Here is a 288,358-nt window from a genome sequence, read left to right as displayed (position 1 = left end):
TCTGGAGGATGCCATCCTGTTCAGCTGAGATGATGAGGTGCTTTCTACTGTGCTGCCGGTGCAAAGATGAAGGCTTGGAGGTGGAGATGTACTGTGGGTCCTTTCTGCTGTCGGTCATTATGGGAGACATTTGACATTTTTTGGCAACTGCTGAAGTTCCATGTAAAGTTCTCCATGAAGTTGTTGCTAGGATACAGACTAAACATCCTGAGGCACTAATGATATCAGGAGACCTCAGTCATGTTTCCCTGATGGATTCACTGGGGGATGTGGTGAAGAGATGCTCACTGAGGGTGCTGGAGGCCATTCTGGACGGCTCGGATCATCCACTTCGTGGCACCTTGATGGACCAGGAAAATAGCGGTGGTGGACGGCTCCTCTCTCTTTGCTGCAGGACGGAGAAATATAGAGGATACCTTGAATCTTTTGCAAATGGTGATGAGCTGACGGACAAATGAATTTCCCTTTTGGGATTAATAAAGTAACTCGTATTTGTATTCACATTCATATCCAAATTCCAGCAGTTTTTTTTCCTTCTCTCAGTCCTTCTATCATTTGTCTTAACGTCTTTTCATGTGTAAGAATTTATTGACTGGCAGCCTATTTCCAACAAGTGTCAACTAGTTAAGGAGATGAATGAGGATTCTCTCGTTAATTTCTTTCTCTTGCCCTGAGTGGTGTGTTTGCCCCTCTGTGTGTATGTGTGTGTCTGATTGAATGACTCAATCCGACAGTGAAAGATGGAGAGAAAGAGGGTAAGATGCGAGGCTGTGCTGCGCTGACAGGCAGATGGTCTCTCTCGCTGTCTCCCGAGGTCTTCCACTTCACACTCCATTACACCCGCCTCTTCCCATCAGCCCGTTGTCTGTCATTCACTGCACTCTAACGTCCACTCCCTCCTGCTTTGCCCGCTCTCCTCCTCCTGCTCTCTCTCACACGCTCCCTTATCCTTCCATGGTTGTCTGCTTTGTTGGCTACATGTCAAGTGTCAGGTGCAATCCCAACTGACTGATCCACTGTCGCGTGTACGTGGGTGTAAAACCAGTAAAGTGATGTCTCCCACTCCCTCCCTTTCTCCCACATCCCTCCTTCTGTCCCCAGAGCTGTCTGCATCGCTAAAGCCCCCCGCTTGTCGCGAGGCCAACAGGCCCTCAGCAGTCTCCAAGGAGCTGTTAGGGTGAAATCCCCCCAGCAAAGATACTTGGCAGCCATTTACAGCCACCAGGGACAGAACCTTCACTGATCCCGCTACTACTGAATAGCATTGTTTGCTGTCGCAGTTGTTTTGTGTTGTTTGATTGACTTGTCAATGGCAGCGGTACCTTGTTCATTACTAAAGTTAAATCTCAGAAAGATCACCTTTTAATATCCAATATTTTACATGATACTGATAAACCAAGTTGTACTATTGTAGGGAAGTGGCAATGGGATACAGGACTTAAATAATGAGTAATAATAAAGCTGACATTTTAGGTAAGGGCTCTCCAGAGATCATAATGTATCTTGAGTGACAGATTTAAACAAAGAATAATCAAAAGTGTAGCAGGGGAAGCTGAGATGGAGGCTCCTGATTGTATCAGAAGGGCTTTTTTAGACTTGACAGAACTCCTCCGAATCCACAAAGACATTATGCAGCTATTTTCACAGGCTTAGTATTTCTCCTCATGACAATGTAATGTCCCTTTCTTAATAATGCTTCTGAAGTTAATAATGCTATCACTACTCCACTTCTAAACACAATTTCACTTTAATATAAAATGAAAATAGACAGGCAGAATCTGATTCATAACACTCCACCGCTCACTCTTAATGTATCACTCTGTGTATGTTATGCTTGGCTGCTGTTCATTCATTCCCCGCTTTCCTCCATTGTCTTATCAGTTTAATAGTCGAGGGGCAAATCCTTCCTGGATCACACTATCCAATCAAGACCTGAAGACCTAAGCCAAAAACACACTGCTCAACCATCCAGAGGCCAGTTATTCATTATTGTGCTCTTCATTAGGTCAATTACCTGCACCTGTAGCACGCTGCCTCCAGCTCCTCCTGCCAACAGCCAATGGCTGGGTCTCATTAGGAGACAGGTGTGTGACAATAGGAGCCTTCTCTCAGCTCAGACAGGTAGTTGGCTCAATTCAACTTGACCTCAAGCTACTGCCTCAAAGTAAAGATGTATTTTGATGCATTTTTTTGATAATTGTAAAAATCAACCAGTATTAGTCTTTCTGGATGAACTAAAACGTAATATTACTATTTTATGGCTATAATGTAATTAATCATTTTCTGCCACAGGGGTCCAAGTCAAAATACAGACTTGATAATATTGTGGAATAGCGGCCAATATGTATGCCATAATGTAATTACATAACACAGGTCTTGTTGTGTTTTTGACATTACTGTCAATAATCAAATCTTACCCCTTTTTAATATGTTTATTTGGCAGCATTTGTTGCATGTATTCTGTTTTTGTGTAGTTCAAACTGACGAGCAGAAGCAGAGATATCACAGTTGATTAACTAACCTCTGGTGAAGTGGTGAAAGAAAATCTCGGTCTTCTGAACATACAGGTATTGTGTAGGAACGGATTGAGTGAAAGATTTGTCCTTTGGAGCAGGCCTTTAAAACTGCTCGTCATTTATTAGAGTACGGCCAGAGTGAAGACAAGGTTCTCCAGATTGTTTAAGTCATTGTCCCCCTCAGATCAACGTATGCTAAAGATTTGCCAGCTAAGCGAAATCGCCTGAGCTGTTTCCTGCTTCTTTCTCTGCTGGCTTTGTTGTAGAGGTAAACCTGGCCTCCCAGAAAAAGCAGCCTTTAATTAGCTTGAATAATAGCCATGCATGTGTGGACTTAATCCCTTTGGCCAGTGCTACTCCGTTAATGGTTTCCTTGTCACTCACCAGGCACTGCATAAAAGCACGATCAGCTTTTCACTCCCAACACCCTCCTTTCTTTCCCTCCTACCCTAACTCACCACTCCCATATCCAAGCATCCTTCCTCCTGCTGACCACCACAGACATCATCTTTTATTCTCTCCCCCCATCCCTTGTCTTTTGATTGAGCCTGTGAATTATGAATTTGCCCCTGGTTTTCTTTGGGAGGCTATCCTACTTCTCCCTAATGAGAGTACAAATTAATCACCGGCTGCATTCGTGTTAACTATAATACTCTCTTTTTGTTGTTGTTCTCTACCAAACGGACTAGCTGAAATATCTTCTTTGTTTATGATATCAAAGTTCACGATATCCTCATGTCAAATTAGGATGTAATTGGCCATATTTACATCGTCATCTTTTACGTTACCACTTGGGGTGGGTACGTTAGCTGGCATCTTCATAAAAAAAATATTTTAAAAATACCTTAGCTGCAACTAGTAGCGGTAACGTGAATGTTGATATGACACCCTTGTTAATGTAAAACTGTGGATAGTCAACGCACACCCGAGATACATTTCACGTTCAAGCCTGGAAGATGCTAACAAGCTTGTATTTTTAGCCGATATCAGATGTTGTGGTGAACACCGGAACGTTAAATAGCTCAACAGTTGTTATGTGACGGCGTTGAGTCTTCCCACCCCGAGTGATGAAGTTTAGCAAAGATGGCGACGCTGTGAATATGGCTGATACCAGTGATAAACTGATTGCAGCTGCAGTAACATTCATCTCAGAGATTTTCATTCAGTGTGCCAGCTGAAAAAGTTAAGCATTCAGTGTCCCTGTTTGCTTGATTGATGTATTGTGAAATGCCAGTAGGGAGCATTTTCATGTCAACTCATTGTTGTTCCACATTTACGGAACCGACTCTGAAACAACCGACTTATGTAGCATCATAAGGGCACTGACAGATTCAGAATAAAATGTATTCCACTGTACTTCAGTACAGTACTCAAATAACAGTATAGTTCCTGTCCACTCCTGCTGACAGCAAAGGTGAGCACAGATGCCATAGAGAAACACTTCACATTGAAAGAGTCCTAAGATGTAAATCAATAAGAGATGGAGCAAGGCAATACATTTTCATTGTCGAGACTCTGCCTGGACTGCCAGCGCGTGACCTGCTCCAGAAGGAGACGGAGCATAGCTTACCAACATCTAACCAGGAGCAATATTGAGCCAGATTGTCCTTTCTATTCATTTTCTCTGTCTTTGTGTCGTTCTCTTTGTGTGTCTGTCTCTCTTTGAGTGTATTTTCTTTCTTGTTTCTGAAGGCCAAGAGGCAAACAGGCACAGGTTTAACATTAAAAGACAATAAATAGCCATAGATGGCTCCCTCCTATAGGTGCAAGTCACTCTACCCTGGAGTTCTCGGTGCCTGGTATAAATCTTTTAAATTATAAATCAATAAATAGTTAATACAATAATAGGAATCTTTATAAATATTTAAGTAAGTGGATTGAGACAGAGTGGAGGTTGGGGTGAGAAGTCAGAGGAGCTGTGTGTGCTGCCGAGTGCATAAAGTAATGGTGCTGCATATGCACACTTAGAGCAGTGAAAACAGCAGGCAGAAGTTTGCCCTCGTTTGGTGTAGTCTGCTTTATGTTAACTTGTGAAAACACTTTTTGGATCTATAGGGGAATGTCTGTGTGTGCCTGCACATGTGGCTAATCCATAATCAATGTACACACGTACATGTTAATTTTTTAACACAGTGTAGTCCGTAGTAGTTGAGATGCTACCCGTGTGTCTGCACGTGATGCATTCATGCAAAGAATTTAGTTGTGGTTTGGAGCCACTCAGGCCTAATATACGCTGCAGGCATGTATTCAAAACGCAGTAAAAACACACATGGTGCATAACAAGAGGCTTCATGGGTGTAAAGCATGAGTACAACATGTGAAGCGTTACTGTGGAATGATTAAAAAAGAAGTGAACATACGTCTGTAACGTTTTCTGGGTGGCATAAGTGAAAATGATTAAATGTTATAACATTTGCACATAGTGTGTATCTCAAATCCAAGGCAATCAACATTGAATCCGCACAGCTCATTGTAAACACTGCAAGCTCAGTTTTGGCATTCATACTTGCAGAATATAAACAACAGCCATGTTTTAGCTGCACACAAGGTGCTAACATGAACCAAATGCATCCTCTGACGATGTGTTTTAACGCTGTAAGTGAGCAAATGAAAACACAGCAGATACCTTTGCAAAACACTCTGGCGCTCGTTTTCTTCCCTCGCCTCTTCTCTGCCTGTTTATCCTCCCATCCTTCTATCTCTTTGACAGCACTAACATCTCCCCCACCCTCTCTCTCTTTTGGGAGTTAATTTCCCAGAACATTCCCACTGCACACTGTGATCGCCCATAATTCTCTCTGCCTCTGCCTCTCCCTCTCATCCAGCCATGGAAATGACACAGAGGGGTTGACAGTTCAATTTACCCGTAACGGATGGCAGCTATCACGCCGGCGCCCATGCACCAGGCCTTTCCTGTTGACTTTTATTTTTACCTGCCAAGAGAGAGATGCTGCCGGAGCGTGTCCCGCCGTTCACCCCTCCAGACTCCAGCGGCGCCTCCTCTCCTCATCATCACTGCTGGTCCTCTGGGGAGAGATGCTGCCACTTGTTTATGTGACCCTGTCAGTACAACCCCCCCCCCCCCCCCCCCCCTTCGGCATACACACACACACACACACACACACATACACATACACAGGCTCTTGTCCCCAGTGTACTTACCAAGCAAATTATTCCTCCATTGCCACCCCTTCTCTCCTCATCTCCCTGTTCTTCATAACATAATGGAGGAGCTATTGATCTATATCTTTGGTCATGATGCCTCTCAGCTTGTTGTCGTTACCCCCTCAGCGTGCCATTGATATACTCCCCCTCCTCTTCTCCCCTAAATGATTTTCTCCTTCCTCTCGCCTCTTTCCCATTATCCAGCTCCGCTTTACATAAATCCACACGGTCATTAGATCCATCAAAAGCTAATGATCATCATCTTTTTTCCTCTACTCCTGTCTCTTTTTTTTTCAGTTTCTCCCCATGGCTCATTTTCTTTTGCCTTTACATGCACACGCCCTCTGATAAGCATGTACACACACATGTAGATATATATACATGCAGTATGATTACGTTTGTGAAGTCAAGACACACTCATTTGCCTATTAACCTGTATACTTGATCAACAACTGGACACCTTAATGAGACAGTTGCATTGTAATTGCAGTTGTAGCTGCATTGATTTTATATGATGTAGATCCAGAAGTATAGTAAAATGGGTGGGAAGGATACACACACACACCACTCCTCTGTTCCCTGTCTCTGTCCTGAGGAGACACTCCTTCATCATGTCACAGCTGTCAGCAATGGAGGGCGTCTATTTATGTCATTCATTACCCTCCTGTCTCCTTTGCTAATAATGAGCTGCGCTTACAATAAAACAATTATAGAGAGGGGGCAAAGTCACTCCTGCACCTCGGGCCTCTCCCCCTCACCATCTCTCTTTCCATCCTCTCAGAAAGACATTAGCATGGCTTTTAAACTCACTGAGGTCTTCCTTTTGCTCGAGCTCTGAGAGTGTGCCTGACAGATAAATGAGCCAGAGACACATGTCACTCATTTGAGATGTTAACCAGGTATATTCAGGTGCCTGCCCCTCCCCTCAGTGCTTGTAAAATTAGCTTGTCTGTCCCTTTGATGATGCATGACTATCAGAATTGGGAATATGTGGCCAGTGCTACTCTGTTAATGGTTTCCTCATGATGGTATAATGTTATATGATTGCTATCATTGTTGTATGGTGTCGCTCAGGTTGAGCCCTTTGTAAAATATAAACAGTGCAGGAATTCAAATAATGTATATTCTATTGTCTAATTGGACTGTCATCATCTTAAAAAAACAAACTAGTCACTATGCCAACACAATCTGCCTTCAACTCGTGGGACGTAGGAGTTGGCAAATTGCTGACATTTTGTAAATGGCAGGACTTACCAGAAATCAATTCCTCTTCACCGCTCTAAACCAGTAGTTGGTGGCTATACAGCGTGACTTAAAATGTACGCTAATGTTTTAGAGCTGTGAAGAAGAATTGATTTTCCATGCAATGGATGTGAAGCTATGAAGTTCACTAAATAAATTATGTCATATCAGATCGGTGCATAAACTTGCATAGTGACTGATATTCAGTATAATATTTTAGATAGTATTGGAGGCATTTCTGATACTGACATCTGTATTGGGAGAAGTCTAATCATATCCTTCCTTAGTGTTTTCCGCTGCCAGCTGGGAATAAATGGGTGGTGAGCCAGTAGGAGCCGAGCTCTGACAAGAGAAGTCTGAGCTTATATAAAACGCCATAGATTTCAATATTTCAAAGATGTCAGTGTATAATCAGAGACAGGGCTTCCCTGCCTTTAAAGGTCCAATTTAACTGCTAGTACTGAGGTGATACAAAGGTGGGCACACAGGGGTACACATGTTTCTCTCCGCAATTTGATCTAATCAGGGTCTGATTCAGATTCAGTCAGGACACCATGTGAGAAAGGCTAAGAGCAGGTTGCCAATCAGTGAACTGGCAGCAAGAGGGAACATCCAGTGTTCCTGGAGGAGACCCATGGCTTCGATAATCACTGACAGAATGGGAACCTTCTGGATAACAAGACTCTTTTCTTCACACTTTTGAGGTCTACCTCAGTCAAGTGATCCAGGAAATAACATTGTTTTGTAATGCATTTTGGAATTTTTGACATTAAAATCCAGATATCCAGATACAGAGATGCTAGTCACAATCTGAACATGTTTTAAGTTTGTGAGTCCGTATGAACTCCGTTATAGATTCTTAATTAAAGGAGCCAACTTTCTCATAAATACGCCCATAAGTCACTCGGTCTTTCAAATGCCTCATTAATTAGAATAAATAAATATATAGGAATGACTGGCTCATTCATTCCTTTTTTATAATGTCATTCTGGATTAAGTGTAGCAATTATAAAAACACATCTTCTGAAATTACTTTTGAACAAGCTGTTTCCAAATATTTGGCCTAACTAAATTAAGGGATGTTGAATTGTTTAATGAGTTCTGCATTCATTAGGGGAATAAACAGTAACATAAGACCATACCATCCAATTGAGTTTTAAGAATTAACAAAACAGATTGACTAATGTGTGTGTCGTCCATGCATGGTGACCAAACCATTGTTATTCTGTGCCCCAATTACAGCAATATATTTCAGGTTGTAAGTTTTCAACAGTCTTCTCTACTGTGACAATTAGAGTCAAGGAACCTCAAAATTATTCATCCCAGCCACAGAAATTCTGTTATTTCCTCTCTTAGATTGGTGCAATATGTGGCTGTAGATTATCAAAATTTTAAACACATTAATCCCAGTAATACCTTCTTTAAAAATGTGTTACTTCCATAGACACAATATGAAGTGTCCGCTGTTGTCTACTTTCAAAACATTTAAAATATTCCACAATATAGATGAGTGAGCATACAATGCTGTGTGCGTGTGTTTGTGTGTTTTGTGAGGTTATGATCAGTTTAAGTGGGGAAGAAATCCTCCCTCAGCACCAAGTGAGCCATAAACTGCAGCCATAGCACTGTAGTGTAATGGGAGAGAGAGCGAGAGCGAGTGAGAGAGACCTGAAAAGTGAATTTTCAGCAGATTTTAGGCAAAACATTCCTTCCTCTGCTCCCTCTGTCAGCTTTGTTTAAACATTATGGCCTGCCTATCCTGACCAGCAGGCCATTTGAATCTTTAAGCAGAAGAAGACGATGAAATGCATCTCCAACGAAACCGTGGTTAATGTTTAAAGAGAAAATAATGGAAATACAATGTCGGGATCACACCAGAGAGAGTCAAAAATGTGTTTTATTACTGGGGAATATGACTAAATAATATATTAGATGTGCATGTTTTACATCATTGTGAATATTGAAACACCGCTGAATGGGTGGAATGTATACAAGGTGGTGACGACCCGTGGGCTCCGAGGGAGACAAGTAAACAAACAAGCAAACGAGATTTTAATGGACGGTGGTGAATGTTCGATAATGGATGCGAGAATAACGTGCACATGGTTTTCTAGACAAAAGCACTGTGACAGTTTTGCTAGCTCGTATTTTTTAGCGACGATGTTTCACTAATCTTAATGTATTTTTGAAACCTGCTTCTCGGCGCTCACACAGGTAGGCTTGCTCATCTGTGAACATTGCATGAGAAATTCATGTGTTTCAAGGCAGAGGTGCGTACACGAATTGTGCTAAAACTCTATTCAAATAATAACCATTCCTTGGTTTATATTTGAGTTGAATACGTTCAACTTGGCGACCTTTAGTCTCATTTCCTACCATCTTGTTGTGTCCGTTCCCACCCAAGCAGAACTGAACGTTAACAAACATGCCTGCAAAGTATTCAGCAGCGCTGTCTGTGAAGTGTGCTCAGGAAGGTCAGAGCTCTCTGGCTGCCCTGAGGACAGCACTAAAGTCATTCAAGCCTGTTTTAGTGTCACCCGGACACCCTGATACTCACACACAACTCAAGTATGACCTGTGGCAGTGAAAGCCAGTACAAGCCTGTGGTCTCTGATCACTGACATGGAGTCCTTGACTTTATGTCTAGCCAAAGTATCACAGTATTTAAATACTTTTGGCTCTGTACAGCCATGGCTTGATGTTCTTAAGTTCAAATGTAGTAAGTAGCAATGCCTGCCAAAAACAAGGAGCTTTTACTAAGGTCTCTGTATTAATTCTTTTCATTTCAAATTATTACATCATAAACACACCTTTGAATATAATAGGTTTGGGACACAAACACACACAGAGTACAGGAAGGGCTGCATATTCAGTAAGCTTTGGCTGAATTGAAAGCCCCTGGCACTAGGGGGAGCAAGTCTCCTAGAAGTGCTCACTATAGTGGACAGCTATAATGTCAGAGCAGCGTGACCAGAGGTCTGGGATGGAGGACATTGGTGAATTTGTGGTGGTTACTGTGGTGAATTTATTAGAGAATAATTTCTCATTTATTTAAAATTCATCATCATTTCACAATCAAAACACAGAGCTGATTATTTTTCTAGACTATAAGAGACTCTGCCACAGCGGACATACAGGTATTATTTTATTACAAATATGCTCCGTCAAGTTTTCATTCAAAACAGCTGCAGTGTCTTAAAACTCAAAGCAAAACTCTGCAGGATGTTAAATGCTGACCCAGGGAGAAAACAGACGTTAGCTTTGGCTGTGAGTTTTTAACTCTCACCAGTCAGGGCTAAAAATAATCCGTGCTGTCCAAGAACATGGAAAGAGAGGGAGGCACAAGAAAACCAAGGCAACTACAAAATGGTGTCATTAGTTTTTATAGTTTTCTAAGGAAACACTAATAAGCCGTAGCTGGTAAACCATTCCTGTAATTAGATGAGAGTTGAGGTAGGGCATGCTATTTATTTGTCAGCTATGTCATGCCAGGTTGTGGCTTGGGTTCCCACACCTTCCCAGGGACAGTTAAGGTTGATTTTGGTTTTTATATTTGGGCCAGGAAGAGATACTTTCCTCCTTTTAGTGGTTAAGACCTGCACAGCACACAGATTATTAGCAGTACGATTTCAACATTACAATTCCCAGCTCTGACTTCTGATTCATTTATTAGCTCTTTTTGGTTAATGTTAGCTTTTGAAATGAGATGTTAGCTACAGCTATAAAGATAACTTAGATTTCACACACGTTCGCTTAGAAACACACTGGTATAACAATGTCTCAGCAAATCCCAAACCTTGGAAACCAGGGAAGTGAGGTGAAAGAAAAAGAATGTGTATTTTTTGGTGGGACTTCCCATGTTCTTCTCATCAGCATGTGGTAGTGATTAGACAGGGAAGTAAAGGTGAGCCTCAGATGGACTCTGTCCATTATTCTCTTTTCTATTACTCTCTTTTTCTCTCACCCAGTTGTTAACACACTACAGCCTCTCACATATTCCCCCGAGGCCCATTATGCAGAATTAGCTGTGTGTTGTGGAGTTAGGGGGTGAACAAGCTTCACCTGTGGCATTCGATCAAATTTGACTAATTGATTAGCATCCAAAACAGGGGTGTGGTGTGAAGCCAAACATATTTCCATCAGATGCCCTGGCATCGGGTCTCTGTTTTCTCTCTCTTTCCGCCCTGTATTTGGAACATTAGCGCCGTGACCCAGTCATGATCCGAGTTCGACAAACACTTTGTGGAAGCATCCTGTCTCGACCCTCTGTCAGCTTATTCATTGCATCACCCCACCGTGCATGTTATTTTACAGTTGCTTCCCTCTAGCTCTCTTCATCTTCCCCCTCTTTGCGCCTGTCTTTGGTTGTACATTTATTTGCTGAGTGACTGATCAAGTTCAATGGAGCGTCTTAAGGACGTGTCATGAGCTTGAACAGAAGCCAGTATCACCGGCACTTCAAAAGCACAAGCTACCTATACCCCCTGAGGTGACAGGAGCTCCAGGGGGCTGTGTTACTGGACCCAGGAAGTTATACAATCATCCAGTATGTGTGGGGTTTTTTTTTTTTTTTTTTTTAACCCTAAACCTCTCTTAGATCCTTAACCGATCACAAAGATAAGACTGCAGCGAGATCTGGTTGAAAGCTGCTGTCTTGCACACATGGTTGATTACTGTTCTGCAGTTCCTTGGTATTCATCTTTGTTTGGAATTGTTTGAATGCTAAGATGTGGTGATTCAATGCATCATTGTTTGTGGTGCTGTTCCAGATGACTGGAGAAGTCCAAGTTCTAAGGAATTGTTTAAAGGCAGCAGTTTTACATCCTCTGATTAGTCACTCGTCTTTTTCTGATTGAAGATACACAGCGGCTCATTTAGGGAGAAAAATCCCCCACAGGACTGTGTCAGGATAAACTTCAGGCCCAGAGCAAAACCAACGCTGACAGATGACATATCTCACCCCAAGTTAGTTTTGTGTTAATGGGAGACCCTCGCAGGTGGAGGTCTCCTCTTACACAAACACCAGCCGGTGATTGCCTCCACTTAGGACCAGTAAAAGTAATAAATGATGACCGATCAGGTCACACTGTAAATTCTGTCCAGTCAGTCTGATGGATGGCCAGGTCTAGGTGTGGTCTGAGCCAGGTCTGGTAGGTTTAACGAGTGCTTGGTTTCCTCCCATGAGTTTGTGTCTGTCTGAAAATCACTCCAACGGGAAGTCACAGTGGAACATTTTTTCCCTTGGAGAAGAATCACATTTTTTATGATACATCGTACATTTTCCCTGACTCAATCTTCTTCATCCGGTGCTCCCTACTGTAATGTAAATAAGTTTTGCTGAGCTGCGGTCTCTCTGGTTATTCTCAGATACGATGGCTCGGCTAAGTCAACAAGAATATTAGTTGAGCTCCAGACTGTGCTTAGTTACACGCTAAAATTTCACACATCAGCCACTTCTCGGTCTTATTCATTTGAAACCAGTTTCAGCAGAGCTTATCATCCTCTACCATTAAAATGTAGCTTCACGGTGTGAGGGTAAATACCTTCTTTTGTACAGTCTTACTTTATGATAAGTTATCTTAAGTAATTTAAAATGAAATGGTAAACCTTCTCAGAGTCTGTTGCCTATTGATTCAATGCCTCTGAATAGTACTTTACATTTGTAATGAAGTCAAGTACTACTCAACATCACAAAATAGATGTATATGTTCTGTCTTGTAATGTATTTCTTTAGGATTATCACACCACGCAGTTAACACAGTCCATACAAATACATGGAGAAAGCATCGACCTCTGAGGGAACAGAAATACTGCAGGTGACCATCCAGTCACCACTGATCCAAACAGATGATTAAAAGCATAGATTTCACATTGCACAGCTCTGTGTCTTCTTCTTCAAAAACACAACCAAATCATGCATGGCACTGCAAGTATAGGAAAGCAGTCTGTTTTGAAGGTTGATCATTTTTCTGATGATATTTTATTTATTGATTTTAGTAGCAGTAATAATTATTAAAATATATAACGTCCTACAAATCACCTGTACTTACAAGTTGCCAATGTAGTAAGAGTGAGTTTCACATTTACTGTATTATGCTCATCGTGTTCAACTTGTAGAAATTGTAGACTCAAGCTAACCCAAGACATCTACCAAAAAAACATTCAACGTGAAACAAGAATTAAAAATTAAAAACATGATACAACATTATTTAACATCCATCTGTTATTTGTTGTGGACATCTCTATGTCTGTGTGGCCACAGTATCCTGAACATATTGGTAAATATCTGCACTCTTGTTTAACTTGGCCGCGACACATCCTCTGGGGATTGTGCTGAATCCCTTTCCTTGTGGCTGTGTGGTAATCTTGGTTTTACATTCAAGATCTCTAACACATTGCAGAGTTCTCTGTGTTTTCAAAGAAGTCCACGCAGGATGGACTTAACACTTGAGAGAGCGAGAGCTTAGTTTAAAATGATACAGCTCAGGCGTGATTATTGCTTTGTGATGTGTGAAATGGGTCAGCGCCAAAAAAAAAAGAAAACGCTTCTACAAGTGCGATGGCTTTAATTAATACTTGAAAATGAAATTTATCACTCTAAAAAAATCTTATTCAGGTCTAAAGCAAAATAAATTGTCATAGACTTTCCACTACTTTTTATGCAAGAGTGGGAATTAAAGTGGGCATTCAGGGCTGTTATTGAACTGCAGTTTTACTCAACACAAAGTAAATCATTTTTGTGGGCACAATTAAAAAAATCCCCCTTCGGCTGTAAAACTCCGGCAATATTATGTTCGTTTCTTCAGGGTTGTGATATAAATCCTCGCTGTCTGCTGCGATTCACTACGCCACATTAAATTCTTTTAGATCAATTAAACTTCCCAGCTCACTTTACAAACCACCAGTTTTAATGTTGGCTCCCCCTCACCCTCAGAGCAGGGGAATACTCTGACGGGGTAGAGGCAGCACGGGTGCTCTGCACAATTTATTGAGCCATTGCCAAATGGCGAACTGTGGGGGTTAAGGGAATGCATGAATTTGTCATATTCAGCATTTTACACATAGGAAGTGGGATTGACCTCATAAGATGTTGGGTTTTTTTGTCTTTTTTTCTCTCTCTGGGCATTCACACACAGTGTAGACCACGTGGTGGATACTTCTGACTTAATAATGTATTAAAGGAATTTGAAGTATCCATGTATCAAATATTGGTGACTGTCCGGTTTTTTTAATGGGTGAAATTGCTCTACATGACTAAACCATAATTCTGGCACATGCACAGTCATGGCTGCTTAACAGAAATATGGAGACACATTATGTATGGGTCTCCCTCGGTTGCTGTTTACGACTCAGACTTGTCTGGATTCCTGTCTTTGTATTTTTAGTGGAGGGATGATCTGAGAGTGAACAGGTGGACTTGGGCTCTGTCACCAGTAAGCAGACAGATTTGCAGCTCACTTGTCTGTGAATGTATAAAATGCTATTAGACTGAAATCTAGTAATGTAACTGGTAGACGTGATAGTCCTACAATTTTACCATAGCTCATAAACTTTTAGTCTGCTTCATATTCCAGTTTGATATCCTGTTCCGGGGTTGTACTCGGTGTTTGTTTGTGTGTATACACATTACACTTGTGTGCTATTTGTGTGTACTGTAAAGGTCATTCTCACTCTCTTAGTTTTCACCCATAGTTATTGTTCACATTCACAGACCATTAAACCTTTAACAAGCTCTATGCCATGCCGAAATATCAATTATTCTTTAATTTGCAATACCAAAGAAAATGCAATGATGCCAGGCTGTTGTTAAAAAGGTGAATAGGGCCAGGTGTGCGTCGTGAACATGTCGGCATATAGTGCACGTTCTGGGGGCCATTTTAAAAATTAATTGCTGTAATTTTGTCCACCATCCCCGCCCCCAACGCCCCCCTACAGAGACTTAAAGAGTTAAGGTGCGTGCTGTAGTCGAGCTAAGTAAATTCACTTTATGACACTGCTGTGACATGTGCATCTGTGATTTCACACGCTTAATGTACAATTTACAGTTGCAGTATTGAATGTCACGCGGGCTGTGGGGAGAGCCGGGTGTAACCGGAGCCCCCAGAGAACAAAGCGGGCGTTTTGGCCTGGTCCCCCCTTGCGCATGCCTCCCCGGCTGCCACCCCTCCCCACCGCTCTTTACAGCTGTGGAGGTGTGATCTGAGCACGATGGTTGGCCTTATAACCATTAACCAAGAACCACGGTGTTTCTAATAGCCAGAGGCCCTAATGACCAAAACACCTGGAAGTATGGGAGTGCAGGGAAAATGCGCCTTTCTCAGGGTGCGGCTGGCTAGATGTTGGAGTAAATGGGTGGATGTGTAACAGAGGCGGGTCCAGTCCCCATCTCCCACATGGGCAGCCCACTCTCGCACTATCATCTTAGTGACCATGTCTTCTCAACAGCTTTGGAGGGGTCCGGTGGAAACGGAGTGGTCATGTTCAGAAGAGAGAGAGAGGCCCACGCTCACTTTAAGTTCAAACATGGATTAGGCACGCTCGTCCCTTGGTGTCATGTTCAATGGCAAGCTTCCCCCTCGGGGAATTGATCCCCAACAATACCCTCCAGTATTGATTTAGTTCTGTATAGATGATCAGCCTCAGTGGTGCGATTAAGCTGCAAGACCTGCATTGTGTCGATATAAAAAGGCTTTTAACAGGTGTTATTTTCCAAGTCGGTCAGGTTATTTGAGATGTATTGACATTAGAAAGATTAATACGATTACTAACTGTATGAGCAGTGAAATTAACTCTTTTAAGGAATACTCGGGGGTCCTTTTTCACATGTCTGCATGAACTCAAAGCGTGTCTGTCTGTCATTTTCCTTTATTGTGGTCACAGATTGTGATATTGATGATAGTTCCACGCACCAAAGTATTCATTAAAACCTCAAAAATGTTCATGAGATAAACAATAACAGGATGGAAACACTAAGTTTATTCAACTGTCAAGAGTTGCACATATCTGAATAATTGCACCCAGTAAAAGTAATTTCTTCTTTTATTTTTTGGTGATTAGAGAATTCAGACAGAAGCAGGAAGCCATAAGTCACTACTCTAACATCTCCATGCATCCTCTATGCATTATGTCCATACAAATACCAATTACCTCAAAAGCCCTTCAAGTTCATTTCTAGGCAAAGTAGAATATTGTTCAGTTTCTGTTGATTGGTTTCAGGTTGTCTGCGTGTCTGTTCTACATCTGTCGTCCGTCTGTACTTACACATGTACGCCTGCACATCCGTTAAGTTATCCCAGTCTTGTGGACAAGATATCTCAGTAACACCTCAACAGAACTACTTAAATCTGGCACAAGCATTCCCGTGGACACATAAATTAACTGATTAGATTTCTGGGGTCAAAGCTTAATTGTCAAAGGCGTGGCGACCTCACAAAACACATTTTGGCCTTGTGAATGTGATATCTCACTGACGCCTTGCAGGAAGGTTTCTACCACAGATTTGGTACAAATCTTGACTTGCACTCAAAGGACAAACTGATTACATTTTGGTGGTCAAAAGTCAAATATGAAGGTCACAGGGACCTAAAAACCTATTTTTTTTTATTTTTAACACTACCTAACACACGGAGATTATGGCAATTTTTCCCACCAATAGTTGATATTCCATATGACTCAGGAAGAACCAGGATGTAACCTGAAACTGGTCGGAGTGGCAGAAGCCGACAACCACAAGGCGGTGGTTCTAGAGATGTTGTTTACTGATTCATAACACAAAATACAGCACTGATTATCTAATTTCCCAGTATCATTATTATCATTTTGATTTCATTTTTAAAACACTGTGTTTCACAAGTGGCTCCATTCATAACAGACTGAACAGAGGTCTCAGTTAGTAACTGTTTTGTTTGGATTTGCAACACTTCCTAATGAGCATTAGAAAATGAATCTTTTGCCTCGAGGACAACCACGTTTAGCTACCTGGCATTTTGTTAAGTCTCCTACACCTGGTCCTGCTCTACTCCTCTCTGTTTTCCCATCTTCCACCTAAGGAAACAAGCTGCTGTTATTCCACCAGCGAGTTGTAAACCTGCAATAAAACTGTGGCATGGCCCCTATGTGCAGTATGGGTAATGCTCCATATACTTTAATGGTACACCGGACCAGGTCATATATTTCTCTGCTTATATGAGATTGAAAAAGCAAAGGTAGGGGGATGAGGGTTGTGGTCCAGCTGGTGAGTTTGATGCAATGAATGTATGTTAATGAGTACCATCTCCACAAATGGAGGAACAAGAAAGACATGGCTATGTGTCTAATGTAAATATATGGATTTACATGCTAAGATGGCATCATTGCCATGTTTATCATATTTGAATAACATTCTTGAATGACTTCAGAAAAAACTTCAAACAAGCTGAACTTGTATTACATTTGAATTAAATTGAACTCTAAAAAAAAAAAAAAAAAAATGCAGTTAACACTTTTAAAATGGAATTTCCTCCAGTGGAATTACATGTAAGACTTGAATGTGCATTTGAATTAAAATGGCTGCAGTGCTACAGAAATTATTACAGAGCAATTTACATATGTGATGACAAATTATATGTATTTCTTGCCAGAGCAACTTGTATCCTTTTATCACTTGGAGTAAACATGACTAATTCTGTAACACTGCACCACATGCACGCTCTGATGCTAACCATTGCCTAGAAATTTCATAATAACAAGAGAAGATAGGTCTTTCACCACTGCAACCACTAAACACTCCTCAGAATTAGATCCAAATGTGGTAATAGGCAACATGTATTGGGGAGTGTGGATGTAACTCCAGACTATAGCCATATGATACTGACGATCAGTGTGAAGTTGTGGTCGACACAGATGTCCAAACAAACAACAGTGCTGACAGACTGAGGCCCAGTGTTTACAGCCGCCTCAGGGAAAGATGCTGCTCTATGGTTGTGAGGAAAAGATGATTGGATGCACAAATACAAAAAAAAAACTCCATCTGCAGATATAGTTTCTCAGTGGAAATCTATTAGAAGCACATTGTGTAGACACGCAGTGGGGACCTAAATGCATCTCGATTAATGTTAATATTAGGGATGCGCCGATAGAGATGTTGTTGTCAGTAGCAATTCTGATGAAATTCCACAGTTCTCAATACCACAGCAGAAAAATACAACAACAACAACAGAGACTGTTGTACACAGTGTGCTAACACAACACATGTATGCTCCTTTATGTACTGTAGTAAGTGTGAATCAGTAGTTTAGGTGACAGACGTATGGTAGCAAATATTCATTTAAGAAGTTGGGTTGTGAACATTGTCTGATTTTACCTTCAAACCAATATCTAAACTTTTCATATTTCGTAAATAAAAAATAGAGTATCAGGGAGAGAAAAAAACACTCTCCATTTGAACTGCACAGAGCCACGCACCCTCTCAGCCACTTCCTTAAGTTTATTCATTGAAGGTGACAAATAACAATCCCACAGAGTCTTTTTCAATGACACAGTATCTCACCGTGTCTTATCCCATACTCGAAGATTAAAATAGTTAGTTTTCCTGTTCCATCTCATTTCAGCTATTTCAACCATCCATTTCCCACACAGATTCTCCCTGCGTTGAAGTGGGTTCAAGAGCTAATCCCAGCTGATATTAGTTGAGCGGTGGGTTACACCCTTGACAGGTTGCCAGTCGATCAGGGCTGACACAAAGACAAAAAACATTCACACTGTATTGCATAATTTCACTTGATAAAGAACCATCTTGCTTCCTGTTTGAAGTTTTGAAAGATGTGATAGGAAGTTGTATTCCACCAGGCATCTGTTAACCCAAACACTGACTTGTTGTCTCATTGGTCAGAGGTCAGCCAGATGTAAAGCCTGATCATTTAACCTGTCTAGCCTCAGCTACTCTGAGGAAGGAAGTTGCATTTGTAAAACTGCTGTAATGGAAGTGATCCAAGGATCATTGTACTCTCAGTGTACTGGAGGAATGTTGTATTCTCCCTCTGGTTTGAAAATCTATCTGAAGCCCAGTGTGTCCCTCAGGTTCAGCACTGTTTTACATGTTCACATACACACTGTGCAAACATAGACACTTCCATATTCATAACGGCCATTCCTTATTCCTGTATGTGCACTTAGACCCAGGCTTTGTTTGCTCCATATCCTATATTAAGATATGCATGGTTTGTATGTTTTGTTATTAATTACCACAAACATAAATCACAAAATCAGTCTTTTGATTCTGAAAGGGGAAAGTGAAAAGGGATAGTGTCCGCTGCACTATCTTAGTTTTTTTTTACTTTGACATAATAGTATCTGATGTGTGAATCACACACCCTAACCCTCTGTTCTGGCTCTGCAGCCACATACTAAAGAACTTTTGCTTCACCTGCTAAAACTATCACTTGTACATTAAAGCTTATTGATGCCCTAGTCAGAATTCAGTTGTGTGGCTTGTTTCTATTGTAATAGTAAAAAGTAACCAAAAAACATGCACATCCCCAGGCCCAAATGGGATGGGTGCTGGATCCAAAAAGGAGTATGAGAGGATAAAGAATAAAAATCTGCACACCAAGGCAGCTCCTGTAGAGAAAGAATTTATTAGCGTGGCGTTTTGAGCAAAGGCTCTTTTTCAACTGCTATATGTGGACGTTTCTATTGTAAGACATAGGACACTTTGTCATAAAACAACAATGCATTTTGCATTAGCCGGGTAAAATTGGCTGGTTTGGTTAAAGATAAAATAATTGCATTTTGGAATTCTTGTTTAAGTCATTTCTTCGTTGAAGTGCATAAGAGCCACTTGTGACACTGATTTCCAGGTTAATGCTAAGTATTAGCATCCATCAGGCCTCCATTAAGTAAATCATCACATCATGTGTGACCTATGAAATCCACCAGAGTATATAAAGTATGTATTTGCAGTATTTGCACAGTTTTCCAAGGTTGGAGGTTGTTCCAGGCATCTAGAACTTGCCAGCTGTTTTCACAGTATCTTCTATCTCTTCCTGTAATCCCAGACTGGCTGGATCTGTGGGGTAGATACCACACTGTACTGGCTGTATGTTTGGGCTTGCTGTCTATGCTGCACAATCAATCTGGGACTGATCAGACGCCTGACTGAGAAGAATCTAAACATATTAAGTGACTAAAACTTTTACAACACAGGAAAAAGTTTAGAAATGTGTCAATAAAACTGAATGATGCTAGCTACACTTTTGTGTGACAATATTCAGAATAAAGCTAGATTTTCCCCAAAACAAACATGGTGCACTCTTATTTTCAGTTCAGTCACATCCAAATATGATGCAGTTGAACATGACAAACGTAACGTAAACACAACCTCAAATTGTTTTACAGTGACTTAATGACAGTAATCAAGAACGTTTCAATGTTTACCTTCTGTAATCTTTTGGACTGTTTCGTAACATGAGTTCTGTAATTGTCAGTGGAATAAGTATTGTAAGTAACCTTCACAGCCCTGGTCACCTCCATCTGGGCTCAAGAAGGATTTTCCCATATTTTTTCACTCCATCTGACTCCAGATCATGTTTAATGTAACAAGAAGAGGGATAATCAAAACAGCACCAGTCGTTCGGCCCCTAAATCTGGAGCTGAGGCTGTGGCTAGACAGGAAATCTGTGCGGAGAGAAAAGGCTCATTGGCAAACCTTTACTATGAACCCAGCCATGTATGGTAGAGATAGGTGCAGTCAGCAAAAATTGGTCTTCACACAGGCAGTTTTAGGTTGTGCCAGACTGTGCTCCCCTCAGCAACGGCTGTTCACACCTCGTTGTCTCCATCCACCTCCACTCGCTGATAATCACAGAACAGTTCTCTCCTTCTTACACTCCTCTCCTTTTTCTCTCGCTGCACCTTTGGCCAGGAAGGAGCTTTCACAACTCAAGTTGTGTGGCCACCCAAAAAGTGAGGCCGAGTCCAAAGTTTTGCAGGAACTTTACAGCTAGGCCTTGGGTTTCCACAGGATTGCGGAAATGAGAAAGGAGGAGAGGAAGAGAAGAGTGTGTGTAACACATAGGTTAACACAGATGAGAGAGGGGGAGAGCTGTGTGGAAGCACACCAGCAGAGAAAGAAACTTGATTTATTATCACCAAAAATCAACTGCAGATGTCAGTTCACAGATTCTCCCTCTACCGCCAATTATAGACACTCACGCAAAGATCTGCTCAGCCTCACAGTCTGCCTCTTTATACACACACACAAACACACAGATTTGCAGTGAGATGTGGCACACGTACCTATGCATCCAATATCCACGCACCAGTACGCACACCTGCTTTCGCCCACGCTTTTAAAGTTGATAAAAATCATAATCCTCTTGTCAAAGATGAAATTGAAGGCCTTTCACCCACCTGGATTATTTCCCACTGCTCTCTCTATGTGAATGCCAGCGGTGGATAATGAAGATGTCCATAAAAAAGCATTAGTGGTGTGATGTCAGCAATAATACTCCCCTGAAAGATCTCTACCCTCCAGCTTTTTTCCTGCTGCATGTTGTTCCACTGCACCCGTCATTATGTGCTATTTCAAGTCGTTATTGTAATCACCAGACCGTCCTCGGGATTTAACATAATCTGTCTACAGATTTTTGGATTTCATTGTTTAGAGGAGGGAAGATGTGAACTTGATAATGGGTATGTATAAGTATGTATGGGAAACATGTCTAAAAGTATTTTATCCAGCATTGTGGGCACCAGTGTGGGCACACCATCATAGAATTGCAAAAATGTTCTCGAACTGGTTAAACAGACGTCAGCTCTCACTTGTGGATTTAAGTTAAGGATGACACAGATGAATAGGTAGTAACAGTGCTTAAAGTGTTGTCTTGTTACTTTTCTGGTGGGTGAATATTCATTCTGTCCCACATTTACTTCTATTGAAGTCTGAAAACTGACAAATTCATGCGTGTTTCCTGTTTGTTTGATTTTCCCTTTCCATCTTTAATTCATTATAAGTGTTGCTCTAGTTTGTACATAATAGCCTACTTCTGGTCATTATTGATTTATCACAAGCATTAGAACTGTGTCATCATGTTCTTTTTGTAGACTGGGTGTGAGGACATTAGTAGCAGAACTACACTCTGCAATCCAGTTGCAAGTGTGAAATCCAGTTGAGAGTGGTGACGTTTCATGTAGTGATGATAATCCCGGAGACAAGTTGGGGTCCGTTCAGATTGTGGAGGCCAGGTGTTAGTAGTGATGTCAGGGTGAGAAACAGACCACAACATGTACAGTAAGCTCTATATGATTATGTTGTGTTGCTGCAGTGCTCAATCGCAGACAGAACTGTATTTACAAGCTCTGACCTCAGACATTAAAGCCGACAACAAACTGTAAGTGCAGCTTGATGTTGTAACAGGATAGATGGAAGCCAATTGCATTAGAGAGGTTGCTCCTCTTGAATCTTAAATGTCTCAGCTTCTTTAACAGTGTGTGAGTGCACCACAGTGTTAGACTTTTCCAATTGAATGTGGTAAATGGTGTAAACTCACAAATGTATACTGTATGTATGAGAGAGGCAGTCTATGCATGTTTAGAATGCTCCTTTAATTTGAGTATTTAAATGATGTCACCGACAGCTAAGGTGAGAGCTGTGACGAGACAGGGAGCACATAGTTTTTCTATAGGATGAATGTGATGGGTGTAATTGAATTTTCTTTTAGTAAACTTTTATTTTGAAATGGATTACATCTCTTCTTTCATTCTCCTATCTGGTGGGTTTTATGTTTTTGGTGGTGTACATGGTGTGTTTATTGTGTTTCATTTGTGACGGACTGTAAGGAAAAAAATCTGTATGGGACAATAAAGGCATCTACAGTATCTATCTAAGAACACTCAGCTTTCTTGCATCTGATGTGGCTTTGACACCCTGAAGGAAAGCCACAACAGTCATGTGCCTACAACTAATACTGCTCTACAGTCAACAGAGAGCAGTCTTACCCAGGAGAAGTACAAAAAAGTACCACATGATGTGTCATGCTGACTAGTACGCATTGTACAGTTTGTACAGATGGTCTTAACTAGTGGCCACAGACTGACTGACAATGAGTATAAAACACATAAGTTAATTTTAACACATTCTTTATTTTGGGCTAAATGTGCAGTGCAAAGCATTTCCAAAACAAAAAAACAAAACAAACATATACCAGTTAACTGTTATTGTAGTACAACTATGTGCAGATCATATCAAGACATAAACACAATGTGAATGTGCTTGAAATGAAAACAAATGCAGTTGCACATGGCTGTGGTTGCAGCAAAGGCTCCATTTACTGTCATGTCATGGTGCAGGAAACATGAGAAATGTGTAGATGTGCAGTTTTGTTTGTCTGAGCCAGAGACGTTCAGAGGAAAACGTCAACAGTGTGAAAAGATCATGTTTAGTAACAGGTAGCCGATGGTGAGCCTCTTTACAGATGTGTGTATATGACTTTTAGGGAGCAGCAATTTCCACTTATTAGCACCAAATTAATTAAAGACAGCCCATGTATGAACACCATTGTGGAGAGCAGCAGAAGCAAGTTGCACTGGATTGCGACAACTACAAAACCATGGGAAACTCTCTGCTCCCCTCATGCTAGGAAACTACCATCAGCTGCTCTATTTTAAACATGTATTTTATTGATTTTCATAACATTGTTATTACAGAACAATCACAGTGATATCAGAGAGGTACACAAGTTTATGATACAGCTTAAAGTGTCTCGATGGTGTCTTGGTGATGGGTATTACAGGCTCTTTTCCCATTTCTCTCATCAAATGTTTCTTGTTGAATTCTTAAAACATGAATCTGTCCATGTTCAACTCAACTTCGACATCTCAGCTCTTCTCACATTATGTCTGCAGTTTGCATGATGGATTCTTTTCTCCAAAAAGTGACAATTTCACCTGTATTATTTCACTTTGCTTTGGAGTTTACATTCAGACACATTATTGTGTAGATGCTATGATGTTAGACGGAAGCACACCCAGGCTCTTCAAAGCTCTGATGGACAGATTTCCCTGATTTTAGTTTTTCATTGGTCTTTTACCTTTAGTATATTGAGTGAAAGTCGTCCTTTCAGCTTTAAAAGAAGAAAATGATCTCGCCTGTAATACATAACAGGCCTAGTTGTTCCCTATAAAACTATACAGCCAGTTCACAATATCCAGAACTGCTTGTCATGGCTCCCGTTTGAAAGAAATCAGCAGGAGGCAGCTGGAGTCTGATGGTAACACTATCTGATGGACAGCCTCTCTTCTCAAAGTCTAGTATTATAATGGCACCTATAATATAATATATAGTAGTATCTAGCTGAACCTCCGATGAATCACTCCTTTTTTTTCTCCCCTCCTGCTTTTCCCTGCTGCTTCAGCTCTCACTACTGTTTTCCTGTCTGTGATAGCTGGGTCCTGTAGACCTGCACTAGTGCTGACAGTCATCTATCATGTAGTCTCATACATCTGGTTAGTACCATGCAGAAACACACATCATCATTCACTGTAGCTCTCTCTGTTGCTAAACACGCTTGACCTGTTTGTAAATACAGCTTAAGACTCATGGCTCCTACAAGAGGTAATTGATGAGTGTTTATCATGTATTATTAGCACAACCAAAATATTGTCAAATCTTACTGTACAGCAATGAGGCTACCATTGTGTACAATCAATGTTAGAAAATTTAAAGTGACTGCATACAATGAAGTATTTTTAAGGCAGTCACATCTACATATATTATATCCTGTAAATGCATCCAACACCCTGCACACAGTCGGTTCACTACCTCCAAAGGAAGTTCTACCATTTTATTTTTACCATCCAACATTTTGAGCTGCCTTGCCACCTTAATTGTAAATTTGGTAATTGTAATTGTAAAAATAATTATTGTGATTAATGAGCAGTTCATTGCTGCTACAGGTGACTGACCCTGTGTCAAACGGTATGTTGAGTGCTATGATAAATGTGGCGCAGTGATGACACAGCATTAGCGCAGCCTAATCAGAGGTTAATATGTTGGTTTACACTAAGTTAACGACCTGTGGGCTAAATAACTATAAAGCAGAGTCTAATTAGTATGTTTATGAGAACACTTTCATTTTGATAGATGACCATGCCCTGTTCAGTGCCGCTAGCTAGCACAGCTAGCCTAATGTAAACATCTCAGTGTCCAGCTCTCAGTGACATACAAAGTTGTAAAAACATTTATGGGATTAAGAGGATGGTGGGGGGTCAACAATGAGGTGTGTGTGTGTGTGCGTGAGTTTGATGGGGGTCAGCTGATATATCATTCAGTCACTTTTTCTGCTGAGTGGAGTGTTTTGGAAATGGTGTTGATTTTTTTTTTTTTTTTTTTTTTTTAATTTTCTTTCCTGGTTGGTGGAAACAAGCCTATGAATAAATGCCAGCTCTGTTTCTCTGTCATTCCTTCAGGGCACCAGGCTAATACTGTACACTGTACACACACACGTGCACTTGGTCCCCAATAAAATTCCCCCCTAAGGACCTGATTTTCCTGTAGGTTGTCATTGCGGAGATCCTTTGGGAATATGTCAGTCAGTGGAGTCAAAGAGCAAAAATAAAATAGAGTGAAGTTGATTTTGTTTTATGGCCATCCCTTTTTATATTTGTATATTTAACATCACTGCTGCCGCTGTGTCTCTACTCTCTTCTTGAGACAATCCAGTCCAGTTGAGGAATTGACTCTGTGCTGCTTTTTAAGATAACGTCAAATATCTTGACCGGACCCAGGAACATTGCTCCTCTCCTTTGAGACCCCCCAAAAAGATCACTTGTTTGTGTTAGAGGACTCTATCTGTGTATGGAAACATGATTCTGGACAGGCCTCTTATGACCAAAATTATATGAAGAACCACAATAAAAATCCTTGATAGGCATACAGGGGCAAATATCTAACGATAATTCATTCTTCTTTTTTAGCCAGATGATAATCAGACTTTGATTTAACACATTTTTGTACCAGTTTTATGTGACAGTTTTCTCACATTTTCTCAGGCTGTTGCCTTATATTTTGAAAATTCAAAATTTAAGAAATTAAATCCACAATCTGTCCCAGGTCAACCTAACAGTAAGTGTTTTTCCAAATGGTGACAAATCATTCAGTAGTAAAATTACTTGAAATGTGCTTAAACATGATGCATTATTCACATTCATTTATTTTTTGGTGCAAAGCTGGGCAGCATAGCTATAATGTTCAAAAAATTACAGCAACTAATGGCTTTCTAAATGTTATGTTATTTCTTTATCTCTACAGGGAAATTACTGGCTAAATTTATCCTTCAGAAATGTTACTCAAGATAAGCCTCTTTTTAATGTTGTATGCAAAACACATTTATCCACAATAGAGCAAAAAAAAAAAAAAAAAATCTAAGAAAACCTCATCCTACTTCCTGTTTAATTGATTTAACTGTGTAAGCCAGTGGAGAAAAATACAAAAAATATGGAGATGTGTTTTTAAGGCCATTATTGAGCATGGATGCTCCTTCTTTGCTCACACTTAACCAGTATTTAGTCACAACTGAGTGAACATCAATGTTCTGCACAGCTCAGACCCCGCTAATTAGTTTAACATTAGCAACCACAATCAAACATATGCTGTTCTCGAGTACGGGAAGTCGTAAACCTCAGTATTTACTTTGTGCGCCCCTGTTTGCACCATTAAAACAGCTAATAGGTAATAATGCCTTTCCCTCAATTGATAACAAGTATATTTAGTGCTTTGAGACTGTGTGTGGGTCATGCTTTGTTTGACTGCAGACTTTGAGAAAGTGAACTAATAGCACCATTAGGGTTAATTTTAAAGGCCACCTCTGTTCTTTTTGCCAGGACGTTTATGTTAAATGGGCATTAGTGTAAATAAAAGGCTGACGCAGGCGCAGTAATGATTGAATTCATAACTTCAGCTCATGATGTGACGCTTTCACAATGCTCAGCATATCTATCATTTGTGATACACAATCCTAGATCTTGGCTGCATCAAGTCTTGCACCCTGACACCTACTGAAATCTCATCCAATATCACCATTAATAGCTCAAGAGTGTCTCACCCCCTCGACTATTTCATGACTGGCATTTTTTATGAGACCACAGTGGGTCCTCCAGCCCTGCGAGGTCAGACGGCACGACAGCAGCGGTCAGAATGAATGGCTCATTTCCTAGCTGTGGCGTGATGTGGAGGATACGACTCCTCTGGCCTTTTCCTCCCGGGCTGTCAGTGACGAGACACACACACACACACACACACACACACAGCTAATCTTAAAGAGTGTGTCAAACCACTGTCTGCTATAGCCCTGCTCCATGTACCGAACACCGCGCGGGTCGTTACGAGCTGTTTCAGCGCGACGACGACTCTCCACAGAAGATACAGTCACAGATCACTCTGAGGTGATCTCTTCCAGCGTAACTGGAAAAGGTAGCTGGTGTTTAGCCGCCCCCAGAAGATGTGGTTGATTTCATTTTATATGGAGTGAAACAATGAGTCAGGACGGGCTACTGCTGAGCTCTCGATGTAAAAGGCAGCCATCCCATCTGGAGGTGACTGAGTGGGATTTGTATCAGCCCAGTTCTGGATACCCCTGCTGTCTTCTTTTATACGTGCATAAGGAGAGAAGGAGGCGAGGGAGGAGGAGGAGGAGGAGTGAAGGGGGGAGGGGAGGCGGTGAAAAAGGAATTCTGGCTTTTGCCTTGTGCGTTTTATGAGAACTCGGAGCAAACGTCATTGGACAGCCCACTCACAGATCAGGCCCCCATGGTTATAGGATATCTCTGGTTTCCATCACGAGGACACACGCGTGCGTGCACACAAACACACACACACACACACAAACACACGCATGAGCATGTATTAAAAGACAATTATACACACGTGCCAACAAATCCTTGCAAACACACATACTGGACTTGCTTATGCCTGTGAACCTCAAACGCGAGTACAAGTGCGGAGTCTCTTCCGCACTCACTGACTTCGGCAAAATGTGGATCAATCATGTATCGAACACTCAATCTGCTCTCTGTGTCTCCATCACACACACACATGCAGGCACGCACGCACAGTGTGCAGCGAGGGTCTGGGAGCAATCAAATCGCTGCACTACACAGCCCGTCTGAATCCTGTTTTCCTGTGCGTCTGCACCCATGTACCAGCGGTTCCTCCCCAGTGCTCCAATAAAACCTCACTAATGATCCCCCTCGCCCGCCCCCCAACCCCCCCTCCCACCCCTCGTCCACACCCTGGCTCTGGCACCCGGCCTGTAGATGCACAAACCAAGGGGCAGTTTACGAGTCAAACGGCCGTCCTTACCCGTGATGTCATCCACAGCTCTCACTTAATCCCGCCAATCCCCCGAGAGCTGCCAGCCAGACACGCCAGAGGAACTCAGCCGCTACACCTCTTTTTTTTTTCTGCCTCCTCTTTTCAGCCTTCACCATCTTCTCTTTTCTGTTTTGTTTGTTTGTTTGCTCTTCAGGGTTGCAAGGAGGTCTTGCCTGCGCACCACACACTCACCGGGTCTGTGGGTGGATATTTTTATAAAGGGCTTTTCCCAAAATATACGGCTTGTCCAATTACTGACACATTAACTGCTTCTCATCTGACGCACCAAGCAGCGAGCGGACACTGACTCACTGTTTTCAGAATGACTCTATTCAAGCAGCATAGAGGGATTATAGGTTTCTTTCTGCCCTCTCCACAGCTACCTCCATCCAAATAGGAAGTACTCTGACATGCACTCACACCCTGTAAATCTACCACCTCATGTTTCTTCTTGGAAAAATAAGAAAGAATATATGATCTACTGCAGGTGACCAGTTAGCCGCAGTGCTGTATTTAAAGAAATGTACAGAGATTGAATAAGGTTTCGTCTGTGCAGAAAAATGATGAACTTCAGGCTCCTCTTAAGGAGACTGTGCTCAGTGAAATGTCATCCCGACTGCAGCTTCAAAGGACAGCACTCAACTTGTACACAACTTTTCCAGCTTAAAGCCTCAAAACAGAATGTTTTCAGTTAATGTTGGACCTTCAGCTAATCTAAAATAGCAATGAATTTGGTTTTCTTACTGTTTAATACTATGATGTAGTTAAAACATTTTTCCTTTTTTTTTTAATGATGAAAGCAGAGGTCTTGCTTCAGTCCAGGAGTGGTAATTGTGTAAATATTTGTTCCAGATTCAGCACCACAGGTCACCACACTGTGATGTATGGCTGCTGTCGCGTAATCAGCTCTGGGAAATGGGCACACATGCACAGGGACACACATTTAGTCACATATGCGCGCACACACACAAACTAGCTCTGATGTAGCAATAAATGTGAACAAACCCTCTACTTGTCTGTGGTCAGTAAACATCACTGTTTTTGTTTGTTTTTTTTGTGCCAGTTTAAATAAGTGTTATTTTTTCAGATTCAGAGAGCATCTGAAAAACATCAGATGAATGGAATGAAACCTAATTAAGAATGGCTTAACTCTGTCCCTTTGTTTCTCTCTCTCTCACACACACACTTTATGTTTCCAGATATGTGCGACCTCAACACCCCATCTACTCACACACACACACACACACACACACACACACACACACACACACACACACACACACACACACACACACACACACACACACACACACACACACACACACTCACACACTCACATACACACTATACAAAATCCCCAACATAGGTAGTTAATTATGGGGGAAATGACCCTTTACTCATTTGAAAGGTATCCAGACAAGCTCTTACAACACCTACTCAATTAGCTGCCATTTGTACCCGTGAAATGAATGACTCTCTCTCTCTCTCTTCCTCAGTCACCCACAACGTGAACACTTCAGTCTTTGATCTGCTGTTAGATTCATCCTCCACAAGTCACATAGGCTACTACAACACTTATGGATGCATAAGTTATTTAAATCCCTTAGCTGTAGGAATTGTGTCCTATAAAAAAAACCCAATACATTTAAAACAATGCCTACAATGTTTTTTTTGTTGAGATCCAGATATTTAGATTTAACTATATAAAGACTGAGAGTTGCACTGCAATTAGTACCTCATGACAGAGGGGAGCAGTATGTCAAGCTATGATGAGTGCAACAAAACTGAGAATGTTTTATAATATTTCCTGAGAGTAAATAGTTAGAGCTTAATCAATCTGAATTTAGTAGTTCAAATGTGAATGTTTTCTACACGTGTTTTGTGTCAGGGATGTTTTAGGGGATGGTTATTTCCACACCAGATTTTTTCCGAAGGTTAATAGGCTCAACTTTTATAAGGTCAGTGTGTAGAACAGCACCCACTTGTCATTCACTGACATCTTGGTTGCAAAAATCTATCTATCCTGAAAAGGACGGCTCATTGCAGCAGTCTCCATGCTTCTTTCCTTTTGTGCAGCCTCTTAGCAGTCCCCGGTCTGAGAGGGTGTACGGGGCGGAGAGGACAGGTGACTGGCCTTCACTTCCCTTCCTCCTACCTCTGAAAAGAAAACAAGTCATAAACCAAAAGGAAAAAAAGGTTCTCAGCTAAAGAATCCACAGGGTGAATGGAGAGAGGGAGGAGTAGATGGAGCGAGAGAGTCCATTAAAAAGAATGACGGCCACGAAAAAAAAAAAAAAAGGAAAAAATCCCCACGGCAGCATACAATGCCATAGCTGGGGTTAAGTGCTAGGATTTCAGTCGATGGGGGATTTGGGGGTCCCTGCGTTTTTAAGCCCCTGTCCCCAAACCTCGCCTTCATCCCACCTCCCTCTCCAATACGCGCTCTCTTTATTTCTCTTTCTCACTCTCACACACACATGTATGTCTCCCCCAGATCTACCATCTCCGCCCCTCCTTCCCAAAGTCCCAGTCATCTGCCATAATCAGAACGATGATATACGGGCCCCATTAAAAGAGAGGGGCTGCTGACATGCAGGACAATAGCCCCTCACAGTGTGTCCAGGAAGCCTGCCCATCCAGGTGCACTCTCCCTTACAGCCAGAGGCCTGCCGATCTCCCTCCTTCTCCCTCTGTCTCTTTTTCCACCACTCTCACCCTCTTTTACCCCCCTCCACGCCTCCTCCCCCTAACCCTCCACGCTCAGTGTGAGCCCACTGAGAGGAAAGGAAGAAACAGGAGAGGAGCAAATGGGGAGAGGAGGAGATGTGTGGGCGCGAGGAGGGATTTGCAGGACTGAGATTGGAGAGAGAGGAGGATAGTGTTGGGGGGTTAGGAGAGTGAGGGGAGAGCTCAGGTGTGCTGAAAAGACAGGACATTTGAGCAGTCAACAATTGGGTGGATGGGAGGGTGGGGAGGGGGTCAGCAAGCGTGAAACAATGGTGATAATAACAGTCTCCCCTTTCACCCCCGTGTGCCCGCTGCCTCTCTCCCTCTTCCTCTCCTTTTAGCTCGGTGTCACCACGTACCTGACCTACCGCAGCGCATCGTGGGGCGCAGAGGAGGGCTGAGGTCGGGGAGGGGGAGGAAGAGGAGGGAGGGGCAGCTGATGATGGCAACGGGTGGGAGCAGTGCGTCACCGGCTGCCCATCAGCACATCCTTCAGTGACAGCCGTCGACCTGTCCATTAGCAGGTAATCTAGACCAGACCCATCCCTCCAACACACACGTGTTTGTGTTGTGTTTATCCTTATCCGTACTCTTCTGTCTTTTTTTAAAGGAACTTGGGGCAGGATTTCTTAAAAAATAAACATGCATTTTAAGTTTTTTAATGCTAATGGGTGATGAAGCTTTCAAGACCAAAAAGAATGAGCCTACCCACGTATCTCTCCGTTGCTTTGAACAGGCTGTTACTTCTTAGATTTTTAGATTTTTATCGTATAAACTGTATTTTTTTGTGACTCTCTCATTTTTTTAATTTTTTTTTTTTTTTCGTCCCCATTTGTAAGCACAGATATCACTAAGTTGACTACTAAACTGATATCTGGCTGTTTGTGGATTAGCTGGGGTTAGGAGAGCCTTGTCTGTGTTTGTGTGTGTGTGTGTATGTATAAGTCCTGTAATGTGTTTCACTGTATTTCTTTTTTCTTTACTTGACTTATATTATTGTATCATTTTGCGGAAGGACCCCCTCGAAAATGAGATGATTCATCTCAAGGGGCTATCCTGAATAAATAAATTCAAATTCAATTTCCTGCACAGTCCTGTGGATGTGACGTATGACACTGAATGCGCTTCCTCGGCGGCTTTCGACTTGGATACCGGAAGAAGACAAGCGCGGTGGGCCCAAACTAGTGTTTGGATAGTAATGGATTCTGCTACGGCCAGCAAACGAACCAGCACCATACAAAATCCAGTCAAAAGTATAAATATTATACTAAAGTTACACGAAAATAAACATTGTTAGTTTACTTACTTCGTCACTTGACATGATGCTGTTCGCAATTGTAGCCTACCAACGTCATTCCTTGGAGGCATGCGCGGAGGCCTTGCAGTGAACAGTCACGTGAACAGCAAGTAAAGAAATAACAGTGTCACGGCATCAGCTGCACGGCTGTGAAGAGTTCATGCTCCCGCGTCGGCTCGGCTGTTGGCTGCAGTTATGGCAACGGCCGTCGTGTCACTTGAATTGACTCTTTTTTCTTGATCCTGCCCCAAGTTCCTTTAAGTATATTTTTTCGGGCTTCTTAGGCCTTTAATCGAGAGAGAGAGTAGAGAGACAGGGGCAGAGGGGGGGGTGACATGCAGCAAAGCGCCTCCGGTGGAATCGAACCGGGGCCACTGCGGCGAGGACCATAGCCTCTGTATATGGGGCGCCTGCTCTACCCACTGAGCCACACGACAACCCACTCCCATGAATTCTTGCTGATGATCGGCAGTGCGCGAAGCATCGATTTGGTGACGTGCAGGTCAGGATATTAATGTGACTGATGTATTTACGTCTAGAGGTGAAATTCCTCAACACTTTTACCTCTGTGTACTGTAAATCCCACCGGCCAGTCAACCGTTGAGGCATATGGTCTCTCCCTTTCCCCTCGGTGGCTCATGACCTAGACACTGTCACCAATACTGAGGGCCACCACCAGACCCCCGAGAGCCTTCAAGGTCCACTGCACAAATCCTCTTCTGCGCCAACTGGTCCCCTGATACACAGTGACTATCTGCCCGCTGCTCTCTGTGTGGTCCTCGTCTCAGCTTAAACAAAGAGAAAAAGAAAATGCTAAAGAGAGCTGACATGTCCGTCTGCGACTGTGTCCTTTTTCATGCGGCCACTTATTTCTTATCTGCGGTGGACATTCAGAGGCAGTTAATGTTAGAAACTGGTTTCTTTGCTTTTTTCTTCAGAGAATTTAAACATTTTGTGTGAACCAGGTCATGAGACTTGTTTCTGTGTTGTTCAAATTGTAAACATTATGTCAAGCGTCTGCAAGAGCCGGGCTAGCGTCCCTGAGAAGGTTTCTCTGATATTCGACCAATCTGAGATCAGCATTGTTTTACTGTTTCGATAGATCTTAGCATCTAGAGCTTTTTTTTTTTGCAGGACGTCTCTTCCGCGTCCGTTTTTTAGCTTTGCCTCTCTTGTCTTTAGCCAAGCTGTGCTCCCTCGCCATCCCTCGCCTCCAAGTCCTGGGAGGGAAATGAAAGCTGGTTGTGGAGATGCAGTCAACAAGGTGGTAGGAATTTTAATGACTGGCTTTCTGCTGCCTTTTCCTCTCCCGCCGTTTTGGCACTCAAATAATGATCCGGCAGGCTTTGCCATTTGGCACCCACTGACTTTCCTCACTAAAAAAAGGTGGTGGACAGAATAAAGGGCAAGTCCGCCACAACCCCCTGCCCACTCTCTGATAAAAGACAAAGTACATTTTAATTAAATCCAAGGCAAAACAGCTTGAATAATGGTTGGACCTAATTTTCTCTAAGGTTTACTTTCTTACACCGCTGTTTTGTTTCTTTTGCTGTCTCGGTGTTACCTTCGTTCACTCTACATGCTTCACACAAGCTTTACTTGCAGCTAATGCATATACTGTACACATGCTGATGTGAAAAAAGTAGCCCTAATGTACACACATAATCACACACTGTCATGCGCACTTTATTTCAGACATGAAATAAAGGTGATGGGGCATCAGACCTCTTTTTGGCAGACATTGCAAGAGCGCAGTGAGCAGAGAGCATTCGTCACGACCAATCAGAAGAGTCAGTAGAGTTTGTTATTGGAGCTCTGATTTTGGAGCGGGGTTGCTCACACACTCAGCGGTAGGTAAGGCTGACAAAGTCCTGGCTTGTGTGTGTCTCAGCGCAAGTGTGTGGCACACTCTGTTCCTATCAGACCTCTCTCTCCTTCTCTTGAAGCAGAACAGATCCTCTGGATAAGCTCACCCAGTGGCAAAGAGTTCCCCACCCCAGCAACCCCCCAGCCATACATGCATATTTATTCCTATATTGTGTGCCCCCCCCTCCTCCCTTCTCCACCATCTCTCCTGTCTTTATCAAATCCTCAGCACATAATGGAACAATGTGTCTGATTGCACCCTTTTGGTTTGTGTACTGGAGACGACGGTCCTGAGTTTCCCTGCCCTGCCAGGCAGCCAGGAAACGCAGAGCAGGACCAAACTGCTGGGAGCAGACAGCAGCTCATTGCCAATGTCAGGCTACATGTACCAGCGCAATGGTATATTGCTGCGTGAATGACTATGGCATTGCATCTGTCTCTGGCCATGTACACACACACATGTACTGTACCTGTACATGTATATATGCCCAGTATACAGTCAAGCATTTTTTCCATGTCTGTATTTGATTGAGTATTTTCCATTATACGTAGGTTCCAAACTGAGGGAAAAAACATGTCTTCATAATTAGAGACTGAGTCATCTATATTCCATAGATATTGTATGATAAACCAGAGCTAATCCTACTTTCCAAAATGGATTTTGAGCCTTCAGCAAATAAACTCTTCCCTTCCTTTCGTGCCACAAACACTGCCTCCGACGTCAGAATCCCTGTAGTAACAAAGTTGATTTTATTCTTTTTTTTCTGCAGGGCAACAATTGACAGAGTAGTTTGTTTTCCAAGTTTTATCAGGATGAACACATTTTTTGTTATTTTGCTCAGCATGTCAGAGTGCAATATCACCTCACAGCATTTAAAGAACAGCCAATTTTTGGACAATCAGGAATTGTTGAACACTGCAGGAAACCAGAAATCCATTTACTTTTTTAAGTAACACAAAGACGTCAGCTGGTATTAACCATGGTCACTTCATTTCCTCCTCACTGGCACTGGAAAGTCGACTGTAGCTGAACTGTAAGATGACATCATCACATGAACAAGCAATTATTGTAAATCAGTCACTGAAATCACAACTCTGTGATGTGGTGGCTGATGGTGGGAACACTGAGGAGCCAGTGATCCAGTGATAAAACTAAGTTTTGCAGTTTGCTGACTTTTAGTTAAATAAAAACACATTTGGCAATAAAGACCAGAGAGTGACCATTATAGTTCAGAAAAAAAACCATGTTATTGTAGAGGGATTCTGGAGATTAAGTTTTGTTTACATCCATGTAGGTAATTCCTTAGAGTTACAGGAGCGCACGCACACACGCACACACGCACACACACACATACAGCAGAGTAGAGGATCCCAGAGGAAAAGTTGAGAGGTGCCACCATGACCCCAGGCCTACAGGTGTGTGTAAGCCCAGTCTTCTACACACACTGAAGTCTCAGCAGCTGACAGGCTATAAGTGTCCCACAGTAGCCTTGTTCCAACTGACAACTTCAAAGGTTACATTGAATGGGTCACAACAAAACATTATTTTCAGCATATGTGTGACATGATGACGGAGGGGGAAAAAATCCCCAAAATAGAGTGGCAACTTGTCCAGTTTTACCACATGGCAAATGTCACTGCGTGACATATATGGGCTTATGAAAATGGCAAGCGAGGACAGGGCAGATTGCGAATCCAATCGTCTGTCACACTTTATTAGTATTGCCAGAAAGACAGAATCTTTCCCATCTCGCTATGTGACACATTTGGTCCACAGATGAGCTCCGCTGTAAAACAAGCCATTGGATGTTAACAGAAACCACACTTCCGAATAAAATCCTTCCAGTGATGAGCAATCAGTATTTGTGTGTGCGGGCTAACGTTTGTGCGCCGGCGCCATGCTGAGCAGCTGTCACTCTTTGTGCTTTTCTGACCTCATCTGAACAAACATCACTTAAAATTCATTTGGGAGCTACACATGCTGAACTTTGACATGTAGGTTCATTGTTTTCTTTTCTTTTTTTTCCCCCTTGAAATGAGAGGAGAAGGCCCAAGTGGTAACAATTTGAAGTCAATAAACTCTTCTCCGCTAAAATGCCCTGGCTTCAAAAGAGTAGTGTGGGTGTTCTGCACGGCGGTAATGGAATTGTTAAGCATGCTCAGGGATTTGGCAGCCGGCTCCCCTTGGAAAAGAGAAAGAGTGGAGGATGACAACCTGTTAAAATCCAGTGTTTGTTCCTCTCTTTCTCTCTCATCATGAGGTAGTGCAAGGAACGTGCACAGGAAGCGGGGTTTATATAGGTGCTCTTAATTCATGCAGTCAATACAAAGGTATTGGTATTGTATAAATACATATGCCTGTGCACAAATTAGTAAAAAAAAAAAAAAACACACAAATGTTTATCTTCAATATACATCCTGATGCAGTGACCCCAGTGATGGTGTAATATGTTGCTCTGACTGGCCGGAAGCGATTCCTATGAAAGGAGGCCCTGTCAATAACTAGAGAGAGAGGGAAAGAGACGAGCTGAGTGCAAGTCTATTGTGCAACATGTGTTTGTGCATCTGACACAGGAGGGCAGTCTTTCAACGCTTCCCTCCGTCTGTGGAGGAGACAGGCTGACTGGTTGCACCGTACCCTCAGACACCCACGTCTGCTGCTGTTGTGGTTGTTTTCTCACACGATGGCAAGTGTTTAATGAACAGGGATCATCGTTTCATCCCTTCGTCTTCATCGGGAAAAGAAAATGTGTCTGAGCTTATGCTTCCACTCAGGGAAACAAACCTCACCTCCAGCTCGAGCTTTTTTTTTTTTTTACTTCTGTTTGCCTCCTTTGCCATTTTCCTCTCCAGCTTTTTGCTCAAGTTCGGGGAAAGTCACTCAAGTAGACGACCTCCTCCTTTCACCACAACTACATCACTTGTCCCCGCGTCACCCTTCTTCCACGCTTACGACTCTCTCGGCTTGCTTTCAACTGCTTGAGCTGTCACAAGTGAAACATGTCCAGAGTGTCAGCATCAGACAGGTTATGGGTGAAAACTGTCTGTCACCTCAGGACTCGTTGTTGTGTCCCCTCAACAAACAACATGTGCATTGTAATTCCCCCGCATGTGTCTCTTCTTCTTTCCTCCTGCAGACTGTATAGGTGTGTTAAAGAATTTCCTCATTAATTCTTCTGTGTGAATCCCCATCGATCCAGCCCAGGGTTCACGTGCAGAGGTGGAGGAGAATTTTTTAGGGGGGGGAGTTGGAGTTGGGGAGGTCCTACAGAGGAAGTGGCAGCAAAACCCCGGGAAGTGCTGCCGTTTTTTTGATGTGTTGCCGAAGTCCCACCCCGCCCCCCACCTCCACCTCCACCTCCATCCACCATCAACCCCCCCACCGACACCCTTGGCTTTAGCTCCTATTAATCATCCTGTCAGTCCGGCAGCACACATTTGCTTTCTCACTGCGGACACACATATACACCGTGCAGCAGCACAACAAACAAATAAATAATGTTGCCGGTCACTGCCAGGCTACAGGAGTCTGAAGGGAGAATGAGAAAAATAATCTCTATGGAAATGGAAACGGTGCAGGAGAGCTGCCGGGTTTGTTTGCTACTTGCAGTGTTTGTGCTTTAGTTGTTGAAACCTTTATTGGCCTTTGTTGGGTTGTAGAGTGTTTGGTGTTTTATGGTTTGTTTCCTATGTGATGTCAGGCTTACAGTGTAAGTGTGTAGCTTGGCCTAAGTTATTTTTTCCTCGTGATGGGAAGTCATCCGCTCCTGTGGGGAAAAGAGGCTAACTTGAAAATGTTTGCCACGGAGTACAATGCACGGCGGCACTTAGTAGCACAGCTCTGGATTGGTGTGTGTGTGTACATGATGAGGAGTGTTAAACTATGTGGATGTGTATCAAGAAGAGTTTTTTTTTGGGGAGATTTTTCTGAAATCCCTCCGGGTGCCCCTTGGATTGAGGGTGTGTGTGCCTTGGCTATAGAAACGTGTAACTGAAAAAGCAGATCTTTTTTTAACAACACCAACAAGACTTTTAGATTTGGGTAAGAGATGGAAACTCTGCAGCAAAATGAATTGTGTATTCAAGCAAATTGAAAGCACGTCATTACATATGACATGAAAACTGCAGTATACCGTAGTCTACACTGCACATTAGCATTGATTTTGCTTCATAGCCATAAGAGGAGAAAATACTTGAACACAAGAGCCTTTCTCATCCCTCCTGCTAAGCATTTTTACGGCTGTGGCTATGTATGTGTGTGTTGTGTTGTGTTGGGGGGCCCCTCTATAGCTGGCTGCAGTGACATCACTCCCCCTCCATACAGTATTATAATACACCAGGGCAGTTTCAGTGCTCAGATGGAGGCTGTGGGATCTGGAGCCGTTATATATGCCCCATGTTCCTGAAGAAGGATTTTCTTTTCACAGAATCTGAAAAGGAATCAACTTTTTGGATTTAAATCCATCTATTTTTAGTAAATTGGCTTTGTGGTTTGCGCATGTCTTGTAAATCTGTGACTTATTAAATCAATATGTTTTCTACTACTGTAGTGACTGCAACACTTGAATTGAAAGACTAACCCAGTGATGTAGTTCAGTACACATAATTGCATATAGGCTATACATCTGAATATATATGTATGTATTAATTTGTCCATCATATCATTAGTTATAATAATATTAATGATAACAACAGGAGTTAGTTAATAATAAACAATAATAATTTAGTTAGCCAATGTATGTGTCACTTCCTTTGCCTGAGGCATTGTCTGTACTGTATATGATATAGTGCGGGACACAGTAAACTTTGTTTGGCCATTGTACCTTGTGATTACACGTTTCCCTCAGCCCCACTGTGTTATCAAAGCCCTAGCAGTGAGATGGGGTCATTGAAGCTGCTATGATGAGAACAAAATCCCAGATCAGATCTTTGCAGGAGGTGAGAGCAGAACTCTCAGGTTGGACCTTCAAGGGGGTTTGTTTCAAAGATGAGAACCAGAAATCCCAGAAGCTGGTGTGTGTGCTTCAAAGGGCTGCTGAGGGGTGGCAGGCGGCTCTCTGGAGTCCCTAACCCGCCGCCATGCCAGCCTGGTGTGAAATGGACACTTGTGGGCTTGGGCCTGTTCTATCTGTCCACAGTTGTTAATGATAACATGCCCGGGCCTCAGCACTTGATGCTGCCCACATGAGCCTCTTGTAACCTGCCAAGTTGTGTGTATGTTCTTAGTGCTAATACTTCTGCACCCGTGTTGGGTACCTTCTGCACTCATTCTGCATAGTGGCTCTCACCGGGCAAGTTGAGCAGAGGGAAATAGCTGTCCATAGCAGCCTGTATTTCTCTGATGCCAGCCCTTTCTTCTCTGGTTTTTCCCAGTTCATGTATTTTACCTATTTAACACAAACCTCAAACACAAACCTCAGCCTGGCATCTTTTACACACAGTTTGACCACTTTCTGACTGCACTGCATTTTTTTTTTTTAATGAAACACAATCAAATGTTTTTATTAATTTCTTTATTTGAATCAACCTGTTTATTTTATTTTATTGTGGAATCAATTTTGTTATTTCACTTATAGATTTTATAATATTAGAATAAATAGTCTTCACACATGCTATGCTTTTTTTTTATATTAGATAACATTTACAAACACATAAAACTGTAACACAGGCCCAAAGGCCTCTAGGCCTGTAACATAAAATGCATTAATACATACTCTGTTAGTCCTAGCAGTATACAGCTCATACTGTTGCTGTATGTCTCTGTATATATGTCAGTGAACTTGCATAAAGCTGTGTGCTCTTTGGCTGAGTTGTAAAATATGACAGACTATTTTCCCCCTCCGCTTCAAACTAAAAGATTAACATTGTGATTCCCAGTGTCCCAGCAGACAGCTTGATTGATTACATCATATTAAGGTCATTTCTACATCGGGGTAATTTTCACTCAAGCCTCCCGGCGATATTTTAATGTGCATTTGTTTGGCGAGGTTGTCGGCTCCTCGCTCCTCTGATCTGCGGGGAAATGGATGGCGACATTAACGAGCGATTAATTAAAAGCAACAACATTAATGATGATGGGATGGGAGGCGGTCCGGGATGCTTTGCCGATTTTTTCGGAGGTAGACTCGAAGTCCTCTCGGATCCAGTCACATTTAGCATATTTCTTATTTACATTTTCGCAAGCTGACCGCCAGCCCTGCTTTCATTTGTTGCGTGCAGCCAAAATATTTTTTTTAAGTAGCTAATATGTATTTTCTTAGGATCAAACCTGTTGTTATTCGTAAAAGTAATATTCATATTTATTTTGCAATTAAATATGATCACGGATATCCTGTGATTTTCATCATTAGATACTGATTTCTTATAGCCTATGTAAAAGTAGCTAGAAGATTTCGGTGAGAATAAATGAGGTCAGAGAGATCACTCAGAGGGGAAAAACGAAAAAAAAGAAAGATTAAATACATTTATTGAGTTGTGTTTTGGCCTCGTCGATAGCAGTGAGTCAGCAGTGTTTGAGCTGAAGTGACAGGTGAACTCACACACAATGAAACACTCACACAAAGGAATTTTTAACAGTTTTATGTTGCATGAGGATCAAGGTGTTTTTAATGAGGATTAATGTAGCCTATAATATGTACAAGACATCTTGTTTTTTTGGGTGTATTTTTTATTTAATTAGGCTAATGCCTCTTTTATTTATTTATTTATTTATTTAACATTTTTAATCGACTTATTTCAAAACCACCAATCTGTCTGGTCAACCACCAACCCACACTCGAGACACACGCACATATTTGAAACATTATGTAGCTATTTTAGCTTCTTTCTTTCTTTTTTATAGCTCTCCAGATGTGAACTGCCAGTTAGACACGGTTGCAGGCAGCAGTGTGTTTAAGTGTGTGTATGTGTGTGAGAGAGAGAGACTGTGTGTGTACAGTCTCTGCCCTCTAACCCAGTCATATCCCCGCTATCAGTAGCTGTGGCGCAGCGCCCGTCTGTCTCTGACAGCATGTTAACAACACTTGCAAAAGGCCCCAAAGAAACGTCTTGGATTAGCGGTCAGATTTCTCATTTCCCATAGACGCACAAGGTCCTGAACCCAATTAATGGCCAATAATTACCAAGGCAACATCACTGTGACCGCTTCTGGGGACTTCATTAGAGGAGAGGAGGGAGCGGCCTGCGGAGAGCCACTCCAAACTCATACTTCAGAAAAGAGGAGGGGAGGGGGGGGGGGGGGGTAATTGATTAGCTGCTGTGTTGGTGGAGAATATGTACGTATCGATCAGTCAGTGTAGTGTGTGTGTGTGTAGTGCAGGTGATTGTTGTTGTGTTCATCATTTTCTTGTAACACAGCCGCGTGGGTCATCGTCTCCCTTGTCACGTTACGCCTACGCCTACAGTGAAGGATGTGTGTGTGTGTGTGTGCGTGCGTGCGCGTGCACAAGCGCGTGCCTATCCTACACACACACTGCAAGTCGCAGCACCCCGCCGCAGCTAGTTACCATGTTTACGCTCCCATTACATCGACTGTGGCAGAATTACAGTTAGCAAATTTACAATGCTCACAGCGCGGGCAAAAAAAAGGGGGCGCCGCGGCTTTTTGATGTCCCCTGGCCCGCGTCATCCGCAGGCCGGACCGCGAGGTGCTCCATTTCACATATCTAATGTGCGCTGATGTTATCTGCGCCCAGCGTCTAATCCACAGACCCGGAGCCCTTTCCACCGTGGATAAAGCTTGGGTTTCAGCAGCCTGTGTGTGTGTGTGTGTGTGTGTGTGTGTGTGTGTGTGTGTGTGTGTGTGTGTGTGTGTGTGTGTGTGTGTGTGTGTGTGTGTGTGTGTGTGTGAGGAAGGTGGGGGGTACAGTCACCGCAGTCTGACCACACCAGTCCACAGTGTTACAAACTTCTGTACACCCCCGCTCTCCACTCCCTCCCTCCCTCCCTTCCTCCCCCCAAACCTGTATGTTTTCAGATGCATCAGCATTAGCCTACACTTTTGTGAATGACTTCTGGTGTTTGGCCCGTGCAGCCTGGTGCAGGCTATGAAATGCCCTCCATCAAGGGTCAGTTTGTTATCTGGGGAGAAAAAGCGGCCAGGGCGTAGTAATCACCTCATCATTATGAGATTAAGAAACTTGACGCAAATTGTGTCCTTTTACTTTGTATGACCAGCTAAACAATTAGACTACACATAAATAGGCCCCGGTGAATATGAGGGACATGTGAGGTACTATATTGAGCCGACAATGTGTGGACATGCAAACAATGCAGTGTGCAGACATATAGACTACACTGGCTTTATTGTAGCCTATAAAGTGTCCAGATCAGCTGCTGCAGAGGTGGCGCGTGTCCTTTAAAACGCGCTGCAGGTTAAAAGACTTATGGCTAGTTAATAAAAATAATTGTCGCCCAGTTCTTTGCTTTTTATTTAACATTATTTTGTTTTATTTTGTTTGTTTACAATTTCAGTAGATTTTAGATTGCATCTTAATGAGACTCGTCATTAAAACAGAGGGATCCAGTGCAGATGTCTGAGCAGCGGGTCTGCAGCGCAGCGCGGCGCGGTTCTCTCTTCCGGGGGGACTGAGGAGAACAGTGCAGCCTTCCTGCGCTCCGCAAGCGGTAGGACAAAAGAAAGAAAGAAAGAAAGAAAGAAAAAAAAAGCCACATCTCTGGAAAGCAAAAAAAAAAAAAAAAAAAAAAGGCAGGTTTTCCTGCGCAGCCATTCCACGTGTCCACAACCCGTTAAAGGTCGGTGTTTAAATGACGCAGAAAAGTATTCCCCCAACGGGCCAGTGTCGGGGAGCAGCACTTTTTTCCCTCCTCTGCGAGCATAACCACAGTTAATTGCTGCTTTAAAAAAGGTGTTGCACCGTGTGAAAGCATCTGTCCAACCCGATGTGCAGGAGGCATTCACGGGCCTGAACCGGCTGATGAAAATCATGTCGACAGAGTTCTGCTGAATGCCTTTTTTTTTTTTTTTTTTTTTTTTTTTTTTCCATTTTTCTTCTCACTGCAGCTGGTGGAAGGACTTGCTATCGATAAGACCAATCGATTATTGATAGTTTGTGGCCACGCTCAAGCTCCCTTCAGACACAAAGGAATAAAATAAATAAATAAAAATAATATCTTTGCACACCGCATAATTTGTTTATTCAGCCTACCTGTTTCCTTCGTATTGCTAGTGTGTCGTTGCGTCGTGCAGGGCAGTGGAGCGCGTGTCGAGTCTCCATTTGAATCGAATATGATATGAAAGGATGTTTTCTTTTACACGGGGTTACACAGAAAAAAAGTCATAGGTAGGCTGTTTAATAAGGTGACCACCTTCTGACACTTCACACTCCCAATAGGTAGCCTATGAAAACATACCCAGCCTGGTTCACGCGCTTCCGTGAACTCTGTTTAAAAAAAAAAAAAAAAAAAAACTCCCGGCCTCATGATGCCAAGACCAACTCCCTAATATACAGATAATATATGCTGATTACTGCTGATTATTATTGATTAATGATCACGTCATTCATTTTACTTCAACTCATGGGAAAACATCCCACGGCAATTTGTGTCCAATATAGTCTGGAGACGTGTTTGATGAACTCGAGCCTTTATTCAAATCAGTAGGTAGTTAATGTGCATTATAATGAGCAACAAGCTGCGACTCAAAGCATCAAAGCAGAAAACCAATGACAGGTCAGGCAGGCCCCATGTGTTTTATTAACATTATTGTTATCATCACTATTATTATTATTGTTATTATTATTATTATTATTATTATTATTATTATTATTATTATTATTGTTATTGTTATTGTTATTATTATTATTATTATTAGTGTCTTAGGTCAATAATAATTCTCTACGCATGGATTGTTATGGGAAGTAGGCCTATCTCATAAAAAGTGCGGTGTGATTGGTGTGCGGAGAATTGATGCCGCTCCTCCCAGCAGACTGCAGTTGCTCCATCACCACCGATCTTTAATAGGCTCCAACATAGAGCCGCCTTTATTCAGCCAAACTAGACAGAAACTATTCCCATATGACAAGAAGGCTGAAGGCCCAGGCACCACCTGAATATGACGAGCAGCCTGCCTCCATCAGTCTAACTGGACTTTGTTCAGCTCCTCTTTAAAACATGTGTATATATAAATAAACAAAACCATATAAGCCTCTTTGACTCGTCTTTATAGGCCTATGTTATCTTTCGACTAAAATACATACATAAATAAATAAATAACCAAAATTATATTTGGGTATATATGTATATAAATATACAAACATGTATTTTATGTATCAATATATCGTTTAATAATAATGATAATAATAATAATATAATATTGTATTATTAATAATAATTGCCATATCTATCCAAATATAGCCTATTAGAAAATTAGAAATCACGCTGAATTGTTGCAGCAAAATGTATAGATCGTATAGGCCTAGAAGGTCCCAATTCTCCTATATGCTATAAATACATAAACAAGGCTACATAAACAAATTACAACGTTAATCTTTACATAGATGTTATGATATATTAAAATAGTGTTGCACAATCATATATTTGAATGAATATATATTTGATAAATAGAAATTTTAAAAATTACCTTGTAGTCCTCCAGCCTGCATCAGACTGCTGGATGCACGGTCTCCTCCTCCCTGCAGCAAACAAACAAACAGGTGCAGGTCAGACTCTCAAAGACAAAGTCTGCAGCCTCTCCTCTCCTCTCCACCTCAGTGATCTGAGCTCAACTTTACGCGCTAACAGTGAGACACAAACATTTCTCCAAGAAACAAGTGCTGCGAATACGACTGTTACACATGTGAACTTCTCCCCGGTGCGGCGCTGGTGGAGGCTCCGTGCATGTGTCAAACAGCTGCTGGCCGCTGCCTGTCCTGAGGGCAACACGGTTACACACACACACACACACACACACACACACACACACACACACACACACACACACACACACACACACACACACACACACACACACACAAAACACCCTGTAAAGTACAACTTCCAAATGAGCCTTGCACCTATTTACGCCTGCATGTGAATTAATGAAGTTAAAAATAGCCTCTGCAATTCGAGCGCTTTTTGGCACAACACATGATAAGGTCGCACCAACAGCTTAAATACATAGTCCGTGTTAATGTGCAAATTCACAAATCTCGTGGTAACATTAAGACAAATACGCATGATAAAAAAAAATATTATTGTTAATAATGGTAATATTAATAACAACAATACCAGTAGGCCTAATAATAAAAAATAATAATAATGAATTCATTGTTATAATAGGACCTTGACCTCACCATACCTCGGTGTCCACCGCCGGTTGGAGAAAACCAAGTTGTCGCTGTTTAAAGGGCAAAAAAATCCAAGAAGGTGCTGGCAGGAGCTGAATGGGGCGGGTGGGGTGGGTTGTGTGCGTGTGTGTGTGTGTGGTGGGGGGGGTGAGGAGGGGGGACGATGGTAAGGGGGGAGGGAGGGAAGGTGAGATTGTGAGGAGAGAGCAGGAGGAGGAGGAAGAGGAGGAGGGGAAGAGATAAGTGATCTAAAGGGGAGACGATAGGACAAAAAAGTGATGATGATGAATACATTGGAAAGTTTTTTGGCCCCGGCGAGGGTGTCAGATTGAATGGCCTGTGCGCATGTGCGAAGGTGTCCAAACTGACAATGCTGGTGAGATGAAGATAGTGTTGTTGCTGCTTCTGGGCTCACGGAGGACGACGAGAGGAATCTACAAGCCGACAAGATGAGATCCAAGGCGAGGGCGAGAAAACTGGCCAAAAGTAGGTCTTCTTTTTCACCCTTCTTATCGCTTTCAGCCGCCGGCTTCTCAATCCCCGGGTCTGTAGATGTCCACTGTGTGTCCTTGTCATTTGTCATATCCTTAAAAAAAACAGAGGAGGGGGCGACTCTTTGTCCAGAGATAACTTTTTTTGTTGTTGCTGCTGAAAGTGAGTCCCGCTCCGGCGGCGCAGCCTCGTTTCCCCTGCCTGCATGCTGCGGTCTTTGGCTTCGTTTGGTTCTCCCCGTGTCAGAAAGTTTCATGTGTGATGAGAAACGCCGCTGGTGCTTTCGCTGCTCTCAACTGCTGTAAAAGAGAGAAACACTACCGTCCCAACATTTGAGCTCCATCTCGTTCATTAGCTCTTTTCGGTTTTGTCGGAGGTTCAGTGTGAGGCGGAAGATTTCGTTTCCCCTAGAAAGTTACCAAGAAAGTTGTCGAAATGGATAGTAACTTTTTCTTTTTTTTTTAGAGCCACTTCCAAGTCTTGTGAAATAATATTCCCGGCTTTTGAAATAGTGGGCGCTGTGGCACTGCTCTGCTGCTGCTGCTGCTGCACAGCTCACACCGAGGCGAGCTGAGCGCACTCTTTCTCTCGCCTGCGCGCGGAGACGCCAAGAAGTGAATTTAGACAGAAAGAGCAAATATTTTAATGCAGATTTTTTTTCTCCCACCCTCTGTAGCCCGATGCTGCTTTCACCGCATAAGATATCGCTCTATACGGCAACTTAGCTCAGTCCCAGGGCCCTCGAACTGCTGCAGACTGGTTCCTCCTCCAGGGAATGCCAATCAATAATGCGTCTTGTGCAAGAAAGCGCCCATACTACTACAACTACTGCTGCTGCTGCTCAGTGGACTGCTTGCTCGCGTCATACGGAAAATTCATGTATTCAGTTTTGTGATCGTGAGCACTTTGTTGTTGGAAAAGGAGCATGTTTATTGTTTGACATTTGTTTATTGTTGGTGGGCTGATTTATGAATCGCCTTCATTTCCAGCGTCTCTTTTTTTTTTAAGTCCTGCACGAATGCACTTTGTTTTCTACGGACACTCATGTTGGTCAATCTCCCTTTTTTATTATTATTTTAAATTCACAACTCACTTGTAAGACGGCCAACAACATAACATTCACGTGGCTCTGTTTGCATTTCCTTTTGTGTTGTTGTTCTATTTTATAAACAGCGAGTTTCGATTGGTGGTTGTTGTGTATAGATGCAGAGCTGACACACAGGGAAGCGTCTGTGTTGTTTTCAGGAGTTATTAAAAGTTTTGTTGCTGAGCTTCAGTCCATGTTTACAGGCCTTTAAAAACCTTGTAACTTTGCCAAAGCCACTGGCCTCCCTCATTCAACATGAACCTGGATTTTAGCATTGGACATTAAATTATTAACATTTATATTTCAGATCATTCAGATAAATAAATATTCATGTACAGAATTCCAACCCAATCTGAAACGTGTTTATTTCAAATTACCATAGACCTCCTAATGCGTTTTTAAAAATACTACCTCCTCCTCCTCGAGATGGGATTATTATTACATATTTAGCGCTCATGTCTTCAGATAAATGATAACAATGTACACAATAATAAACACAGTTTATAGTTTTAATGGTTTTGTGTTTTTTTTATTTTATTTTTTTGCAGTCATGTTTTTGTTGTTACTCTTGCATGCTCTGTGTGTTTGGTTCACAGGGATCAAGTTTAAAACAAAGAAAGAAAGGGAAAGAAAAACTAATGAAAAGAGACGAAAAGCAAAAAAACAAAACAAAAAAAAACGCTAATTGGGCTACTTTGTGAAAATACTTAAACATGTCGAGGATCCCGCTTCTCGCCAGTAATTGCACTTGGTCTTGATCTCTAAACAGCCTTGATAGTCTGTTGATCCGGGTGCTAATGAACACAAATACCTGGCTTTGTGGCACTCTCCACATCGGACCACTGGAAGTCTCTGCAGCCCAGAGGCCTCAGATCTGTTGTGTTGCAGCGGTGGGAGAGAGAGGGGGGGAGAGAGGGAGGGAGAGAGAAAGAGAGAGAGAGCAAAAAAAACATAGCAGGCATGAAAAATATCTTAACATTCAAAACATGCAGGCCCACAACTTTTGAATACAACGCGTGGGAATATATTCTACTCTCGCTTTTCCTCCTTTTTCTGCCGCTTAGGCAAAACAGCCTGCTCTGGCCTGTAGCTGTGTACAGTAGGCCCAAAGTAATATCCAAGCAGCTGCTTTATCATTTTATTTTTAACTTCCATGTGCAGGCCCGGGCCCTGCACACGGCAGACGTGCACACATGGACTGCACGTTAAGACCATGACACTGTAGAAACCTGTGACTCCACAGCGCTCACTACTAACGCTTGGGTTTTAATAGGGGCTCGCATTGATTAGTCCATGCAGTTTCACTGGTTTATTTACACAGGCCAAGGCTGTAGGGTCACGATTAAGTGAGTGTCAGCGTGTTTGGATGATAATGTGATATCGCCTTCACAAGTCATAAGTGGGCTTTAATATTATTATCATAATTATGATCATTATTTTAAAGAAATATCAGTATCCTCGCCCTGTTCCTTACATGTTTATATTTTTTGTTTTTGAATTTATTATTAGGTGAACAATTTAATTCAGATTAAAGGCTGCGCATCGCACTGATTCTCATTACAATACATTTTAATATGACTGGTGTCATATTAATTTACAATGTGAAATATTTTCTCAGATTTTTTTATTCTATTTTTTTTTTTTAAATAAATGAAGAAATCCTTTGGCTCGCGCGAGCCCTAATATCACATGCAGTTTATCCAAGATAACGGCTGTGATATGGGAATGGACACACGCAGTGTAGCAGAGATCATTGCAGCAAAGCCACAGTGAAATGGCTTTTTGCATTGACGATGCATTAGTATGTGAGTCTGTGTGTGTGTGTGTGTGTGTGTGTGTGTGTGGGGTGGGGGTTCTGTTCTGCTCGGCCCATGTGCAGCTTTAAATTGGCTTTAGATCAATTAAGACTTCCGGTTGTGAGAGTGTAGATTTTTTTTTTTTTTTTTTTTTACCCGGTAGCTATTTTTCACCGGAGCCCACAGGTGACACACACACACACACACACACACGCGCTTTCTCCTGCACCACAAAAAAACACTCCCCTAAAGAAAACTAAAGAAATGTAATTCCTATAGAAAGATGTGAGAGCTTTCCACACGTGCGTGCGGAGAAACTGGTGGGAGTTAAATCCACTCTGATTCAAACCGCAATTTAACACACGAGATTGATTTTTTTTTAAACCTGTTATGTTACTGTTGCCGTCTGCCTTATCAAGTCAATAAAATGAAAGGTAGCGCCACGTGTTTTTTTTTTTGTTTTTTTTTTACGACCAGTTCCTTTCTCAATTTTTTCAGTTTTTTTTGTGTGCTGATTTTGCACTGAATTAAACTACCACCACAACTACTCCCACCTCCACCCTCACACCATCCACTCTGCACAAATGAACACAATTTATGACAATTTTCCTCTCATGCACCCTCCTCTGACTCTCTCCTGTTTTTGGCCTACATACACCATTTGCCAGATATTCTATTGATCTCTGTGTTAAAGGCCCTTATTAGATGGACTCCCAGTCATGAACTTGGCCTGGCTCAACAGCTTCTGATGTTTTGACAGAAGTAATAAAACCCAACCCATAACACTTTAAAACCAACAATGGTAGCTATGTTGAACTTCTGGCTAAACGCTCAGGGTCTCGTGCAGGCTCCCATGTATAAGTGCTATGCAGCTGTAATGTGTGTCAGATAGTGGTCCTTCATGTTCACAGATTAGAGCCCGAACATAAAAATGATAGGATCATCAAACGAAAGGGAAATGTAACGTACAGTAGTGACCGCAGTCCACTGGCTGATTTTTATGCCTTTATGAAACTGTAAATTTCAGTTTTAGTCGCTTTTATTTTGAAATGAGAGCATCAGGAAGCATGAACACCACTGAAATTCCTAGAAACCTGGTCGAGGTCTCTTTAGAAGACATTTTTGTGCTGTAGTTAATTGATGTAGATTGATGATGACTGTGCAGTGCCACCAAGCCATTGTTAATAATTCTGGTTGAATTTGAATTTCAGCCTGAGTGGTGATAACACACAATGAAAAATACCAGTGAAATCTTTACATTATCGCTGTAGACCATTCAGAGATAAGAATGCATGGGAAACCTGAGACTCTTGTGGTTCCATGAAACCCATTTGCATTCACGTGTGATGATGTGAACGATCCTTGCTGCTCTCCGAATCAACACCACTTTCACAGTTTTGTTTTGTGTCTGCATTGATACACACAGCCACAGCAGTTCATGTGATATCAGATTGTTTATGTAGGTTTTGTGTTTGAGTGTCTTTCTTTTTTTTTTGGAGGTGGGGGCGTGGGTTCCAATTTCCACAAATGTTGTTCACCATCATATTATGGACACAAAGCAATATTTGTAAAAAAAAAAAAGAAAAATTAAAGTTTATGCTACCATGTGACTTCATTAACATTCTAATCTAGTGGGCAATTCTGATTTTAGCAACGTTTGTGTCAAATTTTGAAGAGATGAAAACATATGCAGCATAACTAATTGGATCAGTTTGCATTAGGCGCACACAGTATGCTACATAAGTTGATGATGAAAGTTTGTTGAGTCGTAGTTTTTCGCCGAGGCGTGTGCACATATAAGATAAACCTCAGTGTGTGTTGTCAGCAGTATCAGTAAACAGGCTCTTGCTCTTCTATCCATATCGATTTCTAGGGTTGGTTCCTCATCTTTGTGTGTTCAGTAAAATATCTATGTACTGTATGCATAAGGCAGCTGTCGTCTCTAAACATACTGTGTGTTATCTTCTGTGAGTGACAAACTTCTTTTGTCACAACACTGAAAACGTTCAGGCTCTTTTATTCGTAACGCAGCCGTAAATTTGCCTATTTGTAACATATTAATTTGTTGGATGGGAAGTTTCTTTGGGTAAGGTTTCGGGCATTGTTATGGTTAATTCAGTGTCAAGCCACTGTCTGTGGCAGTAACATATGGTCCACATTTGGTTCACATAATATGGTACAAATAAAGATGCATTGCCTTTTGTAACCATATCTTCAAATTTGCTGTGAGAGCCGACTCTTGAAAAATGTTCTTTCCAGTAAAGTATTCCTATTACCCTGAAATGTGGAGGACAGTGCAGTCTGAAGTCTCACTACTGCTTACTTGTCCTAAATCTTTGAAACAGTCAGCCAATAAAGAAAACGTTCATGATCTCTTCCACCTGTGCGGGGAATAAACTGAAGAAAGACTTAAAATTTAAGGAACTTGTTACCCTATGAATTACTGGGGCTTTAAAGCTGTAAAGAGGGAAGATTAATTTACTGGAGGATATTCAACTGATATATTACAACTGTTTGTTTAAATAGTCTGTTTTATGACTGTTCCACTGACAAATTTCTAATGTTTTCTTTCTCTAACTACAGTTTTACTCCCTCTCTTCCTGTCTCACTTCTGTCAGTTCAGTGCTTTTATTATTCAGACTCTCACTGTTGTAATCGTGCTGTTGTTTTGCCTAAATATCCCTCGGAAAAGAGGTGTCCAACATCTGAACAAATACAAGAGCCATAAAATGTAATAAACCTGGATGGGATAAATGTGGATGTTGAAATAACTCTTGAATGGAGCTCAGACTATGTAGATCATTTATATACATCGTTTAGCTGTTTCAACACAACATCTTAAAGACATGTTTTTATTCTAATTTTACCACTGCTAAGGAAAATACGATGGCCAAGAGAGGAAAGGTAGATGGCCACACACACACATGTAAGACTTTTGTACTGATTTAATAATCCATATTCAGCATTGTGTCGGCTTAATTCATTAACCGGCCGAGTATCTCACTCTGCTACAGCTCTGACTGTGAAGAAGAAGAAATGACTGGGCAGCAGATTGCTGAATGCTAAATTTTTTAAAACCTTTGACTGGTTTCACAGTTCCCTCCACGCACGCGCCTTCACAGCCCATACGTTCACAGTAATGCAGTTGGATCCTCGATGGACACACACACATGCACACACCTTAGTGGTGACAGATTTTTGGACATTGGTATGATTTAACCCCAATCAATCACAGACTAGAAAGGTTGAGTGTAAATGTCACCCAAACAGCAGGAGCTGGCACTGTTGGCTGGCTAAGTGTGTGTGTGGTGTGTGTGTGTGTGTGTGTGCCATTTTGTACAGTTGTTGGAGGTCCTGTCACTGTTCCGAGCTTTGACCTTGGCTAAGTCTGGCACAGCGATGGGTGGGCACATCTTACACCTGGACACATGCACACACACACACACACACACACACACACGCGTTTCACCCTCATGTTTCCTGCCTGGTCTCATGCTGGCTAAGTCAAATTTTGAGTTGACATACAAATACCAATGCATTAAGCTCTTGCACATGGCTCTAAATCCCATTCATTCCATTGATACGTTGACCTCACATTATCCAGTTGGCAAATATGCCTCTTTCCCGCCTTGCACCATGACCTCCATCCACCATGTTTGTAAAAACACAGCAATCTCCCAATCATTTGGCAAAGTAGACGGTGGTATGCCGGAGAGAGTTAAAGATATATCCCCGATGTTTTCTTTTTTAGCAGCACCCTGTTTTTCGTCTCTCCTCATACCCTTCATTTTCAGCCTGCAGATGGGGGCAGGGTCTTGTTTAAAAATAGCCGGGCGGCGTTTGGAGAGCGGTATGTGTTGGCGAAAAAAAGGGGGTTCAAAAAATGAAAAGTCATTACACTGCAGTTAAATGCATTTTGTCTTGACCTGTGGCTGCTTATCAGGTTACGTCTCACCACTGCCGGGCCGAGCCTAGAAGATTCCATCCAGCCTCTCAGGGCTAAGAATACACCGCGGCTGCCGGAGTCATCCCATACCTCATCTTTACTTCTTCAGCACGCTGATTAATGCTAAATGATTATCTCTCTGTGTGTCTGGTGTGATTGTGCACCACCCGCTGTTAAACAGTGTGTGTTGTTTGCAAAACAAGGGGCAAATGTGTCGAGTCCCTAATTAGCCTGCTTAAGCAGCCCTCATGATTCCTCCTTGCATTGTGATATCCCCGGGATTGCTCAGCATTGTGACTAGTCTTATCTGGGTCTAATCCCGATTTGTTTGGCATTAGCCTGTTCGCGTTCTCTCTCCCTCTCTCCCTCTCAGTCTTTTCTTTTAATTTCTTCATCTGTCCTTATCCCGCTCTGTTCCCTTTATCCATTCCTGAACCTTCTGTCCTTTATGTTGTCCTCGCTTTCATGCACGCCATGTTCCCTCTTTTCTGTTCAGCAAGACTTTGTATCTTGATGTGAGGACAGTTTTCAGTGAACGGCTGGACAGAGATTTTCAGTTGCCAATTAGTGGTTTTCCGGATGAAACGTATTGATATTATCTTGCATTTCTGCTGCACAAATAAATTAATTGAAGGAAGTTGTAACAAAATGAACAAAGTTTTGTACAGTTTGGTCTCATTGCACTGCAAACAACTGCTCTAACATGCCTTGAAATTAGCTAATGCAGTGATGTAATTTCAGCTAGTGGCATACAGTAACGCCTCTTATTTTTTTAAAAATGTATTTATTTAAAAAAAAAAATCAAATACATGTGATACCTTTGCATTTTAATGTCAGGGTGACACACGGCCAACTCAAGGTATAGGCTGGCTGTCAAAGTTAATGTGATAACACTAAAAAGATAAGTTTTGAACAAACAAAACATGTGCAATTAATGTGATTAACTATGGACACTCGTGATGAATCATTATCTCTATTTGAATGGATTGACAGCCATAGTTATTGATAATTATATGTGGTGAAATGTTGAATTTAATTCATTCTTAGCGAAGAAGAGTATTTTGTACTTCTGCAGTTGTTGTTGCTCTTCTCTCCACACACACACACACACACACACCCCTTGGTCGCAGTCCAAATCTGGCACTGCTGATGATGGCCCATCCTGTCCAGATACGATAAGCAGACAAACTGCTCTGTCCCCAGGGCTGTTTGTCTGCCGGTCTCCGACACAGACAGTGGTGTGTAGAGGCGGCGTGGCTCTAAACTCCTCTTGCCTGGCTTCTCTTTCATCAGACCGCCAGTTCAAAGTCTTGGCTCCATCTTCACTTCTATCTCTTCTCTCCCACTCCTCCCTCCAACCCTCCTCACCGCCCTTCTCGCCGTGTTTCGTCATTACCACAAAGATGGGCACGCAGTGTCTCATTAAAGCGGATTAGAGACATCTCCACGTCTCACGGGGGCCAAGCGGGACGTTTCTCTTCTCTAGTCCCCCCCCCCCTCCCACACACACACACACACACACACACACACACACACACACACACACACACACACACACACACACACACACACCCCTACCCCACCCTTTTCTCTCAGAGATCAGGTTCTTTGATTTGGCCAGATAAAGACCTCTTTCATGTCGGTGGGGACGGTTGGCGATTACACTGTCAGGCCCATCGTTTTGGTGAGTTTGACAAATTTGCCGTGCTGGGTGGGGCGGGTGTGGGGATTGTGCTGGGATAGAGTTGGGGGGGGGGGGGGGGGGGGGTGTACAAGGAGATTCACAGTAATTGAGCTGTCATTATTCAGTGACCCTGCCAGGCGCTAGCGCGTAGGGCTAACCAGTTCTCTATTTGTTTAATACTTGGCTAACTTTCTTTGTGAGTATGATGGATAGAAGGAGAAGGAGGGAGAGGGGGAGAGGGTGGAAGTGGGGAACCGGTCCCCAGATGAATGCCTCTGCTTATTTGACCACCTCTCTTGAGTGCTGCTGTCCATGAAAATTGGCTCCACCACATCCCTGCTGTAAGTTTCTTTTCTCACTCAGCTCCTCCCCGGTGCAACACAATTAGGCCCGTATCACCGGCTGCCATTTATTTTCATACAAAATGAAAACTGGTGGCATGTTGATTACAGAACTCCCCAGAGACAAAGGGCCACTATTGGTGTGGTTTAATTTCATTAAGTAGAGTGTGGTGCACTGGATAAATATATTAAGAGCTGCCTCTTATTGCAGGCCCTGCATTTACCTCAGCCACTCTGTATGCTAAACAAATCCTTTGGTGATGCAGTTGAGGAATTGGAGTAAATCTCCTGAAATGGTTTGGTTAAAATCAGCCACATTTCCACGAAAGGTTTGGATGTTTTTGAACTGCAGTTTCCTGTTTGCGCTGGTCATTTTTGTGAAGTGCCCTTTGAAAAACAAATACATCTCAATGTGTTTTCTTTTCATTTATTTTTTGTATTAATCAGCCAGTGCTGAAGCTCCCAAATTCTGTGATGATGAATTAATACTTCAGAGTACCTTTGAACAAATAGGTGAGGAACCACTCTCATTTGGCTGTTACTGGGTATGGGCTGTGTATTTGAGATGTGGCTGAGCGAGAGGCTGTCTGGTGTGAGTGAGTGAGTGAGTGAGTGAGGGAGAGGGAGGAAAGTCTTTTCCTGGCAGGATAGTGTGACTGTATTAGTCCAGAGATTTTGATGAGGGAAATAAGAGCCGTCCTCGTTAACCTGGAGTCAGATTGGTTGTGAAGTGATGAGTTGGGCGGAATGTGTGTGTGTGTGACCGTTCATGCGAGTGTGTGTGCACTTGTTTGCGTGTGTGTAGGTGTTGGAGGGGTCTCGGCTAAAACATTTCAAGATGGCCCATTAGCCGGCGCAGACCCGTCCCCTCCCGACACTAGGATTCCTCTGTGCTGACCCCCTCTCCTCCAACCCTCCACCTCTCAGCCCCTCTGTCCCAGAGGCCCCCATCCTCATCCTGCCAAGTGTACGGTTCCAAAGTAACGATGAAGCTGCCTGCGTGTGAAAATATTGAATTGCAAAAACATCCCTGGGTGAGAGGGTGTGTGAATGGAGCTTTCAGCGCTGGGCCCGACCCGGGCGCTGCGCTACTGACTGACGGACAACAAATGGCATTTTGTGTCCAGAGAGGGAGAACGAGGGGACAGAGAGAGGGGAGAGAGAAAAGAAAGGAAGAGGAGATACACACTGAGAGGAGGGGTGGGGGGTGGGGGGGGGGGTCTTGAGGGTTTTCCTCCAAACCTCTTCAGGCTGGGGCCCTAAATGCAGGTCTGAAATGCCTTATCACATGACCTGTCTGACCTTTGGCCCCCACTCAGCTCAGGCTGTCAGGCTGCTCTCCAACGGGGAACACAAAGCCCCACAGCCTCAAAGGCCACCATTCACCCCCCTGTGTAGCCATACTCCAAAGGTAATAGGTAAAAGTAATGTCAGTGACCTCCACTTTCCCTCACTCTACAGGAGGGCAAAACTCTTAAGATTCCCTGATAATGTCAAAGGCACAGAGTGGCCATTTTGGCTCCTTATCCACTGCCTCACTTTAGCTCCCATGAGATGCAGTGAGAAGCTAGTGAGCTACCACTTTGTGGCAAATCCATTCTTTCAGTCGAGGAGACGTTTCATATAACATTTCATGCCGCAAAAACCGACAGGGACCGGGAAGGAAAATGATAGAAATGATTAAAAATAACATGGCATTGTTTTCTGTTGTTATACACTGGGAATATGGTAGTTGTGTAACTCCGCTCTATGTGTTATCTCAGTGTGTGTGTGGGACATGAGTGAATTTCTGATGTCTCAGAAGACTGGCTGGGTCAAACTATGACCATAACCTCCTGTCTTGCTTTGCAACCCACATACTGGCATTTCTCTCTGTCGCTCCTCTGACCAGTCCAGGATTCTTTCTTCTCTTCTCTTCTCTCTTTCCCCTCCTTCTCTGGAACACTGGAGTTTCTCTCTCTCTCCGGTCTCCTTTGAAAAGATGCGGCGTCTTTGTCCGGCCTGATAAAGGATGCCATAGTTCCCCTTTTCCCCTTCTTTGTGGCCTGGGGCTGGCGGCTCCTGTAGAAGTGCAAATGGTATCCTCTCGGAGGGGCTATCCCCGCAGGCCCTGGAGGGCCCTCTCTCTCCTCCAGGCTTGGCTAATTACCACCCCCCACCACCACCAACCCACCAACTCTCCAACACACACACACACACACACACACACACACACATATAGCCCCCACCGGCTCCCCGGTCCCTGGAACCATGGACTGCACATTCCCACAACCAGCACCTGGCCTTCTTTTCTCCTGGCCTGCTTTGATGGCTGACACCCCAGCCTACCCCTCCCTCCTTCCTCATCCTCCTCTTCTCTCTGCCCCACTACCTCATCTCTCTTTCCCTCCCTCCCTTTAACTTCTCCCTCCCTCCCTCACTTCTCTCTCTTACTGACTCTCATTAATAGAGGTTTTAAATTGCTTTCTGACCCTGACAAACTACTCTTGTTGAAAAGGGAGATGTTGAAGAGGAAGGGCAGCAGGCGTGAGGTGGGGGTAGTAGGGGGGTGGGTGGGGTGGGGGTTCAATTCTTTGTGTTTATATATCTATAGTCCATTATATAATTTGTCAGATTGTGTGAATTCGGCTAAAGAGCATCCGATCCACTGCCCCCAGAGATGGGATATGGTATTTTGTAAATGGTCAGAAAAAGCACAACATAGCCTGTAGAAATGAGTTCTCAGCAGACATTTAACCACACTGGGTGGTTGTAGCTTATGTTAACATATGATATTTTGTAGAGTTAAAGTAAGACAGAAGTGAAGGTTGGTGGTTTATTTACACTATTGCTGTCTTCCATGTCAAATGAATGGGTAAAATGAAAATATAGAAATAAAACATAACTTTTTATTACTTATTCCTTCCATTCCAAGGAGACTTGGTTTGAGACAGACTTTGTTTAAAAAGGTTTTAAAATTATATTGCACGTAGAGTTCTGTGGTTAAAAATACTTGACCAGTGGTTGATGCAGATTAAGTTGACTTTCTGCACCAGCAAGGCACACACACACCCACACACACGTTTCTAATTTAGTTGCGTATTTGCGTTCTACTAGCCGTGGGCCTAATCAATAACCTGCCCCAGTGGATTTGGCCAATTCATAGCTGGCCTTTGTGCGGTCTAGCGATCCCAGCGAGGGCATTTGGACAGCTTTCTGAGGAAAACAAATAGCTCTATTACGAGCTTGCGTCCCTGTGATGCTCTGTGTCCCAAAGGCAAAGTGTTGGCCCTGTATTAATTGTACATTCTCCGCACAGGAGAGGATGGCTTTTCAGCATTAACACACGTTCACCTGGCTGAGCCCAGAAGCAAGAGTGCTTTGCAATTACTGTATAGGAAATTGTAATTTATAATTAGAATAAGTCACACCAACAAATTTACTCATAACAACATACTGTTTTCAGTTTTTTAAGAGTAAGAGTCTTGATCACTGGGCTAATTAATGCTAGCGTGCAAATCCTCCAGCATTTCAGCTAATTGCTTTTGCAGTTTAATTTAGATCCTGTTTAATTTAAATACAATGAGTATTCAGGTAATGTGGGTTTTCAGCTGTTTTGTTGAATTACTTGGATGAAGCTAACACAACTGTCAGTGGAGCATTACATTTATTTCACAAGGCACTTCATGATTAATTTCTACCAAAGTCAGATATAGACAAAATATTGAAGAATAATATTGTTTGATTGTTATGTTCAGATATTGAGAGTTGAATAAACTTGATCTGCTAAATAAGGTGGGTCACATATTTTAAAGGCTTGAAACTTTTCATTGTTGAGTATCAACCTTCCTTGTAGTTCATAACCATGCATGATGGACTGGCACACACACTCACACATAAATCCCTGTTCAGCCAAGCAGTGGTTGCGTGTCCTGTATGGAGTGTCAATACAACACAGACAGAAGCAGTGGGTGGTAGTAGGAGCTGCACACACCCAGACCAGTTACACTAGTGTAGCTGAGTTTGGCTCTGGTTTGTAAGACTGGGATTAGCTCAGTTATCATACAGACTTGGAACAGGACAAACATCTTAGCAAGCTTAAAGAAAACGTTCAGCTGACTTTTAATGTTTTACCTAAAACCTGATCTAATAAACACCACGAGGCCATTGATTTAACTGACGACTAAAAACCAAAGACTGTTCTAGTTAAAACACAAAGAACTTAACCCTACATTCTTTCTATAAGAATTAAGTCTTGTCTTGCCATCCAGTCTGGACATCCTAAGTATCTTTCTGTTGCTGCCGTCTCCCAGTCACAGCTGCCCTTCTCTGTACAGTTCACACATCATCACCTATAGGGCTGGGATGATGTCATGAGCTGGGCCGCTTCTTCTTTGTCGGCCTCGACCATAACGACCATCATTTGGATGTTACGTCTATGTTGGATCATCCAGGCTTTAAAGTGATATTCCACACTTGGATACTTTTACACTGTAAGATAGCAATTTGTGACAATTTGATGAATTCCACGAGTTAATTTTTTTTTTCCTCAGGAAGTGTTTTCATAGGGAATGTGCTTGAACTTGTTCCACTGATATGAATCCTACTGTTGGAGAGGAGCATTAGTCTTATTTAACAGTTGAAACGTCTCATGTCTGATCTGCATTGTAAAAAAAAAAAAAAAAAAAAAAGATTTCACTTCTTATAAAAGCGTCTCTACACAAAACTTTTTGCACTTTTAGTAGTTCGCCACATCTCAATCACTCAGACGTCACTGTCTCAAAAGCCTGAGATGCTACATTTAGTATTTCTATAGTTTGGTTTAAGGAGAGGCTTCCCGAGTCTCATGTCTCCCTCACTCTCCACCTCTCTCCTCATCAAGTCTAGCCACATCCTCTCTTTCAAATACAGAAAAGGAAAGAGGAAGATCCGGTTTCTGAATTGTGTTTTATGAGAGGTTGAAACGGCCACTTCTGCGGTTTGTGTCTGTCCGCGCTGACCGTTCAACTCTGAGTTCCTTAAGTTTTTCAAGATACGTCAATTAAATGGTTTTAATTGGGAAGATGTTATTCCAAACAAATGTTTACACCCCAGACGGCCTGCCCGACCCGTGCTACTGTTACTTCTTTCTTTTAGCACTGCCTTGACTTTGTGTATCTGTTTCTCTTTATTTTCCCTGAATGCAGTAAAAGCTCACTTGGACTCACACACACACACATGCACGCACTGACGGAGGCATCTTGTTTTTCAACCACACTGGAGAGCAGTAAGTGTTTAAGAATGGCACAGTGAAGCAATGACAAGGCAAACAAAAGAGGCAGGTGGGTGAGGCTGCTGCTGGCCTCTCGCTGGCCTTGGCTCCATGTAGAGGTTTTTTCTTTTCTTTTTTTAACACTCGAATGTTTTTATCCTTTTTTGTTATAAAAACTCAGCTTTCCTAAGACTGAGTTATCAATTCAGACAAACAGTTTTTGGATTTTTTTTTTTGAAACATTCTTGCAGAATAAGACTTTATCTTTAACTAAAGAGAATTTCTACATGTAAATGATGATGATGAAATTACATGGAAATATCACCGCCCCTGTCTATAGAAGCCTGCCTCTGACCGCAGATTTTAATGCGTCTCTCTTTGCACTGCTCTCTCCCATTTTAATTAAAACTAGGTGTGAGGTTTGCCATCCTTTCTTTTGACACCTCAGTGTTTATCTGCCGGACACGGGCTCAGGGCAGGACCCACAGAAGAGAGGGGCAGATTTTTGTTTTCAGAGCACTGCAGGGAACTTTGATGCCAAGTTCCTCTGCGGCAAAAGGCAAGGCCCCGACCCAGCACATCTGAGAGTACTTTGGTGAAATAACAGCAAATGTTTGTCTTGTATTGTATGGCACGCTGCTGGAGGAGTGCTAAAGCCCTTTCTTCCAGCGCCTAAAGCACCTCTTAATAAAATAGTCAAGAATAACTCCTTCACCTTAATCTTCCCCTCAGATTATTGCACTAAGGGCGGGAAATTAGCAGCAGGCCCACACGCTTCCCCATTTCTTTGACACTGTTACATCTTTATTCACCAGCGCCGCCTCCTCTCTCCCTCGCTCTCCTGTTCTGTCCGTCACGGTATCGCTCCTTTTGCTTCTTAAAGTTTTGTTTTCCTGTCTTTCTCTCTCCATCCGTCCTCTCTCTGTGTGGTAGGCCAGATGAACTCTCTGTGGCAAGGGGGGGGGGGGGGGCAATGGCATTTTATTGGGTCAGTATTAGAAGCAACATGTGGCTAATGGGTGACTGCATTTTCCATGGTCTGGTCCTCATCAGTGGAGAGACGGGGCCTAAACAACTAAACATGGCCGTTGACAATTGATACGAGCCCTTTTAAGTGGATCTGCTTGGTTGAAGAGAGGGTGGGGTGAGGTTTGTGAGAGCCTGCGTGTGACCCAACACACGCGCACGTGTGTGCACGTTTTTGCCTTTGCATGTTAAGTAGGATACCAATAGTCACACATGCACGCGTGCACACACACACACACACGCACACACACAAAGCAGTATCCTTTTGGGAGCATATATACGATAATGTGTCTGTGTGTGTGTTGTGCGTGTATCCCTTGTGTCCGGCGGTGTAACCCACACCTTGAGTACGGTAGCGGCGGTAGCTTTGAGCGCACTTCTTCCCGCCGTCTGATCCTCGTAACCAGAACTATCCTTTACTGCTTCCTGTCCTCTTGGCCCACCTTCCCCCTTGCCCGCCTGCCATCTGGGTCTGCCAAGACACACACACACACACACACACACACACACACACACACACACACACACACACACACACACACACACACGTGTACACGCGCACACATGTACACGCGTTAACACATCCAGAATAGTTAGTATAGGAGTCCTGATGCTCTAGCCCTTGTCTTTCACTCAGAGGAGAAGGAATAAATACATCTACTCCCTCTCATGTATTTTCTCTCTTCTCTTTTATGCTAATACAAGGAACCAGGCCAGAATATCCTCTCTGTTGTATTCTAATTCAGAGAGAAGCTCAGAGTCGAACAGCTCACATCACACTCTGATGTTGGTGATTTAAACATTTAAACAGATTTGAATGATTATAGGAAATGATCCCCAAAATATGATTTGTGCTGCAAAAATGCAAAACAGCAACCACTGAAAAATACACATCTGTTCACAACTTTCCCATTGATTAAGCTTACAAGGGAAATGTCCTTTGAGTCTCAGCTGAAACGTTTGCAGCTTATTTCCATGGCAATAATGTCGAGGCTCAGAGTGGATCAACATTTAAATTGCATCTATTAGATTCATAAGAAGCCTGAGATCAGCCTGACATCCTTTTATAAAAATATAGATCTATAGTAAGTGGCTCTCGTCCTTTTTAGCACTTACAATGTTCAGGCTATAAAGACGGATAAAGATTTTTGAAATGCATATTTATGAAACTGTTTTGAAAACCAACAGCAATATTCAATTAGTTAATATTAATGATTCGTAGTGATAAATATATATGTGATGATGCTTTATAGTTGTTTGAATTAAACTTTCAACTTTGTCTTGGTCTAGGTGGGGATTGAAATTACGTACCCATGTAGGTGGCATTTCTGAGCAGAGGGCAGGTTTGCGGTATCAGGGCTTCTGGTTGACACGTTGATCACTTCCTCTTCCCTTCATACCTTCATTGTGTTTGAGATCAGATCACACACACACACACACACACACACACACACACACACACACACACACACACACACACACACACACACACACACACACACACACACACACACACATACTCTACAGGTGGAAGGGGCAGTGTCAGGTGTAGCGGGGGGGACAACGCAGCGATGCGTAGCAGCGAGCCAACGCGGTGTCTGTGACAGTGTGCTCCTCAAAGCTGCTCCTCTCCTCTTTCTTCACCTGCAGTCACAGTGTGTGGGTGCGGAACAATAAAGTTTATTCTGTCTAGAAAAAAAAGTGCGGTTATTGTGCTGCACTTATTGAGGAAAACTGACCATTTAATCTAATATTTAAAGTCATTTCCTTTTGCTTATAGAAACTAGACACAGTTTGCTGCAATGTCACAAAATCTGAAATTCCTCAAAACATCTTTGTTCAAGTTCAGCACTTGTTCAATGCTTGTAAAGTTAAATGCAAAAGAATATTTAATTTTCTTTTCTGGCTCGCTGAGGCTTCAACATTCGAAGAAACTGTGATGATAAAACAACAAAATCAAGACTGTTGACGGCAGCAAGGAAGGGATGTTTCCATCTGCTTCATACTCAGAAAAAAACTCCATCAGAAGTCATCAGAGTGTGTGGATGCTGCTCATGTGTATGATGGAGGTCAGAGACGTCCCTTGGCTGCAGAGGTGGAGGGAAAACCTGGCGAAAGTAGATAAATAGGATTGTTTTCACAGGTTGCTCTTGAGGTGGTGAGGGTGCAAGCGGGGTGGGAACAAAAAAAAAAAAGTATTTATTTTCAGTGCCGCAGGTGCCTGCTCACAGGTTATTGGTTTTTTTTGCATGACTCTTTTACTCTAAATAGGGCAATTTATGTCCCTCTCTCTCTCGTCTCTCTCCAGAGGTGGGGGCTGAAGTGGCTTGCTTATTTTAGCAGGGTCTTGTGGTCAAGACTTGTGGTGACATTAATTGAGCAGTTCCTCTAAAAAAAAAAAAAAGAAAGAAAGAAAGGCCAGTGTCATGATTGGTCCAACAGTGTTTGTCGAGCTTTGAAAATTGGTTTTGTTTGGCTGGAAGGCTCTCAAGTGTTTATTTACACATCAGACTGTTTCAAATGGCAGCTGGCTCTCTCCCCCTTTCTGTACATGCGTTTGAGCATCTGCGTGTGCTTGGATGCATTCGCTGTGTTTGCTCACCTATGTACATGCCAGCCGCGCGTTGCATGTTTTCGTGGAAGAGATAAAGACAGAAGAGAGGAGGCGAGCGAGTCAGTGTCTGCGGCAGCCTCTTGAGTTTCCATGTAGCTAGTCATCCTTGCTGTCCTCTTCATCCATTATTGACCACATTCATTCACACCAGCCTCTAGAACTCATTACACCTCTGTCAGACACAGTCCTGTACGCCGCCATGTACCGCTGAAAATGGCTACCCGTCTTATCGTGCACTCCAAAACTAATTCCTCTGTAAAACAGCATTGATTAAATTCAGATCTTAACAGTTAAGTATTAAAGTTAGATTTTATTGCACAGCCCCAGTTCCTGAGAGAATTATTAAATCTTTTGATTTTTTTTTATCTGTGTGCACAGGCATAAGTAACTTGCATCTTGGACTAAGCAGCTGGACAGTTTGGGCATAAGACAAGTTACTTTGGCCAATGACAGCATGAACTCATTTACTGTAGTTTTTCTAATGATCACGTCCAATATAACTTTATATTCCTACCTCAGACACTTAATGTGTGGCTTTCTAAGGAGAAGCGCACATTCGTTTTCCCCAGTTCTCTCCAAGGAATGATATAATCACACTGCAGGTGTGTGTGTGTGTCTGTGTGTGTCTGTGGGTATGAGGTCATAGTTGTGGCAAAGGTGACCACTGCAGAGTATAAACTGTCATCGGGATAATTCGCAGATTTGTAAGTTGTTTCCTTAGCACTGCAGCAAAGATGACACTATGTTCTGCACTCAAAGTTATATTGCACACACACACACACAGAGGTGCACATTCAAGCCCCGAGATTATACGAACACAGTTGCCAACACAACAATTGTTTTAGCTGGCATTTCTGTGAAGAGGAACATTAGAATAACAACATGAGGCTTCAACAAATTAGTCAGTTGGAAGCTGGAAAAATGACACATTTGTTCTGTATTTGTTCTGGAGAGAATAGCTTGTTTCAGGAAAATAAAAATCAGAGTTTGCTTTCCACCATTGTCCTTTTTTCTTTTGTCTGCCATAGGAATTTATTTTGGATGACTTTTAGAAGTAACTTGTTTTGTAACAACAGGGTGTGTTGTGTGATCTAATGACAGCATGGAAATAGTATCTAAAGTAAATACCATAGACTGTAAATAAATATGGATGAAGCCTCTGTGATGTCATTTACTGGTACACTACTCAGAGCAGGATCCTCTGCCATTGACTTCTTAGTACTCCGCCCCTAACATCCGTTTAACCCAAAAAATTGGCAAAGAGTTGCTGACCAGACACTCACCCACATGTCACTCAAATTGCTTGCGGTCAGTTATGCAGCGCTTTAAAGGGGAATATGCTACATTTTCACCTTAATTAAACAGCTTCGGAGTAATTGTGATGGTTACATTAATGACATGTAACTGGTAGAGCTGACCCCAAAAAATCAAAGCTTCGAAGCTTCGTTCGTTGCCATGGTAATCGATCATGAAGTTTAAGACATTTTAACATTGGAGTCTATGGGGACTGACTTGACTGGTAGAGCCACGCTCCGGTGGCCAATAGAGGAACTCCAGATTTTGTGCTTCAGTTTTGAGCCTTCGATGTTGCTGCTTGGTAGAAACGCAAGCTTGTGTAAAGAAACACACTTGTGCTTCGCTCCATGAGCACAGTTTCTAAACTTGAGCAGGCAGCTAAATGATCCAGATATATTAGCTGTCTCAATGAAGTGAGACTGATCTCTCTCTCTCTCTCTCTCTCTCTCTCTCTCTCTCTCTCTCTCTCTCTCTCTCTCTCTCTCTCTCTCTCTCTCTCTCTCTCTCTCTCTCTCTCTCTCTCTCTCTCTCTCTCTCTCGCTCTCTCTCTCTCACACTCTCTTTCTGTCTCTCTGCTCAACTGAAGTATCAATAATAAGATTTATCTTCTTCCCCCACAGCCTTGATTCAATTATCTCCATCTCTCTCCCTCCCTCTCTTCCTCTGGCTCCCTCCCTCTTCGCCCCTCCACTGTGGATCCGTTTCCAATTGAAGGCAGGTCATGCTTTGTGTTTCTCTTTGTCATGACAGGGTTCCTTAACGAGTGGAGGCTCCCTTCCACCGCGGCTTAATCAGATCTGGAAAGGAGGGAGGGAGGGAGGGAGGGATGAGGAACAGATAGGTGGGGGTAACCAGGTAAAAGTGGGGTCAAAAGTGCCTCTGCACCTAAAAGTTACCTCCAACCCCTCATTGTCTGCATTTCCCCTTTTTGGGAAAATTAGATTTGTGTGGTCGCTCCCTCTCCCCCTCCTCGTAACGCGTGTTTTGTGTCCAATCTGAAAGCTTTGAAGTTTGAAGGGTCCCTCGCCCCTCCACATGCCCACCTCACCCAACCCCCACCAGCCCGATACCTCTACCTTATCTTACCCCCCCCCCCCCCCCCCCCCCCCCCACCTACTTCCAGACATCCCTCATTACCTGAGGCAGTATTGGAAGAAAGAGTGGCAGCTAATCAAATTGACTCTGCTGGTTTTCTGCCATCAGAGGAAGTGCCGGCCATTGGGGGGTCATTGGTTCAACATTGGGGTTCAAGAAAACGTCATGAAGTGGGAAAAAAATCCTCTGATATAGCATCAAGAAAAACCAATAGGTCAGGCAAGATATAGTACAGTAAATAACACAACTGGGTACATTCACAGCCACATTTTTCTATGTGGGGAAATGCAATGGATAAAAAAAAGACTGAAATTGATTTTCCAAATATAGCTTGTATACACTGTGTTACTGCTCTTATCACCATGCTGTAACTGACTGTTACATACAGTAGCCTACCTCCACTCCATCAGAAAGCCTCAAAAATACAGCTGTATTTGCAACCTCTATTTCAAATTCAGGCAGTGAAGCTTGTCGTGTGCCGCCTCTCTCTTTTTATTTCTTAATATCGTTTTTATGGTATTTTTGCCTTTATTTGACAGCTAACAGTCTAGACAGGAAACAAGGGCAGAGAGGGTTATGACATGTAATGAGGTTCCTCTGGACGGCAATCGCAAATTGGATATTATTGATGTTGAGATATGCACCTCAACTATGAGGCCGCTGGATGTTTGCATACCACCTCTCTCTTTTCTTACTTTAAAACAACAATGAAATTAAACTCAAGAAAAACAACATTTTAAGTAGGAAGAAGCAAATGAATGCTTTCTGGTGCACAGTTAATACTATAATCTTCTCACTTCGTCTTAAATATATTTGCATAAAGGCGGTTAATTAAAACACAGCCTCACCTTTATTTTTGCCATGCAGCTTTTTAAAAAATGTTGCTGCTTCCTTGAGTGAACTCTGAGGCTTCCCATTAAAACAACCAAAGGGAGATTGAGTGAAATCCAGGGGACAGAGTTGACTCTGTTTACAATTGGCAGGTGTGGAGTGTGAACATCTTGAGGTGAGCCTCTGGCTAACATCACAGCAGCTGTGAATAGAGTCTTTCTTGGGGCCTGCACTATGCAAATGGCTGTAATGCAGACATACATAATGCAGTAATTGCACACATGCACAAAATGCCTCTTCTGCAGGAAAAAAAACAAAAAAACCCTTGCTTGCGTTGACATCACTTGTTGGTACAGCTATCTTGAAGCAGCCAGAGGCGTTAGCTGGTGCAGATCAGAAGCTTTGCATTGGCCCAGTGTGCAGGATCCAGGGGGACGGCCTTGTTTTTAGGCTTGCTATAGCGACATGCAGGGCTAAGAGGAATACAGGGAGATGAGATAGATACTGAGCATCTGTCTCAGTGCTCGTTTCTGGATGGGAATCGCACTGTCAGAATGAGTTTGGATTTACATTTCTGTGGGGTAGATTACATGCTGTGGAAAAATCCCTGGCTTGAAATTTTTTGCTAGACATTGTAAGGAAAAACTGTGTCAAATGACAAATGAGTTACCATGTGGAGCTCAGTCAGAGGTAGGTTCACATACATTTTAACTCATTCAGCCAACACTTTTAAACAGAGAGACCTACACTGAGATGCTGACAAAGAATAAGCAGACGGCTGTGGGTCGTTGTAGATCACTGTGGAGTCAGAGGTGACTTTAATGCTGTGGGACACTTTCCTCAGCCATCAGGCCACCCTGATGCTGCATTTCAACATACGTAGATGTGCCCGCCTACTATAAGGCACCTCCATAAGGAAAGAATACGGCTTCTGTTAGAGATGAACACGATCCACATTAATGTTCTGGATGGAGTCTTTGGTGTGACAGCCGTCAACAGCCTCATCTGCAACGGCCGTGTCACACACACACACACACACAGCAATTGGCATGTTTATGATCTGTGGCTGTAAATTCATGAATAGTTCCCCTCCGCAGCTCGGTCGTAAAAGTTGGCCAGTACAGAGAGCTCCGAACAGCAACATTCACAGACTGCGGTGTAATGATTTTTACAGTGTATTGTTGAACGAGCCATTCACATCTCACAAATCATCAGCTTTGTCTGTTTTTATTCTCTTTTTCTTTCCGAACAGAATTGAGAGAGGAAAACATCATTCAATTAACAATCATCTGTCATAAAGCAAACTCTCTTTTCACAGGAATGTTTTAATATAGATGCCCCCCCCACCCCACACCCCTCCGTGATTGTGATAATAGTGCGACTGTTCTTTTGACCTCTCTACAGTGTATACAAACTGCCCTGCCCTCCCCTGGCTCTTCCCTCAGGGATGCAAACACACAGGAGTGGGGCACAAAATCGCGATGATTGCCCTAAAGGGGATGTACGCATGCGTCAGAGAGGGTGATAGATGGCACTGATGTGTTTTATATGTGTGTGTGTGTTGGCAGAAGGCGGCAGAAAGACATGTCATCGTTGGTGAGCCTTCTCTGGCTTTGGCTTCGTGTTGACCTCTCACCTAAATTAAACTTCCACAGCTCGCTCCCTCTCCTCCCTCCACCTCTCCCCGCTGCCCACTGCCAGGCACTTTTGTTTTCACATGGCCGACTTCTCAGGGAACACGCTCATATTTGTGGCTTTCGGGGTTGGCAGCAGAGTGTGCTGCGCCTGTCAAGTTTTTTTCACTGCGACTTACCCCAGCACCCAAATTGAACTGTTCAGTCATTTCCTGTCATCCCCCTCAACCACCTCCCCATCCACATATTTGCCAATAATGTCAAATTTCATTGTTGAGTCCGCCAGTGCAAAAAAACATCATGTCCCGTGGTATGTCCTCTCCTCTGCCTAGCAGTCGCCCACATTTATAAAGACAGTGAATTTCCAAGAACAAGATTGCTGAAAACCTCTTGAATCCAGATAAGGAATTGACGGACGGCTCATGTAGCGTTCAGACGTTTTTGGCTCCTGAGGAACACATTTGTTTAAATGACCTACAAAGCAAAAGCAAACATTTTGGTCTTTCTGAGTACCCACAAAACCGTAAGGCTGAGCGCATGGTTAGAGGAATCCTCCATGAATAGGCCAGACTCATCCAAAGCATATCCCTGAATGTGAGAGAGAGTGAGAGAGAGAGAAAGAGAAAGAGACATGTAGAAAGAAAGGGAAAGAGCAAGATGGTTATCTGAAGTGAGGTCAGAAATGAAACATGTCATAGCAAATTAGAGCCATGTTGTTTGAATTAGTCCGGCCTGCTTCTTAAAGAACAGTCTGCCCCGTGAAAAAAAAAAAATGGGCAGAAAGCATGTATTGAGTAAGAAAAGCAAGAGACAAACATGGAGAATTTGGAAAAAAGAAAGATAATTTACAGTGGGAGCAAAAGAGATAAAGAAGTAGGAAGATATGAAAAGAAAGAATAACAGCACAAGTTAGCAAGAGAGAAAACAGAGGGAGAGGGAGAGAGAGAGGCTTGACAGAAAAAAATGATGTTTTCTCTGGAACAAATAATGTGACTGGGGCTGAGTCATGGGCCTGCCGAGGAATGATGATGATGATGATGATGATGATGATGATGATGAGAAGAAACCTTGGACTCATTCCTGCTCCAAGCTAAGTTTGGGGCATCATTTACCAAACTACTGGAGAGGGGCCCCTGCGTATGTGTGTGTATGTGCAATAATAACCACATTCTCTAAGCATCTTCGGCCACCGGGGCCTGTTTTTATAGCTGGGAACAGGGATGGGCCAACACTCGTTAGAAAGACTATTTCGGAAGATGGGAGGAAAAAAAAATGGAGGGCTTGAGGGGAGAACGATGACCAGAACGGGGTGTGCAGAGGGACAGAGAGCCCGCAGGCTCACACAGACTGGCCCATCCAGTTGCAAAGTGTTGCACCAGAGATGAGCCATGATAGATCTGGCTTTGTCCCGGAAAATGGCCTCCTGAGATCCTTGCAGGCGTTCTGGACTTTCACAACTCTGCTACAGTGAGAAACACTGAGAACACACTGGTACAGTACTGGTGGCTGAAATATCCCTAATATTATATTATAACAAAAACTTTCTTACACCAATAGGCAGAACTTTCTCTTCTTTTAAAAACGTGCCGGTGCTTTTCAGGCCATTCACACCTCACTTTTCTTCTTTCTCCAAATCTACTTACCTCACAAAGATGAAGACATCACACAGGCACAGTGTGTGTGTCTGTGTGTGTGTGTGCGTGTGTGCGTGTGTGTGTGTGTGTGTGCAAGAGAGAGCTGGATGGAAATATCTTGAATGCAGCATATTGTTCAGCCTCAAAGACAGGTATTAATGGACGCAAAAGACACACACACACTCGCACAAAAAGGGAAATAGTGCAAAACAAGCGGGGATAAGCTGAGCTGGTAATCTTTCCAACAACAAAGGAACGCATTTATGAGACACGTGTGTTTGTCTGTGTGTGTGTGTGTGTGTGTGTGTGTGTGAGTGTGTGTAAATGTGTGTGGCTGTGACTGTGTATTGGCACGCCCACGGTGTAACTATCTCATTTTGTGTCTGTATTGTGTAGCAGCCTGCCCCAGCACTAGTCATGCCACCATAAACACGAGGGGCGACAGGCGTCTTGGAATAGCAGCAGTGTGTGTTGGGAGGCATCAGGCGGTGAATCCATCACGTTACCACTGACAGGCCCAGCGATGGGAAATAAATATTTACTCTGAGCTTCCCCCAAATCACATCCAGAGATTTCTCCCTGCGCTTTCTGTCTCTTCTTCTGCTGTCCTCTGTTTCTGTCCCCTCTGTCCTCCACTATGTCTGTCCTCCTGCTTCTGCTTTGTACCTGATCTCGTCCTGTTCCCCCTTTGATTCTCTTTGACTTTCTTTACCTTTGCATTATTCCATTGACCCTCATTCTCCTTTTCACCATCACTCCTCCCCCCTCCTCCTCTCCACACACACAGCAAAGTAGGGGCCCATGCAGACGTGAAACACAGGTCATGTTTCCACTCAGGCACACACACAGCAACTCACATAAAAAGGGGGTACAAACATATACACAAACATGCCCACCACACACACACACACATACACGCGCATGCAGGGTCAGCCTGAGATATCCATCTGGGGTTTGTCATGTCAGACATGGCCCATGTCTCTCTCTTCTGTAATTATGGCAGTATTTATTTTTTCAGATCGTCCCGCTGGGTTAGGAGCGTCCCGTGGTGTGGTTTGGACATGGAAACACACTCCGCTCTAGACATCCAGCTTAGCAGAAAAAAGGGCTCACAGTACATTGACTAGAAATTGGTAACCCATAATTCAGAGATTTAATGTAATGTGAGTGTGGGCTGTGTTTTTTTTTTGAGTGTGTGTGTGTGTCTGTGCGCATAAGTGTTTGTGCACAGCTGTGAATGCAAAAGTAAAGGAGAAAGGGAATGAGGCTGTAACTTTTCACACTCGACAGATTGCGTCTCACCAGTGCCAAGAGAGTGGGATTTGATATTATAATGTCTCATTGCATTACATAACACTCAAGACCTGACCCATAATATCTGACTGGCTTCGTGACAACCTCATGTGTAATGTTTTTTAAATTCAGACCTTGCTGCCATGTAGAAGGCACTTCACATGAGCCAAAGAGCAAATGTTCAACAGAACAGGCAAAACTATGATGCACATTTGGTAGCTTAGCTTAGCTTTAATAGACTGGATAAGTAATTTATTAGTTAAAGAGGAAATTGACAGATCAAACAATAATTAAAAGTATATATTTGATAGGAGCTAATGCTTTGTCACAATATGAGACCAGTGCCACGGCAGAAAATCGCCCTCTTTCTCGACGTTTCTGTCAGCTTGAGCTGTAGGTGCATCTATCGTTGTGGCAACCCCCTCAAATTTCCATGGCAACCTCTGAGCCTCAGGCCAAAGACACACCTGAGGCCAATTCATTAATCAGGGATAACTCTGCAGTTAATCAACTTCTGACCCCGATCTCCCATACATTTATATGAAGACTTTGTGAAACAGCACCACACATACCAATACACATGTGCACACGCATGCACACACTCCTCTCTTTCTCGCACACACGCACAACCACATACAACAACATACACCATACACCACACATGGGTGGGCGCACACAGGTAACTTTATGTGATTACAGACAAACACAAGTTGACAACTCCTCAATGTCAGTGTAGTGAAATATGACCACATGTCTGTCTAATTAGTTCTGTCCTAACCATAAGGTTGTGGGTTTGATTCCCATGTGGACAGGGATGACACCCCCGGCAGTAGCCCCCTGTAGCACTCTCAAAATTTCTGTGAGGAAACTCTCTAGTTGAGGTTATTGTCTTACTATATTACGTTATTTAATCCGTGCAGTTTACCTTATCCAAACCCCACCCACCTCCAAATCCTGGAAAATCCTTTTTGTCCTAGAGATGACTGTCTCTTTGCTAACCCTCCTTGTTTTCCTCTAAGTAGCACCAATCATTGTAGTGTGTGTGTGTGTGTGTGTATGAGTTTGTTTGTGTGAGTGTCTCCCCAGCTGAGTGGAATCACCCTCTGTCCAGGGCACATTCAATGAACTTGGCACTCACACCACCTTTTTCACCATTCTCCTTTCACTCTCTCCTCTGTCTGTCTGTCTCTCTCCTCGTTTCTCTTCATCGCCTTACAAATCCTTCACTGCCCTCTCACCATCTTTTTATCACCTTACGCCAAGCTCCCTTATTCCTCCCCTGACAAAAACACAGATGAGACTCCTCGACAAAAAAAACAAAACAAGATAGAGATAATGGCTTATGTCCAATCGGCCCGTGGTGCTAATCAGTGACCATCGTGGGAAAAGAACAGGGGAATAGGGGTGGTGGTGGCAGAGGAGTTGGTGGTAGGAGGAAAACCAGGCCCATTGTCCTGGGGAGATTAAAGTCCCCGAAAAGGCGGCATTGTCCACCGACGGGGATAAATCTTCCTCCTCCCGTCACTCAGGGCCTGAATTCAATTCTCCTCAACCCCTCCTAAAAGAGAGGCTTATCTCCTGCTCAATAGCTTGTTGCGCTACAAGCCAGGCAGGAATGCACCGAGTTGTATCCCTGACACCCGCTCACTGAGTTAAAAAGGAATTAGGGGGGGCGAAAAAAGAGAGAGTGGGAGAAAGTGAGCGTCTGAATTGCGACCTCTATTTTGCCAGAGGATGTGCACTGGAAGGCAGATTGAGGTGCCGATAGAAGCTGACAGACGGAGAGGGGACGGGAGAGCAGGATTGATTGACTGCTGCAGAGGGATTGAGGCCAGTGCAGAAGAATAGCAGCCCGCTCAGTCCAGTTTCTTCGGGGGGCTGCAAGCAGCATGGTAAACTGCTGCCGCTTTGGAGGACAGACAGAAGAGCCACAGCGGAAGAAACCACTTGGGAGCTCCTGGCATGCGGTCTGGATGCCACCTAACACCAACCCCGTCCATTCACCCCCCCTCCTTCTTTTTCCTCCCTTTTCCTTTGCCCCCTATTGCCACAGCAGCATCTCTGTAACTGCAGTCCAGGGGGCATCACCAGTTGCTAAGATTCACTGCTTCACAACACTTGGATGCCCCGTACCCCCCTCAAACAATTCAATTCGTTTCAATTTGGTTCAATTCAGACCCCCTGGTCCCATGAGAAGGGATGGACAGAGACAGAGAAAGAATGGTTGGCAAATAAAAAGAACTTGTGCGGACTCGGGGTCCATAGTCCTTCTCTGTTTGGCCCCGGGGAGAAAAAACAAGCCCCACATCTCCATTTTTCAACCCTTTCTTCCTTTCTCTTTCACTCTACCCCATTGGAGCTATCTCCGGGAACAGAGACAAAAAGAGTGAGGAGAGAGAGCGAGAGGAGTGGATGGTGAGAGAGAGAGAGATATCGATATAACATTCATTGAATGCCCCTTCACTTTACCACTCCTCTCTTTAGAAAAAGTGAGAACAAGAATGTCTTCCCCTCTTTGGGACTCTCTCTTTGCCCCCCCGTACCCTCCTCCTGTTGCCCCCTTGTATAAAAAAAAAAAACAGGATTTTTCCGCTTCAGCACCAATTTCCACATTGGTTGTTTATGCCCACTCTGTCCTCGCTTTCACAATGAATCCCTCCTTCCCTTCTCCCCCCATTTACTGTGACTTGGCTCCTCTTAATGATGGGGCTTACACCTGCTTACAGGATTAAATTAATTAGCACGAAACAGGGATTGGTGGTGATGGTGTGTGTGTGGTGGGGGGAGGGGGGGGTGAAGAAGAAGAAGAAGAGGCGGGAGGTGGCAGAGGGAGGACAACAACAGGGGGTCAGGAGAAAAGTACAGCAGGAAGAAGGCACAATAAAGAGTGGGCAGCTTGGTGGCTGGTGCTGGGCCTCATGTTCTGCCGGATGCTGGGGTGGGGGGCAGTTGGGGGGGTTGGTAGTGCCTGGACGAGGGGCTGATGGCTTGTTTCCAGTGGAGGAAACGGGGTTGGCCAAAGGTATGGGGAGTCTGGTTGGTGTGTTGTGGGGACAAATGTTCTCCAGAACAATGTTTGGGTGTGCAGGGTCAGAGGTGACAGCCGTCATTGTGGCGACATGTCTGCACCACAGCAACTCTACTGCTTGTTCCTGTGTCGTAGCTCCTGTTCACTCTGCCTCCTGAGCTCAGCAGCACTGCACAGTGTTAGAGCAGTGGTGCCCGAACTGGGGATCACTACTGTTTATTTTTTTGGATTCGATCTTTACTTCTCCTCAGACCAAAAGTATTTCAATGAAAATAGAAGACAGAGAGGACAAAATTACTCAAACGCATGCAACCTTTGGTTAGGTCTTGAAAAGAGGGTGTACAATACTAAATTACAATGCAAAGCAGTAAAAGTTTCACTATATATTGAAATAGGCTGAACAAAATGAGGGAAATGAGAAAAAGAGGTCCAAAAGAGTGAATACTTGCATCAAACAACCTTCAGCATTCATCACACTTTGCTTTGTGAATCCTCAAGTCTGACTTAATGATCATCGTCCACCCACCTCTCCCATCCATTATTGTGACTACATACTTTTAACTTTTGATTGATTCACTCTTAGAATGTGTTCTTTATTTGGAAAGGGGTTTATGAAAATGTACAGGCCTCAGCTTTGCCCAGGCTCTCCTCCCTGTGCAGGGCTGTCCTCTGTCATCTGTCTCATTTCTCATGACCTCAGTCTTCTCTCCGTCCCTCTATCTCTGTCCCTCTCGAAGCGGCTTGCTGTGTGGTTAGAGGCCCGGATCCATCAAGATAAGCACTTACAGATGGGCCCTCTACTATCCCTGTCATGCTAGCGCACACGACTTGTTTCCCTTTCAGAAGTTTGGGCAGAATGGCACTCTGTATGTCTGTAGACAGAAACACGTGGAAGAGATTTGCATGTGTATGCGAACTGAAGTGTTTCCTTCTCCGTGCGATAAGGTTGCCACGGAATTCAGGTTAGTTTCTGTATTGAATAGGGGATCATCGTAGTTTTGGCACCAATGTCATTCAGGCTCTGGGGTGAGAAGAACTCTAAGGAAGTATCTCGCATAATATTTGAGATTTCTGACATGAGGCTTTTGATACATACTGTACATATATAGTCCCATGTCCGTCAAGCAACACACACACACCTAGTTGGTCATAGATAGTTGGTGTGGTCCAGTCCATTGTGTGTTAGTGGTCACTTCAAATCCTTCCATATGACAGTGATTAGGCAGGACTCACATAATGTTTGTAGGTTCCTGCCATCAAACACACACACACACACACACACACACACACTCACACTCACACACATAAAGGCTAAGAAACACACGTACGCACTCTCCCCTGACCCCCCCCGACTCCCTGGCTTAGCACATTCCGTACCTGTATTAGCAAACAGCTAAGCTAATTGCTTTCCGTTATTAGTGTGCAGCACAGTACACTTTCTTTGTGTCTCAGATTGCAGATTGTGTGTGAGTAACAGATGAGAACTGGTTAGATAAGCATGCTATTCTCAAGCGCATTTGATCTTTGTAGAATAAAAGTTACTGTATACTTCCTTTGTAGTGCTTCATAAATACCGTGACTTATTACATACACTAAAATGGACATATGAAGAGTTCATTTGCAAAAGCAGATAACTCCGTTTTTAAAAAATTCTAGAATCTTCATTTTAAATTTTAAATTTACATAAGGTTATATCAGTCAAACCAAAGTTGAGTGACTTTGAGATGTAACAAAACAGATATATCTCAAAAAAATAAAGTTTTATTGAAAAGAACACTATGCAAAGAATAATTACAAAGCCTCAGCTCATTTTTTTCAAAATGGCACTTATCTGCTTTTGCAAATGAACTCTTCATATATATTTTTCTTTGATACTTAGACATTGGTTAATGAGAACTGGATCAGGGTGGTCAGGACTATGAAGTGTTGCTACATGTGACTTGTGACTGGTGGTGTGTGTGAGAGAGTTTACAGCTGTGACAGTCTGTGGCCTTACCCAAATTGGGCCTTATGCTGATAACACATTGACAAGATACTGGCAGACAGTGTTGGTGGATTATCACTGCACTTTATTCCATCAGCAGGTGAAGCTCAGAGGCAGTGCAAAGCTGTACATGAGTAATGTGAGATGTATTCTCTAAACACACCATGTCCACTTATGAAACATAAACCACGAACATTAGGAGGAAACATTATAAGAATTATTGTAAGGAAACATTATAAGAATCTTAGGAGTGGCTACACACAACAGAAATTGATCCTCATCAAGCTGTCGACAAGGGTTTGTTTCCTTACAGTACAGAGAGAAATATAGTTGAGAATCAATGACTGGAAGTCGTCATTGCGGCAGGAGGAAATAATATGATTTATGCTTTAAATATTTGTACAGTCAACAGTGGTGTAGTGTTTGTGATTGCACTGGAAATTTTGGCAATAGATGACACTCTGTGGCCTGACTTTGTCTTTATCCTTGCCATATAAACTCTCTTAAAGCTCATCTCTCTGATGCTGTTTCTGTCGTCTTCTCTCGTCTAACTTTTAGTAGGATCTCAGGTCACAGTGTTCAGATGGCTCCCCTGCCGAATGCAATCAGCAGACACTGCTGGTAATAACTTTCACTCATTCTTCATACTTCACTCTTCCCTCTTTTTCCCTCTCTATCTTCTCTTTTTGCTGTGCTCTCGCTTTCTCTTTCACATCCCCTACCTCTCCTGCCTCTGATTATATCCTACCTACCAGCTCCGTTGGACAATGGTGGCCAAATGAATGGGCTCTCCAATCTTGCACGATAAGTCACATGCTTAATATTAACCTTCTTTCAGCAAATGAATGTAAAAGAGGGAAGAGAGGAGTAGAGGAAGAGGAATGAGGAATAGAAAGAGAAGAGAAAAGGTTTTTTATGGTTGACTCCTGATAGATGCAGTATAGAGAGTTTTTGTTTCCTTCACCTCTTTGAACACATTTTTCCAAATATCCATCACAGTTGTTCTGCCAGGATGCTCAGGTATCTGTCTGCTTCTTGACTTTGCTGCATGATGTTAAATGATATCATTAAAACAACAGGGAAGGTGACTGCCTCCAGAACTGCCATTTGCCCCATCCACAAGATAAAAAAAGGGGGCAAAGACAACAAAAGCCACCAAGGGCCCAATGCCATCAAAGTGATTAGTGGCTGCCCAGGTAACCCCCCCCCCCCCCCCCACACACACACACACACACACAACTCTGCCCCACCTTCATCCTCTCTCCTCTTATCAGGCTAATTGAAGACAAGCTCTTTGAGACGGACGCACAATAGAGCCAACGGTAGAGTGGCATTTGAGACTCAACGGGTGGACCGGGGAAAGGGAGATGCAGGGCATTCTATAAGCGCCCCCACCTACCCCCTCGTCTAAATCCCTTTCTCTGTCTTTCTTTTATCCCATGGCGTCTCATTCAGCGCCCTACTTGACATAGCTCAACCTCTGGACCCAGAGTTTATGAACTGAAGCAGCAGCTATTTATTTGGTGTGGAACTAATGTGTGGCTGCACCATTGTGCAGAGATTTGGAGCAATGTTAGCATTATGTTTGAGTTGCTGTGTGTGCTCGGATAAGCTGCTAGTCAGCAGACTTTGGCGTTAATACCGTTTCAATACCGCTGACAACTGGGGTTGACTAAATTGTCATCTGTTGGAAAACCAATAAAGTTATGGCAAAAGGACAAACCCCAAGATTTTTCAGTTCGGGTTCTCCTCCCACAAGATTTGGCTGTTTTTACTTTGAACTTTAAATCCATACATCCTTTCAAAACAGGTCAAGCATTCTATTTTTAGGTGAGAAGCACATGAACGTGGGCACCTGCCTGCTTGAAAAAAGTGGAAAGCATTGCATCATTCTATCAGTTTGAGAGAAATGCGAGCCTCCGCCCACTGAGTCAATACCAGTAATCTTCATAAAAAGATCTGTCTTCATCATTCATAGTTCAAAGGTAAGATTGTCCTATTCTCCTCTGTGACTATTTATCAAATCTTTCCATGCTGTCTCCAGCTCACAGAGTCGGCTTTATTGTTCTGTCCAGCTTGATTGATATATCTTCACAGTTACACCTAGAACAACACGTAATCAGAAAATCAATGTTTATCGATGCGATTTTCTCCACCACTTCTATATTGCCTTTGCAAGTTTAACACACGGCAATGAGAAGCTGCAGCAAGTTGGTATCCTGAAACTACACTCTGATATCATTGTCATGTCACACGTCTTATTTGTCATTATTTATTTAATAAGATGGTTGCCTCGAATAGTCAAAGTTATGGATTAACAAGCCATAGCCTGTCTCCCATAGCCGTGCTCGTGTTGATTCGTCCGCGTGTATGTTTATGTGTGTGCGTCAAGCGAGCAGGTTGGGTTTTGAAGTGGTTGCGCTGTAGCAGTCTCTTTGGAGGACATGCAGCTTCAAGCAAACACAGAGCTCTTCTTAAACAAACAGGGCAGGACAGGAGAGCAAGACTAATGATGGGATCCATGCAGCTTACGCACACACATGTATAGACACACGAACACGAGCAAAGACTGGAGGAATTTGTCCCCGGAAGAGGAGTGGTGGAGATAGACCGGTGATCTGTACAAGAGGATGAAAAGATGGAAAAGTCCCTGTCTCTGACGACACATTCTACCCCTCTTTATTTACCTCTGGATGCCAGACGGAGGAAATCCTGTGTTTGAGATTGAAATACTATCAATACCATCATGGACGATTGTCTGTTTTTGTCATGCATTTTTAAATCTTTTTGTGTTTGTATTTTGATTCTCTTCGGTGTATAGCTTGTATTCCTGTTGGAGTGTGTGTTCATGTGCAGGAGTCCATGCCTGCCTGAGCACCCTGATGCCATTGTGCAGCAGAGTCCTTGACAGAAGTGAATTAATCAGACCCCTCTGGTCCATTTGTCTCTATTTGGGGGGCTAATTGGAAAAGAAGCAGGTGTTAATAGAGAGAGGAGAGTGCCACAGTAAGAGTGTGTGTATGAGTGTGTGTTTTGTGTGTCTATGCGTGTGCGCGTATGTGTGTAATAGAAGTCTCAGAGCTATGTTAACCAGACTTAATTAGGCTTGTTCAGGCTCCAGCCAACCTTACATCTTTCTCCCCTCTTATCTGAGATGAAGGGCGATGCAGTGAGTGAGAGAGAGAGAGAGAGATTGAGGGAAGTGGGGGAGGAACAGAGGCCTGCACTCAGGCCGTTTGCTTGTTGGCTGCCTGCACTCTTCAAAAAGTACATAAAATGCTAAAACTAAATCTTGAGCATGTCCACACAGATGCCTGCAGTAAACCTACACCCACCACAGAGAGGGCCAGTTTGTGACGCTGCCTGCTGTTTAGAGTGGGCACAGTGTGCCAGACAAGGCTGCATGTATAGAGGATGGGAAACACCACTCTGCTCCCCGCAGATATTTACCTCCACCGCTGGTGTCTGGGATTGTTTGTTTGAGATGCTCAATTGCGAGTGTGTGGCAGGCCTGTGTCCTGTCCTGCGGGAAACTGGCGATAAAGTTTGAACCTGTTTGGAAGCTCAATCAAAGGCCCCACTAGCTCGTTAGCTCCCTGCATATTTAGCTGTCTAAGTGATGTCAGCAAGTTTTAATGGACGGCAGCTTTTCTCAATTACGCAGGAGGGAGGCAAGCAAACTGTATCCAGTGCTGTGTGTGTGTGTGTGTGTGTGTGTGTGTGTGAGAGAGAGAGAGCGTGTGTGTGTTTGATGTGGTGTTTATTCAGTTGAAAGCTGTCTCCTGTGTGGTCTCGCCACGGAGTTATCCCCCTCCAGATCACACACACACGCTCACCTGAGGCAGTGTATGTATGTTCGATGTGCACAAGCGTGTGCGCGTGCACGTGTGTACGTGTACGTCTACATGGAGACAAGTAGGTGTAGGTTCGACTTGCGACAAATCTTTTTTTAATTTCTGGTTACTGCTCTTCCCACCGATGTCCGGTGCATCGGTGCACATAGACACACAGAGCCAAACACACACACACACACACACACACATACATACACAGATTCAAGACATAAACATACAACAAAATCTTCCATAATATTTAGATATTTCCCTACAGACACAACTCCAGACATGTGCACACTCATGCATATATACACGAACACACACTGTTCTTGCTTCTTTCTGTCTGGCTTGGTATCGGGTTTGGTTTCAGTGTCACACACACTCGAGAGTTCGAGTACACAGCAGCTTTAGTGCTTTGTCACTCAAGACAACCCATCCTAAATGCATCCTTCCATATGGCTGGATGGTTGGCTCAGACCTCAATAATGTTTTGGTCCTCACTGGAATGTGTCTGTAGAGTTCAACATCAAAGTATCGAAAGCCGGCCCTGAATACCGCTTTGATTTGTTCTCCATTTTGACTTGTGCTCTGATTGTTGTCTTTGAATCATAATTTGACCAATTTTAAAGTGGATTTTACACAGACAACATTTGATATTGTAGACATTTTTACCTTTTTTTCAATTAAATATGGGGTTTGTTTTGTCAGACATCAGAAACTCTTGTAGTTTAGTTGTTGTATCATTATACAGCACTAAAATTCATCCATCTCTTCATTTATTCTTTATGAGACATTGAAGCAGTTCTGAATCATTTATTCATTTATCATATCTTGTGACTTCTCCCTGGTTATCATCATCTCCCTCTGCTCATCTTTTCAAGGGCTAGAGTGGAGGAGAAGAGTTATGTTTATTTATGTGTTATTACATATTTATGTCTTTGAGGAAAGTTTTGTCTCAAATGTTCAAGTCTGTGTGTGTGTGTGTGTGTGTGTGTGTGTATGTAGAGGGCGTGTTAATGTGGCAAAATATGCATCTATGTGAACATTCTGCCCTCCTGAACCTGGGATGCCCCCTGACACACACACACAGTCACACACACACATACACACACACCAGTCAGAGGTGGGATGGCTGCAGGCGAGGAGGCAGGTCGGCAGCGATTAGAGGGGCTGTGTGTGTAATGGTTGCCATGTGCGGACCTATCTCATCCACCATTACAGACACACACACACACACACAGAGCGCCCACCTCCTGAATCCCTCCAAGATACCGTACACTTTTAAAAACATTAGCCACTAATGCTTTAATGCCCTCGCGTCGACATGGGGTTTGACTGGAGCTAAAATGGCAGACACAGAGGAATGTTGCCTTGTGTTTACTTAGTGTATGAGGAAGGGCTCTGGCTTACTTTTGATTCAAACATGATGGAGCGGCAGCCTTGCTGCATACTCCTCAAAACATGTCACGGATGCATTAAACACAACAATGCAGTCAACTTGTTTATCTTTGCTGTTCATAATTACTTTTGCATTTGTTGTCATTTACACTGCACATACTGAGGCACCATTTTTTCTTCTGGTGCAGATCATTAATCACAGACCTCCATGCAAAATGCCAACCGGTGTGGATATTTACATTAGAATGGCGGGGTAATGCTGCCCAGCCAGTAATGACTAACGAATGCAGGGCACGGCTAGTGGCCTGTCTCTTGAGCGTGCCAGGTGTTTGTTCCAGGCCAGGCTGCATGAAAAGCAGCGTCTGACCTTGGGACGGGCGGCTGAAACCTGAGTTACCTCCACCACATCTAAATGTCGGGCACCTGAAAAAGTCTGAAGCTCCTCCCCTCCGCTCTTTCCTGTTTGTTTGCTCTTTCTCTCCTCTGTACCTGTCGGTCCACCCTTCATGATGTCAAAAAAAAAAAAGTGGGAAAGTACCAGGACCCTCCTCCTGCATCTCCTCCCCTTTTTTTCTCCTCCTACTTCCAGCGTACGCACATACAAAAACCTTTGGCCATTGGACACTGAACAGCTTCCTTGTCTGTGAGTTCGGTGAAAGTAAACACTACCAGAGAAGGCGCAAAAACAAAAGTGTTATTGCGAGGGATTCACTGTGTCAACATCTTAGCTGGTGAGCTCCACAAGGGAAAAGGGGGCACTGTCTCGACTATTTACTGACAAAAGGAGCAGCGTACAAGGGAGTTATTTAATGTACAGTTCACCTTTACATGCACCCGCCGAACTAATCAGAAAAACAACATTTTTGTCACGGAAGGGTGCTAAGATTCCTCTCTTTAGGTTTTCACACAGTGATGTTGCTGTGCAGATGTATCCCATTCACGAGACAGCTATCAAAAAACACATTGTTCCTGCTAAGAGTTTAAGGAGGGCAGGAAATTGATGTAGCAAACAGGGCGTTGATGTTAGACCCTGTGAATATTGGCATTGAGGAGGTGAAGACCAAACCTTTCATGTATCACAGATTTCAACCGGTACATTTACTAAACATCGTCGGTCTCTGGCAGAAAGTAGCATTCCTTGTAGCATGAATGCGTTTCTTGAGCTTGTTCCTGGAAGGCAGGGCAGTGAGAGACATCTGTATAGAGAGACTAGACCCCACCCGGCCTGCGTGCGACACACACTTAGACAAACACACCGGAATGAGTAAGGTGTGGGCAAGAACCAGCAGAAGAAAAAAAAAAAGCCATTATCAGCGCCACATGTCTTAGCTCTCACTGCAGCTAAATTGTGAAGAGTAATTGTTTCTTGGATCTTGATTAGTAATTTAAGGGAAAGGGTGATAATGAGGCTGCCAGTAACTTGGCACTTTAGTGCAATTAGCAAAATCAGATGGGGGTTAATATAGACATCGCAAGGTGCTCAGTCACTTTGTCAGTGGAGTGAACAGACTTAGCCTGTACCCACTGCGGCTGAATACACTGCTGTGTTTACGTTTGAAAAAAAGAAGAAAGAAAGAAAAAAAAACAATTATCCATCACATCTATACTTAAAAAAATATATATATCTAAACCAGGTAGGAAATCTGTCTGTTACCACTACCTAACATGCTAACAGGCTTAAGCTGTTGTGACTTTATCTATTGTTCTTGTGTTTGTGGGTTGACAGAGAGGAGAGATTGATGTGTGCTGTGCAGGTGTTAGAGATAAAGAAAGAACCATGGAGGAACATAAACATGGATGACAGGAGAACAATAGTAGAGGATAGGTGATTTCTCACGTGTGGCCAAACTATCCTCTAAAATATTGTAGTAAAAGTTGTGAAGTTAAGAACAGGGTTCTCTGCATCAGAGTTTAATGGACTGCTGTTGAGCCTTCAAATTTCCTGCAGTGTAACTATTGATACATGCCACGAATGAACTTCTCACCTCTGTTCTGATCTTTCATCAGTCTGCTGTAATCTATCACTGTGAACCCTTCGCCTTTAAACATTGATCAAGTAGGGATCAACTTGATCAATATAGAAAGAGCTCTCTCTCACTCTCCTTTGTTTGGCTCTGTTCCGATCACAGTCTCTCTCCTTCACACTTGACTTGTCCCCCGGGTACAGCAAATTAATAATGCTGGCTCTTTGGCTATTCACTGGAATGCAAAAAGAGAATTGTATAGAGGTCCTTAATGAACTGGGTGGCCACTATTGGCCTCAACACCAGTTAACACAGCTTTTAATTATGGCTCTAATCAGAGCAGCTGAAGATAAGAGGCCCTGCAACCCCTGAATACAAGTGCCCTGCTGAGACATGCAGATGCACACGAGCACATGCGCACACGTTGAGCTCTTTATGAGAAAGGATATGTGCTCATTTGAGGAATCGCCCATTCCTTACCCAGCTTCCCTCCTCATTTATCTCCCGCTTCCCTTTTTTATTGTTGACCCTAGACCTGTGTGACCGAGCTAAAGAGGGGGCGAAAACATATCAGTCACCAAAATAGCCCAAACACTTTTTATTTAGAATCACTAAGGCAGTGAGTCAAGGGTACACACTGCCCCCATCCAAAAACATGAAGCAACAGGAAGAGAATGTCTACTGGAGCAGTCTGCCAACTTCCCAAGCTGAGGGAAAAATTGGTATTTTTATGATGAAGAGAGGAGTCAGAGCTCAGAGAATAGTTAATTTCTGTCACAGGGGAAAGGCGGAGGAGATATGTGACAGGCGGAGGTAATAAAGAGGTCAGATATTAGCGTTATTCCCTGAATATACAAGTTTTTGTGATTTAAGTTCCAGTGTTTCAGCAGCTGTCTAAGAAGCGGGGAATGGCTGCCAGCTACAGTGCTTGACTCCAGTAATAAGGATGGAAGTTAAGCTCTTGAGAGTGTAAGTGCTGCTCTGGAGTCGGTTTAGATCAGACCCTCAGCTGGAAAGGACTCCACATCAGCAACCTTCCTGCTTCTCTGGGATATTACAGAAGAATATGTAATTTTTTGGTAAAGAGGAGAAAACAAGTAGTTAGCTCAGTCCTCTCCCATGTGTATTTGATTTAATGCAGCCTAATTAAGGATGCGGCGTAATACTTGAGCACACATGTTTAAGAGGTGAAGTATAAAGGTCAAACTTCTGTCAGTCCTCTTACTAAGAAGTTGATTAGTTTCTTCAGTGTCCATCAGGGATGTTGCATGTTGGGTTGTTGTGAGGGATCCAGGTCACATGGGGTCAGTTTTGTCATGACAACCAGTCCTGCAGTTCTATATACAGTATGTATGGTTGTTTGCTTACACATATGTAATGCAAGCGGACTCGTGTCTGTGTCTGTGTCTATGTTCATGTGTTTGTGTGTGTGTGTGTGTATGAGGCCAGGTTGTTTTGAGAAATGAAGCCATATAAGGCCTCGGATCAAAAGCTGCAGGAGAAATCGCTCCGAGGAGCCTGGAGAGAGAGAAACTTATCTCATTCTCATCTGGCTGTGATGTCTGTGTATCCCTGCCATTTTTACTCTGTCATTCTTTTATTCTCTGTCTTCATTATTTCTTCCCATCTCCGTCTGCCTCTTTTTGTACATTGGCTGGGAATCGTCAGCAAAGCTCACCTACTGTTTCTAATCAGCTGCCTTCTGTAGAGAGCAGTACCCCAACACCCAGAACATGGCTCACACTGGCTGCACACGCACATGCACGCACGCCAGGGAAAAACACTTTTGCAGCATTTATAAGAATGCCTTTTCTATCCCAGCACTGGCACGGATATAGATAGATACACACAAGCAATCTTGTGCACATACAGACAGTGAGATAGCACAGCAGACAGAATGGCATTAAGAATGACAAATAGAGGAAGATAGATAGTAAGGCAGACGGACAGAAAGAAGCAGGGCCCAGAAAATGACCCTCTTTTAAAGCCTGGTAGAAATCACGGCCGTCAGCACGCTCGGGAGCTGGCATGGCAAACTGTCGGAAAACAGCCCGTCCGTCTCTGGGGTCTCAAAGGCAGCCCCGCTTCTCCCTTCTTCTTCGCTTTCTTTCTCATTTTCTTTCTTCCTTTCTGTTTCTTTTCGTCACTCTCCAACTTGGTTGTACTTCCTGTAACCCTGGTAGCCTTTATTCCGCTCACTGAGAGAATTAGTTTGTAGTTGCGCTGCAGCTCCCACTGCATTGTCTGGCTTTAGTGTCTGTGCTCTCTTTCATGCTGTAGGAGACTAAACTGGCACAACCGTCCTCCTCTTCCTCACCTTTAGTTAGAGTTTTGATCCACAGCATGTTAATGGGGATGCTGTGTATGTTGCGTTATATTGGAGTGCAGTGTTTGTGAGAAACTGACAGAAATCAGTAAAGCAATTAAAAAGACACTCATAATAAGAACATATGGTATACTTTTGTGAGATTAACATAAATCAAGTTTAAGATTTTCAGGAAAGGTTTAATAAAGAAGACATAGAGGCAACACATAATCACTTATAGGGAATTGTTTTTGTCCTGGAGCTCGTTCATGTTCGTCGAGTCTCTATACAAATTGAGTTGGTTGATTTCAAAGCGGCCATGATCTTTTCATCACCTGCTGTGTTTCATTATATCAGCTTGTACATCCACGGGGGCCCCAATGCTCACACACACACACACACACACACACACACACACACACACACACACACACACACACACACACACACACACACACACACACACACACACACACACACACACACACACACACACACACACACACACACACACACACACACTTACACACACACCTCACCTAATTAAAGTGGCCTGGTTAAGCACCATGCGTCAGGGCCTAGCAGGGGAAGGTGGCAGGCATGTGGAGGAGGTGGGGGGGCCGCGGGGTGGGGCCGTACAAATCTCAACTTAAACGCAAAGAGATTAGACAACTTTTGCAAGATATTAGCTGTTCAAAAATGAGAAAAATGTCCCTAAGCCTCTTGTACAAGTGCTGGACCTGGTCAGACAAGGCCTGCTTTTGTTTCACAGGCAGAGGCATGGAGGACTGTGTGTGTGTGTGTGTGTGTGTGTGTGTGTGTGTTTGATGGTGGAGAGTCATCAGGGCTGTGGCGTGCAGGACAAGGGGACAGAACTGATCCAGGCCTGTGTGTGTGTGTGTGTGTGTGCGCACTCATGTGGTGGCTGCACAACAATCAAGCTAGGAATTAGCAATCATATTATGGTTTTCCTTGACTCAAACTCTACACACATAGGTAAGAAAAACAAGGGATAGTGATAAAAATGGGAAAATAGTAACATTTATTTAGCCAATGTTGTGACACCTCTGTGAAAAATAAGAAAAATCATCATTTAGAATCCATATTTGTTTGCATCACAGATCTAAGCCTGATGTAAACTGCTTATGTTACTGTGTGAAAGCTACTTTATCCAAGAATATAAGACACAACGATGATGTTGAGTCTCGCATGCTTCTAAGGCCTCGAATATAAAGACTAAACAGAATCATATTAATGTAATAAAATAAGACCATGAGCACAGGTGGATTTTCTCACAAGGTTACATAGGGGGGAAAAAAGAAAAGATAATGGTAGTTTATTTGTAACTTTTGGCAGAGAAAAAATGTCTCTCAATTTCAAGGTCCATTTTAAGAAAATATCCAGTAGCATGGATTTTAATGGACATTTAATGTCACAAGGAGAGTGAAAGGGATGAACAGAGTGGCCACCCACGAGGCCGACTCTCACCAGTGAAGGTGAAAGGTATGCAGCTGAGGTTCAGCACTGAAACATAAAAACAGCACCTTCCAATGTAAACTACTGAACCCAGAACAGTGAGCTACGAGGCTGCTCTTTGGATTGAAACGTTTTTAGTTGATTTATATATGTGGATTTTCTTTTTAAATCACTGCTCATGGACTGCCTATGCATAGACATGTCTGTGTGTCTCTGTGCAGCCACACTGGATGTGTTCTGGACCCGCAGTGAGTGTGTGTGTGTGTTCTCAGCGGCAGTGTGTGTTGTCTCTGTCGGCCTGCAGAGACAAAGAGAGATAGGGAGGGAAGGAAGAGGGGTATTTAATGAAGCCCTCTCTGTGCGATAAGGAGAACCGCCAGAGTCCCTGGTGTGTGACATGGCCTGGCCCCTGTCATCACAGAGCTCCTGTTGTGGCTGAGAAACACCCCCCCCCCACCCCCCCCCACCTCCCCCTCTCCCCCTCATCGCCAGTCCAAAGAGAGAGAGAGAGAGAGAGGGTGAGGTGGGGAGACAGTCAGACAGACAGAGAGAGTCCAGACAGGGGCCATGTGAGTGTGTGTCATATGGAACAGATTTAGTGCTAATGACCCCTCCGTCCCCCACCCTCGTTCCCCCGCTTTGTGCCCACCCTCTGCCACCCCCACCCCTCCCACCTCCCTCCTCCCACCACCACCACCACCACATCACTCCGTCCTGGCCAGTATCATCCCTCCATGAGGAATGAAGGTCTGTTCCAGCTCCAGTGTCCCGCTCGCCCACCCCTCTCCTCCTGGTCTTCACACTCCTGGACTCGAAATAGACTCCAGTCGTAAAAAATCAGGACCTGTGACGTGAACTTGACTGTTGGGAGACTTGTGAGGCTCGGGAGCATTCAAGTCTCATGTTGGACCCGGAACAGTTAAAAGTAAACAAGACAATGCCTGGCAGATTTCCACATTAAACTGTGTCAGTTCATTTCTTAGAAGTTGACTAACTGTTTTAGAAATTTCTGGTACAATAATTGTCATATATTTGATGCTTGTTTTTGACAACTGAATTGAAAACCTTTTGGTATTTAGAACCCAAGTCAAAATAAATCAATAAGCGACACCTTGGACTTTTGGCATTTTCACTTTTGGCCCAGTTTTCTCCTAAGTGACTTGATACCTGACTTGTGGCTTAAAGAACTGGGTGTCAACATGACTCGCAGGGTTGAGGGTTGGTGGTGGTGGAGGGAGCAGATACTTTATCAGGTTCAGATTAGTGAAGAGACAGTGTGACGGATCAGTGGCAGAGAGAGGCAAGGTGGGAGACGGTGTTGAAAAGGATCCAATAAATATGAGACAGTGTTGTTACTTCACCTGGAGGCGCTGCCCTCACGTTCACCAGTGGCAGAAGTCAAGTCACACAGTTTAAACAAAAGCACTTTTACTTCAGGGCTGAATAGTAATAGATTTAGCTTAAACAAGTACTTTTCAAGACGCATCACAATGTGGGGATTCTCAGCTACTCCCCAAACATGTGTCAGTGGCTGGAGTGTCCACCACTTTAGGACTTGACCTCAACATCGACCTTCACCCTGCCCATCGGCCCCATGCACTTCCCGTATCTCTGTCACATTGACACTGGCATTCTTTCACGTTAGCGCATCGCAGCGCCGCAGATAGGCCTGCCAGACACCCCCTGCGCTCCCCTTGTATCTCTGTCACAGACACACACACATATACACACACACACACATACATTGACACATGGTTAATTGGTAACCAGAGTTTATGGGTAGCCGGGAACTTATAGTACGACGACGCTGTGGCGAGAAGACTTATGAGATAATATGTCGGCTTTTGGTGAGTTATGAGCACACGTGTGAGTGTTGAAGACGTATGTTTGAAGCGTAGCGCTGTGCAAGACCAGGGTCGGTGCGTTGTCGTGTTTGAATTTGGAGGTTGTGTTGAGTTGCTGTCGTTTTTATCTTGTGGCGGTGTTTGTTGAGAGTGGCGAGTCGACCATCTCGCATTTAGATGGACACAACTTGGGATAAAACCAAATGTGTTTTTGTCTGTCACAAACTTTACACATGTGACGCTTAATTCACACACAGGTTACATGCAGTTTTCTCCCGTGACAAATTGCTAACATTTACGATTGTCACATATCTAACACTTTTCCTTCACCGAACATAAACCGCGTGTATTACGCTTTGTTCCTTTAGACGGAAGTTATTTCCACCTCTTTGACTCTTCAATCAATACCAATAAAGTGCTCTAGTTATCTATTTTATCCTCCTTCAACAACTAGGAGATCAATAGTCATCTGTCATGGTTTCACCCACTGAATGTTATCACTTGTGTCGGAGATTAGCCGCTGTAGCATCTTATCCTGACATTTTCTGTTATCCTGAGCTATGTAGGTTAGAAGAAGAGGTCTGTCTCATGGCTATACTTGCCCAGTGGCCTCATACTGAAGAAACAATGTTTAGAGCTGCAGGGCAGTTTTGTTGACCCAGTCTTTTATTCATTTTCTGCTTGCTTCATTTAAGAAATGTAAAATATTCTTTTATTTTCTTTATCTTCTGTAGATTTACTTTCAGTATTTGCAGATGTTTTTATAGGCTAAGTTTGTTTTGTCTTTACTTATTTGCCTTTGCAGATAATAATATTGCCCGTTTTCCATTTGCACATACAGTTGGAGTTTAAAACAAATAAACAAAGAGCTCCAGCATTTTAGTGGTGTTTTGTTAAGTGTGCTACATGCATTTCCACAGTGAATATACCCTTAAATCAGTTTTTTTTTTGTTTTTTATTGTGCGCTATTGGTCTCTCTGGGTGTCTTACTTGTGGGAATTTTTTTCTATTTTAAGTAAGAAGAACTTTTAATTTGGCTGTTTTCCTTCTCTTTTGTCCCTTCCTTTGTGTTTGACTGTGTTGTTAACCAGCTTGGTGATACACAGGTGTCTCAAACACCACTGAAATGGGAAAAAAAAATATACCCCAGCTTGTTAACATGGGACCCTTGCTCTGTCAAACTGGTGAAGAGGGTCATCCATATCCCTGACTGTCACTGCACCCAACCAGGTCCATCCTTCATTCCCTCCTCATCCTTCAAGTCCTGACCGCTCTCCCCCATCTGTCTGTCAGGCCAGGACTTGACCTCTGACCTCTTGAGGGCCGCCCATCTTGTTACCCCTAACCCTCAAGTTGATTGTGTCACTGACCAGCAGTGGTTAATGTGTCTCATTTCTCCCTCTAAACAGAAAAAAATGTAGCACACACCTTTTGCGGAGAATGTGAACGTGAAAAGCCAACACTGAAGTCCCATCCAGAAAACCACTCAGTGTGAAAACTAAACTTAGGATCTCATAATATTTAAAAACACAGGAAAGTAGCCTGTGTAAATGTTAAGATAAATTGTCTGCACTTGGCTATGGAGTGGGGGTAGAATAATACCACAGAGCGGGATTGGCTCAAATCACATTAAACGAGCAGTTCAGAGTTTGAAAAGTCATGTCATGTCATGAGATAACATTGTTATCCCACTTTCCCCCTTTTGAACACAGCAGCAGGACTTACAATGGCGCTAACATATCTGATATGCTACAGCATAATTTCCTATGTGCACAGACATAAATTAAACCTCAGTTCAGTCACATTCGCCACATCTTCTCCTCCCAGGATGAAACCGATCCTAATTATCATAGGAGAACAAAAATACGCCATTAAAGAGGAGAATACAAGTGAAACCATTTCTATCCTTATTCTCCTCTCCGTCTCTCTCTCCCTCTCCGCGTCCTTGCACCTTGATTCCTGCTTATGCCCAGACTGATGAGCCCAATTTGGACTGGTTCTGCAGCTGCCTCAGTTTGATTAATGGCTCTAGGTGAGGCAGCATCAGCGCTGCCTCGTCCTTGTTTCATCACACACATACACACCGAGCCGCTCATTGCCACCAGACCAGCCTTGTAATTGATGACAGAGGCCTAGCCATTTGCAAACCAAATGTGAAAGAGAGAGAGAGAGAGAGAGGGAGATGGAGCAAACTCTGCTCCAAACACCTCTCCACCTTCCCTGTTTCTTTTTCTTTCTCTCCCTTCCTATCTCTCTCTCTCTCTCTCTCTCTCTCTCTCTCTCTCTCTCTCTCTCTCTCTCTCTCTCTCTCTCTTTCCACCTCCTCTCACTGTCTCTGCACCTGCTCTTTCATTAGGCATTTGTCACATTGATATGAAGGGCCAGGGCAGCATTGTGACATGCTCAGGAGGCAGTATAAATATTTGATTAGCCCTAATGGAAATCGTCACAGCGCGCTAATTGCGCCACACATTATCTGAGGTGCTGTATCAGCGGCGGACATCCCCTTTGATCCTCCCTCCGCACCCCCCCAACCCCCCCTCCTCCTCTTCCTTTTCAGCCCATCTCAGCCTCTCTTTCTTTTGTTTATGCAGTTTATTTTAGGTCATATGTCATTATCTGACCCCCACCCCTCCGCCTTCCTGCCTTTTCTTGTCAGTGGAGTCTCTTGTTGTCGTTATCGTTCCCTCAGAACACACTGACGGCCCGGCCTGGAGAGCTGTCTCCTCCTCAACGTATGTGCTCACTTCTATGTTGTCCTCTGCTGCTCTTTTTGCCAATGCTTCCTTCTATGCATTAACTGAGGCTAAGTGGCTGCAAGAACTGCATACGCTACACAAACAGACACACACAGGGGAAAGTGGTGGACAGTACACAGTAAAAAGCACATGAACAAGCATTTTCCTCGTTGTTGTCTGCAGCTCATGATGTAGCACTGTTGAATGTGATCCAGACATAACATTTAGCTATGAATGAGACAAAGCTAAATTATAAAAACCTGTAGTGCAAGTAGAAATGTACTGTATGTGTCTGACTCATTAAATCAAAGGGTATGCTGATTTGTTGTGTGTTGAAATTTTGGCCAATAAGTCAGTGAAATCTGTCTTGGATAAACTGATTCTAAAAGAAAATTCTCCTTGATTTCTTTCCCAACTCTGAGGTCTCACGAGTCCAAAATTGCCACACAGCTGCAATTCAGCTTGATAGTCATGTTTTCAAAGAAGTTGACATTTACTGTATTTAATCACAGTTTTAGAAGAAGTTTGTAGTGAGCACTAAGTCAGTTTTTATTGCTCCAGTCACCACTCAGCTCACTCAATGTGCACCTACATCCTGACTGCAAATCACGCTTTGAATTCAAATCATTTTCTCTTGTTTTATTTTATGATGAATGTGTGTCCTTTCAGCGATTGCGATTCCTTTTGATGTGCACACAATGAGGTGTTTTTTTTTTTTTTTTTTAAACATGTCCTTCCTTAACCTCCATCCTGTGTGTATTTACTTGTTGTTATTTACGGCGCGTCTGTTTGGTGTAGCTCCTCTCTCTCTCTCTCTCTCTCTCTCTCTCTCTCTCTCTCTCTCTCTCTCTCTCTCTCTCTCTCTCTCTCTCTCTCTCTCTCTCTCTCTCTCTCTCTCACCCTCCCTCGGACGTTTCTATTTAGCCAAAGACAAAACAAGTTAATTAGATCGGAAGTGCAGGCCTATCAATGGGGAATCAGTATTCAAATCAAGGCCTTGTCTGGACACAAACAGCAGGAAGCCAAACAAGACCCCGGCGCTGTTGAATGGGAGGATGGGAGAGGGAGAGGGAGAGACAAGGAATAGAAAGAGAGAGAGAGAGAGAGAGAGAGAGTTAGGGAGCCCTACTGTGGAGGCATTTCAATTCTTAATTTCTCTGTTTGGTTTTTATGTTAACTGCACTTACTGTCATTTATTCTTACTTTGCCCTCTTGTTATAATCAGAGTCTACACTTTTGGCCAAGAACGTGAACACATAGCTACAAAGACTTTGAATCAGGTTTCACATTACTCTGTACTTGCATATAAATAGACATACAGTAGGAAACAGCAAAGATACTCAACAGATGAGATCAAGAATGATACAAAAATAAATGATGACAACCAGATGACAGTCCCTTTAAAAAAAAACACCAACAAGCAGCTTATTACAACCCACGGTAATTAATTTTGCTGTTAGAGTCAAGACATGAAACACCATTACCAGTAGGTCTAATGAAATAGTTGGTAGAGGTGCTGGATGTCTGAACAGCTCAGTGCTGCTGCTATGTGCTGGTCTAACCTCCCTCTCCAGAGCACCTGACACACCGAGCTGTGATGCTGCCAGTCAGGAAAGTCTCTCGTGATGTGGTTTGACAAAGTCTGCAGCAGGAGGAGGGTGGACTGAAAGGAGACTATTGTTTTTTGTACAGTAGTTAACAGCACACTCTGCATATACCATACTATTCTTTTTTGCCAAATTGTAACCAAACACTGATCACTCCATTAACTTAACCATGTCTTTATTATTGTAACCATAGCGACATGCCTGGCACCACAGGGTAGCCAGATGGTTGCGGTAAAGAAAAACCTATGTTCAGTCAGGTTGGAGCGGACTTGTTGACTTGCCTCTGTTGTAGGTCTCTGTCCTCAGCATGTTTTCTGTGATTGAAAAAAAGTAAAATAAAACAAAGGCGTGTGTGTTAACTTGCGCACTTCTGGTTCATTGTTGGCCAGTGCAGGATTGGATGCTTTTATTATAGAATGGTCTCAGTTTCTAATTTTAAAGGTTGAACATATTAAACATGAACTTTGATCAATAGATTTCTATTGATAAACACAACTGCTGCTGAAAGTTTTTTGGTAAAGTCTTAGTCTTTGAGTCTTTATCAGATCGAATTTTACAATATTTGTCTATTTATTTGTTAATCTTATTAGGATACAAAACAAAAAACAGGGAGAAATGTTAATTTTTTCAGTGCAAACAGAACTGAAACTTCCAGAGCATCTAGCAAAGCCCAATCAAAACTACTGTCAACGTGGGCGTCATTGTTACCTTTTCAGTAAAGTAAACTAAAGGCAAATGCATGCAAAGCAAGGGGGGGTCGTCTGTCAACATGAACTCAGGGAATGGTCTATTCTTTGAGTCAACCACTGATCAACTGGTTTTTTCTCCCATCCCTCCCACCTCTGACTCTCCCCTAAAAGCTCCGACATTATCGATGTGAATACGGCATTCACTACAAAATCAGAGTTTGTTGCGTTCGCGCTAGAAGAGGGTTTTTTATTTGCATTATGTTCAGGTGTTTACATCAGTGTCAGGATACACATGTTCGTATGGAAGCGCAAGAAAGGGAAAGGGGGGGGAGAGGATAGAGGAGGAGAGGCAGGGAGAGAAGAGGAGGACATGGAAGTGGAGAGGGAGGGAGGGGAGGTAAAGGTCCCATTATCTCGTGTGGAGGGCCACCTGAGCTAAAGACAGCCATTTGTTCCCAAATCGACCTGTCGACCCCCGCCTAATTACCAGCCAATTATTTCCAAATGGGCTGCGTTCACCCCACACCCTGTACACTTAAAGAGGAGAGAGACAAAATTGCCTGCTCTCTCTCTCTCTCTCTCTCTCTCTCTCTCTCTCTCTCCCCATGGCTCTTCAGTACCAACATCTTTCTGTCTCTCCTCTTGTTTTATCATTATTTATCCAGTAAGAAATACTTTCGCAGTTATTGTTGCAGGATTTGCAGTGTGTTGCCCAACCCCACACACACACACACACACACACACACACACACACACACACACACACACACACACACACACACACACACACACACACACACCCCTCATTTTTATTCCCAGTTCACTCTGTGATTCTTTTGGTGTTAATTAAGTGGCCTAATTAAGGGAAGAAGTGACTCTGAACCTGTGTGTGGGTGTGATTGTAATTGTGTGTATGTTTGTATATGTATTTAATTTTTAAGAAACAGGAAACCGTTTGATTATTGCCTTTTTCACACACATGCATACACACACAGAAAGTCATGTCAGGCCTCTCTTAGCTCCCTTGTATCTCTATTCTCTCTCTCTCTCTCTGGCACCGGTCAGTCTCAGCAGGCCGATGTGTATCGATGGGTCCGGCATGCAGGAGCCACCCGAAGGAGAAGAAGGCTGTGCCCCTGTTCCCAGAATTCTTTGTGGTTGGCCTCCATTGTTCAGCACCACTTGTATACAGTATTGTCAGACTGATTGTGAGTCTCGCTCCGCGGACGGGCCAGAGAGCGAGCAGAGCAGAGAGGGGAGACGCAGGGAGAGAGAATGAGGAGGAGGAAGGGAGCAGTAAGCATTGTGTCCCTCGCTCGCCATTCTCCTGCCTTCCCATCTGTTTCCCTCTCTTCCTTCCTGTTTTTGTGGGATAGTGAACAGATTAGTAATAGCACCGGCACAACTCCTAATAGGGGAAGTCATGGTCGGTAAATACGATGGATCGGTTTGAGATATCATCTGGCTGAGTGGCGCAATAGTTTTGAACTCTGACACCTTGCTGCTCGTTGGCTGACTTTGATCACTTCGGTGCAGTGTGTGTGTGTGTGTGTGTGTGTGTGTGTGTGTGTGTGTGTGTGTGTGTGTGTGTGTGTGTGTGTGTACAGTATATGTCTGCAACTCAGAACACACTATATGGTTGTAACTCTTTTTCTGGTGTAAGTAGATCTCCTAAAATAAAGATTCTCATCTTTAAATTGTTTCTGTTTGCCAAGTTGTTCGGTTAGATAACAATTGGACCTACTCATATGTGAACATGTAAACAGATAGATAAAAAATTAGACAAGTAATGAATTAGTAATTAATTATCAAATATTGTGTCATTTCTCTGATGGCACACTTCAGGTTCATTGACACTAGATTGAATGTGAAGTGTCACAAAAAGAATAAAACTGAGTGATGCTAAATGGTTATCAATTTTTCTGACATTTGATGAATCTTTGTCATATTATGTGTTCTATTCTGTTAGAATCACATGGTGGAGACAACTCCCCTCTGACAAAACCTGAACAAAAACTGTGAATTAAAATAATCACAAAGTCAATATTTAATGACTTACATGTTAATGTGTCCACCTCTGCACAGCTTATTCCTCTTGAATAATATCTGATAGATCTCATAGCTTAATATCCACACAGGAATCATTTAGACTTCACTTGATCTAATCTGATATACGTACAGTCGGTATTCTTGAAAGTTCAGTGTTACATTCCTCCATGCGTCTACTTTAGGTGTGTGTGTGTGGCAGTGTATTCTGGTGTGTGTGTGTGTGTGTGTGTGTTCTGCTCGTTGGGAGCTGAGGCAGCGCTGCGCACCGGCCTCCTGGCTGAGTTTGAAGCTAAGTGGATTAGCATATCTCCCATGTCAGCTCCATTCACTGTGACAGCCTGATGACATGGGACTGTGTGACGGCCGCGACCCACCTGACGTCCATGCTCAGGCCTCCCAGCAGGTGGTCTGACTCTGGGAGGGAGAGAGAGAGAGGTGGAGTGAGTCTGATATGGGCTTATGGGAGGAAAAGTCAGCACCTAGTTGAGGTTAACAGCAAACTTGCCTTTTTATCTCTTTTACCCTAATTGTGGAAAAAGGGTATTTTCCTTTTGCTGCCTCTGTCTGGTTATTTAAGATCTATTGAGATCATTGAAATTGAAATTTTGAGCAATCCTTTTTAACACAGATTTATATTATATTATTCATCTATCATTAAAAAGTGTGCAGCATACACTCACCAACAATGGCTAAACAATCTAGTCTTTTATTTTACAGAATATCCTAATTAAACACGTGTGTATTTGATTGTCAGTAACTTATTTCAAGAACATTAACTGAATTACTTTTTTTAAATTCTCATTTTGAAAATGTGCAGACCTGACCCAGACATATTTCTTCTTTTTCTCTCTTTCTCTCACTCAGCTTTTCTCTTCTCTAAACTTCTACACGGCTGCATTCTCTTTATATTGCTACATTTCCATCCTGTCTCTCTTCTCCTCTCATATTGCACACACTCACTAGTCTCCCGTGACCCACCTCATACTCCCTGTCACACCATCTTACTCCACCACCACCGTTCCTCTCCTCCTCCTCCTCCTCCTCCTCCTCCTCCACAGTCTCACTCCAGCCTAGCCAGGCAATGCTAACAGTTTTGTCAGGGTGATTAATAGCATGCTGGATTGTCGTTAATTCACTGGCTAATGACTGGAGGGAGCGGGTGAGAAGAAGAGAGGAGCAGAGCGGAGAGAGGCTGGAGAGTAATAGACTGATGTATGAGTTAGGCCGCTTCCTGTGGCAGAGGTGAATATCATCACCTCACAACTAAACCCCTCCACATTCACAACAGCACTCCTCTTTACACAATGTTAGTGCAGCCACTGTACACGGTGGTCAGAAAAACATACTCACTTGGATGTGTAGTGAACATTTATAAGACAAAACAAATATTTTTTATTCTGTTCGATGTAACTCCTAATCACATATAATATAGTATAACTGATAATGATAATAACTGATTTCCATTATTCTGAGATAAATTGTGTTACAATCTGCCAGGCATGTCTGCTTTAGCTTTGCAGATCCTCATTTGACTGTGGCTCTTAATTGCCTTAGTTTATGTGGACAATTGAGGTGATAATTGAGGTAAAACTGTCACCATCTTTTGCACAGAAACTCCAAAGAGCAAAAAAGAAAGTTTAAGAAAAGATGAATGCAGCCTGCAAATGTTGCAGGGGACTGTTGCCTTTACAAGATCACAGATAAGTGTACAAATACATAAAATAATACACATACAAAAGAGTTCATTTTGCATTCATATTATATGTTGCACATCTCAGAGCTGTAGAGCTGTTAATATATTTGATGTTTTTATCATGGAGAAGACTTAAGGTATGTATGGATGGATATGACAGGAAGTTGATCAAAATCATTTCAGAGTTCAGATATTACTATAAAAAAAGAAAAAAAAAGAAACATTACCTCCCTCTAACATTAAAACAAAAGGTGTCACCCATACGCATATGACGTGCACAAGATCAACCTCTCTCCTCCCTCGCTAATAAGAATGGATGGGTTTGTTCTGCACGCTGTCTGCCTTGGTGCTCCCTTAACTGGCTGCTTGGCCTCCTGAGTGGCTCAGTAAATGAAGCTGCTTCAAAAGTGGGTATGGGGACATGGACTCACTCACACACACACACACACACACACACACACACACACACACACACACACACACGCTCAAATGAAGAGAGAAAAAGAAAAAGACACCTAGGAGCGCAATAGTGTGCTGCTGCATATTGGAAGGTGTTCTCTGCATGCTGTCGTCTCACCTCATATAGTGTGAATATTTCAACTGGATTTTCCACTCTTTCTTTGACATTTCATTTATTGTAACTATACCCACCCTTCCTTGGAACTGAGGTTGTCAAAAAACTGTCTTAAAATTAAATAATGGTTAACAGATTTTTATTGATTTCCATCAATTCTCTGGATATTGACACCTAATTCCCACTGCCCCTCCCACTGACAAGATGTGATTTCTTCCTCCATCTGATCCTTTAAAAAAAACTAAGCCTATTCAAAGAGGACAGACACAATAAAGTTGATTTATGAAATGTTTTACATGGTAGAGAAGATTTGACTATAGTGGTGGACATTCAAACTTCACTACACCACCTTGTTTGGGTGAATGTACTCTGACTGCTTTCATGGCCTGAAGGTGTCACTTGTCTGACTGCTCCCCATACTCACAAACAAAGGGAGGCATATAAATGTTTAGGTTGTTTATTCATGTCACTCAGCAGTGAGGAGCACGACTCGCATTAGCTCCTGTAGCATCTAAAGTATAGTAAGCAAGCCATGGATTACATGAACGCTGAGATTTGTTTAGTACGTGAACAGATTGTGATTGTGATCATGTGATTCCCCTCTTCATCTATTTTATCATTTCTCCTTGCCGATGCTTACGCTCCCTCTCTTCTTCCTGTTTCCTGCAAGCTCCTTTCTTGTTGCATCCTCCTGAGCCCCCCCCCCCCCCCCCCCCCCCCCCCCCCCCCCGCCTTCTCCCCTCCCCTCTCCCCTGGGGGTTGTTTGCAACTCAATTTGGCAAATGTAACTCAGTATTGATTATTATTAATATTTATCATGTTTGTGAACATGTTTTCTCCTAGTGCTATTAATCTGCCCTGTTAATAAATGTCTGCAGCAGCCTGGGCCCCGAAGCCCCTGGGACCACAGGGCCACCACACACACACACACACACACACACACACACACACACACACACACACACACACACACACACACTGCTCTCAGCTGCAGGAGGTTGCCTGCTGTCTTCTATTTGCCTGGAGGCTTGATCTTTCTCTCAAACACACACACACACACACACACACACACACACACACACACACTACACAAATACACATGTGCTATTGGAGGCCTGAAGGCTGTTCAGCACAAATAACACATCAATACATCAGCCGTGTTGTATTGGCACTACACACAAACACAAAAGTGTGCACTCACATCACACTCACTCACAAACTGACTAAAGCTACAGTCTATTCTGTTTTGAGCTGCAGTCACCAAGTTACATAAAGTTGTGTTGGTCTTTTTTTTTGTGTGGAAATGTTACTGACTGATCAATCTGTAAATATGTGTGTGTAGCAAGGGATAATTGAGTGAGACTGACTTGACCGGGAAACATTGTGAACCAACAATAGTAACTTTTTTCGCCTCCCACTAATGCTGCAAAATCTGCGGTGACTCCCTCTTCTCAGCCACAACTCCACCACGTTTTATTGTATTTTCTTGTGTAAAACGTAGCAGCGCCCTGATGACAACAGACCTCCATGTTTGTTTTGCTCTGAGGCGAAGCGAGCATAGAGAGAACAGAGCAGAGCAGGCAAGAGACAGCTCCCCCATCAGGTGTTAAAGACAGATATCCACCGACAACTGGTCAAAGACACACACACACACACACACACACACACACACACACACACATACAAATACCAACACGTTACACTTGGTGTGTATTATATGTGTGTGTTCACACTTGTATCAACCGTGTATGTGTATAGAAAATAGATGACACTGGTGGTTGAGCTTTGTTTTTATTTTTGGTCATACAATAAAAAGACTTGCTTTTCCTATGCATTGTCTCTGGGACATAATAAATAAACTGTGACTCAAAGAAGCATAAATAATCTCGGTTATTGAAGCATGTTATAGTTGTGTTGTCATGTAGAGCAGCAGGACATGTGCATCATCGTAAACATGATATTTGATTTAGATATATAAGAGCCTTCAGATGTTGCATTTTCTGTTTCTTCCTCTTTTTTTTCTTCCTGGCACCGTGATGCTTCTTTCCCTGCTCTGAAGAAGCCATGTTGTAATTTTAAGTGTTGCTTGGAAATGTTCCCTGGTGTTTTTACAAGGGGAAACAGTGTGGCGTTCTCACTTGGAGAGGATTGCTAGTATTGTAGCTGACTGTGCCCTCATTGCTCACTCATTACTTCCTCACTGCTGCCACACACACAAACGCGCGCACCGAACACACGCTTTCTCCCCCGGACACCCTCCTCTGGCAGCTGAGCGTACCGTACCCCGAATGCCACCGCCGTGTAAAAAGCGCACCGCCGTACAGTTTTTCATCTCTCAATCTCGCTCGCTCTACCTTTAATTTGCACTTGTTTGAGTTTTACAGCTGCCTCTCTCCTCTGCTCCCCCTGTTTCAAAGTGCAGGGTGTTTAAGCTCTTTTGTGTGCAGACAGAATCATCAAAGGCCTGCTTACAGAAAAACAGGTACCAATATCATTCTGTGGCCCAATAACGCAGCTAAGTGGGACCATATTGGCACTATATAGTGCCACAAACAGCAGATTTGGCGCTGCCCCTCACAGATTTATAAGCACATGTGCATACATGTATGCACAAAGCTCCCACATCAAAATGTTTGGTCATTTATTGCTCAACCACCTACCCATTTTTCATATCTGTCATGGTCCACACATTCTCCCCCTGCATAGGATTTTTTTTTCTTTAACCAGACGATCCTTTCTCCCCATATTTGGAGCCAGTGCAGATTTTTGCATAGTTTTGCCTTTTCCCTGGATACTGTCTTTTCATCAGTGGCTGACTTTCCTTTTGAATTGAACCAGATCAATTTACGGCCAGGCTGAGATACAGTCTTTGTGTGCGCTGGAGGGAAAAGGCAGGGAGAGAAGTAGGACGTGTGTGCTTTATGATGGCCATCACTGGCAAACATGTCCTATTTCCAACTCTTTTCTCTTTTTTTTTTGTTATCATAGCCATAGCCGTGACTCCACTTTTGCTGCTTGCTGTCTACCATACACCTGGCTCTGGATACTAAAGCTATTGTTGGCATTTTTTCCCAGTCTGTGGTCTGCAGTGTTTTCCAATATTTGCATCTTTTGTACATGGGGGAAAAAAAAAAAAAAAGATTTTACAAAGATTCCTGATTTCTTTCAATGAAGGCACAACTGCTTATTCTGCAAGAAATTAGTTGGTCTTTATTTGATGCAGTATTTATAGGCTCCTTCTCAGAAGTCTTGCATGCAGTCAGTGTTGTTTTTTTCTACTCAAACTGCACTGACAACACAGCAAAGTCTATATGCCACAAGGCACATGTGTTTGTGCGCGCCCAGGCAGACGGCAGAAAATGACTCCAGATCTCTATCTCTCTGCGTTTAAGTCTAGAGTGCGCTGATTAAACACAACCACAGAACAATTTGCCTGTTTGTAAGGCCCTTCGATTAAACCGCTGATTTTCAGCACCGTGTCAAGTTATTTTGCCATGGCAACGCTGATTACAATGTTATCAGCATTTCATATTTTGTAGAATTTCTGTTTTTCAGTCTTGACTCTTGAAAGGAAATTTAATTGATTCTTCTGTCATGGCTCGACTTTTTCTTTATGTGCTAATTTTTCACATTTGTCAAATGCGTACTTTAGGGGACATTGTCTATGAATGTCATATCTATGTCATATCTTGTTATTTCACTGTGACATGCAATAATTATGAGATATCATCTTTACCTACGACACCATCTGATCTCTTGCACATGTGTTTAGAGTACGGTAACAGCTCCTGCAGTTGCAAACAGATGTGTGTTTGTGTGATAGCCTGCATCTGTGTTCATACGTGCCCTAAAATCTTTGTTATTGCAAGCCATGCTACAAAGCAAAGAGCTCCGTTTATGGCACGCATTTACAATTTATCAAATAAATGGGATGCCTTCATGTGGCCTGGGCCCGGCTCACAGGCTGAGCAGCGTAGTTTTCCACTGGAATAACAGCCACTGAACAAGCAGCCCATTGTAGCCGCAGCCAGAACCGGGACCCCCAAGGTGCGAATTAATGATTGACCCCTGATGTAATCAGGATAAATAGCTCCCCGTAAAAGAGAAAGAGATGGCGAGAGGAACAGAGAGAGAAAGAACAACATAAGGAGCCAGGGAGAGGAAGGCACTATCTGGCCGGGGTGTTTTTTAAGAAGTCTTCAGGGAGATGAACCTAACATCTCTTTCTGGGCCTGTTGAGACCCAGAGCTAACATACAGCTATTTAAAAGCAGCTCAGTCGTCAGTTTTTAGACTCTTCGCCTCCACCTCTTCGTCCTCTTTCTGGCCCCTTTCATTATTTTCCTGCTTACTTTTCTCATCTGCAACCTTTTTCAAGACTGGTCGAACATGGTCAGCTTGAGTTACAGAGGGAGGAAAGACAGAGAGAGCTTGTCTCTAATGGTGAATAATCTAAAAATTTCCCACTTTTCTCCCCCCAGGCAACTTTTTTTTTATGAATTAGCAAAGTAATGACTGAGAGTTGAACTTATTTAACACCACACTGCCAGGCAATTTCTGCCTTGCTTTACTGCCTCATGTATCTTACAAAAGATGTTTTGTTCATTAAAATTAAGGATTTTTTCCCCCTTGTCCTTACTCAATTATTTGACGTAGTGATCTGTGCATTTTTGTGCACAGAGGCTCTTAAAGCCACATGGTATTTAATAGATTTTCCAGGGCTGTCTTTCTGCTTGTCAAAATTGCTCTCAGTGGGTCAGGTGCCAGTGAGAGTGGGGGAGTGAAGAGAGAAAGTAAGTGTAAAAAAAAAAGTGTTTAACAGCCTCAAAACACTTTTGATTGTGCAGAGGGAGCAGCAGATAGGGCCGAGTTATAAAACTTTAATTGATCTGTGAAAAGTGGAAGCTACTGCTGCTCGCATGTTCCAATGCTTAATTGCACGCCTGGTCTGAGCCCCTATGAAACAGTGATCATTAAAAAAATGGGTTATTTTCCAGTCAAAATCACTGGATGACGCAAAATCAGTCATAAAAGGCTAGATTTTACTGCTGCAGCTTTATATGATAAGTTTCCCGGATCTGCTCGGACAGACTGCAGGTTTGCCAGGCGCTGAAAACCCCTTGTCGCATGCTTTCATAGTTTCACATTTCACATTTAAAACTTACATGTCAGTTAATTTAACAGCTTTCACAGTCCACATCTGTCACTGGGCCCAAACCCAAATATTTATCAAAGAACAAAAAACTGATGCGTTGTGCGATGAATGTGCTCTTGTACAAAATTCAATGAGGACTCTTTTCCTTACTTGGGTTTCTTCATTAGCTCATTCAATCTTATAAATTTACAATTTACAATCAATCACACCAACCCTACCTCACATTACCAGGCATACACAGTAAGAATTTTTTTTTTTTGCTTTAATTCAAGCGATTAGTGATGTACAGGATACCTCCTAGGTAAAGTGTTATTGGAATAAATTCAACCCACAAACTTTCATTGAGCACTCATAAACTGCCACATACTAACAAGCAAATTTTAACGTGTCGCAGCTCCAGCGGAAACCTGGGATGCGATGGCAGGTTTGGCAGCGGGCTGTGTGCCGGCTAACAGAGGGAGAGAGCTTGATTGGAACCACTCCTGCTGCAATTTTGGGCCTAGTTAGCCCGCTGATTGCCAGTCTCTGCTTTTAAATAGTAAAACTGCAGTGGTGCTTTGACTAAAGACACCAGTCTCTGTCCCGAGAAGAAAACCAAGAGGCACACAGACTGTATATGAAGACTAGGCTGGATGAGCTAATGCAGTTCTTCACTACTGATTGAAATGTATCAGTAGCAGTGAATACAACTGTGTAAATTACCAGATTTCTCATTCATTATTTCTCATTTATGTCCTAGTTTGACCAGTTCATATTCATTCCACAAAGGTTTTGCACTGTTGCTTGGCGAAAAACACCTCAACATACACTGTGTGCTCACCCATCACAGACTTTACATGTCAACGACTGAGACAGATTTCCATGTGCACATTTTACAAACCTTCACTGTCCTCAACCTCAAGATAATTCCTTAATAACACAGAGAAAAGGGATGCAATTTAATGCCAAATATTACATGCAGCGTCCACACACACACACACACACACACACTTGCAGTGCTCATCATCATTTTCACTTGTGTTGGAGTGGTGGGATCCTGGAGCGCAGGCACAATCATGTTGTCAGTGTGTGGACATGATAATAATAATAGGTGACGAGGCTAACCAGGTCAGCGATAGACAGAACCATTATTTGTAAGATGAGTCTTGGCTCACAAACTGTGCGACTGTGATGGAACTGAGAATATTTCCCAGCCAGCCAGGCTGCCAAGCTTCCTCTCTTCATCTGATTGCCCTCTCACACAGCCTGTGGAAAATCTGTCAAGTCTGCATTTTGTTGGTGAAGGCCGTCATCATGGTGCTAGGTGTTTTTTTTTCACAACACCTACATTTTCTCATTGCACAGTGTGGTTTTCTGACAGTTTATAAGTTTGGACATTGGTGTTTTTTTTTTCTTATTTAGGGTCAAGAAGTCATTGGATATATAGTATAGTGTCCTGTTGGTGTGATCTCTAAAGACATTGCATGCTGTGTTCTCCCTCCACCTCCTGTACGGCATTAACCGTCATCTCCATATGTCTCTTTACCAGATGACAGTGAGCCAGTGGACAGCATGTACGACACAGAGGCTGACCTCCCGGGTTTAGCGGCCGGCAGTGGAGGTGGCGCTGACAGTCCAGACGACGATGCAGAGGACGGCGTCATGAACATGTCCCCCCTGCCCTCACCGACTCCTTCCCATCCAAACAACAACCACCACCACCTGCTACACCCCCACATCTACGCCACCCACCACCACCACCACCACCTCCACAACAACAGCAACAGCAGCAGCAATGACCAGGACTTCACCACGCCCAAGGAGGGCTCGCCCTACGAGGCGCCCGTCTACATTCCTGACGACATTCCCATTCCCAGTGATCTGGAGCTGCGGGAGTCCTCCGTGCCTGGTGCCGGCCTGGGCGTATGGGCCAAGACCCGCATCGCCGCTGGTGAGAGGTTCGGTCTGCACAACACACTGCATCATGGGGCCACGGTCAAGGAAAGTTCCTATGGATGGGAGGTAAGAACCACTGTTTCATAGTTTCACTCTCTTTCTCCTTTCATTTCTCCTGTAACTGCCCATCACGCGCATGTTTTGTCACAAACACAAATGCACAGTAAGATATGAAATGAAAGAGTGATAGAAACAATGAGACGACACAGAAGGGGGTAAGTGAACGGACGAGCTGCTCTTCATTTATGCGTTCACATTTCCAGCCATCACTCTGTATTCACAGGCATCTACCTCTTCATCAGCAAAGATGCCTGCTCCATTTGCATCCCCTGAATGATTGGACCTCATCTCTGATTCCCGCACACACAGACACACACAGACACACAGACGTACATGCACACACATACAAAACACACTAGTGCAGAATTCCAGCAGCACAGCAATGTCAGATGGAAAAATCTGGCTGATTAGTGGAGGTATCAGCTTTTCTGGGCATCGGTCCGAGCGAGCACGCTCATTTGGTCACGCCACTCGATATGGAAATGGAAGAAGCGTAGCCCAATGCGGTGGCTGCATATTGAACTATTAATTTTCATTTCAACATGACATTAGAGGATATTGAAGTTGCTTTAGTAAGCTCATTAGGGGAAAAAAAGGAACTCCTGATCTCTTTCTCTCGCTGCCTCTCTCTCCTTCTCGTATACCTAATCAGAGATGAAATATACTGGCCTGCTTTTCATTTCACTGACTCCTTGACTCCTCGTTTTAAGGGTGGCGGTCTTTCACATAGACTCATGTTACATTTGTATGCAATAAGGAATAGAGAGTTAATCATTTGAACACTGTGTTTGAAAAGATGTGGCATGCTTTAATTAGACACCACTAGCTGATGTATTAAGTTGTAAGACGATCAACAGGTCATGCAATGACTTTTAGGGATTTCTCACACAGTCTTTTTATGCGGTTTCTGGTAACTATGATTTTAGAAAACCATAAAAAGAAACCTTGGGCATTTTAAGAACATGTTTTATGTTGAATGTTTGACCACATAAATTAATAAGACAAAAAAATGACTTGTAGAGAAGGAAAAATCGATGAGATTACACATCTCCTAACATCATTGTTTCCTGCTACTGATGTACTGCAATAAAAACAGATGGAGTTGTTCAATGGTGTTAAACAGGGAGAGTAAAGCGTAGTTTAGGACTTGTACAGTTGACACTAGTGGTTATATCTTCAAAAGTATTTCTCCTGAGGTTTCTTCCTAAGAAAAAACATTCATAGAACATCGCTTTACTGTCCATATCAGTCATTGAAATGTATAAAGGAAAACCTCTTGGTTCACTCTCAACAACTCCAATTCCTTTCTTTCAAGTCTCTTTTTTTTGTTTTGTTTTCTTCCCAACAGTTGTAGGCGCATGCTGGAGATTAGAGCACACAGGCACACGCTATATGGCAGAGTGCCAAGCTGAACATTTTCCTTTTTTAAAGTTCATATTATGGCTATCCATTCAGGGTGCAAAGGGCACTTCTCCAAAGGCTACACTTTCTCCGTAGCTCGCATGTTTTCTCTCGGTTTTCCTCCTTCCTTTTTGTCTCTCCAGACACCAAACTAATGCATATTCATTATCTAAGCTTTAGCTCTCCGGCTTGTAAGGAGGAAAAAAAGCCACCTTTAGCTCTAAAGAGAGCTATTCACATGTGCACTCACACTGCCTCAGAAAGGGAGAGACTCAGCATATTGTTGCACTTTTAAAATGTCCAAAGTTTTATTGGCTACTTTGGGATTAATATCGCAGCACTTCTTAGGTAGGATGCCTAACTCCCCTACCAATGTTTGAACATCATATTGCAAAGTTGTTTGCCTCCTTGTTTATCAGTTTTCAGTTCATGCGCCACCCCGTTTGGAAATCCAGTTGTTTCAGATTGTGTGTCAAGATACATGTTGCCCATTTACCTATGCAGTGAAATCTTTGGTCTTGCAACCTGTCAAAAGGGAACGATTGAGCCGTCTTCTTCTTTCTCCTCCTTAATGGTCATTGGAGGACTGACTCCGACTCAGGCTGTATTATTTTCTTAAGATATCCCGTCTGGTTTGGGGCTGGAAGCCTTCAGGGGTTCTCCTCTCCCAGACTCTTATCACAGATAGTCATAACAGTCAGCCTGTTGATAGTCATCAAGAGACTCCCCTAGGAGTCCCATACACCCACTTTCTCCCCCCCTTTAACAATTTACCCCTCTACTCATCTACTGCCTCTGGTCTTAGACAAATAGACAGGCGAGGGGGCACCAAAAGTATGGCTGAGTGAAAAAAGATGTTCAAAGAAGTGAGAGAGGTACAAGATTAATGGGGATGGATAGAAGAAGAAAAGAAGATTTAAAAAACATATTTCTCACAGCATCAGAAACACAGGAGGAGCTTAACGCTTCATGGAAATTCTGCTAATATCTCTGTGTTATGCCGGTTCCCTGCCAAGACAAGGGGGGAAGTGTTGTGAGAAATGATGTCATCTGAGGTGTCAGTATGATCGTATCTGACCAATACCTCTTACAATACATTACAGCTCAGCCCGTCTTGGGAGGGAGACGGAATTAGATTGAGTGCTTAATTTTCTTATCACAGTGATTAGTTTGTCAGTGCTTCTGTTTTATAATAAATTGGAATGAACCACCAAAGATGTGTGAAAACAGTTTTCTCCTAAAATGCCTCAAATAGTTAAACAGCCTTGAATTAGCTTGTACTGTAGTCAAAGGGAGACTGTCCTTCACATGTTACTGTAGCCCTGTAATCCTTAACAACACAAAATCACCAAAATTACAGTTACAAGGTTTTCACCCATCAACAATGATATATGCCATCTGCAGTAGTACACTTGAGCCCAAAACAGTTTAACTACATCGACTGCATTTTTGTGGATCTTTTACTAAGACTGGCAATAACTCATTATGTTGGCTTTGCAAGCACCGCGGTCTACCAACGAAGCCAAACAGCTCTAACAATCTCATGGCGGACACTGTAGTGCTTTCTGGATATGTCAGTGGAGGTGTAGATTGCTGGTCTCTGAGAAACACAGAGAATAATAGAAAGCGAGAGTGAAAGAGTATAAGAGCAAGGGAGAGAAGAAAAGAGGAAGCCTACTATTGTCTGTCCCGGGGCGTAGGGGACTGGAAGAGGTGTTAACTCATACTCATTTCAGCGAGACGGACAGCTCAATCTAAGAGCTGCTTCGCTGCAGGCCATGGCCATTCTCTTCTGTCTCAGACTCCCTCTCTGGGCCAGCACCAAGTCATCCATTTAAAAACCATTATGCTCCCCTTTAGCACAACATGATAGAACGGCAGGGCCCCAGGTCTACCGTATGTGTGTGTGCCCGCGCACGTGTGTCTCTGTCTGGTTGTGTGTATAGGGCTGCCAGTCCCCCAGGACAGGAAGGCCTGAGCAAGCAGTGTGAGGAGAGGCCCTCGGAGAGTCCAGTGTGGGGATCTACTGTCAGAGTGACAGCTGCTATTATCTGCTTGGTAGATTGGCCTAACTTGCTCAATGATAGAGACATGTCACCATACAATGACTGGAGGTATTGTGCTCTTTACTGAGTGGCATTCAGTGGACTCACTGATCTAACTCCCTTGGGTGTCAAGATGGCAGCAGAGAGGGCAACACATCTGTGGATTAGCTGAGGTGTCTCATGTTATATACTGTAGGGGGAAAAAAACCGTAATGTTGGGAATGTACAAATGATGATAAATCCTTACTGAAAGGAGGAAGGATGCATAAAACGAACTGCAGCTCCGTCTTTGATCTGTAGAAAATGAAAAACAAGGAAAATCAAATCCCTGTTTGCATTCTGAACGTTCGTGAAGCAAGCAAACAATGTGGCCAAGCCTTTCCGATGCGATATTAATGGTGTTTACTCTCACGTCTCCTTACCCTGTGACCACTGGGTGTGTCTTTGCACCTCTGAATCATGGGATTTGAAACTCCTCCAGCTCCTATTAGCTTTGTCTTTTCTCACCCGCTTGTGTTTCTCCAGCTTGAGTGTTTCGCTCTGTCACTTACTCCTAGCCTGAGAAGACACACTCTCTTCCCTGCCAGTTTTGCACAGTTTAGAAGCTGCTAAACTTGTAATTACCAAGCTTGGTGTTGTCAACCTATAGAATGTAAATACCCTTAAGGGTTTCCTATATTCACACAAGGGAGGATATAACAAGGACAAAATGTGCATTTTGATTTTAGGGATGTGCATTGATGTGTAGATCCTTTGAACGAGGTCAATACAAGAGTCCATGTCACCCCTCCAGCCATATTTGTCTGTTGCAGCCGTGGACCTTGGGATGACATTGTTGCCTGGCAAACTTATGTCTCTCCGTCCCTCATTCTCTTTCTATTTACTTTTCGTGGGGTGATTTTCCATATCAGCATCATTCATCCAGTGATGTGTGGAAAGAGGTGAAAAGTATGCTAGCTCTTCTGTTTACCCTCGTATTGACTTAGTGATAGGCTAAGACGTCTGGCGGGCACTCTCATGCCGCCAAGGTCCTACGTGACACATGCCCGTCCGGTCATGGCATCATGGCATCATCTCCATCAGGATCTGAAACCTCTGACCTGACAGCTCGCCCCTCGTGCTGACAATGTGCTCCTTTTGTTCGCCACCTAATCACTGAGCTAAGCTAACGTCCTTGTCTCCAAACGTTGGGGAGAAGAAGTACTGGCGCACCCTGACACTTATCTATCCTGACCCACCTCTCGCCTCCTAAAGTGTTTGCTCGCCTTTTGTATGTTGCCTGAGGAGGGCGGATGGCCAAGCACTTATGCTGCAAGATATCCCAACAGGGCATTCAAGGTGCAGCTTGCAACTTGTCTGATCTGTTTGCTTCCCACAGAAAGGTGTTTTTTATCTTGATGTTTGGCCCTTAAGGTGACTGGTACTGAGCTGATAAAGCAGAAACTCCCCCAGACTGCCATGAGACAGTAGTCACAGTCAGCGAATGGATAGTATGAGACACAAGAGAGTGAGATAATGAGAGATAGAGTCGCTTTCTACTTGATTTGATTAATTTGCTTTCCAGTGTTTTTACAGCGCCAGTCATGCTCTGGTGTTTCAATTATGAGTGCTGGTTAAGGTCAAAGAAACTAAGCACCCACTAACCATAACACAGGAAACCTCAAGTCCTTCATAAAATCCATTTGTTCATCATCCATTTTAGACACAGTCTTGACATTACTCGCAGTTAACTTTGACCCCTACTGTGCAGGCTATTGTATAGCATGAGTGAAGCTTTTCACGTAAATGGGGTCATTATCATGTCTTTTAGTAATCAAATCAGGACCATGGTCTGATGAGCATGGCCTTGAGTTGAGAGTACTTCTCCCAGAAGCACTTAACATGAAAAACAGCAGGCCTTTGGCTTTACCTACTCAGGCCTAGTTTCATTGGAAAGTAGAGGATAATAGTATATTGAAGGGTCAGTTTGCCTAAATCGCCCACCCCAACAAAAAAAAAGGTCCAAAAGAAAAAGCACATTTTTCCACTTAGCCACAGTAGTTATGGAGTAAGTTTTGAGATATCCATTACTGAGACTGCTGCTGCTGCTGCTGCCACCCCTCTACAGATGGATCGTGAATGAACACACACACACACACACACACACACACACACACACACACACACACACACACACACACACACACACACACACACACACACACACACACACACACACACATTTTCACATATGGTATCAGAAAATAACTCATGAAACATGAATCTGAAAAACTACATCTACATGGTTCTCAACTACCAGGGATTAGTAAAAAATGACGTTTTTAACAAGACCTACAATATTTAAATTGCACTCAAGTACACACATACTCTCTCTTACCTGAAGCTTTTTAGTTTTGCATATGGGCAGTGCCTACCCTTTTGAGATTTTGCAGATTATGAATTTACACCAAACTGCATTTTGTCACAATCTGATATATAAAATTATGTGTTAACATAAGGAGTTACTCTGGCACATGTGCTCAGTCCCACAATGTAATGAAAGGGATATCAAACCTGCGGTTTCTAATAACAGTATTGACCAACAGTGTGCGGTTTTCTGTCATCATTATTTGACTTTGACAGAAACCCCAAGTTTACACACAGAGCAAAAACACCAGAGAGAGAGCGTAACACCACAAGTCCTGGGCCTGGGTGTTGTAATATCTTCCATTCACGTTCATTTTATGTAGGTTTTAAACATGCCATTAGCCAATTTAATCCAATTTTCCCAGCTTTCGGAGCACTCCAGTGGAACAGATTCCATCTAATATTAAACATATGGTCGCTGTTGCCCCTAGAAACACCACTGCAGCATGGGGCTTTTTTTAAGAAGCTGTTAAAGAAAAGCCTCCTGTGTCCCAGTGCAAACCATTGTCAATTATCTTCAGTGAACACGGTAATTGATAACGAGGAAGCAGGGCAGCAAATTAAATGTCAGGTTTGATTAGAAGCCTGATGCCTTATCATTTGTTCATAACTCATTACCAACATCTGTTAATTAGTTAATAAATTAATCTGCAGGGCTCAGATGAAAGGTGCGCAGGCTCCCGAGGAAGTACATGGGGCAAAGTCATCCATCTTTGAAGAGAGTGGAACTCAACAAATATTGTCCCTGGGATTTGGGCTGTTATTACTTGGTCATTGGTTTCAGACCTCAGCCACTTCAGCCAAGCATTCTCAATGGGACCTCTTGTTTGCCTGAATAACCCCTCCACAGTCTCCTCACGCATCTCCACCACAATGCCATCCTTTATTGCGTGAGGTTTCTCTCTGCAGACTTGCTTTAAACATTAATTTAAAAACCCTCACATTGACCCATCAGTCCTCTGTGGCGAAGCACAGGTAACTCCTGTCCGATCCTCCTCTCCCCCTCTCTTTCACCGTGTATCCAGTGAAACCCCATCGTTCATGATTGCTCTGATGAATAGTCCCATCAGTGAGGGCCTCGGGGCTGGAGCAGACAGTGATACTGGTCTTTGCGCAGTGGGAGATGATGACATTTGTCCAAGGCGGTTAATGCTTGTGATTAGATTCACGCTCTTATGTTGAAATATCTTCTTCGGTCTTCGCTGTACTTGCTGCAAGGGTGATATTTATAAATATGAAACGAAACAAGGCTCATCTTACCTCAGCTCTGACTTTTCTGTTGTAATTGTGAAATATCTGTGTGTGTTACTTGTGTATCCAGAAGTGTAGAAGTGCAAGCCCTCTAATGAAAGACCTTTGTTAGTCACAGATCACTCACTCTTTCTTCCATTTTCACTCACTTTCCTTTCTCCCTCACATTAAATCTCAATCCCTTGTGCCGCTTAACATTTCTGTGCCTCAAGCAGGAGGTGGTGACCTATTAATCAGGTTCCCGTGGCTGTTGTGATTGCCATTTTCCATAATCAGATACACAACACGGCCCAAAAGAATTGGCTGTAGAAATATCTATATTCGTTAATTCCTTGCAGTTCTTGTGTAGTCCTCAGTTCATGAGGAGTGAGCCCAGACAGAATCTGAAGCACGAGACTGTGCCTTTTTAATTACTTTTTATAAGGTGCAGGGACTAACACTGCATCACAGTGTGTGTCTCTCAAACAGCCTGAAGGGCCCTCTTAAGGCTTGCTCACTAACCAGTCATCTTACCGTGTCAGATAGTACAAACTTTTCTGTCCTCTGACTTTTACACATTTATTTTTGTTTTAAAGCTCCAGATAGATGAGGTGTTAATCCTGTGCTGAACACATAGACATGTACAGGCGTGTAAACTGTACATCGCAGCATACATACATCCACGCAAAGACAAAGAGACACAGGCAGGCAGGGAAAAGACATTCTCCCATGTTATTCTTTCCTCTACTCGGTCATTTAGAATAACAGGGGAGAGTGAGAAGCTGAGCACGATGACGACATCAGATGTAAAAACAGTGTTGAATCGTTGAAGTGTCGAACACGCCGGGATGTCTTTACTTTGGAAAGTTTCCGGAATCGCTCGAGTGATTTTCGCTCATTTTCTCCACCACTGTCACTGCGAGCAGGACCTGGCGTCTCGTCTGCATGAGACAACAAGGAGGTTTTGACAGAGTCAAGATTTGTAGAGGTGTGCATATTTGGGTTTGTGCGTGCGCCTGTGTGTCTATGCACACAGACGCACATGTCCACATTTTTGTTCATTAATCATCTTGGGCATTTGTCCACCCTCCACATAATCCTAAATCTGCCAGATTTCCCAACTAAAACAGGATCTCACCAGGAGTTTGAAGCAATATCTTAATTTAGAACAAGTGCTCGTGTCAAAATGACAAATAACAGTTGAAACAGATGTTTCCCAGACACTTCATTTATGAGATATCATTGCCTCATTCAATTTGTTTGCATTATTTTGCACACGAGTCACCGTGACGGCGCTGTTTGATGTTTAGTGGTCGTGTAGTGCCTGGGAATGGTAGTTGATTTAGATGTTTTTCGTTTTTTTGTTGTCATCAGAGGTACAATATTCTGGAGCACAACTGCTTGGAGAGAGGTTTACTGGGATTTTATTGTTAAAAGATGACTAAAATATGAGTCTAGTGTTTCTTGGGAGCAAAAACACACCATGCTAATCAGTTTAGTCTTCTCATAGCGAGACTCCAGACACCATGTAAAATTACATAACTAGCAAGTGATGACAGTGTGTGGGTGTCCTGATTCTCTACTTTTCCAATGCAGCTGTCACCAAGGCTTTTATTTACATATGCAACAAGAGTGAAAGTGACTCTACAGACCTGAAGTAAAAAATAGGGTCTTCGACATTGATTAACAATCACTTTCAGTCAAGAAACTAAGTCAAACCAAAGCCATGTTCTGTCAAAATAAAAATGTATGTGATAGTGAGATGAAAAAACTAGATAAACAAAAGAGTGAAGAAATGATCATGAAAACAAATACCCCTCACTTTATTCTCACCATGGGGATCAGCAACCTGACTACTCATTTGAATGTCCAGTGGAAGAGAGGAGGTGAGAGAGGCTAACCATGACATTTCCCTAATGGCCGGAGCAGTGCAGTGCAGTGCAAGCCTCTCAGTCATTCTGTCTCTCCATAATATCATATGATTCTGCTCTGTGTCACTCTTTCTGGAGAGGAGGTGAGCTGATGTCTGTGTAGCTGGTACACGGCGGTACCCAGCATGCCACCTGGTACCACGGCTTCTCTTGAGACTCTTAGGCTTGAGCCATGTGCTGTGGAAGATTTGCCAAACAGTAGAACAAAAGCATTGTCTTACTGCAGAGGGGAGTGTGTGACTGGGTACTACTATACTATATACTGAGAGAAATTGACCCCACCCTCACCTGAGGATAATAACAATGTTATATATAAATAATCATATGAAAAACATCAAAGTAGCCTTTGTCAATTTCATGTGAAATATATCATCTATGTCCTCTTTATTCCCCTAGCAGCCTCTGTAAGTCATACACTATCACCCATTATTCTACAGGAAATATCAAATACTCAAAACCTTATTGCTTCTATTGATGTTATTCTGTTTGCTGTTATTTTATTGGACCTGAGTGTTTTCTGGTAACAAAGCCTGCTCCCCTCTGCTGGCCAAGAGCTCACAATGCCACTTTCTGAACTAGTGCTAAGTGCCTTTAACCTTGTGTAACTGATGTTGCTTCCTGAGAGAGAGAGAGAGAGAGAGAGAGAGAGAGAGAGAGAGAGAGAGAGAGAGAGAGAGAGAGAGAGAGAGAGAGAGAGAGAGAGAGAGAGAGAGAGAGAGAGAGAGAGAGAGAGAGAGAGAGAGAGAGAGAGAGAGAGAGAGAGAGAGACGGGGGTTCGAGCAGTAATATAGAAAAACATCATAGCACACCAGCACATTCGCCTGAACAATGGTGCCCATCAAACTGCTCAAGTAGAGGATGTCAGCTCCTTTCCAACCCTGAGAGTCTACAAGTCACCAACACTTGCTGTGTTTACACCACTTTCTGTTTCCTGTTTTCCCTTTTTATCACTTTACTCCTTTTCTTGTACACACGCAGACACACACTCACAGAGCACAGCACCGTGCTCTCTCTCTCTAACATGATGGATCACCACAGGGCCCTGTGAGGATCCCTCACAGAGTCTTGTGTTCAGCAGCACATTTATATACAAATATGTTTATGTCCCGTTAAAATTTCTGTGAAATAGACCTTGCATGCTTTTAGGACAAAATATTCGACGTGTGCTTTAATTATGCCCAGATGAAACTCGGCCTTAAATCTTTTGTGATTCATTGATTTTTCAACTGCCTCTTTCAACCTTATGTGGCCTCCCTCTCTATTTCTCGTCTCTTTCCTTTCTTTTTTGCTGCCCCCCTCCTCCTCTTTTCCTGGCCTCCGGGGTCCCAGTGCTTCTAATTCGGCCTTATCAGTGAAGTAATTTAGCTGCCACAGCTTGGGTTTCTGTCGCGCGGCAAGCGGCCCCATTGTCCTGCCCTGCTGTTGCTGAGATAAACCCTCAGATTGAACAAAGTCCGTGCTGACCTTTGCAAACTCCCAAATCTCGCCCTGTACGCCCCACCAACAGAGATTCTCTCTGCCTCGAGCTCTTTTCTTAGGGTGGGGGGGGGGGCTTTGGTAGCAGGAGGGGAGAAGGCGAATGAGAGTGTGCGACTGTGCGCGCATTTGTATGTGTGTGAAAGAGAGAGAGTGTGTGGGGTCACGGTGGATTGAGTGAGCGTGAGATGGACAGCAGAGAGAGATTAAGATGGCTGACTGAGCCTGTCTATATTTCCAATGGCACTTCGCTCTAAGAGGGAGGCAGAGGAAGAAAAAGTGCACTGCAAGCAAAGCATTCAAGTGTGCATTTTTCTGTCTCCTTCAGGCTGCTAGAGGAGGCTTTTTGTGAGCCGCATTCTCTGACCTTCCTGCCTTCCACCAGTCAACCAGAAATATGATTTCTTTGACGCAAAAGAGACAGTTGGTCCCTCGGCACCTTGTACTTGGCTGTTGGTGTCCCTGAAACAGTTCATTGAGCGAATCCTGACAAAAGCGCTGTTCAACTCCTCATTTCTCCATTGTTATCTATCATGTCCTTCATTTCTTGGCAGAGGGCCCGAGAGGAGCCTGTCGGGATTGTTGCTTTGACACACAGTGAAACGGCTAAAGAGGAACGGTTGAAGCCAAGTGGCTGGGGGTGGGTGGGTGGGTGGACGGGGTGGGGTTGATGCTGTGCAGGCGAGGTTTGGGGCACAATGCAGCAGGAGTACCCTCTCCATTGTGAACCACTGTCATCCTTCAGAAGCCACTCGACCAGCTCTCCATGCTGCAAATCCTCTCCGCTCTCTATTCTAGCCGTCTGTCGGTCAGGCAGGGAACCTCATCAAAAGGTCTTGGAGTTAGGGACTGAGAGAGAGTGGGTGGAGGGTGGCAGGGAGGTGTAGAGGAGGGGAGGGAAGTAGTGTTGTTTGTGTGGACTGGAGTCGGGCTAGTTGTGGTGGTGTGTGTGTGGGGGGGCTGGAGGGTGGGCATGTGGCAAAGTACATGGAGTAAGGCTCCAAGTTCAGGTGTGGGATTCAGAGTTAGTAATGGAGGATTTGGAGAGAATCTGCGCCACTTTATCCATTGGTCAGGGTGGCCCTGTGTTCATCCCTCCATCCATCCCCTCTTCCTTTCCACCTCCCCCACCCGCTACCACCTGCCTACAAGCCACCACCAGTGTTCCCAGGGAGATGAGCGCCACGGAGAAGAAGGCCCACAAGGGATTAACTTTTCACATGGCTGGGAGTCCTCGTCTCAAAAGACCTGACAACCCCAGACGGCTTGATTAAAAAAGAAAAGAAGAGAAGAGAAGAGGAAAGGAGGGAGGGAGGGCACAGGAGGAGGAGAAGAGGGGGAATTCTTCACATGATGGCCCTGAGAGAGGGATTTTGGATATTGGGTGTCTTTTTTTTCCCTTCATCCAAAGCCCCCATGTCTTGTTTGAGAATGAGCAAATTGTTCCTCCTGTTCTCTCGGCAGTCCCTGTGTTGCCCGGCCTAAAGATGTGGGTGGGCACCCGCACACACTGATGACTTGTTGTAGGAAACCTAGAGGTGTACTGCACTTGAACAGAAATCATGGTGGAAATGATGGATTTTGATTGAGTCCACTTTTCATCTGCTTTTTCCCCCTGCCATATATATCAGACAACCAGGATATTCAGTCATTGATTCCAATTTTTGACAACGATGTGATTATATCATGGTGTATTATTTATTCATCTGTCATTAATGTATTATCAAAAGCCCTCTGTTGTTCTGTGTATGTCAGCATTGCATTACAGTCAAGGAAGACATTGGCAGAGAGAGTCAGCGAACCATTGCCGGCTTAAAGTTCTAGTGTTCAAGTGGCAAGGCGCCCTATTTCCCCTCACTCTATCCCAGATAAATTGGGCCTCTCAGGTTTGTCTGTGAGAAAGAGAGGACAAAAATCAAAACAAACGCTCCCACTGAAGTGAAGATGGGAGTAGGGGTTGGCTTTCCTCTCTGGCTAGCGGATCAGCAACTCAACCTAGCGGGACAGCAGGCCACTTAATACCTCCCATCTTGTCCAGGTAACAGTGTGGCCCGACAGGGGGGTCAGGGAAGGTAGCAGGGTATCGTCTTACAGATCACCACTCACCCTCTGGCTTCCTCCGCATGGCTCACTTACCCTCTTCTATATCTCCAAGGCTGGGACGCGCTCGCCCTCTCTTCCCACACCCCTTAGTGAGGTCGCAAACAAACACTGAGCGTTTTCATGGATGTTTACATCCAGTTCCTCCATGAAATGAACCAAAAAACCATTTCGGTGTGAACAAGCAACATCCTTAAGATTTCCATGTTTTCTGAAAGCAAGAGGGATAAGACTAGATGCTTTTAAGATGTGGAAAAGTAAAATCTATCTGAAAGCACAAATGCAAGTCACCCTCCAAAAAGCTCTGTTTGCTAACTTCTGCTGTCAACATTAGCAGTGCAAAGGACAAGAAACTTCATATCTAAGAGGTGACTAACATAGTCAATTAACCTAATATGAGCCCAGATTTCTCATTAATCATCCTGCTTACCAGCCATATGGCCCCAGACTCCAAGGAGGCTTTGAACCTATTTGCTGTGCACTTGACCTTGCTGTTAAACCCAGGGGAACAGCAGGAGTGGAGTTCTGTTCTCCAGGATGTTGTGTGCCCTCTTCGTGGTCTGCTGGATAAATAGATGAACTCCCGGACAGATGAACAGAGCCCCAGTAATCATTACAAATTACACAGTGGACGTATAGTGAAGGATAAGGAGCTATAGTTAAATGTGAGTGTTATCACTGCTTGCATAGCCATTCGTTTTGAATAGTGCTGAAATGAATAGCCAGTGAATCAGTTGATCATTAGAAAATCATTTAAATAATCTATTAATCAAAAAAAGTCACATTCAGTGAATCCATCTTGCTGTTTTCCTTTGCTGCGATTGACTGTAAAGCAAAGTTGTAGAAGTTCTGTTTGAAATTCAAAAGTATTTCCAGTTTCACAGCATGGACAGTAGAGTGCACAGTGTGTTAATGTGACAGGAAGTAACAAAATCTATGTAAAGTATGTGATCTCTGATAATAACCCCTCAAATCCTGGAACCCTGCTATTTCTGAAGTGACAAAAGTGACAGAACTGATATGAGTCATATCCCTCTGACCCTCGCACTAAAATCAGTGTCCAATCAGTGTTTCTTTGTCTGAGCTCTCCTTCCCTGCAGCACGGCTATCATTAAGTGACTCATTTAGCCCATCACAGGTATGCCCACATCGTAACCTGCTGGTGGCTTTTAATGGAGAATGGAGTTCTTTCTAGTGTAATGCCTGCTGAAGTAGCTGGGATAATGTGACCCCTATAGTTTGGCTCTACATTAGTGCCAGAGGACCCAGCAGTGAGCTTTTAACCTGGGGACAACAGGGCCATGATTATGTTCACCACAGGGTAGGCTTGGCCAAAGGACGCTCAGCCATACACACATATGGTGACATAATGTGGACACCATACCAATTATTGGCCTATGTTTTCCACATATTTTTTGCTATTTATAGAATAGCTTCAGTCTTGCACTTTATTTAATCTGATTTTGCTGCCAGGTTGTTCTCCAGTGAGGCAGTATTTTTCTTTTCCCCCCAAAAAAGAGGGCAAGAAAGTAAAAAATAAAAATGAACTGTCTCTTGGAATTAAAAAAGTTATATTTTCTAACTTTCTACACTGAAACCATGGATTGATTTTACACACACGCTTGCACACACAGTGTTGGGTCCACACAAAATAGGCACACTTACGCTGCTTGTCCTATTTCCCTCCTTGCCACTATATCAACTCTACAGTTACCATGTTTACTGTCTCTATTCACTTACTGACTCTTTCTCTCACTGTCTCTTTTGCACACACGCACACGCACACACACAGGATCCAGTCGTATTTCAAGATAATTCTCTCTCTCTCAGTCCTCTTGTCTCAGTATCCTGAGCCACTAGACACTGAATGGAACACGGGGAAAGCCGATCTACCAGACACATATTCACACACACATGCTCGCACACACACGCACACACACAGACACACACACACACACATGCTCTCTCTCTCTCACACACACACACACACACACACACACACATGCATATACACACACTGCGTGTGGTCCCACCATTTCAATCCTCACTGTGTTTTCTAATGCTTCATCAAGTCCCAAGGTCAGGGTCTTGGACTTAATCTTTTAAATTCTTCACTGTTTCAGTCTCTTTGTCTCATCAGAAGTCACTTGCCCACCTCTGTCATTTTGTCTTCTACTCTTTCTTTTGTTTGCACGATTTCACCTCCGTGTGACCACAAAGGTTTTAGTTGTTTTATTTCCCATCTTTCTCTCTATGTCCCTCCTCTTTCTATTTTCTTCCTTCTTCTCTTATTTCCCCTTTGCATAATTTAAATCAGAATCCCCATGTGAGCACCTTGCTCTTGACCTGCTTAGAAAGCTCCTGATTGCTTTAATAGCAGTCCTTGGATCTGGAAGGTGGGCGTCTTTAAGGAACTCTGGTGAGCATGGTGTGTGTATATGTGTGTGCAGTGGGTACAAGCAAAGGGTGGTTGATTAGAACTGACCTCCAAAGTGTCAGGAGAAAAAGAAGTACAAATATGCAAAGTGGCTGTGTGCGCTCGCATAATTGGGGCAGAGAGGAGTAGTGAGGTCAAGTAGAACAAATGGTCAGCAGCGTGAACTCAGAGTCTATAAAAAAACACACAGACACTCACCACATATATGTTTATGTTTAAGCGATACTGGTCACTTTGAGGGTAGAGAGGTGAAGCTGTGATGGAAAAAGCTGCCAGTTCCACTTTACAGTCAGGGATAGCCAACAGTAAAGGCCTGTGGGTTTGTAGTGGGAAGCTCCTAGATGGAAATGAATGTAAGTGTGTGAAGCATAGCATCACTGATCCCTGAGAAAGGGCCTCTCTCTGCCGGCCTACCCCTGACAAGTAAGATTTAAAATATCAACTGGCATACACAAAAGTATAAAAGCAAGCCGGCGTGTTTTGCAGAAGAGCCACAAATGTGCACAAGGCTAAGTCCTTCAACAGTGGGATTGCCCTTAGCATTAGCCAAAGTCAGGAGCCCCAAAGTAAGGGCAGCTAAGGTTGGGGTGAGGCCTGGCAAACCCAAAGATTGAGTCTGAATTAGGCCCACCATTCAAAGCTAGTGAAAGGAGTTCCTGAGCCTCCTATTCTCTACCAGCAAATTGGGAGGAAATCTGGCTATTGTGCAGAGTTTTGAAGAGGCTGGTGGTGGGGAGGGGGCTGCACACTGTGCTTACCTATAGATGAGAGTGGAGACAAAGGGTCCTGGGACATCCAGGAGAGGCTTTGAAATCCCCCTTGGCTGGAGACGGAGGCAGCCTGGAGTAGCTCCTAAGGTCAACAGCATAAACACAGAATGGATGGAGTTTTAAGTTGAGAGTTTTCAAGACTATTTAGAACTACATTAAAAAAACTATCAGTGCATTGATGTCTGTCTGATATAGTGGTTTCATTTGTTTTGATTCATTTGACTTATAAACTAAATATGCGATTTTAGGGGATGTCGATGTTTTCATACAACTGGACCTCAGACATGGTACTTTTTAACATGTATTTAAACTTGCCACTATGGTCTTCTTCTTGCTCAACACTCAGACTGTGATCTGTTGATGTGACGTACTCCTCCTCAGAAGCACAGCAACTAACATGGTCACTCAGGATCGCTTACAATTTTATTTTCTACTTGCAAATCCTACATTTACATGGCATCTGTGTCCGTACGGCAATCTATTCAATCAAACAGAAGCTCAGCGGCGAGGTGCAGCTTTGACTTGTGCTGCTCTTTTACCACGGCACAGCTGAACTTCTTTAGTACGTGTGACAAACTGACACCAAAGAAAACTCCTAATGATGATGATGATCGTGGCAGTCTTTTAGGAGCACTTTGATGGATGAGGATTGATGTGACCTGTGTTGAGTTGTGTGCGCCTACATGCGTTTTTGTGTATTAGAGAAGACAGACCATCCCTCAGGCTAAACAGTCCCCACTAGCTCACACAAACACACGTTTTTGATGGGCAGCGTTACACTGCAGCTACCCTCTTCCTGATCAGCAGTGCAGCCCGGGGCTCTTCCGGAGTCTCTCACCCCTTCCAGAGTCCAGCTCTCCCCCGCCTGGCCTACTATACCAATACCGCCCCTCTCTTCTTATTTTCTCTCCTCTTTCTCTGTCTCTCTCTCATTAATCAATGTCAAGCCGTTCAACAACAAGGCCGACATTCTTCCCCTGCCTACCTCCTCTGTTTCTCATATATGTCATTGTGCCCTGACCCTCCCCCTCCACCAACTCAGCGGCCACCATCGTATTTTCACATGGACGCGGAGCCCAAACCCAGGCGGACACTGACAACATTAAAGGTTGTTCAGTGGCGATGTAAGGGAGACACACAAAAAAAAAAAGTGAGGAGGAGACATTTCTCTCTTTTCTGTCCTTTCTTCCTCCCTTTTCCTGCCTTCCTCCGGCCGGGGGAAGAAAGGGATGCCACAGTCGTTTACATAATTCATGGCAGACACAGGAGAAAACGGCCCATTGAGGAGTAAAAAAAAGTTTGGATGGAGTAGTCATGGGGGGTGGAGGAACATCTATGCCAGTCTTTGTGCCCCCAAACCCATCTTCTCCATGTCTCTCCATTCATTACCACTCCCCACACACACAGCCATTGTTCCATATACGCCATTAACCTCTGGTATAAGTCGGCCGCCTCTCCTCCTATCAAGACATGTCTCCATGGGAAAGAAATAATTTCATCATGTCTTGGCAAAACTGGGGAATACATCATTTCATAGCTGTTTTTCCTTTTTTCTTTTTTTTCTTTTTTTGCTGATGTTGAAATTTTGATGGACACGGTAGACGAAAAAGTCATTAACCTGCATGTACTGTAACTATCAAAGGAGGAGAGAGGGGAGGGGCAGGACTTTGCTTAGATGAAATTAAACTTGATTAGGTGAGGTGAGGTGATGCTGACGTTGTCCATGCAGACACATCTCAGACATGTTCGCATAAATTTCACACATGTAAAACACTCATGTACACACGATTCTTCAAATAAGCATCTCCAGCATTTCTAAATGTCCCCCGGGTCACCAACCATTAGTCATCGGTGTCCTTTTCATTGTTGTGTGCTGCTGCAGTTCTGTTTTTTTTTCCATACTGTATTTCCACTATTAACCTGTAAAACAAATCACAGACCATCCTATCACTAATACCCTGTTTAAACACTTAACTGTCCACGTTTACATTGAATAATGAGGCCACTTCTCGCATGAGCTCCTCTGCATGTCGTTTGTTTACAAAGACGCAGATTGTCTCCAAATCAGCAGTCATTTGGGGGGAAGCATGTGCTTAGAAATCTTGTTCTCTCTCTGCGCCCTCCTTCCCTGAGCATCTGTATGTATTTGTTGTACTAATGAATGGAACAAAAGTTTCCGGGGGCCCAGTGGAAAGGAGGGGAACAGTGTGTGAGGGAGAACAACTGTGGCGAGCTGAAGTGGACTGTGCAGAGTGGTCAGTCGGCATGTGGTTGACAGTGAGAGAACAGAGGACGGCGAGAGTGATGGAGGCTTGACGCCGCAACCTTGCCTCCTTTCTCTTGCCTTTTCCTCCAACCCCTCCTCGAGCCCTTCTCTCGAGATGATAGATGACCCTCCCTCTCATTCATGTCAAAAGCTCTTGCCCCTCAGACCTCCAAAGTTACAAGGCTATTGTCTGCACATGTGCACATGCACGCACGCACACTCCACACACACACACACAATCGCAGCCGTCTAGTCAATCTCCTCGTCCACCCGGAGACAATCAGTCTTTTTCATCTGCGCTGGTGTTTACCAAGACTTCAACCTCTCACCCTTACAAGCAGACCTGCAGACCTTGTCATCGACACACAGATAGACAAACACATACACTCGCCATCGTTCCCACTGAGACCTCTACCTCCAGGCAGCAGGTATGGATTTGTAAAGAGCTGGAGATGAATGAATGGATAGACAGATCAGGAGAAGGGCAGGGAGAGAGGTAGAGAACGAGGAGTGCAGAACGGACACTGGGCAGTAAATTACTTTGCCAATCAATCTTCCCCCTGGGTACCCTTGATGAAAGCTGTCCAAACTTTCCCCCACTACTTTAAGTAACCCTCCTACAGTTTGTCAGCGGAGGGCTGGGAAATAGGGTGGACAAACAAGTCGCAAGATTAAATGTTGCTGGGAGGAGAGAGGCAAGGAGAGGAAAAGACGGAGAGGACCTTAGGAAGCAGGGAGAGAAGCAGGGAGGTCAAGTATGAGAGAAAATGTGTGTGTGTGTGTGAGGGGAGTCGGAGGGAAGCAGAGTTTGGATTAAAGAGCAGGGGGATGTGCTGTGGGGATGGAAATGGGCACTCATGCTATAAAAAATGGCGAACTGTTAAGGAAGGTTTATGCAGAGGAATTTATCCTATTTCTACTCACTTTAAGTTCAGTGGCTTCTGACACACACACACACACACACACACGCGCGCGCACGCACACACACACACACACACACACACACACACACACACACACACACACACACACACACACACACACACACACACACACACACACACACACACACACACACACACACACACAACTCAGCTCAGCTCATGGGTCTACATGGGTGGCACAACAGGATGACATGCAGTGACTTCAAACATGTGACACCTCCCAATTACAGCACAGAACAGGGATAAGGCTATAGGGATCTGTGGCTGACTGAGACACACACACACACACACACACACACACACACACATACATGCACATACACGCACACACCTCACTTTTTTCACAAATTTCTTTGACTTTTTTAGCGACAGGGGACGTGTGGAGATCTCACTGGCCACACACATATGCACAACATCCACTCACACAAATACCCACCGTACAAACACACATACACATACACACACACACACTCATAGAATGTTTTCTCTTTTACACTTGTTTTCTGGCAACTTTGAGAGTGTCTCTGCCCAGAACTGTGAAGGGAGAGTGAGGGCTGTTGGGAATGTTAATTTGGTAATTTGTTGTTTTATATAAGCAGGGGAGGGATGGTGGTGATGGTGGTGGAGCAGCGAGGGCAGCAAACACAGTCTGTGTGTTTGGGTCTGGTGATCGTGGTGGTGGTGGTGGGGGGTTGGGGGTTGGGGGTTGGGGGGTGACAAGGTCCAGCTCAGTGATGCAGATGACTCCCAACCAAGTTATTTTTCTGCGAAAGAATTGGGCAAAAATACCATGACGGTCGGAGAGCAAGAAGCGCCCCATGCCCATAGAAGGTATTAAGATGTCTCTGATACATAGCTGCCCTCCTCCTCCTCCTGTTCCCCATGTCTCCTACTCTCAGTCACTCTCTCACTCCTAAATCTGGGATGGTGGCCAAGTGCCACCAAGGACACTAAGGCTAATAAATCATCCTCATTTCAACATCTGCCCAGTCCCAAAGGGCTGCCCACTGCCACCACCCCACCCCTTGTGAAGATGGGTCCTTGGCTTTATTCCTCTTTCAGCATCCCTCCATACTCCCCCACTGACACCCCCTCCCTGACCGACAAAACGTCTATTGTTCCATGCCCAAGTGAAGAAGAGACCCTCTTTTCCCTTCTTTGACAAAAGCCGTCTGAAGCCAAGATGGGGACTGCCAGCCGAGATGCCTGGGACCCGGCAGGGGTGCCCCCTCCCCCCCTTCTAATTTTCTCCCGCCTTCTGGTTCATCCATCCCTTGCCCTCGCTTTCTTTTTTACTTTTAATACTCCCCTCCTGTGGGGGTCACTCACTCAGCTCGCCCCCCACCCTTTTCATAGTGCTGAACTCTCAGCCTTGCATAAAGACATCAAGTGACAGCAGCGAGAGAAAACAGCCAGATTTGGCAGAAAGAGATATTCGACATGGCTGTCAGTGGCCATTCTGCATGCCTTTTGTTCCCTTGGGTGTAGTTGAAATAGATAAATAAACAGTCATAGGCTGAAAAGCCGGGATCAGAAGCTTGTCGCATTTATTCATATTGAACGGAGAAGAAAAAGAGGCAAAAACCTGCTGTTGCCAATTAAAAAGAGTGAGACAAAACTCAATTCACAGTGTTTAGATTTAGTTTCATGGTTGAGCCTAAAACTGGGCCATTCAGTGTCTTTCTGTGCTTCGCTCCAAAGATGGCAGTAGGTCTTTAGCGTTGTGGGTGTCTCCGTGTGGAAAAGAAGAGCTGGGAAGTTGTCTCTGGGCTCATCAGTTAAGAAGCACTCTCTCCACGGTTACTCACACAGCTTCATTTACTGTGAATGCACATCACTTTTTCCCAGCACCTCCAACTCACCCCCAACAACGGGGAGTACCGCCCATAACTGTGCACGGGCCAGCCACTGGCCACATTCACAGGACTGTCTGCTTCAAAAAGAACAAAGTCACACCAGTTTGACTCGTCAAGAGACTTTGACAATGATGCTTGCCAAGAAATTTTTGGATTGCAAACATGTGCCATTTTTATTAGTTCTAAAATAACACACAAAAGCTCTAAAATTATACATTTTTAGGGTAAAATGGACCAAAATAATCATAATCATTTATCATGCATCTGTTAGCTCCTTTGTGTGCATAACATTTTCTTAGCCTGATTACTCCAGGGTTAAGACAGGAGTCATAATCATTAAATACTCGATTGTTCAGTCTCACTTTCCAGTGTTTACTGGTGGGCCTCAAATCTTAACTTTATGCTAATGTTTTCATTTTGCCAAAACTACTGAAGCAGGGAAGAACATTTACCAACAAGGTCCTATGATGAATTAGTCAATTAGTGTAAGTGGCATTCTTGTTTCATATTTTACTCTGAATTATGTAGATGGAGCCACTGTAATTAATGCTTTTTTTCTTTTTTGTGGTGGGGTCATTATGCATGGAAATGTATTTGCCTCTAATTCAGAGCTTTGAGTGTTTTCTCATTAAATGTGGCACGGGCTCCAGGATGCAAATACATCTCCACAAAAGGTTTCTTAATAAACATTGTTTACTGCATTCCAGTTTCCATTTTGACATAATATGCTTTGTTCTCTACAGTGTTTCTCAACATACTTATGATCAGACTTAATTCATGCCTTATAAAATTTAAAGAAAATATTGGGAAAAATATGTGTAAACTAAATTTCTGCTCCTTGGCCGACCATCAGCTCTTCTCTCCCCCTGCAAAACATTTAGATTTCCAATTAGCCCCTGAGAAGAATGGCTAATTTACCACAGCAAGCAGGCGTCTGATGTCTCAATCTCCCGGGTGTCAGCGCTGTGAAAAGGCGTACTCGCATGTCGGCATGCACGCACACTTACGTATGGAGACACACAAGCCCATGAAAGAAAGCATGCTGAAGTGAGCATGAGGGGGAGAACAGATCAAGTCCAGCATGTGGAGTGGAAGAAAAAAGTTAAGACGTTTAAAAAAAAAAAATTAATGCAAAACAAATAAGGGAAGCGCTCAAAAAAAAAAAAAAGAAAGTCAGTGAAGAGGGGTCTTATTGAGGCACTAGAGCAGCAGGACAGGCAGCAGTTCAGCAGTGGCCCCAGATTGACTCGTCTGTGAGTGGATAGCCAGCCAGCTCCTCCACACAACACCCACATTGTCCACTGTGCCAACGAGCCAGAGCAGCACTCCGCTCCTCAGGGGGCTGCCTGAGACGAACACATTATAGATACATGTTAGCCTTGGCTCGACCTTCTGTACACTGTGTGTAGCACTCAGCGGAAAGGAGACAGAGGAAGGAGGGAGGAGCTGAGAAATGAAACGCACATGGAAGTTATTGAAAACTACAAAAAGGATAAACCTCCGCGACAGCTTAACAGGCTCGAAAAAGTCTTAAAAAGTCTTATAAAGAGAACAGTGCAATCACTCTAATGTCTACTGAATTGAAGATTCTGTGAAACAAGATATAATGTGTCTGAGGGGGTGAGAACGGAGAGATAAAGGGAGAGAGATGCTATTTTATCGCAAGAATCCATTGGCTTCATAAGCCAGTGGTTTTGGCTCTGGTTATCTGTCAGAATCAGCTTACACGATCTTCCATCTTTTACTTTGTGCCTTACGAGCCCCCTACATAGCCCGATGGGGAACCTCGAAGCTACAGCGCTATCATGCTGTGTAATGGTCACTAGCGAGCGGCCAAGCTACCTCCCTCTGCCCTGATAGGGAGAGAAAGAAGAGACATTCCTGTCAGGCTCCCAAAACCCAAACAACATTAGTGGCTCTGTCCTATTTCTCCCAATGTTCCCTTTCCAAGCCCGCTGTTAAACACACACAGTTCCCCACAAAATGTTGTTGTTTCAGCTTCTATATCTCCACTGTCATTAACCAGAGGCAGGCTGACTGTCACTCTCTTCTCAGGCTACGTGTCTGCAGCCAGTCCCTCATTCACTTAAGGCCCATCAGCGCCCGCAGTCTTTATCTTGCCCAGGGCAGCCCTGTGATAACACTGTTAACAACACTAATGTGCGGCATGAGGGAGCCACTGGAGCTGCCACTGTCAGGGTGAGTAAGTCAGGTCAAGGGCTTTTAACATCTGGTGAGGTTGCAGCGAACCTACTCCATCTCCACTTTATGCGCCACATACTCCCGTGCTGCGTGCTTCTCCATTTCCCTTTGTTCAAACTCCATGTCCATCTTTTTAGTTTCATAACCTCTTCCCCTGTTTCTCTGCTTTCCAACGTTAACAGTGTGGGGAAAAGGAAAAAAAAGATCTTGACGGAGCTGGGCAGGACTGAGCGAGGCCTTCCCTCCCCACGTGCCTCAAGGAAAACACTGGTGTTATTTTAGAAATCACACTGTTAAAGATTAATGTGGGCCTGGAGGAGTGTGTCATCGTTCCTTAACGACAGGGCCGAGACACTGAATAAAGCCGGCACTGTGTTCTGTCCCACAGCCCAAGGACAGATAAGTTTCCTCTCACCAAGCTCACCCCTCCTCCTTTGTCCAATAACTCTCTCCCTAAGTCATCTATTACAACCGCAGGGGCCAAAATAGAAGAAATTTAATGAGTGAAAGGCTCCAAAATCAGTTTCTTCCCTGCTCTTTTTTGTTGGTCTTAATTTTTTTCTTTTTTGTTATTGAAATAGACTAAGGCGTCGTCGTAGAATAGTGTACGTTATGGCTTTGCAAATATAAAAACAACAAAAAAAAGGGTCAGGAGGGTGTTCACAAACATTTTCCATGCTGATTGCTCTAGTTAGATGACTAATGGAAAGTCCTGGCTCCAAACTGTGACCATGCAACTCCCCCAATAAAGTCATCTGTCATCATCCTGTGGACTGGCCAGACAGACAGCTATAAACCAAGGTTCAGAGACCACGGCAGCGCATCCTATCTATACCTGTCATGGCTTTGTTAGTCTAACAGCCAGGATGATCATGATAGCTTGATATTAACAAATAAAACCCGTATCACAGAGACCAATGAAGATAGTAGGAAGAGTTTTAACAGCTGATGATGCCAATGATAAAGACCTGTAAAGTTTGATGCGTCTCAACTCTGAGGTGTGCAAATGGGACTCAGTATCCCCTGGTGAAGGTTTTTGCTGATAATGGAAGCACTCGATAAGCCGGGGAACATCAATCTTAGTGACAGAGATAGTCTCTGCCTCTCACTAATAGGGTTGTAAAGAGCCTTCACCTTATATGGCCCAGCTAATAAACTCGTTTGTGATGAGCCCGAAGGTCAACTGAATAGGCATTCATATTCACCCGCATATTATAAATATGTTTTAGTCTCTGACAAAGTCTAGACAAAGTTAGTCTGAAAACTGATGGTTGTCACTGATGTGACTGTTCTTCAGGTTATATGTCATAAAAGGGATTAAACGTTGGAGTGACTTGAGAATCTGTCCGATATTAAAATCGTCCTTGGCAGCGTCTCACACCACAAAGTCCACTGTATTTTCAGTTCCTCGGAATAGTCTGAAGCATCATTATCATCGCTTTTGCAACATCGTTGCCACGCAGCCTTTTGAAGTCAGTGACGATCCCAGAAATGATCAAAGACACTTCAACTCATCTCGAGTTTTGATGACAAAAACATCAGACAATGGCCTTTGTACGAGGGAGTGGGACTGCTACTTTATCTGCACTCAATTATATCTCCTTCAGTGTCTTCAAGGCCAAATCATAAAGACTGATGACTGAGGCTCTCTAAGATGCAACTGTATCATTGTGAATCTCCTTTTTAAAACCCCAGGCCTGTTTTCATCCCTGACACACACATGATATCTCAAGCAAGTTGAGTAAACAGGACAGTAGTGAATCATGTGATTACAATGTTCTGGGACATTGTAGCCGTCTAATCAATTTTGTTAGCTGCATAAATCATGACAGCTTGACATTTATTGTAGAGGTGATGGGTTGATCTTGTGGACTTGGAGACAGCTTTCCTGGTGATTAATGTTGCTATCTTTCCAGAGTGAGGATAAAAAGACTTGTGTACAAAGACAGAGGGAGGGTTGTGAAGAAAAGAAAAATGACACAGCATTAGAGTGTCAAAGAGGTTGTTATGCAGCAGCAAACTTTAGACTGAGTGAATAAATGAAGGAGGGACAGTGGACAGTTCAACCTGTCATTTCTCAGTGCCGCTGCTTTTACTGTAGAGTATTTAATACCGCACTCATAGGTTTTTCCACATGAACCACTGAGTGTTGCTTTTTACAGAAACTGTCAGCAAATAATTTAGCAAGGAGCAGTTACATTAGTATTGTTTGATATTTACTTGTTACATTCATGTACTTCCAACGGGTGGAAGAAGAGAATTTGAAAACAACCAGCCACCATGATTTAGGGGCCATTATTTGAAATTTGGCACTGATGTTTGTTTGTTTTTGTTTTTTTTGTTTTTTTGTTCTTTCCTTCACATAAACCCAATGAAAAATAGGTTCCTCACCGGCCACCAGAGTGAAAGAAACCGTTTGTAACTAGTATCTCCAGACAGTATCTTTTGGCAGTAGCAGCTGGCTTAACTGCTCCTCTTTATATGTTTCCACCGTGTAAATAATCTGATTGGCCACCAAAAGAAATCACGAGGATAAACAGCGCAGTAGTTACAGTCCATTTGTTACACACAAATGTGTTTTGTCTTTTATCTCCACATCATACTCAAAATAATACACATAATAGCAGCTATTAGAACTATTAAGCTGCCATTATTATTGTTGGTATTTATATCGTGTACGTGCTTCATTCAGTAATAATTGCATTTGAATTAAGCCTTAAAAATATATTGAAGTTTTTTACTTCAGTTGCTAGTGGGATTGTAGAATGCTGAATCAATCATCTAAGTCAGAAACACACTTTTTATCTGTTTCAGTAGAAGGAATGACACCTTTATGTTTAACAGACACTGCATTTAGTGTATCTCAGTCACTTAAGGTACGTGTATGTTGTGGCTAATTAAATATAGGAAAACAAGAGTGTTTCGAGTGTGTTGGTGCAATGAAAGCAGCCAAAAATACACACTACCTATCTAACAAAGAGTGTCTTATGAACTCACGGATCTGTTTACTCTTTCCTCAGCACATGCCGCACCATTCACCCCTGTCCTACTGATGACCTAACATCTAAGCTTCACGTCTTCCCTGTAAACACAGAGGCTATACCAGCACAAAAAGGCCATTGATAGGGTGAAGACAGGCCAAAGAACTAAGTGGATACTTAGCATGAACAGAGGACAGAAGACATTCTGGAGGTGTCTGATAATTTATTTGCATTACTGTTACTCCTGTAATTAGGTAATGGTTAGAGTATGTGTACAGTTTCGTTATTCTGTTTGATGAATGAGATCAAACTCATATCTCTAAAGTACCCTGCTGCTGCACACAAAAACAAAAACACACTCATACCTCTGCGCAGGAAATCCACGGTCAGGCCTTGTTTGTTTATCTGCTGGAGAAATCTCATCAGCAAATCACTCGGCATAGCTTTGGCCCTCTCAAGCATCATCATCATCGTGTGTAGGGCTTGACCTCGGTGTAAACCCTTGGAGCCTTAAAGAAAGCCCCTGCTTGTCCCGGGCACTGACCCATATATACTGTACATGCACTTAGCCTCTAAGTCACTGGAGACTGTTCACTTCAATGTCTTGGCTTGTGCCCAAGCTACTTGTATATATGTGTGTGTGTGTGTGTGTGATTCAAAATTCAGAAAAGCCACAGGATGGATTTGCAAAGAGATGCCTGACAGACTAACTAACAAACAAAAAGAAAAAGAAAAAAACACTCGCAACCAAACGCTTAACTTTCTCTGTCTTGTCGTTTCCTTCTTTCTTGTAACATCTGTCCACATCTAGTTCTTCTTGTGTGAGCCAGCTTTCCCTTCCTGTATGTGTATTTGATTTGCTGAAAGTGAATGGGGAGAAAGGAAAGGCTTCCAAAACCCCTCTGTTTATGTTGAAATATGCAAACGTTGTAAATACTTAGCCGGACCCTGGTAAACGATATGCAATTTACTTGCCAGTTATCCCTCGTCACGTGACAATATCTCCCTGGCTGCTGTCCAGAAAAGCCACCGGTCCGATGAGAGATCCCCCTCTCTCTGTTTCCGCATCCTTTTTTTTACCTTCCTAAAGGAATTCCTAATTTGTATTTGAGAGACTTTCTGGCACTAGACAGTGTGGTCCAGTGTATGTTTCTGAATACTCTAATTCACTTTGCAAGGGGAAATGGAGATATGAAACATATGACATTGCTGAGCTGAAAAGCCAATATGAGATTTATGCCGTTCATAAATGTAAACGTTCATATATGCATAGACTGTGAAGGCATCTTGCTCAACTGAGGTATGTGAAATTAAAAGTATCCGGGCCATGACCTTTGATTCAATCTATATGCCCTCAAGTCAAGACCCTAAATCTTACTGCCATAACCCCCTGCTTGCTCGGAGGCAATATGTGTCATGGTGAGAATAGGAGATCATTAGAAATAAGGCAATATTATTTTCCTTCCTGCTTCCACGTATCGATAAACTGCAACCTTTATCAAAATGAAGAGGGAGTACGTGATATATCATTATCTGAAAGGCATGCCACAGCAGCTGCTGATGCTGTGTAGGCAATCCTCTTAGGCCAAAAGGTAGCGGTATTTATTGGACCTCAATACCGTGGCTGTCACAACATCTGCTAGCAGGAGATCTATCGGCACCCCCTTATTCACTTATGATTATTACTGATCATCTGCCCAAATGACTTATCAATAAAGCAGAGGCCGAGCAGATAATTTATCTGTATGGGTCTGTCGATATCAAGTTCAGAGTCAACGGCCTTAAAAGGATAAGGGGCCTTGGACGTCAGGTGATTGATTGCCATACAAGGTCCCCATGAAAATATGACCCTTTTAATAAATTTGCCAAATCCGTCTCTCCTCCCTCCACCTCCCTTTGCATTCCTCTCACTCTTTTTCATGAAAGCGAGCTTCTTTCCCAAGGTTTGTTTGCCGGAGTGCAAACCTCACTTTGTAACATCACTGTCTCGCTGAAAAGACTTCAAACGCCTCAACTGTCAAACCTATGAACACAAGTATTTGATCGGCTCATTTGTAATCAAGCGCATAATGTGTGACACCTAGACCACACATGTCTATGCAAGACCTACGAATAATACAGGACGTTGAAATGATGAGACAAGTTTGTCCGAGGTCAAAGTGAACCCTGCCAGGATAATTCACTATAGTATTCTCTTCATAAATCACGTAAAGACTCTAAGGACATACGGGGTCAATGCTCATTCTGTAAATATCAGCCGTTTGTATTTGACAAGAGGCCGTGACTTTTCAGAGTCGCACAATAGTTCTGAGTGTTTGCCTTCCAAATCTAACCTTTGTGCGCTAAGCTCTATCTTACCAACAGTTCTCAGTTCCGTCACAGGCCGCACCCTGTACAGACCCATCTGGATGTAGGGTTGGGTAACAGTGTTAGCTTTAGCGCGGTGTGATAAGTGTCAAGCCAATCTGATCTCTCCTTTTTCTCTCAGACAATGGCATCTCATGCATTTCTTTGGCATCAGTTTCTTTTTCTTTTTTTTCGCTTTTACTAATGAACTGTATAATTTTCTCACATTAAGCTTCACACAGAAGTGTAGATAGCGATAAGGAATCAAACAGCGATTATATTTGTAATTACTTTCTAGAACAGCTTAAACTGAGACAGAGAGAAAATTTTCTATCAGCACTCCCCTTGATGTTTGCTTTGGCCAAAGCACCTCAAGTCTTCCGCTTATTAAAGTCATGATGAATATATTCTATCTGATGGACGCCCAACTTCCTGGTATTTAGCGGTGCAAATTTCTACCCTGCTTTCTCCTTCTCCTGCCTTAGTCTTCCCACCTCCCTACTTCAGCTCTGTGAGCAACCTCATTGTTAAGGCATGTTTTTAACAAGTCATAGTGCTGGTCTTGTTTTGGGTCAGCTGTCAAAGCCTCTATCTCTGGGAAGTCCCGAAATAGCCCTATTTTACACCCTTTTAAAGGACAAGCCAGAGAAAGGACTTGGAAGTACAACCAGGCACCAACTGACTTAATGCTCAAAAGCAGACAAAATCAGACGTGTATCCTTAGTCAAACAGTCTCTAACAGATTCTGGCAGGAAAGTGTAAAAGGTTCATTATCAGGGAGTTCAAATGATAGCAAGAGACCTCAGAGAATAACACTGGAGACTTGATATCCCAATTGCTTTTTCTTCCTTTTTTGGGCAGCCGTGTATTTCATTGATTGTGAAGTATTCCGATCAGATTTGCCAGTATCTGGAGTCAGAGGAGTCAGATCCATTTGTTGAGATCATGTTTGACATGATGGTTAGCTCCTATTTTAAAGGCTCCAGCAATGAGAAACAGAGCCTTCCCTTTCATTTTCTCTCTTTTTTCTTTTTTTCGATCTCTGACACAAATACGCTCTCTCTGCAGTTTATTATTCAACATGACCCACAGTGAAAGACCGCTTCCTCTCTCATCTATACGTCAAAAAGATCAATAACCCATCCAGCCATTGCCACCACAATGAAATCCTGTCATTGTGCCAAGAAGCTGCAAAAGTTCCCAATAAATGCATAGCAAAACTTTCAATTTGTGGCTTTCTTGGTGTGGCTCTTGCAGCCAATGGGTTGTCAGTCAGGGCCCTGTTTCAAAAAGCCCTGAGGTTTGTTTGCTGCTGGTTCTTTTTGGAAACTTGTGGCTTTGTGACATCCGCAGCCATCATTGGGCCGTGTTGCTGTATTGCCTCATATTATCCAAAGTTGAGGAGAATTGTTTTTGGCAACAGAATGCTAACATTTTCCTACAGTTGAAACCTCCAAGTGGGGCCCTCTTCTGCTCCTCACGCCTGAGGATGATGATGAGCAAGCTTTGTAAGGTCTACATTTAGTTGCTATGACTACTTACTCAGCCTCATTGGTAAATTATATGACTAGGTTACTGCATGGGTCATTCTATCGAGTTCTGACTAGATCTTGTGCTGTGCATGCAAAACCACTGCATATGCCTCATGGCCCAAGTCAGAAAACCCCCTCTGGACATTACTGCCTTTTCTTTTCATATTAAATGAGTTCTGGAAATAAACTGAGCAGGATTTTGCTCTGTCATGTGTTTTAGGCTGTGACAGGTCTTGTAAAAACAACGAGGCAGTCCACACTGAGTGTCTCTCACCATTTTGTGTTTTCTTTTGTCCACTTGGTCATCATGACATGTCAATACCAATGGTGCTAAAGTGCTGTTGAAAAAGTCCTGACTCTGTCCAATAACAAAAGCTGTGCTATGAAACACTAATAATGGCGGGGCTTTCCCTCCCTGCCTAGTGTGAAAACACACACCACAGACATGGTAAGATATACATATATACACACACACTCTCACACATACACAAACACACACATTTACACGTAACACTAATGAGAGTCTGGACAGCTCTTGGTGGAAGGATTCTGCAGGTGGCTGCACTTTCATCAAGCCACAACTGGATTTGTTTATGTTTGAGGGCATATGGGCCAGAGAGAGAAGTTTGTGTGCCTAGACACACACTTGCACACACTTTCTAATTACCCTCACTCCAGTGTTTTCTCTTTTCCATAAGACATATTGACATGTCAGCGTTCAGCAGGCTAGATACAGAACAAATGGACAATTTTACCCCTCTCAGTGTAGTGGAAAATCTATCCCTCTCAACATAGGCCAGTCTCTATTTGGACATGTCTCACTGACACAGAGTAAAAGTCACTTTGAGATGACGGTGACACGTGCAATAAATCATAGTACCGCCAAGTCAGTGGCCAATCACATTTTCCTTCCCTAATTAATAGCTTATTTATTTGCTTGGTGGGGTTCCACGGCAAAGCTTGGTTATTCTATGTGTGTCTCTGTCTGTGTGTATTTGTCTGGTATGTGTGTTAGCGTATGTGTATGTGTGTGCATGTGCTCGTATACAGTATGCCAGTGTTGAAAGAGTGTCTCCACCTGCCTTTGTGTTACAGTTATTGTCATCATTACACAAGCCCTGCGTTTCACCGCTGGAAACCCTGTTAACCACCAGTCTCTAAATTTTACTTTTCAAAATATGGGGGAAAAAAAAGAATTAAAAAAATAAAGCTCATTGGATCAGTTTTCAACAGACAAACAATCTGGATTAAAATTGCACAGAATTCAAAGCCAAGAAGCTTTACAATTAGCATTTTCCTGACAGTCAGCGCAGTGGTTCTAGACCCAGAACTGAGGTTTGGACGATAGCGAGCCCACACAGTCCTGACCCCCCACCTGAAGTTGAAAGACATTAAGGAATCAGTAAAACCGCTCATGTCTGCTTGCATGTTTTCTACAGTTTTAGGTTACTCTTGCACAATTTGATACACACACATATTTACACTTGGCATGTAGCTGAACAGAGCAGGGGGAAGTCCAGGACTTGTCTTATAGTTGTTGAACGCCTGGTAGCATTTTAGACGACGCAGCCAAGCTGTTGGTTTTGTAAACTGTTGCAGCTGGTCTTATGCATTACAAGAAAGGGGAAGTGCATTCTCTCTCTCTCTCTCTCTCTCTCTCTCTCTCTCTCTCTCTCTCTCTCTCTCTCTCTCTCTCTCTCTCTCTATTTCACTATCTGCTCTATCACCACGTTTAAAGTTCACAAGCACACTTTTACTTACAGAGCAGACACATTCATTTATTTTATCTTTCCTCCTAACCAAACAAAGTTAAAGAGTTATATTTAGATTATATATAAGTGTATATAAATAAGCATAGACAGGCAAAGAGAAATAAAAAAGACTTTTTTTTTTTTTTTTGGTTTCGGTAAAACAGATATTTTGTAATCTGTTCATTCAAACCAGCACATCATGAAGCTATTTTTGCACTAGTTCTTTCATCCTGAGAAATTAAATAAAGGCACGTACTCAAAATAAATTAAACTTGACACCGCAACTTCAGTAATTTAAAGAATCCTGTTTCTACTTTTAATCACTTGTATTAATTGTATGTGTCTTCACTGTCACTGTGCACCTGTTGTAAACATAAAATGCACAAGACATGAATTCAGATTCACAGCAACATGGATGTGCTGATTGTGTTTATGTTGGTGAGATTTTGAGAAAACATTTATAAGCAGTGAATTTCACCACTCACACAGTTGCGTCTTTATTCGAAACCAGGGGAGAGACATTTACAAGTCCAAACAATGTGACACACTTAATTGGCCTTAAGGGAGGCTGCATCTCTTGTGGTAGATGACATGTTTACTCTTGCGTTGTTTGAAACTGATTTCAGGAAGAGGAGGCTTCTGTAAAGGTTTAGATGATGTGTAAGTAGGCTGAGAACAGTTTTGTAAGTATCTGTGGTGTAATTGCTCCCATTTGGTGAGGCTGGGAAACAGATCCCTTGACAGCTTAATGTAGGAAGCCATGGTATACAGTGCATCAGTGCACATATGGCCCATCTGGTTCACTAGTTCAGTGAGAGGAGAGAAAGAAGAATTGAGGGTGAATGTCTGTGTCCAGGTAACAGTTTTGTGGTTTACTACATGAATGAATAGTCCTATGAACAAACAGAGACATTTTTGAATTGCTGAAAGCTCAAGAGTTCAGTCAAAAAAACAGTTGATTTAATAATTATTCTGCTGGTAGGTTCAGGTGACAACAACTCATCAGGGGAAGTTTTGTGGTTGTGAGCTCTGAGGACAACGTTTTTGATAATAGGCATGTGTTGTAGTGTTATAGCACTCTCGCCCACTTCAGGTCTGAATTAAATGATAGTTTGGCTAAAAGGACAAGAGTCTGCACATTGAGTGTGCTAAGCCAAATGTGAGTGCACACATGCACAAGTTCATACACACACAATTCATTATCACTTCCTGTGAATTAAAGCCTTGTACAGAAAGGTGCATAAAAGAAGTTGTTGTATGCCAGAATTCAAAGAATAGCCCCACAGTTTCCATGTCAGATTCCACAGCAGATAAATGTCTCTTTCCCAATCACGGTGGGCCACATTGGTTTAGGAAATACAAACTTTAATGCGCCAGCTCTAATATAAAGGCCAGTCTTGTCACAACACCCAAACAACACACCTACTGTTAAAGGGCAGATGGGGAGGATAGGGAGCAGGAAAAGGGAGGCTCAGATATGCCGTGTGTCTGTGCTTGAGGAAGTTTTATAGGCCTAATTTCCCTTAAACTCAGTAAAGTGCCACGCCAACCCCCCCCCCGCACCCTCCCTAAAACTGCTCGGAAAACAGTCTGCATCTCATCTTTGATCCTCGGTTGCCATCAATGGGCTTCAGAGAGTGAGAGAAAAAGACAGACGGACGGAGAGAGACTCTGGGTTGCCATTATATGTGAAATGCCCCCTCATTGCAGCAGAGCAGAGCAGCCCCATCTCTTCATCATTCCCCCACTTCCTTCATTTCCTCTGGCAGACACTGGGAGCATTCTACCACCCATCTGCCCCCAGTAAATATTGCTTGAAGGCTTAATTATACAGACACTCACAGACATACACAGAAACGGTCTCAGCGAAAATTTCCTGCAATGCTGAAGCGGAGAATTAACGTCAAGTCTGTGGGGCATTCATTCATCAGAGTGGGTGTGTGTGTGTGTAGTGTTATGTTTTCATCTGTGTGTATTTTTGTGACCTCTCAGTCCATTATTATATCCCTCTGGTTACATTTCTACCCCAGAGGGTCTGTGTGATGAACTGTGAACACCCTGTGCTCATGTCATCAAGCAGCGACGGTCACAGGCCGTGGCCGCGGCCCTGCGGAGCACACAATCAATATTCTCTTTTAATGATTTAGCTAACAAATTTTCTTCTCAATCAATTAAAACAGCTTGGTTCTTCCCTTGTTTACTTTTGAACGACTGTGGGTTTTGGTCTCATTTAGAACTTTACACATTTTGTTTCTGTTTTTCTGAGCAGATGATGAATGACCATGAAGAGGCCTCCCCTGACAGCTGCGTCAAAAAGGTAGGACAATTATAGCTGCTTACTATTCTACCAATCCTGTCTCTGTACCTGCGTCCTGTGTAATGGCAACTATTGTGCAGGGTTTAGCTACTTACCAAAGCTTTCCAAGTCCTTGAAAGAGGAAAGTAATACACTGGATGTTTGTCCCAAGCAGAAAAAGTAGGACTCTTCTGGCACAAACACAAACCTCAACAGATTTGTTTGAGAATACATCCACATACAGCTGTTCGACCATTTCGGTAAAAAGAAAACGTCAATGACAGATGACAGTGACACCAATATGAGCCTAAATATGCTAAAACATCTGTCTTTTTGTGATAGCTTTATTTATATAATACAGTATAATACTTTTTGTTTGAGATATACTGACCTTTCTAATATGATCATGGTCATGGATTTAAAGAGATCAAATAAACTTTCATTTTTTTGTGTGTTTCATTAACTCACAAGCCTTGCTTTTCCAAGAAGACTAACAGACATTGATATGCAAGCGAGGAAACCCATTCTTCACTTACAAAAATGCTGACACTCAACTCACACTGTGACCGATACGTGCCGTTGACTAGTCACTGACCACTTTATGAGGTGATAAATTTACTGAGGAGGCTGGGCAGTTTGTTTTTATGGCCAGTGTCGCCGGGTCAAGGCAGGACAGCATGAGAGTTCATGTCCATCTAATTGTCCGTGAAAGAACAATGGCTGCTGCAGAGGGGACACTCTCTCTCTCTGAGCTTCAGTGAAGCAGGGCAGCCGAAGCTCCAGCTCAAGTCAGTGATGTGGCAGCTGTAACCCAAATCAATGGCTGAAAATGGAACAGTTGTAAATTGTTGTTTTGTTTTTGTTTTTGGTTCGTTTTGTTGTGTGTGTGTGTGTGTGTGTGTGTCAGTTTTAAGATTTGTAGTAGCAGCCCATACTCTATTTGCATATCGCTCTACTACTTAAAATACAAAACCTACCTCTGTATTTGTATTTTGTCTTGATATATAAGATGATATACAGTACTTAAGGATTTTGATTTAAAGCACTGCATTGCTAAAAGCCTTTGTAATGTCCTCTGAGTGGCGTGATGTGGATGTTGCCAACTCATTTTCATGTGCTCTGGATTTAGTCATCAAAAAAATTAGAACCGAGATTTGGACGTTTTCTCCAAAGTTTCTATGTGGCTTTTGTCTTATCTTACATGACAGGATGGTCAAAACATGAGGGGCAGAACGAATGGCGGAGCACTTTTCCATTCAAAATTCATCTCCCCTTAATAAAAGCAGTGTGTGAGGGGAGAGCGTGTGTTTACATCGGCTTGTGAAAAACCTTAACAAGACGTATTTCACTTAAAATCTCTTCTGGCATAATTGACAATTATGACCAATTTTGCCCTTAGGAAAACAAAATCACGCAAATTTCCTCATTTGCATTTCAGGTCAAGGGTCTTGTTGCTGTACCGTCTGTAAACGGGCAGGCATGCAAATCACTGACTGCTTGGTTTGATTTGAAATCCTACATTAGTCAATGAGCTTATTTTAAGAGTTGACCGCAGGTGGTTTGGGCTGTTCCCTGTTCCCCACATGTTCGTACAATGTGGAAAAACCTAGATGGTTTTATAAACTACCTAACCACCTTCCACATGAGCGTCCCGTGCCCTGCACTCTATACACGCACAGACTTTGATATGCTCACATGTACATGGACGCATGCACACATACAGTGCTGCAGATTCACAGTTGTAATCATCACACTCAGAACACAGACATAAAGTACACTTACCTACAGTACGTCAAGTCAAAACACACACACACGCGCAGGCACACACACACACACACACGCTGGCCACATCTCATTATGCAGAGTGTGAGTTGCGGTGGGCTCTCATCGGGTGGTGGCAGACCACATGCCTGTTATGAATATGAATGAAATTATGCATGAGCTGTTCCTTAAGACATGACTCATTCATCCACGTCGTACAGTTACACACAAACACTAGGCACACACACACACACGCACACAGAAAATACACATATGCACACAAACATTAACTTCTGCCTCCACCATGTCATTACTGTTGCTATGCTTGATTAAGGCAAAATGTTAATTGAGCTGTAGCTCGTGAACAAACTAGTTCACTGCTGAAAGGTGTGTGTGTTTGCATGGCTGTGTGTGTAATTAGTTCTGATTGGTCAATGCACTTTACAGATTTGTTCTGTTTAAACTGTATGTGTACACATTCAACTACAGTGCAGGATATTAAGTCGAAGTTGTCAGATCTTACAAAAAATAGGCAGAATATGTGGATGTATGGATGAAATGGGATGAACAGTAAAAGCATTGAAAGACATACAGGAGATTTACTTTTCTTTCTTGTCTTTTTTGTTTCTGTTTATTTTGCTCACCAGAGAGGGCTATAAACTACAATCAAGAACATATAAAATCAGGTGCAATACAGGACAGAAGCATTAAAACAGGAAAAAAAAGCACCAAAATAAACAAAAAAAAAGAAACTATATTCTCTGGAAAAAGTATGTTTTAGGAAAAAATAATCTTTCAGTTATTGCCACCCAGTGACACGAAAACAACACAAAAGATGTTGCTGAGTCAGTATGAAAGGAGTGTAGAGGCAAGTGGAGGAATCAAGGTTAAGGCCAGGGATAAAGCAGAAGCAAAGATGTTATTGCAGCTTCTCCAGCCGTCTTACTGAAAGCTGCCCAGAGCTATCAGCTGTGTGTGTGTCTATATGTGTGTGTCTGTGTGAAAGAGAGAAAGAGAAAGGGAGAGTTTTAAGTCCATAGATGCATATCCTGCCCTTACTTAGACGTGGATTGAGCCATATTGGCTTAAACACATGCTCACATAAATACACATGCATCTTCACACCCCACCCACCCACAGACAGAAAATAAGAGGCTCAGTTATCTGAATCCCTTCTCTGCTTACTTCATCCACCCTTCTCTCTCTCTCTCTCTCTCTCTCTCTCTCTCTCTCTCTCTCTAAGCAGACAGGATGGTGTTGTTGGAGCTATAGATCGCTATCAGTGGCTATTGGTGATAGGATCAGGGATTGTTTGGTTTGGTCTGCTCCGGCCGTACAAAACAGGACTATCTGTCTGTTTGGCTGTCTAGGCCCCGCTTACGTATATTCCCGTTCACACACTGCACATATACTTAAGTCTTTGTGTGTTTATGTGTGTCTGTGTGTGTGTAAGGTAATAGGGTACGGGGAAGACGTGTGTTTCTTTTTGGATTCCTTGGATTTAAAAGTGGTAGCCAGATAGTGAGCAGGGGAAAAAAAGACAACCTATACTCTGTATGTATATTGCAGTGTGTGTGTGTGTGTGTGTGTGTTAATCCTCATCTTCAGAAGAGGGCCGCTGTCCATTCCGACGTGTGTAAACTCTCCAGCAGATCAGATGGCAGATAATGACTTCCAGATAGACACCTTCCATTCAACCAGCAGAGAAAATCAATGAGCACTGATTGCTTTTTTCCCAAGACGATCATCTCCCCCTGAAGGCTACTATCTATCTCTATCCCTCTTCTCTGTGTATCTGTCTGTCTCTCCGTCTCGCTCTCCATGTCTCTGTCTCTCTCCCCAATCCCTATTCATGGACCTCTCAATACCACTGAGATTGAATCAATTCATGCTGCTTTTCACGGAGGATTTACTGTGAAAAGATACAGCCCAGTATCTCTTTGAGGCGATCAAGTCTCTGTTGCTTTGTCTGTGTCACTCTTCCTCTCTTATTTGTCTCAGACAGTGAAAGTGAACACGCTCTCCTATAAACACTGATGCTTTCCAGATAGTGGGACTCAGCCTTACGTCTGTGTTTGAGAAAAATGTTATTTCATGTGCTTTTATTCAGTCTCCAGCACTGGTTACTGTTCTGACCAATAGCATGTGTTTCAGTTGTAAATGGGAAAAGGACAGGGGTTGATGTGAACTTTGACCTTTAAGTAGACTTTCCCCACTCTATGGTGAAAGACTAAAGAGCCCAATGGGTGTCAGCTGTGTGTATGTGCACACACTTTTGTCTGAGTATCTTTCTTTTCCTGTATCAAGCTGGGGAATTGAGTCTCTAAATACACCAGCTAAATGACCCTAAATGTATGAGGGCTATTATATGGACAGAGGGAGGCTCATGGGTCACAGAAGTGATCCAGAGCTCCGGGCCATAGTTTACCCCCTGCCAACAGCACCACACGTCCCCACCTCTCCCTCTGCTTAAATAGGCTCATGATGGATTGATAATTATGATAATTTGTTTGAAATGATTATCTGGATATTATAATCACTTGCCACTGTGGTGTGCCACGGGGGCAAGTCATTTTTCATAATGCTGAACGTCACAAATACCCCCCGGTTACAGGGGTGGCTCCCTGCGTGTGTGTGTGTGTGTGTGTGTGTGCGTGCGCACGCCTATATTCAAGTGTGTGTGTGTGTGTGTTAATCTATGTATATGGGGGTGTGAATGATGACTTGGCATGATTTGATTGTTTAGTGAGGAACCCAAAGAGCAGAAAAAGAGACACACACAAAATACATAATAATAATAATTAATGTAGTTGTCTTGAAGTTGGATTTATATAAACATCTCATCTAAACTCCACTCAGAATGCCATATGCCTGTATTAAATGGATAAAGTACAGAAATAGAAAACATTTGCTTGTTCCAGCTTCTGAAACAATGGAATTTGATTTGATTTTCTCTTATTTATACAGCTGTATACATCGAGTGTCATTGAATGAAAATTAAGTCTGAATAACTTGCTTTGAGTGCTTTGAAATTGTGTTGAACAGCTTAATCAGTTTTCTGTAAAATAAATAATTAGGGCTTAATCATCAATGAAAATAAATGCAGATGTGTGCAATAGGTAGATAGACCAATGACTAAATGATGATGTGTGTCTCTGTCTACTGTTGGGCAGGGTTACGTTTTAATGGGCCCTGAGTGACATGTTTTCATTTGGATCTGAAACGTACCCCTCATCAATCCCCCCCACCCCTTCCTCTCACCCCCAGCCAGCAGCACCACCTTCATCCTCCCCCTTCAAAATATACACCACCAAGTCCTGCACTGTGTCAGGTTCAGCAAGGGAGAAAAGTGATGACCAAAGTGGTTCGAAGCTGGAGGCAGTCAGCAGAGAATCCTCTGTGTTTTTGTGTGGTGGGTTACGGGGGTGATGGGGAGTGGTCTCTCACAGGCAGACAGACAAATATGCAGAGATTGAGCTCACATGGTCAAAATCACGTATGTCGGGGAATGTTTGGATTCTAAGGCAGGATAATCTTTCAAGCTTACCATTTGCCTCCGGGCATCGTCTTATGCATAGAGGGTTAAATTGAAAATGACCGAAGGGAGTTCTCCGACAGAACAGTGATGCATGCGGAAAAGTTTGCAGCTTGTTCTTGTTCGCAGAGGATGGATGGATGGATGGATGAATATCAACAGGGACAGACGTTCATATAACTTCCACCACCTCCTTCATTATAATTCACTTCTCTTCTGTTGATCTGTATTTTCAACGCTCTGTATTTGTCCATAACATAGCTGTGTAAGAACACACTTTCTTTGTCATGCTACAGTATCACCACCCCATAGCTGACATTTGATTGGCTGAGTTTTGATTATTTATTGATTTGGCTCCAGTAGTGGTTTGAGAAGTTTCCATTGGCATTTATAAATGATTTTCAAAAAAAAAAAACTTGTCTAAGCCCAGAGACCATTTGATACTGAAGAGACATATGTTTTACATTCAGTATTCTCTAATGTGTCTATAACCAGTAGTCACAAATTCATATGTCCAGTCTTTGGTGGCCAAAAGTGTTGATCTGTGGAAGGTCACATGGTTCAGACAAAGTCAGGGTTGTTGGAGAGGAGGTGGGGAGTAGGAGGAGAGGTGAAAACAGAAAGAAATGGCCTTTCTCTTTCTGTGTCTGTCTTGTCTGTGGGAACTGTCCTAGCTATGGTTACTGCAGAATGCTGTCATTATGCCTTGTGAGGAGCATTCACTCAAAGGCCACTGCTGTGTGTCACTGTGCTCATGTATGTATGTGTCTGTGTGGATATGTGTTCGCCGAGTGTCTGAGTGCCACTCTTTTAATCTGCAGTGGCGCTTTTAACTGTGTGTATGTGTGTGAGTGTGTGTGTGTGTGGGCCTTGACTGACGCATCTCTGTTGTTATCGCAGATCAAAACCTGACGTCACATTGGAGTGAAGCGCTGGGAGAGGAATTCAAGTGGGAATGAAAGAAAGAGTAGAAAAGATAGAGAGGGACAGAGTGAGGGGGCGGAGGAGAAGCACGAGGTGATCGGAGGCACTTTCACATCAGCTGGCTCCCTGACCCCTCTCTCTCTCTCTCCCTCTCTCTCATTCTTTTCTTCTGTCTTTCACTCTTTCTTTCCTTCTCTCGTTCCCTCTCTTGCAGTCTTTGTCTCTCCCATAATCTCTCTCCCAGTGGCCATTCCCACCACATTCTCTGGAGTCACCCAACAAAAGGAGGAGGGCGATAGTCCGACAGTTGCAGGGTCTGTCATATGAGTTTCCTTACACATGCAGACACACACTACTTTTTGTTTTCATGTCCCTGTGTGGGGAGATCTTGCGGAGTGATGCACTTTTTGTCATTTTGTATAATATTTTCTCATTGTTTTGTAAAACCAAACCGCAACCATTTTTTTTTGCAACCATAAAGTTGTTACAGTTTTTCATTTTACAAAATGAAATGACTTGAGAGGCTGCAGATTGAGGGACAGTGGACAACAAAAACTCAAATCTCATCCCTGGCTTAATGCATTAAACATCATTTCAGTGTAATTTTCTGAAATACATAATCCAAGAATTTCCGTGTTACAACCCATCAGGGCATCTCCTGATTTAGGGCCCAACCTCATTGGAATGACTTTATTGTTTGATATACTTTGCACCCCCATGGTATTTACAGCTAATGATAGTCTTACAACAAAATGTAACAACTGGTCAGTCTCATTTAATGCTAATGTTGAAGATTTGATATGAACTTGAACCCTGAGGAGACTTCACATCAAATGAATTCATGTTTGATTTGAATGTCTAATTCTGGTCATTTGAAATGACATTTTAAAAGGTGAAATATTTCTTTTCAAAGTAACGTTACTCAACATCTCTTGACCTCACCAAACTCACTCATAAAATGTGCTCACTCTGGAGAATGATTTTCATCTTTCTGTGCTTTTAAGGACATTTGCTGCTCCTATATTTTAAAATAGATACACACACACACACACACACACACACACACACACACACACACACACACACACACACACACACACACACACGCACACACTCTGTCTTGTCTGTCAAGAAAGCAGCGAGTCCATTAAGGCAGACAGAGTGAATGCAGAGGGCCGGCTGGTCAAGCACTGGTGATAATAACATGACGACCCGCATGGCGTTGCCACGGAGACCCTGAAGCCAGGGGCGGTGTAGAACAAAAGTTGTGTGGTCCTGCTCGTCAAAAATATTTTTACGTGTCAGACAAGGGAGATAAAGATTCACCTATGCGTGAGAACAGCTTTGTGCATTTGAAGCTGCACATTTCTTTTGTGTTCCTAATCTCAACTCTCACACTGTACAGATCAGATTTTCAAAGCTGTTTTCAGCTTAGAGCACCTTGCAGAAAACTCTAAATCTTTAGAACATCTCACAAGATATCTTAGAGATAGAGATTCATTATTCAACTCAAAAACGAAGAAAGGTATAAACATGCCAAAGAAACATAGGTAGCAAGTGATATAAACCAATGTGCTGACCTAACACGGTGTCTATAGAAAAAAAAACAGAGTTAAAGCAAGAGAGTGAGCGTCAGCAAAGATGGAAACCCTCAGAGGGCAGGAGACAGCCGGAGGCAGGGGGATGGGGGGGCATGACAGGGAGGAATGCCAGAATGCCCAAGAGAGGCAAGAACTGCCAGCCCAGTCACAGACACAGTCCGTCTGGGGAAGAGACAGAGAGTGGGGGAGAGAGGCCAGCCCCGCTAACACAAGGTCATGTGAAAAAAGATCCCTTTTTCTCCACCAACCCACCTACCCACCCATCCATCCATCCTTCCATCCATCCATGTGTCTGCACATCATCCCTGTTGATGCGCCCCCGTTGATTTTTGATTTTGGTAGACAAAACATTAAAAAAAAAAAAAAAAGAATAAGGAAAGGAAAGAAGGAACTCTGGGAGAGATAGAAGTGAAGTGAAGAATGAGGAGATGGCCGGAGACAGTGGGAGTGTGTCTGGGTGTAACAGGTCTTAGGGGAGCTTTTAACCACGGAGTGGTAAGTGAAGTGTGCCGTGTGTTGAGGCTGCTCTGGTTAACTGTCCTTCATACTCTAAATAGGAGCATCAAATATCACGTACATACACATGGTCACATGTTTGTGTGTTTTACTGGCTGTTTGGTCAGCAGTTAGATTTTTAAAATACAGTAGGGCTTTGAAATTAGAGAGAAACACAAAAAGCAAAGTGATCACTTTTTCATGCAGTGAGGTGCAGGCTCCTTAAGTTGATTGATGCAGCGGCTTCTATTTTAGCACAGGAGTAACTCCAAACAGCAAATGATGATTACAAAAGTGAAAATAAGCTTAGAACATTTCCCAATTAATTAAAGCCGCTAGAATACATATTTTAATATAAGACTGAACTGAAAGATACAGTAGATATCTGCAGTTTGGGAGAACTATCAATTCTGCAACAAACAAAGATCTTTTCTTGTGTAGTTCACCAGTACACCTGCTCGGCAACTAACTGGTGAAGAAAGTGGAACAACTAACATTTAACATTTTTAAAAGACAGATATTGGTCTCAGGAGCTCGGGAGACCAGATCAGAGGTAAAAGGGCAGCACATATTAATGCATGTGTCAAGAATGTCGACTTATGTGTAGGCAAGTAACACATTAGCGTCCACGTCTTTTAAGATAATAATATATGTTACAGAGCCCTAATGGGAGTAGTTATACTTTGATGTTTTGTTCAGCCTGTAACTGCTACAGTATGTGTTGGCAAATTTCTTTTATCAAAAGCCTGTCTGCTCTGTAGTTGGCTCCATTCTTAGTATACATCTGGATACACATGGTTTTTATGATCCCAGGCAAGTCACAGGAAATGTGTATTTGATACAGGGTTGAAATGAATTTACCAATATTGTATCCGTTTTTTACTCCTAATTTGCACTTTGTGGCTCCTAAAATGTAGAATGGTGATTTTTTTTTTTTTTTTAACTGTGATTTTTGTTTCACTGAATTTTTCTATGATGTTTTGTTGCCGAAATGATACTTGGGCAAATTGCGATGCAATTGCATAGTCGATAGAAATCATATTTTGCACCAGAAGACATTTAAATGTGGATAATATAATTCCACAATTAATTATGGCGTTGTTCATGTATTTTTCCTGTAGCTGATGGTAACTGTACCTGTTGCTGAACAAAATTAGGATAATCCGTCCTCAAACACATTCTGGAAACCTGGGTTTCTGTACCCTCTATCCCTACTTTATGCTTTATCCTCACTTCCTTCCCTCTTCCCCCCCTCCAACCATCCCTCGCTCCATCCCTCCGATCTCAGCTGAACAGTATGGTCTTTGACTGAGTCTTAATCTTCATTACAGGGCATTAGTCCACTGGGGAGGCCCTGTCTCGTCTCCCCACAGCGCAGCCTGGCACTGTCCCGCAAGGCACGTCCCGCCACAGTGCAGCACAGACACCCTGCCAACCCCCCCCCCCCCCCACCACCACCACCCACCCCCCTCCGCCTCCCACCGGCTTCACCTTGGTCGCCCCTTCGCTCAAATGAACTGTTAAATAAACGGCAGGCCTTAATCCACATGAAGGAGCGGGGGTGGAGGTGCTGGAGTAGGTGGCAGTGCTGGTCAGGAGAAACAATAGAGCTGGCCCTGGACGCCTCCATTTAAAGCAACCATCAATCATACTCACCATGAGACTTCACTTTCTTTCTTTTTTTGACGTAGATTTTATCATTAATGACTAAATCTCATGGAATCGGTGCGACAGTAATCTGAGGCATGTGGCTAGGCACTCATTTGCAGTCCGTGAGCATGGCCTAGTGTCTGATGAAGCATATGTGTGTGTTTGTGTTTGCAAGTACTGTGTGGGTGTGTGTGAGCTGTCTTAGAAGGAGAGGAAAATACGATACAATTTTCTGCATTTGGCTTTTCATCAAATAATTTGCTATCAGGTGAAAGGACCTTTTACACATTTAAACAATAGAAAACACACACACATACACACACAGCTCAGATCAGAGCATGACTTCTTCACTGAGCTTGCTAACAAGGACAGTTGACTTGCTGTGAATTAGATAATTAAAGAGGATGGCTAATTGAGTAAACAAGCATCGGGGCCGTCACCCCTAATTAAGTGATTACAAGGAAGAGCACACTCACTGCTAATTAACACATACACATACACACAGAGAGACACATGTGAGGACATGGAGAATTATCTGTTAGAGAAACAATGATTAGGCCGAGTGGGGGATCCCAGGAGAGGCACACAAAACAGACACGCACACACAGCATCATCCCAAGAGAGGGGTTTTCTGTGTCTTAGTACTAATTCATAGTGGATAATCCTTTTATTCAGCTAACAACATTGAAGCTGATGGGAACTGAGAGTCACAGAGAATGACCCGCACTCTCCTGATTTGTCAACGCCTGTGGCCTCGGACATTAAGGAGACGGCGGTCTAAGACAACACGTAGATGTTAGACACCGGCTCAATTTAAATGCAATTACCCCTCCTTTCTTTTTCAGTGCTGATTATTGTCTCAAGCAATAGACTTTCACAGGAAACGTAATACCCAAATGTAATATTCCAATCAAATCTTTGTATATATTTACATATTTTGTTGTGCTTCTTCAGTTTGTGATGCTGATACCAAAAGCCATTTCATTTTTGCACACTCCATGAGAATACACCATACACTGAGTCAAGCACGCTTTAATCTCAGCTGTGACATTTCAGATCGAGATGCTCATATGAGGATATTATCATAGAAAGTGTTTCCCTGGAGAGAATTATTCAGAACATTAACCAGGGAGTCAAAGTGATTATTTTGCCCCAATTTTCCTTGGGGAATATAACCACATGTATATAACATGATTTATTACATTATAAACTATATCTAGTCAAATATTTATTTGGATATTGATGGCTTTGTTCAGTGAAAAGGGATTGTGCCATGAAAATAAAAATAATAAAATAATAAAAAAATGTGCTCTTTGTCTCCAAAAGCTCAATTTAATTCACACGGAAAGAGATTATTATATATTTTCATAACTCATTTTCAATCAGCAGTTTTTCGTTAACGCAGGAGGTCAGATGTAATGTTTTTCCTGAGTGTACAGGATTTTCACAACGGAGCACAAAAGCAGATCAGCTTGGCTTAAAATCCACTTAAAATGGAAAAAAAAATGCATTAATTAAGAATCGCTCCAGGGATGGAGTCTAATTATTTTTGGAGCAGAAAAGATTTTCCATGTTGGTCAGGATAACTGTGGTGTGGTGTTATCTGCTAACAACAAGGCCAGCCTTTCTACTCCCCTACTGGCACCATTGTGAAGCTGATTTAAGATCCCCAGCTAATGGGCATACCTGCCTGACAAACATGACTTCATAGCAGGTGACTCCTGTCAAGTATGTCTGAAATAACAGGTAAATGAATTAGCAATAAAATGGACTTAGGGGTAACAGGCGGGGGTGCCCATTATTACTGCTCCTAATCACTAAAGAGATGCCATTCACTTGCCGTAAGAAGACAGCATTTTTCACCACTTGCTGGCCACCGGCCCCCTCAGAGCCACAACACATTTCTAATGGAAGGCTCTCTGCTTGAGCTCCAACCTCCCGAAAGCCCCCGACCATTTCTTTCTTTTGCTCTCTTTTCTCTCCTCTACCCCACACCCCCACCCCTCCTTCTCTCCTGTAAGATTATCAGTTTTGATTACCGCCGGCAACAGGCTCTTACCAGCAGTCGGAAGCGGCGTCTCACAGACCTGAAAAGCCCTCAGCAGGTTGCAAGAAGCTTTTGAAATTATGGGGCTGGGCTCAGAGGGAAAGTGCTCTGCGCGGCGCTTCGTGGCCATTTAATCAACTCCTGACTTTTGATAGTCAAATAATGGCTAATTACAGTAGCACCTGCCCACAGGGTTAAAGGGTGGAACAGATTTAATGAGAGGAAGGGAGGAAAGAGACAGAGGCAAAAGGGAGAAATTGAAAGAGAAGTAGGAGTAAAGAAAATGGAGAATTTAAATTAGTATCTTTATGTCTTGCATATTGTGGGCAATGAGTCAGTGTACCCAGGGATGCTCTTATGTGCCACCACCGCTTCCTCACAATTAGTAGTTGTTTTTCTGAAATACAGCACATGATTGACAAGGGTGTTGTGGTACAGTGCAAGGGGAGAAGGTTGAAAGACATACGGTTGATATTGATTCATGGTTTGTGTTTTTGTAAATATGGAAAAAGTTCAAAATTGCTGAAAGATGTTTGTCTGAGCTTCACTTTTATTTTTCCAAGCCATGTGATAAATGCTGTGTTAGAGCTCATCTAACAAAAATGATGTGGGTCATTACGAAGACAAATATTCCCTGGAATTAAAAAAACAAAAGTGTAACTGTAATCGTTAAGAAAAAATAATCATTTTATATGCATAGAAATGGTCCATAAATGAGCAGAATTAATTTCAAATTAATAAAAACATAAAATTGTTCCTGTGTCACTCCTTGAAATTGTCGGTCTATCTCTGTCTCCTTCTCTACCTCTCCGGGGAGGCAGTTAGAGAGATAATGAGCGAAGAAGAATGGGGCTATTAACGGGACAATTTGATAGTTCACACACCGTGTCTGGGGTCCTAAAACAAGATGTGCTCGATGGAGCACACCCAAACACCCCACCCCACCCACCACTCACCCTTAAACACACACACACACACACACACACACACACACACACACACACGGCCCAGCTGGGGTGACAGATCAAAGCATATTAAAAATGACCTATGTGTCAGTGCATTGATCTAAGGCCCATACATTCAGCCTGAGCTGCTTGTTTGCTTTTTTACCCCCCTACTACTACTCTCTCTCTCGCTCCCTCTCCCCCCCTCTCTCTCTCTCTCTCTCTCTCTCTCTCTCTCTCTCCCTCTCTCTCTTCCTCTTCCTCCTTTCTTGTGACCAGCGACTACTTAGTCCCGGCACTCTATTGTTCAGGCACAAAGGCTATGTAAAGACACGTCAGCGATTACAAAGCTGCAATGGCACAGCTCAATTACTCAAACGCTGTTGTGTACCGCGCTGGGATACATGTGTTTGTAGGTGAGTGTATGTGTTTGTGCATGTTTGTTGTGTTTATGTGTGTGTGTGTAAGTGTAATAGAGAGAAAAAGCCTGTGTGCTTAAAGTAAGTGCGTCGCCTGTGTGAGATATTAACCGGGCTGTGGCTGTGTCAGCAGCGCCGCACTGTGTTTTTAGTCTTTCATGTTCCATTTATCTGACCCCTGACCCTCAAACACACAGCAGCACTCACTTCAGACCCCCCTCCATACACACCTCTGCGCCTTTGCACACACATACACAAAACACACATGCAAACATTTGTACATCCGCAAACACGGACGTACACACATCTTCACGTACGACACAGTAATCCATTTCTCTGTCTGACCCTCTCTCTTTTTTGTGCTATCACAAACCATATTTGCCCAATCCAATCAGTTTGATTAATCGTGCACACCGCACCACAGGCTTGCAATCAGATGACCAGAGCATTGTGCCGCTCTCCACACATAAACACATCCACGTCCACACACAGACACAAACACACACGTTAGCGCTTATGGGGAAGTATTTCCCCATAGACATCCTCAGTGTGACAGCCCCATAAACTGCCCATTTATCAAAGTGTCTCCCCAGCACACGTGCACACAAAGGCACTCACACACGCACACGCACACACACACAGATTAGAGGCATAGTCCTAGAGCATTGTCTAAGTGCTGGTACAAACTGTTGTTTTTTGTTTTTTTTTGTGACAAATTGTCATCTGTTCAAACTACACATATCTACTTGCCATCTTTCCTTATTTTCCAGTTGTCTGTTAAGCTAACGCTTATCATTTACTATTTACTACTCATCTTTCAATCTTGACAATATGAACATGTTTATTTACAATTTATCTTTCCAGATTTATGTTTGTAAGTAAATTGTAATGATAAAGTGAGAAAATAAGTTACGTTCTTGTTTTACATGTGTGAAGAGCTCTGCCTCTACCATTTTGATGTTATGACTAAGAACTCTAATATTGTGACACTGAGTCCAAGCATGGCATCATGGTCCAGCCCTGGTACAGTCATATTTAGAACTGATGCAGAGACAACATGACTCACATTTTTGGTTAAAAAAAAGAAAGAAATCATAATAATACTGCAAGTGAAAAAATGTATCTTATTTTAGCAGCAAGAGGAATCTAAGTGCATATACTCTGAGTCTGAATGATTAATGTGTATGTGGGCAGTGTCTGTTTATTTGTGTGTCCATGAAACCGTTGCCCTTTAGTAGTAGCCGCATAATTCTGAGGCTTGAGTAATGCAGGGCCCCCGCTGTTCTTTATGGCACATGGGTCAATAGTAATAATAAAAGAGATATTCATAGACATGTGGGGGGGCTCTTACTCTGGCATATCAACTGAGGATTTAAAAGCCCAGTTTTTTCTTTCTCCTTACATGCAGGCTCTCTACTATTTGTAATTCTCTCCCCTTCTCTCTCTCTCTCTCTTTCTGTCTCACATTTTCCACAAAACCATTGTGTGACAGGTCCTTTTTTGGCTCAACATCCTATTGATGTCTACATGCACGCATATACGCTTATTTGGTAATTATTTTTGTAGGGTCTAATGACAGTAACTCTGCACTTGGCATCATACATAGATTAAGAAAATATATCACAGCATCAGATTTCCTCCACAGCAGTTTAATCTGTGTCTTCAGGCCATAGCAGTCATGTTGGCGGGTTTGCAGCGGCTCACTCAAGCTTTTTTTATTGCTGGTCTATGTTCCAGAGGGCACTGTGTGTCAGTAATCAGGATATGGGGGTTATCCTGGCTGACCTATGTATTGAGCCTGCCGGTGCAGCCATTTCCAGTTCTAACACAACTTTAAAGTCTCAACTCTCACTGAGAAGGAAGGAGAGCCACTGGACTGTTGCCCTCAAACAACACGGCCGGCCATGAATGACTTGACAGCCTGCCTAACCTGCTGTCAGATGTTTGAGCAAATGTTTGAAACTTTGAACATACATAATAACATGAAAATCAAACAAGAGATTCTTCATGAGCTAGCTTCTTTAAAGGGTCAGTTCACCCAAATTACAAAAAGACCTTTCCCCACAGTAACAGTTTCTTATGGAGAAAGTACTGCTGAGTTTTTGTTGAATGTTATTTTTCAGATATTAAGGATTGTTGCCAGAAATAAAGCCCAACGATCTGTTACCTAGATACCACTTGTAGTGAGAGGGACTATATGTTTTGTTTTGTTTTGTTTTTTTATGAGGGTGAATCAAACTCTTAACATGTAATATATTGTATATTTCTGCTTGACCTTGCTCCCACTCTTGGAGTTTTCGAAAATGTCCATCAGTCTTATCAAAGCAACAAAAAAAGAAAAAAAAGTCAAGACAGCTGCTGGGGGGGAAAACAAGATGGCAGTTGATTGTTTTTCAAAGGAATTAGCTTGGCCTGACCCTCTTGAGCCGGGCCATCTTTGAATGGCTGACACTTTATTTGTTTTGTCCCTGTAACAACAGAATCTCCCGTGCACCGCAGTGCCCGTTCACCCTGGTATTGTCACAAACAAGTAGACTCACTTTTCCTCTCCTTGTCTCTGTGGCGTGGAAAAAAAGCCCCAGGCTTTTTACACAATCACAGGAGGCAATGCTGAGGTATGTGTGTGCTGTGATAAGACAGAGCGATGGGAGACAGATATGGGAAGGGCAGCAGTGGTCACGCACCCATGCACGTAGAATCACACACACTGGCACAGCTAGTGCTCAGAAAGCAGAGCCAAGGAACATTATACTGAAGTTATTAGTGCTGAAAAAGATTACTCAACCAGGATATCTACTATTAATGTTTGAATATACTTTATATTTGATCAAAGATAATGAGTGACAGGGTGGACAAAGGGTTCATATACACAACCTTCTCTTTTCACCGTGTGTGTGTGTGTGTGTGTGTGTGTGTGTGTGTGTGTGTTTGTCCTGTGTGTGTGTGGATGCAGTGGCATTACTTGCATGTCCAGCTGTGTGCAGGCGCCCCCTGTTGCTTATTGCCTTTCACTTTCCTCTCTGCAGAGAGCAGACAGGGAAAAAGTTTCACATGTGATCGCACAGGCACAAGAACATGGGCAAACCTAAACCGTATTGAGGAACAGTTGTGTCACCACAGATCATACATTCATCAAATCTGCCATGTGGGACTTTTTTTTCTTTTCAATCAAAATACTGCGACTGACTTTAGAGAAACAAAGGTGCTTTGCTTGTGTTATCTCATCATCGTTTCCCTTTTCTGCAGCACACACACATTATTCTCACCCATCAATCCCGGCGTGACCCCGTTTCAGATTCATTAACAAGGCTTCAAAAGTTGCAGACACAGCAATCACCCCAAGCAAAATAAATTCCTGTGCCGGAGGAAGGGGAGAGCTTGTGTGTGTGTGCATGCATGTGTGTGTGTAAATTATAGCAGTGCCGTGTCGTCAACTGCAGAGTAGAGTGAGGAATCTGTTTGGACAACTGCTGAATGTTTTGGTTCCCCCACAGCGCCTTGGAAAGCCGTGCAGCCACTGTATCTTTTACAAATTAGCCCATGCCGTCTACCAAGCACTTTCTCTTATCCCCGGCGTAAGCGCTGTCTGCCCACCATGGGACGATCCTGGGTGTGTTTAAGGTCGGTGAGGGTCTGAGGAGAGGGGTGAAAAAGGTTGATAATGGGCATGACGCTGTTTTTGTTTGATAGCTTCCATGTGTCAGGGAAGTTGCAAATAGGTTATCAACAACAGTGTGTCTCAACACCCTGGAGAAGGCACAAGCTGATATGCGATGGTGTATTTTTATGTTTTTGTAGGGCAGTGAATTAAAGGCATTTTACCTTGAGTGCCTGGACCTAGATTTGTTTGTTTTTTATCACAATTTTCCTTCCTATTCTTTAGATTATAATAACGTTGAGTTTATTTGTCATAAGGATAAATAGTTTTGTCTCATTCATAAATTCATGAGAGATCTGTAAGGTCTCTGAGCTTGAAAGAAATTGATATAGAACAAAAAGTTAGTGTCTTCTAATAACACATGAACTGTTTGTCAAAAAATCTGTTGCCATGTGTTTATTGTGCTTTTGCCTACAAAACACATATTGGGTCAAACACAAAAGAAAATGATTTTTTTTTTTAAAAACACTTTTTTTTTTACACGGTGCAGGACAGATAATTATAAAACCAGAGCCGATTGCAAATGTGTCACCACAGGCAACAAAACTACAACACTGAGGCTTGAGTCAGTGTGTGAAGTTCTTTCCATCTGCTGTCAGTTGTAAACGTCCATCTGTGTCTGGTTAGCAGCGCTGCTAAAAGCTACAGTAGGCCGAGGTGGGAGATATTTGATGGAGAAGGTCAAAGCCGATCATGTGACGAGTGGAGCTGCTACACAGAGCGATGTTTTTACTACTGATTTATGATGTAAAAGCACTTGGGCTAGAGAAGCAATGGAAGAGATCCCATGTGTGAGTCAAACAGTCGATTTGATGATGATGTGTGCAGAGAAAGTCGGGGTGTGTGTATGTGTGTAATGAGAAATGTAATTGTCTGTCTGCCTGCCTGCTAGTTCTTCAAAACAACAAACGTCCAACAAGTGGAACCAGTTGCCAGGCTCACCACTTGTTGACCAAAGTGAGAAATAAGCAGAGGTTCAGGTGTGAACTTGAATGCATCTTAGTGGTCCATTTATTGTTGGTGTAATGAAAACAAGCCCAAGGTTTGAATAAGAAAAAAAGCTCAAAGCTCTGATTTTGTATGTCCAGACAAAACAACATAAAATGTACCCCACTTTCTCCTTTCCTTTCTCCATGTCTCCTCTCCTCATGATGTAGCGTGTCATATAGTATTAGGTGGTCCAGGGTTGAGGAGGAAATCCTCTGGGCCGAGTTGAGTCGCTGCTCAACAGTTTGGCCATTGTTCACCGTCTCAGACACCAACACCCCCTCTAAAGAAGAAGAAAAAAAAAGTGAATCCATCAGGCTGCCGCTCTCTAAAACTCCCAGCGTGACACAGTGGGAGGACAGAGTACAAAGGTGTGTGGGTGAGAGAGAAAGATAGAGACAGACATGCAAGATGTCAGGACAGATTTGAAACCAGGATGTTTGAGTTGGACTATATCTGTCCCACCGTGGATCTGCAGTGTTTGCATTTCTCAACTTGTTTTATGTAAAGCTTTTTATTCATGCAGCGTCAATGTGGTTGTGCATATTTAGATATAATATTCAATATAAACTGAATGTTACAATTCTTCATTACATAAAGATGTGCAATCATTCAGATATGTGGATAAACAGACTGGTTACTGGTCCAATGAATTTCCCTGCCATTCGGTGCATACAGTACATGATGGCGTGGACTCTCCAACCGTATAAAAAAGGTTTAAGCACTTATAGAACAAAGGGAATGAATGAGTTGTATTCTATCTGTACATAGCTGGCTATTTGACTATAAATCTACTAAGATGCATCCATATGGTTTAAAGAATAAGTTTTAAGAGAACAGATGAACAGACGGCGTCTCTGTCATCACGTATGTGTTTATTTAGGATATAGACTAACAGCTGGTAGAGTTCATCCCAGCCCATATGTGCCTAACGTGTGCTCCTTATCAGGATGACATTTATTAAAATGAAAATGTCACATAGTTTGAAGAGGAGGGGGAGGGGGGCATGATGGGGGAAAAAATCCAATTATACAGTAGGGATTTCTCTTTCACAAAATGATACTGTCAGCAGCTTTCATGTAAATGTATAATACACAATCACAGCAAAGATGAAAATAAGCACTTTCTGGTACATTTCCTGTAGGCGGTGGATCATTACAGAATGTGACAGTGCTTCATGTGAACCTTCGGTAGTGCTAATTGGAAGAACACCTTCATAAGTCTGTTCCCTAATGACACATCTACCTTGTATGAGATAAATTGTGAACAAATTCTAAACCTGGGATTGTTGACGACTGTTAAACACTGGCTCCTGTTGTAGTGATTGGAGTCACAGATGAGCCCTCATAACTAACTCAAGCTTGTCTGTAATTGTAACCAGCAGTAACATGAAAATAACATAAACCAGAAGGAGAATTCTGTCTGGTCTGTATTCATCCACTTTATTTTAAAGGGTCCTGATGAGTGGTTGTCAGCTACCCTCCTTGGCAACATGCAGGCCATGGGCTCCCGGCTGTTATCGTGGGCACTGAGTGAATAGTTGTGGTAACTGTTGGTGCCCTTAAAAACTTCTGCCAGGTGTTAACTGTTATTAAGCGCTACATACTGGGATTTATTCTCCCCTAATCCCACCCGCTCAATATGTGAATGCTCTTTATTAATTTTAAAACTCAATCACTTAAATTGTCAGAAAGGGGCAATATAGAGCAGAACAGACCACTGAGAGAGAGCAACTGTTACTGCCTCATAACCAGGTCAGAAATAATAGGAGACCAGAATTTTTTTTCGGGGACCTTATGGGTCACTAAGGGACCAGCTAACATGTCAGTGACCCTGGGTCTTCAAGCACTGCAGACATACATACGCATGAATACACAAATGCACTCCAAGAAGAAGGGCCTGCCTTTGGAGCAAACACATACATAAACATGCACACATATGCCGAGTTAGACACCCGGGGGGGAACCTTCTCTCACGGTGGTGCTAGTAATTGAATCAAGCCAAACCAAACGCTGCCCCTCCTGCTTGGTTTCCCCGCCCACCCTCGCCTCTGCCTTAAAAAGGTAAGCCTTGTGGCTGATGGGAAGCAGATGTGGACTGAGCCCTGCATGGTAAAGGTGCAGAGTCAGAGCCCCACATCCACCCCTGGCCAGGAATATATCTTCATTGAGGAGAATAAGGGTGTCCACTTACATGTGCTGCAGCACATCAAATCACACTCATCTGTGTGTGTATGTGTGCAAAGGAGAGCAGAGGGGTGAACGATAACGTAGACTGTGTGTGTATGTGTGTGTGTGCCTGTAGACCCCTGGGATGTGACTGACACCCATCCCTATCACTAGACCCTGACAGCTCCACACGTCTGGCTCCAATATCCCCCTGCTGTTTCTACAGAAACACCATCCCATACAACCATCCGTCGCATAATGATACTTGTTAGCATGTGTATATGCATGTGTGTGTGCATGCGTGTGTCTCTGTCTCTGTGTGTGTTACTGCCTTGGCTTCGGCAGTAAGATTGAGTTGCAAAAATCAAATTGGCAACCTCAGGCTTTTTGACAGAAGCAGGAAGTTGAGAGTTGAAGTCCTGGGCGACATATCTGTCTTCATTATTGATTCCAAAGACAAAACCAGAAATGAATATGTTAACTTTAGTGAATGCTATAAAAATAAAAACTAAGACATGACACATTTACTCAAACTCTGCTGGTAGTTTTCAACAAATGTTGCAATACAGGGCGTGATTCACATGAAAAGGAATTATTATAGATAATACCCAAGAAATGAATAAACAGCTGCTCTGACAAATTTTTTAAATATTCACATTTTCAAAAGTGATTTTATAAATCGCTCCGTCACCACCATCAATAAAAACAATTGCCTCTTTCGCACCACAAGCTCCAGCAAAGGCTCTATAGCAGCAGCAGCAGCACTTCATCCTAATTATGCTTTCAACTAGACATTTTCTATTTCGGACCATTATACTATACGTATGTAATTATGGTCTAAAACACTATATGTTAGACCTAAATCTGGCTTGTCTCTTGAAAACCTCTGGATTGCTTTCCAAGACCTTACATAGCTTTAATTCTCTCCAGCTGTAGCTTAAAACATATGTAGGATGGGAGGCATTGGGGATACATGGCATTCAAAACCAGCCTGTGTATGTGCCTACACACATTACACTGAGATAATTCTACTACTAGTGCGTTGTTGGTATTATTTTCTGCCTTTTACAGCTTTATTTTTTGCACCTTTTAAAAACATTATCATGATCATTATTTTGAAATGCAGATTTAGAAAATGCCCCAAAAACACAGAATTTTACATAAATCACATGGAATTCATAATTCTGCATGTTACAGTGCTTCTCGTTCATTTTCTCCTTCAAATAGTGATTATTTCCTTTGCGTGGACATGGAACTTGGCATGATTTAACCTTCATGTAATATCCCTCCGTCTCATTTTCCTTCTCTGTCTAGCCGGTCTTTGTCTCTTCCCATCTACACTGTTATTGGATTCTGCAGATACAACACAAACTCCAGGACTTTTCTTCTCCCCTCTCCTCTGTTTCTCCCTCAATATCCCTCCCTCCACCTCTACCTCTGAGGATTTGGCAGTTGCTGTAAGCGAAAGAAGGAGAGGAGTGCAAAACATACACTGCTGCCTGTCAAACTCATCAGTTTTTAGAGAGCGAGAGAGAAAAAGAGATGTTGGGAGGAGAAAGGAAGGAAAGGAGGTATTTGTTTTCACTGCAGTGTGTAAAGCCCCAGTTATTTCACAAAGGAATTCTCACGTCTGTCACAGAAAAGACATTGTAATACTTTTTTTTTTGTATTAGTAGCATTTGAGTCGATAATTAAGGTGTGTCACAGATGAAGCCATGAATCATAAACCAATGAAATCCTAAATTGCCATATCATTTTCATTTTATTTCTCCTACAGTACTTGACATGAATCAAGCTATGAAGTTGTATCAGTCTTATCGATGCATGGTGCCATTTTCATGGCAAATCTTTATTGCCATTTTTATGGCAAAGGAGGAAGGTATCGTCATACTAATCTTACCTATAAGGCTCCAAATGTTTGCCAAGTTAGGAAACAACGGTCATTCAACAAAACAATTTGTTTATTATCTTTTCATCAAGGGCCCAAGTAGTAAAGCTGGTGAAACCCCATGGTGTATTTGCTCTGCCATTTATTATTATTTTCATGATGTTATGCTGCATCACTGATTAGATTTTGGTGGTCAAAGATCAAAGGTCAAGCTCACATTCTTGTGAATGTGATATATCCAGAATGCCTTGGGGGGAATTTCTTCAAATTTTGGCACAAACATCCAATTGGAGTCAAGAATGAACTGATGTCATGTCGTGGCCAAAAGGTCAAAACACAAAGAACTGTGCCCATAGATGGCGCTGTATGATGGACACTTTCCCATGGATTGTAAGACTATACACTATTATTTGACTCTTGATTCGTCTACACAGTTCTATTAGTGAAAGCCCAGAGAACATCAGAAGTCAACATTGTTATAAAGGTACCAGTGTTGGTCCTTTTCTAACTGCAGTGCTTTGTGAGATCTTCCAAGACCCACAACTAAAAGGATGAAAGCAGAAGGCAGAAGACCATAAGATGCTATGTTGATGTATAGTTGTATATCGTCTGCATACAGAGAGTAACAACTGTGGCGTGACAGTAAATGACCAGACTAAATATCAGCTCATTTCTATTCAAATAAATTTAAAATAGTCGTGAAATTGAAAACTTTTCTGTTATTCCTAGCTCTACAAAATCTGTCATTGGAGTGATACGAGTATTTCACAACAGAGCATCAAGAGTCTTGCACATGGACAGAAAGAGACTAAACTAGGACACAAAGATGACAGAACTACGAGTAATAAAATAGAAGTGAGGGGGGCAATTAAAAGTGGACAGTGGAAGATATTGGGCAAGCAAGAGAGGCATTGAGGGAGAATACAGCTGAGCCAAAATAGAGAAAGAATGAAAGCCAAAAACAAGGAAGGAAGGAGACGAGGACATGCCGAGGCAGCGCAAGAGGAGATGTCCCGAGAGAGAGATGGGTAGGGTGAGTTAGCGAATGAGTAGCCCAATGACAGACAGACTGAACCGGAGATGAGTGGGGAAATCCCCTCTGTGCACACATTCAATAAAATCACACAGCTGCACTGTGTGTGTATATGTGTGTATATGTGTGTTTGAGTGTGTGAGTGTGTGAGTGCACGCACGCAGTGTAATTGAGACAGTCAGAGGGGTGTATTCAGTTTATACAGTGTATTCTACCCGGAGGACTCCCTGTCTATATTATCTCATCCAAGAGCATTTACACAGACCCTCTACTGGAACACACACAAACTCTCACTTACACTAACTCACACTCATACTCTCTCACACACACACAGAGGCCTTAATGTATTCAGAGTCATATCGGCCTCCCACTCTGTCAGATGGCCTCGGGTAGTTCTGTTAGTTTGGATGTGCTTTGGCTGGGGGTTTCCTGTCTGATTTTGTGTTAATGTTGTTCCACACTGTATCTGATGGCCTTAACACACATTTGGTTTTTATGTCTTGTGCACAAACACACACTCACGTTGCATACACACCTACCCTCCAAGGAGTGCACTGGCAATGTCTGAATTGACTGGAAGAAAGTTTCAAATGTAGAATTACAATGCTTTACGAAAGCATTTAAAACTGATATCATACTTGACACCGAAATGACATTAAGGTTTTCTTTTCATTCACTGGATGATTTCTCGGTTTGTAAATTATTTCGGACACTTCCATGTATGTGTGTTCTGGTTAAGGATGCTGCAAAAATATCGATCTAGAAGAGCTGAATGATTAGATTATCTTATGAGATTTGCTCAGATTTCTAACAGGAAATAGGTTTCCTAAAAACAAGGAAGCCTGCACAGACTCTTTATGTGTGCAGCTCTCATAGAAAGTAGCCTAATGGGGCACCATCTTGGCACGTGGTGTCCAGTTTTCTTAATACATCCACAAGTTCACTCCTTTTGTTAGTCATTAGGCTTAGACATGCCAACTTTGGGCTACTGGAGTGCTTTTCTAAACAGATCTTAGGTGAAATGAGAAAGTGGCTCATCTATAGTGATTCACTGCTGTTAAGTGCAGGACAACGTGACTGAATGTACATGAATAAGGAAGACAGTAGACAAGCAAATAGGAGCAGAGACAGAAAAGATCCATAGCTTACTGTGCCAGCCTCCCACAGTGCAGCAATGGACTAAATATGACACCTCTTCACCCTGACCCTGTCTTACAAGAGAAGAGAGAAAGAGAGAGAGAAAGAGAGAGAATGCTTGGTAGTGACCCGCCTCGACCCTGCCAGCTCTTCCTGACCTCCCCTGTAGCCCCATGCCGCTTAATTCTCCCTAATTACATTCCTCACTGACAGAAAGTTGGCCCCTGACCACTCTCGCCAAAAGGCCCAGGTAGCAAATACTGCAGTTGGAGCAAGGGGAGGATCCATCCACTGTAGCGGTGAAGGCACAGGAGGATAACCGGTGATGACAAATTAATTAATGCAAGTGGAAGAGAAAACACACACACACACATGCTCATCTTGGGGTGTGTGCATGTGGTCTGACTTACACTGACTGGTGCATCCAGTGAACTCGGTAGCACGTTGATATGACAGGCAGTGATGGATGGTGTTTAGTGCTGGACTCAGCAGTAAGTGGGTAAATGGAGGGCAAGCCTGTTCCACATTCACTTTTTAGAGACCGCATGTGTGAATCTCTGTGTGAAAGCCTGATGACACAAAGGGAACATCATAACTTTACTGGATATTGGAGGCAACGTACATAAGCTAAATTTAAACTCACTCAGAGTGGAAGTGTTAACAGCCGTTGAGCATTAGCAGAGCTTTTTGGATAACAAGAGGCAAGTTCAAGAGACTGTACATGAAAATATTTTGTTATGTGGTGCATGTTATATAAAAGGACTGCCCCCTGCCTCATTGTTTTTATCAGGCATGCGGTCTCTGGCCGGTATATAGTTCAGCTGCACAGTATAAGGTTACAGGAGTTCGCTTGCATTTGTCTTTACAGTGTAATTAAGGGATTTTTGGGACCTGAGGCTTCAGAATGACAAACTCCTTTTGCTTTGGAGAGCAGGAAGCTCGATAGGAAATCTATTCTCAATCAATTTTGGGGAAAGTTAAGACGTTTTCTTGCAATTAATGTTCTTGCTGTTGAAAGAACTGGGATTTGCATTAGCTTGTTCCTCTGTATGTGTCAAGAGAGACAGTGGTGTTGTCATCAAATTGTATACTGCAGATTTAACTGTAACATAAGTAAGCTATTGGACTCGCCGCTCAGTGAGCCACCACCTCTGAAAGAGCAGATTGTGGCAGAAAACCTGTGCATCCCCCTGGTAATTACAGAGCCTCGACTCAATACAACAGTGTAGACCTGCATTTGATATTCCATAAACATAATGGTCTCATGTGACTGTGTGCAGATAAATATCATGGACTTAGCCTGAGGGAGAGAAAAGGGGGGACGTTCCATTTTTTTTTATATCACATAATACAGCTCTTGTGTTCCCACAGAATACAAGGGGGCCTTCTCTTGGCCCTCTCTGCTAAATCCCTCAGCTATCTTTCAAACAGTGATAGTTACGGAAATTAGCAGTGCAGAAATCCATAAGCGTCCATCATCGGGGGGCTTATTAGCGTCTTTGTGAGGTTATGAGGGGAGGACAGAAGGCCCAGAGCACTGCGGGGGCTCAACTGAGACGCTACCTTCACATAACACACACACATGCGCAAGGACACGTGCATTCAAGCACACACACACACACATATGCAGTTATATACATATGAGCAAATGCACATGCATACATGTACAGATTGGAGCTGAGAATATCTCACTTTTTTTTGACTAGGCCTGGTGTTACAGTCAGACTGTATTTCTGCTCCAAGGGGATCTGAGAAAGTCAGACTATTCTGCCAGCAGGAGGTGTAGTGATGTATCTGTCAATGTGGCAGAAAAAAGTCTAACTTCATGTATAGATGTGGGACGCAACAACCCATCACTCTCCTTCACATAGTTCCAACAAAACACACATACAGGAAACAAGGCTAAAGGAGAATTATCGGGACTGCTGAAATGACAAATGACCATGTAAAATTGCTTTTGAAGAGGAGTATCTGATAATATCTTTACCTGCATGCCTTCCTGTCCTCAAAAATATGTGGTGGTAGTGCAGGTGAACAATAATAGTACAAGTGAAGAGGGAAGTTATCTTTTTATCTTCTTATCTTCCTTTGGCCTTGTTATAATGATCTCATGTGATGAGAAACATTAAAAAAAAGTAAATTATGGGCCACGCATACAGAACAAATTAAAGTTGGAGGAAGAAACAACTCTCAAACAACATTATTTACTTTTCAAAATCTGCAAGCCATTGCTTATCTTGGGGCAAAACACACAAACACACACACTCAGAGATCCACAAGCCCAGCAGAATTTCCATGCTATAGAACTTCCCAATATTCCACCTCTCATTTTTAGCTTATGGTGTGTGTGTGTGTGTGGTTGTTTGTTGGGGTGGTGGGGTGGTGAGGGGATAATAAATGGCAGCAGACATGGACATCGATTTCAGTAATAACACGGAGAGCAGAGCAGAGGCAGTGGCAGACGTCAGCCCGAGGTCCATCCATCTATGAAACAGGACATGCCAGTAATAGGAAAACACCACACACCGTTATGGCCAGGGGCAAAGCACACAGGCAACTTATCACAGCACTGAACTTTGATGCTTCGCCGCGCGCAGGGAAGAAAATATATATAATTCCATTATTTCTTCACAGATGATGAGACACACACTGTGCATGTGTCGCTGTGTGTGTGTGTGTGTGTGTGTGTGTGTGTGTGTGTGTGTTGTTTGGGATGTTGTACCTTGCACCATGCGTCCTCACACACACACATAAGAATATATACTGTTTGTGCTGACTTGGGAAATTCACTTGTTTATTTATTGAATTATTATAATTCCCTTTTCCCAAGAAAGGTGTGCTCTCAGGGGGGCACGGCCAATTGACTGGTATGAGTGTTTGAGCATCTGCGAACTGCAGTACACGTTATACCTCTCTGTAATAGTACCTTAATGCACATGTCATGTAGCTAGATTGTGCATTTATTTTCACACCCTACAATCCAAAGATGAGAATGCAAGGCTTTGAACAACACCAGGCCTACCACTGGATACCAAGCTGACCCTGCAAAGCATCTCTTACTGCTCCATTAAATAAAACTTGGTTGAGCTTCAAACACAGGGCTTTAAAGCTCCTGCCAACCAAGCTTGAGTTGGAAGCTTCTGTGTCCAAAATAAAATAACAGTCCTGATACTAACGTTAATCAAAGCCAGGAGCTATTACTCCTCTAAGTACAAATTAACAATACTAACATTATGTGGTAATATTAACATCATTAGCCTGAGAAACAGGGTGTGGATTCTGTTTGCATTACATGTATTGACCACTGCTATTATTGACATGAGTGGCAGCTACGAGATGAAACAATCCTTAGTAAAATTTGCGATGACCAAAAATTGTATTGTCATCCTGTACTGTGCTATTGAAAGTGCCAAGTGCCCTAGGAAAGATTCATCAAGAGTACTGCTTTAATAAGTTTGTATCCTAACTGGGCCTTTGCTCAGTCTATATGTTGACCTATAGCTATAACACACACATAGAGTATATAAACAACTAGTGAGCCGACATTCACTTGAAATGAACTTGAATTTTCACAGACTGGCAGCAGTCATAAGAATTCAGATATGCTGGTAATAAAATCCAAACAAGCCCAGACTCTGTTCATTATAAAACAAGATGTTGGATTATTTTCTGCCGGCAGCTTTTGTCTTTTCTGCAACCGTGGTGTAGTGTGCTCACTATAGCATTTCACGCCAAGAAAGAAAAGTACAATCATTACAGTTCTTGTCTGTTCCCTGCTGTGGCCTTTCCTAATGGGGAAACAACCTCTTGAAACATGTCACTGGATTAAAGAGAATGAGTCATCATTGTTCTTAGACGATTCTGGCCTGGGTGTGGTGTTTATGGATCGTTTCTGCTGAAAATCATCATAGGCTTATGCATATACACCGGGTATGAAAGAGGCTTCATCTAATGTTCCCCCTCTTGAGCCACGCTACACACACACACACACACACACACACACACACACACACACACACCTTGTGTAATGAAAAGCAGATCAGAAAAGCTGAAACAATCCCTGTTCTGTTACAGCCTGTCACTCACTCTCATCCAGATGAGCCTCTACCTCTTGTCTGTCATTCCTCCTCTCTGCTCTCTCAGTCTCCCTGATGGCCTCCTCCTCTCTTTTCCTGTCTTGTCAGTAGCATGGTGCTACATCATGAAACTATCCGGCAGTAAAATATCTGCTGTCTCGTGTTATACATGCAGAGTAACTAAATTCTCTTCTGAACGAGAAAATGTACATCATACATCTCACCAGCTGCACTATGTATCAAATGTTAAATATATCAAATATATGATGTACCAAATATGTCTCCTGTAACATTTGTGTTTCAGCATAAATCACTTCCTCCTTTACTTATTCAGTCTCTCGCCTCTATATCTCCTGACCAATAAACCAATAAAAAAGTGCTGATTCAAGCCAAGAACTGCAGATGAGATGTGTGTGTGAGAGAGTGAGAGAGAGAGAGAGAAAGAGAGAGAGAGCATGACGGGTGGTTGGGTAAGGGGATCTGTGAATGGTGTGAAAAGTATTAAGTGCCAGTAATAATTGGAAGCGGGCCTAGAGAATCCAAATATAATGTTACAGCGGGAACACTTGTAATACATTGGTTCTGGAGATGGGCCCAGGACACACACACACACACACCCACACACACACACACACACACTAAAATATACACAAAGGCACAGCAGATAGTGGTTTTGCCCTGCTTTCTATTCTTGCAGATGCCCCGGCCGCTGCCCCCTATTAAACCTCTAAATCCCAACCCTCTTTCGCCTCTATTTGGCCAAAAGCAACATGGCTCATATTTTAGCTGGCATGACCCAGAACTCTTCCTCTGCTCCGTTCTCCTTGTCCAGAACTATTCACCAACTCAGTATCAGGAGGAAAAGTAACAGCTCTGAAAAAAATCAGTGCCAAGTTCTCTGTTTAATAATGCTGAGTAATGTTTCACAGGGATGGAAATGTACTTTCCATGATCTCTGCAGAGGATCTTTTATGTGAATTAGAAATTCACTTTCAGAACTGATTGATCTGCTGATTGTTTTCTGGCTAATCAATTCTTAAACTAACAGTGAAACTGAAGCTACATTTTTACTGGATAAATTAAAGGTATAGTTCACCCAAAATTCTAATTTCACTCATTATCTACTCACCCTCATGTCGACTAAGGGCTGGGAGAAGTTTCAGAGTCCTCCGTGCCTTCTCGGAGTTACAGGGGGGCTCGGCGCAGCACTGCATTTCCAAATGACGGTTGCGAACAGGGCTCAATTTTCTTCGTCCAAAAAGACACACCAAAAACCATCCAAATACCTCCATGCTCGTCTGTAATGTCCCTCTTGTATTGAAGCCCCGACATGAGAAATTGAATTTTGGGTGAACTATCCTTTTAAGTTGAACATCAAAATTTCTGCTGATGATTTATTTTTTGCTCAATTATTAGATAAATAACTTCAGCACTACAGTAGATATTTACATAAAAGAAAGTGAAATGTCAGTTGTTCTTGTTTTTGTTGTTTTGTTTGTCTACTCCAGGACGTTTGAATTAAAGGAAGAAAATAAGGCTCTTGACTTTCATTCACTCAACTTTTATTTGTGGGTGATCACGTCCACATCAAATGAACCGTGCAGTGTAGCAATTGCAGCCCTCTTTATAGAACAATGGCCTTGCGTCAAGAATAGTTGTGTTTTCTTGTGTTGTATAATGAGCAGTGTAGAGTTGGTGAGACAGAGGAATTGAAATGAGAGAACAGTGCATTATAATCTAGCTATTAGATCTAAGGACATGTGGATGAGGGGAGGTCTTTGATGTCCCGCGGGTGTCCCTGGAAGGTGCCAGCAGCGACTTGTCAATAACTGTTAGGAGGAAACCCGTGGTCGGCCCAGGCATTCCAGCGGCTAGCCTGCCTCAGTTCCTTTGGCTCATGCTTCATGGCCTGCCACAGAAATGCCAGCCTCTCTCCCTCTCTCTCTCTCTCTCTCTCTCTCTCTCTCTCTCTCTCTCTCTCTCTCTCTCTCTCTCTCTCTCTCTCTCTCTCTCTCTCTCACACACACACACACTCGCATACACACATGCACGCACGCACAGCTGTTGGACCTAGCTCTCCACCAATATTGTATTTTTAGCCGCTGCTGTTTTGAAAACCCCATTTAGTGCCCATTTTTGCCTGGTGGCAAGAGTTAAAGGTTTATTTTAAGAGTGTTCGTATTTCTAGTCCTGGGAAGCAGGTACTGCCATCGTTTTGTGGCCTTAGCGGTGAGGGAGAGCGACCGAAGCAAGGCAACTTGATTTTATTTTTTCTTCTTCTGTCTTCTCCATACGTTTTTTCTTTCTCCGGGAGTTTCTGGGAATTTCGCTTTAACATACCAAGTCTGTGGTTTGCGAGGTGTTTCTATTTTAATCTGTCTTCCTGCTGGAATCGGACTACAGAGTTTTTATTGAATCTTTTTCTTTTCTTTTTTTCTCCTTCTCTGACTGGGAAGCACAAGTGACAAATTTAACCAGAGAGATTCTGGCGAAACCTTCTGCATGGTTTGTGTTTGCTTTCATGCCTTCAGTTGTGTGTGTGTGTGTGTGTGTGCGCACACATGTAAGGCAGGATGCTGCTGGTCTTGGACCTGCTCTTTGTCATCGTAATTCCCCCAATTGAGGAGGTGGAATGAGTCTCCCTCCTTTACTGCTCCCATTTACACAACCCATATCAGATGCCTTGCTCTCTACACACCAGCCACAAGCACTTCATTTAAATAGCGTCCCACAGAACACAACCCTGCCAGCCTCAGTCCAGCTGCCATGTGGGTGCACAGTCCCCCCCCCCCCCCCCAGCTCTGTAGACTACAGTGGGTGAAAGCCCCCTCTTGCTCAAGCAGTAAATGTTTATTGAATTAACCTGTGTTTTTCCAAGCAAAAGACGGAGTGTAGCATAACAATAGAGAGAAGTTTACGTTTAGTCTCCCCTACTCCAAAGTAGGCCCGAAGGTCGTCTTTTCCCAAGAATGTGGAATTCCTCCTCCGCGTGAACCAGCTTCCCGTTTTTGCAAGTGCTACACTAAATCCTCTCAAACACCTGCCGTTTATTTTTCTCTCATGTTGTTTTCTGTGGTGCTCTCTTCTCTTCTCTCCACCTCTGAACTCGGCCGATTATTTTCTCTGCATCTCCCATGACACCTTGTTCCTCTTTGGAAGAATCATGTAGGTGCTTGTATGTTTATCTGCAGGACTGCGACTTTCAATAAACCTGGCCCCTGGACGCTACACACACACACACACACACACTCATGCCTACACACACACACACACACACACATCTGCACACTCAGTTCTTCCTACAGACACACAGACCTTGGTAATTAATCTAAGATAAACACACAGCCGCACACATACACTTGTGTTAGGCAGAAGTGCTCTGTAGGAAAATAATCACTGCAGAGAATGCGAGATTTAAGCAACGTAAGATCCCGCCACCGTGTACTTTGGATGGGAAAATGTATTGAAGCGATCTGGAGGACTAACACTGGTGTCTGTTCTATAGACAGACAGGACTGCAAGCTGATAGCAGTCTCCATGTATCCTGTTACCTCACATGTTCTGTGTTTGCACGAGGTGGAGTCTAAAAACTGGTAGGAAGAAAGGTTAAAGGTCACAGGATAAAATGAATGGTGATGGATACAAAGTAAATCAGATGAGTAAAGTGGTCTTTCATATGAATTTAGGGTTTTTGGATGAACATAAATAGTAGTGGTGATAATAGGAGGGACAGGTCATACAGGTGACTCAGGGGGTAAAGGGCCATCTCGAGGGAGGAGATCAAACTTCACATGCACATACACACTACCTGAGCAGAGAACAAGCTGCATCTGTGAACTGTGAACGAGGCATAGCAGGAGGGAAAGAGGGGCAGAGGCAGAGAGAAAGAAAGCTGAGCCGGTGGACCACACAGATAAAAGAGTGTGCTCTGTTCTTTTTCCTCCTGAAGGAACCTGAAGGAGGAAACTCCACCTCTGGGATTAAGGCTTGTGTTTCCCCAATTTACTGCCATGGCTGCCTCAGACAATATATTTCTGTTCTGCTTGTCATGTGTCGGTGCTTTTCATATCTTCTCTTCTCTTCTCTTCTCTTCTCTTCTCTTCTCTTCTCTTCTCTTCTCTTCTCTTCTCTTCTCTTCTCTTCTCTTCTCTTCTCTTCTCTTCTCTTCTCTTGCCATCATTCACCTTAATTATGTGAAATGTATCTTTTGGTCCTTTGCCACTAATATTTCCAACAGTAAATTATCTGGTTTATAATCAAGAATCCAGTAAATGAGTTTGCATTATATTCAAATTACTCATAGATTCTACAGTAAAATTCAAATATACATCCAAGTAACCTGAGTAATCCACATTGACAGTCATGTAGGATCATCCTTTGGTATGCTCTAACACCTGTGCGGTACACACTGTTTGTATATTACAGTGAGTCTAACAGATAAACTGTGTTGTGATGCTGTATGGGATAGCCGTAACGCGAGGGCATGCTCTGGCTCATTTGGTGGTGGAATTATCGAATTTGCTGTGCGCTGCCCCTGAACCACCCTACTCAACCACAAGAAAGAACCAGAGGAGGAGACGAAAGGTCTACACAAACATGGACACACACACACACACACACACACACACACACACACACACACACACACACACACACACACACACACACACACACACACACACACACACATTCAGCCTCCCCCAGCACAAGGGGATGCTCTGCACATTTCCCCTAATTGCTTGTTTCAAGCGGAGACTGATTGTGGAAAATTATACCCTTTAGATTTTCTTCTGTGCTCCCCATCTGTTTTTTTTCTTTGTGTCTGCACATATGCATAAGCTACATGTGGAGGGCCTAACGTACAGTACGTGTGCCTGGTGATGTGCACTTTGTGTGCTTACTGTACCAGTGTACCATCCATGTGTGCCTGCCTGTCCTTGACTGTTGTGAGGGTTTGTGATGAGATCTGAGTTATTATGACCTCATCTCATCGTCTCCTTACACCACAACTGGTGAAGTTACTTGTGCATGCATGTATTTTCTTATTAAAAAAGAAAAAGAAAAAAAGAGGAAACAATCAATGCAGTATTTAGGTTTTCTGAACATCATGGAAACAGTAACAGTAGAGTGGTGTTGCTGAAATGTTACCATGTCACCAATACTTCATAGAAAATTCATCTTTAAAAAGTTAAATGACACTCACACTTGACTTTCTGAAACATGAATATTTGCTGCATTCCCTCGTATTTTCTGTTTTTGTAAACAGAAAATTTAGTGTTTAGAGTTTTATTGACTGATTGGTGGAAACAATGAAGTCACTACCTGAGGAAAAACAAACTTACAGTAACCAAGCAGGAGGAAAAAAGGAAAAGGAAAAAAAAGAGACCTGAATTTCACCAGATTACAAATACTGATGGTAGATCTTATTTCCTGCTCTCCCCAATAAAGCAACGCAGACCATTGTCTGAGAATCTCCTCTACCTTTTCTTCATCCTTCTCCTCTCCCTCCCTCTCTTCACTGCTCCTCCCACCTCTCCCTTTCCAAATGTGTGGCTTCCTTATGGGTGAGCGCTGCCAACCTCACTCGTACAGTATATGCTCTGGCCGAGCATTGGCCAAGAGCAACGTATGGGTCTGGGAAACCCACTTAGTGTGTGTGTGTTTATGTGTTTGTGTGAGGCTGTGAACTTGGTGCCTCTCGCCACAAGGTGGGCTTTGCAGGAGAGGCTGTGGTGGTCCCACTACTGTAACTACATAAGTGAGGAAATGAATTAAGTGGACTTGGGAGAAAAGGTGTGTGTGTGTAGACGGGGTGTGTGTGGAGGTGTGCCGCTGTATTGAAATTAAACGCACTCATAAAAACAAAGTGGCAAGTGCAGAAAATGTCTCAATGCTACATGATTCTCACAAGCAGCAACACATGAAGTGATAATGAGAGATTGAATAGATTTGTTTAAATCAACAAATGGATCACTTAAATGTTCACACACACACACACACACACGAACACGCACACGCCCACAGTCTGGTCTGAGGGGCCTCGTCTTTTTCTAACAAGGCCTCTCTTACAGTATATGCAGTCTGGCCTGTCTGGTGCGTTTAAGGGGCCAAGTAAATCTGTCATTTTAGCCCCTGAACATTCAGTCACACACGCACACAAAAACACACAGTCTGACAGCTGGAAGGAATTAAGCTGTCTCTCCCTCTCTCTTTCTCTCTCTCTCCCTCCACCAGGGATGATAACCTTCACCACTCGCCCTCCGTGATTGGAGAACCATTTATTTTCGCCATTAACAACATATCTGTTGGCCCCTGGGCTAATAGTTGAAAAGACAGAGAACCTTTAGTGTTTCGGTGAAAGGCAAGACTTGTGTTCTGCCTGGGAGTTTAGCTACTGTATCCTTCAACTGGCTCTTCACTGTGTGGAGTGTGTGTGTTCTTTTTTCTTTCTTTTTTTTTACATCCACAGGTCTGTGTGTTATGTGTGTCCAGCTGACACAAACACACATCCTCAATTCAAATGCCTTCTTCTTTATAGTTTCACCTTAGTGCAACATATTTTTTGTAGTCAACTTTTGGCTGTCACGATTATGATGTCACCGGTGCGGTGTGCATGTGAACGGGTGTGTGTGTGTGTGTGTGTATATGTGGACTCGCGGTGCCCCTTTGCAAACATGTCAGCCTAATCTATGCTGGCGTCTTGGCTGTTTCACAGATCCCCAGGTCTCGGTAACAAACTGTCCAGTTGGATGACTGGTTATCATGCACAGAGCCGCGCACATTAGGCTTTGTTTGCCACAAAGACGCTTTGTGTTCACATGGACTTCATGTACGTGAACACAGGGCCTGAAGTGCACATGACGAGTTACTAAGGTGCAGAAATGTAGAGGATATAAAAGAAATGTCATCTAGCCATGTGAATGTTAATCTGCACTCTGTGAATGAGTGAGAGTAGTAGTAGTAGAAGAAGGTGAGGCAGAAGGGCAGCCTAATGTTGGTATGAATGTAAGCAGACAGGTACAGTACCTGTGTGACACACAGACACACATATATTGCAATAAATAAAAACATTGACAAGTAAATACAGATCAATCAGTCCCCACAGTAACATAAACAATCCTATGTTGTGTGCGCACTGACTGAAACACTATCCGCCATTAGACACCGGGCAGAAACATACTACACACACTCTCTCACACACACACACACACACACACACACACACACACACACACACACACACACACACACACACACACACACACACACACACACACACACACACACACACACACACACACACACACACACACACACACACACACACACACACACACACACACAAATTGTCACTTCCTGCAGGATGCTGCTTCAATTTCTCACCCCCTTCCTCTCTCTCTTTCTCTCTCTTATTCCATCACTTTCTTATTGATCTTCATATTCTTCTATCTTTCTTTATGTGTGTTGGTATTGTCAGTGATTGATAGTTTCTGTTTACATTTTTTAATAATTAAAACCTCATTCCTCATTTAAATATATGACAGGAACTTCAGGTGTAAAGTTGTTAAATGTATGGATTGCATAAGTGCTGACAGTCATTAACTCATGATCTGAATCCCTGCATGAGACTACTTTATCACACCCTTGAAATTTGACATTGTGCTCTGGTTCATGCACCATCAGTTCTTCTTATTATTATTTCCACATTAAATTACCAAGATGACATCGGCAGAAAACTGAAATAGTCATATTTATTGTACAAGTCAGATTCAGTCATGGCACAAATGTAGCTCCCAAATTTTCCCAAACATCCATACTGAAGTGGCACAGAACATTTTTATGCTGTACAGTAAAATATTTGTGGAGAAAAGTTACCACTACAATCTTTTTATCCATCAACCAGTGAACATATAATACATATACTCTATACAATACTACATGTTGTAATAAGTCAAAGTTATAAGTGTTTGTTTATTTAGTGTCAGTTTTATCCTATACTTATTCATAGCCTATACCATGCTTATCTCTTGTAGTGCGATTTATAAAAAATAATGATTTATTCTTAAAGAAAAGATCCATACTAAAAAGTAAGTCGCACTGATAATGTACTTGAATCCTTTTCAGACTGTAGTGTTGCTGTTTTTAGAAAGAACTTTCAGCTAAGTTGCACTTCAGGTACTTCAATGTACTCCTTTCACTGTTCCAAAAACTTTGCAATCAGAAAATTGTTGTGCCCCTCAAACAGAGATGATTTGCTCGATATCACACAGCCTGGCGTTTTTCTGTCAGTGGCCACTCGATCATTTTTCACCGTGTACTTGGCAGAGAATGGGTGAAAACAGCAGGTTTAAACACTCTGTAAACAGCTTGTCAAGCAGAATAAATAAATCCAGGCCCGGTAGGTAGCTGTAAAGGAACTGGCCTGGTGTGCATGTAACAATGAGCTCATAACTGTTTTCCAAATTCAGTTTTCAAAAGGATCTGACATCAGACCTGGAGAAAGGATGTTTTCTTCCAAAAAGGGCAACCAAAGAAAAGTTTTGCGAGCAACCGTAATGTCTTGATCATCTGTCCTTCTCGTTTTGATGTGATGTCATTCTACTGCTGTAACTTAATAGCATGCCTTTACTGTAGATCGCCAGCATTACAGAGTGGATGATAATACCTATAAATATACTCAGGAGCAGCAGCGGCAGCCAGGCCCTGTCTTTCTATCTCTACCCATCTCATCATTTTGGAATGTATGACCTTAAATAGTCATATATGAAGACATTTAGCACAGCACATTGTTAGGTCCAAAATTGGCTTAGTGTTAATATAATTTCATTTATATAGATTTTTATGTAAAATAAACTTTAAACCCTCTTTGTCTCTTATCTCAGCAATTCTTATGATGTGTTATGCTTTTAAATCTTGTATTTTCTATTCCTGTAATTGCATTGGATCATTACTTGGCAACTGATCACTTCTCAATTTGTTTAGAAGCCATTTAGAAGCCAATGTGGAGCTCCGGGGTTCATTGTATTTTCAATACCCATTCATATCATTATAGTTCCTATATATTCCCTCTGGTGTTGGTTTCTTTCCTGCTCCTCCATGCGTATTTTCTCCATTGTTCTCTCTATTAATCAACATCTCTCTCTCTCTCTCTTTATTTCTTTCTCTGTCTCTCTCTCTCTTTCTGTGTGTGTGTGTGATTCTGCGGCAGGTGCTCTCCTCTCCTTAGGGAACTCTCTTGGCCAGAATAGAAAAAGGATATGAATGTAGGATATGTACGCTGTGGTGCACCTGCAGTGACAAAGACCACACGCGCACACAAACACAAGCATGCACACACACAAACAAAGGTCACAGGAGGAAATGTGAGATTCCATTGCTCAGTGTCACTGCATTTCCTTGGCTCTTTGACAAATGACCAAAAATTACTTAAGAGGCAAGAGTGTGTTATAAAGATGTTAGTGTAGAGGGCCCCACCAAAATGAACTGTCAGTGGTCTTATTAATACTGAGGTGATGAATCAACTCGTTTAATAGTTGATTAACAGAAAATTGATGAAAATATTTCTTCTTTGATTCATCATTATCATTATTTATCAAATAAAAGCGGCAACACCTTTTGTTGCATTGTAAATTTAATTTATTTAGGGACTATTTTGGAGCAGTAGGTCTCTCTGACACTTTATCTTTGATGAAAAAATGCAATAGATTAATAATAAAAAGTAATTTTTTGTTGCAGCATTAATTTCTGTTACATTCATGTTGAGGATCATTGACAGTGTCCCAAGAGTACTGGAGTCTACTGCTGCACCAATGTATGTTATCGCAAATGTTTGGACAGTAAATACGCTGCCCTAATGACACACACTCACACACACACACACACACACACACACACACACACACACACACACACACACACACACACACACACATAGACTCACACACCTTGGCCCCATTGTCCCCCTCCCACGGGAGATGTGGTCTCCATTCTCTCCCACTGGCCGCTGCAATGACTATGGGGTCGCGGGGTCTCCCAGATAAGACTGCAGGGGTTTTGTAAAGGGAAGCTTGACTTTCAGAGCACAGGAAGAAGGGATGAATAACCTGGAGGAAAGGAGGAGAGTAGGGAGTGAGGTCGAATGAAACTCCAAACCACATGCGCATCTGATAAGGCAGCACACATTAAGGTGAGCGTAAAAGAGAAGGTTAGCAGGGAAATGTCAATAAGCACCCAGAGAGAAGAGGGCTGGACACTGGAAGGAGAGAAAGTGAGGGAGAAATGTGGACAGAGAAAAAAAAGGAGAAAAACTGAATCTATCAAAGAAGGATCATGAAAGAGAAACAAAGAGAATGCATGCATGAATTATAAATGAAAGAAAGACTACAGCCGCAGACGTGAATAGGTGATCTTTGACTCGACACAAAGCTGCTTTGAAATGGAGAAGTTCACAATCATTGGAAAACACCAAAAAGATTTACACCCACCATGCTCGGCAGTACCCTCCTGACTGAAATGTGTTGTAGTTTCTGCTCATTGACGTATTGAGTGTTTATGACAAATGAAGTGTGGGGGACCTCAGGTAGGCTCTGTGTGGAACCATTGATTTTCACTATCCACACAAGGCTGCTGATTGATAGGGCAGCACCGGAGTCATTAGATACATTCTCCACAGCATCTGAATACACACACACGCACTCAAGGGAGGGTGGAGTGTTTGTGGACAGAGAAAGAGGTAGGTGGGGACTGGGGAGAGAGAAGAGGGAGTTTGAGGGAATACATAGTATCTGCCAAGTCTAAAATGCAACACTTATATCCATAAACACAATTGCTGGCATACAACTACTACTCACTATAAATATAGCTGTAATAGTCTTGTAGCGTGTGCATGAATACTGCAAGTAAAACGGGAATTAGTCACTGAGAGAGGATGAAAGAAATCAAACAAAACCATTTGCCTTGAAGATGTTCTCTGGCAAGTGCCGCCCTCTTTAATCTGCCTTGACCCTTAATGCCCTGTTGTCATAAGCTCAGTATTTATGGGAGGTGGCGTGAATTCAAGGCCAAGGTGCTGAGCTTATTTTACAGATTTTGCCATAAAACGGTCAGCGAGAAAATATGCAACACTTGGCAGGGGGGTGGGGAGGTGGGGGGGGGGGCATGACTACCTTTGGGATCCTATTGCAAATTGGCCTGTTAACAGTGGATGGACAGGATGTGCTCTCAAGAGAGATACACACAGGGGGGAAATGAGACACAATGCCACACAGACACAATCACACACAGGTTTGTGGACAGTTCCTGTGGCAATATGAAGAAAGGAATGTATCCTAACCCACGGGCAAGGGGTTGTGGAAAAACGGAAAAACTATCTTACACATCTAATAATGGATGGCACTGTGTTATTTTGAATATAGTATATGTAATATTTAACATACAAGTCTATGATGAAGGTATTTTGTAAGATTAGGTCCCAGCTCTGAGAATACATTGGTACTACACTAGCTGGCATTGTGTTGAGAGGTCTGGAGGATCACAGCTAGGAAACTACATGATACACTAACGCATAACTGATTTGTTATGGGGTTACATGGATTGTAATAGATACAGTAAGTTCTAGTGTCAGTGATGCTGTACTGTAGCAGAAGGCAAGAATTGGATGTTATCTGCACTGAGGATGGCAGCCCCCCAAATCAACTACACAATGTCTACCGTACTCCCTTTTGTAGTTAAATATCAATGTGCTGTGTGCTTTATTGACTTTGGGCCCAATTATTAAAGCTATTTTGCTTTTGCTTTTCAGTTTCTCTATATTTTCTGTAAAGTCTATATAGTTATGCAAATCTTGCTAAAATTTGCCAACAGTTGTGTTAGTATCAAAGTTCTGTGTGTTTTTGGATGTGTGTGGACTTAAAAGACACACTGAATAAGTTTGACTCAATCTGCTTTTTAGAAAATATATTCATTTTAGTTACAAAATACAAACAATGACAAATTAAAGCAGAACTTGCCATCCTCAGTGACAGCAGTCAGTGCGCGTGCTGTGGTTGTACATCACATAGTCACAATTACAGTATATTTATCTAATGAATGCTCCCATATGTCTTTGTTTTTCTGCTTATATACAGTCTGCTTGTGTTATGTCAAACGTCAGACACTGTTCCCATCTTCTCTGTTGCCTCTTTATAACTTTCCTCTGTTGCCACAAACACAACTCTCTATTCAAAGGAGCACACTGTCCTTGGGCTGATGCTGACATTTGACATTTAAATAATGATAGAGCCAGAGGGCCATCTTGGCCACTGAGCTGGAAAATGTTACCTTTTAAGCGGGATAAGTCAGGATTTGAGATTTTCCTCCAGGAGAAAGCAGCTGTTTACTTATGAAGATGATGTACGCTGGAAATGAGCAGAATTAGTGGAAAGTGTTGAAAAGCACTGCAAAGTTGGAATGTTTGCTTTGTGAATGAGATGAGATTTCTGACTCCATCGTGAAGCCCAGGCCTCTCTGGAGCCATAAGACCTCTGAATGTGTCTTTGTGAGTGGGCGCACACACACACACCCACACACACACACACTTACAGGCCAGATGTCCATTTGGCTTACAGATGATCTCTAATTTCATACATTTTCTGACCATCTCTCTCTTTGGGACTGCAGCCACCAGCTATAGGACTTCTCATTGTATGCTATCCAAAACACACACATATCCATATACACACACACACATATCCATTCATCCATCTGTTTATCTATCTTTATCTAAACTTTTGCTGTATCGATTTCATCTCATGTAGTTCATTAGTTTTAAGTTTTAAACTGAGAAGAGATGATCACTTGTATCGGGTGTAATGAGAAGACCTCTGGGAAACTGTGGATTTTATTCTGTCTCTAAAGGTTAATGTAATATAGCAACACTAAGCCAGGCATCCAATATATACCGGTAGTCTGAATATGTGTCATTCTCATCTTTTGTATAAGGATTTTCTTTGATCACCTATGTAAATAAGATTCCATGTAAGCCGCTCATTCAGTTTTTTTTTTTCTGACAAGACCTAAACGTTAACACATACTGACAAACTGTGACTCTGACACCTTGTCTTGGCATTATGACATGCAAGCCGGAGATGTGTGTGTTCATGTGTGTATTTAAAGTTTAAAGGTTGTTGTAGGTGTGCGGCTGAGCTCATTCCTCACACAATATCACACACCTGAGGTCACAATCCAAATTCAGTGACTTGTTGGCCTTTCGCCCAAATGAAGCATTGCACGGATCAGCAAGCCCATCAGCCTAGCCTCTCCTCCTCCGCTCAAATCTCAGCAATTATATTTGACATGTAACATCAATAATCTCATTTATTTTCTTGTCCCTCCCCCTTTCTCACTCACCCAAACAACCACACACACTTTAACGCACCGAAGGGTCTACTCGCTCCCATTCTCTTATCTGTGTCTGCAGGAAATGTGAGCCACGCAGCATTCGATAAAAACAATTTTTTGCACCATTGATCTCACATCACCGGTTTCTCCCTCCTGTTTTTTTTGTTTTTTTCTTAGTCCTCCTCAATGAAAATTGTATTTTTGAAGGTTTTGTTGTTAAATGATGAAGTAAATGTTAGGAGATGGCTGCGTTTTATAAAGAGCAGCAGGGGAAAGACCGTGACGATTCCTACTGAGATGAAATGAATCGCCAGAGGAGAAACAAACCTCGGGCACAGACACTGGTGGAGAGAGGTCACTCACACAGACTTCATCACTGTACTGTACTGTACACGCACAAATCATATACACTACATCCATGTGTGTGTGTGTGTCTGCAGGTATTGTCTCCACTGAGCAGAGAAGCCATGCAGGCTCAGTGGGTGCCACTTTCAGCTCCCACCACCGCAGGGCCACAGATCAATATAGCTAAAGTCACCTACCTCCACACACTCAGCCTCTATAATCATTCCCTACACTGTGTTCTGCTTCACTCCCTCCATCGGCCAGGTTGTTGTTTATCCTATTATAGCCCTAATTGCCATGCTTATGGTAACCTTTCTTCAGCTTGCTACCCCCTGCACTAAACTAATGGGTAATGGCACAGGAGGGCTAATGCAAGCAGGCTAATTTGGCCAGGCTTATATGCCCACACGGACCCCTCACTCAAGCACAATGCCCAAGTCCATCATTCTCTTACTTTTTCTCTTTCTCTGTGTGGCTTTCCTTCTTTCACGACTAGCTAGCATTTGCACACTGCGCCGGGTGGCACGGAAGCAGGTTGCAGCTAATGAGTTACCTCAGCGCTCACAGTGCTATGGCTTTTTAATTAGTGTCATGGTGCTAAGTGTCCCACATGGACCATGCCCAAGCCCCCTTTCTTGTCATCCATCACCCATTCCTTTTGTTTGCCTTTCATTTACATATATGCACCAACCCCAAATTAGCCAGTGGCTCGTTAATTGCACGTGTGGGGAAGTAAATGGATGGCGGTATGGCGAAGTAGAGGTGCAGTCAACATGTTTACCTCCTAAATACCCCCCAGGACCACTGAGCTCCAGCACATGGGGAGGTCATAGTGAATACGCCCCTCGGGCTAAAGAGATCCATTGTGCTGTTTGGAGTAATTAGTACAACTAACAAGCTCAAGCCCACTTTAATACACACATACACAAACACAGATGTGTTTACGTAAATGACGTCCATTTTGTTCAATTTGTCTTGGTTTCAAAATGCAGAAGTGCGTGTTCATGATGCCGAATACTGAAATACTGCCAAATCAATGTACAGCTTCCACCAAGGAGGACAATTTTCTTTTTTTTCACCCAGCATGAAAGGACCTTCTTCTTTCATCTCATTAAATTAAAAGACTTTTGACTGACTTAACAAAGTCTATCAAATTAAGGCTGTTATTCTTGTATTGACTCTTTCTGGCTGAACCGATCGATGGCCAGTCAATAATAGATAATGATGTCTAAGTGCTGAGCGATGACCCGTTGCACCTTAAGTGTCCTCAGTGTTATCGATCATGCTCAAACTGCCTCATAGATCAGCTTGTAGTCGCTGGTGTCAGATTTATTGTTAATTTCTCTCTTGTGGGGTGAAATGCTCACAGCTCCAAATCACAGACTTTTCAGCGACTCAAAATGAAAACGACAGTGAAGTTTTGCGTTTACTTCATCGGTTTTCAAAGCAACAACTCGACTGACACTAAGGCGGAACCAAAAACCTTAAAAATCGTTATAAGTTGAAAGATTTGATTTTTTCTCTCCCCTGCTCACTGTTTTCAAATATTGACATGTTATTGAATACTATACGACAGGTTATCATGAGACTGCATAGACATGCATGTTATCCGATGCTGATACCCCCTCAATAGAAATGTTCACATCCACATGTAAGTGCAGCACCGTACCCATGCATCTACATGCTGTAAGAGCAAACACAGTTGTATGATATTTGTGACTGTCCAACCTTTATGCAGTAAATACTGTATTTTTTATAGAGATTAACAGTGATATTGTGTTGCACCCTTTCCCTCTTTATTTTCCTAGGTCACAGTCCACATGACTGTATCCAATAGCCTCACTGTGTGAGGTATATTGTTGTGTTTGTTCCCAATGTTGATTGGCCAATTATGCCTGATTGTGTTCCTTGAGGGAAGCATTCTGCTAGAGTTGTTAGTGAATGGCCAAATTATGCCTTAGCTTTTAATGTGACCACGGGGAGCCCAGGACCACTTCGAAAAGTTTTTTTGATCTTTACAAAGCCATGAGTAACTTGTAATGGCAGCGTTATTAGTCAAAGGATAGTTTGAAAGTCATTGTTATTTGCTGGTGTGACTTTAATGGCAACTCGGACGCCGTGGGCCGTTTGAGCTTTAATGAGAAGTTTCCAGGTGGGAGTTGAAGTTGGGCCTGTGCCCTTTCTCTGTCCTTCATGACCCCCCTGTACCCAGCCCCAACTCTGTTGTATCTACCTGTGACTGTGCTGCTGTGTGCCATTAATTTATTCATGTCATTTAGTCATTTATCTTTCTTTGCTGAAACAACAGGTTATGAATAACACATGACTGTGCAAAACATTTTAATAGACATACACACACAGAACCCCCGCAGTCCGTGCACGTGTCTATGCACACACATGCACCAGTAGTTGACCTCTGCAGCACTGGCATGTGTCGTACCTGTGACTTAACACTGAGAGGAGCAAATCAAATCAGTTTGATCAGGGACTGCTGCCTGTGCTCTGGCTGTATGTTTGCAGATACACTATGGAAATGGACTGTGTGTGTGCGTGACAGAGAGAGAGAGAGAGAGAGAGAGAGAGAGAGAGCTGTAAAGATACAGAAAATACTGTGCATGCTTGAAGCAGTAATAGAGCAATATGCCCCCCCCCCCCCCCCCGGACCCCCGGTAATCCTTCTCCATCTCCTCACACTGTCCGTGTGTATGTGTGTTGTATGTGTGTGTGATTGATGACACTATAATGGTGTGTCTAAACACTTGCAGCCCAGTTATCTCTTATCTGACAGGGAGTAGAAGGCTTGTGTCAACAGCTGCTCCTCCTCCTCATTTATCTCTCTGTCTCCTCCTTCTCTCTTCCTTCTTCCCTTTTTTTCTCTCTCGCAAATCACAGATTTACTCAGCGTCCTGTATGATTTCTGAAAACTTAATGGATTCATCTGATGAAACTCTTGTAGTAATAATCTAGTGTATAAAATCACAGTCAGTAGTTTAAATCTCTGTCATGTCTTCAAGTTGCTTGTTTTTCCTGACGTCACCTAAATTATTCATCAGTGAGATTATTTCAGTGGCTGATTATTTCAACACCATGTGTATGTTTTCCTGGAGATTTCCTGTTGTGTTAGCACTACACTTTGCCCATCTGTCTCCCTTCCTCTGCTGTTATTTCCTCCCTCCATCCTTCTGTTCATCCATCCCCACAACAGCTGTCCTGCGGTTCCCTACAGCTTCAAGGCCATAGAGATAAGACGGCCCTCAAGCACTTCTTGTGCAGCTCCGCTATGGGCCCCATCTCCACCGTGGGCCTCAATCACCTTAATGCATCCGTTTAGCCATTAGCTTCTCTGAGGGGGGCCCATATCCATCCATTCCTCCATATATCCCGTCATACATTAAAGGGCAGATTGATAGCCATCAGCCAGGCCTTGGCCACTGACACACTCTTAATAATGTGTCTAACACAAACCAGATGGCTTCAGGGCTCTTCTGCAAAAACACACATATCCATGATACACTCACACACTGCTACCCCCGGCCTATTCTGCCATTTCCCTCTCTCTCTCAGAAGGGATGAGCGCTCTTAATTAAAAGTTGGATATATGGGCCTCTTGGTTGCGGTGGTCAATCAGGATGCATTACCTGCACACTGGGGCCCTCCAGAGCTAGAGTTAGGGTGAAGGTTAATATGACAAGATGGGGGATAGGGCACAGGGGGTTGCAGGGGTGGTGGTGTGTCTGTCTGTGCTGCTTCCTGAGTCAAAACAAAAATTGGGGTGGAGGGGTGGAGGGTGGGTACTTGTGGCAGTTTGAGTATGAAGTGGTAGCTGCGGGTGCTAAAGCTAGTGCAGAGCCCAGCTCAGGCCAGGAGGTGTGAGCCATGATCTCAATAGCTGTATTGTGTTCACACTTGAATGGGGGCCAAAAACCCTGTGAAATATCAGAGCAGAGAGAGGGAGAGAGAAGTGTGGAAATGAAACAATGGTTTATACAACAGTGAAATAGGTCTTTTCCTCTCCTTCTCACCAGCAGTCCCGACACTCAGAGAGAGAAAGCTTTATTGGTCCTCCTGTCCTGGTTTGTCTCAGTCGCTGGTAAGGCACAGGCGGGGAGGGCCAGCGACACATGTGTGTGTGTGTGTGTGTGTGTGTGTGTGTGTGTGTGTGTGTGTGTGTGTGTGCAGAAAGACGTAGAGGCTGATGTTGGACTGAGACACACATGCTCAAATAGGTAGACCGTATGTTCAGCAGCCACACACAGAGCACAGATGAGAGCGCACACATTAAATTATCCTTTAGTAGAGATGAGAATAGCCAGATATTCTGCTAATCCTGTTCGAGGAGAGTAACATGCCTTTTACCATCACCTATGCCTCTGGGTACAGCTAATCCTACTGGGCAGAAGTTTAAATGTGCTTTATATTTTTATTTTTACCAAATGGAGAACCACACTGGATAGTTTAGGCAGGCTGCATTAAAAATAAAAAAAATGGCTGCTTTTCCTTAATAAGGCAATAATGATTCAGTTTGTCAAACTTTCATCTTGTTTAAATCAGCAGCTGTTGTTTCTAATGATCTGCATATTTAGCAGTCATTGATTTAAAATAATAAAAAAGAGGTATTATTACTTTATCATAAGTTCATTTTTCAAACCTCTGTGAAGATCCCTTTAATCTGGGTTGGGTTTTATGTGATACCATTTGGCTTGACTATAACATAGTATTTGTCTCTGGAATTTACAAAAAAGTCAGGGTATCATATCCCAGGATTAGACTGATGTATTCACAGCTGCATGTTTTTTAAGAGAAGGAGTCGCAGTCCCGGTGCTACACAGTGAACTCTTTCTCTAATTGATCAATGTGGGATTCTAGATCATGAGACTGAGGAGTAAAGCCAGTCTCAACAGGTGAGGAGAGAAGAGAGAGGAGAGAGGAGGAGGAGGCAGTGAGAGGAGAAAGTGGAGTCTGGTTGTTACAGTAAACAAAGAGTTCTGCTCAGATGGTTCCAATAAGTCGCAGGCCCGCCGCCACACAGGGGTTCTGCCACATGCCGCCCCAGCCAGCTGCTGAGAAAAGCTTGTTTTTTACCTCACAATGCATTTTTGTCGATTTGGGCTTTCAAATACGAACCTCCTGTAAAACCCCAGGTGGAGAAACGGTGATGATAGGGTGAGACCAAGAGGGGATGACTACAAGCCCAGAGAATAAAGAGGAGTGTAACTGTGCAGCGTACTGTGTCTCTGTAGTGTGAGTGAAACGCCGTAAACGTCACAGAGTCTACGTTTGTACTCGTCTCAGCGCTTTGACGTCCGCCAACTCATTGATCTCACAACACACAAGGACACTACAACTTTCTACAGCGCAAGAGGCCGAACATTCACTAAAGCAGTCAAATGTAAAGAAGATGGCTGGAGACAGACGTGACATCCTCTGTTTTGTGTCAGCCTGCTTCTCTGAGATTCAAGGAATGAGGTAGTGGATGAGATAAATGTGGAGGCCACCGTTGATTTGATACTGAGCAGGAACTCACATGCACAGGGAAAAATTCTCTTTCAGTTCATATTGTAAACCCCTGTGGCCTGGTTTGTATCACTGGAAATATGATTGTAAATGAGGAGTTTCTGTCATTGCATTTCTGTGTCTCTCCTCCTCTCGCTTCTCTCTCCCTCCATCATTCTCCATTGTATCACAAAAGCAAATGTTGTTGAAGGAAGTATTCCTTTATTCGAGTGTTAATAAATAATTGATAGTGTTACATGTTCTACAAATTTGTCCCAAGCACCGCTTCCTTATTTGTGTTTGCACAGTTCCAGGAATTGTCCCATTTTGTGTTTCACTTCCGATGTCAGTCGATAGAGTGGAGGTCAAGTTATGTCAGTGTTGAATGCAAGTTTCCGCGCTTCATTATTATTTGCCATTATTCTTGGCATGGATGCATTAGATTTGATTGATTTAGTTGCTTTTGCTTGAGCTCAGGAAATTTCTATTTTATATCCCTGCTAGTTGGGCTAATTGCCCATATGCGTGAATGTGGAAATCCATTTTCGTCCGTGCCTGTTTAAGTCTTTCATTCAGTAAATATTTTAGAAATCAGTACACAAAAGTTTTCCAGGAGTCTTGGTTTGGAGCCCTTCTTTTGTAGTGTAACTGAGCAAAATACAAATTTGTATACTCCTTTACTATACACACTTGTGCAATGCATTAAACAACAACGTGTGAAATTGGAGATGAATGTGCTTCACTTCTGTTGCTAACAAAAACTTGTAAAATCAATAAGACCTGAAAAATCATTTCCTACAATCTCATAAAAGACACACACTCACGCAGTGGCTGTAAACATATTAATTCAGTGTATACATTTGTGTTTGTAAGTGCGCGTGTGTATGGACTCCCTGGAGACAGCGCCGGCACCAATACACAACCACACTGCTCACTTAGCATTGTTTTCAGCCAATAAACACGTACTCTGATTCCCTCTCAGTTAATAATCAACCGGTCCACTCTCTTTGTTCTCCTCTTGAGCCTGTTAGCAATTATTTTTAGCAGATTTTAAAATGTGATAAATGTTCGTGCTCGATGGCTGGGTTTCTTTGACCAGTTTGACGAAATGTTTCCTGCATCTGGTTCTGACTGATTCAATGTTTTTGCTCCTCTTTGTCACACACGCGGAAGTCTAGCTGTTCGCCTTCAAACGCCACCGACAGAGTGTGTGACCCTGATGTACTCTTCATATATTTCTCCATTTACACTACACCTGCTTCACTATAATGAGCCAATATATCTGCTCACTAATTGCCCTAAATACATATCATAAAGCCGGGTCTGTAACAGGCTGCCCAACAGTAAAACAGACATAGCATGATGGTAACTACTGCACCCACACACATAAAAAACACTCATGTACACAGGCAACTCGTGCACATAAGCACATACACCTGCACATACACACAAAACATATCCAATAGCATACACAAGCATGTGCATTTACACACTCACACACACACACACACACACACACACACACACACACACACACACACACACACACACACACAGTCTTACACACACTCATCCAGCCTTTTAACAAGGGGCTGTAAATAACATAAAGCCATTTCATTAACGAGGTCCAGCCTGAAAACTCCCTGCCTCTCTTCTTTTAAAGCACTCACACTTCCTGTTTTAAGTTACCCTAACCTGGCAACCTAGCACATGGCAACCTGCTCATTCAGAGGAGCTGCAGGGGTGCCGAGGAGGAGGACATGGTGGCATGAAGCTAAAAATAACGCAGACTGACTTAAGATGCTGTATGTGGTCATGAGCTACACATTTTTTTTACATTAGACGTTGTAGCAACTCAGCCCTTTGAAATTTGTTTATTGAAGTATTTTAAAAGCAGAATTTAAACTGGATGGAGAACAGTATAATAATGCAACCCGAGTCATAACTGCAAAGAATCAAAGTGCATTGAAACTCCAATCTAATCATCTTTATTAGTTAGTATTACAAATCATTAATTTGTGATAAATGACACACACTGTGAAGAATTATATTATCCAGGAGCTAAACAAAATCTGGTTCATCTTCATTCTGTTGCCTTCCGTCATATCGACTGAAATGAAACCGTGATAATGAACACCCGACTTCGATTCTCACCGGCTTGGGAACTTTTGTAAAGATCACACTTAAAGGGAGAAGTTAGATCAGTCTAACTCAAACTAAATTAGATTTGACTTTACCAGGATTTCATGAGTGTGGGAGAGTTTCACATGCTGCTTTCAGCGTGGCACATGCACACTCGCCACAAATGATAGCTGTGTGACGGTGACTGTAGAGAGTCTGATTTAAGACAAGCAAGTTAGGTCATTAGTGAGCCGGGCCACATTCTGACACTCACAGTGCATGTAGGCACACACACACACACACACACACTACAACCCAGATGGCTTTTACAAGGCCCCAGGCCCTCCCTGGCCTGCCTGCCTGGTTTTTAATTATGTCGATGGCTGCCCAGCCCCAGATAAAATGGGTCACATTTAACACGCCTTTACTCACCTTCACAGACACAACACATACACTCCCACACTGCAACACATAAGCCCAGCGCCTTGCATGTATATATAGATAACCAGTGATACAACTAAAGCTCATGTGTTTACAGTGATCCTCACAGTAAATACAGTGACCACAGTGTATGGGATATCCAACGCAAGGCCTCTTGACTTGATAAAAGGAAGCGTGTGTGTGTGTGTGTGTGTGTGTGTGTGTGTGTGTGTGTGTGTGTGTGTGTGTGTGTGTGTGTGTGTGTGTGTGTGTGTGTGTGTGTGTGTGTGTGTGTGTGTGTGTGTGTGTGTGTGTGTGTGTGTGTGTGTGTGTGGATTTACAGCCTGTTTCCTCTTTAGCTGTCATTAGACTGCCAGACATGGCTACACAGGTGTACTATTACCAGAATCAGTAATAGCTCTTGCACACACACACACACACGCACACACCACATACTTATTTTTAAAGGCCCAATCCAGACTCACAGTATGGGTCCTCTATGGCTCTGCTGCAAACTCCCTTTATTAGAACTCAACATATTTTGACTGAAATTATTTGATGTCTGAAATTTAAGGATGTGACAGATAAATGATTGTGAAGTTTGATACAAATTATTAAATATGTTTGAATAAAAGCCAAATCTTCAGCAGGACATGTATGCTGTTCTCTACCACATGGGCTCCATAAAGGAAAATAATTGTTTTCATCAGTTTACAAAAGGTGATAGGCAGTTTCACATTCTGTGTACATGTGCCCACAAACACCCCCCACCAGGCTAGCTTCCAAGCATAGAAATAATCTGATGTAAGGGAATCTTCACTTTATTGTCATTAAGACCATAAAACAAGTCCAAAGTAGAATGAAATTATGTAGCATCCAACTCAAATTAATTTCTTTGTGCATCTTTCTTCTTTCATCTCTTTCTTCACTGCCCTCACATCATCATCATCTCTGAATGTATTAAATTGTGAACAATATCTCTTTCTCTTTCTCTCTTTTTTCTTCTTGCTCTGTAAGAGAGGGTTTCTTGACAGGACCCCTTGTGTGCCTGTCCACCTCTCACTTCAACACACACGTACACACCAACGTGGACAGACACACACACTCATTTAGACCGCTGAGTGATGTGGCAGGGTAGGGTCATCTCTGCAGGCCCCCATCCATCACACACAGGCACATACACACACGCACACACACATGTGCATGTGCACAAACACAGAGGGGGCTGTGGGGATCTGTACTCTGTCAGCCGCTTTATTAGTCCGCCTGTGTGTATATGTGTGTGTCTGCATGTTAAGGGGCCTCCCAACTGGAAACAGACCCTTTTCCAGAAAGGATACACACTCTCACACACACTTCTTTATTTCTTGTTAGTCATCCTGCACCTTAATTTGCAACACCTCTAACAACCAGCTCCGCAGCCCACTTCACAGCCACTCAATCTGTCACTGTCACTACTCTGTTTCCATGACTGGCCCTCTCGTCAGTGTAAAACTGAATCTGTCTGTGTGTGTGAGTGCCTGCATGTGCATGTGTGTGTATGGAATACTTGCTCTGCCTACCAACATGTGTATTGTCTACAACCACCCTGGCCTTGTGTTTTTACATGTATATGTGTGTATACAGCTGCAGAGAAGGAAAGAGGTTTCATTTCCACTTCTGCTCTCCTACCTGCAGAGCTCTCATTCCAGGCTGCCCCCTAGCGGCCTCAAGAAGAAGAGCACCCTCCTTCCCTCAACCGTGTTGTCACATATTCTTGATCTACAGTAGATAGATTAAAGCTATGCATATTGAAAGTCAATTAGTCCCCCATTCTTTACTCTTTCCCTATGAAACAACCTGTTTTCCTTTGTGGGCAACTTGCCCAGGATGTGAGTTGGAGAACCAGGAGGAGGAGGCAGTCCTCTCTCAACATGTTCATGCTCCTGCTTTCCTATTTTACAGAGGGATCTGTCAGATAACTTTTACCTCTTTATATATCTCTATGGAACATTTCACTAGCTAAATCCAGAAAATACATTTATTTTACTTTTACAGATGACCGCACACAGTTTGTTGCCTGTCTTGATATCTCCTGGTGAGAAAAGGGCAAAACAAATCACTGATCATTTATTTCTCTGCTGAATTCACTGAAGATAAAGGTAACAAACAAATCTTTGTCTTTTCTCTGACGTGAAAATCATTAAAAGACATGTCAGGATTATGTCTGTATCGTTTTCACAGCTTGGGACTGAGAAAAAACTGTATGAAAGCAACAACTCTTTTCTATCACACATATGTATACAAATTCATGCAAACTAGGGTGTGTTCACACATTGAAACCCAAGACAGCGTAACAAAGCAGTAAGATCACACTTCATAAAAATATTCCCTCAGAGACACACAATAACCTAACAGTTCTGTCTCACATGCTGTAAGTCTGCTTCTATCTCCATTTCACATCAAAATCACAATCACCACTGTGCTCTGAGCTGTCATTTCCATTTTCTGCCCTCCGTCAAACAGAAAATAATATGTACCTTGTCACCAACGTCTACTCATACAAGAAACTTCTCTCTACTAATTCAGCCCTGCGCACCACACATATCCGTCAGATATAACTGGCGGGGGAGAAGGCATGCCGAGACATCCATTAAAGGTTCCTAGCTGTCAAAGGTTCCCCTTTGTGTTGTGAGGAGCGATATAAGTGTCGTGCTCTTATCAGAGCTTCCTGTGGAGTTTGCCCTGCATCCTGTCCACTCAGAGGCGCTTCTCTTTGACTGAAGTCTCATTGTGTCTGTGCTCGTGTGTGCGTGCGTGTGTGTCAAATGAGTTACTTTCTGGTGCTGTTAAGTAAAAAAAAAAAAAAAAAAAAAAAAACTAGATCCAGCTCTGAAATCAAACTATTTAAATGCATTTTTAGTTAGTGATGTAGTGTTGTTGTGAATGAAAATATGAATGAACATCAAAAGGATGACTGTTTTGAAATTTTAATTGTGTCATAAGTTTTGTCATTATCTAAATCTGTACTCAAGGAGATCTAGAAATGATCACAACAAGGCGTGACAGGGCAAGAAACAAACAGGTCAACCACATTATTTATTATTTAACCATTATCTTCTTGAATGTGAAATCAAAAGTGACCACACTCACACTTGTCACACGAAAAACAATGTGCTTCTAACTGCAGGAGTTTGTTGAACAAAGTCGAAGCAGGAAATCAATCTGTGAACAGTGGCTGAGGTTAAAAATGGGCAGTTTGAGTAATAACTTTATTCTTCACTTTAATTTTCTCTCTACAGTGAGTTTGGCCAACTACAGGCTTATTTTTGTTTCAAAGCTGTTTGATCACTGAACTGCTATTGTCAAAATTTCTTATTTTTTTTGCAGTTTCACCCTGTTTCCCAGATTACAACAATTATTACTGAAAGGAATGATTGTCAGAAGATTGCACAGAAGTACTCTTTAATTCTGCAGAGGAGTGGGCTCAGTAAATGATGGGAGTCAATGGATGAGCAGAATGAGAAAGAGTCTATTTTCTATTTCACTCCTTCAGCATCTGATGTGAAGATGGAGCAAGGAAAGAGGTTTATGGGAGAAGTAGTCAGGTGTGCTTTTGTTTTGTTGAAACGCACGTGGAACCGATGATTTTCAGCCAGGTCCTCCTGGCCCACATGACGTAGGGAGGAGGTGAGGGAAGGGTGGGGGGCCTGGGTGGGGTGTGGGGGGCTGAAAAAGAAAGGTAAATAAACAAACAATCAGCCGTGGGCTTGTTCTGGCTCTCCTTCTCTGTTGCACCTCATTTGAAGCCTTATAAATCAGGCTTCCACCCGGAGACAGGGTGTTAGCAGGCCTCCCAGACAACACACACACACACACACACACACACACACACACACACACACACACACACACACACACACACACACACACACACACACACACACACACAACACACTCAGGTCTGCTGCTCATTACGCCTATGATCAGACCCTGGGGTGTGTGTAGAGAAGGGAGGAGGGGTGTTGGGGGGTGGGTGTGTGTGTGTATGAATACTACCATGCTATATGGTTGTTTGGCAGTATTCACACATATGTCAGTCTGCTCAGAGTTAAACTTCCCCACCTCCCTTCACACACCTGTAAAAAAGGGAATAATCCACCTTTACTGCACCTGGATCTCAGTTCTTCTCCATGTGTTCATAAAACCTGTTCGAAATACCTGTCGCAGCTCCCCAACAACGCTGTGACAAGTGCGCTCTGACTCCCCCACCTGCAGAAAAAGATTTTGGGTGGTGTGTGTGTGTATGTTTGAAAGTGTGTGCCTGGTTAGTTTTCAGTGAGTGTTTTCACACATAAATAAAAGCCTGGCCTCGATCAAGCCGAGTGTTTTAAGTTATAAACTGGAAGAAGAAGAGGCCGCAGCTATAAATATAGATCCAGTTTTATTTCATCAACTCCTCCAGTGGATGTTTTCACATTATTTGCTTCTGAGTATCTATGTGTGATATTCAAAAAAAAGAAACATAACAAGAAGAACTTCATTTGCATAAACAGTCTCTTTTACCACTCTCACAATCAGCAAATACATTTACATAAGCAGTAGCCACATTTTTTTTTATTTCAGGACCAGAGATTTTCAACATAAATCTAGGTTGTATTCATTATTTTTAGCCATTTAGGCATTGTTATTCTTAAAGCATGCATAGTTTGCAAAGAGGGTAAACTCACACCTTGGCTCAAAACTAGCACAACATTGCCGTTACCTCAAGCTGTTACTTCAATCGTGCGTTGGCCTCGAACGGTTACCGTATTCATACAAACAAGAACACGGCAGTTCTTCCACACCTCCGACCAGATCCTTTACATATATATTTACTCACCAAACTTGGCACCTGCACCCCCACCCGCAAAAATACACCTTCCGCATGCGCTCGACCAGACAACAAGAACATGACCATTCACACTTTACGAGCTGGGGAGAAAAACACCGCCATGCCTTTAGAGAAGCTGCCAGTTAGTGGAGTTCACGAACCTGGCACATCTAAAAACGTCAGTTGGTTTGTTGGTTCTTCTCCATCACACCTTGATTTCCTTCAGCAGACATTTGACTGTGATTAGGAGCGCAGAGAGTCGAGCTAGAGGTCAGCGCTGAACTCGGGCCAGGTTGATTGGGAGTTGTAATTAGAGGAGTTGCTCTGTCTCAGTGCACCTCTCCCTGGAGGATTCACACAGGCTCAGTATTACATGCAGCGTGGGGGGAGAAATTGGAGCTTCAACCCCGGCTCCGTGAAGGGGGTTCAGGGGGTTTTCAGCGGAGCCACCCCCGTGTTCCCCAGAACCATCACACTCCAGCACACACACTAGATGACAATGCACACATACAAATGCAGAAGCAGAAGACAACAGACAACATTTCTGTCCTTTTAAACTGTTGCTTTCCTTTTTTTTTTCTTGTTATGAACTTCTAATTGTTATCTAGAAAATATTTGGGTGTTATTTTATCAAATCTTAGAACTTGTACTTGTTCTCCTCCACAATTCCTAATTTCCAACTTTGTGAAGACTGAGGCTCAATTTTTCTCTTCAGCAAAACATAAAGCTTTGTTATTTCTTCCTGATTTTCGCTCCACAATAAGCCCCTCTTCTCTTCCTCTCCTCCTCCTCCTCCTCCTCTTCCTTCTTCACTTCTATCTCCATCCTCCTTCATTCTCTGTGAAAGCACGTAACATGAAACCCGCTCTCGGAGTCTCAGGGGGGTGTAGGGGTTACAAAAGGTGATCAATATGTGCCAGAGAAAGTCTTTAGACAAGTGAAAGAGGCCACAGTTTGTCTACTCCCCTCTCCTTTCCCTCTTTCCTTTTCAAGCTGTTGGGATTAACAAGGTTAGGTGGCCCTAACACCCACTGACATGTTGCCTCCGTGTGTCTAAAGGTTGACTAACATCAAACTCCTGGCATTGCCTTCTTACCCCCAAATGTGCCCAGTTCAAAATTTTACATTTTAATCTTCCTAGAAGCTTCTTGGAAAGTTGCACTGTGAGAAATACTTTCGCATTACAACATTACCAGACGATAACATAATTGTTTGCCATGAAAATGTTTTCTTTTCCCTATTTTGGTCTAACTTGTCTTTCTCCAACAGGTGGTGGATGACATGGGCAACGTCAAGTTTGCGCTGGACACAGGCCCGGACGCCACCAGCAACAGCTGGCTCAAATACGTCCGCTCTGCACCGTCATTTGAGGAGCAGAACCTCAGCGCCTGTCACCTCACCGGAGACCAGGTGAGTGACATCTTTAGAGACGTCCCAGCTGGATTTGTTGTCCAAGTATGAAGAGGGAAACAAGACCGAGTTATCAAGTTGTTGCAAGAAGCGAGGAGTGAGGGGGGGAGTGGCTGTTATTGCTTCCCGTCCACCAAGAGTTGACCCTTGTGTGTGTGTGTGTGTGTGTGTGTGTGTGTGTGTGTGTGTGTGTGTGTGTGTGTGTGTGTGTGTGTGTGTGTGTGTGTGTGTGTGTGTGTGTGGTAGCAGCAAAATGTGCACGCTGGTAATGGCCAAGGAATGGCTCTATTGTGTGGCTGTGGCTTGGCCAGTTGCCAGTGCTGTTAGGAAATGACCCATGTAAAGAGGCTGAAGAATAGCCTGACACTCTGGAGTCCCATAATAACCATTATCCAAGGCCCAGTCGTCTTCTCTCCCTTCTTGCTTCTTCTGCCCCATCCTTACTCTCTCTCTCTCTCTCTCACTCTCACTCTCACTCTCTCTGAAGAAACTTCGGTAAGGCATCAGATACTTTTGGAAAGATTCCCAGTCAGTGCCCATAAAACCCCAACTGCTTAACTAGGCCCTAACCCCAACCCCGTGCAATGTGTGTGCCACAGTTTACTGCTGCAGTGTATTAGCATATTTCTCCATGTTTCTGTTTGTCCTGCAGACTCGCTACTTTTCCGACTTTTTTCTGCTCTGTGCTGCTGACTCTTGTCCCACTTTCTGCAAATGAAACACCAGTGGTGTTTCTCTGCCATTATTTGACACACATTTCCCACACTCAGTTCAGCTCGGGTAATTTTGATAACTAAACAATGAGTTCAGGATTTTAACACAACACAGGAGAATGAAGACTTGTCTGCTCAAAACAAATCCCAGGAAACAAAAGCAGGAGACAGGAGAACAAGAGGCACGGGAGCATGAGACACGATGGCGATATGACAGCATCCGAATGCATCCATATGACTCGCCTGTGTATGTTTCCACATTCCTGTCACTCTGCTCGTATTTGTTTCCTAATCCCTGCCTACACCACTCTCTCTCTCCCCCTCCTGTCTCGGCCTCGAGCCGCCTGTTCCTCGCCGTCTTTGTCTTCTCTCTCTGTCCTCATGTCTTGATCTGCCACCTGTCACTCTGTCACACCAAGGGGACAGGCTAGTGTGGCCATTTAAGCTTCAGACATTAAGCCTCACCGATAGAGAGAAAGAGGGCTTGGACCAAGTAAGAGAGGGAACGCACAGGGGCCTCCGAGATTGACAAGCACCAATTGGCTGGCAACACCAACCTGCCTAATCCTTTTAAGATTTTCACATCAGTGCCCCCTGCCACTGCCACACAATGTCAAAGAAAGAATCAGGGCACTGGTGAAAATTGTGAAGAATTATCTGACGCAGGAAAAGGCCACGTGCACGATTGCTTTTTAATGCATTTTGTGGTTTTTTTTGTACTTAGAGAATGGCTTTGCTTTTGTTTACCTGACCAGTTGTTTGGTGTAGTGGCGCACAGGTATGACCCTATAATTTATTTACAAACACCGCACACACATACATATACAGCCACTCAGTGCTAAAATGTATAATTCAACAGACTATTCAGTGATTTTTTTTTTTTTGTATCAGCATGCACAATACATGAGTTTATGGAAATATGCACACAGAGCAAATTCAAATGCACAGAGTAACCTTTTAAAAAGCAAGTGGATAATTCATTTGTTTATTTGTTTGTCATTAATGATGTAAGATGAACAAATGTATGCCTGACCATGAATAATTTAGATCCTTTTTTGTATGTGTTTCTATATACATTTGGCACGGAGGTGCTCTGGACACAATATTTTAGTTGTTTATAGTTATTATAGTAGTTGTTTTTTTGTTCTAGAAAAAGCAATGTGTGTGTCTCAGAGAAACGTTCTAGTGCTTTGTGCATAGTCTCTGCAGTGAGCTGTGTTATTTTCTTATCAGTCGACTGTTTCAAAACGACTGTTCTCACTTAATCCTGTTTGCAGTTTCTTAATTCAATATGCAGGCTCCTTAAATGGTGGCCAGAAAACAAGGCAAATCAACAGTTTACCGTGTGTGTGTGAGAGAGGGAGAGAGAGAGAAAGAGAGAGAGTGAATGAGAGAGAAAGTGTCTATAGCAGTTCCAATTCATTAAGATTGCCAACAATCACCCAAAACTGGTGTGTAAATCGAGAGCATTCAGTGGTTCTGAGGCCAAGTCGCTGCAAGTGATGAACGGCTGAGACTGCGCAGTGAGTGAGTGTGTGAGTGTGTGTGCATGTGTGTGTGTGAGCTGCGTGGGCAGGAGACGGGGGTTTGAAAAGAAGATGAACCTTGTCCACCTTCTTGTCAGTGCTTCATCTTTTGTGGATTGGAGTGGAGGCCCTTCCGACACTGTTTCATCTGCCCTTCTACCCCCAAATGGATCCATCAATAGATGGACACTGTTGTGTGATCATGTGTGTGTCTGGTGTGTGTGTGTGTGTGAGAGAGAGAGTGTGTATGAGGCCACAGTGGGGGATTATTGCGGGCCCTACGGCTGGCATTGATCAATGAGACATCTGTCTCTGAACACTGGACAGGGATGGGAAGAGGTCAAAACAGGTCTGTGTGTGTAGGCCTTACTGTAGAGTACACACACACACACACAGATATAGATAAATATAAAGATACATAAAAACATATTAATTAAAAATTCCTTATTCATTTACTGGCAATATTCTCCACAAAGAAAAAATATATTTGCTCATCTATAATCTTGTCATAAAAGAAGGAAGATGTGTTATTATTAACAAGCTATTTTATCAGCTGTAAAATAAACAGAGTAGCAGATATATTACGTGGCCTATAAAATGACACAATATTGCAATGTTGTTCATCTTTAATAAACTATTAATGTTTTTTCCAGTGCAAATATTCCTATCATGTCTCCTGCAGGGTCTGTCTAATTTTAATTCGCAACAAATAAAATGTAAATGATTTTGAGGGAGGAAAAAAATCATATTATATGAATAATTACTACCTTAAAAAAAACTGTTTCATGATAAAGGAATAAAAAGAGACATTTTCAACAACAACAACCACCAAGTTATATTAAGATCTAACTTTACCAAGTTGTTGTTTTCACGCCACTTAAATCAAACTTGACCTCAGACTGAAATAAATAGTTGTTAACGTTGAGGCCAGACAGTAAGAGAGTAAACGAAATTATTAATATTATATTGTTAAACATACATATCAATACTAGGCCTGTTTATCTGTCTGTCCGTGCTGGTGCGTGTGTGACAGAGTAATAGAGTGAGTACAAGACCGTCAGACTGTTTTATCCATCATTTACATCAATAATAGATTTATCAGGCGGTCAGAGCGGCGGCTGGGATCGGAGATGCGGGGAGGGGTCTGTGCCGCAGATCCCTCAATCCTTTTGGCTGGAGATAAGACGAGGAGGAGTGGCCGACGGGTAACAGAGAGAGCACCAAGGGGCAATAGGGAATCACTAATGAGAGAGAGGGAGAGAGTCCGAAAGAGAGAGAGAGAGAGCGACTCATCATCATCATCAAAGACGCGCTCGGTGACTAGATCAGAGAGTAAACCCAGCGGAGGAGCGCCGGGCTGCATCCCAGCCAGAGGGAACCGTTACCGTCCGTCCGCAGCGCGCCTCGCCGCTCCGAGACCCCCTCTCCTCGGCCCCGTCCGCTGCTGCGCCCCGCTCCCTCTCCGATAGACCTATTATGGGTTGTGTCGCCAACTCCACCGGGACTGAAGTGCTACTGCAGCTGGAGGCTCTCCGCAGCGCCGCGCAACTTTCTCAACTCTTCCGACTCACGGAGAAAAGAAAGGTCAGGTCGACAAAAATTATAAAGAGACTTCTGCGTCTGCAGCCGTAGTCTAACTGTTGCCGTTGTTGGTATTATTATGAATAATAATAATAATATTAATAACAATAATAATACTATTAATAATACTCATAATAATAATAATATTTTTTACCCTGCTCCTGGTCTCATCTTAAGCTCACTATGTCTTCAAAGTTATTTTCACCAGCCTTCTCCTCTGTGTTTATCTGTATGATTTCGCGTGTGTGAGTGTGTGTGTCTATGAATTCGTGTGCTCTGCCTCCCTCGCTGTGGTGACACTGTTGAATTGGTGCAGAGCGCCCCCATGTGTTCAGATGTGCCACATTGTCTCTGTGAGCTTGAAGTAGAGTTTGCGCTGCGGTTTATTTATTTTCCCTTAAAAACTTGCTCATTGTGACTTAGTTGAATGAACAGTGTTTAGACTGTAGGTGAATGTGTTGTAGCTTGATTTGGTTCACAGATTGTCCAAAGATGTTGGATACAGATGTTGTAGAAGAGAAGGCCTGGATACTCAATGGCCTCAATTTTTCTTATATATATATATAGCAATTTCTTTGTTATTATTATTTATTATTTTTATTTTATTTTATTTTTTTCCTTTACTTAAATCACAAACAACAAAAACTTGTAGAAATAATTAGATGTATTCCATCACACACACTAAAATAGGCAACTTGTGGTAAATTAATTGTGTGTTGTGTCGACATTTCCCGGTTTGCTGCAGCTGTAAATAAAAACGCAGGAGAGCAGCTGGGCTGTTTGGTGTTTATATTCGTTTCATTCAGATTGTTTACACTCATTACTGCAGCATGCGTGTTGTCTTTATTTAGTCTTCACTTTCTCTTTTTCAATATTGGTGTAATTTTTTGTGAAAGAACTCAGAAGCTGATTGTTGTGGTTAAGTTTGAATGATTTGTGATGCTGGAATTTTCGTATATATGTCTTGTGTTTTTATGTTTGTTTTATTAAGTCTGATTGTGTTGTAGGTTATATTGAATTAACCTCTCTGACACCGTGGCTTTTAATTAGCACGAATGACTTGTAAATAGGCCTGTTTGAATATTTCAGATGACAGGCCTGTATGATCTTTGCTTGACCCCGCTGCAGCCTGGGTAATGGAGTTTATTTTGGGGCAAGCAATATGTTTTATTTTCGTAATACCAACTATATTTGGTAATATGCTAATATAATCGATTTCAACACAAGGCCCTTCCTGTAACTGCCATAATAATATGAGCGTCCAGACTTATTAAAACCACCTTGACCTTAGTTTAAAAGTCTATCTCTCTCTCCCTCTCTCCCTCTCTCTCTTTCTCTCTCTCTCTCCATAGATTTACTATAAAGCAGTGCGGGACATTGAAGCAGGGGAGGAGCTTTTAGTGTATATGAAGGACGGTGTTTTCCCCGAGGGATCCATGGCACCCAACCTACAAGGTAAGATTAATGCGCGTCATTAGCGCACATTTTAAACAAACTCCAACCTGCATCCTGTGCTGCTTTGGCGGCCAGCACACTCTGTAACCCGGCTAATGTGTCGGCGACATAAAGACACCGTCCGTCCATCCAAGATTTTTTTTCTTTTTTTTTCTTTTTCCCCACTTTCCTTCAAGAACGTTAATTATCCGCAAACGTCCAAGATGGAATTAAATCCCGCATTAAAGCATCTGGCCGTAGGCCGGAGCGGACCTGTCACTTAGAATAAGCCTGCCAATAATGAAGCCTAAGAGTCTGGTCTGAATTGTCCTCTCACTGTGTTGCAGTGTGATCGGCCTCTTTGCCTGAAACACTCTGACGGTGTTTTTTGGCATTTAATCCATCCGACGAAAGTAGAGCCTTTCTGTTAATAAAGGGAAATAAGATCAAAGAGAAAACATCATAATAAACCGGTCGCATCATGGACTGCAGCAGCACTCGCGACCTTTAGGCTGAGACTTTGTGCTTTTTATTTTTCGGTCACATGTTAATATATTAATGAGAATAATATTTCCGAATTATTAAGTCAAATTTTCAGTTTTCCCCAGAAATTCAACAGAAGCGTTTCTGAAAGGTTTAGTGGACTTAACGGATCTCTAAGGATTTAAGGGATTCTAGGATTTAGTGTTTGTTTTGTTGTTGTTTTGTTTGTTTTCATATATAGGCTCATCTAATTTTATTGTTGAATAATTGTTATTTAATTCAAAAAAAAAAACGAATGATGTCAGCCTGAAATCGCTTTCTGTCATGAGTACAGTCTTTTAGCGTACGTTTTTTTTCTCAGTTCTGTCAATTAATATTAATTTCGCGTTAAACTCCATCTAATGATTTTATTTCAGTGGTTTTTAAAAAAATATTATTATTATTATTGCGTTTCCGTTAACAGACTAAAATCCGTTGGAGCTGTGGCTGTACAAACTGTTATTGCTGCAAATTGGCTCACCTTACAAAGTGCGTCACCCAGCCCACCCCCCCACCACCCTCACCCTGAGTGGGTAACCCGACTCACTGCGCTCACTACCTTTCAACCGTGTCTCTATACGCCACTCTTAATATGTTCAATATTTTATCTCATCATCTAACTTGGACAGCTGCTCAATGTCGATCCGGGCTTTTCTTTCAAAGTTCACTTAAGCGTAAAAGGGGCCGTAGTTCCGCTGTGTTTCTTTAAACATCTTGGACTTATTGTGGCGAACTGCTGTTGTCAGGTAACATTGTTTTGTTGTGTTTCCAGTCTAACTGGAACCACAGACCCAAAGAAAAAAAAATCTGATTACTCTTACTTGTCATTGATTATAAAATGGTGGGAGCAGAACAAGATGTTCGTGCGATGTTCAGCAATTCACCAGCCCCTCAAACCCCCAACCCCCTCCCTCCTTTATATGATGCACAGCTCTCCATGCCAAAGGGACGGGGGAAACGGGAGCTCAAAGCAGGCTAGATCATTGAAAAGAGCCAGATTGGCATGTTGTAGGAGTGTGTCAAAGATGGAGCGACTTGTAAATGATTTGTTCAGTTCCTCTGTGTGCACGCATGTGAAATATAAAGAAAGGGAGGCAGGCGGAGGGGAAAAGGGAGACTTTCCACCTGCCAGAATGTGCGTGTCAGAGCCAAAGCATTTGGCGTTGTGTATTGCAAAAATAAGCAATACAGTTCATCTGCAATTTGAGGTGTTTGTTGTCTGGAGGCCAGACAGGAGAATAGAGAGGAGGGCAAAGCGAGACAGTGGAGGTCCACTCACTATAGGGACGAATGTGTGTTTGGTTTGCTTGTCTCCATGTATTTGTTTGAGTGAGAGAGAGAGAGGTCGCAGGCTGAGTGGGAGCTTTGCACTGCAGCCCTGCTCTCTGTGTCTGGCTTATCGGAAAGGAATTTGAAGTAGAGGACTTGAGGAGTCCCCCGAGACCTCACCCATGCTCCCAGATTAGCTGCTAAACTGCACATAATTGTGCTTCCCTTCGTCTCCCAGAGAGCTATTAGTCTCCCCTTTATAACTCCTCCACCCCCACCTCCAGCCCCATCCCAACCCAACTGCCCAGACCAGACTGACTGAAAAAACACAGGCACGCTGATGTACGCACGCAAGCTCTTTCATTTGCGTGCATCCTCGCTGACCCTGACACCTGACTCTCCACTCCGATGATACCTCAACACCCATGTTCCTGTTGCAAGAGGAGTTTGCAAGCACTTTCTTTAACTCACACATTTTCTCATATTAGAAATCCTGTAAAGTTTATTGTAGTTGTGTATGAGCCACCTAACATAAAACTGCTCTTAAGGTGATCTGCGAAGTTTGAGCTTCTCAGCAAATCACAACCAACTCCTCATGAAATATGTGCACTGGTGTCACAGTGAGCTAGTTAGTTTAGTATTTGAGCTCAATGTAATGGCCCATTGAGCAGAAGGTCATTTATCCGTCTCCCCAAGGTTAGAAACACTGATGTTGCTACACTAATGCCCTTTTAATGTGTCCAAGAAGTTCCAGCTGGATAAACGGTCACATGCAGTAGAAAACAGGTGAGCAATGCACTGTAAGTCATTTTGGATAAACCCATTTAGTGCTGCTTGAAATGATGGATGGGTGTGCATGGCATGTGGGGACACCTGGGGGTGGAGGTTTGAGGGGGGGGGGACTCAGGCATTGGCTGCTTGGGTCATGGCAAAGAGGGTATGGCAGGTTGGCGCTGAAATCACCATGGGGTCGGCGCCACTGTGGCCCTGCTTACCTCTGTTCCTTGTGGCTCATTCTTTTTTGGAAAAGCTCACATAAACACACACACACACACACACACACACACACACACACACACACATACACACATTTATGCCTCTGCACAAAGACACTCCGCTGGGCTTTCCCCTGATCTGTTGAACTTGGCGTCTGACTCAGGAACTTGCTATTGAAAAAGCTGGCGTGAGTTTTATGCGTTTGACCTTGGTGGTGAGAAGTATTGTAAAGGTTATCAACATGGAAGGGGAAGACCCGCCCCTACCATTTCCCTTGTGCGCTATTACACCTACAGTCTCATGCAAAGACTTGCTTTAACAAGCAATTAACAGTGTTAATAAAGGCTACATGTCACTGCTAATTGATTTCCATTTTATGTGAATGTCAATTGCAGGATAGTTGTTTCTGCTCTTTAAATGGGAGTCTGTTAAGCTGTAAGTAGCACACTGATATATAGTAGATTGTTGCTCCTGCTGAGTGCTATCGACTGTTTTTTTTCTGTGGGGAGAGAAGACACTTGGGTGCCCGTCGCTCACTCACTCGTTTCATTATTCACATGCAAAGTAGATAGAGCAACAGTGTAAGTTATAAGAAGTATCAGCTGCTGCCATGTCTCCCTTTCTGGGAATCTACATCTGGTTTATGAAGAATTTATTTATGTAGATTTAATTAATTAATTGAATTTATGTTGATTAATACGAAATAAATGTTCTTTAATGGTTTAGGGGAATAAATAAATTGTTACCAGTTACACACGTCAAACACACCAAAATTAACAAAACCATGAAAACATTTGAATTTGTATTATTCCTATCAAATGTGTCTTATGTATTTCAGTGAGCTGATTTGTCTGATGGCTGTATGTGTATGTGTATGTGTGTGTGTGTGTGTGTGTGTGTGTAGATGAGCAGATGTACCGCTGTGAAGATTGTGATGAGCTGTTCTCCTCAACGCTTGAGCTACGGCGGCACCAGAAGTATTCGTGCTCCAGCGGGGGCTCCATCTTCGACACACTGAGAGAGGACTTCAAACAGGAACGCGAGGACAGCGATGAGCCGATCCACGAGTGTAAAGACTGTGAGAAGATCTTCCCAAACGAATACAGGTACATGGAGACATGTGACGACATCTTCTACTACACCTCAGTGTCCATCATGATTTGTTGAATTCACTGATGAACTTACTTGTGCTCTCTTCATCAAGTCTGGGCCAACACATGATAGTCCACACAGAGGAGAGGGAATACAAGTGTGACCAGTGCCCCAAAGCCTTCAACTGGAAATCCAACCTCATCCGTCACCAGATGTCACATGACAGCGGCAAGCGCTTTGAGTGTGAAAACTGTGATAAGGTACAGCATACCCGGCACGTAAGTTGTGCACAGGACACACAGGCATTATCTGCATCAGAAATTCTGCTGGTCTTTGTTTTTTAACCCACAACGGTACCGGATGTAAATATAGTCATTCGGAAAGAATAGATTAAAGCAATGAGAATGCAAATGCATACAAAAGCAATATTTTGTATTTACTTACATTTATATTTCCATACATTTTTTTCAAATTTCAGGTGTTCACAGATCCCAGCAACCTTCAGCGCCACATCCGCTCCCAGCACGTGGGAGCGCGCGCTCACACGTGTCCCGAGTGCGGCAAGACCTTCGCCACCTCGTCGGGCCTCAAGCAGCATAAGCACATCCACAGCAGCGTCAAACCCTTTATCTGTAAGTGAAAGTTTTGGAAGTTATTGATCGCTTTATTCTTTATGGTCTTCTGTTCTTTTTACCTCATCTACCTCTACAACATCCTGCTCTTTTCTTTCCCCTCCATGTACAACTTTTTGACCCTGTTTACATATTTGTGTTCCTTATTAATTTTATTATGCACAGTAAATATTAGATTTGACCCGTTCACTTCTGTCTTTTTTTTAATTTCAAACAAATCTTTATCACATATGGCTTCGATTATGTGAGACTACCTAGAAAACAAAAGAAAAGATAATGTTGATACATAATTAGTTTTTTTCTTTCTCTGAAGTAATTGAATACACATGAATGTTTTGACTTTTACTTGCATGTGTTCTGTGATTTGCCAGTGAAATACATCACAATGTGAAATAAATGCTAAATACATCACAGTGCTATACAGTGGATCAAGAAGGATTTCTGTTTGCAGAACAAGTGATTTTTATGGTTGTATTGACAGAGAGCAGCCCCCTTCCTTTTCTCATGTCATTTCACCATCAGTTTTGATTCAGATGTGCTGTGTGTGTTGAAGTTGATTTGGTATACACAGTTAGAGACAGTGTTAAAATGGGTTTAACCAGGCCCTGATGGGCTGCGTGTTTTTGCTCCCCCAGGCGAGGTGTGCCACAAATCCTACACCCAGTTCTCAAACCTCTGTCGCCACAAGCGCATGCATGCTGATTGCCGTACCCAGATCAAGTGCAAGGACTGTGGGCAGTTGTTCAGCACTACCTCCTCCCTCAACAAGCATCGTCGCTTCTGTGAGGGCAAAAACCATTACGGCTCTCCTGCAGGGATGTTCAACCCTGGCATCCCCATGAGCTCTAGTCCCATCATGGCCAAGGCCAAGTCCCATCACCCCCACCTCGCAGGTTTAAATCAGTCAGGTTTAGGATTCACTGACTACTTTCCCTCCCGACCTCACCCTCACGCTGGCCTGCCCTTCTCCCCAGGACCTCATGGGTTCCCATCACTCCCACATGGTTTTCCAGGTATCTTCCCCCCATCACTGTATCCACGACCACCTTTATTGCCAGCCAGTCCGTTAATAAAGAGCCCGCTGGGCAGCAGCAGTCAGGAGGTGAAGCTGCCTCGGAGTCCCCTGGATGCACCTCCGCTGTCCCTGGTCAGCTCAACAAACAGCAATGGAGGCAGCGGTCTGAGTCAGGGGGAAGAAAAAGAGAAAGAGAACAAACTGGATTTGACTTCTAGTAGCGAAGCGAAGCCAAAATCTAAGATGGCAGACATGTCTGATGGTAGTGATCTTGAAGACGTTAATACCACAAGTGGGACAGATTTGGACACCACCACTGGTACTGCTTCAGGTGACGGCTCTGACCTAGAGAGCGATGGGGAGAGCGAACGAGAACGAAGCGGCAAAAGGAGGAAGCCCTCTGGGACTATGTCAAGTCAAGAAGGCTCCCACTTAGAAGACACAAACAGTGCGTTGATAGCAGCCGTGTCGAGTTCAGGAAACCTCACAATTGATCGTCCATTTTTCTCCTCTGCATCATCCCAGCACTCCTTTTTCCCTCCACCTGACGAACAGGCCCTCCCACCCGCTGCTACAAACGCCAATGCAGTTACCACAGATTCCATCAAAGCCATCGCCTCTATTGCTGAGAAATATTTTGGTCCAGGTTTGATCGGTCTTCATCAGGAGAAGAAGATGGGTCCACTGCCCTACCATTCCATGTTTCCCTTCCAGTTCCTGCCCAACTTCCACAACTCCCTCTATCCCTTCGCTGCTGACCGCGGCGCCCTTAATCCTAACATGTTCTTTAAGGCAGAGCCCAAGTCGCCCCGCGAGCAGCTACACAAGTTAGTTTCTGGTGCGCCAGGGGCTCCTGCTCCCACAGCAGAGTCACCGTTTGATCTAACCACAAAGCCCAAGGAGACCAAGTTAGCTCTTCCCACCCCGACAAACGCCTCCAACTCCAACAGTAGTACCCGAAGCAGTAGTGGACCTTTAGCATTACCGAGCGGTGAAGAGCAGCCACTGGACCTCAGCATTGGCAGCCGGAGCCGAGGTGGTCATAATGGTGTGGCAGCCGAGCCACACAATAGAAAGAACCACCTCTATGGAGTCGGGAAGGGGGTCTCCATCAAGGATGAAACCCCAGCTGGGTTTCCACACCTCCACTCTCAGTCATTGCTCCAGTCCTCCATCTCCCAGCACCAGCAGCCCCAGGGACAGCCTCACCAGCCTCCACCCCTGCACTACGCCAAACCCTCAGCATTCTTCATGGACCCCATATACAGGTATTTCAGCCCCGATTAGACTAGAAACTAACTCTCTACGCTCTCAATCGCAGCTTTTCTGTATACACGTTGAATATTGAACACATTGAAGTTGGTGGTTAGTGTGTGGTTGGAGGCTGTGGATGAATCTGACCCTGGTACGTAACCCTCTGCCTCGCTGTTGGTCCAGCAGGGTGGAGAAGAGGAAGCTACTCGACCCTGTAGGAGCTCTGAAGGAAAAGTTCCTCAGGCCCTCACCACCACTCTTCCATCCACAGGTAGGTTTCCAACTCACACACACACACACACACACACACACACACACACTGCAAATCTAGGAAGCACTTGGTGTAATTTTAGATAGAAACAGTAAATGGTACATGCACTTTGAACAAAAACTACAGCAAGGGAATGCAAAACAGGGGAATTGACCTGCAGGTATTGCATACAGGCTGATTATTCCCAGATGCTATCAACTATTATTTTCAAACCATGTATTATGTGAAAATACCTCACTCCTGCCTCCCACGCTGCTGCAACCTGAATTGATAGGGCCCTATGCACCATCATTCCACAGTGTTGATGTTATTTTCTCAAGGGTTCTGTATGATTTCTTCCTTTGTTTACTGAATGGCGCCTGTGTACCTCGTCACTTCTACCTTTTTCAGAAGACACAGTCTGTTATCGCAGCCCCTTTGATAATCAGTCATATTGTTTGACTGTCCCTAGACCCTCCCTGCCTCTACAAATCTTGATTACAAGGAATGATAGTATTAATAAAAGGGAGAATAATAACCGTTTGAATTGTAACAAACTACCTCTCTTGGCCACGCTAAACTTAGTTGTGGCATTGTTTCATGTACTGCGAGCCCACAGGCCAGCTAATAACTCAATTCCCTCCAAGTTTTTTCTCTGTGGCTGGCTGGCTGGCTAGATAATAGCACCGTGTCCATCAAGGACATCCTGTGTTTGTGTCCAGGAGAATGGGGGGCTCTCGTTGGGGAAGCGGTTTAATCTGACCTGGAAATCTGTGTCCTCAATCAACTGTGACTTTGCAATACACACACTTATGCATGTGCATATAAAGATAGATTTACACATGAACATGCATTTGCATATAGGATGTTACATGTGTGTATTATGTCTTTCCAAAGAGTGATGGAGGAAAAGTTTGCATTGATTTGTTTTATTGCATTTAATCTGCAGTAAATTTCATTTTGTTGAGTGGGAAGAATACCTATGACCTTCAATGTCTCTGAGAGACACAAAGGAGAGTGAGTTAATTCTCACGATAGAGTCTATGTACATTATTTAATTAATAATTGTTAAAGTGTTTACTAATGAATTCAAACAAGTGATCAATATCCCCAGGATGTTCTCACAGGCTCCCCAGTAGAAACCTCCCGTATGAGAGTGTCTGAGCTGCGATCCTCCCAGTGATCCAAACACAATGCCACCTCTAATTCAGTCTCATGACGGAATCACTCCGTTCCCCCCTCCACCCGTTCTCAGACTGCGAATAAACACGTCGAGACGGAGTGTCTGTCCCTGTGTCTCTCCCGTCCCGTACTCGCTAAAAAGGAAGGATGTAAGCTGTTTTTGGCAAATAAACTCCAACATAACTGGCCGCCTTTGTTCACAAGCTTCTAGGGGAGGGGAAGCACCTATCAGTTGGGGGTATCTCAAACTAAATTGTACAGCTCCAATTGGGGCTCTTGAATGCCCCATTTAACCAGTTTGCCAGCCTGCAACTGTAGCTTCGGTAGAAGAGGGTAAGAGGTAGACAGGATTGATGGAGCAGGGTACTTGAGCGTTTGTGAATGTGTTACAGGTCACGGAGGTGACTTGCTTTTAGCACAAACAACAGGGCTAACCTCTGATATACTGCTTCCTCAAAGCTTCCTTTCTCTGTCTCTTTCACTCGCTCCTCTTTTTTCTGGTATGGTGTCATTGTTTTCAATGCGTTCTTTTCTTTTTTCACACACACACACACACACACACACACACACACACACACACACACACACACACACACACACACACACACACACACACACACACATATATATATACTATGCATATGTGTGTATTGGATCTTACTTGGATCTCCATATGCTCCTTCCCCCCCAGATGTCAGCCATGGAGACCATGACAGAGAAGTTGGAGAGCTTTGGTGCTCTGAAACTTGATGCGCCGCCCAATTCGCTGCAACACTCAGCTCATCCACTGTTCAATTTCCGCTCACCACCACCATCCCTCTCTGACGCCATCCTCCGCAAGGGCAAGGAGCGCTACGCCTGCAGGTTCGTTGAGATGGCATCTGAAAACCAATAACACAGTGTAGCTAGTCAACACCTCACACAGGGGAGGCTCTTCCTGAGAGTTTCACATTATCAGTCTCCTGTCAGAGAAGACAGACATTAGCCACTGAGACATTTTGAGCTCCAACTTTCTTTGACCTCCTTCTGTTCAGCTCAGAACAGAAACAGATAGACGAAGTAGCCAAACTCAGCTGTTTGGTTCAGCTGCTGAGTAAATGTGATAATCCTCCTTAGTTGTAGCCCTGGAGTAAAACAATCCAGCCACCACTGCTTAGTGTCCGGGGTGCAGGTGTTTACAACTATGATACTATATTCTATTATTTGCACTCATGCTAAGATACATATTTTGTTTATGATGTCTTCTCATCCATCCATTCTACCCCCAGGTACTGTGGGAAAATCTTCCCTCGTTCGGCAAACCTCACCAGACACTTGCGGACACACACAGGGGAACAACCCTATAGGTATTCTATTATTCTATAAGACTTCTGCTTTATCAGTGAGAGTGATTGTGACAGACAGTTATTGCCCGTTGCTCTGTATTGAAGGAATGGAGTGGTGCATGTGTTGAGAAAATTAGATAAAAACATCATCAATATTGAAAAGTAGACATAAAAATCTACAATGGCATCACAACTACTACAAAGTTTAAATTATTATAATTTTTTTCACTGACTCTGCAGAACTCATTTGCTTACAGTCTTTTTGTTATTCTGCAGTTAATGAACAATTTATGTTCAGTTACAAAGTCTAAATTGTCCAAAAACCTGTTCCTTCTGTAAAAATCTGAGCTTTTTTTTTTTTTACAAATAGTGTGAGTGTGAAGGAGTTCCTTAGGCACCTCTGCCAGTGGATAATAAAATCACCATGAACGCTCCCTTCCTATGTGGTCGGAAAGCAGTCTGTGCTCACTATACCACGTTGCCTGGCTCTTAAACCGCATTTTACATCCTTCTCTTCTCCGTTGGCAGGTGTAAATACTGTGACCGCTCATTCAGCATCTCATCCAACCTACAACGCCACGTTCGCAACATCCATAACAAGGAGAAACCTTTCAAGTGTCACTTGTGCAACCGCTGCTTTGGTCAGCAAACCAACCTCGACCGCCATCTCAAGAAGCACGAGCACGAGAACATTCCTGGTGAGTCTGCAACATCCATGACTCAGTTTTCTGTGCGAAACGTGAGGCTGTGAGAACGGCAATGCAGTTATTAAACAGGGACCGGGTATTTTGTGTGATGTTAATGGACTGGATAATGAATGGCTCGCATTACCCATTTGGAAAATTTTAAATCTTCACCTCAATAAATGTTTAGTTTGGTGTTGTGAATGATTTAAAGTGGGAAAACCACTTAATTAAAGTATTCACACTTGCTTTTCCTACTACACTGCCAAAATCAGCCTTTTCAGATCCATGATGGAAGTACGCCCCTCTGGAAGGTTGAAAAACAAACTGTTTGAACTGAGTGATTGCACGGTTAAGCATTTACATCTGAGTGATCCGTGCTACACAACTGTGTTGACATTTCTAAATCCAGAATGACACCCGAATGAAACTAGGCAATGGACGTATGCAGCTTGTCCTCAGTGGAGCTGGAAACTGCTGTGACATCGCCAATGCACAAACTAAATTTGTCAGATACCAAAGAATGCCATTGTCTGACTTTTGAGTGTGTTAATAAGAGGCAATTCATAAACAAGTTCCTTGTGGCAGAGTGACCAGATGTTTCCTGATGTATCCTTGATGAGAACACTGCCGATTCCTAAATGTGAGTCAATTTGAAGTAAACAGTAGCATGTGCTGAAGTTGCAAAGAGATACACGCTGAGGAAATACTGACGGGCTCCTTCTGATATAAAAGTATTTTTGGAGTGTATTCTCGTTGTTTAACTGCACTCCACCACTGTCTTGAGCTTAAACAAAACGTGGATATTCTTATATTCTGTAAATTACACCATCCTTTGCCCTTAAATACCACTGGGATATATCCAAGAGCAATGTTATAAAACCTGTAAGAGAGAGAGCTGAATTAAAACAGCATGGAGGGAAAATATTTTCTAAACCTATAAATGTCACCAAAATATGAGGTTTAAAGTAAAGCTTTGAGTCTGACTACACATTGGTCTGCAGAGGAAGATTGTGGTTAAACTGGGCAACTCCTGTGTGAGAGTGTGCCTGAACATTCTGCTGGTTGCTGCTAGTAAACAGCGTGTCTGATCAGGGCAGATTATTTGAGAATTGCGGGCCAGTGCTGTCACAGGAGCGAGAATAGGGGAAAGCCTCTGATACATGTCTTTTAGGAGTCAGCGTAGCTCACTTCAGCTCTGATTGTCTCATACACACGAATCTAAAAATGCAAATTAGCATGTCCTCAATTACCTTAACTGTGACATTCTCCTTTATGTCTCTGAGGATACGAGAGGAGGGTTGTACAGGGATGAAATGTAACATGTTTGTCTTCTGTCTTTTGCCACTGTACTTCACACAAAATTCCATTAACATTTTCTGTCAGTAAAAAAAAAAAAATGTTGGACCCAGTTTGACAGAGTTTTAACACAAAAAAATCCACACCCTCAGCTTTTCTTGTATTAAAATTTGACTGATGTGCATAATAAACCTCATGATATTTTGTATTTTCCTCAAACTCATCTATTATGTATGTCTGATGATCATCAAACTAATCATTCCTCTGTGTTTGGTTGTGTGTATGTATATGTGGCTGGTGTGCATGTTCATGTGCGTCTATGTCTCTGTGTCTATGTGTGTGTGTGTGTGTGTGTGTGTGTGTCTGCACGCTTTCCCCAACAGTGAGCCAACAGTCCGGGATGCTTTCCAACCTAGGAACCACCATCTCCTCGCCAAACTCCGAGCCAGACAATCATGCACTTTTAGATGAGAAGGAGGACTCATACTTCTCGGAAATCCGCAACTTCATTTCCAACAGTGAGATGAACCAGGCCTCCAGCTCCATGGATAAGAGGTAACGAAAAAAAGAGAAGAAAAAAAAAACGGTTTTGCACAGAGCACATTTGTATGAAGATTTTTAGATTTTTGCAGAAACCTTCTGTGATTGCATTTGATCCAGGAGCCTGCCCCTCTACTTGCTGTGCCAAGTTTTTTATTCTTACCCCAACCTCATCCTAAATTTAACCTCAAACCAAACTTTAAAGATGTAAGAACAGACGAATTACCTCACTTTGGAGAACCTTTTTTGATCCTTCTCATCTTATCAGGGCATATAGTCCAAATCAGTGCGGAGATGCAGGAAGACGCAGCATTTGACCAAGTTAAAGTAACAGCAGCATGTCATACGTTCAGCTCCTTCCTTCTCCCATGTGCAGAGCAGCATGCAGTGTAAACTGTCTAATGCTTGATGCACAGTGCTCTCTAGTGGCTTGAAGATGCTTGGCAATAGTCACCAGCATCAGAGCTGTGTCCAACTTCCCGACTACATTAAAACCTATACACATAAAAAAAAACTGTTCATTCAACTGCAGCTTTTCAGTGCCTCAAATTAAACCTACAAAAATTAAACAAGTCAAAATGTTTTTCAAATTCTCCTGTGTACATGTGTGCATAGTACAACTTAAAACCCTGGAAAAAGTTTTTCCAGTATGAAGTAAAGTTTTATTAGAGCTCACCAGTAACTCTGGCAGGAGTGATCATGTTGTGTTTTTTTCTGTACTCTAAAAACCATGACTTTTATGTAAAATGATGAAAGAGCCTGGACTATTTTTAAACGTAAATGCCACTCTGGTCAGTGAATGAGAAAACTAGCCTCCTGCTTTTAAGTCCTGAAATGCTTTCAGAGTTAGTAGCCTCAGAGTTTTCAGACAAGAAGCGGGAAAGGGAGGATGGGGGGGAGACAGAGGATGAAATATATTTCTCCCTCAGTCAGTGGTTTGTCCTCTTTTTTCTCACTCTATACATTCTTCATTTTTCTCTCATTTGTGATGTGAATTCCTTTGTGGTAGTCTCATTTTCTGTCTGCCTCTTCCTCCATCATCCCCTCCTCCCTCTTGTCAACATGCATTATGGCCAGCGGACCCAGTGGCAATTTAGCCCCTCTGCCATCTGGGATCAATACTGAGTGTCATCCACAACAAACTGGCCTGACATTTTAATATCTGTAATTCAGACTAAGTGTTATGCTTTCTGTCCTCCCACCAGACAGCCCACTGTTTATTCTCCCTCTGAGTGACTGAAGTCAAACGGCGTATGCAAACACAAATTCACGGATGACTATCTGTAATCGCTCTTAACCGCCCTCGCAATGTAGTTTCTCCTTTAAGCCCATTTTTCATCATCATAGCCAGTCAAAATAAAAGCCCCTGGTAGCTGTTGTTTTCACATGAAAACTTTGTTTGACTAGTTTCCAAGCTGGGGACGTCAGAAGCTTCAGACAAAATAGTTAGGGGGTTTGGATGTTGGATGTTTCCAACTCTCCAGCGTTGAAGGACTAAGAGGTATCTGTCTCCTCGGGACCATAATCCAGGTCATAATTAGGGCTGGAACAAGGACCTAGGCCATGGCTTGAGCTCCATGGTTTGGATAAATCTAAACTTGGAGCCAGTTCCTCGTCAGGGACTGGGCTCCTCTGACTGGCAGTTTGGACCCTGAGGGGGAACTCAGGCTGAGACATTTATCTGGGAGATCCACTGATGATGGAGCTCTTCCCCCATCCACTGGCCATACCCATAGGCCTAGCCCGCTAACACAAACACCCAACTGACGTGTTTAGACTAAATGACAAAACCCAGGGCCCCCTATGTCAGAGCTACGCTTCTCTCTCTGTACACAGGCATGGCCTTTTTCCACACCAAACAGCCCTGCAATTTGATTATGGTGATATTTAATCTAGATTGAAAGAGGAGAACTCCACTCCCCCCCTCTTCAACCCTCCAAAAGTTTGCCTTCTTGCATTTACCCACCCACTGTGTGTGACCCAATACTGTCCCTGTGCACCCCTTCCCAGAGGTAATCCTGTCTGATTTGATAAATGTCCACTGTGTGGCAAAGACTGGAAGGGGTAAATTTGCCGTCCCAAAGGAAATGATATCATGAGCCATGACATCGTGGTCTGGGTGGGGGGGAGTAATGTGGCGTGGGTGGGGGTGGGGGGAGTTGTGTGGGTTTGCTGGCTGGAAAATGTACAGATGGCAGGTCATAATGGTGGTGTGCTGATAGCCTATTTGCAGAGCAGCCATCATCTTCCTTCAGTCACACAGAGTACGAGTGTAGGGAAGCCACTGTGAAGAAGTCCATCTCCTGCTCTTGTTCTGAGGAGGAGCCGACCGATTAATCATGTGCCGGCCGTTTGAACACGCGCTGTCAGCGCCCATGTTGTTTGTGTGGACACTGGAGTTGAACTGTGCGTGCTGTCAACAGATAATTTATGTTTCTCTCTCTCTCTGCCCACGATGAGTCATGTCTTAAAGCTTGGTCAGGAAATGGTAATAGCCACCCAACTCCAGACTGGACATAGACCCCAGAGAACAAACTAAAACAAGCCTTTTGAGCTCCTCTATACATCCCTCCACTTCTCTTATAACTAGCCTCTGTTCCCCTTCTGTCCTCTCTGATTGGCTGGGTGGACTTTTGGTATTTTTTTTATCCTATTTTACTTCAGTCAGAGCCATAACGCCATTGACAGAGCTTTTTCAGATTCATCACAGCCATTCATTAAGAATCAAGAATGAACTGATGACATTTTTGAAGGTCAATGGTCAGTGTGACCTCAAAAACGCATGAGTCAGAACTCAAGGACCTCACACAGCATTTATGACAGTTTCACACAAACGGTTAATATTTTATATGACCCTGGATAAACAGGGATGTAACCTGAAACTAGTCTGTGTGGCGGAGGCAGACAACCGTGAAGCAGTAACTCTAGTTATGCTTCTTTAACAATGTTATTTTTTTCCCCCACAAGGAGTATGCAGCACCACAGGCTGCAGGAAGCAGAGACAGCGGTTTCAGAAACACTTACAAACATTAATAACACTTCCTCTCTGCTTTGACCTTTGATCCCTCTGCAGATCGGACCAGGCTGAGGAGGAGTGCCCACCGAGCCACAGTTTGTCCAACTCCAAGCTAGGGCTCCAGGGGCTGGAGGAAGAGGATGAGGAAGTGGAGGGTGACGATGAGGAGGAGGAGGAAGGCAGCCTGACAGAGAAGTCTCATGATGAGGCGCCTGAATCCCCGTCCCCCATCACGACAGGGGTGTATGAAGAGGACGAGGAAGAGGAGGAGACGGAGGCGGCTCCATTGGCTATGAGCTATGAACACACTCGCAGGTACTGAGCTTGTTGACTACACAGAGAAGCACATAGTCCAGGGTACGGTCCACCTGCATCTACACTTAACAACCACAGTCAGAGTACACAATATATCTTATCTACTCACCACCCCTCTTAACAGAAATCACTCCTCATGTCAACTTCTGTTCCCATACAGAACAAACACAAAATAAAAACAATCAGTACTTCACATTAGCTGATATTAGATCAGCTTCTGCTCCTTCTCTTCTCTTTTCTTCTTCAAGTTTGTTCTCTATACCTGTCTATCCCTTTATTAATCATACCTCTCCTTTTCTCTTCCTCTCATTTTTCCTATCACCCAAACCTCCTTCTTTAATTTTACTTTAATTTCCTCTCATTGCATTAACTCTCCATCAATCCCATCTATCATCCCATTTCTTCATCCATCCATCCATCCATCCATCCATCCATCCATCCATCCATCCATCCATCCATCCATCCATCCATCCATCCATCCATCCATCCATCCATCCATCCATCCATCCATCCATCCATCCATCCATCCATCCATCCATCCATCCATCCATCCATCCATCCATCCATCCATCCATCCATCCATCCGTATTGCCATATTTCTACCATCCACCCCTCGGTGTGCAGGTGTATAGAGGAGGAGGGCTCTCTTTTGGACTTGGAGGGTCTGCCCAGCTTTCCCAAGAGCCTGGATGGGTTACGTAAAGCAGCCAGTGACGAGCAACCCTTTGACGTTAAAGACATATTTAACACTTCACTAGAGTCGGAGGCATTGAAAGAGACATTGTACAGGCAGGCTAAAACCCAGGTATGTGACTGGCTTTTGGATGTCCACTTAAAGAGGTAGGGATAGATAGAAGACCTAAGACCTAAGTATGGAGGGACTAAATGAATCCTGTGGATAGAGAAATAAGGGATGAGATGGATCCTCTCACATTTGTAGATGTTCTATAAGAGAAAAGGTTGTTAATGCCAAAAAAGCACCGTGTCTTACCCCCGCACTTCTCTCCTATTACTTAACCTTCTAACATACAGTAGTCCCTGTAAACTGCTCTTGTCTTTTCTTTGATCGTCTTTAACAACTGAATGAAACATCATTTCACTGAATAGTCACAAGAAATCAATGATAATTATGGGATATCACTTTAGAATAAGGCTAACCATATAAAGGCCATAACTATAAAACAATATATATCAATGGCAGTGACAGTGACCTTGCCAAATTGTGATCCCATATTTATCCATACTGTTAAGTTTCATGTCTTTTACCTCAACTTTCTGCCTCTTCACATAAGTTACTAGCAGTTAATCACAATCAGAATCTTATGGTAGTAACTCATTAGTAAGTCTAATGAGTAGGAGGCATGAACTTTATCTTGCTGAACAGTGAGCCTGCATCAGTATATCAAAATTTGTGTTAAAACTTTAAAAATAAAGTGTTTACAACTAAATAGAAACCATTTCTAAGGGTAGTCTCATTTTACAGTGATACCTAATTATGGTTAATTACGTCTTGAGATCTGGGAACATGGCAGCATCTCTACAAACGGTTCCAATGATGCAAGAAACTCAAGCAATCATAATAAAGATTAAAGATGGTGGCCAAACCTACAGAAATAAGATGCAAGTTATAGTAAATCAGATTTGTCCTGACATTTCTTGACGGGTCACAGGATAAATAAAGAAATTATACCAAAAAGAAAAGTTTGAAAACATTGAACCATGCAGCTTCCTCTTGTTAAAAGTTGTCCCTTCTCTCCTGCAGGCTTATGCAATGATGCTGTCTCTCTCTGAGAACAACCCTTTGCACGCGCCCTCCCAGAACTCTCTGGAGGCCTGGCTGAGCATGGGAGGTGGACCGTCTGAGACGAGCAGCTTTCACCCGCTCAACCACATCTAGACAAGAGAGAGATGAGGTGGGAGGAAGAGTAGGAGGAACATAAAGTTTCGCAAATGGATAGAAACATGAGACTGAGTGGACATGAGTAGTGAGAAGAAGTGGATGCCCGGAGAAAAATTCAGTGTCACATACATTCAAGATAGAGAGAATGTGTTTGTGTGAAAACATGTGTTCATTTGTGTGTGTGTGTGTGTGTGTGTGTGTCTGTGTGCGTGTGTGTGTGTGTGTGAGGGATAAAGAGAGGAGGTAGAGATTGTCCCAAGGTGAGGGGTCTCGCAAGACTCTGTCAAAGAGAAAGCACTGCTAAGCTCCTGTTGATGTGAAGGACATGATGAATGCTTCTCAACAGCATTGAAACTCTGCATTACTCTGATCCTCCCCAAGTCCACAAGGCTCACTCCAGCACCACAGAGACCCTGCATAAGGCTCTCGTAAAGACACTTAATGACTTGTATGTCTCTAAAGTCTGTGTACACCACCTACTACAAGCACTGCAGCATCAGCACTGCGTTAGCACTGCACGCCCACAAGGTGGTGCCATTTCACCAGGAACATAGTAGGCGCGTGCACTATTGTCTCCAGGTTTTCCCCACCTATCATGGGCAACTCATAAACTGATCTTGTTTCAGTTTGAAGTGCAGAATCAACAATAGCACCACGCTTAATGTTACTTGAGGAAATAAACAGTTCCAGTAGGCTGTTTTGATTTTTGAATGATTAAACGGAGAATGATATTCACTGTGCAAATGTGCACAACAACTGGTGATTTTAATGAGCTATCTGGGACACTAGCCATTGTAATTGGTTACCCAATTTGATCATGCTGAAAATGAATTGAAATCATACACAAAAATGAGGAAGTCTCTCTCTGCTTGTTTATTTCATCGTCATTTGTTAATTTTATTTACTTACTTTCCTCTTAGATACCACAGTATTGTTTCTTTGTAGGCACCACAGTGCTAAATTGTTAATATAATTGTTTTAGAGAAGGACCAAAATTGTATGATATTGTCATATGATGTACAAAATAACCTAGATGTTCATAGCAAGAGTGGTATGTGCCAAATAACCCATAGAAAAATGTTCTGTTCTCTGACAATCATTTCATGTCCAAGGGGCTTGCATTTGCTGTCATAGATTTTTTTTCTTTTCTTATTACGCTCTTATATATTTGATTTCAGAAGTGTGTGTATGTATTTATTTCTGGTTGTTATGTCATGACTGGAGGAATGAAAATGAAGAAAAGTCATTTTATCCCTCCCGTCTTGTTGCTGAAGGAATGAACGCCTATCAGAACACGAGGGAGATTCTGAATCTCTGGTTTTGATGCGTTAGTGTGCCAAAATGGAAAGAACCCATGAAATTAACTGTTTTTATTTATAGTGGAAAAAATAGTCGTAGTTAGTTTTAGGTCCTATTTGGCATTGTAACGTCCTGCAGTGTTTTTTGTTTTGTTTTTTTACTGAATGTGTCTCGTTCAAATTGGTTAAAGTACTTGGGGGTGGGGGCAGGCTTGGACAACAGTTACTATGAATGTCAGAAAAAGGGCATTACATTGTCACATTATTGAATCTGACTAGTTTCCATCACATCAAGCTCCATTTCCCTCTGTTTCTCATTTAATACATCCAACAAATTAAATATCACATGGTCCAGAAGTCTAAAACACAGTCACATCTGCATGAACATCTGGCCATGCACGAAGGAAGGCAAAAAGACTCATAAAACCAAAAGAAGAGAGTAAAGTAAACCACAGATAGTATTAAAATGGACATCATATTTCTGCTGGTCAGTCCTGCCAACATATATAAAGAAAAGTCTAGTTGATTCTGGACAGGAAAAACAGAAACATTTGATTATGAGTTTAACATTACGCTATATTCCCTGTTCATACTGAAAACTCATTCCATGTGGTCCACAAGGTAGCTATGTCACGGAGGGCATGAGTCATTTACTGTAGATAACTGTAGATAGCTGCAGGAGGCGGGGGGATTGAGTATTGTTGATCATCGTTGCCTTGGTCCTTCTTGTGAACTATAGGGCTTTGAGAACTAGGCCTGATGCTGTATTTTTCAAACTAGCACTTAAACCATGTGGGTCTAAGCCATATATTGATCAGGCTTAGGTCTCCAAAGCTTACAACACAGATCAGTTTTCTGACCAGATTCACTTTCAGTCGATGAGCAACTTGTGCTTGACATGGAGAGATATAAAAAAAAATTCTGAAACGGAAGCACTGTAATTTTTCTTCAGGACAGCAGGTGGTGGTGTGATGCTAGGACTGCTGCATCATCTCATTTTTCTAAAGACAAAAGTCTTTTTTTCTTTTCTTTCTTTTCTTTTTTTTTTTTTTTACAATTCTACTGAATGAAATTTCATTCATGGTTAACGCATTGTTATCCAACTTGTGGTTATAAAAATGTAAAGACTTGGGTCGCTAAGTTTTTTAGGTCGACTATATGTAGTAATTCATGTCATGGACTACTGTAATAAGTACGCGCTGTGTAAAGCAAAGGAATTGAAGGCATTGAAGTATTCCATTTTGCCAACTTCAGAAAGTATTCTGGCAGATGGTCGCTGAAGTATATTTCAGCATAATAGAACATGGTTGCTGTTTTCCCCCCACTGTTACAGGAGAAGGTTAAAATATACATATTGTTTCTTTTTAACTGTATAGTATTTTAAAGAATGATAAACAATGGTGCATTTGTCTGAAGAAAAAAAATCATTGAAAAATATGGGTTTAAATGGATGGTGCTTGTTTTGTTTGAATCTGAGTTGTATATCGCCTCTGTTATGTTTATTGAAAACAAACAAAAAAAGATATTGTGCATGACGTGTTTAGCAGTCATAATGATGTCCATTTGTGAAATGTGTATCAAATCAAAAAAAAAAAAAAAGAAAAAAAAGAAAAGAAAAAAACAAATCCGTAGATGCACTTATTGTACATGTGGTTAGGTTAGTAGGTTTGACTTCAAGTTCTTGACTGCCTTACAGATGTTTGGGCAGGTGGCTCTGAAATACATAGTAAAGACTTGTGGGAGAAGACGTAATGAAAAACAATAAAGGATTGTAGAATAATATTGAACAATTCTGAAATTGCAGTTCTTTTGATGCTTGTGATTATTGAAGATGTACTTTAGAGAAATTTCATTGAAAAGATATGACTCTGATGTTAATTCTGTAGAATAGCAATGTATACCAAATGTAATCTTTCCAATGCTATGAAGAATTTATACATGAAATTGATATGCAATAAAACCTGTGTGCTTTTTAAATGAGAAGTCCACTGTGTATTTGTGAACTAAGAGTGTGAGAGAATCAACAAAGGTGACACCTCAAGTGTTTTCTTGAATGTCACAGAGGCTACGTCCATCTTTATTTGTTTACAGTTCATGGTTTTGCTGCAGGCAATGTTGCTTTTTACAACATAGGAAATAAAACATTGTAAAATTAAATATTTCCTCATGTAGGGCCGACACAAACATGGTTGGCCAGACTGTGGCTAGCTCATTAGCATGCAAACATCAGTAGAAGAAAAGAAAGGATAGAGATAGAAGCGAAACAAGAGAGTTGATTTATCAAGGGCGAAACGGACAGCCCATTAAAATCATTTCTTTCAAGTTATCAACAATTTCCTGTGGAATTAAAAAATAAAAACCATCAATTTCTCAAAAAGACCTTTATTTCAAGCCCCCTAGAAAGTTGTTAACCAAAAACATTAGTTTTTCAAAATTTATTTTTGAAAAATATTCCATATTGATTTATTTAGATTCAGAGGTGCAATTTAGGAGGTGGGTTAGAATTCTTATATTTATTATTTAGCAGATGGAATATTTTTAAAGTAGCTGATCTGTAACTTACATTTAACATTGTGTCAAATGACATTGCGATGACTGAACATGATTTTAAATACATCAAAGAAGCAACTAGCCATGTATGTATGCAGCTGTGTGAACCACTGCTCCCAAGGAGCCAAATAAATAAATTACTCAAAGTTAAACTGTAGGAAAGAGTCCAACACTCAGGAGTTGGCAGGTTAGACTTAATACAACATGACTAGTCCTGGAGCAAATTAGGTTTGAGGAGATTCTGTTTTCACCAAATTAAGTAAACTCATTAAATATATTTTATATTTATCATTTATTTGTTTTTACATATCTTGTGTATATTTGATTTACACAAACAGTTTACATGAAAAATCATATTTAGTAAGATTACTGCTCTGCTCCAGGAAGAAAGAGAGAGATATACAGGAGCATGACACTTTTTTAATCTGATGGTGATAGAATTTACAGTATATCACTGCTGATTATTTTGTATTTGAATGTAACCCCAAAAGAGATACAACATTTTTAAAACAAAAAAACCTATTGTTTTTGTATATTTGTTTTGTTTTTGAAAGTATATTTTTGGGCATTTTTGCCTTCATTGGATAGAATAGTATAGAGAGACAGGAAATGGAGATGCAGAGAGAGGGGGTATGACATGCAGTAAAGGGCTGCCTGATGCAGGATTCGAACCAGGGCCCACTGCAGCGAGGACTGTAGCCTTGGCATACGGAGTACCTGCTCTACCAACTGCACCACATGACTCCCCTTGTTGTACATTGTTATGAATCAGCAAAGGATATTGATATCATACACAACATACACTGTTTCCTGCTCACATGGTGAAAAGCAAGTGACCACTGAAGGTGCTATGGTGACTGTCGTTGTCAAAAATTCTGCTTGGGGCCGACAGACGCAAAAACACAACATCTCCCACCTCTAACAGCAGCGTGGCAGCATTAGCAGCAGTACCAAACTGTCCTGTCTGATGCTCATAGGCAGTAAAAATATGTTGTCCATTCTTGACCAGCACAACAGCTGAACCATATGTAGGATGTCCATGTACGCCTGCATAGAACTCAAAGCGGTAGACTCCTCTCACCGGTGGGAGGAAAAATCCTGTGGGACATTTTGCCAATGAATATTAGTGGAAAAATTGTTTGTTGCAAGATCTGTCAACCAGTTACACTAAATCAAAATAAATATTTATGAACTTGAGTACCTGATTCTGGGTTGTAGGCATTTCCAATATTGGTAACAACATATCTGAAGGTCAGATGAGTATCTGTAGTAAATGGTCCCATAGTCCCTGAGCCTGAAGCCAGCAGAGAGGCAGAGAAGGCCACCTGTTTGGCTGAGAGAGAAATATACTACGTTTTGAGCGGCTGGGTATTCATTTGCTAGTTGTTATAATGCAGCTTATTTCCAAATGTACAAACCTTTACTCTCTCCCTTCAGAGCCTCCACCTGGTTTTCTGTCACATTTGTTCTGGCTTTAATGAGGGTCAGTTCTTCTGATTGTGCTGAAATCAGATTAATTAAAAAGGAGAGTTAAACAATAATATGACCATTTTCCAGAAGGTTTGCATTTGGTGCTAAAACATGGATATTGTTGAAATACAGTAAATAACATGCTTCATTGAAATTCCTGGTAAATACAGTACATTCAGCTTATGGTGCTTTTATCATTTTCAATATGTCATTTTGACATAATGTTTGTCATAATATACCTTGAACCTGTTGCTTCAGACCAGTGTTTTGCAACTCCAGCTCTCTTAGTTGAGCTGCTTGTGCTGTAAAAAACAACAATAATAACAAAAAACCAAACAAATGACTCAATGTTAAGACAAAGTACAGGCAAAACATTTCTGTCCTTTGTGTATGAAAGGACATACACGTGTGGCGTGTCATTTAAAAAAAAAAGGCATTTGTTGTATTTTTCATGAAAAACAAGTGGATTATTCTAACTAAACCATTATCTGGGAGAGGTAAAGAACACCATTGCACTAAATATCTGTCAAACTGACCCACAAACGTCATGGCTGTTCCTGAGAAACAAACATAACACAAGGGTTAAAATATACCTTGAACCTGTTGCTTCAGCTTTCCCAGACCAGTATTTTGCAGCTCCAGTTGTCTCAGTTGAGCTGCTTGTGCAGAAAAATCCAAAAGACTTCGTTAATACATAGTACAGGCGAATATTTCTGTCCTTTGCTAATGAGCTGCTGTGGCATGTCACTTTTTTTTTTTTTAAGGCATTGGTTCCCACTGTTATTATCTCACATTATTTGTCTTATTCTTTCACTGCTTGACTTATCACTTTACCTTCATTCTCTCTCTGCAAGTGCCTTATCTCCACCTTCTGTTCAGCCAACAAGGCGCTCATCTCTCTCAGCACAGCGTGGATGTCTCCTGGGCAAACGTGTTGAGGGTCCGAGGTGTTTGCTGGTCTCCTTCCTTGGGATTCTGTTTGCTCTCCCTGTGAAATAATTTCGTTGTTGGACAGTTGGACAGTTTGAAGCTCTGCTGTGGAGAGAGAGCAGATCAGCAGCAGCAGCGGGAAAATCATCATCACCTCCATCCTCAGACTAGCAGTCTATGCTTTGTTCAGCTTTGGAGTTTCTGCACTAATCCCAGCCTTAAATAGTGTCTTAACCTGATCAATCATTACCAGAAAATATGTCATATTTGTGTCACTTGCATCTCTCCTTCACTGTCAGAGGTAGGTAGGTAGAATATTGTTACTTTTGTTTTGTCACTTGTCTTGTGTTACTGTGATTTGGATCATCCTAGGAATCCTTGCACTTGCATATCTGGATGTTTGCTTTGCTTTTGCATTTGGTCCATTCCTGGAATTACAAATTAATTAGTAAAGTTCCATCTCATTTTTTCTTTCAAAGCTTAAAACAGCTGATTAAAACTGCCTTCAGACAGCTCAGTTACTGAACAACTTGATCCTATATAGATGCTGAGGGAGTGGAGAGACAAAAAAACAAAGAACTTGTCATCTCCAACTGTTCAAACATGTATGACATACTCAGGTATTGACGCCCCTCAGGCCGAGATAAACCAAGACTTAAAGGAAGAGAAGTTTTAAAAACAAATTTTCTCACTTTGCTTCCTCAATAAATCAGGTTGATAAAGTCATAAAACATGATATCAGTTTCAGCTGACCTGAGTGACCTTGACAAATCAAACCAAAAACAACACTCTAATATTTAATAACATCTGGCAGATAAGGTGAACACTGGTGGGAATTAGTTTCAGGTGATCTGGCGTAATAAATGTACAGTGCATTTATGGTAAAAGCCTCGGTCTACAGATATACAGACATCTTTAATTAGCATGCCTCTTTTCACAGGAAACAGTTCCTCGCATCTTCAAATCCTCTGTTAATCCAAGAACCATAATGAACAACTTCAGACCCGTGGCACTAACACCTGTGGCCATGAAGTGTCTGGAGAAGCTGGTTTCAACACATATTAACTCTGTGGTTCCAGACCCCCTTCAGTTTGCCTACTGCTCAACCAGATCAGTGGATGATGCAGTGGCTCTGGCTGTTCACTTCACCCTGCAACACTTGGACAGTCCCAACACATATGTATAGGCACCTGTTTCTGGATTACAGCTCAGCCTTTAATACAATCCGCCCAATGAAGCACAGGAAACCCGCAGGGCTACTGCCTCAGCCCCAAACTTTACACACTTTACACATACGACTGCACTTCCACCCAGGACAACAACATAATCATAAAGTAGGAATGAGTCATCATACAGGGACCTGGTTCATAGAAACACCATCTGTGGGGAGGACAATGATCTAGTGCTCAACACTGACAAAACCAAAGAACTCAGTCTGGATTTCAGGAGGCGAACCCCCCCTTCCCTCTACAGCCACTTACCATTAGAGGAACTGTGGTGGAGCAGACTGACAGCTATACGTTCCTATAGGCTTGCACATCTGCAAGAGCCTCAGCTGGGCTAAAAACACTGCAACAACAGTGAAAAGAGCTCAGCAGAGGCTGCGCTTCATCAAGGTGCTGAAAAATTTCGGACTTGGATGTCAGCCCCTCATCCAAACCCACAGAGGACTTGTGTAAAGCATCCTCACAAGCGCCATCATAGTGTTTTACTGCAACACCACTCTGGTGGAGCGGAAACCGCTGCAACGCATCATTAAAGCTGCAGAGAGGGTGATTGGCTCTGGCCTCCCCTCCATGGACACCATCTACACTCAGCGTTGCCGAAAAAAGCACAGAGCATCCTCAGAGACAAAAACACCAACCAGGTCATGCTCTGTTTCAGTGGTGGACTCAGGCTACAACGTGAGACACTGCAGGCCAGTGAGCATCAGTGCTCTCAGAGCTCGCCTCCATAAAAGATTTTTTCCATCCACTGTCGGACTAGTGGCACAAGACATAAAGGAGGGATTGAATTACATCAGTCCATAACCTAGTAAAGGCTCCAACACTCAGGGGTTGGCAGGTTAGACTTCATACAACATGACTAGCTCTGGATCAAGTTAGGTTTAGCTAAAGTTGAGGAGATTTTGTTGTTGTTTTGCATCAAATGAAGTAAAACTCAAGAAATATTTTTTAAATGTATTTTACTTATTTATTTATTTATTTATTTATTTATTACATATCTTATGTATATTTGATTTATACAAACAGTTATATTGAAAATGCACTTGCTTTTTTCCTCAAAGAAAAATTTTACAATCTGTTACATATTATATTTTTACATTTACATTTCATTATATAAACTAATTCTAAATGTTAAAGAAATATCCAGAAAATTGCTGCAAAGATATATTTTACACAAATGTAAGCAGTTACGATTATGATGATACATTGTCTTATACATCTGAAATTTTGGCTTAGTATTCATCCAACATATTCATAATTTAGTACATAATCATCCGAAGATAATGTACTGCTACACAGTGGAACAGAGGGAATATTCACAACACATGACCATTCAAGTGTGAAGGACCACACAGTAAGATGACTACTCTGCTCCAGGAAGTAAAGCAAATTTTATATCAACACTACAGCTATAATACAGTGAAGAAAACAGAGTGTTTCCTGCTCACATGGTGAAAAGCAGATGACCGCTGAAGGTGCTATGGTGATTTTCATTGTCAAAAATTCTGGTGTTGGACCACAGCTTCAAAAACACGACATCTCCCACCTCTAACAGCAGCGTGGCAGCATTAGCAGAAGATCCATACTGTCCTGTCTGATGCTCCCAGGCAACAAAAATATGCTGTCCGTTCTTGACCAGCACAGCACCTGAAGCATGTGAAGGATGTCCACCTGCACCTATGTAGAACTCAAAGCGGTAGACTCCTCTCACTGGTGCAACGAAAAAACCTGTGGGAGATATTGCCAGTTAATATTAGGGGGGAATTGTTTGTTGTGAGATCTGTCAACCAGGTTAAAGTAAAGATGGCAAAAATCTAAATAACATTTGTGAACTTGAATACCTGAGTTTGGGTTGTAGGCATTTCCAGTATTTGTAACAACGTGTCTGAAGGTCAGAGGAGTGTGTGTGTTAAATGGTCCCACATATCCTGAACCTGAAGCCAGCAGAGAGGCAGAGAAGGCCACCTGTTTGGCTGAGAGGGATTTATAATCAGTTTCAGTAAGTGGATCATTTGCTAGTTGTTATAATGCAGCTTGTTTCCAAATGTACAAACCTTTACTCTCTCCCTTCAGAGCCTCCATCTTGTTTTCTGTCATATTTGTTCTGGCTTTAATGAGGGTCAGTTCTTCTGATTGTGCTGAAATCAGGTTAATAAAATAAATAAATAAAATGAAACAGTGGCGAGGAGAAATAAACAATAACCGTTTTCCTGAAGGTTTGCATTTACCACTAAAAACATGCATTGTTGAAATAAATGTCATGCTTAGTTGAGAATGCCTGCCTGGTATAAATGCATTTAGAAAATTTTAGTTGATGGTTCTTTTATAATTTTCAATATGTCATTTTGACATAAATGTTTTTCATTGCATAAAGTATACCAAGCTTTTCCATACCAGTCTTTTGCAACTCCAGTTCTCTCAGTTGAGCTGCTTGTGCTATAAAAAGAAAAAGAAAAAAGAAGACTGAATGTGAAGACTTGGTACAGGCAAACATTTCTGTCCTTTGTGTATGAGCTGCTGTGGTGTGTCATTAGGCCTTAAAAAAGGCATTGATTCTCACATTATTTGTCTTATTCTTTCACTGCTTGACTTATCACTTTACCTTCATTCTCTCTCTGCAAGTGCCTTATCTCCACCTTCTGTTCAGCCAACAAGGCGCTCATCTCTCTCAGCACAGCGTGGATGTCTCCTGGGCAAACGTGTCGAGGGTCCGAGGTGTTTGCTGGTCTCCTTCCTTGTGATTCTGTTTGCTCTCCCCGTGGAATAATTTCATTGTTGGACAGTTGGACAGTTTGAAGCTCTGCTGTGGAGAGAGAGCAGATCAGCAGCAGCGGGAAAATAATTGTCACCTCCATTGTCGGACTAGCAGTCTATGCTTTGTTCAGCTTTGGAGTTTCTGCACTAATCCCAGCCTTAAATAGTGTCTTAACCTGATCAATCATTATCAGACGTTAATCATTAGAGACAACGTACTTCTTACGAAATTAGTAATTTACAGTTAAAACATGTATGACATATTCAGGTATTAACCTCCCCCAGGCCGAGATAAACCAGGACTTTGTCACGTTAGGTTGAGAGCTGGACCCAAATGCAGACAGCAAGACGAGCAGGTGTGGTGAAACAAAAGGTATTTATTGACTTAACTGACACAACTCAGGTAGTCACATGGAGCAGGAACACAGGCAGAGCAGGCCCGTGGCATAGGCAGTAGGCAGTAGGCAAATGCTAAGGGCGCCGTCCATCCAGGGGGCACCAGCACCACAAATGGGACAGAAAAAAAAGTGTAACTTTCACTATATTTTTTATAACTAGTTGGTACTGTTATTTCTTAACTGACTTGGTAAAGCATCTTCACCAGCGCCATCATAGTGTGGTACTGCAACACCACTCTGATGGAGCAGAAATCGCTGCAACGCATCATTAAAGCTTCAGAGAGGGTGATTGGCTCTGGCCTCCCCTCCATGGACACCATCTACACTCAGCGTTGCCGAAAAAAGCACAGAGCATCCTCAGAGATAAACACCACCCAGCTCATGCTCTGTTTCAGTGGTGGACTCAGGCTACAACGTGAGACACTGCAGGCCAGTGAGCATCAGTGCTCTCAGAGCTCACCTCCATAAAAGATTTTTTCCATCCACTGTCGGACTAGTGGCACAAGACATAAAGGAGGGATTGAATTACATCAGTCCATAACCTAGTAAAGGCTCCAACACTCAGGGGTTGGCAGGTTAGACTTCATACAACATGACTAGCTCTGGATCAAGTTAGCTTTAGCTAAAGTTGAGGAGATTTTGTTGTTGTTTTTGCACCAAATGAAGTAAAACTCAAGAAACATTTTTAAAATGTATTTTACTTATTTATTTATTTATTTATTTATTTATTACATATCTTATGTATATTTGATTTATACAAACAGTTTACATTGAAAAAGCACTTGCTTTTTTCCTCAAAGGAAAATTTTACAATCTGTTATATATTATATTTTAATATTTACATTTCATTATATAAACGAATAAATGTTAAAGAAATATCCAGAAAAGTGCTGCAAAGATATCTACTGTATATATTTTACACAAATGTAAGCAGTTAAGATTATTCTCTTATACATCTGACATTTTGGCTTAGTATTTATCCAACATATTCATAATTTAGTACATAATCATCCGAACATATAAATGTACTGCTACACAGTGGAACAGAGGGAATATTCACAACACATGACCATTCTGCTAAATAAAGTAAAAGCCAGTGTGAAGGACCACATAGATGACTACTCTGCTCCAGGTAGTAAAGCAAATTTTATATCAACATACACTGACACACTGCTGCAGTGTGTGCACAGCTACAGTATAATACAGTGAATGAAAACAGTTTCCTGCTCACATGGTGAAAAGCAGATGACCGCTGAAGGTGCTATGGTGATTTTCACTGTCATGAATTCTGGTGTTGGACCACAGTTTCAAAAACACAACATCTCCCACCTCTAACAGCAGCGTGGCAGCATTAGCAGAAGATCCATACTGTCCTGTCTGATGCTCATACGCAATAAAAATATGCTGTCCGTTCTTGACCAGCACAGCAGCTGAAGCATGTGAAGGATGTCCATGTGCACCTATGTAGAACTCAAAGTGGTAGACTCCTCTCACTGGTGCAATGAAAAAACCTGTGGGAGATATTGCCAGATAATATTAGTGGCAAATTGTTTGTTGTAATATCTATCAACCAGGTTAAAGTAAAGACGGCAAAAATCTAAATAACATTTGTGAACTTGAATACCTGAGTTTGAGTTGTAGGCATTTCCAATATTTGTAACAACGTATCTGAAGTTCAGAGGAGTGTGTGCGTTAAATGGTCCCATAGTTTCTGAACCCGAAGCCAGCAGAGAGGCAGAGAAGGCCACCTGTTTGGCTGAGAGGGATTTATAATCAGTTTCAGTAAGTGGATCATTTGCTAGTTGTTATAATGCAGCTTGTTTCCAAATGTACAAACCTTTACTCTCTCCCTTCAGAGCCTCCACCTGGTTTTCTGTCACATTTGTTCTGGCTTTAATGAGGGTCAGTTCTTCGGATTGTGCTGAAATCAGGTTAATAAAATAAATAGATAAAAAAAAAAAAAACGTTCCGAGGAGAATTAAACAACAATATGACAGTTTTCCTGAAAGTTTGCATTTACCACTAAAAACATGCATTGATGAAATAAATGTCATGCTTAGTTGAGAATGCCTGCCTGGTATAAATGCTTTTAGATACATTTTAGTTGATGGTGCTTTTATCATTTTCAATATGTAATTTTGACATCAATGTTTTTCATTGCATAAAATATACCTTGAAACTGTTGTTTCAGCTTTTCCATACCAGTCTTTTGCAACTCCAGTTCTCCCAGTTGAGCTGCTTGTGCTATAAAAAAAAAAAAAGACTGAATGTAAAGACTTGGTACAGGCAAATATTTCTGTCCTTTGTGTATGAACTGCTGTGGCGTGTCATTAGGCCTTAAAAAAGGCATTGGTTCCCACTTACATTATTTGTCTTATTCTTTCACTGCTTGACTTATCACTTTACCTTCATTCTCTCTCTGCAAGTGCCTTATCTCCACCTTCTGTTCAGCCAACAAGGCGCTCATCTCTCTCAGCACAGCGTGGATGTCTCCTGGGCAAACGTGTCGAGGGTCCGAGGTGTTTGCTGGTCTCCTTCCTTGTGATTCTGTTTGCTCTCCCTGTGAAATATTTTCATTGTTCGACAGTTGGACAGTTTGAAGCTCTGCTGTGGAGAGAGAGCAGATCATCAGCAGCGGGAAAATAATTGTCACCTCCATTGTCGCACTAGCAGACTATGCTTTGTTCAGCTTTGGAGTTTCTGTACTAATCCCAGCCTTAAATAGTGTCTTAACCTGATCAATCATTATCAGACATTAATCATTAGAGGCAACGTTACTAATAAGGAAATTAGTAATTTTCAGTTAAAACCATAGACTGTAAAAATAAGGTTATAACATGTATGACATATTCAGGTATTGACCTCCCCCAGGCCGACATAAACCAGGACTTTGTCACATTAGGTTGAGAGCTGGACCCAAATGCAGACAGCAAGACGAGCAGGTGTGGTGAAACAAAAGGTATTTATTGACTTAACTGACACAACTCAGGTAGTCACATGGAGCAGGAACACGGGCAGAGCAGGCCCGTGGCATAGGCAGATAGGCAGTAGGCAAATGCTAAGGCCACCATCCATCCAGGGGGCTCCAGCACCACAAATGGGACAGAAAAAAAAAGTGTAACTTTCACTATATTTTTAAAACTAGTTGGTACTATTGTTCTTAATACAAAAAATAATCCCACGTTAATTAAAAAAAAAAAGTAATAATATGTTACAACATTACTCATGTCGCCTGCAAATCTCCTGGAGCCTCAGCTGGGCTAAAAACACTGCAACGACAGTGAAAAGAGCTCAACAGAGGCTGCACTTCACCAAGGTGCTGGAAAATGCTGGACTTGGATGTCAGCCCCTCATCCAAACCTACAGAGGACTTGTGTAAAGCATCCTCACCAGCACCATCACAGTGTTTTACTGCAACACCACTCTGGTGGAGCGGAAATCGCTGCAACGCATCATTAAAGCTTCAGAGAGGGTGATTGGCTCTGGCCTCCCCTCCATGGACACCATCTACACTCAGCGTTCCCGAAAAAAAAGCACAGAGCATCCTCAGAGATAAACACCACCCAGCTCATGCTCTGTTTCAATGGTGGACTCAGGCTACAACCTGAGACACTGCAGGCCAGTGAGCATCAGTGCTCTCAGAGCTCGCCTCCATAAAATATTTTTTCCATCCACTGTCGGACTAGTGGCACAGGACATAAAGGAGGGATTGAATTACATCAGTCCATAACCTAGTAAAGGCTCCGACACTCAGGGATTGGCAGGTTAGACTTCATACAACATGAATAGCTCTGGATCAAGATAGGTTTAGCTAAAGTTGAGAAGATTTTGTTGTTGTTTTTGCACCAAATGAAGTAAAACTCAAGAAATATTCTTAAAATGTATTTTACTTATTTATTTGTTTTATGTATATTTGATTTATACATACAATTTACATTGAAAATGCACTTGCTTTTTTCCTCAAAGGAACATTTTACAATCTGTTATATATTATATTTTTATATTTACATTTCATTATATAAACAAATGCTAAATGTTAAAGAAATATCCAGAAGAGTGCTGCAAAGATATCTACTGTACATATTTTACACAAATGCAAGCAGTTAAGATTATGGTGATACATTCTCTTATACATCTGAAATTTTGGCTTAGTATTTATCCAACATATTCATAATTTAGTACATAATCATCTGAACATATTAATGTACTGCTACACAGTGGAACAGAGGGAATATTCACAACACATGACCATTCAAGTGTGAAGGACCACACAGTAAGATGACTACTCTGCTCCAGGAAGTAAAGCAAATTTTATATCAACATAAACTGATACACTGCTGCAGTGTGTGCACAGCTATAATACAGTGAATGAAAACAGAGTGTTTTCTGCTCACATGGTGAAAAGCAGATGACCACTGAAGGTGTTATGGCGATTTTCATTGTCAAACATTCTGGAGTGGTGCCACAGTTTCAAAAACACGACATCTCCCACCTCTAACAGCAGCGTGGCAGCATTAGCAGCAGTACCAAACTGTCCTATCTGATGCTCATACGCAATACAAATATGCTGTCCGTTCTTGAACAGCACAGCAGCTGAAGCATGTGAAAAATGTCCTCGTGAACCTATGTAGAACTCAAAGCGGTAGACTCCTCTCACTGGTGCGATGAAAAAACCTGTGGGAGATATTGCCGGTTAATATTAGTGGGAAATTGTTTGTTGCAAGATCTTTCAACCAGGTTGAAGTAAAGACGGCAAAAATCTAAATAATATTTGTGAACTTGAATACCTGAGTTTGGGTTGTAGGCATTTCCAATATTTGTAACAACGTATCTGAAGGTCAGAGGAGTGTGTGTGTTAAATGGTCCCACATATCCTTCACCTGAAGCCAGCAGAGAGGCAGAGAAGGCCACCTGTTTGGCTGAGAGGGATTTATAATCAGTTTCAGTAAGTGGGTATTCATTTGCTAGTTGTTATAATGCAGCTTGTTTCCAAATGTACAAACCTTTACTCTCTCCCTTCAGAGCCTCCACCTGGTTTTCTGTCACACTTGTTCTGGCTTTAATGAGGGTCAGTTCTTCTGATTGTGCTGAAATCAGGTTAATAAAATAAATAAATTAAATTTAACAGTGGCGAGGAGAATTAAACAACAATATGACAGTTTTCCTGAAGGTTTGCATTTACCACTAAAAACATGCATTGTTGAAATAAATGTCATGCTTCGTTGAGAATGCCTGCCTAGTATAAATGCTTTTAGATAAATTCTAGTTGATGGTGCTTTTATCATTTTCAATATGTAATTTTGACATAAATGTTTTTCATTGTATAAAGTATACCTTGAAACTGTTGTTTCAGCTTTTCCATACCAGTCTTGTGCAACTCTTTTGCAAAAGACTGAATGTAAAGACTTGGTACAGGCAAACATTTATGTCCTCTGTGTATGAGCTGCTGTGGCGTGTCATTAGGCCTATTTAAAAAAGGCATTGGTTCCCACTTACATTATTTGTCTTATTCTTTCACTGCTTGACTTATCACTTTACCTTCATTCTCTCTCTGCAAGTGCCTTATCTCCACCTTCTGTTCAGCCAACAAGGCGCTCATCTCTCTCAGCACAGCGTGGATGTCTCCTGGGCCAACGTGTCGAGGGTCCGAGGTGTTTGCTGGTCTCCTTCCTTGTGATTCTGTTTGCTCTCCCTGTGGAAGATTTTCATTGTTGGACAGTTGGACAGTTTGAAGCTCTGCTGTGGAGAGAGAGCAGATCAGCAGCAGCGGGAAAATAATTGTCACCTCCATTGTCGGACTAGCAGACTATGCTTTGTTCAGCTTTGGAGTTTCTGCACTAATCCCAGCCTTAAATAGTGTCTTAACCTGATCAATCATTACCAGAAATTATGTCATATTTGTGTGTCACTGGTATCTCTCCTGCATTGTCAGAGGTAGGTAGGTAGGTAGGTAGGTAGGTGGGTAGGTCACTTGTCTTGTGTTACTGTGATTTGGATCATCCTAGGAATCCTTGCACTTGCATATCTGGACGTTTGGTTTGCTTTTGTATTTGGTCCATTCCTGGGATTACAAATGAATTAGTAAAGTTCCATCTCATTTTTTCTTTCAAAGGTTAAAACAGCTGATTAAAACTGCCTTCAGACAGCTCAGTTACTGAACAACTTGATCCTATATAGATGCTGAGGGAGTGGAGAGACAAAAAAACAAAGAACTTGTCATCTCCAACTGTTCAAACATGTATGACATACTCAGGTATTGACGCCCCTCAGGCCGAGACAAACCAGGACTTAAAGGAAGAGAAGTTTTAAAAACAAATTTTCTCACTTTGCTTCCTCAATAAATCAGGTTGATAAAGTCATAAAACATGATATCAGTCTTAGCTGACCTAAGTGACCTTGACAAATCAAACCAAAAACAACACTCTAATATTTAATAACATCTGGCAGATAAGGTGAACACTGGTGGGAATTAGTTTCTGGTGAGTTGGCGTAATAAATGTACAGTGCATTTATGGTACAATCCCTGGTCTACAGATATACAGAAATTTTTAATTAACATGCCTCTTTTCACAGGAAACAGTTCCTCGCATCTTCAAATCCTCTGTTAATCCAAGAACCATAATGAACAACTTCAGACCCGTGGCACTAACACCAGAGGCCATGAAGTGTCTGCAGAAGCTGGTTTCAACACATATTAACTCTGTGGTTCCAGACCCGATTCAGTTTGCCTACTGCTCAACCAGATCAGTGGATGATGCAGTGGCTCTGGCTCTTCACTTCACCCTGCAACACTTGGACAGTCCCAACACATAGGCCTACTGTGCACGGCACCAGTTTTTGGATTATAGCTCAGCCTTTAATACAATCCGCCCAATGAAGCACAGGAAACCCGCAGGGCTACTGCCTCAGCCCCAAACTCTACACACTTTACACATATGACTGCACTTCCACCCAGGACAACAACATAATCATAAAGTAGGAATGAGTCATCATACAGGGACCTGGTTCATAGAAACACCATCTGAGGGGAGGACAGTGATCTTGTGCTCAACACTGACAAAACCAAAGAACTCAGTCTGGATTTCAGGAGGCGAACCCCCCCCACCCCCCCCCCCCTCTCCTCTACAGCCACTTACCATTAGAGGAACTGTGGTGGAGCAGACTGACAGCTATATGTTCCTATAGGCCTGCACATCTCCAAGAGCCTCAGCTGGGATAAAAACACTGCAACGACAGTGAAAAGAGCTCAGCAGATGCTGCACTTCACCAAGGTGCTGAAAAATGCCGGACTTGGATGTCAGCCCCTCATCCAAGTCTACAGAGGACTTGTGTAAAGCATCCTCACCAGCGCCATCACAGTGTGGTACTGCAACACCACTCTGGTGGAGTGGAAATCGTCAGAAATCGTTGCAACGCATCATTAAAGCTGCAGAGAGGGTGATTGGCTCTGGCCTCCCCTCCACCATCTACACTCAGCGTTGCCGAAAAAAGCACAGAGCATCCTCAGAGACAAACACCACCCAGCTCATGCTGTTTCAGTGGTGGACTCAGGCTACAACCTGAGACACAGCAGGCCAGTGAGCATCAGTGCTCTCAGGGCTCGCCTCCATAAAAGATTTTTTCCATCCACTGTCGGACTAGTGGCACAGGACATAAAGGAGGGATTGAATTACATCAGTCCATAACCTAGTAAAGGCTCCAACACTCAGGGGTTGGCAGGTTAGACTTCATACAACATGAATAGCTCTGGATCAAGTTAGGTTTAGCTAAAGTTGAGGAGATTTTGTTGTTGTTTTGCACCAAATGAAGAAAAACTCAAGAAATATTTTTAAAATGTATTTTACTTATTTATTTGTTTTACATATCTTATGTATATTTGATTTATACAAACAGTTTACATTGAAAATGCACTTGCTTTTTTCCTCAAAGGAAATTTTTACAATCTGTTATATAGGCCTATTATATATTTTTTATTTACATTTCATTATATAAACTCATGCTTAATGTTAAAGAAATATCCAGAAAAGTGTTGCAAAGATATCTACTGTATATATTTTACAGAAATGTAAGCATGTAAAGTATGCTTAGTAAGTAAGTATGCAAGTATGATGATATACATTCTCTTGCACATCTGACATTTTGGCTTAGTATTTATCCAACATACATAATCATCTGAAAATATTGATGTACTGCTACACAGTGGGACAGAGAGAATATTCACAACACATGACCATTCAAGTTTCTAAATAAAGTACAGTAAAAGTGTGAAGGACCACACACAGTAAGATGACTACTCTGCTCCAGGAAGTAAAGCAAATTTTATATCAACACTACAGCTATAATACAGTGAATGAAAACAGAGTGTTTCCTGCTCACATGGGGAAAAGCAGATGACCACTGAAGGTGCTATGGTGATTTTCATTGTCAAAAATTCTGGTGTTGGACCACAGTTTCAAAAACATGACATCTCCCACCTCTAACAGCAGCGTGGCAGCATTAGCAGAAGATCCATACTGTCCTGTCTGATGCTCATACGCAATAAAAATATGCTGTCCGTTCCTGACCAGCACAGCACCTGAAGGATGTGAAGGATGTCCCCATGCACCTATGTAGAACTCAAAGCGGTAGACTCCTCTCACTGGTGCAATGAAAAAACCTGTGGGAGATATTGCCAGTTATTAGTGGGAAATTGTTTGTTGCAAGATCTGTCAACCTGGTTAAAGTAAAGATGGCAAAAATCTAAATAACATTTGTGAACTTGAATACCTGAGTTTGGGTTGTAGGCATTTCCAATATTTGCAACAACGTATCTGAAGGTCAGAGGAGTGTGTGTGTTAAATGGTCCCACAGTTCCTGAGCCTGAAGCCAGCAGAGAGGCAGAGAAGGCAACCTGTTTGGCTGAGAGGGATTTATACTCAGTTTCAGTAAGTGGGTATTCATTTGCTAGTTGTTATAATGCAGCATGTTTCCAAATGTACAAACCTTTACTCTCTCCCTTCAGAGCCTCCATCTGGTTTTCTGTCACATTTGTTCTGGCTTTAATGAGGGTCAGTTCTTCTGATTGTGCTGAAATCAGGTTAATAAAATACATTTTAAAAAATGAAACAGTGGCAAGGAGAATTAAACAACAATATGACAGTTTTCCTGAAGGTTTGCATTTACCACTGCCTGGTATAAATGCATTTAGAACATTTTAGTTGATGGTGCTTTTATCATTTTCAATATGACATTTTGACATAAATGTTTTTCATTGCATAAAAATATACCTTGAAACTGTTGTTTCAGCTTTTCCATACCAGTCTTTTGTAACTCCAGTTCTCTCAGTTGAGCTGCTTGTGCTATAAAAAAAAAAAGAAAAAAAAAAAGACTGAATGTAAAGACATGGTACAGGCAAACATTTATGTCCTTTGTGTATGAGCTGCTGTGGCGTGTCATTAGGCCTTAAAAAAGGCATTGGTTCCCATTATTTGTCTTATTCTTTTACTGCTTGACTTATCACTTTACCTTCATTCTCTCTCTGCAAGTGCCTTATCTCCACCTTCTGTTCAGCCAACAAGGCGCTCATCTCTCTCAGCACAGCGTGGATGTCTCCTGGGCAAACGTGTCGAGGATCCGAGGTGTTTGCTGGTCTCCTTCCTTGGGATTCTGTTTGCTCTCCCTGTGAAATAATTTCATTGTTGGACAGTTGGACAGTTTGAAGCTCTGCTGTGGAGAGAGAGCAGATCAGCAGCAGCGGGAAAATAATTGTCACCTCCATTGTCGGACTAGCAGACTATGCTTTGTTCAGCTTTGGAGTTTCTGCACTAATCTCAGCCTTAAATAGTGTCTTAACCTGATCAGTCATTATCAGACGTTAATCATTAGAGGCAACGTACTTCTTAGGAAATTAGTAATTTACAGTTAGAACATGTATATGACATATATATTGACCTCCCCCAGGACGAGATAAACCAGGACTTTGTCACGTTAGGTTGAGAGCTGGACCCAAATGCAGACACCAAGACAAGCAGGTGTGGTGAAACAAAAGGTATTTATTGACTTAACTGACAAAACTCAGGTAGTCACATGGAGCAGGAACACGGGCAGAGCAGGCCCGTGGCATAGGCAGTAGGCAGTAGGCAAATGCTAAGGGCACCGTCCATCCAGGGGGCGCCAGCACCACAAATGGGAAAGAAGCTAACTTTCACCTATATTTTTAGAACTAGTTGGTACTATTATTTCTTAACTGACTTGTGTAAAGCATCCTCACCAGCGCCATCATAGTGTGGTACTGCAACACCACTCTGGTGGAGCGGAAATCGCTGCAACGCATCATTAAAGCTGCAGAGAGGGTGATTGGCTCTGGCCTCCCCTCCATGGACACCATCTACACTCAGCGTTGCCGAAAAAAGCACAGAGCATCCTTAGAGATAAACACCAACCAGCTCATGCTGTTTCAGTGGTGGACTCAGGCTACAACCTGAGACACTGCAGGCCAGTGAGCATCAGTGCTCACAGAGCTCACCTCCATAAAAGATTTTTTCCATCCACTGTCGGACTAGTGGCACAGGACATAAAGGAGGGATTGAATTACATCAGTCCATAACCTAGTAAAGGCTCCAACACTCAGGGATTGGCAAATTAGACTTCATACAACATGAATAGCTCTGGATCAAGTTAGGTTTAGCTAAAGTTGAGAAGATTTTGTTGTTGATTTGCACCAAATGAAGTAAAACTCAAGAAATATTTGTAAAATGTATTTCACTTATTTATTTATGTTACATATCTTATGTACTATCTGATTTATACAAACAGTTAAAAAAAATTCTCCCCAAAGGAAAGTTTTATCTACTATAAATTATATTTTTACATTTCATTATAAAAATGTTCAACATGTAAAAGAAATATCCAGGCAAAGTGCTGCAAAGATATCTATATTTTACACACAAATGTAAGCAGTTACTTGTTATTATGATGATACATTATTTTATACATCTGAACATTTGGCTTAGTATTTATTCAACATATTCATAATTTAGTACATACAGTAATCAAAAAAATATGTTTTAACAATTTTGAAAAACTGTAATGATCAGCTACACAGTGGAGCAGAGAGAATATTCACAACGCATGACCATTCAAGTTTCTGCTCAACAAAGTAAAAGTCAGTCTCTGCTCCAGGAAGTACACTGACTCAACTGCTGCGTTGTGTGCATAACTATCATACAGTTGATAAAAACAGGCTGTTTCCTGCTCACATGGTGAAAAGCAGATGACCACTGAAGGTGCTATGGTGACTTTACATTGTCATAGATTCTGCATTGGTGCCACAGCTGCAAAAACATCTCCCACCTCTAACAGCAGCGTGGCAGCATTACCAGAAGATCCAAACTGGCCTGTCTGATACTCATGGGCAATAAAAAAATATGCTGTCCGTTCTTGACCAGCACAGCAGCTGAAGCATATGAATCATGTCCATGTGCACCTATGTAGAACTCAAAGCGGTAGACTCCTCTCACTGGTGCAATGAAAAAACCTGTGGTACATTTTTCCATTGAATTATTATTGGGAAATAGTTTGTTGCAAGATCTGTTAACCAGGTTAAAGTAAAGACAGCGAAAATCTAAATAAATATAACATTTACGCACCCGAGTACCTGATTCTGGGTGGTAGGCATTTCCAATATTTGTAACAACATTTTTGAAGGTCAGAGGAGTGTGTGTGTTAAATGGTCCCATAGTTCCTTCACCTGAAGCCAGCAGAGAGGCAGGGAAGGCCACCTGTTTGACTGAGAGAGAAATATACTCAGTTTTAATAGATAGAAGATAGATAGAAAGACTTTATTGTCCACCGCAGTGGAAATTTGTCTTCGGCCTCTCCAATACAACAAAGCATAAGACAATCAAAGCACTCCACATCATACACATAAAAGACATAAAAACAAGAACAAACTGAAATGTTGTGCAATTCCATATTGCACAACAAAAAGTGACGATGTAAAACATACATTAAACTCACATTTAAGAATAAAACAGTCACGCAACACACAGAGAGGCACAGGGTCAGCAGCTGAGCCACGCCCCCAGTATTAGTAGTGGGTATTAATTTGCTGGTTGTTATAATGCAGCCTGTTTTCAAATGTAGGTCTAACATTATTACTCTTGTTTTGTCAATTGACTGTGATTTTGAGCATCCTAGGAATCCTTGCACTTGCATATCTGGATGTTTGGTTCATCCCCGGGATTAAAAATTAATGAGTTACATTCCATCTCATTTTGTCTTTCAAAGATTAAAACCACTGATTAAAACTGCCCACAAACAGCTCAGTCTGACTCAATGTAAGTAAAATTAAAGATTGAAAACACTGAACAACTTCATCCTAGATGCCGATGGAGTGGAGAGGCAGCAAAACACAGAATTTATCTCCAACTCTTCAAGATCTCCCTCAGGCTGAGATAAACCAAGACTTACAAAGAGAAGTAATAAAAATGTTTTTCTGTCTTTGCTTCCTCAATAAGTCAGCCAGGTTGATAAAGTCTGCTTTTTAAAAGCAACAACACAATGCCACAATAACATACACTGGTAGGCAATCAAGTCATAAAACATATGGTATCAGTCTCAGATGATCTGAGTGACCTTGATAAGCCAAAGCTGAAACAAAAAACAACACTCAAATATTCAATAACATCCAGCTGATAAGATGAACAATGATGGAAAATTGTTTCAGGTGTAATAAATGTACTGTTTATTTGCAGTACAAGCCCTGATCTACAAGTTATCAGCTGCATTACTGCAACCATGTCCACGTGTTACGGTGTTTTCAGCTTTCTGCCAACACAACAACAACACAGACAAAAATCTGCTGTGGAATTACATGACTAGCGAGCACATCAATGGATGTTAGTGGATGTTAGATGAGCAGTTAATCTGGACCACACTCATTTGAGAAATGAAATGCTGCCACATCTGAAAATAAAAGTTATGGTTCATAAAAAAAAACTGAACAAAGCTTTACATTTTAGTTGTAAAATGCACAACAGGAGAAATAGTCAATTACTGTACACAGTCTGTTCAATGAGTAAGGGATAATGTATAGTTCGGAGGTTGTTATGGAGAAATAAACCCCGACAGGTTGTATGGAACCCCGACGCGAAGCGGAGGGGTTTCATTCAACATGAAGGGGTTTATACATACATTTATACATACATTATTATACATACATTATTATACATTATTATACATTATTATACATACATTTCTACATGTATGTAGAAATAACAGACCGCAGAACGCAGCGCTGGACCAATCAGAGAGCAGCATTCAATAGAGCAGTGTAATAATAATCAATAATCAAAGGGCTGGTATGTGAATGCCAAGATAGTTTGCCTTTTTTAATGTGACCTTCCCACCGAGCAATAAACGTCCAGATATGCAAGTGCATTTAGGGGTTGGAGAGGTTTGTGTTTCTGTGTCTCGAACATGGAGAAAATCTAAAATACCAGGTTAAGTTTGTAGCAGCACTGAAAGAGTAAAGACTAGACTGTATTTTGCACTGAACTTAAGAGACCAACCTTGGCCTCAATTTACGTTACTACAATGCAGCTGCAATAAAACTGCAATAATTCTCTCGCCCATATGCAGAAGAACATCTAAAATATGAAATCAGAAAATTACCAAGTAGGCTAACTCTGTTATCAACCTTGTGCAGTCATTGAAACTCTCATGTGTGGATGTTGTGGTGTTTTCAGGTTCGTTGGTGCACTTTATAGACAATAAATGCCTACAAAAAGCCTATAAACAGTCCTCAGCTATAAAACGCTACAGACTCTCATCATATCACTCTAAGTTTACGACTTCATTGTTTCAGGCCATCTCTCTTACCTCATGGCAAATGAGCATAAAGGTCTTCAAAGACATTATAGAGCAGGGGTACTCGAATACAAATCTTCAAGGGCCACAAAAATGTTTTTCAATGGCTCGAAGTTCCATTTATTGAAGTCGGTCAGGCCACATGTGATATATTATACTGCAATATTCAAAAGATGTCCTTTTTATTCAAAACAACAACAAAAATATGCACTTGAATAAAATATAATTTCCATTTTGACAAAATTAAAATAAATATTTGAATAAAACAAGAAACGCCACCTGTCATGGAACTAAAACAAATATATTAGGAGGGGGTTAAAAATCAAGCATGCTAAAATCAAACCAAATGTTCAGTTTAGCAATCAGTTTAACAAAAAAAAAAAAACCCAAAACAGCACCTCCATAGAGTCCTTTGGTAAACAAACATATCAAGATCTCAGGAATCAGTGTAATGAAAAACCATTTAACATTCTGTGTCAGTGTGAAACACCATGAGAGAAATGACATCTTGTGTCTAGGGATGCACATGATTAGCCGTTAACCGATAACAAGAACTTTGACCGATTAATACTATCAGTTATTTATTTATTTTTATTAGCTCCTTATGTGTCAACTCATCGGCGCGTGTCGACACGTGCAGCTCATGTGAGCTCAGGTGAGAGCTATCACCTTGTTGGCAGAGCAGGTGAAAGGAGACAGTGGAAGGTCTTTCTTGCTACTGTACAGCAGATGCATGACCGGGAGTGGGAGGCAGCACCAGCAGCACATCTCCCTGTGTTTTGCTTTGGTTTTAGTATGGTTTTGTTCCCCATGTCCTTATTAGTAGGGTTTGTTGTTTTAGTTTGGTCTGGAGATTGCCAGTAGTCCTGTTTTCATATTGCTGGTTTTCCTAATAAGTTTGGTTTCTTTTATTGGACAGTTTAATCTGAGGAGAGCACTGGGTCATCGGCTATAGCTTAGTGACTCTTTTGTTTAGTTTGGCTGGGAACTCTAGCCTTTTTGGTTTTTCCTTTTGCTTATTATACCTTGTTGATGTGTTTCATTTACAACCTTTTGCATTTGTTTCAAATTAATAAAAACAAAACAAACAAAAAAACCCTATGCTGTCTTGGCATCAGTTAGTAACTGGGCACTATTTTGTTTTGTTTTTTCATGCACTTTGAGGTGTGCCTAGGTTTAGATATGATCAAATTGTTTTTCTTTTTTTCAACTAGGCTACTTCAGTTTCTGTTTAGTTAACGCTTTTTTCATTGTTTTTATGCAATTTGTGATGTGACTGTGTTAAATGTGACCAAATTTTAAGGGAAACAATGACTAAACATTACTTTCTGATACATTAATTTGTATTAGTTTAAAATCTGTCATTACCTGCTGCTCACCGGCCACTGAAAATGTCTGGCTCAGATAAATGTCTTGATTTGAGAAATCTGACCCAACTGAACTTGTGATAGAATAGCCCTCAGTTCCCATCAAGAAGTGCACAGCAACAGTGATGAGGAAAAACTTGGAGAAACATGGAGCAGAACCAGATTCAGGGTGGGACCATCTGCCATTGCGGTTGAGTTGAAGAGGAAAAGAAAGAGAGAGAGTACAGACAAAATAAATAACACTAAAGCTATAGCAGACATTTGCAGCAGGCATTTGACAGACTCAGACAGCCATAGCCAAACAGGCCTAAGGCAAAGGTTTTTTTTAATATGGTCACAATCAGCATATTATCAAATTAACGCCCCATTTGAGAAGATCTTATGATGAAAGCACTAAAAAGTAGGAAAACACTGGTCCATCCACTGAGACACCTGTTCCTGTGATTAGCTCGGTCAATAACATTATGTCCCTTTAAGAGGAAGGAAATTAGAGGGGGGAAGTGAAGCAAGAAGGGACTACTTCCTCACAGCCCTTACAATCAAAACATTATTCGTGCGCAATGGGTGAGTCTGCACCCTCGGATGCACGTTTTCTCATCTAAGGCAAGGCGCGCATTGCCGGGAAAAGCTCCTCGAAAAGCGTTTTCGTCGCACCATGCTCCAGCTCAACGACTCGGTGGAGCCGGAGAGTCCGGGCGCTGCGGTGCTCCACCCTGCAGAAACCGAGGAGGGGGTCGAGGTTGCCTTCACGCCGCCGGAGGCCGGACGAAGCCTCGGACACGGATCGTCCGTGGCCTGCTGCCCCCCGTTACAAACACTGACACCCTTTCATGTGCACAACCCCACGGTGCAAGCGAAAGTGAAGGACTATTTCGTGTTCAGGGTAAGTGAATCGGCGTGAGCGGCACATGCGTAGAGACCTATCTTCAAAACAGCCCCGACAGTGATCCTACGCTTATTTTTTTAAATTAAAGCTGTGGTAAATAAACACGAACTGACGTAAAGACCTATAGTAGTGTATCGTTTAGGATGAAACCAGAGCATCACAGGGAGGCAGGGGCCGGGGAGATGAGGCTGATGATGATGATGATGATGACTGACCGTGGTGTGATGCTGATCTCAGCCAGGTACCATCGAGCAGGCTGTGAGCGACATCAGGACTGTGGCACTCCCTTCTGAGGATGGTGAGGTGCTCAGCGTCTGGCTGTTGGCCGAGTAAGTATCCCAGCCCCATGAGACTGCCTTATCATCTCATGTGTGCATTAACAGGCTTTATTGTACTCATGAATATAGCCTACTTTCAGGCTCATAAATAATATTCTTAAGTCTTCTTCTGGTTATTTGTTGTTATTGTTGTCTGTTTTTTGTCCTGGACTTTTACAGAGTAGACCACTGGAACAATGAGAAGGAGAGGCTTGTGCTTATAACTGATAAGTAAGAAAAAAGATTGTTGACTCATAATTTGAGGAAGTTTACCAGATTGCATGTGATGTTTGACATTGTTGTGACACCACTTGTCATCCTGTGATTGCGTGGTTAGGTCATTGCTGGTGTGCAAGTACGACTTCATCAACCTGTTGTGTCAGCAGGTCATCAGGATCTCTCTCAACGCTGTAGACACCATCTCAGTGGGAGAGTTTGAGTTTCCACCAAAATCCCTTAACAAGTAAGCTAACAAGAAAAGTCAGCCAACGGCAAACCAGTGTTTACTCTTACGTATTATCAAGACTCCAAAGAAAAATGGGATAGGATTTGGAGAGATTAGCTGATTGATCACTTTGCTTGTTTTAAACAGGAGAGAGGGCTATGGGATTCGTGTTCAATGGGACAAACGCCCTCGGGCTTCATTCATAAACCGCTGGAACCCGTGGTCCACAGACATGCCCTACGCCACGTTCACAGAGCACCCCATGGCCCGTGCTGATGAGAAGGTGGCCTCTCTCTGCCAGGTATAATGCCTGTAATGTAGTATGCCTGTGTCGTATTTTTAGTTGATCCTATGAATACTTTGACATTTTTGAAAACATCTGTGCTTGACATGTGATGATGAAATGTTTTTTTGTGTGTGTTGGTGTCTAATTGTCTGCTGCTAGGTTATCATAAAATTACCTGAATCTGAGTGTAATCTTTCAAGACATATTCACCACAGCTAGCAGTTGCAGTCCAGATGAAACCTACAGACTGATCGCAGCTTTAAAGACAGGATTCATGGTTACTCATATATTTATGTCCTGACTTCGTGTATGGACAGTATTGTAAGAGCTATTTGTGTTTACTCACTGGCATGGCAACAACAGTACCCGGGGCTATTTTCCAGGAATATGAATACATTTTCTCATCCTCTGCCCTTAGCATTTCTACATGTAATAAACAAAACTCATTTGGCTGTAAATTCTAAAACACATCTATTATTGTATACTTACTGTAGATGCAACTCAAGGAGATGTTTTCATTCTGGACATCTTAAATCTGCAGAGGTTATACACTGTTTTCTGTTTTAGTAAATATAGTTGATTGGAAGTTTTTTGAAGAGATGTTGTGGTTTGAAGTAGTTTTTCTTCTTCTTTGCCAAGTTGGACAACTTCAGGACCCAGCTGGTGCAGGCAGTGAAGAAAGCCCATAAGGAGCACCCTATACCCGGCCGTGCCAACGGTGTCTTGATCCTGGAGAGACCCCTGCTCATCGAGACCTATCTTGGCATCATGTCCTTCATCAACAATGAAGCCAAGTTGGGCTACTCAATGACCCGTGGCAAGATTGGCTTCTAAACGCCAGTTTCTCCAAATTACAAAGAGTCCAACCCATGTGTCTGTGTTACACTGCGCTATCTGAAGGAAGCCGTCGCTCCACTAGAGTGTAATGCGCCAACAATCAGTGAGTGTAAGTTGAGCCCATGAGATGTCCACACCTTGGTGTCACAGACAAGTGGAGCCTACTGTAGGTGAATGATGCGCAACACTGCATGGACTGTCTACTCATTTGTTTGTAGTCCACCCCCCTGGTCCCTGTCTGCCAGACAGCTGCTCACAGATCTGCCATAGCTGCCTGGGCCCTCAGGAGTGACGGCCCATGTGACATAAGCTGGAGAGAAAGGACACAGCGCTTACATCAGTTCATCACCTCTGTACTTATTCTGGGTTGAGCTATTGAGCTTCATGTAGTTTAATGCTCCTTGTTTAACCAGTCACTGACGGGCTGTCAAAGCTAGCGTCCTGTTTAGATTTGCTAGATGCGTGCTAACATCAGGGTTGTTATTCCAGATGTTGAGCTGAATTTAGTTTTTTTCTGCAGCAAAAGAGCTGTCAAACTGTAACATCAACTAGGGTTATGTTTCATATTTGCTACATAAATATGAAGGATTGTTTATTTCAGATTTCAGGGTCATCTGGTGGAAAATGAATAGCAGCTGATAGGAGTTTAATGCTCATGTCACATGTCATTGTAATAAACGTTACTAATATGGAAACTGTTCCAGGATTTGCACTGCTACACCGAACAACTCTGGGCTCAAATGTGTTACTTGTGGGTTATACTTTTCAGCATGTTGTGACTGTCCTCTCTTATTGGTCAGTGTTGTGCTCTCCATACTTACATTTGCCTAAATTGTGTCGTAGGGAGGGAGACACTGTACCACTTTGAGAATGCTGTTAGCTACGTCAGCTAAATTGATGTAGTATGCTACAGATGTTTTACGCAACATGGATTTGTAAACTATGTTTGCTTTTATTGTTGTCGTTTGTTTTAGGAATACATTTGCACTCTTAACTCTGTGGAGAGAATAATGGATGAGTTACAAAATTAAATACATGCAAACAAAGCTTTTCTTTTTTAAAACTCAGTTACTTAACCACATGCTGTATGTATATTATCAATAGGACTTAGGTGGTGATTTTCTTAAGATGCAGCCAATAATATCATTGTGCTACCAAAGGTAACAGACCATAATTTCATGCTAAACAACACCAATGAATACTTGTGTCCCAGAATGCCCTTTTCTGGTCTTAACCTGTGCATGTTCCCTGCACGTTGTGTTTGCATGACAGATGTTTTTTTGTTTTTTTAAAAAAAGAATAATAACAGATTTGTAAATAAGGACTTATTTCTCTGCTGGTACTTTGGAACTGGTGTGCTCACTCTCAAGGGTCAATCATGTGTTAACTGCACCAAAGTATTTTATTTAGGGGTTTTAAGAGAGGTTACTTTTTCTTCTAGACATTTGTAGCACAGTAGCCAAAATGGAGAATAACAAATGCCTACATGTGTTTGTAGGAGCCTTGGCTTTGGTTGTTACAAAGAAGTGCATTTACATTATCTTCATACTGTACAGGACTGTAACATGCTGTAGTTCAAGTGGCTGTGTTAATAAATGAGAAAGGACACAAACGATGTTTTGAAGCCGAGTGATTACCGTCCTAATATGCTTAGTCCTGCTTGTTGATTTGTCGTTTGGATTTCTAATTTCAGTAGTCAGTGGGAAACAACTATTAAATTTTACCAGTAACAATGCAGAAGTTGCAGAATAAAGATAATGTCACTAATGAAGAATAAAGAACTGCTTTAAAAATCACATACTGAAACACCTGTATCATGTCTTTGTTCCACTGAGCACATCACAGCACTGGTAACTTTATTTATTATGAAGTTTCATTTGTTTTAACTCTCCGACTGTGCTCACTACAACAGCTGCATTCATTGCACCATTTTTGCATGTTGCAAGGAACTGAACACAAATAGTTTTGAAGAACAGAAAAGGTAAGCAGCACACTTTTAGTCTCATTGTTTATGACAAAATTTATTCAAAATAGTTACGCTGTTTTATTTTAATATACATACAAAAGAAGAGTGAAATCTATAAAACTTTGAAAACAGCTATCTTCTCACAGTGTAAGGAACTAGTGCTTCAGTACAAATTTATTCTAAAAAAAGTGATATTTATCCTACACATTTTTGACTCGACAAGAAAAGGAACATCTCAGTAACCTGCACTGAGGGCCTTGAAAGCTTAGTGAGCAGATATATGTGTTGTGTAACATTTAGAGGAGTGTTTCCACCAGTCTTTTGATCATCACCTTCCCACATTCCCATCCAAGTGCTTGTGTCTGGATAAGGCTGAACTATGATCCAGTCAATTCTCGATACCTGTGTTTTTGTGTCTTTTAATTGTCCTCCTGGGCTGTGTCCATGTAGCATAAACACAGCTGATCCTTTCCAAGCAGGATCAGAGAGTCTCCTTTGCTGTGCCAGCTTAGTGACTGGACCTGGAAACCACCTAGAAGAAGAGAGAGAGGAAAAAAGGGTCGGTGATGAAAACACACATGTACTAATGAACAAAACACTGTTAATTGTTGTGTACCGATACATTGAGATCCACTCTTTGGTTTGTTCGCTTTGTGGTCCTTATAAAGTCTTACAGATTGGAAAAGACAATACTCAGCTCTTTGCGTTTTCCACTTAAGGATTTCTAAGTAAAGGGAAACAACCTGTCAAGTGTCAAACAAAACATGGAGCAGCACAATTGATAAGAAGCCAGCATGTGAAAACTTGGATACCACAGATCTACTGCAAAATTAAAACAGTATATGCTGTATGTATTGTATCTTTTTTTACAGCAGCCACCCCCAAACTCACTTGACCACTTGAAAGTCAAACAATGTTTCCCCCCCCACACACACACACAAACACACTGGCCTGTTCAAAAAAGCATCTATGCTGCTCCGACTATGAAAGTGATGCACTCGTCATTGCCTCACCATCCGGTGTTCTCATGGTCACACAGTGTGTAAGTAAATTGCTTAACAACTTCTGGTGGTGTGTAGGGCTGACCCCAAAAAATCGAAGCTTCGTTCGTTGCCATGGTAATCGATCATGAAGTCTGTGATCGATTTTTTTTTCTTTTTTTTCTCCCCTTTTCTCCTTTTTGACAACGGTTCTCATCGGCAATTGTTACATTAAATGAGTAGGCTACATGGCATCCTGGAAACCTGCCTGATTTTGGAGATGTGTTTGTTTGCCACTACTTTCATTATTTCAAAAATGTGAAAACTTGCATTGCATTGAATTTCAACAAAATTAGTTATCAGCTGGGATGTTTGAATGTGATATTTGTTGCCTTTCACACCTCATCCTGGCTGTTTGCCTGGTTGGTAAAACACATTCAATTTACCATCCAGGTTAGGCTAAACATGAAAAAACAATATTACTTGAACCTTACTTGGGGAGGGAAAAAAAACAGATAAATACATTCATCCAACCTGTTTAATCAGTTCTGATTGCTTTTTAATATGTGACTATGTATATTTGTGAGTAATTCAAACTCAGTTACAAAACTGAACACTGAAAACTTCAGCTGCTTATTGTAAATAACCTCTCACAGCCCACCTGCAATACCTTCACAGCCCACCAGGGAGCGCTGCCTACATTTTGAGAAACACTGTACAGTACAGGCAAACTCACTTGACTAGACCCAAAGGAGGTCTCATTTTAGACAGGGTCATATTCAAAATAGAGCTGACTTTAAAATTAAATTGGGCAAGTTTTAAATGACTGACTGCATCCAACACCGAGTTTAACCTATGTCTGCCACAGCTAAATCTAAGCAAGGTATAGATCTGACAGGTTAATTATGCTTTTACCCCATAATTTGACTTTATGCTGGTTTAATTTTGTTTTTTAACTGTATCCATTTTATTATTTTATTAGCAGTTTAATGTTTGACTACATGTAGGATCTTTGTTTTTGCTTTTATATTTCTGCATTACCACAGTAACCATTGCACCACAGCATAGAAATAAAGGTTGGATGAATTCAAGTCAACAACCCCCTCACACAGGGAGGAATATTATGTGATTGGAGAGTTAAACCAGAACAGTAAACACTCCATTAGTTTTGGTCTAATATCATGTGATTTCAAGGTTTAACACAACAAATATCTGACAACACACCACTGCTGTGGATTCCAGCTACACGACGGTGGCAATTCTCAATGATCAAGAATGTTACCTTCAGTGGGGACCTGGACAGAGACGCATCCTGCTGGGGACCATAGGTAGAGTTTGGTGTTGGCCGTGCACATTGCCAGCCGCAGGTGTCGGGGGTCCCACTGAAAGCAGCGCACAGCTGATGTCTGTTGGAGTACGGCCTCTAGGCTCATCCTCTGCATGTCCCACACCCAGACAACACTGGCCATATTGTCTGCAGTCAGAGAAACACACACACCCATTCAAATATCTCTAAGGTTATAAGGTTGTGAACATTTGCAGCAAAATGGATATGGATATTTTTATATTTTTAATATATACAAGATACCATTTTTACCATTTTTGGTAGCTAAAAAGCGACCATCTGAGCTGAATGCCAAGGTAGAGACACCGATTTTGGGGTTGGCTCGGTCTGGGTCTGGTTTGACCACAGGAATTTGGACAGGCAGTGAACAGATCTCATCTGCATGACGCAAAAACACATTTAAGTTTGATTGGACAAATTTGGGCACTTAACCATATATTCTTGAATAACAGAAAGAGCAGACGTACACTTGCTCTGGGTGTTGAAGAAGGTTGTGCCAACTGTGATGTTGTGTAGAGACAGGTCATCACTGCCAACAGCAGGTCTTCTCTCCACTTCCTTATACACAACCTAGACACACAACAATAAGTGAGTAATTGAAATGGAATGACTGAGACTCAAAGTTGGGAAATACTCACAGTTTTTGGGCTGTTGACGGTTGCAGGGTGATCGAACTGGGTGATTGTCTTCCATGTGATGTGATTGAGGATGCGCACCTGACATGAGGACATCAAAGTCTTTTACTGCTCTGTACCGATTCAAAATTGCACAAAAATCTATCCACCCATACATGCATCAGTTCAAATTTATACTACTTATAATTTACACAAATTTCATGAAGGTCAACTTCACCAATTTTATACATCGCGGTCTTGGGACGCACTATTAGATATTAGGGTTGCACAGTTTTATTTGAGGTTTCCTGTGTGGGATGTAGAGAGAGAGTAGTGTGCCTCTCTTGAATATGTTCACAAATAAATTTCATGGCTTCATTAATACAAGAATATTTAGACAATTGTTTTTGTCATGTTTTAATAATTGACACTATCATTTCTGAGACTGAACATGGGAGCTCAGTTTCGCGGCTGAGACACGAATAGACTACCGTATTTCTTCTTATTACTTCAGAGAGGGACAGCCTTGCACTGGGAAAATCTAATTTAATATCAATTTATTACCACAAATAATAAGTTACTAGTTTAATGGGAAAACAAATCTTGACAGTTGCAAATTTAACTGGATATTGTTCCAATGATCACTGATCACCAATATCATCATCCTTTGTCATGTGAAAAAAGTTGGCTGAAAATATTTTTGTGAAAACCTGATTAAAAATGGTGGAGTACTGTTTTTAAGATTTGTTACAACAATACATGCTGTATCAAACTCATTTCCAGAAGTCGTCTCGTCTGTTCATACTTTTTCATCGTAGCTGCCGATGGCTAGGAACTGGCTGCTGGGACTCCAGGTCACAGACTTGACACCCAGCGACCACTCATAGGCGCTGTAAGTTGACAGCAGTCGGCCATCCAAAGAATACAGTAACACCTTGTACTGTGGAGAGGATACACACACAAAATAACAGTATTTGTCTTCAGCTTATTTAGCATTGAGCTAAACTAATTGTTGTACTTTGATCATAAGGTGCTTCACAGTAACAGGTGATTTCTAATGCTTCCAGTGCAATGACATTTCACTTGAATACTTGCACAATGTATGATATGATGACGTCATTAGATGATGCACTTACCAGGCCTCAAAAGACAAAACAAGATTAAAAAATATGGGTAATGAAAGCCCTTGTTTATACTCCCGCTTCAGTTACTGTGTCTAAATGTGGAGCTCTGCCATCAGTAGATTGGTTTTGGTTTTTCTTGAATTTGATGTCTGTAAAGCAACCGACTCACTTCTAGACAGCTGTCCCACACTGCCAGCACACAGCCATTGGGAGACCACTCCAACCCTGCCAGGTCCTGTGTCTCAGTCTCAAAATGCTGAGTTAGGAGTTGAATGAGAGGTATATGTCATACATTTACAGAAATAAGTGAAACTGAAACAAAAACAAAAACATGTTTATGCAGATTTGAATATTGTGATTCATACAGTAATGCAAATCATGTCAGAGTTGAACTGTAGTGGTCATGAAACTCAAACTAAATTTAAATGCTCCACGTACCCTTAGTAAATGCCAGTCATCACACACAAAAACACTGACATAGTCTTTGCAGTCCCGGCGCTCAGCCAAGGCCATATAGCAGCCATCTCTGCTGAAATCTATACCTGTGGATGGAAAATGATGCGTAAGAACTGTAATTTTCTAGGCAGTAACAGTTGTGGTATATCATTTAAAGTGTGATAAAGGTTTTACGATAACAACGTAATGACCAGGTTGAACTGAACTACTGAAAGAAATCCCACCAAACAAGATGTGCATCAGTCATACTAAATGGTTCCATTTGACACAGTGCTATATTATAGTCCTTATACAGTCAGCAGGTATCAAGAAGTTTATATCATATCAATCCTGACTTTATAACTAACTTTCTTCATTTTATCACTTAAATGAAGACTCGTGAAAGTTGGTTCCTTAGCAGCAGCAAAAAATAGACACACTAAAAATGTATAGCATTTGATAAAAAAAACATTACATTACACTGTCTAGATGAAGAATGGAAGAAGTGCCAATTATCTATTCTAATAACTGAATATGTAACTTCACATGTTCCTGTGTATTTGATCCAAAGTAATCATCGCACACATTGGCACCATCATGTCGGTGGTATGCAACTATCATGGTCATATCATCTATGTAACGGCTGTGAGAATACATGGGTCGCAGAAGGGCACAGTATTGCATGTGGAAAATGGGGAGAGTCATAGACAATCATTTTTCCCCAAGTTGTTGACAGGCCTGTTATGAAGAGCATGCCCCATCTACTGAAGAGGGCCACAGCTGTCAGCAGAGAGGACCATAGTTTGGCCACATACCCAGGGTCGTGCCACAAGGTAAAGAACGGCATGTGATTCATGACAAGCTGAAGCACTCAGACCTCCGGCCCTGTCCTCAGGTACTCCTAGTAATACAGATGCACACATAAGCCACGAGAAACTAAATAAAACAATACAATTCACTTACTCACCCTTCTGACATGCTTTGGGATACTTGATGTACGACACAGCTTTGGTACACAGAGACCAGACGGTGACTCTCAGCTGTCAAAGCAACAAAGGGGGAGGAGGGACAGAGAATAAAACTAAATTAACATTGGAGTATATTCAGGTGAAAGTTTAAAGAACAAGCACCAAACAGCTAGAAGGTACAAATGGCACAAACACACCCAAGAAATACAGGATTTGAGACCGAAATATTATTGTGGGTGAAAAAAACAACAACATCAGTGTCTTGCTCAGTGTTCATTTTTCAACAAAGGCATACACAAACAATTTTAATGTAGTTATTATAGAACTGTGACCAAGACACTGACACTCTGGTGATCAGACTGCTTAATTGCAAAGTGAGTCAAGCAAATCTTTAGAATTTTTGTCTGAAACTTCTTGTTACTCACGGCATGAACAATAATAGCATCATGGCATGGGTGCCAACAAAAGCCTATTAATAAGAGGTCAACCATTCAGGTCAATAGCCTAATGAGCACTTTAAGTACTCCCAGAGACTTGTCCATCAGCTGGGCAGATCCTGAACCAGCCTGCACTAGCATGGTCCATTGTGCTCTCTAACGTCTGTGGACAGAACGTCTTATGTTTTTGAAGAGGTGTATGATGAATCTCCATGAGGGATATGAGACTCTGACATGTAGCAAATCCATCATTAGACGGATGGTCCCTTAGCACTCTGAGTGGAGTGCTGTCTATCAGTATACTTCCACAGGGACTGAACGCATATGTTCAAGCTTTGAAGTCAGACGGGGATCAAGAGACTGTACAGATTAAATTAGAACTTGAACACATTAAATCCAAGGCAACATCTCGACAAACAGCGAGAAAACACAACTGCTCCATTAAGAGGCCAATATGTAATCTTAGACAAGCTTGCTACAAGTGTGACAAATTAACAGGAAGTTGTGTAGCCAGCAGATTGACAAAATGAAAGGCAGTGCCAAGGAATAACTATCTGGCCACAAGTCGGCATAACAAAGAGACCACATGCTAATGCTCAGTTTTGACAGCGGTCACTCAAACACACACTCGCCTCACTTCCGCAACACTGATGCCATCGAAAGAACGTGGCACTTGTCCAGCTGTGCAGCCTGTTTGGACACAAGGACCAGTATGAAACACATCGTCTTGCCCTTGAAGAGACAAGGGACATGTGACAGTTTTTGGAACACTGTTAGAATGTGCGGTTTGTATGTCTGGGTGTTAAGGTGCTCAAAGAGAGAGCTGCAATGCCACTGTTAACAACAGGCCAAGAGTGGCAGTGTACATTACAATTTATAAGCATGATGACTGCAACATGTATACATAGGAGACATATGAACATTCCTGTTTATAATCCAAATGATTATTTGTCTTTTATATGATACAAACAGTACACCAAAGTTTGATTAATATTTCTATAATTGACATTTACAGCATAGTTACATTTGGATGCCAACTATGACAGCAGTGAATGCAAAATAATCTAAATAGCAATGGCATGCAAATACAACACTACACCATTATAGGTGTTAAATGCATGTCCCTCATACTTTCCTTTACAGCTTACAGGAAGTTAATACCATATGGTGCACGTGGCCCTGTCTGATCATGCTTTGAATGTAAACCTGTTAAAATCTTGAACTTAGCTGGTGCACCGAGAAGACTGTTAAACACGTTCCTTTTATATTTCACATGTTTATAATTTTTGACAGTGTGTTGTCCTCAAAACCAAGGTCAAGTTTACCAGGCAGTATACCATCAGACTACTATTCAGTACTCATTCCATTTTCAAAACAGGGTGTAAGGATCAGTGATGATGTCCAATTTAAACTTACTATATCAAACTTACAGTATTGAGCAATTGTTAGTGACAACATGGCTAGATATTCTAGAGAAAACCCTGTCCACAAATGCCACAAATACAGTAATTAATGATTCAACAAAAATATTTTAGTAAATAAAAATTGGAGCCCGTCCCTGATCCCGCATTTTGCCTTTAAGAATGTACAGGGTTAAACTATTGAAATGATGAGGCTTTCATCACCGTGTGCAGACAGACATTTGAACCCGGCTAAGTCTGTCACCTAACTGGGCTAAAGTGTCAACCCTCCTGTTTGGTCAAGATATCCAGCTGTGTAAACCCTGTAATAACACTTCACAGCACACTTCCTGGACATCCCCTCCGAAATGGTGCCATGGCAACCAATATCAACACTGCTCAAACACAAACAGACTTACACTTCTTGGATGCCTTGAACCCACCACATAGGGGACGCAGAGCTCAAGACCCGAAAGGCAGCGTAATTTTAAACTGGGTGGAGGAAGGGTAGCATGGGGAAAATAGGTGGGAAATGCTTTTCCATGTGGGGTGGTATGCAATAAGATCCTTAGTTGGTAAAGCTACACTTTAGATGAAGTATCCTCACCAAAGGTGAGCAGCAGCTTAGAGATGTGAGCTGAGGACTTGAGGGTGGTGTGAAAAGGCCAAACTCCACTACAACAGCTGCTGTTTATCCGTCAAAGACAGAAAAATTAATGTCCGTGATAGGGTGAGCAGCATACATACAAGTGGTGATCAGTACTGGCTACAATTATGGACCAGTACAACTTTTCCTTTCAGTATTGTCATTAACCACATGGGGTGCTTGTGTGTGTTTTCTATAAAGTGTGGAAGGTGGACTGCAAATCAATGTTTCATGACATGGCTGTCGTGAAGTCCTTTGAGACTGCAGCTACTGTATAATTAAGAGCTGTAATAAACTTAACTTGACATGTTCTGATAGAACAAGTTCCTTGGAGCACTGCTTGATAAGACAGTTTTGGATCATTTCTACCAGCTCATCCTTTTGTATCTTTTGGAGATTGATACAATGAAAACAACAAAATTAGGACAAAGTCCCAATAGACCAAAGTTAATGACAGCAACCTGGAATAAAACATATCTATCAGCCATTCTGACTGTGCGCCTGGGCTGATGCAAAAGAATGGGCGAGTGCATTTGATGCCATATAGGCCTATCTGTCAGCAGAGGATTAGACTGTAAGCATTCCACATCTGAAGCCATCTGAAACCAATATAGCCTATTTCTCCTGTTACAGCCTCATGATTCTACCAAGGAACTGGAGCTTGTCACAGCCCACACATAGGTATGGGTGAGCTATTGTCCCATGATGCAGTGCAGCAGCTGTCTACGTTTGCAGTTTAGTCCGGTAGTGTTTTTGCCAACAATGCTACACGCTAGCAAAGGCTCCAGCCGTACTGGCCAAGAATGCTATTGCTAATCTGATCCCAACAATGTAAAAACCATTAGAGAAGTCTAGCTCAATGATGTCCTTGGCTGGAGTTTTTCCACCCTCAGTTTATCACCCCTCAGCTGGTAAAAGGTGGATTAACATGGATGTGCGAGTGACATTTTGTGAGGTCCTAACATAAACGATCGGAATTCAAACAGGAGACAACTTGGGTGAAGTCTCACAATGCATAGGCTTGGTTTCAGTAATGTGACTTTCTATTAAATCTGTGACATGGCGCCGTAATGTATTACTGCAGCTGTTTTTGTTTTTTTTAAACATGTCCTACATTGAAGCAGTTATGGTTCTAGTCAGCATTTCTAGATGGCAGCAGGAAAAGTGTAGTGTCACCTGTAGTCTGTCAATGGCTGCCAATGGAATACCTGTTAGCATCACAGGCCTATATACTCAGAAATTATCATTACTGTCATAATGTTATTTGTGAACAGATTATTGCATATCTACGAATCAAAAGGATCTAAAGCTATTCTGAGAAGAAACAACTGAAATATTTTTTACAAAAACAGCCAGACACTCAAAGAAGCCAGCTAAGCAGATTTACACAGACAGACAAACACACACACACACGCGGGGGCACGATCCACACCACAGGCAGCTGTCCCTAAACAAGTTAATATAGCAGGTTGTTTATGAGTGGGGCTGAAATTCAAGCCCGACACGAACACCCGTCTGGCATAGCCTTAATGAAATCTTGGGCTGGGGTGAAGGTAAGTTCAGTGGGCCCCTTGGCAATGTGGTGGCCTGGTGCCTCTGGTAAATCAGTTTTGAGACCTCAACCACAAAAGGATGTTCAAAAATGGCAATAAGTACTTAATGTTGCTTTTCATATCCAGCCAGGTGATGAGGACAGTGAGGAAATATGGGTGAGAAGATGTTGTGTCATGGACTACGATGACAAAACTTGTTATTGTTAAAGCATAAACAAAATACTAATGAAAAATAGTCATGACAATCTAAAGCCTGGTCACAGTCACTAAACTGTCAACTCTTCCATTTTTCATTCAATCTCCTCTCCTGCTTTTGAGTTACAGAGATGCATCATAACAAGGTTTTGCAGAACAGCTTGTTGAAGTTGACCTTTTATCTTTTATATACAAAAAACGTCACTTTTAAATTTGATCCTATTACACATTTGTGTGTTGGTTTGCCAAAAATAGCATGATTTCTTGAGTTCTGACAAAAAACATGACCGCACACCAAGGTCTAATCAGTTCATCCGTGAGTGAACAACCCAGACATGTAACGCCTCCGGCCCTGGGCCCTGGGTGTGGCTAGTGCAGAGATATAAAAAAACTTTGATTTTGATTTTTTAAAGGTGTTCAGAAATGGCCGTTTGTCCTGTATGTCGCGCCTCCTTCCACGAGTTGCGGCACGAGTTTACCCGAGTAAGGAAAACAAATTTGATTGGTCGTTATCGAGCGAGCGGGATATTCAATGTTGGGCGAGACCGAGCTCGGTGTGTCTGTATGTGTACAGACATTTGATTGACGGATGACGGATCCAAAATTAGTGGCTGATGAATCGTGAGCAACGTGACACATAATTTGTGCGCCTGCATTATCCAATGTGAAAAAAAACTACCCCACTTTCACCCCGGATTTAGTCGAAAATATAATTTTGCACAAAGTTTGGGCTACGTTGTCTGATAGATGAGTGATTTCACAAATTCCAAGACCCATAGTGGGCTCAAAATCAATTTTCTTTTCCGAATACCTTTAATTTGTCCTAAACTACACTGTTCTGAGCTGATGATCTCTTTAGGGACTCTCCATTCTTTTGCATCCTATTCCTATTTTTTTGCTTTATGGAAGATGCACATAGACACAAAGCAGACATGCCACAGACACTTGCACTCCCTGCTCCCCTCTGCAGACCAGACACAGTGGTGTGTTGGGCCACAACACCTGTCAAATGATTCCAGGAGTCAGGTTCAGCATTACAGACGTGGTCAACGGTGGTGCCCCCATCATATTCCACATTGCCCAAGTGTGGCTGCTCAGTCATTACAACACATGGCTACTGTGAAGTGAATGTAAAACAGGAACTGGGCGGCACAGAATGGAGCTAAATTCATCATTATTTAATCAGTAGTTGACTTTGCAGACATTCAACATCTCTTGACCTTAATTTGGCCCTTCCATTAATCACATGGTTGATAAATACAAGGGAGTGAAATTTCATCAAAACTATTAATATATGCAGTTCCATTTTTTGGTGTGAAAAACCTCTAAAATATTAGTATCATGGAATATCTTCCAAAATGTGTTCTAGGGCTTGGTATCACTGTATTAAACCAACAGTTGCAGTAAAATCATAAGACAATTTTGATGGCAGTAGATATGTTGAGAATCTACCTGGAGGGCCTCAGGCTGGCTAATGAACTCATATATTAAAACAAGATCTTTAAACTTTTATATAACTGTAAGTAACAGAACATCAGTAAAACGACTTGCTGCCAAAGAAAATACCAGACCTACATCGTAAGGGCACAGACACATTGCACCCGTGTTCTAGAGGTACTTGAGACCCATGTATGACAGGATGCTAACAGGAGGGGAGCTATGAAATCAGGCTGAATACATGCAGCAGGTGGGGGGGTGGGGGTGTAGTGGTAGTCAAGGAAGGCTCTGGTGTCTGGCTATTTTCAGGTCCCCCTCACTTGCGGGCCAGCAACAGTTGAAACCAGACAAGCATATGCATAAACACACTTCAGTGTGCATGAATGCATGCACACAAGCACACAGCAACTTCACACTTACATGGAACTCGGTGGTGTTGAGAATGTGACGTCCGTCTGGACTCCAGCGTGAGGAGACTAGTCCTATTGAGCCCTCATCAATCTTACAGTGCCAGTCGGGCTGTTCAAGAGACCATACCTGAAGAGAAAGGCAGAGTCAAGAGGAGAGTGACAGTGGGACAGCAAACAGCCATCACTGATGACATCTCTCACATATCCTGCATCTCCTTCGATTTGATTTCAAACAGTAAGAAGTTCATCAGAAATCATGAAAGACTGGCGTTGGATACCTCTTCAAAGGTATGTTTATGAAGACACAGACATTACACCAATATGCCGATCTTAAAAAAATTATTTAAAAAAAGTATGGACATTAATTCACAAGTAGTATCCCTGTATTCTGAAGTTATGGATGAATCATTAACAGGTATAGATGCATTAAAATGGGCATACGGAAAAAAGAACAGCATTGCTTTAGAGCCATCTATGTGCCTTTGAATTCATTTTTTAAAAAGTATCAACTAATAATGACTGTAACTATTAAAAAGATGTATTATGTTGTGTGATGTAGATCTCTACATGTTTAATCATCATCAAGTAACACTGGAAAACTTCTAATCAATATGACATTTCAATTTGTACAGACAATGAAGTTCATCATGAGATTCATTCATTCAGTTAGAGAGGAGAAACTTAAAACAGCTTGTAAACAGAGTTGGATACAGATTTTCTTCTGTATATAAATTTCTAACTGTGGTGTAAACAGGGCATGTTTGAAGTAGACTGCACTATAGATTAAATTAAATGGTTTCTAAATTTTGTTGACACTGGATGTGGTAATTCATCAGTAAGTTTTATGCAAGATTTGCCTAAAAACTTCACCTTACTTTTTTAAGGCTTTGTGTCAATCACACAAAACTCATGCAAGAAAAATCCTACAATAAAAAAAAGAGAGAATAAAGATGTTCTTTAACATATTCATCAATAATGTTGCGTTTCTGCAATCACTCTTCATTGTTTCTCAAAACTTTTGTTTGCCAACTTCATCTCAGACACCAGCCCCTTTTAAGACCCAGGATATGCATGTCTGTTTTAAAAGTTCAAAGATTTTATCAACTACAAAATCAAAGCAAATGTAATTCATGGCTACTCTGTTCTTTCTATCAACGTACCAAACTCTATAAGTTCAACACAGTAAACATACGATTAATATGATTTCTCAGAGACTTGTTTAAAAGCCACATAAAATGTTGTCAAATTTTGAGTGCACTTAAAAGTAGCAGAAAACTTTGGCTTGGGCAATATCTAATGGCTGTTAAAGATAGTCTTGTTGTTGGTTAATCCCTGGATTATTGTTTACTTGAACAGTACATGACTACTATGTACAAGCTTTAATGGGTGCTTAAATATTGTTCAAATGATCCAATAAAATATTCCACTTAAGAGTGACAGAACGATTAAATGGCAAAAATACATAAACTATTTTCATACATTCTGAATACCTATGACTTAATCATAGCTAATACCACCAAGTGTAGAGGTCTAGACAGACTGCAACTCTAACTATATGCCCATACTTATACGCCCCCCCACCATGACCTACCTGTACCAGTCCTCTCTTGTACATAGCACAGAGAATAAAGAGAGAGTCCGAGGACCACTCCATGTAGTTGATCTGGTCCAGGCAGGTGTACAGCTGCAGGATCTGCAGCGTGCTCACATCTCGCACCACCAGCCTGTACTGCACACAGGTAGCCTGTGGAGTACAATCACAGCCATAGCATAGTAAACAAGATTGGAACTTGGCTGACAACCTCAACAGAGGGAATTAACTTAAAGTTTAAAGTATTCATACAACATTACATTACATTACACATAGATATGTGTACATATTAGCGTGTAGTTTTTTGTTTTGTTTGAAACACTTACCAAATATTTCCCATCAGGGGAAAATTTACAAAGTTGGTTGGATTGCTTGAAGACTTCAGAAAAATTCATCTTGGAATCAAACCCGTTCCTGTAACGTTACGGTGGAAGATTAACAGTAATATGACTGGTCTTTAATATTCTCAACAGGCGCAGTTGCCAAACATTAACACATGATGGCACCATATGACCATAAGTCCAGACAATGTTTAGCTTCATGCAGTAAATGAACACACACATCATATACAGTTCTCGTCTGATGGAAATCGAGTGGTTGTGTGGGGAAAACTACTCGACTTGGTCTGTTTGTAAAACATCTCAGCAGAAAACCTAACAGTTAGGCTACATGTCGCTGACTCGTTGAACGTAAAGCGGAGCTACCTGCCCCTTGCATTTGCAAAATATAGTTCAAGGGGAATAAAGTATCACGACCACTCGACCTCTATCCTCTTGCTATGAATATATCATAGATAACTGCAACCCAGTAACGTTAGTAGCGGGAAGCCACCGTTTGTTATGTGCTAACGGTAGTCTTGGTTGTTTTGTTGTATGGACTAGCATGTGACGTTAATAGCATCTTAGCAGTTAAGTTAGCTAGCCGCCGCTGTTTTCGTTAGTCATGTCAGAACTTACCAATACCTTCAGTTATGTTTGAATGTAGTCTATTAGTGAATTGTCGCAAAAAGTCCAAACAGCAGTTTCGAGAAGTTTTTTCTCCGCATGATTGTCTCAGAGCACAGGTTGTTCATCAACTGTTGCTGCTAGTTTGTTGAAGTAGGTACTGGTAGCGAGTCTACCTACATTGGCCAATCAATGCCAGTCTGCAGCGTATTGCCTTCTGGGAAATGTAGTTCATTCTTTTGTCTTTTCGCTTTTCTCAGCATGTGTTAGTTTTATGACCGGACCCTGGTGTAGATCTTTAGTGGAATGGCTTTTGGTAATGATGTTCATTTTGTCAAGAAATTGACTATTGAAATGTTATCGTTTATTGTTAATGTTGGCTATGGAACAGCACATGTTGCCATAGCGACAGAAAACATTCACAAAAACATGGCGCTGGATTTGTGATGATCCCGTCACTGGTACACACCTTCTTTTTACAGTCTATGGTACACACACAAAGATTTTCTAATTCTCAACAGATTTTTATCTGCGAGGGACCCCACACATGAAGATAAAAAAAAGTTTTGCTCGTATTGTGTGTGGTGTGCTCCGATATTCCAAATAGAGCACACCCATGGATGTATTATATAAGCACACCACAGCAGCACACACCACACACTTGCTAGAATCTCGTCCCCCACGCCAGAAATCTCGCGTTATCAAACGTACTTTGTTGATAGTAGTAGCCCATGGAGACGGTAGCCACACTGGTTTGTGTTCTTCAGTTATCTCGCTTACATTCAATTTCACGTCACATTCATAGGTCACATTTCGCGAAGTTGGTGACTCAGGATGGTCGGGTTCTCCCCCCACACACAAGAGGATTTTTGATCGAATCGGTCACAATTGTCGGGGCCGACGATCGTAAAGATTGAACATATATTTCCGATCGTCGCCCCCCGACCGTTTCCCGAGCCGATTATGTGTAGTGGTACCTATGAGTGGTACAGGTGAATTATGTAATCATAGACTGTACACAATATCAATAACAGGTTACATAGTACATTAGTATTTGACATAACAAGGTCAGAAAGTCCACAATGAAAACGTGCTTCATTTCATTGATTTTATAGATTTTTGCAAGTTTTGTTTTGGTGAGAGGATGTACATCCAGTTCTCCTTACACAACCCAAAATTACATGATAAAAAATATAAATAATACCAGATAAATAATAATATCAAGCAATTCTGACTAAAGAAAAGGCATATCACGTGCTGATGTGTCAAAGGACAATCAAATCCTTAGGACAGAGAGAAGCAGAGAATAATCAAATCAGGCTCCTCCATAAAACACTAGGGGCCCTGACTCTGTCAAGTGTTATTACAACAAATTCAACTCAGTAGTCTAACACCAGTAGCCTTGAAGTTGCTTGAAACGTGGTCCGTTTAATTTATCTCCACCATCATCCCATGAACCTGTTTTCACTTCCTCAGTCCAGTCTGATGCAATGCAAGTATATGTTAGCTTTAGCTAGCATCAATGGACACAACGCAGTATTTTAACAAATCAAATATCAAAATCATTTTTTATACTATCAAATGCCTTAACCAGGGCCCTGTCAGTCAACGAATGTTACTTGTGGTCGACTATTTGGGGCAAAAACACTGCTCAAACGAGAAATGTGCTAATCATAGACTGTAAAAAAAAAAAAAAAAAAAAAAAGGTGCTAATCGGGTGCTAATAGCACTCTGAAAAGCGGAAGTGACGTCATCAACAGAAGGCGATCACCTGTTTTCCTACACTCGGCCTTTCTGGGTCTTAATTTGATTGATAAATGTATATTTGAAAGATTGACGTAGCCAAGGACTAGGAATTTCAATTGATTGTGTTCACAAATTACGTGTTTTTATTCGTGGAATTTGTTTGTGTATTTGCATGGTATTTTGTGAGTTGTGTGAATGTTTTTTTATTTTTTATTTTGTTTGTTTCTTTACAGATTTACAAACAGACTCGGATTGTCAATGTGTGCACACAAGTAGCCTACAGTGTGTGCAAAATTATAAAACGAGCTCTATGTTTTTCTAAGTTTGCCATTATAAATTATTATTTAAAAACAAAAAACAAAACTCTACTCCCAGCATAAAATGCGATCTGTCATTTTCATTCTGTGGGTTATGTTTATTTGCACCAACCTTCCATACTATCACATGTCATGTAGCCTACAAAAGACTGTCCCACCACCATTATCGGCTATCTCTCCACCGTGCTGCAGAGGCTTTCCCGCTTATGTGCGCCCAAACCGCGCTACCGCCTCCCTGCTCCTTCCAGCTCACCCCCTCTCCTCAGCTCCGTCTCCCTCAGCAAAGCTCACAACTTCCCTGAACAGCATGCAAATCAGTTTCCCTCCAGCTTCCTTGCAGTCAATTTTGTTTCTCCGAAAAGTCAATCATATCTAATACTAGGCTACTTGTTATCTACCATACTCTGAATTAGGTCGATTTTTGTGTTTTCTTATAAATTTTCTTTTTATGGAAGGTCACTCTCTGGGTATGTTCGATAATAAACAGGCAGGTGCTCGGCGCAAGATAATCCCTGTGAATTCGGATTGGAGTAATAATAACCTTCAGGTACGTTGATTTATTTGTAATTGTATCTAATAGTATCTCGTAGCCTGTCTTAGTATCTAATTGACTTTATCAGATCTGGACACTTAGAATTGCCTATATATGTTTTTCTGTTTCTCTAAGCCATTAGGTTTATCTGTCGGCATTTTCCCTTAAATGTTACATGTTTACTGTTAAAACTCTTCTTTAAAGCTTATAGACTGAAAAAGCTGTCTAAAGAATTGAGTGGGATAGGAAAGTGGGATAGGATTGCTCCAATATTCAAAAGGTTCGTCAAAGCTTAAAGCTTACAGTAAAAGCTTTTGTTTTATTTTATTTCATTTTATTGGTTTTGCAGTGGGTCGTGGTTTAGATAATGATTTGTTAACTTATTCTTTGTGTATTCTAAACAGCGTGAAACATAAAAAAAAATGTTTTTAAATAAAAAGCCTAATAAAGACTATCTCGTCCAAATTAAATTAAATGCAGCCTAGGCGTCAAAAAATATTTGTATGGCCTAATAGACACAAACAATTAATATCCTACTAAAAGCAAAATAGCATAATAGCCAATGTGCATATTGAGGAACATTTGTTTATTTGTTTATTCATTATTCATTCTTCGGTAACATTTACATGTAAGTTCGTGCAACTTTCATCTTTAATTTACAATATTTTTTGTGGATATGAAAGAAGCGACATGGATTGATGGTTAATAGCAGCACCGATTCGACAAACCTCGTTCTTTGAATCCTCATATGTAATAGGCTACATCACTTGGGGCTGACGAGAATCGAATCTAAAACAATTTTTAAATTAATTTACACTCAGTTGGGACTGTGCATTGTCTTTCATAAAATGGCCCTTGGGAGGAAGAAGAAGACGAAGAAGAAGAAGATTGTGTGTGTGTGTGTGTGTGTGTGTGTGTGTGTGTGTGTGTGTGTGTGTGTGTGTGTGTGTGTGTGTGTGTGTGTGTGTGTGTGTGTGTGTGTTGTCATGGGTGCCGTAACCGGGGAATGGAGACACAAATAGGCCTAGAGACAGGTGACTATCAGAGAAGATTCCAATGTTAATGATGACATGAAAGATCCAGTAGGGGCCCTAGGCCTCTATATGTAGGCCTATACAATATTAAAAGTTTAATGAGAGGCTAATAATTCAATGAAATTTTGAAAGTGAAATGATGTTTTTCATTTCATCTATCTATCTATCTATCTATCTATCTATCTATCTATCTATCTATCTATCTATCTATCTATCTATCTATCTATCTAGGCCTATATCTCTAAACCTTCTAGCATGTGCCTGGTGAGAACAGCCTCATCCCCTTGAGGCAGGTGAGACATTCATTGTCCAGGTGGAGTCTCAATTAAGCTGTAGAGACCGAAGTGTCGCTTTGTCAGATCCCCGGCGCTGAAGTACGGGCACAGGGAGTGGGAGCTGGTTTCGTGCGGCGGCAAGCCGACAGGGGAGCAGCGGGAACCAGCAGCAGCCAGGTGGTGCGGAGCTCCGTGTCCGCGACGCGTGCATGCGTGCGTGCGACAGGCCTCATATTTTAACTATGCATTTTGAATCAAAACTTTATTAGACGAGCCTAAAATGCTAGGCTAGTAAGTATCCACAGTGTCAGCTTGACGAAAAGAAAAAAAAACAGCCTTTGTTCAAGAGGCATGACATCACTTTTCATGTTTACAAGGCTGCCTATATCTCCAATCGATCAGTGCTGACCAAAGTGAAAAGACCCCTACATGTAGCCTGTAGAGATAAGATTAGGCCTACAGTAGAAAAGCAATAATTTAAAGCAACAATCACAATCAAATCGAGTTAATTCATACTTTAATTATGTTACAGATGAAGGGTTCATAAAAAATAATCGTCATACATCTGCAGCCAAATCATTTCCCGAGGAAGTTTAGATTTTGGGGTGAGTCGTTGCAGCGCGTGCATCTTTAAAACCATGCACCTTTGCCACAGTTTTTCTTGTGCACTCCTTCAGAGGGGTTACTAAGGAGATGTGACGCTGCTGGTGGTGCGTGCGCGCAACTGTGTAGTAAACTTTGGTACGAGTAAATAGCCCATACCCAGACTGGATTTTCCGCTGCATGTTATCAACGCATCAAAGACGAGACAGGATGGAAAGGAGAGAAATCCGTCTTCACGCGGTAGGCCTGCAGTCCGTTTGAATCTCTTTTGATTTATCACGGATAAATATTTACCAGCTTTAACTCAACCCTCCCCCCCATTTGCAGGTAGGCCTGTTGGTTAGCTACATGTCTGGACTTAAACAACCATGTCATCTGCTAGGTTGAAATGAAAGATAGGCTACTGATTGGATGGATCTGCGGTTTAAAAAAAAAAAAAAGCAAATTGCTGAGATATCTTGGTTGAAACAATGAGAGTTTAAATGATCCACTTGTAGCCACCCACGGTAAAGCTGTGCCCGCTCTTGCTTCGGGAAAATCCATGATCTGGACTTGGATGTTTTAGGGTTAGGGCTGGGCTGGGATGTTCTGAAACAGAGGCGGAGGAGGTGATGTGTCTTGGTCTGGAGGAGGGAAGTGAGATGGTGATGAGAAAGGCAGGTCTGGGCAGGCCCAGTCCCCCAGACGCCCTGTGCCACCACGTTGGGACTACATTGGTGCGATCACACCTGGATGAATGTGTGCGTGTGTGTGTGTGTATGCACACGTGTGTAGCCTATATTTGGAACCGCTTCTTCTTCTGTTTGATGAGAAAACAGACAAAAACGACCACGCAGTTTGTTTCCACAGTTTTATGGCTATTTGCCCAATTTATTAAGTTCATATTATTACCATGCTTATTCTGAATAATCATTACTCTCTCTCTCTCTCTCTCTCTCTCTCTCTCTCTCTCTCTCTCTCTCTCTCTCTCTCTCTCTCTCTCTGTGTGTTTGCAGAGTGATCTGTACCTCACCAGACTACCCATCGTCTAAGATGTCCCAGTCCACAGTGACTGAAGAGGGAGGAACCTTCGAGCACCTGTGGAGCTCCCTGTGAGTGTCAACACATGTGCACCACTGTTTACTTTCCATGTGTTTAACATACAGTGTTTTAAAATAACAATATAAATGACACATTTTATTACAGATATGAAAACATGTGTGATTCTCCAGACACATTATTTTATGAGCAAATTGGGTTTGGATTATTCCTAAATCAATACTCAGCATCAGCTGATCATCAGCATATGCTTCATTTCAGTTTATATAGCATTTAAGAAAGGTTTGTTTTTTTGTTTTTTTTACTGTTGCTTGTTGATGCTGGATAACAATAAAAATATATGCTAGCATGGGCAGTGCAGACAGTCAAATGTGAACACATTTCTGCTTTTCAAACCAAAAATTCTATCTGTGTCCTTGTGTAGATTTCGGCGGTGTAGAAATATTTTTAAAAGAGAACATTTCTTACATCACAGTTGTCCTCATCTGTAACAGGATGTAATGTTACTGTTCTGTTGCTAAATTAAGGCTTTTCTTTTCCATTTTCATTGTTAAATGATAAATATTGGTAAAAGAAAAAAAAATCTTTTAGAATTGTTAAAAAAAAAATCAGAAGTTGGAGTAAATCACCACACTCACGACCAGCGTATGCCGAGGCCCGAGGTGCCAGAAAACCACAAATAAGTGTACAAAAAATCTGCACATGTGGATCTGATGCAAGTTTAAAAGAAAAAAAAATCTTATTTAATAGCTGTGTTTGTTTAAAAAAATCTTATATTTTAGGTACCCCAAAATTACTGTTCCTTATCTGCTGCAAAAATGCACACAAATAAACAAATGCTCTGTAAATACAGTTCCCCAATTAAACAGAATGTTTTCTGGTGTTTTCGTTGTTCACTTACAGTAATGAATGAATGATGAATTTTCAGGGCATTTGTGTATTTGCATGTTTTCTGAAGCTGCAGTAGGCTACACTAAACTCTGGGGGCCATCATAAGATCAACATACTGATTATTTTATCAAGGGCCTGTTTACACTTTTGTTGTTCTTCTTTATTAAGGTTGAAAGTTACCTGGATAACACTGGTACATTCAGAGAAATGTTGATTATTATATTCTGTTCCCTGTTAAGTAAAAAAAAAAAAAAGAAATGCATGAGCCACCATTGCTAATTCACTTTCGATCAGCACGTGTCCCCTGTGTTTGTGTTCGAAGGGAGCCAGACAGCACCTACTTTGAGCTCCCCCCAGGCAGCCAGCCAGGTGAGAGGTCGGTGCCTTCCACCAGCACCCCGGGGAGCCACCGCAGCGCCGCCGAGGTTTCAATGGATGTGTACCACATGAGGGACATCAATGACAATGTGATGGTAGGAACGCAAGCCCCCATTACAATTCAGTTTGTATCTTTGCGGTCAGCTTATGAGAAGCTCCAACTTCTTTCTGTCCTGAAGGCTTTTTTTCAGATCCGATGGGTTTTCTGTAAGACACACATCTGTGCTCTATATGTGCACTGCACACACTTCCTCTTTTCCCATTTTAATGTAACCCATCCTTTCACTTTTTCCCTCCAGTGTTGAGGAAATTCCCTCCCATGTAGTTTCCCTCTTCTCTGCAGCCTTTTCCCTCTCTCTCTGTCTCCCTGCTGAGTGGCCTGTAGGGACTGAGGAGTGTGTGTGTGTGTGTGTGTGTGTCTGTTATTGTGTGAGGGGAGGGCTAATTAAACCCCAAGCCAAGACTTCATGCTGCTCCACTGTAGAGCCATCTGTAGGCTTGGGAGGGTCTGTGTGTATGTGTGTGTGTGTGTGTGTGTGTGTGTGTGTGTGTGTGTGTGTGTGTGTGTGTGTGTGTGTGTGTTTGTGTGTGTGTGTGTGTGTGTGTGTGTGTGTGTGTGTGTGTGTGTGTGTGTGTGTGTGTGTGTGTGTGTGTGTGCAAGCATTAGCAAACATGCACATTTGTTTGCAGGTGTATGCACCTGCTTGTTGTTGTTGGTGTATACTTTGTATCCATAGAAATAACTTTTTTATGAACAAACAGCTCAGTTCTCGGAGTGGCCACAAATGGGATTGAACATCTTCTAAACTCATGGAGGAGAATGTTTGATTCTTCTAACATTAGTTATGATTTCTTTTGCGAGACAACAATGATACTGACAATTGATCCTGGACACCTTTTCACTCTATCCATCTCTGTCTTCCAAATATAAGTCCAGAAGTCACTCCCAAAAACACACCTTCTGATCTGTAATATTGGTAGGATCTAATCTTTACGTGGACAAGCCTGGGCCTGTCTGGCTGGTTAATGAATAGTCATGACAGAGAAAAAAGGGGGCGGAGCAAGGATTTGTTGTTAGATGCAAGGCAAGTTTAGAAGGCCCAGTCCGGCACGGGGAAACAAGTGGAGGAGAGACAAGACGTCTCCTGTATCCTCCATCATGTCCTGCTCCACAGAGAGGCCAGCTGGCTGTGGAGAGCTCAGCTTTTATACAGTAAAGTTTGACCACAGCAGAGTGCAATCTCATGAGACAACATAGAAACACCCTGTCCTGTCTTTCAGGAGCCTTAAGATGCTGTATGGTGTGGTAAGTGGACTAGAATAAATTGTTTGTGCTGTTGTATTATATTTTTATGTTTGAGAAATGTTGTTGGACTGATCTGGTAGTGGAGATGATTCATGTAAAGACTGCAAAACCTCTAGTATTTTATCATTCATAGTGTTGATGAGCTCAGGATGACTGACCATGCTGTTTGAGGGTGTGCTGATATTTTAAACCAGGACATTTGTTCTTACTTGCTTACTTGAATTTGTGACTTTATGAATGAAAGCAGACTGATGTGTAATGTAGTGTTACAGGGTTAGTTGATTGTTGTTAATAATGGTGGCCCAAACCTCAGGCATGTTTGGATCCAACCTCATGGTACAATGAATTTTAGTTTTCCTTAATATGACATTAATTTGAAATATTAATAGAATTAATATAATGTTAACTTGATGAAGAAAATAAATAAATTGTACAAGTTAGCATGAATGGACCTCTTGAGAATGATTTGTTTTTCTTCTTGAACCTTTTCCAATATTGCCAACAGGGGGCATCCTTCTTACAAATGTCTCCATAGTTTACCTCCCCTCAACTTCACCTCTGTTTAACATAGCCGGAGTTGTTTAGACTTGCATTGGTGTTCACATGATGCCGTGTCTTTCATTTATGTAGCCTAACTTTTTATTTTGTCAAGTTGTTGTTTTTTATGATACGGGCAGATCTGTGGTGGTAAAAGTCCCTGTGTTGTTTGATAAAACTAAGGTTCAGTTTATGTCATTAATGACTATAAACAGAGGTCATTAGCGTGTTGATACCCTCTATCCACAGCTCATTATGTTTCACTCACCCTGACAAGTGAGTGTTGTTGTGGCTGGCTTATCTGCGTTTTTAAATGTTCTTAGCCTTTAAAGCTGGGTTTTGAGTGGCAGCTACCAGGATGACTGCCCATAGGGGACATCAGTGTCTATTGGGATGGGAAGATGGGAAAGCGAACATACACACACACACACACACACACAGTTGCTCACACAGTGGCAGCAGAGGTTTTAGCTCTGTTTCAACTTGTTGCGGATCAAGTTTAGGTATTAAGACCAAGCACACCTGTGTCTGTGTGACAGTGTGCGTGCCTGCGTGTGTGTGTAAAGTGTTTTCTGTTGTTGACGCATACACCTGGGCTTTCCTTGTGGCTATAAAGCCCCTTTTGACTCTCTGCTCAATGAAGGGAAGTCAGGAGGACAGAATGAGTCTTTCATTCACCTATCACAAGAAAAAGGACATCAGCACCAGCACATCTGCCTAGAAACAGATTGAAATCATATTTATTTCATGAGGGAGAACGCGTTTGAATCTCATCAATGCTACAGCTATCCTTCTTTTTACTGCTACATTTGAGGCATTTATGATCAAGGCTGCCTCAACACATTTTTTAAAAAATAAATCAATATGCTTATTATTTTCTTAAATTAAATATTAAATAAATATTACAAGATACAGTATAAGAATTGTCCTATTATAAGATATTCACTAACCTGTGAGACACGGTTGTCCATAAAGTTGGTATAGAATATTTTACCTTTTTTCATGAAATGCTTGAGACAATGTTATCTATTCTTGATAGAAAGGTGTATACCGATCTAAAAACTCTAATCAATTTCTTCCAAATATATCACTGTGAAAATTAATCCACAATTAACCTTATGATAGGAATAAAAAGAGGAATGTGTCTGTAACAAAATTATTTGAACTTGATGGGCAACCGTGTATATTACAAAAGCAAAAAACAAACCAACATTAAAACCACTCCAAGTGAGGCAATTACTCAGAAACAACTGAAATGATTAATTTATTTTCTTATAATTTCCAACAGATTTCCTGTTGATTAACTCCCATGAATGAACTCAGAATTTCAGATCTACACTTGGTGCGCATGATTCATCAAGGGACTCTTGCCACTTATTTGAGGCTGTATTTCTAGAGTGTAAACAAGCAAATAGCTATTTTTTATTTGTTGTTTTTAATCTGTTATTGATCAGAATCAAACTTGCATGAATTTGCATCTTTATTTTACATAGAACACAGTTTACATAAAACATTGACTGATTGCTTTCATCTGATCAACCATGGCATTGAAGCACATTGTGTGTTTATTGTGAGTTTTTGTGTGTGTTTTAGCGGTTTACTTAACTTGAACACACAAATCAGAGCAGTGGAGCATTGATCTCAGTGTGAAAAAAAGACCACGAAAAGAAACTAATGAGGAAATGAAAAGTTCCAGCACTACCTGTCTAAATGAGATACCATTGGTGTTTTTACTCTTAATACAACATTCTCTCTTTTCTGGATGCACTATCTTTCATTGGCCTTTTCTGCTTAATATTTAAATCCACCCAAAATACCACAGATTATTTGTTAAATAATTGTATGTGTGTGCTTTGGTGGATTTGATCAAAACACCCAAAAAACTTTTATTAGATAATTTTCAGCCTGTATCAATTCATTTCAGTGTCCAGCGGTGTTACAGCGTGTTTGTGAAAATATTCTGCCAAACTGTTGATATTGATATACAATAGCCTAAATGGGGGAGGAGGTCTGACCTTTGAACTCTTGTTCCTTTATGTGTTTTCCTTTTTTCATCTCTCTCTCTCTCTCTCTCTCTCTCTCTCTCTCTCTCTCTCTCTCTCTCTCTCTCTCTCTCTCTCTCTCTCTCTCTCTCTCTCTCTCTCTCTCTCTCTCTCCCTCTCTCAGACCAGACAGTGTTTACTTAGTGCAGGCCTTCACAAGGTGTTTTGGAGCATGTGTGTACATGCACCCCGGCATTGCCGTATATGTCCGGGCATGCCATAATTAGAACGTGGTACAATTTTTTGGGTTCCCATCCCTCTTTACCTCTCTCCTTGTCTCCCGTTGTGTCAGTCTATGATTCCTCTCTCTCCACACCAGTCTACACCTTTTTCCCTGTCCTGACTGTAAATGTGTCTGCATGTGTGTCTGAGTGAGTGACTGAGTGAGAGAGTGTATGGTGTGTCCATTGAAGCACACATCACTTGAACTCTCTGGTTAGGCTATGGTCCAGCACTGTTTTGCTTTACTGTCTGTGGACGTTTCTAACTGAGGAGTGGACAAATGAGACCAAAGCACTAAAGGATGTATTACGTGAAAAAGAAGGTAAAGATTTAGTCTTTTTCAACTCCTGGGGTGACTGTGTGTGCATCAGGATTTTTATGTTGTTACTATTCCAGTGTGAACTTGCAAATCTTTGTCACTTGTTACTTGACACACATATGTATGGTACAAGCAGTACCATAAAAATCTGGCATCTTTAATAATCTACATTATTTCTTTGGTTTTCATGTCAGTACTTGGCTGTTCGTTTCTCTTGCTGAATCAAAATTAGCTGGACTGAAATATGAAGGACTCACCCACCTCAGAGCAACAAATCTTCCCTGTCTTCAAACACAGTGCAGAGGACAAGAGGGGAATGGCAGGCAATTAGGCTGAGCAGAGATTATGCCTGTGTTTTACAACTCTCCTCACATAGCCCCGAGGAGGCTACTGTGAAAACCTCACTGCAACCGCTACTCACACACACTCACACACACACACACATGCACACAAACACTCAAGTTTGTTGTCATGAGTTTGTGGTGATTTTATCGTCTTTCTTTGTAAAAAGTCACAGAAAAAGTGCTCAGCATTGATTGTGGATACCTACTGTACCTTAACAGTTACTCATGTGCCCACACACATCCAGCATCACACACACACTCACACACACACACACACACACACACACACACACACACACACACACACACACACACACACACACACACACACACACACACACACACACACACACACACACACACACACACACACACACACACACACACACACACACACACACACACTCACTCACACACTACGCACAACTCTCCCTTCCCAGTGTAATCCGACCTCCCTCCAAGCCTTCAATCCCCTGTCTCTCTGACACTTCTACCTGTGTCCTCCCTCCGTCTCCCTCCTCCCTCCTTCGACTCCCTCATTCTTCTCTGTCTTCTTTTCTCCCCAGTCCCAGTACAACTTGCTGAGCAGCAGCATGGAGAGCCTGGGGAGCCGTGCAACGTCCGCCAGCCCCTACAGCTCCGAGAACGCCTCCTCGTCGGCCGTGCCCACCCCCTCACCCTACTCCCAGCCCAACTCCACCTTCGAGGGCCTGTCGCCTGCCCCAGCCATCCCCTCCAACACCGACTACCCCGGACCGCACACCTTTCAGGTGTCCTTCCAGCAGTCCAGCACAGCCAAGTCTGCCACATGGACCGTGAGTACACACACTTTCTTGGCTTTGACGTGCTGTGTGTGTGTGTGTGTTTGTGTCTGTATACACGAGTGTGTTTCTCTGTCTTTTGTATCAGAATCACTCAATAAGTAACTGTATTGCCCACAAATAAATGTGTGCACAAAGACACTCTCTCACATACACACAGTTATTCAAGTCAGCACATGTACACAGGCGTGTCACCTGCAAGAGAAAGTAGTGCATCATTCAGTGATTCACCTTGTCTTCTTCTCACCTTATTTAATCACACCTAATGTAATGAATGCAGCAGGCATGGTTTGGTGTGTGGCTGAGGCTCCTTTTATATCTATATATAATATATATATATATATATCTCTATATAGAGATATACGTATTTTTAGTGAGTGTGATATGTTGCATCTCTAGATAATATAGGAGATCAATGCAGCATTGACACTTTGCAATAATGATCGTAACACTACACTAGTATGTCATGTCTTAGTCCATACATGACACGTTTAGTGTGGTTGGTGTTGCCTGTTGTTTCATAGTCAGAGTTACTGACTTATTTATTTTTATCATCATTTATCTGCTGTTAACTTTTGGGAGGTGATAAGATGATAAACACATTGGGTAAAAAATACACAAATCAAAAGAATCTGAACTAAGGAACTTGGGGAAAGACTTCACACACAACTTCCTTGGTGTTGAGAGAGACAGGTGAAATGGGAGCTGTGTAATTTGTCATGACCTAGTGAGAAGTCTCTTGCTGGAAAGGTGTCACCTCCGACTGTCACACAGTTGACCTCCCTGAAACAAGAGAAACAAGACTGCACTTCCCTCAGTGTGTGTGTGTGTGTGTGTGTGTGTGCGTGTGTGTGTGTGTGTGTGTGTGTTCAGGTCTGAGACTGTCTCTGTGTGATTGACTGAGGGGCTCCTCCGTGGCTGTGTTTGCTGGATTTAACCATGCGTGTTGGGATGTTTTACTCAGCCTTCAGTGATGTAAGAAGATCCCCCCTTTGGACATTAGAGCAGTGGTCTTTGACCTGCTCCTTTTTTTCTTTCTTTCTCTGGTCTTAACACACACTCACGTCTGTCACCTCTGGCGCCTAAAGTTTCTCCCCTCGCCTCCCCTCAAATATGTCTGTCATCTCTTTTCTCTCACTTCCATTCTCTGACTCATTGCATTCATAGAAACAAAGAGAACCAATATAGGATGAAAATATGACTTTGTTTTATCCAAGAAGTTACTGCAATGAAATGAAATCCTAAAACATGTCAGGAACCTGTTTCAACCTGTGTGGTGTCAAATTAACCTGCTTCACTCTCCCATTGGTTTGTTAATTCTTCCTAATATCTTGATATCAAAGAAGACAGCTGAATCCCAAATACAATTTAGTTGTTCTACTCACTACATCTCTTGGTGAGAGACCCCAGATTTATCAGCAAAGAAGCTTTGATTCTTCCTGCCTGAGCAGTTAAAACCTGTTAGAGTGTGTAAGAGTTTTTGACTGGCGCGCAACTTATTATACAGAAGATGAGGCAGCAGAAAGAGGACTGTGATAGAGGAAACCTGTGATTATTCAGAAGTCTCTGCTGCACTTAAACAGGAGGGATTAGAATGAGAGAGACGGGGTGATTGCTCACACCTTGATGGATTTTACTATATGCTTTGTTTTCATCTTGCAAACCTGATTATAAGATTGACAAAGTATGAGACGATGTGTTTAACTGTTATTATACAGCGGCTATGGAACAAAAAACGTTTTAATGTGTGAGATGATTATATTTGATCCTTTAAGGTGATTTATGATGTCACTGACTGCCTTTGTTTGGCTGTTTCTGTAAATCGCAAAAGCATGGAAGAAAATGTGTCCTTTCAAATAGAAATGGCAGCATGCAACATGTTTAACAGAAAAACTAAATAAGGAAGAAGAAAAAAAGAAAACCAAGTGCATGTTTGCCAGACTACATTTGAGGATTTTCAAAATGTTAGTTCTCAAAATAACAGATTAAGTTAAAGCCTCATGGAATAAAGATGTTTTTGCTAATGTGAGGGGATTCCCCCCAAAATAAGACGAAGGTTGCATGAGGATTGGCGTCTTGTGTGTGTGCATGTGTGTGTGCAATCTGCATGCTAATGTAGGCTATGTGTGTGTGTATTATTGCTAAATTCAACAGAAAATCCAGGTTTGAACATGCATGGAAATAAATCATGAGCATCTGGACGAGACTGAGTCACATTGTTTGAATGAAGGAGTCAACAGTCTCTGTGTTTCTTGCTATTTTCTTATGGCCTCAGGCAGTGGGGAATGCCAAATCCCATAGGGGCATATTGACTATAATCAGTTACCTCACTGCCCCTCTCCCCACCCTGCCACCACCCACTAAGAGAGGGCGGCATGCAGTGATTATGAGAGAGGTACTTGACTCTTGCACAAAGCATTTTTTTTTGTGAAATTCTCCTTTCTTGGTTAGCAACTGAATGATTGACAGGTGAAACTTGCGGCTGCACACAGCTGGCTACCAAGTCAGTCTGCATCTGCTTCACCAGAGACAGAAAACAAGACAACAGATGAGATCAGAACACAATACTTATTCTCATATTTCATAGTGTTTCCACATACAGTAAATCCATCCAAGCCTATGTTAAGGTAGTCTGGTAATCCTCCCGCCCTCCTTCTGTCTCATCAAACTCTGCAGCACTCTCGCGCCTTGAAGATGATTCCTTGGCTTGGACACAAGCAAGCGTCACTGTGGCTGGAAATGAGATCTAACACCTCCGCCTTTTCAAATAATAAGACCTCTTTCCATGCACTCAGACTTCAGTTTATGTCAGTGTGTGTGTGTGTCTGTGTGTGTTTGTGCACGTGTGCACGTACAGTATGTGTCAAGAGAGGAGGGGTTGATGTGGTGGGGTGCAGGCTTGAGCATGCACTACACGGCGGCTTGTCAGAAGCTGCTCTTCCCAGCTATTAGCCTCTCTCTCTCCGTTACCACACAGGTCCCAACATGCCCCACACAATGCGTCCTACCCCTCCTTCCGCCATGCATCATCCTCAGCCACATCACTGCTGGATGAGCATCTGACCTGAGAAAATACACTCACTCGCATTTTCCCTCTTCTGAGGACATTTAGTGCCCAGATGTCAACAAGCAAACACATGAAGTTGTCCATATCAATATAAGTTTGCACGACTAATTTCTATATCTGGAGCAAGAGCATTTTAGTCCTTCAGGTAAATGGAGTGCCTCCAGGACTGATATCTTAACTAAGTGCAGTCCTGTACAACAGTGTACATGTTCCTGGTCAGGAAATGGTCTGGGCTGGACCCCATAAATCCAGGAAAGCAGGACATTTAACACCGCTGTATTCTGCTGTGTGTCCAATAACACTCCATCTAACACTGTGTATATGTCATGTTGTCAGAAAGACTGAACTTTTACAATCCCCATGGACTGTGCCAGTACTGCAAAAGGAACAGCAGTCAATAGGAAACTATTCAGCTTTCTTTTACTTCCTACATTATGTATAAAATCATTATTTTCACAAGTGTTTCTCCCAACCCTACTGTAACTCTTTACTTACTGTAAGGTGAAAAAATATGGGAACATTTCCTGTGAATTTCCCACTTATTGTCATTTGTAACAAAGCAAGCATTGAAAACAAATGTTAGGTCTAACTCATCATTTATCCCATGGAAATATTTCAAACTGCAGAGAGCCAAGCTGCTATTGAGAAAACGAAAAAACCTGTCTATACAGTATATCTTTGCTTCTTTCCCAAAGTCTGATCAAGACAAACAGCAATTACTTTAATGCTGAAGAAAGTGCAATTTTCTATGCTGATTTGAAACCAAAATAATTACAGACTGATTAGAAAGCAGGCTTAGTAAGTCAGCTCTGTGTGTATGTGTGTATGTGTGTGTGTGTGCATAAACATATTTGATATTTGGACAGTTAAGTGAATTTGTGGCGGGCAAGTTGTTGCTTGTGTATATGGTTGACAGTCTGACAATTATCACCCTGTCTCCAGGAGCCTGTCAGGACCTGCCTCCACTGGTCTACTGTGTAGAGGCAGGGATGGGTGGATGGATGGATGGATGAAAAGATGACTGAATAATGGATCAATTTATGCTATGACATTAAAAGCCGACAAGTGAGTCGGGAGTTTGGATGAAATGCTGGAAAGGTCTGTTTCAGAGATAATAGAATGAGCACAGGTGTCTTACCGGTATTTATCAAACTGCATTATAATTTTAGTGGTAAAACAGAAATTCTAGCATTATGTAAACATTTATGAAGATTTATCATTTGGTCAGATTGTAACCATTTTTTTCTTCTTCCCTTTTTTAATATACTTTTCTCACTCACCTTGAAGATTTTTTTTCCAGCTCATTGACTAAGTAAATAATGTCTGCAATCTACTGCCTGTTTTCTCTCCATCATTTTCTCCTTCCTCTCCATTTTTTTCACCCCCTCTCTGTCTTGAAACTAAGCCCAGATTATCCATCTCTTAGCATCTCTTGTCAGAACGCATGAGATATTGTCATTCCTTTTATTAAGGCTTAGCTTCTGACAATAAGGAATTGAGCTGAACTCACAAATTCATGTGTGCATGCTGAGGCATCTTCGTTGCAAGTGCACACTTGTCTGTGTACTGGATGAGTTCAGACATCTCTCATCCCTGAAGACTGAAACACACATAATTTACGACTTTTTCATGCACTCCGAGACATTTGAACACATTATGTACAAATGTATGAAACCACAATACAATGGTCCCCTATAATACTATAAGTTATACGATGCTGACAGGTTTTTAGAATAGACATGGGATTGTCACTGACTACCAAATATGATTTAGAAGAAAACACCAGGGATGACCAAAACATAAAACCAAAAGAAGATCTGTTGCAAAAAAAGCTGGTTACACCCACTGGTACATTAGCTGCATATGTGATGTCACTATGTCAACTTAGATCAATATATTTGTGTGACACTATACGGTCTTCTTCAGTATCCCCTGGAACACACAATGTTTTTCTTCAGTAAACCTGCAGTAGTTGAGTGGGTGAGTGACTGATTCACTCACAGGTCCATACATTTTTTTTGGTCAAATGTTAAAGATCATTGTGTGGCCTTATGTAGCTGCATGGATATATCTGTCAGCGGTGTAGGATATGTGCAGTAGAGTCAGTCTGCTGCCATTTGCACCCCAAGCCAGTAAACCACCATGACTATGAATGAGTTATTTTTCTGCACTTGCTTAGACTTTAAACCACAGTGTCTATGTTGGTGTTGTCCAGTGCTAAAAGTAAAAAAAAAAAATCAGTTGTGATTGTGCTGAATGGCTCATATTCTGATATAAGACAGTAGGTGCTCAGGTCTGAAAGTAAGATGTCTGGTTGTTGCAAATTATTTATTCATGGTATGGATGGTCTGTTGAAACTTGTCAGCGAAATCTAGTTGGGAAAAGGTAATGTGGTGCGTAGGTATTTCCATTGCCCTCAGGGAAGTGCTCATGGCTAAGGGCATGTGAGTATGAGTGTGTGAGAACGAGTCTGCAAAGTGTGTGTGTGTGTGTGTGTGTGTGTGTGTGTGTGTGTGTGTGTGTGTGTGTGTGTGTGTGTGTGTGTGTGTGTGTGTGTGTGTGTGTGTGTGTGTGTGTGTGTGTGTGTGGTTGCGCTGGGGTTTAGTAACGCTGTCACAACAAGGAATCTAAGTAGTAAATTAAAGAGTCTTGATGCTCAGTGGGAATTTAAAAAAAAATAGTCATTACATTAAATAAAATAAAATAAAGCTGATATTTCTGCAATAGAAAATCTTGCATGTTGTATCCTGGTGCAGCACAGAGGGATCAAAGTCCAAGGGTCCACACAGAAAAGTAAATAGTAATCAATATCAACGAATGATCTGCATGAGGGGCAGAGATATGGTTTACAAATAAAAGGCAGGGACATTAAAAAAAAGTGTTTTTTCAAAGAACAGTGGTGATAAGAGGCACACACATGATGTAACATGGGGTTAAAGAAGTATACCACCAATATAGGACACTCATGAAAGACAGGGAAGAAAATTAATTCCACAGAAAGAAAACCTGACACTGACCCTGATCAAGAATAAAGGGGTATTAAACTTCCCAAAACACTTAGATACCCTTCCAACAAAATGGCTTAATTTTCCAAAATCCACATCACCTCCTGTTAATAAGCTTACACTGAAGAAACTTAAAAATATGACTTTATAATTCGACCTTCAACTGAAATTTCCTTGAAATAATATCTAATGATTAATGCTTGAAGTGCCTCTGGTTACCCCAACATTCAAGATAGACCATAAGTAGAGTACAGCTGTTCATAGGATTATCTCTGCCCTGTTTTTTCTTTCTGTGTGCTTTGTCCCCCTCACCTATCAAATACAAAAAGGGAAAATGACAGAGAAATTCAAAAGGGTTAGGGTTATAGATTACTAGGCTGTCTTCTTCTGCCATAAGGTGCATTGTTGCATTTGCTCATCATAACAAGCCCACACAGGACAACTGTCTTCTCGTTTTTTTTCCTGGAAGGTCCCAGTTTAATTTCCACAGGGAAGATTTTTGAGATTTTGTGATTGTGTTGGGGCATGTTAAGGCTTTTCCTTCCCTTGTCCCAGTGTCTTTTGATGCATCTGAGGAAGCATATTTAAACATGTACACATGAATGCGCATGTGCAAATCGCCATAGACTGATTCGAGACCGAGCTCAACACATTTTCTGACTTTAGCGACCCAAGTGAAATCAGCCTACGACTTGACTCATTCTAACACAAATGATTACACTTACAAGACAGATGACCCATTTTACAGCTGAGTGTTTTACAGTCATGTATTTTCCCTTTCTCTTTTCCAAAAGGTCACACAGTCATGATTTTATACAATGATTACAGTGGCCTGCAGCTACTGTACTATTTTATCATCACATTGTATTTGTCCACGTCCCTTATTTTTGCTTTGATGTCTGTTGTGGGAAAATCTTTATGTCTAATGTATTGTGTTTAATCTTTCTATTGCTTAGCAAATGTAAATGTGAAGGTATTATTTTATATTTGCTCAAAAAGTAACAGATTTGATTCTTAAGTATGTTCGGTACATCATTAATCACACACGAGTGTCTGAAAAATACCTAAACTGCTCAAAACGGAAGAATATATCCTGCAGTTTGTTCAGATTTCAATGCAAAAACAATGTTTAGTTTTCTACTGGGAAAGTGTGGCTGAGTCTGTGTGTGTTCTTTCCCCTGCAGTACTCCCCATTACTGAAGAAGCTCTACTGTCAGATTGCCAAAACATGTCCAATCCAGATCAAACTGGCATCCTCCCCTCCACATGGCAGCATCATAAGAGCCATGCCGATTTACAAAAAGGCAGAGCATGTCACAGAAGTGGTCAAACGCTGCCCCAATCATGAACTAGGGCGAGACTTCAATGATGGTAATGAAATGAGAGAGGACGAGACATATAATTTACTAATCATAACTGTGGTGTGAATTTTGCTTTGATTACATCAGCCAACTGCATCCTCACCTTTCCTCCATCATTCTTTACAAAGGTCAAGTAGCCCCAGCCAGTCACCTGATCCGGGTCGAGGGGAACAACCTCAGCCAGTATGTGGATGATCCTGTCACCGGGCGACAGAGTGTCTTCGTGCCCTACGAGACTCCACAGGTTGGTAGTTCATCATCATATATGTATCATAGAGACAGCATACTGGACTCATGTCTATGCTATGTTCAACATGGACAAAATATTCTGGATATTATGTATTTTATACATGTAAGTCAAGACACTCAATTGGTCAGTCAAGTTCACTCCACAGAGAGCATTTCTGAGATGATGCTGGGAATGTCAAGAGTGACAAATCATGTCTGTGACCAGGGGTGGATTTAGATATTGGCATCTTGGGCAACTGCCCAGGGTGACATCTTGGCACTGGGGACAAAAAAGTTGATACGCTTGCGTGATCGTTTTCTGTCGCTCAGTTGCACATCAGATCAATGATGTCACTGCGTTGGAGCGGGTGCTTCTTAATGTTTGTGCAGACTTCTGCTGAGATGGTCTCCATTCTAGTTTGACCACAAATAACCCTGTCCTCTACCTCTGTGCTATTACTAAAATCAGTCACACCAGGAAAATCTACCACATAAACTACCATTCATTCACAATACTGTGAATACGCACATTTATGTTCATAATGTGTTATACTCCCAAATGCCAATAAATTATTAATCATAAAAAACTGTGAATACCAGCCTGTAGTTTCACACAGACATCATCATAATATTTCCCTAGGTTGTGGGAAATCATGAAAAATAACTAACTTTTCTGCAAAACATTTATGATTGATATTTGCACCAAGGAGAGCAAGAACTGTTGCCGGGCTCCAAGGCTTAGATGACAATTGTCCAATTTAGGATTGTGAAGTGAAGCATTTGTGCTTTTCAGTACAGCTATGGAGCTTCATCAAAGTGTGCGACAGTCCTGCCCTCTAGTGGCAGATTGGTCACACTCACTGTGACAGAGATAAAAAAAAAGAAAATAAAAAAAAACACTTAAATCCATTATGTTTTGCAGGTGGGGACTGAGTTTACCACCATCCTTTACAACTTCATGTGTAACAGCAGCTGCGTGGGTGGTATGAACAGGAGACCCATCCTCATCATCATCACTTTGGAGACCAGAGAGTAAGTCAGCAATTCTTACAGTCACACACACAGTTCAAACTAATTTAGCTTGGCTTTATATGTATTTTTGTTTGTTTTGTTTTTTTCTCACACTGGGTACATCAGTTTCATACATTTAGTAATGTTTTACAACTGTACATATTACAACATTACAAAATGACCAACTCACAGAACAACTGCAGGTGCAAAATAACTCAACTCAACTCAGCTTTATTTACAGTAGATAGCATAGCCGAGATTGATGCAAAGTGCTTTACAGCAAGACAAAGAATACAAAACGGCAACAAAAGACAATAAACGTAACAGAAAAAGACATTTTGATGAAATAATGAATTGTAAGAAGGGAATCAAACCAGGCACTGTTAAAATCAGGGGCAGTTGAAAGCTCGGGAGAAAAAGTGAGTTTTGAGGTGACATTTAAAGGACTCAACAATCGGAAAGAATCTGATGTGGAAGGGGAGGGAATTAAAGTTTTGGATGGGTGGTGGCGAAGGCCCTTTTTACATTATACAAATCATAAATATTATATCAATGTGTAATTAAAAGTAAACTGGTCATTAACACACAAGGTTCAACATAGAGAAAAAGCTAGAAAACCCTAACCCATCCTACAAAGAGCACAGAAAACACGGAGCTCACAGACTAAATACATGAGGAGGGGAAGACAAAGAGAAACAGGTGCAATACATTAGGGGTGAGGTCGACAATCACAGGATGGGAACCACATGATGGCAGGAAATGGCCATATAGAATAAGAAAAGGGGTCAAAGAAAAAACAGAAACAGGAAGTGAAAATCTATTATGACGAGAAACAGAAAACGTAACCTGCCTGTGACAAATATTAAGTATGGTACCATTGTGTGGTGTAAAGTATTCAATGCACTCCTCCAAAGTAAAACTAAATGACATAGAGAACATTCTGTGCATTTCATCCTAAGTAGTGTTGATGGTTACAGTATGTGCTCTGTCTTGAATTATGGTTTTCAGTGGTCAAGTCTTGGGAAGAAGGTCATTTGAAGGTCGGATATGTGCATGTCCTGGCCGAGACCGCAAAGCAGATGAGGACCACTTCAGGGAACAACAGGCCCTGAGCGAGAGTGTGGCCAAAAATGGCAGCGCCAGCAAACGCAGTGAGTTGAAATGCAGCGTTCCAGGTTGTTGTTTGATCGTGGTGAAAAATAACGAGACTGTGAAATGCATTAGAAACTGGTTTGACTATTGTTCTGTTTCTGTCGTCTGCAGACTTCAAACAGATTCCGCCAAATATTCCTAGTCCAAATATTAACATGAGGAAGAGACGGCATGGAGAAGAAGAGATTTACTATATTCCTGTAAGAGTCTTTCACTAATGGATTACTTGACATGAAAAATTAAACGGTTACAGTATAATGTCTCAGATAACAACTGCTTTACATTTAATGTGTTATATTTCAACCCCTAACTTATTCAATCCAATTATGCAGCCATAACAAATATTATTATTCATAGGAAATATTTGAACTAGATGAATGCCACAGTTTTAAATACTAAGAACAAATTTAAAGGATTTACTTATTTGCTGCTATTCCCTGATTGATGGTCTTGTGTGATTTGATGTGTAGGTTCGTGGTAGGGAGAACTTTGAGCTGTTGATGAAGATTAAGGACAGCTTGGAGCTGGTGGAGCTGGTGCCACAGTCGCTGGTGGACTCCTACAGACAACAGACACAGCAGCAGTTGCTGCAGAGACCGTGAGTTTGAGACTGGGACATGTAGCCTACATCATGATCATAAAGCTGTTGTGAAGTAATTTGCACACACACTATAACACACAGACAGCCCCACTCCACTAACCTCCTGGCTTACTGTCCTCTTTTCTCTAGGAGTCATATAGCATCCCCCTCCTCGTACTCACCACTGTCCAACATGAACAAGCTTCATGGCCATGGAGGCCTCAACAAACCACCCTCAGTCAACCAGCTGGTGGGGCAGCAGCCCCAGCACCACCACTCTGCCCCCACCTCCATTGCCCATATGGGTGAGTGCCCACTCTATTATATACAGTATGTAATCAAAATCTAAATAAATGCACTCATGACGTTTTTCATGCGATTAATCCTTTTTTCAACACTATGGTACAGTTCTTTGTGCTGTTTCACTCTTGATTATTTTGTTGACCGCCTCATCCCTTTCTCACAGGTTCAAACATGCTGAACAGCCACCACATGCAGGCCAATGGTGATATGAACGGTGGTCACAGCAATCAGACTATAGTGTCTGCCTCCCACTGCAGCCCACCCCCTCCATATAACCCTGACCCCAGCCTTGTCAGGTACCTCACCCTGCAATGACACTCCTTTATTCTCCTGCAAAAAAGCCACAGACAATCAAATGTACTTACTAGGTTAATCTTGAATGGGTGCCATGTTGATGCCACTAATTACTTTGCTTGGCCAAGTTCGTACAGATTTGGTCAAACTGTTTTTTTCTTTGTTTTGGAACAGTTCACTTTCGCAGTGAAATGTATCTAGATGAAACTGTGTTATACAGACAGTTTGATATGACTATGGCTGCTCTGTAATAGCAATTACATGACAAATATCCAGCAACCGTGGCTGGTGCTATAGAGGGTCTACTGAGGTAACAGCTCTATGGCATTGATGTTTATTTATAATACAGCTAAACTGGAAAAAGAGCATTGCGTGCTATGGTTGTTTTATAGGAATAGGAGTAGGTTAAGTCAAGTGTTTTCATTTGTTTGCTTCCAAATTTTGGCCACTTTGATGTAAATGTTCTGCTTCTACTAGCGCAAGATAAGAAGTGTCTGTGTCTTTGTTAGCTGGCTGATTGCAACTGGTTTTCCTACCCAGGCTCCCTATTACTAGTTGCATATGTTAAGATGTGTTGATCATGTCTATTTACTCTGCTCAAACAGTCAAGCTGCTCAAGAGTTGTAGACTTCTACTAAGGCTGCCAGAGGGTTTGTTATGTCACGTAAAAGCCCAAACTGTGTGTCAAACACTTGCATCTAAAATCATTCACACTGTCACTGTGTGGACAGCCCTACATGTACTTTTGCAATGCACTATAGCAGATTTTCTTCAAAAGAAATTTCCATTGTTTAAGTTCTATTTAATTTAAAACTGTTTTTATTTTTATTTTTTTTCTAAGACAGCGTGTCACTGTAATTGTTTAAACTTGGACTTTACAAATAGAAATTTAACACTTTTGATACAGCAAACATGTCCATCTTTTCATTTTATAGACCGTTATGTTTATTTTACAGCTAGATTGTACAGTTAGCTTCTTTTTCGATTACATTGTATGCTGCCAAAACTTAAACATTTCATGTATTTATAATAAAGATTCTTCACCAAAACTATAACGGCCTTATGAATCATTAATATAAATGCATGTTCATGGTTTTACTGCCAGTGCATCTATAAAGATGTATAGTTCCTCTTCCCTTGAGGTTAATCTAGGCCATAAATCTTTCACTCAGTTTTAAAATAAACTAATAATAGCTTGTGAAGACAGTGAGATAATGATATGTGATATAACAGCATTGACATGCTTTTATATTCATTGATGTCTAAAGAAAATGTTTTGCCTAATAATAAAGCTAAGATATTAGTTGTTCCACTCAAGTACAAGTGCATGCTCATCAGTGTTAATGAAGTTGCTTTTTAAATATTAGTCTGACTTTTAGCCTTGTAGCTGTGGTCTGATGGCAGTCTAAGCAGCCCTGCTTTTCTCCCCATGCAGTTTTCTTACCAGTCTGGGCTGTCAGAACCTCATTGAGTACTTCACCTCCCAGGGACTCCAGTCTCTCTACCATCTTCAGACTCTCTCCATGGAGGTAATTACTCTGTTACTGCACTCAAAATCTCACTCAAATTGGGAATCAGAATTTGAAAAGTATAACTAATAACAGTAAAAGTTGCCCAGAAAAGGCTTCTAAAAAAGCATTTG

The 288,358-nt window shown here is 42.3% G+C and overlaps 6 protein-coding genes across 7 annotated transcripts; 3 read left to right on the top strand and 3 right to left on the bottom strand.

The window, feature by feature from the left end:
- Window positions 1-45,846: 45,846 nt before the first annotated feature.
- Window positions 45,847-218,650, top strand: prdm16 (PR domain containing 16; the record flags this gene model as incomplete). Its single annotated transcript, XM_083975148.1, has 17 exons — window positions 45,847-45,951; window positions 105,332-105,804; window positions 139,742-139,789; window positions 195,969-196,109; window positions 201,282-201,384; window positions 205,055-205,256; window positions 205,355-205,502; window positions 205,721-205,874; window positions 206,510-208,157; window positions 208,327-208,414; window positions 210,267-210,439; window positions 210,844-210,921; window positions 211,429-211,598; window positions 213,266-213,437; window positions 216,496-216,753; window positions 217,378-217,558; window positions 218,516-218,650. Exons 1-17 carry the CDS (start codon window positions 45,915-45,917, stop codon window positions 218,648-218,650), a joined length of 4,209 nt encoding a protein of 1,402 aa, XP_083831274.1. The 5' UTR covers window positions 45,847-45,914.
- A 4,665-nt stretch (window positions 218,651-223,315) lies between these two features.
- LOC310988996 (uncharacterized protein) lies at window positions 223,316-228,982 on the bottom strand (the record flags this gene model as incomplete). The annotated part of the gene is made up of 6 exons (XM_083975837.1): window positions 223,316-223,599; window positions 223,703-223,834; window positions 223,920-224,003; window positions 224,211-224,273; window positions 228,522-228,563; window positions 228,730-228,982. 6 exons carry the CDS (start codon window positions 228,980-228,982, stop codon window positions 223,316-223,318), a joined length of 858 nt encoding a protein of 285 aa, XP_083831963.1.
- Window positions 228,983-231,751: 2,769 nt separating this feature from the next.
- Window positions 231,752-235,070, bottom strand: LOC310988995 (uncharacterized protein; the record flags this gene model as incomplete). Its single annotated transcript, XM_083975836.1, has 6 exons — window positions 231,752-231,886; window positions 233,772-233,953; window positions 234,067-234,198; window positions 234,283-234,366; window positions 234,818-234,971; window positions 235,065-235,070. The coding sequence occupies 6 exons, from the start codon at window positions 235,068-235,070 to the stop codon at window positions 231,752-231,754; spliced, it is 693 nt and encodes a 230-aa protein (XP_083831962.1).
- Window positions 235,071-245,029: 9,959 nt separating this feature from the next.
- On the top strand, window positions 245,030-249,038 carry tprg1l (tumor protein p63 regulated 1-like). The gene is made up of 6 exons (XM_083975599.1): window positions 245,030-245,377; window positions 245,618-245,709; window positions 245,878-245,928; window positions 246,035-246,160; window positions 246,290-246,443; window positions 247,068-249,038. Exons 1-6 carry the CDS (start codon window positions 245,150-245,152, stop codon window positions 247,260-247,262), a joined length of 846 nt encoding a protein of 281 aa, XP_083831725.1. The 5' UTR covers window positions 245,030-245,149; the 3' UTR covers window positions 247,263-249,038.
- Window positions 249,039-249,376: 338 nt separating this feature from the next.
- On the bottom strand, window positions 249,377-263,470 carry wrap73 (WD repeat containing, antisense to TP73). 2 transcript variants are annotated; one of them, XM_083974749.1, is made up of 13 exons: window positions 263,323-263,470; window positions 262,693-262,780; window positions 262,367-262,519; window positions 260,786-260,902; window positions 254,697-254,769; window positions 253,733-253,836; window positions 253,464-253,550; window positions 252,976-253,110; window positions 252,195-252,272; window positions 252,024-252,126; window positions 251,809-251,934; window positions 251,494-251,685; window positions 249,377-249,763 (listed from the first exon to the last, which is right to left on the bottom strand). In XM_083974749.1, exons 2-13 carry the CDS (start codon window positions 262,759-262,761, stop codon window positions 249,651-249,653), a joined length of 1,350 nt encoding a protein of 449 aa, XP_083830875.1. In that variant the 5' UTR covers window positions 262,762-262,780; window positions 263,323-263,470; the 3' UTR covers window positions 249,377-249,650. The 2 variants fall into 2 exon arrangements, with proteins under 2 accessions (XP_083830875.1, XP_083830876.1); XM_083974750.1 differs by having other exon boundaries at window positions 263,329-263,464.
- On the top strand, window positions 261,032-286,141 carry tp73 (tumor protein p73; the record flags this gene model as incomplete). The annotated part of the gene is made up of 10 exons (XM_083974751.1): window positions 261,032-261,063; window positions 268,813-268,908; window positions 270,069-270,219; window positions 275,461-275,709; window positions 282,972-283,158; window positions 283,277-283,392; window positions 284,299-284,408; window positions 285,396-285,538; window positions 285,651-285,739; window positions 286,010-286,141. 10 exons carry the CDS (start codon window positions 261,032-261,034, stop codon window positions 286,139-286,141), a joined length of 1,305 nt encoding a protein of 434 aa, XP_083830877.1.
- Between the last annotated feature and the right edge of the window lie 2,217 nt (window positions 286,142-288,358).

This window comes from Trachurus trachurus (genome assembly GCF_905171665.1).
Source record: "Trachurus trachurus genome assembly, chromosome: 7".
NCBI classification, from domain to species: domain Eukaryota; kingdom Metazoa; phylum Chordata; class Actinopteri; order Carangiformes; family Carangidae; genus Trachurus; species Trachurus trachurus.
The sequence above is the reverse complement of the archived record's forward strand: the minus strand, read 5'-3'. Positions and strand labels throughout refer to the sequence as shown.

What these genes read in the sequence shown, in the direction of transcription:
- tprg1l (XM_083975599.1), top strand. Translation starts at nt 245,150, where the DNA reads ATGCTCCAGCTCAACGACTCGGTGGAGCCGGAGAGTCCGGGCGCTGCG. An exon ending in CCACCAAAATCCCTTAACAA is followed by an intron (nt 246,161 to 246,289) that starts GTAAGCTAACAA and finishes TGTTTTAAACAG; the next exon opens with GAGAGAGGGCTATGGGATTC. An exon ending in AGGTGGCCTCTCTCTGCCAG is followed by an intron (nt 246,444 to 247,067) that starts GTATAATGCCTG and finishes TTCTTTGCCAAG; the next exon opens with TTGGACAACTTCAGGACCCA.
- wrap73 (XM_083974749.1), bottom strand. Translation starts at nt 262,761, where the DNA reads ATGAATTTTTCTGAAGTCTTCAAGCAATCCAACCAACTTTGTAAATTT. An exon ending in TCGGCAGCTACGATGAAAAA is followed by an intron (nt 252,273 to 252,975) that starts GTATGAACAGAC and finishes TCCTCATGTCAG; the next exon opens with GTGCGCATCCTCAATCACAT. An exon ending in CTTCAACACCCAGAGCAAGT is followed by an intron (nt 251,935 to 252,023) that starts GTACGTCTGCTC and finishes TGCGTCATGCAG; the next exon opens with ATGAGATCTGTTCACTGCCT.